This window comes from Coturnix japonica, chromosome 1 (assembly GCF_001577835.2).
Source record: "Coturnix japonica isolate 7356 chromosome 1, Coturnix japonica 2.1, whole genome shotgun sequence".
Lineage (NCBI taxonomy): Eukaryota > Metazoa > Chordata > Aves > Galliformes > Phasianidae > Coturnix > Coturnix japonica.
Genome location: NC_029516.1, coordinates 82,420,144 through 82,669,569, shown reverse-complemented (window position 1 = coordinate 82,669,569; position 249,426 = coordinate 82,420,144). Strand labels below are relative to the sequence as shown.

The following is a 249,426-nucleotide window of genomic DNA, read 5'->3' as shown; positions in this document are numbered from 1 at the left end:
TCTGCAATCTCTCCTTGATCTCTGAAGGAAAACCCCATCCCTTACCCTGTATCTGTGGGGAACCGAGCCACCACTGGGGCTCAGCTGGCTGTTTGTTGCTGCTGGTGGGGCTCCCATGTCCGTCCCATGCCTGGAGAAGGAGGAACAGGAAGGCCGCCTCTCAGACGAGCACATGCAGCACGTGGTGACCATGAGGAAGCTTCCCAGGACAATCGTGCCATTGAGAAGCGCCCTCCTCATGACAGCCAGACTGTTTAGGTCAGGCCATGCACATGCTTTTTGGCAGCAGGATGCTGCAATAGTATTTGCAGTGGGGAGCTGCATCCTTTGCCCTGTGGAAGCAAAGTGACATCATTGCCCCAACTCTCTTTGCTCTGCTCACTCAGGTAATGGCAGCAGAGCAGGCCTGTGGCTACGTGATTTGTCCCAAGACCATAAAAGAAGATCCACAGCAGTTGGGGTCTTCAGGGTTGAGGATTTGCATGGGAGAGGTCATGATCTGGTCCAATCTCTCCTGCCATATTGCTGAAGGGGAGACCGGAGACACAGCCAGAGCTCAGGGCTATGGTGAGGATGGATGGCCACAGCCAGGGAAGTGGTGAAATCACTACTTCTGGAGGTGTTTAAGAACCGTGTGGATGTGGCACTGAGGGACGTGGTTAGCAGGCATGGTGGGTGTGGGGTGGTGGTTGGACTGGGAGATCTTAGTGATCTTTCCAACCTTGTTGATGCTGTGATTCTATGACTTAGCTGGACTGTAATGTTGCTGTAAACATTTTCTCCAGACCTTATTTACGCTGCAAAGTTTTGAACATCGGTTTCACCCGGAGGAAAAAGAAGATATTTATATTTAATGGCCAGCATTTAAACTGCTTTAAAACGATCAGAGAGGCTGCAGTTGGAACAGAGATAAAATGCTAACTGCCCTGGCTCGCGTCACAGCGCTGCCATGGCAGGAAGGCTGGCATCGATATTTGGGTGCAGCACAGCTGAGGCTGCACCCTGGCACCAGCACGTGGTGTGTGTGCGTGGCAACAAGGCAGCTTGAAGGGAGTTCCTATTTGTACTCTGGTCAGAGGGATGAGGACAGACAGAAGGAGGGAAAAGCACAAAACCCTATGTATAGATATATCGACACGCTTCCAGATTTCCAGGACATCTGTCAGCAAGCACCAGAGTGTACGGCAGCTAATCCCTTTGCAGATTTTCTTTAACTGTTTGCTTGACAGAAGAGTACACCAATTATTTCATGACCGTCCCCATGACTGAAGTGGCTCTCTGCCTGGGGTTATGATCTGTCTGCAAGGTGAGTGTGATGCTACCGGCTTGGGAATGCTGCTAGGGAAACATCTTGCTGAGTGATGTGCAGCGACCCCCAGCATGTGTCAAGCTCAGTGTGTTTGCTGGAGATGAAGAGGTCCAGAGGTGCTGCTTTCTAATTCTACCTGCCAAAAGCAAGCTCAGGTCCCAGGTTTGTGACATTCTGCTGGTTCATACAGACTTCCCTGCCATTTGTTTGTGTGCCAGAGTGAGGCAGGTGAGTAAAGGACTGGATTCCAGCCCCGTGGTTACTGGCAGAGCAGCAGCTTGTCTTTGTTTTCTTATTTCCACCGGGAAGAAAAGCGTCGTAGAGAAATGTGCAAATAAACATTGTCATCGTCAGCGTTTCTCAGGGGCAACCAGAAAATTAATGGATGTTTCATTAGCAAAAAGAAAAACTCCTTTGCCAAAGCGACTTTTTGCCTCCCATCCCACAGGACTTTGAGCCTTCGGTCGCACTTCACGTTTGTCCACAGACTCATTTTGAGGAAAGAAAATGGATTTCTCGGCTGGATGTAACAGCGTGGGACTCTCTGGGTGTGGCTGAATTCTTTCTAAACACTCCTGGGCAACTGTACAAAAGAAAAAGAAAGAAAAAGAAGCAGTTTCTCCACTGCTGTCATCTATCGTGAAACATTTCTTTCATCCAGTTAGCTATGATAAGCACTTTGATTGTTACTCTGAAAGAAGTATGTAATCATTAGGCTTCAGAGTCCACGCCTTCATTTCCGTGATTGAGGCCAATTAGTAATTCATACTTCTCTCGATATTGGCCTGACAGCAGATTTTGGAAGATAGCAGCAACCCTGCTTGCATTTTGCTGTGGGCGTTGGTCACCTTTATGCAATAACTAAGTGATCTGGGAATCATCTGTTTGGCACTGGTGAGGCTGCACCTGACTGCTGGGTCCTTTCCTGGCCCCTCAGTACAAGAGAGATCTGGACATACTAGAGAGAGTCTGGTGAAAGACCAGGAAGATAACAAAGGAACTGGAGCATCTCTCCTATGAGGAAGGTATGAGAGGTGGTGTGGCTCAGCAGCTCAGCCTGAAGAGGACTCTAGAGGGATCTTAGCAATACTTATGAATACCTGCAGGGATGGTGCAAAGAGGACAGAGGCTCTTTCCAGCATCGCCCAGTGACAGGGCGAGAGTCAATGAGCACAAACGAGGGCACAGGAAGTTCACTCTGAACATCAGGAAGCACTTCTGCAATGTGCAAGTAAAGGAGCCCTGGCACAGGTTGACCAGAGTAGTTGTGGGATCTCCTCCTTGGAGGTCATGGTGCTGGGCAGCCTACTCTGGTTGTAGTGGTTATGGAGAGCAAACAGGAACAATGAAGGCTCATAATTCAGTGATTGGTTTAGGACTCGTGTAGTTAGGAACCCTGCTTTGGCTTTGGTCTCAGCTCACCTTAGGGTCACAAATCTTTGTGGTTCAATCCTTCCCCTTCAGCATTCCATCCCCCATCCGAAGAGCACAGCCCCACAAGGCAGACCTCTGCAAACTTGAAAAGCTTTGTTCACTCAATTCCAACCCCAACCACAAGCTCAGAACACGGGCAGCCAGGCACCTGCCTGCAGCACAAAGCTTCTGCTCTGCTCTGCCTGTGACTCATCACCTCTGACTCCTCAGCTCCTGGAGTCTCCCAAGGGAGGCAACAAGTTCTGTGCATTAGTGCTGCAGCCAGCTAATTTAAATTAGTACACTGGCAGAGCAAACACTGCCCTGCTCCTTGCAGTGAGATGTTGGAAGCAGCTTGCCCAACCCAGACCCACTCTGCCCTCACAACAACCAAGCGGGTAGGCCTCCAGGTGAAAAAGCAAACTTACATCTCCAGAACCAAATGGAGCCAGGGACACCTCTCTCACTTCTCTTTACTGTCATCTCTCACCGTTTTGAAGCTGGGAGAGGAGGCAACAGGTCTGCAGGATGCTCAATGCCAGGCAGATTCACTGTCCTCAGCAAACGTCTTTCCTGCAGACTTGTTTTAGGATAATAAGGTCACTAACACATCCTTCTCTTCTTTGGTTTCCACCCCAAGAAGAAGTAGCACTCATTGCAGCATCTCATGCACTTTCTGGCAAGTGCCCCTGCAGCAGAGGAAGAGCTGCCAGTCAACGTGGTAGCACTTGGACTGATCTGTGTGGGTGCAGAGACAGAGGTCAGGTCTCATCCTAACCTTCTTCCAAGGCAGAAAGCAATCAGGAAAACAGACCCAGAGCACTCTGGTAGAAATACATCAAAACGAGATGTTTGCAAATATATCACAGATCGGACTAGATGATCTTAGACGTCTTAACCAACCTTGGTGATACTGTGCGTGTGTTGAACAGACCAGCAACAGAGCCCAAGAAGGAACAAGGCAGAAGTGTTGCAATGTGATATGAAGCTAAGCTCCACTTCCACCTCAGCAGTCAAACACAGCAGCGTTATAATGCAAACACAGCATCATCGTGGTATTTCACAACTCACACAGATGGGATGGTCCTTCACACTCATCACAGGATCTTCCCCATACCAGCAGGACATGAGTCATCCTCTCTCTGGGCAATGGGGTGATCTTGGAAACTGTCATAGCCCTTAGGATCAACAAGCACAGAGTGGGGCCCCTGTGCATGTGGGGAGAGAAGGGAAAAGAAAATGCCCTGATTCACAGCTGCTGATCAACAGGCAGAGCCACAGCAGATGAATGTAGATAGAGGAGCGTAAAGAAGCCATGAGGCAACATTAGTCATTGTGATTAAGCCACTGGTGTGTCCATATCTGCAGACACTTTGTTTACTTGTTAGTGGCCACACATGACAAGAACTCTGGTGAGATGTGAAAAGGGTTGAGAGAAAGAACGGGCCAGGCTTAGCATTGCTGAGCTTGACCTTTTGACAGCCATCCCTAAAGAAACAACAAGCAGAATTACATTTTAGCATGGACTGAAGAAGATGGATGCACAGAAGTGCAGCAGGATGATTTGTGGTCAGCACTAAGATGGTAGTTGGAATTCTGTCAGTAGGTGAGGCTGAGGAGTGAAGACAGGTCCCGTTCTGCCCTCTCAAAGCCAGGAAGCTGGCAAACTAAAGTAAGGTGGGTTTAATCTGTATGGAAGCATTTGCACTTCAGGTGCTTGGCATTGCCTGAAATGAAAGTCTCTCTGTGTTGAAAGAGAGAAGGAAAAATAAGAAGAGCAGGATCCCCCTCTGTGTCTTCTGCATCTTCCCCTCCCTCACAGGTCAGCCATCAGTGGTCCTGCAGGAGGCAAGGCCTTAAGGGAACAGCAGCAATGCTGCACCGTCAGCACACAGGGGTTCTCAGGGAAGCCATCAGCCCCCTATGAGGGCAGCACATGAAGTTTGGCAGGATGGGGCTTAGAGCAGGATACAGCAGGATCAGCATTAAGAAGGTCTCACTGCGCCGAGCTATCCCATTTACAGTGCAGCCTAGCAGTCCTGCCAAACAGCAAGCAGCATAACTAGGTAGAGCTTCCCAGAAGGGAAATTACAGTCCAAGTGCATTTTCTCTATAGGAAATCCAAAAGAAGGGAAAAAAAGAAGCCCTTATCTATATTTATAAGATGAAGCTTTTCCTACACGAATAAACCTCTTAACACATTTTTCTGGGCGCTGAGGTTATATATTTAATAGGTTTTTCTGGTATCACTTAAAAGTAGATCACCACCATGCAATGACGCCTGCTGCACTCTTTTTCTGGCATCCTCACTAGCTCCCTTCACCCGTGCCCCCAGTAACTGGAGCACCGAGTGTTATTCTCACCAGACTGCAAGAGAGGTTTTTCCTTTACTTAGGAACTTCTGCAGAGCTGCTTGATCACCTCCTTTTTTGACCCTTCTTCGAACAAAGAAAGGAGATGACACTTCTTGGCAGGGGAGGGAAAGCTTGAACCCTAATGTAACCCTAATATAACCCGGCATTTGGACTTCTGTCTGACCTCTTTCCCCTTTCTGCCATGCTGTGGGCAGAAGTTTCATTTTGCTGCTTTATTGTCTCTCCCTTCTTTATTAAATGCAATAAGTTAAAACTGCTGCTGCTACATCTGTCTCTCAGGAGGGGAGAACTGAGTTACTCCAGTGTCACTCCTGTGCTCCTGACCTAAGAGAAAAACAACGGTAGGACAGCATTCCGTTGCCCCTCCAAGGAATAAATATCATGCACTGATTCTTGAGCTGTAGCTCACCGTAGGCTCCTTCTCTTTTCCTCCATCCGCTTCCCACTCTAGAACAAAATAAATGCCTCTTCATCTCAAGAGATTTATCAATTCACTTTTGTGCATGGACAGAAAAAAAACGTTTCTTCCCCCGCAACAATGCAGCTAACTCTGGGGTAGAGCATGACAGCTATTTCACAGCACAGAAGGGGTGGCAGGGAAAATGCAGTTGTTTTTGTCTGCAGAGATGGAACGGCAGATTGGAATGGCAAAAACTGCAATTTAACTGGAACCTTGAGAAATCCTTCACAGTTTTCATAATTTAGTCCAAACGAGAGAAAAAAAAACACAACTCTGCCTGTAAAGGCTGGGTCGCCAAAACGCAGGCTGACTCAAAGGGAAGGGCTCTGTTTAGTGAAGCACGGCGCTATCTACTATAGCACCCACGTACTTCTTAGAAGTCTTTCCATCTCCCAAGTGAGTAAGCCCGTTTCTGCTTACTTGTGAAAGCGGGCAAGCTCAAAGGCAGGAGCATGTGGCTTGCAGGTGAGTGAGGAAAGGTGTGGGTTGCTGCTCCTTCTCCTGCCCCAGATGCAGCTCACAAGACATATTCTCATCTTACCCCATTAGAGGGCATGTAACCCTTGTGAGAGCTGGTGACAGACTCTATTTCTCCTGGTATTATTTTTAACAGGTAGGTATTAGCCAACACTAACCGCTCTTACCCCAGTTTCCCAGCCCAGATCTGCTCCAGAAAACAGGTTTTGGCAGAACTGCATCCCCACTGAGACTGGATCTGAGTCTGCACCTGACAGAGAGCACAGGAAGGTGAAAGCTCCCAGGTATCATGATAATTAGCTCAGTGTAATTATCTGCTCAAGACATTGTGGATAATTTGGGTGTTTGATAATTGCAGCTTCTGAGCAAGCAAAAGAAACCCTCTCAGTACGGGTAAGAATGGAAGGCCCTGTGTGGCAGATACAAGCAGAATCTGAGCATTCACAAAGGCAGACACCTCTCCTGCTGCCTGAAATCACCTCTACAGAAGATACAAGATGTGACCAAGCCACGTGTGTCCTCTCTCCAGCCCTGGTCATTTTTTTATTCATTTACCTGGAAGCGTTTTGCAGCAGAGATCTCTGAGCAAAAGAGGCTGGATCAGAAGCAAAAAAGTGACTGATGCGTTACGCAGCATCCAGTGACAACAAGGGAATTAGATTTTGATATGCTTGCTGAATTCTGCTATTTCTACTCTGGTACCTGGTGGTCATTTCCTTGCCAACATCTGTATAACATCAAACATTTGCATCCATCTGGAGAATGTATAATTAAGGCTTGCTGCATACAACTGTGAAAACTTTCTCATATCTTCTCTAAATTGCATTGCAACCCCCAGATGAGGGCTGGAAGCCAAAATGGAAAAAAGTCTGGCATAAATATTTAACTAACTTGAAATACGTATTCCTTAACTATTAGCTAATTATTTTGTGCCATCCATAAATGGCATCTGGTTCTTTAGCACAGGCTAGGCACACAAGGATGATGCAGCTTGGACACGTAAGTGGGAAACGAAACGTGACTTTATGCTAATTAATATTAATGAATGGATCAAGAAACAACATCTCTTTGAAAATATGAGCTCAATAGGAACCCGAGTGTGATTCATTATGATTAGTGCTGGGGTGACAACCACTACCAATCTCAGAAAAGCTTCTGTTTCATCTAGCATCTCTTTGGGAAAGACTTAATTGGCTTCTGGAAGAAGTGAAGATGACGTGGCTTCAGACCATCCTGTGGGTATGTGTTTGACTGTACCCTGGAATAGGAGGAATAACAGCTCCCTTTGTGTGGATGTGCTGAGGGTCCCCTGCTTCGGTTTGGTTTGCCCCAGCATTAGCAGCAGCGTGCTGTCAAATCCCTGCCATACACATTCCCTCCTTTCAGCCCTCAGTCTCTCTTCCTTCAGACTCAGTCTCCTCCTCTCCATACACCACACGCTCTGCTGTTGTTGCAGACCCTCTTGGCAGCCAGTAGCTCAGCCCTGAGACTCTGTACCTAAACTGAATGTGTTTCACCAGGGAAGGAGAAAGTTTCCCCTCTCTTTTACACAGCATCTCTCTGGGACATGCTCACCACAGTGCTGGTGGAATGTTTGGAATATTACTGGAACAATTTTCTTCCTTACCTATTTCACAGCCATGTGATAGGAACTGTTTCTGCTCTCTTCTTTCAAGTCATTCTGGACTACTCTCCATTCCTGAAACATGCTAAGCAGTAGCAGAAATGCTTGTGCTTGTCTGAAGAACTTGAACAATCATTATTTGGTGGAGAGTTGATTTGCTTTGCTGTGATGTCTGCACACCACTTGGTTTCAACAGTGAGCTACTGTGCAAGCAGATCTGTAGCTTTAATAGGGCCCAAGAAGAAATCCTAGGCCATTTTTCTTCAGTTAAGCCTGCTCAGTTAAGGAAAAGGCCTCCAAGTTGGCTCTTACCCTCAAAGCAGCTCCTGAACTTGCATTATTATACACAGTTAGAAAGTGTATTAGTGTTTTGGACCACATCAATCTTTTTGCTATGACTACCTAGAAATTACCATTCATCTCATCATTCACCAACTGTTTCTCAGCTGCGTTCTCCATTTCTCAGTCAATTTTCTCCTAAGAGCCAGTCTACCAGCTAATTTCCCTCAGGTCTTGAACAAACATCAGCAAAAATCAGCTGAAAGCCTGATGCAGTTTTACACTATAATTTTCCTGAATCAAGCAAGTCCTGAAGATCCACTAGGACCAATCATATATCTCCAGAAAGTGAAGAAGTCCACCGTCTCTGAACTGTCATTACAGCTCCCGCTAGTTTTAGCATTGCCACTCCTGCATTATCTTCACCACTCTCTCAAGTCTTCGTAAAATCAGTCTCGTCATTGAAGGCTAACAGAGAGAGAGAGCAATCAATGCACAGCTTGTGTTGCTGGCTTATAACGGGAATTGGAAACCAGATCTAGGAATCCTTCCCCAAGGTAGTAGTCCATCATGTCTTGTGATTTAGTCTAAAACTCTTATCTTTCCTCCCATCTTGCTCAAGACTGGATGGAAAACTGAGTTAACAAAAATGTAAAGAATCTTTCAGTGCAGCAGAGACTGCTTCGGATTTGAGTTTCCCAGGGGAAATAAATGATGAACAAAAACAAACAACAGCACAGCTCAAAAGATTCCTCCCCTCACCACAGTCCTGAGATTTTGTAATTGCTCCCTTCATGGCCATTTTGGTTTGTAATATGCAGAGTAAAGATTTCCATTATAGCTGTGTTTACTTAATCACTATAATTTTTTTTTTTTTTTAAGTGAAGTTCAGGCTGTTCAAAGCACCAGGCTTCCAGCCCCAAGGAAATTATCCACCAGCTATTTGCAATAGAAGCTGCTCTACTATGATCTGTTGCAAAGGGTTTGCCGCCCAGCCATCTCTTGGTGCTCACAGGAATCACCCATCTCTAGGTGTGAGAAGGCTATTTACAATGGTCTGTTACACTCTTGGCCTTACTTGGCAAGATGAGGAAAAATTTCTGTGTTTGTATATGTAAAAATAAAATAAAAATCAGTCTCTGGAATGGGATGATCACATGGGATGATCTGAGACTGGAGTGAAGTCCACCATGGGGAAGCTGTACGAATGACAAATGAAGAATTCACTTTGACTACACCTGCAACACAGTCCTTCTCAGCGAGGTTATATTGCATATTCTCATCATGCATGGCAGAATATACTGGCATGAATATTTAATCATGCAGGGTAAATATAAGTAGATTGAAATTCTAAGTGATGACAACTTTCAGATGACCTGGGGCCAGACTAGAATTTGTGATTTAGAGTGGGAAGGCTCTACAGCCCATTCCCATCTTCCAGTGCCATTTATCCTCTGCAATGTGAACTGGGAAACACCTCAGCCTTTATAAAAGCAGCAACATCTAATAAACAGGAGGCTTAAGAGAAAAGGAGCAAAGACATGGAAAGAGTGAAAACCCACAGCTGCTGGAATGAAGACACCCAGACAAAGCATATAAGGTTTCTTGTCACTCCAGGCAACTGGCAGCATTAGCATTTTTTTGGCACTCTCATAGTTTGCAGCACTGTAAATCAGCATGGTCAAAACCAAAACAGATTTACAGTGCCATTTTCAAGCCAGATTGACCTCAGTTCCTGGGCAAAACTCCCCTATTCTGCTTGTAAACAAAATCTAGGAGTGCAGAAGATGAACTTCATTGACCCTACTGTACCTAGGACCCCAGAAGAGATCTCACAGAGCATACCAGTGGTTCTCCATCACATAGTCCTTTCTGGAGGTGCTCCACCTCCACCCACCACACTTTCCAAAATCTTTACAGGTAAGAGAGACAAGAGGGGAAGGAAGCACACACACATTGGTTTTGGGAGATGCAATAGACCAGCTCTATCACCGTGTCAGGTGCTCAGGTCCCATAGAAACAACAGAAAGGAGACACTTCCATTCTTTTGGCCTGAGGCTACCACAGCACTGGGGCTTGGTGCATGATTAGACAAAAAAAGATGTGAATTGTCAAGAAGATGGGGCATTAACAATCTCACTTCTTTCTGCAGGAAGACGTGCAAAATCCTTTTATAAAAAAACTGTAACTCGTTTCATACTCTCTGCTGATAGGAATGTAATTAAGACATTTCAGCAAGATTGTCAGGCACCATGAAAGGTCCCTTCATTGACAGCACCAAGAATTACCCTCATTTCCTAGTGGGAGAAATTCAGAACACAGAAAGTTCAATATCACGCCTATGTGCAGAAACAAATCCGTGTAAAGTGAAGCTATCATAGCAAATTTTAGTGGAGATATTTGCAGTGCAGAGGTGGAGGGGGGATGCAGGAGAAATCTCACTGTGCAGGCAAGAGTCAGAGATCAGAAGAGCAGCAAGTGGCCAGGTGGTAAGGGAACCTACTTCCGAGTTACAATTGCAATGACTGTGATGAATAGGGAGAGTCTATGATTAAAGACATGCCTGAAAATCACAGTAATGATTTCCACTTGTATGCCTTTGATCAGACAATCTTACAGTATTGTATAAATGAAACCTCCCAGCATCTCTGTGAGGATGGAAAGCCTTCTACTGACATGAACGTGTCAGAAATAAATAGCAGCTGAATGGTGCTAGACAGGTGACGGCTTAGATAATTCACCCTCTCTTGGAAGAAGAGCTTCTGGATATGGAATCTGGCCCAATTATAGAGGAGGAATAGATCCTCAATATGAGCAATATTGGACTAGATGCATAAATTACTGTGCAAAAATGATCCTCCAGCCCATTCAGTTCTTATTTCCACAGGTGGATGTGCCAGTAAGGAAATTAATCACCTGTCTGTAAGGATGATTTTAAAAGATGGAGACATTGCCCATCAGGAATGCCACTGGGACTCATCAACACTTTTCAAACAGACTGCTATTGGTAACCACCAGGCGATAAAGTCTGCATGTTTAGTCCCTAGCTCCATAGGACTAATCTAAATTAGCCAGCTGGAGAGGAAAAATGTATACCCATTACCCTTGTGCACTGCAGTGCCCAGAACAAAACTGTATGGGACCATCATATTTGGCCATGATTCAGACCTGAAGCATGCAGCATTTCACCTTTCTCCATAGGAATCAGGAGCTGTATGGGCAGCTTTTGAACTCAGCTCACTGGGCCTTATAGCTACATCCCATCAAAGGTCAGGAAACATCACTGAATATTTATTTGGCAAAAGGAGAGGCAGACCTGAAACTGAACAGCACGTATTGCTTACTTTGGCAAGACTATTTCTTATTTTGGTAATTATTTGTGTTTAAACCAGTTATATTTGGTCTCGATGAAGTGCTGAGAGGGTTAAATATGGCCTGGCACTTATTTCTCTTGTAATTATGTTCATCCTCCTCTCACCAAGAAAGAACCTAAAATACATTCTGGTATTCAGATCTAGCTATTTTGGTTTGTGTTTTTCTCTATTAGTCAGTGAATATAAAATGACTCTTTACTGATTCAGAAGCTATTTGTATAGTATTTCTCAAAGATAAGTTGTAGGGGTCAGACACCCCAACTTCACTGTTATGACTGATTACCATAATTCCCAGTCCTTCTCAAGAGCCAGTAATAAGCTGCCTACTTTAATCCTATTTAGATGTTTGATTTGGGTGTATTTTTTCAGCAGAAAGATTATATAAATACCAGTGTTGTTGGAAAGTCTTCATACTGAAACGTAACCAAATGCAGTTTTACCCCTAGTTAAGGCAAGAAATCATTACCTGGCTAGTGAAATGCCAGAGGTGCTGTCCAGTTGTCCAGAGGGTCTCGACAGTCCTTAATTTATCTAGGGCCATGTCAAAACAACATCCTTAATAACTTAGATTTTGAATGTGTTTTGGGATGAAAGACTTGACCTACCTGCATGCCCTGAAAGCCTTCAAAAAGGAAAAGAGGTCCCAAACCAATGTGTCGTCGTTCCTACCTCACTGTAGGAGCAGGGTATGCAGGCAGGGGTCCTCCCTCACCATTCTGGAGGCCATGAGAGCTGGCCACACTCAGCACTCCTCTGCAGGCAGAAGGGATTGAGCCAGAGGCGAGCTGCACCGTGATCCCCGGAGCAGACTTTACACCAACAGTATAGAAGGCATTAGCTTTGTGAGCCCTCCAGCCACCAGCTCAGAGCTATGGCTGCAGAAGCACACTCAGGATCTCTGATTTATTTATCTGGAAAGCAGTCATTAGCAACACCAGCCTCAGTACACATCAGCTCCCTCTGCTCCTCTCTCAGCCTTCCTCCCCACTCAGCTTGAGTCTAGCTGGGACTCACTAGGGAGAGGAGAGACACCCTGTCCTTCCTCTGTGCACCTCACTCATCTTCCACCGCTTTCTGCTCTTCCAACAGGTACTCAGCTAAGTGGGTCCTGCTGTGTTTCATGGTCTCCCCCACCCCCATGTAACCTACTTACACATTATCTGTGAGCCCGCTGGCCTGGCGTGTGTATTCCAGTCATATGACAGCTGCTCCAGGAAGGGTCATGTGGCTGCTGTAATTAAAACAGAGTGAAAAGGGGATTCCTCTGCTTACCAAGAGGAAAAAAAATGGAAGGGAAGGAGGCTGTTTGCTGTGAGAGTGAGAGTTAAGAGACAAGGCTGGAAGGTCTTGAATTTAGTTGTTATCGCTGAGTTGCCCCTGAAGTGATCAGGCTCTGAGATATCAACAGATCACTCAAGTGACACTAATGATTATACTCATATAAGGAAAGAATATGGTCACATTTGATGTTTTCTGGCTTACTTCCCTCTCCCTAGCTTCCCTGAAATAACTCATGAAGACTGAGCACACCAAGCAGTGATTTCTACATCAGCTCCATCTCTCTGGCACCCCCAGTTTCGCAAAGAGCAGAAGCAGCGCACCCTAGAAATGTTGCTGAGCACAAATCTCATTTGAGCTGGTGCTGCTGGTTCATTACCTGGGGTTTATACACAGCTCTGTGCGTGCTGCGTTTGTGATGGCATACATCTTGGTGTATTTCAAGTGGAAAATCCTTGAGGCAAGGAAGGAGCCTCCTGAGTAGCACATGCACACCGTGTCCCTGTGCTGTGAGACACGAAGCAATTTCCCAGTTGCAAGGCATTCAGCTGCTGAAAGATCCAGGTCAGTGCTGTGCCAACATGGTCTCCTTCCTCTGAACTGACACATGTTGTTCTCTAATTGAAGGTGAACGTTACATGGTCCTATTTGGCATTGTGGTGGCACTGCACATTGCTAGGGGCCACCCTTGTATATGATAGATGGATAGATATACACAGGAGGCAAATGTAGGGTACCTGAGAGCTGTGGTGCGTGGGCTGCAAATAGTGAAAAAACTGGGAGGAAGATGGGATCTGAGAGAGGAAGGAAAAATGGGACAGTGCAAGAGAGAGCTTCTGTGCAGGCAGCTACAGAGATGGGCCATGAGTTTAAAGCCCGCTCTAGGATGATGCTGGTCCATCAAAGTAAGGTGAGGTAAACCTCCATTTCTTATTACCTGACAAAGGATGGAGATGGTCCTATGCTACAGACCGAGTCAACAGGAGGCATCATTAGTACGTCCTGTGCAGCCTCTATGGAAGCACCACAGGGTAACTCAAGTTATGGACGTCAGAATATAGTGCACACATTACAGGGGAGGGGGCTGTAATGAAAAAGAAGTATGGGACCTGTATGCATGAAATCAGGTGCGAGAGCACGTTTTAAGTTGTTTGGAAGAGGAAGAGAGGATCCAACAGAGAAATGGCTGTAGAATGCTGAAGAACTCACATACTGAGTAATGTGGAATATGCTACAATGGAAGCTTTGAGTGCCATTCACGTGGCTGATTCTGAAGAGGGATGGAAGCAAAGGTTGCACCGCTCCCCTTCCCATCTGAGCTATCTGTTCTCAAGTAAGCTTGAAAGTACTCCACGAGTAGCCTTGCAAATGCTGTGTGGCTGAAAGCAAATCCACTCTATAAAGAGAGCCCTAAATTAGCATAAAATAAACGAGTACTTGTAAAATCCCCAGCGATATCCCTCACTCTACAACTCTCCTGAAAAGTTAGGAACATAAATAATGAACTGGAAGGAAAGGAGAGGCAGCTACTTGAAATCTCACTCTGTCAAGGAGAGCATTTGCTAGAATAAACCCTCGGTTTGTGGGTTGATTAGAAGAAAGCTGGATCTGGCAGGCAGGATGGAGTTAAGCTCTAAGGCAGTGGTTGAAGCTTTCTGTTGCCTTCTCTTTCCTTAACCTTGTTTCTAAATATTGCAGTCAGACACTTAACTTTTCTGGGGGAGGTGTTATAGTAAACTAACCTTGCTATTAATTAACAAAATGTAAAGTTGATTTGCAAGTCACTTTTCTGTTACAAGGAGCAGAGATCTTTCTTCAGGTAGAACAAAATGTTTTCCAAGTCTCTCCCAGCTGGAGCTAACTGTGATGTTGCTGTTAGTCAGCACACAAGTTTGGTATCTCCCTGCAAGGACTGGTGCCCAGAAGAAAGGAATTACCTTTGGGGTGCAGCAGGAGAGGCAAGAGGACAGCTTGTGATGCTGAGAACAACTTGCTCATAAAAAGTGACTGCAAGAGTTCATCTATGCGGGGGGAGCTGAAGGTACCGTCTGTGCCGAACAGACAGTCTCCCGCACATTAGCCCAGTGGGCCATGAGGCTCAGAAGGAAATGTGGTCATTATTTCTTCTGACAGGGATGGAGGTAGCATAGGGCCCTAGACACCGAGTTACCCATCCTGCCACAATAATTCTTTCAAAAATGCCATCACTCCTAAGGCCATTTAGCATTTGGGCAGTTGTTCTGATATACTCTGTGTGAACTGCTGCTCAATAAACTATAATAAACCTATTAGATAGCTTTGCTGAAGTGGACTGCCAGGTTGGGCTGGGGAATCTCAGAATCATTTTTCATGGCATTCAGTTACATCCTAAGTAACGGACTAACATGAATTAATGTTGATGTGATGGAGCGGTGTGGTCTGAAGATGACCTTTTCCTTTTATCCTCATGTTATCTGTTTTCTGAGAGCTCTCCCTCCTCTTGCTGCAGGGCAGGGCTGGTCTCTGTGAGACTGCAGCGGGGTCTCATACCCACATTTGACATAGGGCTGCTGTCATTTGGGGCTGGGGAACCACACTCTGGCAGCTCCTGAATTATAAGAAAAAGAGTTTTTTCTCCTCACTATCTGAGGGCTTTTAGTATCTACAGTACACTTTTCTTTATTAATTAATGTTATATTTAAAATATAAGTAGCTTCTTATTTCTGCTCACTACTTATTATGATGCCTCGTCAGCACTTCAAGCCTTGTATTTCTCATCAGTCCTCCAGTTCAGTTCCACTCACAACGTGTTGGCCCCAGCCAAAATTACAGCTGGCCTCAGATTAGCCGCAGCAGGAGGATAGGACAGGAGCACACTTTTATGATGTGAATGCCTGTGTGTTCCCTACTGTCTGTCTGTCCACCTGCCCCATGCAGGACAGACTCCTGCCTGGTGAGCTGGAGCCTCAGGCCAACAGCTGGGTGGGTGTTCACCCGTATCCTCAAAACATGCTATATTTAGAGGTGAACAGCAAACCAAGTGACAATGGTGAGCTGCTGCCCATCAATTATCCAACAGCGTGCGATGCTGAGGGGCGAATGGGCACCGTGATGCTGGTAGATGGAGAGGGATGAGGATGGAGGGGAGGCTATTTGCCCAGTCCTTGTGTGGCTCTCCCTGCATCACCCCCATCTTGCCTGCACTCCACCTCCCCGATAAGCCCAGGCAGTGTGAATCGCAGTTTAGCAGATGGTTGCCATGGGTTACCTCCCTGTGCAGCAGATATTCCCTTCAGAAATAGTAACGTTAATTGAAAACAGGAGCTCAACCCTTTCACTAGGCCCTGCTGCAGCGGGCTGGCCAGTCCTGGCCACAGGCACAGCTGGGGCACCCTCACCCACACACTGCTCCTGGGCATCCAAAACAAGAGGAGAGGGCAGAAGGACAAGGACCCTGGGCAGGCAGTGGCCTTGGGTGAAAGCTATGGCCCAGATTTCCTCAGTAGTCAGCAGCTGAGCTGGGAACAGATCCCACATCCCCTGTCCCATGGTGAAAGTCTTTTTTATAGGAGAATTTAGTGGGGCTTTCCACAAAAACCTAGTAGGGTGGCTGCAGCTCGTGGAGAAGAGTGATTATTGAACCAGGGTACCAGCAGAGGTGTCCGGTGGGATGCTACAGGGTTCAGCAGTAGGACTCATCCTGCTTTAACCTATTCCTTTTTCAAGATGATTAATGCGTAATCAGTAGGCTTTGCAAAATTTAGGTAGTGTAACCTGCTGCCACCAGTTAGTGAGGCTATTTCTGTTCTGCAGAGGATTCTCAGCTGGAAGTGCAGGCTAATGCTGCAGGCACAGCATCTGCAAGTAAGGAGATGTGCTCTTGGCTTGGGTGGCAACACTCTCTAATCCTCCCTGCCCATATCCAAATGCTTCCTGTTTCCTCAGCACATCACACGTGGGTTGCTGTGCCTGCAGTGCACAGGACCTCATCTCTGCCCAAACTGGGGTGCTTTGGAGACATACACAGGCAGGAGGTGCTCAGCATGGCAGGATCGATTGTAGCTTAGTGCTGTTCTTGCACTTTCAGTACTAATAACTCAATCTCTGCATTAAGTTATTACACTTCTGATCTATTCAAGTCCTACACTAGGAACATTTTACCCGAGGCTGCACCACTTCACATGCAGATAAGACTTCTGCCTCTAAAGTGGAAGATATCCCGCTCAGCTATTACTCTCCTTGTGTAATCCTGTCTGAAGATTCATCTCTACCTTCCTTGATGCCAAAGCAAAACCTCTCATCTCCCACTGTTTCAGCCCTAAGCACCACAGGGTTTGATCCCCAGTGCTGCAGGCATCTCCAGAATCTGCTCCAATGGCTTGTCAGGGCTTCTTGGTCTTTTATGTGAGCTCAGAGGGACATCTGCAAAATTCAGCCTTTGGGCTCTGATTGCATCAGCAGTCTTAGAATCCTGAATTTCTCCTGTCACAAAGCTAAAAATGGAAAGTACAGGAGAGGTAACTTCAGCCCTTTTCGTTTTGTCAGTCATTTTCAAGGGGCAAGTTATCAGGAATTTTTGTGCCCTCTCACTTCACTGTCCCAACTATATGCTTACTGCACAGATTATTCATAAGATCTGCAAGGAGTCCTGCTTTAAAAAGAGCTACTTCAATTATTCCTATATAGTGATAACCTGCCCTCTCAGCTCCCGCAGGGTTTGCTTTGTCCTCTGCTTGCACAGGAGAACCCTGGAGGTCAATGCCATTCATGCCAGGGAAACCCCATGACAGTCAGAAAGCTGGAGCGTGAGCACATCTGAGGTTAACAGAATCACTCTGCATACAGCAACAGCATCGGAAGGCTGACATCATCTGTGACATCTGCAAAGCATCAGTGTCTGCAACACAGAGCAAATTAGCTTCGTAGAACAACTGGGAAGATTATGCTTCTTGAAAATGCATTAGCACAATGGGCGATGATGTGTTGGACCACGGAGGCATGATATGATGCACTGGAAGAAGAGCAGCCTTTCTGCATCCACAGAGGCTGCTAAGTCCCATCCTATGCACTGTGTTGTCAGAAAAGCATTATCCTGCTAGGAAAGCTCAGAGGAGATTTGACTTAGCAGAAACTGAAAGAGTTTAAGATGTCTTTCCCAGCCAAATGTCAGCTAAGAGCGCATAAGATCCTATTCTACAAGTATTCCAGGAGGTATAATGGCCACAGTGGGAAAGTAATTGCATCCAGAAACCAAAAGCAGAATTGATAAATGGAGCGAGATGAAATTGAGTTAAAGAAATTGGACAAAGATTTTCCTAACAGCGAAATCTGTTGAGCCATTAAGAAGCAGACTAGAGGGTGCAGCCCATATTGCTCTCTGGAGCAGAGCAGAGTACGCGCCAAGGAACAGGTCTTTTCTTTAGTCACAAGTCTGTATCATTGGGAAGGCAGCCCTTTATTTCCCTTTTCACAGCCAGCAGAGAACAAAAGCGGGATTTCCATGCCTACCTAGCTCAAGCCTGGCAGGACGTTATCAAATGTTAGGGAAAGCAGCCAAATCGTACAGCAGAGCATTGCCAATTGCTCCCCAGAGCAGTCGTCTCTTGCTCTCAAACACAACTCTGCAACGTGGGCTGCAATCAGTGGGGCCACGGCCACTTTGCTGGCTGGCTGAGCGAGCACGTCTCATTAGCGGGGATTCATCAGCACCGTTGTTAATAATGCAGGAGCTGCTTGTCTCTGGGGGAGTTCCTCAGCAAAAACAGCACCGCTTCTGTAATTCAAACACAGCCTCTGCTGGCGTGATGGGTTTCCATGCTGACAAAGCATTTTGGTTATTTGTTATTCTCAAAAGGTATCTCAGCGCAAAGAAGTGACTGAGCTAGGAGAGGTTCATCCTTAGCAGAAGAGAGCAAAGCCAGCCCTGTGCCGGCCCTGGAGCTACCTGTGTCTTGGCATCAGCAGGGAGCAGTGTGTTGGCTGATGAGAGCACTCTGGTCCTGAGGAATTCAGCCTGCCCTGGCTTTGTGCTTTGCTCCAGTCTCTCCGCTTGTGGTTTTAACCCAGCAGGTGGCTGAGCACTACACAGTCCTTCGCTGGGGGCACTTCCCTGTGGAATGGGGGAGAGAATTGGGGAAAAATAGGTAGAACTCATGGGTTGAGGTAAAACTAAGATAGAGAAAAAGGATAGTAGTTACAAACTATATCTACCTATCTGTATATATTAATGTATAATAGTAGGTGATGCACAAGCAATTGCCCACCTCCCCACCAACCAATGCCCAGCTAGCCCCCTCAGCAGTGGAGGAGAGTGGGATGAACCCCCACTCCCTTCAAAACTCCTGTCATATGGTATGGAAAATCCTTTTGGCCAGTTTAACTCAGATGTCCTAATTCCGTTCCCTCCCAGCTCCTTGGGCCCTTCACTGCAAATGGCCTTGGCTCTGTACAATGCTGCTTAGCAGCAGCTATGAACATTAATGTGTTATCAACATTGTTTTTCTCCTGGAACCATAACGTAGCATCATACCAGACACTCTGAAGAAAACAGTTCTGTCCCAGCTGCAACTAAGACACCACTGGAAAGAAAGAAGTGGTCCCTCTGTCTCTGACCTAATCCTTCTCAAGATGTCCTCCCTGGAGCCTTCATGGTGGCTTTGATGGCTCCACCAGCACATGAGAAACTGCAGCTGGGGCCAGCAATTCACATGGAATTGTTCAGTCCTCCCCATATTGCAGCCTGTATGAAGGATAGAACAGATGTTGCAATTCCCTGATAGAATCACTTGAAAGCCTTATTTTGTCATTACCCACTTGTGCATTGCAGCACGCAGGATAAGGGATAATTCCCCATATTACAGCAGGGCTGCTGTACCATGTGCTCTCTAACACCAGACTGCCCAATGCCCACCTGAAAGCCTTGCTGCTGGTGGGGCTGGGCAGCCTCCTGGTGGAGTCTGTGTCCTTTAACATCTCCCCAGAGAGGAAACCTGCAAGGAAGGAGAGGCTTTAGAGCAAGAAATGTGGCAAAGCAACCTATTAAAACAAACAAACAAACAAACAAACAAAAAAAGCATACCTAATTACTGTGCACCCCTGCAGAGCATCTGACTCATGTTGTGGGATGCGTGCATGCTCAGTCCAAGTTACCCAGTACATGCCATGGAACTGGCACAGAAGTGGCATCCCTCTGTCCTGATCTATCACTGTGCCCTGCAGACGGCAGCATGGCAGATGGCTGCACAGATCAGCTGCCATCTGGGGCCACGTGCTACCTGCTGCCCCACCTGCCACAGACAGGACCAGTGCAAGAATGGGAACATCATTGTGAGACAAAGCCAAGAAACTCATAGTTTCAAGGGTGGCTCAGCTTCTTCACGTAGTATGAGATCCTGCACCCAGCCCTGTTTCAAAGCAAATTTGGTATCTCAGCCTCAGAGAGGTGAGATCTTTCTTACAGGCTTGTGATGTACAAGGAATAGGCAGCCCTTAGGACACATGGTGTGACACCCCTCACACTGGGAATTAAGGCAGCACCATCTGGGTAAGCATCTCTCTCATGTGACACTATCGCTTGCGTGGCACACAGGAGCAGTCGGACGAGCAGAAGAAGGGAGGAGCACCACTGACAGCACTCCCTGTGACCACTAGGGAAACCAAAGATATGCTTGCAAAGCCATATAAAAATTCCAAATATTGTGATGACTTTAGCTGGGTGTAGCTGTAGGTCTGGTTAACGCCTGTTCTGCTGCTGAGAGGGGACAGGGTTGTGATGCACGTGGGAATTTCAGAGGATGCAGGGAGGGTGTTATGGAACAGCTGTGAGGACACACCAGTCCAGCTGCCTGGAAAGAGAATATCATCTGGCTTTCTGCAAGTGCAGTCCTAGGCCATGCACTCAGCTTATCTGGGGAGCTGGTAAGTTGAGCTTCTTCTAGCCTAAGGTTAGAGTTGCTCCAGCAAGTGTGGTTGGTCCAAGACTCCAAAATCTCAGTGCCTGGGAAGAAGCTTATCTTGGATCCTTATTTCCCTAGGATGGGTGGGATGCATCTGTGCTAAGAGGTACAGTCAGGCAGGTGGCTGAGGACATCTCCCACTCCCAGCCTTTCCAGAGTGTGGACACTGCAGCCCTGCTCTGTGCTGCTGCGCTTTGGTCCCTCTCCCACTGCTATGCGTCTCCACTTCACTCTTCAGATGCTCACCACTTCTCTCTGGTGTACATGTGCCTCTCATGGTATTTCTATGCCTCTGAAGCTTCTGCTGTTGTATCCAGGAGATTATATGCTTGTTGTGCTCCACCACTGTCTGAAAACCCTCTGCCCTCCTCTAAACTCTGCCAGTGCTGCCAAGTATACTGTATCTAAACATAGAAAAATGGCTAGCAGAGGTTGGGAAAGCACCCAAGAACCCAGCTCATCTCCATCCCCTCCTAACACCCACAGAAATCTCATGAGCTCTCCAGCCCCATACACCAGGCACTTTAGATGCCAGGCTTTGAAAAATGACCATGATTTCTCTTTCTGGCTCAGTATGCACACAACACTAGCCATTCATCATAGGAAGATGAAATACAAGGAAACCACTAAAAAGAGTGACATGAAAAAAATGACAGAATCTCCCTGAAAAGGTCCAAATATAGTCACAGTGCTGGGAAGAAGGTCTTATTTTCTAACTTCTCTCCACCAGCCTAGTGGCTCAGACTCTTTGAACTTCATATCCGTGCCTGGCAGCCCACAAAAGTAAAGCTTTGATCCCACAGGGACTTTCCAGCTCAGTGCTTGGAATAGCATCCATCAAGACCCTAAATTTCTACAGAGCCTTTGAATCGACATGCTTGCACACGTTGCCCAAGGGAAGGGAAGGCCTGTGGGTCAGTGGTGGCTACAGACCTTGGCTACTCTATGCAGGCTCCCAGAGCCCTGCTTTCCCAGGCTGGAGCAACGCAAGGAGACAACGAGCTGTCGTTCCTTCCCCTTGGGGGCTCAGCAACAACACTGCAAAAGCCAGAAATGAATAATATAACAGCGCAGTAATGGATCTTCCTGAGCACCATAGGACCACTTGAGGTGCTCACCTTTGGTTGAAGCTGGGACAAAACCCTACTGGCTCCTTGGGGCAGAGAGGAGGAGCAAGGTTCATCTCCAAGTAGGTTAAACAGGAAGGAAGGATGTGGAGCAGGAGCCCTCACCACCAGCCATGCATGCCTGCCTGCTTTCAGAGGCCAGATGCCGCCAAACACAGATCTCCTTACGTTTGTTTTAAAGCTTGAAGAATCTCTTGAGATAAACATCCTAAATTAAAGATAAAAGCATTGAGGTCTTGCTGGCAGCCCCCACCCCCCTCTTGGGCAGATAAGCTTGAGTCACACACCCCCTTGCCCAGGCTGTAACCCAGGGCTGCCCTTCCTGGGGTGCCCAGAACACCCTACTGGTGTTGCTGCAGCTCCCCAAGATGGCAGGGTACCCGCACAGCACTCGCCCCACTTTCCGCTTTTAGGATCCCTCAGGAGAATGCTAACCCCCGGTTGGCCCTGGCTGTATTTAAAGTGATTGTAATTCACATGGATTGGGCCGTGGTTATAAGCTGAATTACATTCCGATTTAGCGGCGGGGATTAAGGCTCTGTATTTTAACTTATTAACCCAAGCTGTATTTAAAGACTCCTTTTACTGTCTCTCTAAGCTCCTGCACAGGGAGACATGGGGCTGGGTGGTGCGGAGCAGCAGTGTAACAGGAGGGGACCAGGAGCACGTTGTTGTGCATCCTGGCACTGCTGATGGAGGGAGCAGCTCATGCTCTCACCTTGCTGTCCTGCAGCCCCTGCTCTGGGTAGGGTATGCAGAGCTGTGAGCAGCACAGTATGGAATGATCCCCATGGCTGCAGCTCCTGAGCAGGCAGCCCTGCACCTCCAGGCCTGGGTTCACCTACTTGGCTTCTCCTTGTTGCCGTCAGACAGACAATTGAGAGCAGCCCAGGCTCACTCTGGAAAAACTTCACTCCATTTAATATTTAATGAAAACCCACTGTAACTGTCATGTCCTTTTCTGTTTTCTCTTGCGAACGCTGCTGGCTGCACAGGTATCTGTGTGTAAACAGAGCTGGTTTCCTTTCCACTCGGTTGCATCCTCAGCTTGGGGCACAGCTTGTGATATCCTTACTCACCTTCAGAGGAGGTCCTGGGGCAGGCCTGCCAAAAACTGTGGGGCTCCCTTCATGGTATCAAGGCCATCGCCACCATGGGCACCTGAGGACATCCCGGCAGCTCTAGAGATCACGGCCACCTCCCAGTGCAATGTTGCAGGATCACAGGTGCCACATGGCATCCATCTTGCGTCTGTACCAAGAGCCCAGCATTGCACACCGCTTCCAACACTGGAACACTGACATTGTTGGCAAGGTGGGAGATGAGGCATTGCACTTTCATGCCACTGACAGTACTAAACCATTGGCTCATAATGCATCCTACTTGATCCCTACAAACAGAATGCAGCCAACCCTGCCAGGAGAGCAAGGGAAGGAAAAGGGGAACATGTTCTCATGAAACAGTTTGTCTCTTAAAAAACTAACAAACAAATCCCTCTTATTTTTTGCCTTCTAGAATAAAATGCAACATAGAGGGAGGTAGCTCCTGGCACATGGGAGACAGGAGAATACCTTAAGGGCACACCACCCGCACTTCTTCCCCTGCCCCAGAAGAACTCACTGTGCATGTATCCTATTAGGGGATGCTCCTGTCTTCTGCTCTGCAGCACGGACAGCAGCTGTGGAAGGGTATACTGTGTATACTCCTCTCAAAAGGAGCAGACCCAAGAATGCCTACTGGGAATAGTGTAAGCAACAGCAGCGCCCAGTAAGTGCTTTAAGGACAGGGCTGCACCTCATGGCTTCCATCCTCTTGAACTCCGTGACAGGGATGTTCTGCTGACAAGCTTAGTTTCAGCTGAGCCGTGGCATCCTGTTAAGGGAGAGTAAGTTGGCACTGAAATTCTTCCCTTTTCCAAGTTAACTGGAAATCGGAAACTCAGCTTCTGTTACTCCTGGAAAGACCATAGCAACTCCTTTCTCCCAGAGTGATTTCATGAAGGACACTAAATGCCTCAAGCTGGGGGAGGCAGAGGTCATAGAGATGAGAGAAATCTAATAAGATCCAGACTGTCCATCTCTTGGACACCCTTCCCAACCCTGCTTGTACCACTGGCAAAGTCATTGCAGAGCAGTGGTCCCAACCATGCCCAAACCAAACCCTCAAGTCTAGGGGCTGCAAATGGAGGGGACAGGGACCCTTCCCTACAGAGGGACCTATCACTGACTGGAAGCCAGGGCTATTCCTCAGATCTGCTAGCTGGCAAACTGGTCAGCTGGCAAAATGGTCAGGCAGAGAAATGCCATCTTCCAGGCAAGTCTGGCATGCCTCAGTGACAGTAAATTTACTTAAAGGAGAAGAAAATGGCTTAACTAATCTTTGGTCACTCAGCTTAACTTCTGTCGCTGACACAGCAGGAGGTACTCAGAAGCCCAGTGGTTTTACTTATTTAAGTGTATTGATTTTAGCCTAGATTGGAAGAAAACAGGCGGATAAAGGGCAGGAAATTCCTCAGCTGTGAGAAACACACAGAGTACTAGTAGTCAGATTTAAACTAACAGATGAAAATACATTTGCCAGAGCAAGGTAATGAATCATCCTGCAGGAGCACAGAGATCTGGCCAAAAGCCTGCCTGCTTACAAGCAGCAATTTGGGATATTAAGTGGTCACTGCATTCCTATCGCTGACCATCATTTAATATAACAGTAATGCTCAATTGCTCCCAACCAGAACTCGAAGCCTGCTGTGGAAAAACAGTGCAAGCCTGTCAGACCTGCCCCCAAGATCTTATTTATAATCAATGGCCTCAGAGTCAATCAGATTCAATAAGGGAGGGCTACACAGGAAGAACAGAGGAGGACAAACCACACCAGAAGTGTACTCAGCCACAGAGTCTGCTGCGCACAGGCAGTGCCACACTGAGATATGCAGGGAGATGACAAGGGAAGGATTTTTGGAGGGTAATATTTTGTTTGTGTGTCAGCTCTGATTATCTGATTAACTTTTGTGATATCCTGGTGTTTGGGACTCCACGGGAGAGGTCACCAGCTCTGCTGCCTGTTGCCACAGATCTTGTCATGTCTGCTGGTGCAGTGTGACTTTATCCCTGTCCGGGGAAAGCAATGCACCTGAAAGAAATGCTGCAATTAAATCTCGGGATCTAGTGGAAAATGAACACTCAGAGTCTGTGAAACCATCACTACCATTTCTGCTGGCAGGAGACCTTGAGTAGCTCAGAACAAGAAACTCAGTTTCAGGCACTATCCCTCCTCCATCCAGAGAGCCTCTGAAGACGTGGAGGTTCTTTGAAGGAGCCATACTGTGAACACAAGCACATAATTCAGTGCAGGAAGTGGAAGATGCAAAGAGGTAGCAAAAGGAGTGAGGTGGCAGCACTGCCTTGAGAGATTAACAGGAGATGCACAGTAGATTCCTCTCCTCCCAGCAAGTGCTATGCTCTTTCCCATGCCTATCAGCTATGGCTTTGCCGGTTCCTCCTGCAGAATAAGCCCTAGGTGTGGATATAGAGGCAGAAGCTGGGCACTCCACAGTCCCTCAGACCCAAGAACGAGGGCCTGTGCCCAGAAGCCTTGAGCTCCCTGCTTGCAGGGACGAGAAGAGGATCTTTGTTGGAGAACAGTCAGCAGGGCAGTGTGATCCAGTGGCTGGCAACCCTGCCCACAGCAGGATTTGAACTGGATGGGCTTTAAGATCCCTTCCAACCCAGGCTGTTCTGTGGTTCTATTCCAGAAGCCAGGAGATAGCACCCTGGAATAGGCAGCATTAAAGTGAGCAACACATGGAGCAATAAGACATGCAGCTAGGAGCTGCTTACATCTGTAAGCAGGCAGCTTGGCTAGCAGCACAGTTACTGTGGCACAGAGCCCAACATCTTTGCAACTGTACAGGGAAATCTACCTGGTTTAAGGTAGTTTTTCATGGCTGATGATCTGCAGAATGCCAAACCTATTCTCCTAATGTCATGTGAGCAGTGCCTCCCTATTTTGGTAGAGGAAACAGGGAAGAGTTTCCCCTCTTCACCACCTCTGCTGCAGGAGGCCTTAAAGGCAGGTGACTTGCAGCCACAGAGATGGAGACTCGCTTCTGTCATGCAAGGGCAGAAGGGATTCTCTCCAGCAAGGTCAGGCAGGTTGCTATCAGAGCTAACCAATATTGCCATAAACATTCATTACTTGCTGCCCTGCAGGCATAGCAAAGGGCAAAGTTTGTCTCTGTTATTGAAAACAAAGATAGGAGCATCCGATCTGATTTTTGCAATCCAAAGCCCTGGTGACCCATCTAAGCCTGAGGCAAATACACAGCAGGAAGAAGGTTTGGGAAACCAGTTTGTGTTTGTAGAGCCAGAATCCAAGATGAGATATGGGAAATCCTGATACCTACAATACAGCAGTGGACCTGACATCTTTTACTTAAACACTTGATAAGTGATGTGCTGAATGGCAATGATATTTTCTCAAGCAAATTGTTGAGTTGCCTCACCTCCCATCCCATCAGGGACAATAAAAACACAGCTTTTTGAGAGCCGCCACTGAAAGACGAGCTTCAGGACTCAGTATATTCACAGAAGCAGCACCTTCCCATCACATCCAAACATCACTGGGGAGGAAAGTTCAGTTCTTAGAGACAGGGGTAGCTGCTTTATCACACGGCAGGGCTCACACAAGCCTATTCACAGTCCATACAGGTTTTCAATCTCTCGTGCTTTGTTCTGAATCCTGTATTCAGGACGAGTCAAAAACTTCAGAGCAAACACAAACTAAAGGGGCAGATCGATCCGGTTTTTCATCAGAGTTACACCCAATGAGTTCTTTCTTCCAAGGAAAGACACAGTGACACCGTTCATTTAGCACGCTGGGATCGTAGTAAAAATGCCAATAGGCAGACCGAGCCAAGGCTGAACTGCATTTTATTCTGCCATTTTTTCAAATGACATTAAATGTGATAAAAATCCCCCAAACTGTGCAACTAACCCGTCAAAACCACAGCTTGCTCACAAAGGAGTCAGTGAGAATTGTACGTGTTCAGCACTTCTGGAAAAAGAAAAGCAGACAGCGCGAGGCAGTCGGTCAGCTCACATCAAAATGACAAGCTATTTTCTCTACACACAGGGACTACTGCTTCCCCACGAGCCCCAGAAAACCTATGCAGCACATGGAGTTTCAGCCCTGCCCCCTAATAAAGCCTCAGAACAGACCATGGGTAAATCCAACCTGGTACTAAAACCTAACGCTGGCAGAGCTTTGCTTCCTCAGAAGTGCTGTTTTCTCCTTTGAAATCCTTTTGTCTAGCTGGAAGAAATTGAACAAGGGCATAATTTAATGCTGCACGCAGCTTACTACACAATAACAACGTGTGAAGAAAAGCACTTAAATTATTGAAATAAGCCTTCTTACACGGTGTTCTCACTTAAGAGAAGACAGAAGGTGCAGGTCCAGGCTGTGGTTTGAACAAAGGTTCTGTGAAAAGGGGCTATTTTGAGAGTGGGGTGAAGATCCCAAGCAACAACATTGTCTTATTAGTTTACTCACAAAGGCTGCAGCGTTTCCAGGAGTAGTGCTTCACATACCCTGCAAGGCTTCAGAAGTAGAAGTCTCCTTCTAGCTGGGCCTGATCACTTGGCAGGTACCAGGTCTGCTGTAGGGTTTGGGAAACATACAAGCTCTATGCCATTCAGGCCCTGCATCACCTCAGATTTCTCCTGGATTTCCCACCGAAACCCAAGATGCTTCCCCTGCTGAGACAGCATTTTGCCATTTTAGCTGGCCACAAAGGACTTTCCCATGTTTGTTCTCTGCAGGCAGGAGCAGAAACACTGACCTGTGCCTGTACACCACACAGCTGCCTCACCCTTCCCTACCCAAACCCACCCTGGCTACATCTGGCTGGCTATTTTTGTTCTAAGCTTGTCTGGTGTCACCAGTCCTAGAGAGGGTTGCAGGGACCTGCTTCCCTGGATGAGCCACTGCAGGAATGAGGATCCAAAAGCTTTTAGCTGTGGGATACAGCATCCTTGGACAGGAACCACAAAGGGGCCATAAGGAGACAGAAGCTAATTGCCACTCTGTGAAGAGCTCATATGCCTGGCCTCCTACTGTGCTGCTGTCTGTCTGCAGTGAAGTTCAGGCAGCTCCCTCCCCTCCTGATCATGGCCCCCCAGTTGAGCATCCACACGTTGTCCTAACAGAGAATGCAGTGGGAGGATAGGGAATGCTTACACCAGCTCGCAGAAAAAGTCAAAACTCAGAGAGGGTGGTCTGAACCTGCCTCAGCAGGAAGCATCCTGAAAGTTCACAGAGGAAGGATGGGGCTGTGCTAATTGCTGAGGTGTCTGGCAGCAGAGAAACAAATTCTGGCAGGGGAGAATTTATCCTCTAAGCTTGTTATTCTGTCAAAAGAAGTAAATGAGGTTAGTTGAGGCCCATTTATTTGTGCCGAACTCCTGTCTCTCACTATTTATCACCGGGTGTGATTACCAGCTGACTTACACCGAATGAATCGTTGTGGAGAAGCCGATGGTGCTGCAGAGAGAAAGGGACAGCCCCCAGAACATTGCCTGCCATCTTCTGTGCACACTGAGTGAGGCTCAGCAAGACAGAAATGAAGTTCCTGAGAGTTTCATGGTGGGTCTCAAGTGGTGCCACATCATAGGACAGGAGTATATTTAACAACTGGCTCCGTTAGTCTTGTTGGCTCTAGGCGATGGGATGAGACATCTCCGTGGCAGGTGTCACACCTACCTCCTGACTCTAAGGCTGACTCTAAGCCAGCTTCAGGGAGGACTGTTGTAAGGCGCTTGACATCAGACCGTACAACACTCTGATTAAAAAATTAGCACTACATAATATCAATAAACCGCACGTTAACCAGATTAAGCAGCAGCTGACAGTTCTCAACAAGTAATTGCCAGTGGTGAATCATCTTCAAATGGCGGTATTTCTAGCAGGGTTCTTCAGGGAGCTGCTTGAGGCCTGCCACTTCCCAGCGTTTTCATCACAGTGAAGCAAATGCAAATCTCAGGGCTGGTGCGGTGCATGAATGACAAAAAGATTCAAAGTGATGAATAATGAGGAGCACGGGGCAACCACGCACTGCACTCTACTGCTTAGCGAGCAAAGCCTGTTTAAACAAACGTCATTTTACTGCAGAAAGTTATTCCTGGAATAAGGAATGCCAGGCAGACCTCCTAGGGTGCCATGTCTGGAAAGGAGAGCCTCTGGGAGGGATTTTGGTGACTGTGACAAACTGGCTATTCAATATGAACTAACAGCAGAAAGCTGCGGCGAGGGAGCAATAATGCAATTCTGGGACATACGCTCTGGGAATAATGAGTAAGAGTGTCATATACACCTTTGAAGCAAGTGAGCAAGACAAATCCCTCCCAGCTCACTGCCTCTACAGCTGTGGCAACACCCTGCAAGGCCTGCTGGAAGATCAGGGTGTAGAGGGGAGCCAGATGATCTCAGTGCTCAAGGGGGAAAAAACCCCATACTGCTCTGGCAGACAGCAAAGCACTCAGTGTTTTTGTTTATCGAGAAGAACTCAGAGATGACTTCTCTAAGGAAGGAAATACCGTCTTGAGTTCACAGGGAGGATGAGGCACACAAGAAGAAAGGGTGATAGGAACAAGGACTTGTAAAGGACCTTTCAGCTCCCAGGTGGGACCGAACGGCTGCTGAGCTCAGCCAGGTGAAGGGGCTTGAAGGCAGACTGCACACCAACACCCAGAGAGCTGTCAGAAGGAAACGGGCTGGCAGCAGGGCATCCTCAGGGGCCAGGCAAAAAGGAGAGGAGGAGGAGATGTAGCACTAGATGGCTAGAGAACAGTATGCAATAGGCACCTGGGCAGCATGAAAGCACTAAAACATTGCATACCTCATGTTAAGGGAAAGCCTGCAAAGAAGAGGAAGATAAGTAAAATTCAGACATGAGTTGTGTTTTCCAGCAGGGAAGTCATGCTGTGCACCCGTGTAACTGCCTGGTGAAGTGCTTTCTCAGACAGAGGCAAGACAGCACATCTCATCAATCTGGACTTCACAGAAAGTGTTTTCTAGTGGATAATCAACAGTTGGGCCAACAAAGCTGAGAATTAGTGCACACAGGGGAGGCTGGATAAAAAGGGCTCGGTAAACAGCCCTAGCACAGACACACAGGGGTGGGCAGATGTAATTGTTTTTGGAAACAGGAGGGCTGAGCATTGGCTATACAGTAGAATACCAAAACACACAAGAGGGAATAGGTCACTTTTAGGAGCCTGGCAACCAAAAACAAACAACAAATGACAGCCCAGAAGTGAGGGTCTGACAGTCAGGAACAAATAGTTAGAATTCTTAGTACTAAGTAGAGGACTACTGATATTGGGAAGGAAAGACTCAGGTTTGCTAAGTAGACCTTTTCCTTTCTGGTTTCCCACACAATATAGTGCCTGGAGAAGTGGGTCGATGAGAATCTATTGAGGTTCAACAAGGCCAAGTGCAAAGTGTTGCACTTGGGCTGGGGCAATCCCAGGTGTTTATACAGACTGGGTGAATAACTCCTTCAGAGCAGCCCTGCAACTGAATGCTGTTTTTCTTCTTTTTGTACCCCGATAGCTGTGATTCATGGTTATGTATCATCTCTCTTTTGGGAGAGTACGTGCCCAGGCACACAGCAGGATTGCTGCTGCCCAAACAAAACCCCCTTCCAACAGGTGTCTCCAGCCAGAGATGCCCACAGCTAGGTAAGCACACAGCCAGGGAAACCGAGTCCACATCTCTTGGCCTGTATCAAACAGACCAAGGTTTTTACCCTAGTCACTGACAGTGCCTCCGGCATCCCTCCTCCAGCAGAGGGTCACACACCAGAAGCTACCTGCCTGAAGCCAGTTCAGTCCTGTTGCAGTCTGCAGCAACTTCATCTGACTTTATCGCTCTCAAGGGCCATTTTGCTGGTTCCTCTTTCAATTCCTCCCAAAAAATCCAGCCACCAACATTCAACATTCCCTCTCACCTCCTTTTTCCAGTTGAAGTTGTGCTTTTCTGTGCAACCAGACAGAGATTTGCTAGGGTCTGCTCAGGACTTCAGCTGCTGGTGGTTTGTAGACTTGTTTCCCTGCAGAAAAGAAATGCTCACAGGCTTCAACTACAGTTTCTTCCTCCTATAAGTGGTGTTCACCTCAGGACTCTGGGTTTTGAAAGGTTTATAGCAAAAGCTCAAAAATCCTAAAACAGCAAGGCTGTCCAGAATAGGTGAGTAGGAAGAGATTGTAGCCTCGAAGGAGAAAGACAGTGAGAGATTCCCAGCTCCTGTTACTGGGCTCAGACAAGCAGAGTAAAATCACAAGCAGCAGGAAGGATGCTGCTCAGGACTTCACCCCTGCTTCATATCTATTGCCCCTGCTCTCTTCTTTCGCCCATTGCTAACACAGACAAGGACACCAGCAAAGCAAGGCTGTCATGTCCTCCCTGGATGAGCATCCTCCAAGGATTATGGGAGTGGGCACAAGACAAGGTAGGACTCATAGGCTGAGAACTGATGCCATGCACAATGGAGAAAGTCTGAGGCTGGAGGACTTTCCTGTGTCCATGTGTCAGCCATTTGTGCTGTGCCTCCCTTCTTCCACACAAGAGTAATATTTATATCCCATCTGTGAGACATCTAGACCCTCCAGAAGAAACTGTCCTGGTCAGGACTGAAACATTAAAAAATAAACACTGCTAAGGAGAACAGTAAGCTAGCCTGGAGAAATGTTAGCTCTTCCAGGTACTCACACAGACAAAGAAACGCTGCCTGCCAACTTGTGCAGACCTCCTGGCAGGTAAGGGATGTGCCAGCCATTCAGTTGGCTGTGCAGAGAGCATTCTAGACTTCATAGCCTGCAGATGACCCAGCTGCAGGCTTCAAGGGGTTGAAGGGATGTTTCTTGGTCTCTGCTGGGCCACCCAAGTGCCATGTGAGACAGGAACCAGCGGGTTCCCACTGCACACAGCTCTGAGCACTAGCACCTTCCTCTCTCCTCCCTGACAAAGGCAGTGCAGCTCTTGGCAGGCCCTTGTTATTTCAGCTAAGGCTCATCAACCATCCTTCTGTCACTAAATGCCTTATTATGTGCAATTAATGGACTGACTGAGAGCAGCTACAAAGTCATTCTCCCCGTGAACCGACGAAGGCAGCTGAGCTACTTCTGGTGACTTTCTGATGCTGCCAGCCTCATTACTAAATGCAGCTGTGTAAGGGCAAAGAGGGAGGCAGGCAGGGAGCACAAAGTGGAAGAACAAGCTGGGATCCAGCAGCCTTGCCTTTCATATGGCTGCAGGCAGTGTGGCAGAGCTCCTTGCTGTCCCCAAAGCCAGCCATGCTCCTGTGAGGGACACTTGGGCACCACTGCCTGTGACTTGCAGGCAGATGTTGACTCCAGCCTTGCCCCACGCAGATCTGTCTTTACCAACATCTTCAGCTTTTTATTATTATTATTAATAATACAACAAGAGGAAAGAGAGATGAGAGCAAACTGACAGTGCAGGCTGAAACAGCTAATTTGACTGTAGCCAAACTGCACTCAGATGTGCAAAGCAAGAGAATAATTTCCTCCCTCTGATCTCTCAAAGATCATCCTCTTAGGTGTCACGATTACATCTGAAAACAGTCTGACTGTGCTTGAAGGCTGTGTCCCTTGACAATTAACCTACATGTGCACACCTTTTGTGACTTCTTGCCGCATTCTGAACTATTGCTGCGCTCCCGATACATGCTGAACACAAAACCTAGGTGGAAGAAGATTCCTCAGCCAGTCCCCAGCAAAAGGACACTGGTTTCATTGGAGCGTGTCCCTGAATTAATCTGCCTTTAGTAATGCCTTGTTACCAAAAATAAGAGAGTTACAGCTGGCATTTATGCAATCAATTCTTCCACCGTGCGAGGCAACTCCTGAGGACCGAGAGATAGCAAATTTTCTGTGCCTTATTAAAAAAGACCAACAAAGTGAAGAATATTGTGTATTTTAAGTCACCTTGCCTTTGCTTCCCATATGCAGAAAGCCAGGTGCCCTTCTACCACAGGACATCAGATCTATTTCTTGAGTCCAGAAAAAAAACAACCCCAAAAACACCCCCCCCCAAAAAAAAAGCCAAAATAAAACCACACAGATCTGTAGACAGAGAAATTCAGGGGCAAAATTCATCTCCAAGTGAAATGGATCTTAGCCCTCTGAAGGAGCAGGCAAGTGAAGTGCTTAGATTAATCCTAACAACCCACGCCAGAACTCGTGGGCAAAACCCTTGCAGGGTTTCCAGCTCTTGAGCAAACTTAGCCTGAACAGCTGTTACATTTTGGAAAGCAAAACAAAATCCTAAAGATTTGCCTTAAAGCAATTTGTGTCCATCCTAATAGCAAGATGCTCTGCTTTGCATTTTAACCAAGGGCTAGCCAGACTGTCACGACTGCAGAACTGGGTGATGCTAGTAGTTCCTCCTCTGCCATGCTGGGCTTAATCACTTTCTATGCTTGTATGCACCTTTGGGAGAGACACCACAGTGTCCCCTCTGTGAACAGAGGGACACAATTCAACAGCACTGGCCAGATCTGCTAAACCAGAGCCATAGACCACTCCAGGCAGCCCAACAGCCACCATTGGCACATTTGCCTGATTTTGTTCTTCCATACACCAAATTCTCCAATCCCACTGGAGACAGAATGACCCCTTTTTTAATCTGGCAAGGTTTCACATTGTTCCAAACAGCTCAAACTGGGGTTCTCTGGATAAAACCAGCCTTGCAGACCAGTAAGGAGCTGCCTTCATACTCCTCTCAGGCTCTCCCTAATAAGTGGTTTAGCTTAGCCCTTCTTTCACACCAGATCTGTGGAGTGAAACCACCATACCACTGCCAACACTTGGCCGACGGGTCAGCAGACAGTGCTTGGGGACGGCAGAGCAGTTCCCCATCTGCTGCAGGATGCACAGGGCCAGAGGAAGGTAGGATAGGATTTACTTCCAAACACGTGATTGAGTGCTCTGGGATTATGAACAATGCAAGGGCACAGGCATTACCAAGGCTCAGGGAAGGCAGAAATTAATATTAAAGACAGTACCTATGAAATAGATTTGTCCATGTGCAGGGTCAGATTAAAGACTGAGAAGAGGGGAAATCCCCCTCTAAAAACTATTACTGGGATGCTTGTTGAAGTCTGGCAGGAGTTAGGATGGCAAACACGGATTTTAGACAAAAAGCAGAGGGGGTATAATAATCCTGGCCCTCTTCTCCCTCCTCCCTCCTGTCCTCCACCTACAGCTCACCTCTCCTCAGCAGAAAGGACTTCTTACAGCCCCACATAAAAGAGTAGCAAAGTGGTTTTCTTCACATGTAACCCAAAGGAAAACATGAGACGCTGTTTTCCACTTCAGCCAAGATGTCTTTTTAATACTATGCAAGCTGGGAGCATCTTCAAGGCTTTGTTGTTTCTTAAGCAGAGAGGGAAGGAGTAAAGGTTGAATGAGAATGCTAAAAACATTTCTTTGAACTGGTGAGATTTACTGGTATGCACATGGCTCCCAATACAGAGGCATATTTGGAAGAAAGAAAGGAAGGGGAAAAAAAGCAAAAACACATCTATTCCCCCTTGGTTTCTGTCTCTATTTGATTCCATTGCACTGCATTTTTATCAGGGAAATTATTGGGGGAAAGGGAGTCAGGCAGCATTTCCCTGACAGCAGCTTGTCAGCCTGTTCTTTTAGCATCAGGGAAAAGAACTGCAGCTCACATTCTTAAAGCACCATCCCGCCACACCAGAGGTGGGAACACACATACATCTGGTTTTCTGAAGGCCATGTGTAACATGCCCCTTCTTTCCCATCCAGACAACCACCACAGCACACGAGGCAACAGCCCATGGCCTGTGTCCCATGATCTGCCCAGCTCTGTGTGCCCTGACCTCATTGGAATCTCACCACCAGTCACATCCAGGGGGTTGGAAAAACAAGCAGGGATTTTTTGGTACTCTGAATAGAATAGCTTGGATTGGAAGGAACCTTAAAGATCACCAACCCCCTGCTGTGGGCAGGTTTGCTGACCACTAAATCAAGCACTAGATCAGGCTGCCCAGGCCCCAACTTCTGGACTGCAAATAGCCTTATTGTCCATGACCCCCCTTTCCTGAGATGAGATACTTAAACTAAGTGCTGGCATTTCCGGAGGTGCCAGCTGGGCTCCAGAAGAGAAGGGGACCTGGATGGCAGCTGTACTCAGGTTATCTCCTGCACGGTTTCTCTAGCAAACAAAAAGCTCAAGGTCTGCGTGACAGTTGTGAAGTGTAATAGTTTCTGAAAGCAAAAATACATGTTTTGTCAGTTGCTGTTGTGCTTCTCTTGAGAAAGGCCAGAGAAAAAAGAAACTCCACTGAGAGCTGATTAGCCTCTATGTAAATAGAACAAGTAACGCGCCATCGTTTCCCAACATAAGAGGAATAGCTCTGTGCTTCTATAGTGCGCTTAATTACCATTCACCTAGGACCTCAAGATAACATTTAGAAAGTGGCTGACTGCCACTGGGGAAGGATCTGTGGTTGGAGATCCCTTCCTTGTGGAGTTTTTCTCTATGAGCTTGAATCCTTGGAGATGAGTGAGCATTCCATTTCTGTTTGTCCTTTCACCATTTCACTCCTGTATTGCCTTTCCACCCTACTAATCTTTCTGACTGTAAGAGTAAGCATAATTAAAGAAAACAAAATAGACTTAAGACACACCCAGGACTATCCTGCAAATTCAGACTAGAAAAGATGCAAGGTGGCATAGGGTAGACAGGAGGGGTTGGAGTAAACTTGCCTGTAGGAACAGAGCAGAAGGTCCTCGGCTGGAACTGTAGCTTTCTTCATCTCCACCCATTGTATAGCTAGTACTATGCTTTTATCAGGCAAGTTTGATCCCCAGATTCTCCCATACCACTAACTCTGTCCCTGTACCAAAAATTAGCCTGGCTACCAAGCCATACATACTCTCCTTTCTGCCCTTCTCTGCCTTCTCTAGTAACTAGATACAGCTGACTGAGGTAATCAAGTAGTAATCACTCTCCTAGCCAATCAAGTAGTAATCACACTCCTTTCTAATTCCTGGTACAAAGGATGCACTAAGGAGAATGCAAGAAATAGCTTATTGTTATTATTTTCCCTCCTACCCCCTACCCTTCCTACTTGGGAAGTCTGTAAGGAGGCAGCTACAAGTAATTTCTGTCTCCTTTGTACCAGCACCAAGAGCAGCTTTGAGTTGGGCTCTCAGCATCAAGGCTAGGTCAGCTTTTTGTTTTTTCCTTTCCCCACAGGATCATTTCTCTGTACTTTTATGCTCCATTTTTCCATCAGAGCTGCTGTTCTTTGAAAATTATTTTGCAATATGAGGTTTTTCCATCTATTTCTGAATAGCAGCAGGTGTGTGAAGAATCACCCTCCAGGTGATGCTGCCCACAGGTTAATAACAGGGTTAGGCATTTCTTCTCAGATGAGTTTCTGATGTGTGAGTTGTAGCTTTCAAGACGAGAAGGGTTTGTGAAAGCAAACTTCTGGTGGTGGTTACATCAAGGGCAGGACATGCAAAACTCTCCTGCGTGGGCAGAAGTTGGCTGCCACAGCCTAAACATCTGAATGGGCTGTGTTTTTATTACCTTCCCCCCTCACTCTTGCTTGGCTCGCTTGTGCTCCAGAGGACCTGTGAGTTCCCAAGTACATAACAGCCAGATCAGGTGCTGTTCTGCTTCACAAACAGTCACCTCTGGGAGGATAAACAAGCATACATTGGGTTCCCCGTCAGCCACATTTCCAAGCTGATCTGTAATGGCTGCAGTGTGCAAAGGGTGCTTGGTGCTCAGAATGTGCCTCCAAAGGATACAGCGTTCACGTGGCTCCATGGCTTTGAGAGACCCCTGAACAACCAAGTGCAGACTATTGTGCCCAGCAATGTGTTTGAGTCAAATTGCAGGATTATGGGAATAATGCCAGGCTAGCGTTGCTCTTATTGCTTGTGGTAGGGTAAAGAAAAACAGACGGTGTTGGCTCCCTGTATGCAACCGGGGCTCAGGTGTCAGCCAGAGGACCTGGGTGGGGCAAGAAGCACTTCCATGCAGTGCTCTGTTTAAGTGCACATCAGCTGCCGTGTGGTTCCTTTAAGGCAGTTTTGCTGCTGTGGAAATATTTATAGGATGCTCATCACCATGGTATCTGAACACTACCGACTAATGGGGCGTATGAGATGCGCCTGGTGTATTTGTTATTAATTTCTTTAATGGTGGAATTTTTTTGACATTTTGTTTTCGTTGCTGGCTTCAATTTGGACACGCTGCTTGTATGCACAGCACCTTTGTGGTGGCATTCCTAGAAGGCAACGTGGCAGAGATGAGCATTCAGAGGGGAGGATAATTAAAGGAATCCTGTCAGCCAGATCTGCATCTAAGGTTTAGAGGTAGTTTAAAAAAGGAAAGGGGAGGGGTAAAAAGGGTGTTATTAAAGATACTGGGAATTAAAATGTCTTTTCCTTAAAAAAAACGAAAAACAATAACAAGCCACTCAATGAAATGGTAAGTCACCTTTTGTTTTCACTTCTGAGACAAAAGCAAGAGAGCAATGCTGAGCAGACAGTGACTGCATGGACCAGAAAGAACGAAGGGAGGGGAGTGAATAACAGTACCAGCCAGGACAAGTGATGCTTTTCAAGTGTGTGACTTGAGCATGATAGGATTTTATTTCCTTTTAGCTAGAGAAATTATATTGGCAATGATCCTGGAATAATAATCCCTGATGAAAAACTAAAGTCAGAGCTATGACTTCTCTTTGAATAGACTATTCTACTGTGTAGAGCTGAACACTTCTGTTAGCCCCTTGGCCAGATCTGGCCAGCTGGCAGCTGCCTCTTGCCAAGGAATCCTTTTGTGAAGACAAAAAAAGCACATTGCAAAAGGGAAGTGGTGTAGAGCAAAACCTTGCTGCGAGATCACAGTTGCAGGGAAGTATTTTGTGGTTTTAGACTTTCCACAGAGTGGTTGCTGGCAAAGACTCTTAATGTGCATCCATCCCCTGTGCTGCTTTGTATGATGGCCCCTGAGGCTATTCCACTGATCACCTGGATCAAAGTATCCCAGATTTGTCCACAGTTCTGGCCTGTCCAGCTCTTTCCAAATTCTTTGCTGTGCCCTGTCTCACCTGCATCACCCACATTTCTGGAGTGGTATCATTGTAATTAGGGACAGAAACAAAAAGCACTTGTAGCAAAAGGTGAGAGTGAAAAATAAGGCTAGACCTAGGTTTCTGGGCTATTTATTTGTCTGGTGCTTTTGATGTATTCTGTCTGCAGCATTATTTAGGAGCCCACACAGGGGCAAATGCCAGATACCTTCTGTTATTGTGAAAGCTCCTGAAATTGGAGCACCTCTCTGATGAAGTAAGGCTGAAAGAACTGGGCTTGTTCATTCTGGAGAAGAGAAGGCTTCAGGGAGGCATTATTAGAGCCTTCCAGTACTTGAGGGCAGGTTACAAGCAAGACGGAGACCAACTATTTACACCATCTGATCATGACAGGACAAGGGAGAATGGCTCTAAACTAATAGGAGAAGAGATCTAGGTTAGACATTAGCAGGAAATTCTTCACAGTGAGGCACTGGCACAGCTGCCCAGAGGAGCTGAGGATACCCCATCCCTGGATGTTCCAGGCTGCATTGGATGGGGCCCTGGGCAGCTGAGCTGGTGGGAAGCAGCCCTGCCCATGGAGGAGGGGGTTGGAACCAAAGTCACAAATCTGTCACATCCTGGGGAAATAGAAAGAGATTGCACCTACCTACATCTGCGTGAGACAGCCAGACCACCAGGTTAGACCTGCAGGTTTGCCTCTGCTTGGAGCTCTTTTCTGAGTTTTTCCCAATGGAGACTTTTATTTAAAGCTGTGTCTGCAAGGTGTGGGAAGGTCAATCCAGACACTGAGAAAAGCCTGGGCTCTGACAGGTGGATGTCTGTGTAACACCTCAGCTTTCAACAGTATAAATCAGATCCTGAAATAGACAGGATAAATGCAGTCAGTCATTTTGCAGCCCTATTAAAGCCACAGGGCTCCTCGCACAAATCCTTACAATTAGATCAAGCTGTCTACAGACTCAAAACCTGCCTTGTAGAAGGTGAGGGTAGAGTCCAGCTCAAGGACTGAAAAATGAGTTGAGGAGGCTGCAGCAGCACTCCTGCAACACTGGTGTTTTTGGAAGAAGCCAGCATGACCACCAAGGTTACTTTGTTCTGGAACAAAGGTGTTTGGAGCTTCGTAGGCTAAAAGCACTTTGCAGGGCAGGCAAAATTGACTTGTGATGCCCTGGAGATGGAGACAGAACTGAGGCATCCCTGAGAAGGATAGAAGAGGAGATGGAGTGGGAGAACGCTCTACAGAAGGAGGTTGTGGTGAGTGCCCTCATCTTCACCGTCCATTTGTAAGCTCTACTGCACAACATGACCACAGGATATCCCCAGACTTGGGTTACCCTAATATCTTCCACCTCTCCAGGGCACCTAGCAGGTAGTGAAGCAGCCAAATGAACGGAGGCAACTCTGTCTGAAAGTGGTGGAGGAGCTTATGTGCCCAAGCAAGGCTACTAGGCCACAGCAGCCTTTCAGAGCCTGAAGCAAGCAGGACAGGGGGTTGCCTGGCCAGGAGTGACCCACATGTGCCTATCTGGGATTCCTCCCAGGGAACACAGTGTTCATGGTGATAAAATGGGCAGCAGGCAGGCTGCGTGGATGGTGTGTTGGAAAGGGAAATTAGTGGAAACATGGGAAGCACAAGCCCTTTCCTTCTCCCCTCATGGGTTTCTGACTTCTCAGTGTGCAGCAGCAGCCACAACCCACCTGTGGAGCATTCTCCCCACTCCATCTCCTTTCTTGTCCTTCTTAGGAATTCCCCAGTGCTGTCTCCATCTCTAAGGCAGCGCAACTCACTTTTGCCTTCCTTGCGAGATGCTCTGAGTCAGCTCTGATTTCTCAGTCCCTAATCAGATCCATGTTTTGTTTTCAGTAGCACAGTCCCTTAAGCAGCTCAGAACACAGGCCAGGCTACATTTATTAGGTAGACCATCTATTCTGTGTGTGGGAGAGAGGGAAAAAAAAACATGTAGTTTTGCAGCAATTATTCCAGTTCAGCAAGCCACTGGTAAAACATCTTCTGATTTGTTGTTTCCCAAACATCTTCAAGTGTTGTTGTTTCATGATGAAGATCTGTTCTGAGGGAGAGAACGAGACATCTGAAGAATGCAAACAAAACATTCTTTAAATCCCAGATCGAGTCCACTTTTCTTCAGTCCAAATGTTTGGTTTGGTCACCAAACCGAAGAAAATAAAACAGGTGGTTTTTTCCACATAGATAAGGCCTTAATGAGAGCAAGACACTTCTGTGCAACTCATGCACTCACCTGCAGGCGATTTGTCCTACAAGCATGCAGGACTGATTACACATCTGAATACTCACAGCGGCTCAGAGTGGGAATGCAGTTAGCAACTGATTGATGTACTCCGGTTATAGGGCAAAGGCAACTATATTGCGAGCAGATTCTACTTGCTAGCTTTGTTATCTGCTGCCTGCAAACACACTAGCGAAGTCTAATAGCAGGAAATTTTAATAATCTTGTATTCCTTACAATCATAACCTTTTTTTTTAACCATTTATTATTACACATAATTTCACAGTCCTCTTGGTTCTGTCACACAGAGAGAGTACACTACTGATGCTCCTTTGTACTGAGGATGACGTTTTGTTTGGCTTTGCTTTCTGTTCTCTTATCTGGTTTGGGGAGAGAAGTCTCTGGAAATTTGCGTCTCAAATCACTTTCATTCTCAGGTACCGGCTTCTTTCCTGTTTCTCTCAAGATCCAAGCTCTGGAGTAACACCCAACCTATTACTCACAGTGTTCATGAGAAATAGAAGCTACCACAGTGAATATGTACCAGTCAGACAATGTTTTGTATTGCCGAACATAAGAAATGTTTCCCATATTCCTTTGTAGCTTATTCCAAGAACACCTGGCATGCTGCATATATTTTGCCAGCACAGGCATACCTACATGGATAGGGGAGACTTAGTTACACTAGGACAATTGCTGTGTGGATGTGATTTGAATTCTTTTGCTATCATTCATCTCAGGCAAAACAATGGGAATAGCATTTTGTATTGTATTTTGTATTGACATCAGGGACTTTGCAGCATAATGCATAATTCAGTCAGGTAGGTGTGTGATATTTCTCTCCTGACACCGCTAATTCTTGTGAGCGAGTCTCACCCTCTCACCCTGCGATTTGCTTTTAGCTGCTGCTTCCATGAAACAATCCATGAGGATGCAAAGAACGTACTAACGGGCTCACAGCTGAGTCAGATCCCACAGAAGCAGGCATGCCATGCAATTTCCTCCCACCTCAAATGTGTATTTCATAACAGGGAATGGTATTTTTAACCATTTTTTACATTTTTCTCTCCCCATTAGGTTCCTTTGAAGTTGCTCAGCTTTTTTCTTTTCCTGTTGGCTTTTTTTCTGGTTGTTTTAAATCCAAGCACACCGACAGCATTATGCGCTCGGCCAATTCAGTGCTCCCTCACCAGCTTTCCAAGAGCATTTGCTTTGCTTAACGCAGGAGCGTGTTTGTTCAGATGCCCTGGGAGCCCACTCCTGTGTGAACTCACCTGGAAGGAGAGTTTATCTCCTCTGCTGTGTTTGCATAGCTCCCAAGATAAGCCATCAAAAGCAGTTTCTTTGTTGGGGGGAGGGAGAGGAGGAGGAGGAGGGGGATCCATGTAGGTATTGTTTGTATTGTTAGGCCAGGTGATGTGCTGTGAAGCACCTGAAAATGCAGGTAGGCTATTTTGGAGTACCTGATGATTTCAAGTCGAAGCAGACACAACCTTGAAATGTGACAAAGAATTTCCACCCCCAAAATCATCTATTTCTATGTGACTGCACAATCCTCCTTGGTCTCCTCAAGGCACTCAGAGCAGCCAGGAGACCAAAGGGACATTTTCCTGATAAATACAGACCAGGCTTTGCTCCAACCCCCCATCCTACAAAGATAACAGTTTCTGGTGTGTCGCCTTCACCCCAGGGGACTTGGTCAGGCTGCTGTAGCCCATTAGGAGGAGTCCTGCTCTCCTCCCCAGTGGATGGTGAGCCCCACTCCTGCCTTAACAGCTCGGGGGCCCTCTGATTTAGGGGAAATCCACATGCTCCACCGTCTTGTCTCGCCACTGTGGCTGACACAGGCAATAAGGGAGCGACCTGCATGCTGGTGTATTACGAATGATTTATTGGTCTAATAAAGAGCCTCAAATTACCCGCTGCCTCCTTCTTTTCCCCCTTTGCCCCAAGGACCAATATAGCTACTGTACAAACATTTCCTACTTCACATTATGTGATGTAACGGAGAAGAAAAACAAGTATACATCCCCTTGTGGACCCCTAGCCAGTGTGTTCTGCCACAGTGCTGGCAAACACATTGTTCTGCACCTGGGCATAGAAACAGCTTTGCTGCTGCTGTTTGCTAACCCTAACCCACGTCACCTCTTTCCTCCCATGTCTAGGAGAAAATATGAATCTCCAGCCTTCTGCCCTCAGCTTTTGCTGTGTGCTGCCCCCAGGGAGGGAGCCTCAAGGCCATGGGACTGCCTCACCATCCAGCTTGCTCCAGCCAGTCACTGCTTCTTGCTATATGCAGAGCGGGAGGAATAAATTAACCTACTTTGGGTGGCTTGCAGGCCTTAACAAGCAGCTGCTGCCGAAGGGCTTGTGGAGTTTCAGACAGCAAAGCTGAAAAACAGCAGAATATTATCGTCCTCCTCATCATCTGGTGCCATCCTGAAGACTAGGAGGGTCAGATGGGGTGAACCAAAGGCAACACATTAGTCTTAAATATTCAGCAACAAATTATTTGAAGTATGGTGAAGGAAAAGAAAGAAGAACAATAGAAAAGGATAAAGATAAGCTCCAGTTAAGTTGTCCTTCCAGGCATTTTAACTTCAGCAACTGACAGGAGCTCCTCTCCTCTCTTCTTCCCTCTCCTCTCTCCCCTCTTCCCTCTCTCCTCCTCTCCCTTCTCCCCTTCCCCTCCCTTGCCCTCCCCTCACAGATGCTGCAGAGCTATGCCTGAACCCACAAGGTCTCCTCCAGTCTCACTGGGCCAGTGGGACCAGTAATGCTTGGACAGAACTGGAGATGGTGCATATATCTGAGAGACTCTTTGTTGGAGCATGAGTTGCTAGGCCATGGCAAATGAGAGAACAGAAGCCCTAGGACTGATGTTACAAAGGGTGTATTCTGAGCAGTTACATTCTTTGTAAGGCTGACCTATTTATAAGTGCAGGGACTTGAGCCCTTGGGGAAGATGGGATAGTAGTGTTAGGAAAAGGGATCGAAGCAGCTCAAGGTCTCTGCTGTACACACCCAGGCAGCCCAAACCACACTTACCCATCCGAATGGCTGATACTCATCTCTTAACTTTACCAAGAGGCGCCCAGCCATGCCTTGATCTGTGCTAGATGGAACTGCCCTCAGGGAGGAAACAGTCAAAGAGGAGACTTAAAAGCCTTTGCTCTGTTGCCTCTAATACACTCAGCCCTCCCCATCTCCACCACCACCACTCTCGATAACTGGGTACACACAGAGGGGACTTTGTTTCCATATGTCTTGGTAACAGCAGAGCTATATATATAGATCGTTTTAAATTTGTCTTTTCTTTCTCCATTTGTGCAGTTACTGATGGTACTCAGGGACAGGTCCCAGGGCTGAACCCCTGGTCTGTAAGCAAATGACGGTCACTAAAGAGGGACCATGGCCGAGCAGTTCCACATGAGCTAGAGAAGCCACTTTGACAGCTCCAGGTGATGGATGTCAGCCAGGGTCCAGCAAGGCCATCACAGCTCATATACATCCCCTGCCTTCCTGGCCACTCAGGTTTAACCCTCCCCAGCTCCACCACCGTGTTCAGGCCCACATGTGTGATGCCTCCTTTGCCACTTATTTAAATGAGTTTCACACATCATTCTGATTTCAGATCAAGATTTATGGAGTCTTGTTTAATTATGTGCAACAAAGTACACTGGGAGCCTGCTCTGCTTCTCCTTTCTGGGAGACCTCAGTGTGGTTTTTTGGCTGTTGGTCAATGGCTGGAGCATCTTGATTTTCTAATACTCTCCTACCCACACCCCAAAACACTCAGCTCTTTTCCAGAGTGGAATGATTGATGAATGCACGCAGTCTGCAAAAATCTCTCCCTCCAGGAATCCAAGATAAGAGGGAGTCCACAACTCCTCTGCTCCCTCTCCTTACCTCTTTCATCAGAGAGCTGCCAAATCTCGCCTCCACTGGCTCTTGTGTTTTGTTTTCAGACACTTTCATTGGTATTGTCTGCCTTGTTGTCCCTCACACTGGAGAAGACTTCCCAGATGAAGACTTTAGATGTTTATCTATAAAAACACCTCCGTCTCTAAATCCCTGCTGCAGCACACCTGAGAACCACAAAGTACTCCTTAAACAATAGGCTTGTGCTGCCATAGGCTGCCACTCATCATGCTGACCATAGAATCATAGAATCACCAAGGTTGGAAAAGACCTAAAAGATCATCCAGTCCAACCATTCACCTGTTAGCAATAGCTCCCACTAAACCATGTCCCTCAACACAACATCCAATTGTTCCTTGAACACCCCCAGGATCAGTGACTCCATCACCTCCCTGCGCAGTCCATTCGAGTGCCTGACTACCCTTTCTGAAAAGTAGTACTTCCTAATGTCCAGCTTGAATCTCCCCTGCTGCAGCTTGAAACCATTCCCTCTAGTCCTATCACTAATGACATGAGAGAAGAGGCCGACCCCCAGCTCACTACAAACTCCCTTCAGGAAGTTATAGAGAGACCAGTACAGCCTGAGGACACATCAGTCAGCTGTTGCCCTCTTCACACACCCCTTTCTGAGCACTGACTATTAGTCACTGGCAGTGCAGCTAGCAAAGGATACTGGGTTAGTGGGTCCCAATATGCCCATTTGCATGTTCTTTTAAGTGGGGCTGTAATAAACAGCAAGCAACACTGAGAAGCCTGGTTATTAATAATTGCCTACACCCATCTGCTCCCTTCTGCAGTGCTCTGCTGCTTGGCTGAGCAGGCAGAAGAGGGCTGAGCTCGCCTCAAGCTCCAACAGCAGGCTGCAGCCATGGGTCACTGCACCCAGGGCTCCTGTGCCAGGCTGCCTGCTGGCGCCAGCCTTCACCTCAGCACCACAGGGCTCACCCAGCATGGAAACTGCAGTGGCTGGCGAGGGATTGCTAGAGGAGCTGATAGCTGGTGGTGCTTTATTATCACTGTTATTTATTCTTATTTGCACTGCCATTGTGCTCTGCAGACGCTATTTGAATTAGGATGCTGTGGTCTCAGGTCCTGGAGAAGTGCGGCCAGGTACAAGGTGTGTGCTTAGCTTCTCTGGACAGGGTGCTGCTGTGTATACAAAGGAGTCTGTAGCTCACGAGTCTCAGTCTCTCCTGCTGCCTTTGCATTTCACCTTCCGAATGTGGCACCTCCTTGGATTCACCAGCCTTCAGAAAGAATTCGTGGCTGAGCAGGAACGCTTTTGTTTCTGATCAACCGAGGATCCGGGCAATCCTTCAGAACCCCTAGGATCAAAAAGCAATCCAGAAACCTAGGAGACACCACGTGAGATCTGCCAGGACCTGCAGCTTCAAAGAAGGGTTGCACTCACCTGATGCAGCACAGGGGCAGTGGGCATGGTGTTGGCATGCTGTTCTTCTGCAGGTCAGCCCGTGGGCTATCGCCAGCCCTCCCAGCTCTCATCATGGCCACTGGGAAGCAGAACAGCCTGCAGAAAGCACAGTTTGCCCTGGCTGCTGTTGGGGAGTTGTTCAGACAAAACCCAAGCTAGGAGGTCTGCAATTGTTCTCATTTCCACAAAGCAAACATGGCAAAACCCAGGAGTTCCTAAGGCATAATGTAGCAGATATCTAACAGCATTTAGTAGTGCCAGGCAACAGCTTAAGAAATGCAGTAATGATTGCCCTGTTACATCAGGACTACTTTTTGCTGTTTGTTTATTCAGCCCCACTAGTGTGTCAGAGCAAATGGAAACCGGTCACTGTCCCAAGGAATTCAGTCTCTTTCAGTCAGGCATGGCCATACAAATTCAAGGTGTGGGAGGTGGAGATGAGTTGAAATTGTAATTGAGGGGGTGAGGGGATCTGGTGTAACTTTAATGTCATTGCATACATTAAATTTGACCAAGGCATCAGACTAAACTCCACTGTGCTTCAAACATCAACAGGAGAGTCTCTGCTGGCCAGTTCTCATTCAGGTTGTCATTACTTCATCTGTACACCACTACAGCTTTTGTTTAGTCAGCAGCACCACCACTCCTCATGGTGGACCAGACCTCAGTTGGGCGTAGAGCAGAGGAAAGGAGCCTGTAGCCCCTGTGGGACAACCATGGAGTGCATAGGACAATGTCTGCCTCTCCCCAATTGCAGTAAATTTCTTAGCAATAGGGCCTCCTTTGTAACATGGGTGGAAGAGGGTACCTTGTTAGCATATGGGGAGAGATGGGTTTCCACTGCATGATGGGCTGGCAAATCTCAGCGGAGCACGTGCCTCCAGCATTCAGCAAGCCTGGCTCAGCAAGGAATAAGTGAATCTTGCTGTATTTAAAGAGACGGTCTCATGGGTTTCCCTTTAATCTCATCTCTGTTTGCAATTCCCCCTTCTGAGCCTATGAGCAACATTTCTTTCCCCTTCAAGTGCTACTCTGCTCTGTTCAATTTTCTCTTCATCCCTCCCTGCCCTCTCCTTCCCTCTGCTGTCCCCATCCCCATGTTTCTTTAATGGAGCTTGAAATTATAATACAGTGATTCAGCTCCCTTTCATGTCTGCCAAGAGTCAGCGGCGCAGCCCCACAAATAGGGCTTGCCGGTTCTCTCAGCCTGCTTTGCAGCACTGTCTCAGCTCACTGCCGTGGTGAGGCTGAGGGACATTCCTCCTGGCACAGGACACAGTAAGGGCAGCTTCACAGTGCTGCTGGAATCAGGCTGAATGCCTTTGCCTTGGCCACAGGGCACAGTGCAATGAGTTCCGAAGGTGCTGTTCTCTGCTGAGTGCATGCATGGATTTTCAGGGTGGTTCTGGAGCTGAAGAGCTTGGGATGTGCCATGGGAGGTACCTGCTGGGATCCCAGTGCTTCCTCCTGTTTGAAGCTCAAACACTGGCAGTGCTGGGGCTCTGCCAAGGCCAATGCTACATCTCCCTTCTGGAAAGCCCCCTGGGCCCCACCAGGGGCAGGCTCTTAGCTCAGAGGTGTGCCTCCTGCACACATACCCTCTGGAGGTTACACACACCTTACAGCCCACCTTTCTTTCTTCATGGCACAGAAGCAGAGCTGCCAAGTCATGAGGAAATACCTTTCTTGTCCTCCTGACGCATGCCCTTGACTCTTCACACTCTCCACCCTGACCCGGTCCTCATTCTTTTTAGCTTTCATGCCACAAAACTCAAAGACCTGTATTTCCTATTCTTACTTCTTCCTGCTGTACAGACCTTCCATATCTCTTCCTCTGCTCCTTGTACTCTACCATCCCCAGCTTGCCTGCATACCCACCTCACTGCTGTCCCTCCTTTTACCTGCGGATGACAGCCTACCGTATGTGAATGGGCACGTAGGGGAGCAGCTGGGACACGTCTCCTGGCCTTTTGGGTTAATTGATTTAGGAAGTAGTTAGAATTTTCCTCCATTAGTGAGGCAAGCAGTCCTCCCGAGAGCTCACCCAGGGACACTTTCCAGTAACTGTTCAGATCGCTCATGCATCATTTATTGTTAAAGATACTGCATCAATAAGGAGAGGTTGTATAATAAACAGGAATTACGTGAAGGGAAGGCAAAATAAAATCCCTAACTCAGTTCGTAAAGTGAAATGCTACTCGTAAAAGGCAGAAAGCTGGACCTGTATGTAAAACTGGACATGTTTAAGAAGCATCAGCAATCCATCCCATTTATCATTCCTTAAAACGTCCTGCATAACAGTAGCTCAGCCAAGGCGAGGGTTTGCTGTCAGCAACATACATGAGAAGCATCACTTTGGATCGATTTCGAGCCCAGTAGCATCCCTTGACATCTCCTGTGTGCCAGAAGGTGCTGGAGCTGTGACAGGTAGGTGTACCTACCAGCAAAAGAAGAGAAAGCAAGAGCTGGTTGTGCCCCAGTATGAGGAGAAGCCATTACAGCCTGATGATGACCATGTAGAATATAATTACAGCACCTGTGATTCTGTCATTCTATACCCAGCTCCAGGCTCTTGTTAATTCCTTCAGACTCATTCAGAACTCTTCTTTAGAGGAGAGGCACAGAAGAAAGCAGGAGGGGAGAAACATACGTATCTTGCGTTTACTGGTCCCTCTGGAGCTGTAATCCTAAGGCCCAGCAGTTCAAAGTCTTGCTTTGGATGATTTTAATTGCAGGTAGAGTTGTTTAATGGAGAGTGTCGAATGGCTGCTGGGCACAGAGGTCACGTTTGCATGAGGTAGGTGCTCTGCTTTGGCTTAATTTCCTCGTTGCAATGTGCAAATTGCTGCACACGAAGCATCAGGTTCAGCAATCCTGGTGTAATTTGGAGGTGAGTCACCATGGGGAGAAGGGAGCCCTTTTCCCTCCCAAAGCCTGCACGGCCAGGGGCTGGAGAGCATCTTTTGCTTCTTTCTCATGCAGCTCACACTGCCTGCAAAACAGAAGGAAACTCCCTTGCCACTTATTTCTTACCCCATTTCCTTGCAGCTGCTAAGAAGACAGCCCCGCTCCTGTAGGCCATGAGGACATCTGCCAGAGAAGTGTCAGGAAGGAATTAATTACAGTGACAGTAATTGTCAGCACCATATGGTGGTCAGACTTGCTCTGGAAGAGACAACAACTCTGCTTTCTCACCTGTCTTTTGCCCCAGAAGGAACTTCACTTCTGGATAGCTCACGACAGGGTGACAATGAGCAGAGCCTGTCTTGCACTCAACTTCAGGATGCTGCTTTTGGGCCCGCTGGGTGCCCAGATTTCTCAGTGCCCTGCTCAAGAGGAGATCAAGATCTCCTGATGCTTTGTTTCCCCTTACCATCCTCACCCAAGAGGAGTTTACCTTGGCCAGTCTAGCTGCAGCTGATCCCCCTTATTCCTGTAGGGTAGGAGCTGGGGAAGAGATGCTCCCTGCTTGCCCTCTCTCTACGCTTCTGATTGCACAGCCCTCTATCAAAAGCCATTCATTGAATTCCCAGCTGAGGAACACGGTGCTCTGCAGGCAGGCTGCATTGATTTCTGCCAGTGGGGTCCTGGCCCTCCGTCCTTCCCGAATGCATAGGATGACCTCTGAAGGCTCGGTGAGCTTTGTGAAAACACTCAGTCTAGTGAAGGTCAGTGTGTGTCTGAGGCATTTTCTATTCCTACGACACACACACACCGCTGCAGCGTTCAGCTCACAAAAATGCTTTTCAGGAACAAAAAAAATGGCAAGACAAAGCAGGCATGAGCCCGCTGACTAACAGCTTGTAGCAAAGAAATTTGTTCTGTGGCATTCGAGGGATGCTTTGAACAAGACGATCAGGGCAGCTCAGGCTTAATACAGCTTTACATTATTAACAGTTAGCAGTGGAGTAGGGTATGCTTACTGCTGGTCACGTAGCCTACGATGGCCGAGGAGAAAATAATCAAGTGGAGATTAAAGGGAGGTGACAATGTCCGACTGCTCCTTTTCCTAAAGACTGTAGATTCACTTGGCAGTGCTCATAGCCTGTTTTTTTATCCATTCTCACAGGAGAAAGGATGATCTTTCTCTGCCACCAACCTGGTTACAGAGAGCCATCCTGCATCCCTCACCTCCACTCAGGTGCCTGTGGGTACATGACATGAGGGGGGTCTCAGCTTCCCCTGAAGCACTACTGCTAACACAACCCCGCACCCAGGTGATGTGGTAGAGCCCAGGGGCACCACGGTACAAATGATAGCTGCTGCATTAGCCATGTTGCAGCTTGCCTTTGTTCTCCAGGGTGAAATCTCAAAGCCAGATTCCACCCTCATCATTCCCCTTACCTGCAGCAGAGAAAATCAAGCCTCCAGGGCTACCAGCTTGTATGAGATAAAACGGGTCACTTGCCCTGCTCCTGGCTGCTCTGCCATGTGGATACCTGTACAGCTGGAGGGCAGGTACCCCTGGGTACCAGGCTGGAGTTAATTTACAGTGCTGGCAACAGATAGAGGGTCCCTAACCTGAAACCTGACACGTCTTTTGATTAAAGCAGCCTCTGAGCACAACAGCTTTGTGTACTGGTGATGACAGCCATTCGTTCCAACAACAGCCAGCCCTCTTCTTGCAGCAGCCCTTAATGAGAATATGAAAAGGTAACTCAAAGAGCTCCAAGCCTGCTGATGAGTAGTGCTCGCTTCCTGCCTAATATCCCCAAACTATGGCAGGACCTGAGAAGTAGCTAAGTCTCTACAGTGAGTATATGGGATGGTTCAGCACTGTCCTCCAGCTCTCCTGGAAGTCCAGTGCCCAGACTTCCTTGGCTTGGGCTCACCCAAGCAGAGACATTTAGGCATGGAAACAGCAGTTCTTGCTCAGTACTGGCAGTGGAGCCAGCTGGTTCACATCTCTTGGCCCTGGAGCCCAAATTCAAGTGCAGTCTCACATGCCCCATGGACATCAGTCAGAAGTAGCGAGCAGAACCAGCATTGAAATAAGTTTAAATTCAAAAGCATGGTGCTGATCCAAAGCATCTTGCAGGTGAGATATCCAGCAGCAAGACACTGGTCTGTGTAATGGCTGTTCGTTCTCCAGGTCTGCCTGAAAAGTGATGAAGTAACACACCACTGGACTACAATGCGCTGTTATGCCATTCACATGCAACACATCTCTTGCCTCTGTGAGATTTGAACTCACCAGCATAAGTGCTTTGTGAAACCATAGCGCTACTATGACCTCTTTCAGCTTTTATCCCTTAAAAACCTGAATGGATGCAAATTTGGGTGTTAGAACACCTTTGCTTTTGTTTCTGTTTGTTTGTTTGCTTGGTTTATGAAGATTGTGAAGGGATTTTTCAAGAAACTTCAGGATCCCAGCTCCCCCTCAGGTGCCAGCCCAGGGACAGATAGATAGCTGCCTAGTGCTGTGGCCATGTTGTTTCACACCATGCTCTGTGATGGAGCAGTAGACCCTGTGCTGAGCAAATGTCTCAGTGCTGCCAGCGGCCTCTTCCCCTCACCACAGCCCTTCCAGTGCCAATGCCAGAGCATCACCTGCCACATGCTCCGATCCCTTCCTGCTGAGACATGGGCATACCAGCACGGCAGCAGTGACGTGCAGGCAGGAAGACAGAAAGGCATTCAGAGAGCTGGAGCGGCACCAAGGGAGCGAGGAATAGCGAGAGAGGAGAGTTCTTCAAAGAGGAACATCAAAGCATCAGAGAGGGGAGAGAGCTGGGAATGACAGATCTGGTTTAAAAAGCTATCTGTCTCCCAGCTCCTGCTATGTAAATTACTACTGCTTGCTGGCTGCCACTGCTGCAAAGCTAATTGCTGATATGTTTTGGAAGCCTCTCCTCCAGACCAAGGTGCCAGGCTCTTCTGCCTACCTCCTGCAGTGGCAGAGATGTCCCAAGGTGTGAGAGCTGTGCTGGGCAGTGTGCTCCTACTTGGGATGGGGCAGCCACACCATTAAGAGTGTAGGAGGAAACCTTTTCTGGCACAGTTCAGCCTCTTTGGTTGTCCCCTACTCCATCTGTCTTCCCCAGCCTCTCCACAGCCTCCTCACTATGCTGTTACTCTCAGTCCTCCCATCCCATCTGCCCATCTCATTTCATCCACTCCTTTCCAGTCTTTGACATGCCACTCCTTCTTTTTCTTGCTCTTCGTACTCTTCTTCTCTGGGCTCCCTTTTCCACCTGCTGGCCAGGGCTGAAATAATGGCTTGTATTAAAGCCCAACTAGTTCCACCTGCTGCCAGGACCCCATCCAGCCTGGCCTCGAATACCTCCAAGGATGAGGGCAAACAGTCAAAGAACAGAGCATCCAGCCTAGGACCAAGAAGGTGGCCCTGGCCTCCAGAACCAGAACTGCTTTCTTTCAGAGAACTGGGCATTTTGCTATTGTCACTGCTCTTGCTGAGCCAAAGCAGCATTACTCACCATAGATCTCCCTATTTCCTCTCAAAAAGGCTCAACCCAATGAGCCCCTCATTTCACTCCATCCACCCTCCTCTTAACCCCTTTTCCTTTACAAAAAACTGGATACCTTCTTCCGTCCTTACAATGTGACATGTTCCAATGGTCCCATTACCCACTTCCACATCTCAAGTGCCCTCAAGCTCAGTATGAGCCCTCCTGATCCCTCCTTCCCGTTTCCCCTTCACTATTTCCCATGCAAGGGAGAGATAAAGAAGTATGAGTTAGAGGAATAAAGCACATGTATTTCTGGGGGGTGGCACTTGCCTATGGGAGCCTTCACCCAGGGATATGGCTCACCTCAGTCCTCATGGAAAGCAAGAGTGCCTGTGCACCCCATCCACCAAAGGTTAAGAAACAACACATTTTCTTTCCTAGCCTCATCTAACTCAGTGGAGAAAATGAGGTCCTGAAATTCACCTTATGGGCTAGAAACGAGCATGAGAAATTGCAGCCCAAAGGGTCAATTTTCTAGAAATATCTAAGTACCCAGAAATGGGGGCTCAAAATGAAAGTGTCTCTTGAGCCATCTCTTTCCTTCACTGCTCTGGTGTGATAATAAGGTGCTTTTTATGTAAGTGACCTATTTTCCAGGGAAGCCAGTTCTCTGAGCGGGGAATTGGAAAATGACTGGTGCAGCGGTTTCTGACTTTAATATGTTTTCATTCTCCGCGAGCAACAAGCAGCCACTATACCCAGAGGACTGAGGAACTGTCTGCTCTCATCAGAGACTCTCCCTGGTGCCCAGCCCCATCAGGACATCAGAGGAGAGCCTATGCTGTGTGCTGGGAATACAGCACCCACTGGTTCATAGGTCAATGTGCTTCAGAGGTAGTGTTGCCCCAGAGCATGGCTTTAAGGGGTTGCATTCTCAGCACCATTCAGCCCCAGGGTCCAGCAACCCAGTCAAGAAGCAACAGGAGCCCAAATCTCCATTCTATCCGGCAGTGAAACAGTCACACGACAGCACCGCACGCCAGAGTTCCCCCCAGACCGGGGAGAAGTGGGTGTCTGTCCCAGAGGAGCTCCCGCAGCATTCAGCACACAGTGGCACAGTGCTTATCCCCTACTCGCGTGCAAAGGGATCTCCCTGCACTAAAAACTCACATTTTTAAAAATTAAAAGCCCTGATTGTGGCAAGAGAGATGCGTTCACTGGGGACCGGTTTCAGCTCACCAAGCTGCTGTGAATCAGTAGACCCCTCTGCCCCAAGGCATCAAGAGAGATTAAAAACCATTAGTACACTAGAAAGACAACAGCAGTTTAATCAAAACATCTTGGGAGCAGCTTATGAATACTGTTAGCAGGCAATATTTTCTAGCGTACTTGTCTCATTAAGAAGAGCATCTCTTAAGCAGCTTCCTCTCAAGTTTTGGCCTTCTCAGCCCTGCATCTGGCCTGGCTCACCCCTCCGCTCCTCCCAACCCAGATCAGCTCCACATTCCTGACTGCTAGACAGGAGCTGATTGCAGCCCCTTTGCTTTACCGCTCTCCTTTCCTTGCTATTTGCAGTTCTAAACAAGCTGAATAATTATTACCAGCTCCTCATTTTACACCCAACTCCCTTTTGTTGGGGTCCCAGAGACGGCCCCGCTCCCCTTCCACTTGTCGCTCTCCAGAGGAAATGAAACAGCACTCAGGGTGAAGTTGCTGAAAATGGAGCAGCACGCTTCCTCTGCCATCATTTTTTTTCAGACAAAATTGCCACTATTTGCACACCGCCAGGCTAAGACACACCATCTAACATTCATCAAGTCTTTTTTCTTTCTCTTTTTTAAACAACCCAATCGCAAAGGAGCTTCCATCCATTCCCCGAGATGCTGTTTTACAGCCTAGATCTCACCGTGAGGAAATTCACCTGTTTTTTAGCCTGCATTTTATTGCACTTTATTTCATTGCTCTGTTAGCCCATTCGCCTGACCTGCTGCATGCTGTCCAAGGGCTGCACACTTACAGTGCCTTGACATGCCAGCATCTGACTCAGGTGAAATATAGGGCTGAAATTTAATCTACACACCTATAGCCTACAGCTATTAAGGCAGGGCTGTCGATTTATAACAACACACTTCTTCTCCTTGTTTCTGGCCCAAGGACTCGTGGCTGCAGAGCTGTGCTGTGACCTGCACTGCCTGCTGCCAGTGGTGACAGTGACAGGACAGCCTGGAGTCCTTCCTTTGGTGGACATCAGGCACAGAGGAATTTTGGGATCCCACACAGTGGGATCGAATGCACTCTCGACATGTTTGCTGACGACAAGCTGAGTGGTACAGTAGACACCACAGAAGAAAGGGATGTCATCCAGGGAGACCTTGACAAGCCCAAAAATTGGGCCCATGTGAACATAATGAGGTTCACCAAGGCCAAGAAAAAGGTGTTACACCTGGGCTAGGGCAATCTCAGATAATGTACAGACTGGGAGAAGAACTCATTGAGAGCACCCTCAGGACTGGAGGGTCCTGATAGACAAAAAGCTGATATGAGCCAGCAGTGTATGCTTGCAGCCTAGAAGGCCAACTGTACCCTGGGCTGCACCAAAAGAGAAGTGGCCAGTAGGTAGAGGAGGGGATTGTGCCCCTCTGCTCTGCCCTTGTGAGACCCCATCTGGAGTACTGCATCCAGGTCTGGGGTCCCCAGTGTAAGAAAGGGAGAGCTACTGGAGTAAGTTGAGAGGAGGGCAAAAAAGATCAGAGGGTTGGAGTATATCTCCTGTGGCAAGTTGAGGGAAGCTCTTTACCAGGACCTTCCAGCCTGGAGTGCTGTGAGATGAGATGTTAATCACCACATAGATAACCTGAGTTATACTCTTGGTGAAGTTACAGCATGCATTCTGATTCCTTCATCGGTTCCCATTCCATCAGCAGGTGGGACAAACTCTTCTCTCAAGAGTAGTTGTATGCTGCTCTATCCCAAAGACCCATGAAACAGGCAGGCATTCAGGCATCCCAAATTCCAGTATCCTGCAACTGGAGCACCCTGTACATTTGAAGCCCATTGTGCAGGACAGCACTGGCTTCACTGAGGAGCTCCAGCCCCTTGTGAACCACCAGTGCCTTTGGAAGCTTGGGTTAGCCACCCTGGCCCTAAGCTAAGCACAAAGCTTCCTGCCTGTAAGACATTCAATGTCAACCTGAACAGGGCTCTGAGCAACCTGATGGAACTGTAGGAGTCCCTGTTCATCGCAGGAGAGTTGGACTGGATGGCTTTTAAGGGTCCCATTCAACTCAATGATTCTATGATGATGAATACTATGAGCAGAGTGAGGAATTTCCACCCCTGGGCAGGAGCCCAGCTCCTTGGGGGCACCGCTTGCAGTACTGGTGCCACTGGGGTTGGCACCACCCTGTATTCCTCTTCCTCTAATGAGCAAAGCCCTCTGCTCATTTAACGGCTTCACCACACATAAACAACTAGGTCATTCCATTAATCTCTTCTGGAGGGTATTAAAAAGCTTGTCCAAATTTAAGCTAGGGGTGTGTCAGCCTTATTGCTCTCGGTGCCTTCTGCTGAGCTTTGCAGAACCCAACGCTGGGGCTGTGGGAGAAGACGGGAGCATTTCCATAGCTGCGAGCTTCTCATGGCTCCTTGGCATGTGCATGGTTCCTTGGAACGTGCATGCAAGAGCCCAATGGTCCCAGCTGCAAACCAGGGAGCAGGGAGATACCTCCCTCCCTTAGAATCCTTTTCCCTGAGCTTGAAGTATCCTGGTTCCACAGTGGGGACTCCCAGGCTGCTAGCAGACAGATAGAATTTTCCTGACATTTAACAGCAAATCTATCTTTTTGAGGAATACAGATGTATGTGAGCATGCAGTGAGCAATGGCGTGCAAGAGCAGAGCAGTTAGCAGCCATCTGCGGGAGAGCACCGCCAGGAGGGAGCTGGCTGCAGGCTCAGCAGTGCACAGCAAATGCAGGGTGCTTGTTGCACACAGCACAATAATTGTATCTTGCTCTAAATGAACTCCAAGATTACTCCGGGATATAGTTGTTATTACGGCTAACAGGAAGCGAACACGAGCTGCTGCTCTGAAATGCGCTCTTCCCTTGTTTGCTGATTGGAAGCCATAACTCTCTTGCTCCTAACAGTGATTGCTTTCCACAGTCTCCATCCATTTTCCCTCGAAGAAATACAGCTGCCTTGGTGTTTGACTCCTTCCTCGTGGTGCTGCTCTTGCTCAGATTTCCCTCCTTCAATCTCATAGGCAACCTGAATCTCCTAAGTGCAAAGTCCAGGCCAGAAACAGGAGCAGTGAGAAGCACATACAGGTGCCTCCCCTCAAAGAGAGGGACTGCCACACCACCACGGATATGTGCCCATTGACATGGGTCAAAACACATCTACAAGCCAGTAACAAACTAAAAGAGGGGAGATTTAGCTTTGACATTATGGGGAAACTCTTCACTTGGAGGCACTGGCACAGCTGCTCAGAGAAGCTGTGGATGAGAGAAGCTGTGGATGCCCCATCCCCACTCAGAGCTCGGTTGGATGGGCTTGAGCTGGTGGGGGGCAGGGGCTGGATGGGCTTTAAGGTCCCCTCCAAAGCAAAACATTCAGCGATTCTATGATTCTATGGACAAACCCACCATGATGTCCTTTCCCTGGCACTTACAACAGCACTGCTGTACAGCTGCCTGCTTCACCCTTTGTTTCCAGCAGCCAGCTCAGTGCTACTATCACCTTTTACCAAAGGGCAGAGCACAGGCTGCGAACCTCCGCAGCTCCCTGGGGGACACAGGACAAAGCAGTGCTGGAACCCCAGCACCTTAATCTTCCCCAGACGCAAAGTTTCACACCCTGTTTTTGCATGTTCACTTTAAAACCCAACCTCTCTCTAGGAGAAAAGACAAAGATTCCATAAATCAACACGAAGCGCATTTCATGCTTCGCCTGAGATTCTCCTCCAAGACAAGTACTGACCCCGGCTTCACCTTCAATAGTATATATACATCTCCATAACGCCGCCATCCATCCAGTGGGCGGAGAGCCGCACGGGGCCGCATTGGGGAGCGCATTGACCGAGCCAAGGGGCTGACGGGCTCCCGACCCGGAGGGAGGCAGCGGGGCAGCCCGGCTCGACCCGAAGAGCCCGGCCACGCCGGTGCCTCATCGCCCTCTCCCGGCGGCCGCGATCGGCGCAGCGGCTCCGGGCCCTGGAAGCAGCGGGCGGGGAAGGAGCCCCGAGGGCAACAGCTTTATGATTTGCTCAACGCTTTGGGTTTTTTTTCCCTAAACCTCATTTCAAAATGAAAGAGGGAAAGGTTTTGTTTAGAAACTAAGGGGAAAAAAACAACATGGAAACAACAACAAAAAGAAACAAAAAAGCCACCCTCTGTTATTTGTGCTAAAACCATTTGTCAAACCTGACGTGCATTCGCAAGCGGATGCAGTTGCCCTGAAAAATCGAGGTGTGGTTGGCTTCTTTCCACCCCCCCGCCCTCCGCCCCCAGCTGATCAGGAGGTACCCACCTCTCTGCATCCACTGTTTCTGCTGTTTATCCTACTTTTGCTCTTCCAATTAAGCTCCTTATTAAAGCAATTAATTCTCCAAAGCTGCGGCGAGTGAAAACGATCACCCACCAAATGCTGTTTGGTGGGGTGTGGTAATGGGTCTCCAAGCACCGCATCTCAATCCCGGTCCCCATGGGCAAGCATCACTGCAGGACAGCCTTCCCCTGCACTGGCAGGGCTTAGCAGGGGTTGTCACAGTTCCCTGGAAGCACGGTTCAGTCAGGTAATGCTGGGGCTAAGGGAGAGGGATGGTGTCCCCAAGTAGCACCTTGTCCCAGGGGAGAGGTAGGAGCCCTCCCAAGCACAAGCCTGGCTGTAACACAGAAATGAGGGAACTGCTGCCTCAGGGGGAAAGGCAAAGCAAGGCACTCATCTTTCATCAGCCTCTGCTCTCCTACAGCTGTAATTGACCTCAGCAGACAACACAGATGAGCGGCACCTCCAGGAAAAAGAAAAACCATGCCTCAGTGTTAGCTTGGATGCTCCCAAAAGAGTTAATAGTCAGAGGAATGGGGCTGCTTGCATCCATCCACAGGAGACTGGTGTCTGCAAAGATTACACAGGAGGCTCAAATCCCGGGGGTTGGACTCGATCTCTAAGGTCCCTTCCAACCTGCACAAGACTGTGATACTGTGATATCTATTGGATTGCTGGCTGATAGTAAACACACTTTCTTTCATCTGTATTTTTGGGTCAATGGACACACCTAAGCGCTCCAGGTCCCCTTTTATCCTGTAATGAGCCCAAGAACCATTGCTGATAGGAGAACTGATTGTAAAGCGACTCCAGAGGGCAGATCTCCTTCCTCAGCTGTCTCCCAGGCAAACAGGCCCAGACACCCCAGGAGGTTTCCTGCTGCCCATGAGCAGAGGGCCAGGAGCTGGGAAAGCTCATGCCCTGCTCTTCAGAGTGGTGCGGGCTGCTTGCGGATTCCCTTGTGAAGATGCTTCAGCAGTGCCTCTTGGCTCCTACTCCTCTCCCAGTGTCTATTCCCCTTGCACACAATTCTTCTTCCCTATTATGGAGGGAGGTTTGTGAGCCTTCCAGCTCTGAGCAACGCTAGCTGCGCACTGAGGCTGGTTGTCTTTATATAGAAGCTGTTTTTCTCTCTCAATTAACAGCCTCTGGAAGCTCTCAGGCTAGTTGTGCAAGAGCATATTTCATAGCCATGTATGACAGCATACAGAAAAAACACTTGAATACTCTCCCAGCACAGAAAGAGAAGTACCAGATGCCCTGAGGCAGTAGCCCAGCAGAGAGCAGCTGCTCACGTGCAAGGAAAGCAAGCCATAAGCCATGGTATGCCAGGCTGGCAAGGGGCAGGTGTGCTAAGCATGTCCAGAAGAGCACAGCATAGCAGTATTAAGGTTGAAAAAAACTTCTAAGATCACCCAATCCAGCCAGCAGTTCATCCCCACTATACCCACTAACCACATCCCTCCGTGCCCCCACAGCCCACAAAGCCAACTGTATCCTGGGCTACAACAGAAGATGCATGACCAGCAGGTCAAGGGAGCTGATCCTGCCCCTCTACTCTGCGCTGGTAAGACTTACCTGGTGTATTACGTCCAGATGTGGTGCCTTCAGTACAGGAGAGATGTAGACCTGTTGGAGTGCATCCAGAGGAGGGCCACAAAAATGATCCATGGAATGGAAAACATCTCCTGCGAGGACAGGCTGAGAGAGATAAGGCTGTTCAGCCTGGAGAAGAGAAGCTTGAGAGCTGACCCGATAGTGGCCTTTCAGTATCTAGACAGGATCTGTGTCTCTGTGGAGACAGAACAAGGGGAAATGGTTTCACACTCAGAGAGGGCAGATTTCAGTTAGATATAAGTGAGGGTGATGAGGCACTGGCACAGGTTGTGCAGTGATATGGTTGATGCCCCATCCCTCGGTTCTTTCAAGGTGAGGCTGAATAAGGTCCTGTGCAACCTGATCTAGCTGTGGTGTTTGCTCATTCCAGAGGAGTCGCACAAATGGCCTTCAGAGGTCCCTTCCAACTCAAAGGATTCTATGATTCTATGACATCTTTCTTGCAGTGAGGAGCCCAAAACTGAACACAGTACTTGAGGTGTGGACTCTTGAGAGCTGAGTATGGGGATACAATCACTGCCCTATTCCTGATGGAAACACAGACCTCCTGGGGGAGCCTGGTTGGGCTCCATCCCTCAGCCTCAGGGGTGGGCACCTCTAGGGTGTGCACAGAGGTGAAATCAGTGGCATGTGTGCACTTTCAGACAGCTGTCCATAGGCTACATCCTTTTTTTCCCAGGAACTAAAAGGGTGAAATCAATTCTGTGTGTCTGGAGTACCGAGAGGAACACACTATATTCCAGTCACCACTTACGTCTTGTTTACAGTTCCAGCCTTGGGAAGCAAGCAGCCTCCTCCTTGAGAAGCTCTCTTCCCTCACATCCCCACTCATTAAGCGAGCTGTCGACAGAAGCCTGTAATGCAGAGCCCAAACACAGCAGCGGGCTTGGGAGACTGCTTTATTTTTAGCAAGAAAAACCACAAAACTACCCTATATTTCTCCAGAGAATGAACTCCAGAACCGTTACTAGCAAAAGCTGCCTTGAAATAAAACTATTTTTAATGATGGCGTTTAGTGGTGCTTTCAAGAGCCCACTGCTGTGGCAGTTTTAGCAGAGGAGGAGAGTGCTGTTGGAGGCAGGAACCCACGGCCCACAAAGGACAGAGGGGTGTGCAGCACAGCAGGGCTGAGCACAGCTGGAGCACGGCACAGATGCCTCCACTTGTGGGACACAGCATTTCCCCTCCAGCTTTGCGTCATGCACTGAGCTCTCAGATTCCTAAGTGGGTTGCAGCATGCAGTCCTTTTTGCTCAGTAACTCAGTCATTATAGGCCAATTTCCACTTATAAATTCATTTATAAGCCAGTCCATTTGTGCAGACTGCCTTGCTGGAGGCAGAGCTCTGCCGTTCTCCATCTCTCTCCCTCCTCTGCTGGAGCCCCCAGCAAGGCCAGGATGCTCTCCACCGCTTGCTGAATGGCTTCAGGCAAAGGTGACCACGACCCCCAAGGAAGGGAATATTGGGGAAGCAGGGCTGCTCCCTGCAGCCGTACCCCCTCAGCCCCAGCAGATGGTGCCAGAAGGCTGGGAACCCTCCGGGAGCTGCAGCCAGCACAGCCACCCTTTTTGTAATCATCGGATCATTTAAGAATGAAAAAGACCTCTAAGAACACCCATTCCATTCACCGACCCTTCCCCACTATGCCCACTAACCACGTCCCTCAGCGCCACACAGTTCTTGAACACCTCCAGGGACAGGGACTGCACCGCCTCCCTGGGCAGCCTGCGCCACTGCCTCACTGCTATTCTGGGAAGACATTTGTTCCTAATATCCAACCTGAACCTCTCCTAGTGCAACACGAGGCCATTCTCTCTCATCCTATCCCATCCAGCAGCACACCACTCCCAGCAACAAACTTTCCAGCATGACGCTTATTCCCACATTGAGCAGAGCAATGGAGGTCCCCCCTCTTCTTACTCTCCTGTCTGACTGTTCTGGGTGATTTATCTCACTCCTCACTCTGAAATTTTCCTTTGCACCATTTCATCCCATTATTCCAGAATAAATCAGGATCATTTCCATGTCGAATTTCAGCAGAGGAGCACCACAGGAGGGAAAGTTTCAAAGCTAAGGGCAGCCGAGCCAGCATGAAGACCTCCTCTGCACCAACAGGCAGGGTCAGTGCTCCCTTTGCACTATAGGGCAGCAGTTTTTCTCACCCCTGAGGCATTGAAGGCAGGATGCCCAGGACCCGTGCATGAAGATGTGCTTCCTCTGATAGCTTTTCTCAAGCACACGTAGGAGTTGAGGTGAGCATTGCACAGCTGCTGCACTGCAGGGCTGGGCAAACAACTCCATGTTTGAGCAAACCTTGTTTGTATTCTGTGTCAGCCTCCTCCTCTCCAAGAGCTGAAGGCTTCTCACATCCCTCAGACATCAAAGGACACTGTTTGGGCTGTCGAAGCATAGCCCATATCCCTCAAAGAGCCAGCGTAATCACATCTAACTGCACACTGCATAGGTATTCAGGTTGTCCCAGCCAGAAGCCAAGAGCATGTATGAGGAGAGTAGTGAGACACATACAGGAACCAAACCTAAAGGCCAGCTTATAAACTGGTGTTGAACTGGAATGCACCCATCAGCTTTAACAGGGGAACATAAGCCATAGGTTGTCCCATGATAAGTGTGAGATTGCACAGAGATGGAAGGATGAACAAAGCTCTAAGAGAAAGAAAGCCATTCTGAAAGCAGCTGCAGGATGGAAGTCTCACATGAACAGTCCGTGTTGGTACAGCGTGGTTTCTGTTGCTTGCAGCTTGTGTAGATATCAGACCACAGGATAGTCACTGTGTGTAGCCTGACATTTCTAGAGCAAGTGCAGGTAGCGCTGAGCATCAGTACATACACAAGTGCTGGAGATACTACCTGGATCCGCAGATGAGTTGCAGTTTTGGTTATGAAGCTCCAAGGTGGCTAGAATTCTGCAGCAGTGGCAGGCAAGAAAAAAATATTCAGTAGCTCATTGGTATTTATGCATACCTCAGGCCTTCAAAGGGACAAAGGTTGCTTCAAGATGACCCTTTCCTGTACACTCTTCAAAAGCTTCTGGGTTGAGACACGAGCACGCAGCATGACTGTGTCATCCTCCTGGCCAGGTGCAATGGATCCTCCCATCAACAACCATCTCACAGACTTCTAGGCCAAAGTGTCAGTCACCTAGGGGTAAACTCAGTGAGAGAGCTGATAAGTGTCATGAGACATCGCTCTTCACTCTGGCCGGCATTATCCATGAACAAATGCAGTGGAAGCTGCCATCCCCAACCAGACAATGCCAGAAAACCTTCCAGTGGGTTTGCTGGGGAAGCCTGCAAAACGATCCATGATAAATCCAAGAGTTTTGACTCAAACTTTTGCTGCCTTCCTTGTTTCAGTCCTGTCCACTTGATTTTTAACTCCCTAGCCAGAGAGATGCAGAGAAGGCTTCAGGAGGTTGCAGATAGCACCACTGTATCCTTTTAGGCTCAGTGTTCGTTTGGGGTGCTGGCAGAAAGCTCCTTTGAGTTGAGAAGCAAGCTGAGGGAGCACCAGACAGAGAGCAAAAAATGCCCTCTGAAATATCTCTATACATCTATGATGGATCTTGTTTGCCCCAACATCAAAAAGCACGACCTTCTACACGGTGGACTGCCATCCATACATTGGGTGGGCAAGGGAAGAAAAGTGCTCACAACGGTATCTACTCATGCTCTGCATAACGTGGGCTGCCTCAACAAAAAGGCCACAGTCAGCCAGAATTGGGGAACCTGAAGCAACAGGAACTTGAGAAACTCAGGGCCAGCAGACAGCCTGGGGCCAGAACAGAGATTAAATATAGATCGCCCTGCCTGTGTACAGAACAAGCCGTAAGTCAAGCATCCCCGCTGAAGCCTGGGAGTCCTGACAAACACCTCGAGTGAGGGAGGGCCATGCGTTTATGTGAAGATGCAGTGCCAAAAGAGACAATGATGTTGCAGAGGAGGTGGTGCGAATCAGGTGGAAAAAGCATTTTTCAGGGCCTTGACGATGACATAAAGCACTCCCACCGCAAGAGGAATGTCTTTGAAAAGCACTCCCGCTGGGGATTTATGGGAGAACACGACTGTATATTTTACAGTACCTTCTTATGGCCTCATCGGTCAATAATCTGCATTTAACTTAGTCCCCTCAGAGTGTGATGGGCCATAACGCTTGTGAAGCAGCTGCTACGTACTGAAATAATAATCAAGGAAGCAGAGAGCAGAGCTGATAATTGACTCTGCTAATGTGCAAGTCGGGACACTGGGTTATTGATCAGATGTGCTTTGGTGGCTCAGCAAGAGCTCAGTCCTCCTGCAAGTTATTGGCTGAACAGCCGTCACCAAGAGGTCCTCTCTCCTCCTTTGTCATCTCCTATGAGGACTCCTTGTGGGTGCTCATCCCCCATGCCACCACCACCCAGCAGCTCACCCAACCTCCCAGCAGGCACAAGGCAGAGCGATAAAAGCTGCTTCCAGCTGTAGAAACAGCTCTCTCCTGAACATGGTCTGGCAAAAAGCCTTCTGAAAGCTAAAGAAATGGTGTCATACAGGTCTTCTCCATCAGCTAATTCACTGGTTTGTTCAAAGACTTGCAAGAGTTCAGCAAACACAGTTTTCTTTTGCAGAATCTCTGCAGGCTGCACCTTGGAGCAGCCTTAGCAGCAGTGTGTGTCACGGCTGATTCTCCTAATTTACTAGGTATGGCATTCATTTGCATGCGTGTCAAACAGGCCTGTAATTGTCCAGATCATCCCAAGAGCCTTCAAAGATGTGAGCACCCTTACCAAATGCTACTTTTTCTTCCCTCTTTTTCTGAGAGAACCATTTATTTTGGAGACGGGCAGTGCTTCCATCCCTGTGACCCACTTCTTCCAGCTCCTCAGTCACTGATGCTGTCTCACCTTTGTCAAGACAGAAGGAAGATCTGAGCAGGCCAAAGCCACTTTGTAGTGAAAATGAACACGAAGGAAATATTCTATAAGGAAATAATATATTTAATAATAATTAATTAAATAAAATATAATTAATAATATAAGGAAACATCTTTAGTTTCCTTAATCGCTCCTTGTTACATACAGGTATTCAAACCATTCTCAAATATTTAAGCAGACCTCTCAGCATGGGTTACTTGAGAAATTAATGTTTTTATACCTCTAGGCTTTTGCCTATTTAAGCCAATTTTGATCTTCAGGATTGTAAAAAGAGAAGGGCATGGAGAGCTGAGCCTACATTGCCCTAACACACCTCATAGAATATCTCAAGCTGGAAGAGGCCCACAGGGATCATCAGTTCCGACTCCTGGCTCCTCAAGGGACCACCCAGAAATCAGACCCTGTGTCTGAAATCCAGATGCTTCTTAAACTCCAGCATCTTGGGACCGTCAGAGGTGGTTCAAGCAAGTACCTTCAGAAGACTCTTCAATGTATCAGCGGACAAAGGTAAAAGAAGAGTCAGTGGCTGAAAACTAGAGGCAGATGAAGTCTGCTGGGAAATAAGGTGTGTTGTTAGCTGCAGAGGGTTAGCTGCTGTAGTACACGCCAACTGAAGGGATGGAGGCCCTCGTTCTTGGTGTCCTCTTCATGACACCATTATTCAGACCCAACACAAGACATTGGGGTGAAATTCCCCAGCCTGACTGAGGTCAGCCAAGGTCTGCTGGGAAATAAGACATGCTTTGGCAGCCTTTTTGGTCCCAAGTCCCAAGGAGTCCTCAAGGTCCTTCACGGTAGTGGTGCGTGTGGCACAGCAAACCGCAGGCCACCAGAACCCCAAAATGCTTCCAAGACGTGACTAAGACTGCAGCAACGTGCTGCTGCAGCACCTGGCAACAGGCTGGGGAAACAACAACAGCACTGAGCAGCATCAGGAAGTCACATCATCAGCAAGAGCAGCTGGGTGGCTGCGGCTGCCCCACATGGAAGTGGTTAGCTGTGCCGTGCTTCGCCTTGCAGCGTGCAAGGCTGCCAGTGCTCAGCACTGGGAGCAGCAGCCCCCAGCAGCACATGGCTGTGTGTGAGAGGTGTTGGAGGTTATATGGGAAAGAGTAGGAGCCAGCAGTTCTGCAAGTGCCCTTGCTGCCTTGGGTGGCTCCTTACTGCTGAGCAGGCCACAAAGGCTCAAAGCTTTTGCCAAGAGGAGCAAAAAGCTGGTGGGATGCTTACAGCTTTGCTGTGGCCAAAAGAGTGCTGAGCTGAGGCAAGAAAGGGAAGGCTGTTTTCGACTCCCTGCTGCAATGCACAGAGAGCTAAGAAACAGGCAGGCAAGGGAACGATGGCTCCATACAAAGACTCAGGATGCTGAGGTTCAGTTCTGTAAACTCAAACACACAGGGGATGGGTATTTTGAAAAGTGACATTCTACAGAAATTGGTGTAACCAGAATCCACATGAGCATCAGGAAAACACTCCAAACCCTCAGCTGGACAGAGCCTCATCTGGAGCATGCGTACATGCAGCTCTTGCAGCTGGCAGCACACTCACAGAGCAGGAGAATCAGCACAGGTGGCCTCCCCTGGTCCCAGCACTCCCCATGAGAAAGGAGAAGCTGGTACTTGGAAGGGGTGAGGGAAGTTATTTATCTTGAGGTTCCTCTTGCACAAAACACTTCCTGACCAGTGTCACAATGGCTTTGTCCACCCTCAGCACGCAAACAGCCTCCTGTTCCTGGATTCCCAGGGTAGGTGGCTTATCAACCCTTGACTATACACCAGTCCTGCAGACACACTATCCCTTCACCCTGGGGCTCAGCTGGCTTTGGCTGCATAGGGAGACTCAAGGAGACCTGACCCAACTCCAGACCCCAGCTTCCCTCTAGGTCTTTGCAGTTCGCCCCCTGCTTGATCTTTGCTGCATTTCCCCTGCAGTAGTAGAAGACACAGCACATATCCCTCCTAAGGTCCCTTCTGGGACATTCCCCATGTCACCCAGGTGGGCTGGCTCCACCTGTCCCTCCTACAGCCCCCTTCCTCTTACCAGGAGGATCATGACAGCACCATCCCATGCTGGGTTGGGGGTTGGACTAGATGATCTTAGTGGTCTTTTCCAACCTCGGTGATGCCCAAGCAGCCCTTGCTCTTGGTGGCAGAAGTGCTGCCTCTGCTGGCTGGCTCCTCAGTGCTTCCCTACTTCCGCAGGAGGATTGGTTCCCTTCTTTGTTCCCTATCTCCTCCTAAAAAAAATAAAAACAGAATAAAAATAGAGACATGTCTGCCACAGCACTGTCCTTAATCATGAGGGTGCAGGGAGAGGCTGTGTTTAGAAGTGCAGATCATCCCACCTGCATCCCCCGTCAGCTAGCAGGCCTGCAGCCCACTGGTGGACTCAGACTCCTCCATGTCATTTATCCTAATCTGTCCCCTCATGCTGCGCAGCAATCACCTTGTGTCATAAGATCACGCAGCTCCTACATCCACAACAGCACACAGATCACCAGCTGCAGTCCTATCTCAAATAAATCATGGCTAATCTACTTACTGTAGAGCAACAGGCAAAAAAAAACCCAAAACAGAACACAAAATCAAATCCACAGAGAAACACCTGCTGGCCGAACAGAGCCCAGGAATTGCTTTAGGAACAGTGTGGCAAAACACTCCCAATAGGGGAAAATAGATTGAAGCCTTTGACAGCTAGTTGTTGTTAGCCCAACCTTTAGGTACATATGCTTTTCTGCTGCCCTGCATGCATTAAAGAAATCACTGTCCTCCTGCTCAGCAAAGAGCACGTCTGCTCTAACCTCCTTCACAACAACAAGGATCAGACCCAGGATTGTGTTCTAGATCTCTCTATCCTTCATCTTGTTCCACATCTGAGATGAGGTGGAGGTGGGAACATCTGGCTAAAATCAGAACTGACCACCTGGAAGGGCTAAAATCATCATCTTTTGGTCTTCACCCGTTACTAAGTGCTGGGATGTTCAGAGCAGCCTGTGAGCCTGCTCACAGAGCAAGTGCAGTTTGGAGAGAGATGAGTCCCCACTGTGCAACTAATGTGAATTTGATTTCTTAGAGAAACAACGCATTTGGTACCATGCACCTTGTGATCGCTTGGTTCCAGTGTGCTGTTCTCCTTCCCTAATAGGATTTTCCCAGCACTACTTACCTCATCACCATTTCACTGCTGCTAAGTCAGGCAATCTGTCCCACTACCTCAAAACAACTCTGTCACTAGCAGGTCTGCATTACCCATATGTCCTACAGCCTCCACTGCTAACAACAGCCTTAATCTCCTTCTCTAATACCAGCTAACAAAGTAACACTCTCAGACAGGAATAGATGCTAAATTCCAAATCATTAGTAAAAACAGAACCAATTATGGGGGGGGGGAAAGCTAAGAATGAGAGATCTCACACTTGGTTAAAAATAAATTTCTATTTATTTCCATGACTTCAGCTTGGCACACCAACAGCAGGCTTCGCAGGCTCAGAAGGGAGATGTGCCCAACTGAGGAGGCAGAAGCAGTGGGCCATGTGTATGGCCCAATGGAGCCATATGTGGGGATGAGGATACGCTTGGCACCATGGCTGGATTCATGGGCACGAGGCAGCTCTGGGGGGACCTAAGAAAACCCAACACAGGACAAGGCCAAGCAGAATTGACTTCTTCACTGGTTAGTCATTACCGATGGCCAGTGGAAGCATAGCTCCCTCTCCGCTTCAGCCTCCAGGGAGTCAGCCCAAACCCAGTGGGGCCTCTTAGGCTCTAACCAGTGAGGAATAGGACCTCACTGAACACCTCGTGTTCAGGCAGCACTTCATTGCTCATGTCAGTGCTATGTAGAAATGGAGATCCTTGGGATCTGAAGAGGTGGCAAAAGGGCAACAGCCGTTGCTCCTTTTGTGTAAATCTATCCATCACTTTGGACTCTACACGGGTTACAGGCCTCCTCAGGATCTGAAAGCATCCAAGAGGAAAGAGCGTCTGTGAGGCACCTGCTTTACCCTGGCTGGGCTTAGGATGTGATTTCCTTAGATAGCATCTTTTTCACAGCCCCTGAAAGGCTTGGAGTTGAGAACCACTGCAAAATGAGCTATAACTGCTGCCATCTCCAGCATGCACTTCAGATGACGGAATAGCGGGCATGGGCAAATAAAAAGAAAGTCTGTCCCAAAGCACAGAGGAGAGGAGGAAGACTGTAAAATGAGTGTGGATTTCACGAATTCGCAAGGAGCAGCTGAACCTCTGGGAGAGGATGCACGTATTTCATCTCCACATCAGAGAAGGTTCTGAAAAAGAATACTTTCCAGCAATAAGAGAAAACTCAAGCCCAACAGGGCCAAGGGACAGTTTAAGCTGGAGATGATTCCCCTGCTGAAGACCGGGGTTCCAGCAGGAGCCTCAACAAAGTGACAACATCCAGCTTGGTACATTTAAAGCCCATCACAGGGACAGCCTTGGAAGGGCTGAAGGATCACACAGGAGAGAGACCATTCATGTTGGCTCAACGGCAGGTCAACAGTTTCTGTGCTGAACATTATATTAAGATGGATTGTTGACATGTCTTGAGAGCTTGTTTTGGCTGGGTCTAGCAGAGATGATCAGAGGAAGGGACACAATCTAGGCAAATTTCCATGAATATAACTTGTTCTTCTGAAGTCAGACCCAAAGCCCTGTCATTGATGACCTTAAATTCACTATGCAGGGCACTGCAGTGACACTGGGAAATGTTTAGATGGCCTGTCTACAAACGGATACCCCCCCCCCCCCCCAAATAAATAAGTCAGAAGTTGATGAGAAATAAGAAGCAGTAAGGAGATGGAAAGTTCCTATGAAGAAGAGCAGCCACAGCTTAGCTATGCAAAAACTTCGCCTATACCAAGCATAGTAAACAGGAATAAAGCTCTGAGTCAGACCTTATTTGTCCTATTAATTTGGCTGAACATAAAGTCACAACAGAAGGAAAAAAGAGATGCACAAAGCAGTCTCAAATAGCTTAAGCTAAAAACAATTGTTTGCGAGCACGCATTCACAATAAAAGCAAATTAGCATGCAAGATATTAAGAACCTACCCCGTCTTAAAAATGTCCTTAGACCATAAATAGAGGTGCACAAAAGATAGATTAGGAATAAATCTCAACCTCTCATGCCATTGACTCCCAAGTTAATTATCAGATGATCACCATGTTGTTAATTTACAGAATAAATATCCCATATAAATTTAAATCTGCATGCAAATGCAGCAAGAGTTAATTAACAGAACAGTAAAGTACCCAGCAATGTAAACACTCTGTTGACTCCACTCCCTGTTAATGAGAAGAATCTACTGGAACCTTGCGCTGAACTCCGAAAATGAAGCGCTGTGGTCTCTGTGCTGCTGTCTGTAATTTTGGCAACCAAGCAACATGTGTTGGCATTAAAAAATAAGTTGTAAATTGGTCAGACATGAGGAAGCACAAGAAAGTCCAGATCTCCATTCAACAACGCTCGTTCATATTCCTACCTCCATCAAATAAAGCACATAAGCACCCATGGAAATCACATGCTTGCATCCTGAGCTGAATAGGGATAAGCAAAGAACATGCTTAAATATTTTGCAGAACTAGACCCACAATCTTCATTTCATACTGCAGTAATTCATTTTCAGAATAAGCTGTTTCTATGGAGACTTATTTTGGGTCCAGCAGAGGCTTTTCTCTTTAATTCTCAGTACTGGAGTCAGCTTTTCTTCCTGCCTCCTTCTCTAGAATAGAGATTTCTGATTTATTTTTTCTCTCCTCACTGTTTCATAGCAAACTGCTGCATCCGAGTCCCCTCATTTGTCAAGCAGAGAAAATTCTCAACTATGTATTGCAATGTGATGGCGTGATGTCCTTAAGCACAAAATGCCATAGAAAAATAAAGCATAATCTAAAAACTTCATCTTGCCTCACATTCTACAGATTAACATGATTTACTCTACCAAAGGGGAAGCCATCTGAAAGCATTTGCAGAAACAAAAGCCTTGTGGGGTAATGGGAAGAGACCAGTGTGAGCTACCATGCTCCCGGATCACTGCTGGTATGGTGGACTTGTTCCCCAGGGCCTCTGGGTCTGTCCCAGAGCAGCCTCATCATCAGAGTCTTAACACATATTTTCTTTCTGAAGTCTGATTAAGCACCCAAACGATGGCATAAAATGAGCTGGTTACTCTTCCATAAGTTTGCCCTATCTGGTGAGCACCAAATTGATGTCCATGCTCCAAGAGCACCATAACCTCGATGGCCTGTTCAAGTTACCATAAAAAATAGGACACATTAACAGCAGGGCAACATGCTCATCTTTCCTGTTGCCACAGCTTGCTGAGAACACCAAGCAGGAGGGCTTTGTGCCCCTGGTGGTGATTTCCCCCATGACATCCCCAGCCTTCCTCCCATCTCCTCAGACCCTCAGTAATTCCACTCCAAGTCGCCTGCCCCTCGGAACATTATCAGGCCGAGGCGTATGTCCCACTTCATTAAGCCTGTAAGCCGGTGGCTGGATGATATCTGACTTGCATCCGTTTGCAATTTAAAACGGGCATTTGCTTCAGATCAAAGCGGCAGCGACAGCAGGAGCAGAAATTAGCATCTCTCGGGCTCTCTCTCTCTGGTTCCATTGCCACAGTGTGTCTCCCTCATTACCAGGGAAATGAAACATCTTTACAGTTCAGGCTGTCCCTGCCTTTTATCCCACGGCCACTGCGCGAGGCATTATTGCCACATTTCACAGCGATTGGTCACGGCCCTATTCACTTTCAAATCGGGCAGCGATCCCCTCTCCTCGGCATCACCGCCCCACGAAGGGGCAGCGAGGAGACACCGCCTCTCTTGCTTTTCCACATTGCTCCCAGCACTCACCAATTCATCCTCTTGCGCTTAAAATAACGCTAATAGCAGCCTTTTTTCCAACCCTTGACCTGTGGATTTTCACACTTGGTTGGAAGTCCAAGCAATGAATGCCCTCCCAGCCCTACAATGAGGATGGACAGCCGGCGTGAGGCTGGACACCAGTTCACCTCCTGCTTCACAGCCACCCCGTGGGGCTTTGCTGCCACTGTGATCCCCAAGGAGGGGTCTGGGGCAGCATCCCACATGAGGACAGGCTCCAGGGATGGTGGGGAGCAGCTCCTCTTCCTTTACCAACAATCCAGGCTCAGCATCATTTATAAGCACATTGCTACGTTTAGAAACCTACAGGAAAAGACATAATGAACAAAGAAAAGCAAGAAACCTCCAAAAAACATGCTCAAAACTGCTGCTTGTGGTATTCTGTTTCCTGTCTGGGTTGCAGAAGTAATCTGGACTCTGCTTTCCTGTTTGCATTTCTCAATACAACCTGCTAGGGAAACAGGCTTGTGTTTGTTCTAAACTGTGTATGTATTCTTAAAAAGCAGGTGAGGGGTGTCGATATCACTACCCCACAGCACTATGAACTACCCCTTTTTGCCTGCAGGGACATGGGGCCAGTCCTTCCTGCCTGCTGCATCGCCTCTCCCACATTCACCTCGAGCCCTTTGCACTGCTCCTGCCTTAGAAAGCATTGCTGGAGAGCCATGATTGCCTTTTCCTGCCCTGTGCAACAGGACTGTCATCCCATTATCTGCTGGAAGAAGAGGAGGAAGCGGGGAAGCAGAAGCAAAGGGCTGAATGCCTGCAGCAGGCAGACTTAGCACAGTGGCTTCTCAGCAGTTAAGGAAGGTTTAGAGCCCCAGGAGTGATTTTGCTCTGTGTTAGATGCCAAAGGCCAGGGCTGAAGGACATGCGAAACAGGCAGGGGTTGCAAAAAGCAGTTTGAATGCAGAATGGCATCAAGTGAGACTAAAGCATCTTTTATTTCCAGATTTAAAATACTTTATCACAGGAAGAAAACTGAATGTCAGATTTCTAAGCCAACTCGGAGCTAACACGAAGGAACGAAGGCACACTGCTTCAGAGGGGGCATCCCAGGAGAAGTGGAAGTTGTTTGCCTGTAAAGCACTTGCATAGTTGAGGAAAACTTCCTCAACAGACTTGCCCTGGAAGCACTATGGCAGCACATTGCTCCATTGTTCTCTTCTAACAGAGTGGAGCACTATAGGAAATTCTGAGACATAAGATGCAAGAGGATGCAAAGCATCTCCTTGCCCGCGAGCCATTTGCCACCTGCACAGCACCAACCTCACCACCCAGCCTCTGTCCTCATAGCCTTACAGCAAAAGGCCCCCAGGGGACCAATCTGCAGTGGTTGTGTTCCCACCTGACCCCTCACACCCTTCATCTTCTGCAGAGAAAGGTCTGCCCAGCAGCAGAGCTGCATGAGAGCTTCCATACCTTCCTAACCCCGTTGGAGAATAGTGCTGAAGCAGCCTGGGATTGATTTCTGATGGCACAGGCAGAGCAACTTCAGTCTCCCCCAAAGCTTCCAGCACAGCGCAGCTCTGTGTTTCTATAACCCCACACAAGTGTTTCACAGCTAATTCATTCCTCTTGGGCCCAACTCTTTGTTGCCTTGTCATCCTGTCAAGATACATATAAGACCTGAAGGACCATAGGCTTCTCTACCACCAACTACCATCCTCCTGACCCACCCACCCCACGCTCCTTTCTCTCCCTCTCCTCTCCTTGCCTCAGCTGAGTGAAACGTTCTCTCTGAAAACAGGACCATTCTGTGGCTTTAACCAGGATAAGTTACAACTCTAAGGCTACTTGTGGAAAAAAACACATCTTAAAAAACATAGCCAAAAGGTTTGGCAGCAACCCAGCAAAACCAGAAGAAAAAAACAATAAAAAAGGAAAGCCCACCACGGCAAACACACACACATACATTCTTCTCACAGACCCTTCATTGGGGCTCCAGGCACATTTCTCAAAACTACATTATAAAACCTCTCAACCTGACTGAATGGAAAGCTGCTACTTCAGCCTTGGGCTAACCAAGAAAAAAAAAAGGGACAGAAAAAGAAAGTGTGCTATGGCTGGAGAAACCTCCCCCCCCCCACCTTCTTCCCTCACTCCACCAGATGCACAATCTCAAGTTACAGCTGAGTCTGCAGCTCCTTACATGGTGGTTAGATGCCAGCAGTCACTGCCATAGAACGATGTTGTGGCCAAGCCATGGGCAGCACAGACTCAGCAGACACCAAGGCCAGCACAGCCACCCCAAGGACTCACACAGCTCACAGAGACCAACCCACGCTCAGCTGCAGCAGCACAGTGGGGGTTCCTCTATGACACCACTCCAGCAATAACAATCCCAACAAGGTAGATTTTTCAGCAGAAGGCTCATCTTGATCAGGTTCACACCAAGACATGTAAAGAACAGGCTGTCAAGCCGCATGGTTGTGGCTTGCTGCAGTAACGCCTGGGGTGGCGTGAGACAGTGAGCAATGAGAAAATACAAAGCAGAAAATGAAACCCACATCTTCCTAACTGCAGTCCTCGGAGGCATATGAGGGCAAAAAAAAAGCACCCAGGGGCACCTAGAAGAATGCAAAAAAACCAGAAATGTTTTTGTTGTTTAAACAAGGACAGATCATTTGTTCAGTTCTGGGCCCTTCACTACAAGAAAGAGATGGAGGCATTGGAGTGTGTCCAGAGAAAGGCAACAGAGCTGTGCGGGGTCTGGAGCACAGGGCTTATGGGGAACAGCTGAGGGAGCTGGGATTGTGCAGTCTGGAGAAGAGGAGGCTCAGGGAAGACCTTGCTGCTCTCTATAGGGATAAGCAGCAGGCAGCACACGTTCCTGACTTCAGCAAGGTCTCTGAAATATGCTCCCAAGATACTCTTATGAGCAAGCTATGGAAACCATCTGAAGGAAATACTGAGAGAGAGCATGATACTGGTGAAGCATTATCAAGATATGACTCAGACAAACAGTAGAGAAGTTGTAAGAGGTCCAGAAGAAATATCACCTACAGAAAAAGACGGAAGCAGCTGAACAGGGAAACAAGAACTTCCCAAGTAGTCCATGGACCTTCTTCATCCCTGGCCCCTCAGCCCTGGATGGAGCTCTGAGTAACCTGATCCAGTCATAAATGTCCCTGTTCAATGAGAGTTGGACTTGACTGCCTTTAAGGGTCCCCTTCCACCCCGAATGATTCTGTGATTCTATGGCCAGCCTTGCTCAGTTCTCAGCCTCCTGCAGTGGGTTTTGTCATGAAGACCCATTTCCTTTTGGAGATGTCACTCTCTTGGCACGGGGACTCTCCCAGACACAGACACTCCCAAAACCAGAGGAGAGCAGTGTCTGAGTTCTCCTCCAGCAAGAGATGGGAAAAGCAAGAGCAATGCCTTAAATGAGATGCCAGTACACCATTTCCAGTGCTGCCAAGGATTTTTAGCTGGGCGCTGCATGGATTTTGTCAAATTGCCTAAAAACGAGCAGCAGCTTGATACTTTTGTGTTCCAGGGCAAAAACAGCTAATTTTTCCCCTTACACATGAAGAGAATAACATCACTTCCCCAAAGGACTGGTGGACATGCATACCACAAGCACCTCAAACACCACAGGCAGCCACAATGGTGAACACGTGGGTGGGTTCCAAATCAAAGAGAGAAGAATATCCTTATTTGCTCGGTAATTCAGAGCTGCTTTGTTCCACTAAAAGTAAACACACATTTTCAAGTAATCCTTGCAAAAGCTACAGCAAAACAAGAAGCCACCCCTCTTCAAGCACTCAGTCCTCTCAGACATCCAGTTCTTCTCCTTCAAGATACATCTTCCATTATGATCCATCTAAGCTTGCTTGATCCCCTCAGCCCCTTGCAGTTCCATCAGCTGGTCTCCACTAATGGTGCTCTTTTTTCTTTTCCTGGAGATGAAGCACCAGCAGGTGCCAGCGAGGGCCAGGAGAAGGATCGCAACCAAAGGTAAGAATAGGATGAAGTTCAGCAATGATGGAGATGAACAGATCCTAGACATGACTGTTGCCTCTGCAGGGAGAAAGAAGGAAAAACAAGTGAGATCCCAAGCCAGTTTGAGTTGCCCTCTCTTAGTGTTTCTGTAGGTTATCTTCTTACTGCTCTTACTACTCTGGTAGAACCTCTGTATCCTCTGCCTGCTGGGGTTGGTCAGCCCAATCAGCCTTTTCCTTCAGTTTTGAGCTCCTCACTTTCACCCAGTGGTCATGACCAATACAATTTCCTTTCATGGTGCTGAGGGACGTGGTTTAGTGGGAATGGTAGCGATGGGCCCATGGTTGGACTGATGATCTTGGAGGTCTTTTCCAACCTTTGTGATTCTACGACACACAGCTTTAACTTCACAAACTGATCTCAGATGCACATGGCCTACCATGAATGGCCACACCAACTTGCTTGGGTCCTGTTCTGTCCATCTCAGTTCTCTCTTTGACCCTTACCCATACACAGATGTTTCACTCTTGCTCTGCAAAACTGTGGTGAGTGTGGTAGCTCTTTCAGTCCCAAGCTGTCTCTGGGAAACCCACAAGGCCAGGTGGGATTGGTGTGAACAAGCAACCTGGCAGCTGCTTCCAGCCATAAAACCAGCTTTTACCTTTCTACCTACCTCTCAAGTTCTGCATCCTACCCACACAGGGTAAAGCAGCATTGACTCTCCCACAAGAAAAACAGGGAGAAGTTTCCACACTGCTAGAGAGGTTTCATAAAGGGCATCGAGTCTTAGAGCTGGAGTAACCCCTGGTTTCAGGTGCACTTATGCACGACTGTGGAATTACCCTCAGACAACTTTTCAAGGTACTTACATCGCTGGAGAAACAAAATAAAACGAAAGACAGAGAGAAGAAGCAAAAACAGCCAGCTAATATTTCAGATTTTGTGAAAGCCATGAAAACCACAGAGCAACCATGTAGATCAAACCACGTGGACCAGACTGGAGGAGAATTCTCTAAGTTACCAAGCAATTCCAGCAATGGCTGCTTCACCAGTTACAGCTAACAGGAGATGGAGGGGGGTGAAGAAGGAGAAACATGAGTGCCAGAGGAAGCTGCAATGGACAACGGCAGGAAGAGATCTGAAGAGGGTTGGAGTGCTGTCAGTCCCTCTGGGAACAATTAAAGTCAGATTAGCTCTACCAGAGGTGCAATTTTGTGCCTGTGCCAGAAGCAGGCACAAGTCCCCTTGTGCCCTACTATCTCACTTAGTGCTGATAAATGGAGGAATAATGACCACTGCAAACACCAGACCAAGATGGAGTGGGGCAGCTCCAGAGCTGCAAGCACCTCAGTCCAGCTGCACACAACATGGCTGATTTCACAGATCATATTTCTTTCTCCATGTGGGTCGTTCAAACCTCCTTTTTCCCCCATCAAGGTACCAAGAGAGTACTTTTTTCCTGCCAGTTACCTCCCTAAAAACACTCTGTATGCCTGACTGAAACCTTTCTTTTTATTTACTTAAGCTCCTATATGCAGAACCCAGTCCTTATTTCATACACACTATGAGGACAGCGATCATTTTTTAAGGCCTCACCAGAGACTGAGATGCCAAAAAAATTGCAACAACATTTTTTCCCTAAAAAATGGTTAGTGTTTTAGCCCAAATGGCTGGGCTGAGAGCAGGGCTGGGGGTATGTGGTCCTACAGGGAGCCTGCAATCCATCAGTGACAGTCAGCAGTACCCTGCTCAAGCTACATCTCACTCATGACTGGATTTCTTGGCATCCTATCAGGCCTCTACCTCCAGCACTTACAGAACAAGGAACTTGGGTTTTAGCTCTAGCAGATGGATAGGGCTGGAATCTTATTCCTAGAATGCATCATTTTGCATAGCCCTCCTCCTCCCTGCTCTGCCTCTCAATATAGCTCAGTCTTCCCAGGATGACCCCACTGAGGTCCCTTAGCAAATCCTCCCAGCACTGCTATCATCCCTAGTTGCACTGTAGCAAGATAAGGAGAGATGCACGATGTTGCATGATATGCCCCAGCAAGCTAAGGGCTTGGGATGAAGGGGGGAGGCAGCAGGGAGCAGTGCAAGGCAGGTGGCTGTGTGCCATTACCTGGTGTGGTGGTGCTGAGCTGGGTGTACCCCGAGAGTGCCCAGGCCTGCAGCTCCCACTTATCCTCGTTGCCTCGCTGCCGCCATTCCTGCACCAAGCAGTGATATGTCCCAGCATCATCCTCTTGCACACTGCCCAGCGTCAGGCTGAGGTCACCAGCCGTGGGCCGTTGAAGCTGCAGCCTCCCCACCAGCCCCTCCTGCAGGGACTCAATGGCACCATCGTGCTTCAGGGTGAGCAGGGGCCTCTCATGGCCATCGTTTTTCCTATGAAACCAGGTGGCTGAAAGGCGGGCAGCAGGCAGGAGGGTGCTCTTCAGCAGGCAGCCCAGTGTCACCTCCTGGCCATGCCTGGCCAAGATGCTGTGGTTGGTCTTCTCCAGGTGCAGTTCACTCTCTGTGGGGAAGGGAAGCAAAAAGAGCTGTCATGGCATTGTGCACTGCTATGGAGGCACCCCTGCTTGTGCCTGCCAGCTGATGGAAGTCTGGGAACTTGGATGGTCTTATCCATATGCCTCTGCAGGACACCATGGGTTCCCTTGATTCTGAGACTCATTCTGTCTGGGGTGTTTTTTTTTCCCTTCCACCACCTCTGTACCATACCCTCTGCCCTCTTCCCAATAAGCATCCTTTGCACCAGACTATTTATGGAGCCAGACTCCTCTGATTTAGATCATCTGAGGTCAGAAACAAGACATCAAGTGAGGCTGAATGGGGGAGGAACCCCCCACCCTGCACATCCCAGAGGTGCAGCACCAAAGGAGAAAACCAAACTGAGCCCTCAGCCTTGCTCTCTGTGACTGCATGCCCCAGGACAGGAGAAGCTTTGAATCTTGCGTCAGGACACCCAGAAGCACTGGGAAAGGGCTGTACCGCTGACCAAGGACACCCTGTGTCACGTGGGAAAGCAAGGGCTGCGGTTCTCTTTGTTGTGAGAGGCATCTGCTGCTGGAGGCACAAATACCAGCTCGATTGGTTTGGGAGGATATTATGGCAAATCCTCCTAATTCCTCATTTCCCTTTGAGAGGCACACTCCACACAAAGAATCCCAACATCTCCACTCTGTGCAGGAACTGTTGTTTCTCCCATACCCTGCTAGAGGTTCCCTCAGGCAGAACCCCCTCCGCCCCCCCAGCAGCTCACCTGGCAGCCTGAGCAGCAGCCTGGTTCTCCCCGACCACTGCTTTCCAAGGCTGTGCCAGCCACTATCCAGCCAGCGCCATTCCTCCACTGCACAACAGTACTGGCCCTGGTCCCCGGGGCTGACCGAGAGAATCCACAGCTGGAACAAATGGCTGGACACCCTCTGACTCAGGAACCGAGACTTCTGTGCAGGGGAGCTGAACTCAGCCCCGTACTCCAGCAGGCCACTGTGGCTGGCCTGCACAATCTGCAGGGGGATGGCATCCGCTGGAGGAGAAGGAGGAAGGTAATACCAGCTGACAGCCAGCTGAGAGTTATTTAGGGGGAACTCCACTCTACAATCGATCCTTGCATCGTCACCACCAGCCACCTCCATGGAGCTCTCCCTCGTAGCCACCCTCAGCTTGCTTTCTGAAACAGAAGAACAAAATAACCCTGGTGGTTTTGCCAACAGCCAACTTGAATTCTTGCAGTAGTTATTAACCTGAAGACACACACTGTACAGTGTGTCCGTAAGTTCCAACATCTGTTTATTGCCCAGCACTTCAGCAATACAGATATTGCAGTAATAATCACAGGGAGGTCTGGGAGGTGACCGCCCCAGGGGACTGGCAAGTGCTGCCATGCATCTCACAGCACACTGCACTGCTCTGGAGGAACAGGGGAGGGCAAGAAGTAAAGGAGGGGCAAGATTTATCTATCCTCCTTCCCCTCTCCCACTGTGACCTTCTGCACATGTCCTTCCTGCCCGGTGCTACAACACCAGGCCTACAGCAGCATTTAAACCCCCGAGGTACACAGCAACACAGAATGGTAGATAAAACACTGAAACACAAATCATGAACTTGAGTATCTCAATGGGCTCCATTCAGAAGATTTCTTGTGCAGATGAACAGGTTGGTAGGTTTTGTGATTAGGAGGACTACTTTCTGCAGCACAGCCTCAACCTGTTGCTGCTAGAGCAGCTCCCTCTCCAGCTTTATTCTGGAACTCCTCAACAAACTGCATGGCTCGTGCTACCACCTTTCATAGAGAAGCAGCTCTAGAGTCAGTAGCCATCTCCTGCAACGTGGGTCACCCATTCCCAGAGCAGAATCATTGAATCATTAGACTTGGAAAAGACCACTAAGATCACCCAGTTCAACCACTGACCCACCTCCACCATGCCCACTACCCACATCCCTCAGTGCCATATCCTCACAGTTCTTGAGCACCTCCAGGGACACTGACTGCACCACCTCCCTGCGCAGTCCATTCCACTGCCTCACCACCCTTTCTGAGAAGTAATATTTCCTAATGTCCAGCCTAAATCTCCCCTGCCACAGCTTGAAACCATCCAGCAATGGCTGTAGTAATTCTGGAGCCAAATGTCATCATGTCTTGCTGTTTGTTCTGTAGAGACTATGATCACACCAGCTTATCTTAATACCATTTACATCACAGCTGCATGCCCACATCCACATTTTTCAATCGCCTCAGCTGCATCACTGCCCTCTGACCTCCTCAGAGTGTAAAATAGAGCATCCAACATCTGACCACACAGAGAGAGTACCAAGGGTGTAGGGGAAAGAGTACTATGAAACCGAGGAGAGAAGAAAACACGTTAACTTAGGGAAACCCATCAGTTAGAAAGCATGGAAAAGCACGATCCCAGTTCACTGGGTTGCAGCCCCTAAATTCCAAGGACCCCTAAAATCCAAAGGAAGAAACGGGATGAGCAACACTGCCTTGTGCAGCCCCAGGGGACACCCAGCCACCAGTTGTCCCAGTTGTGACCAAGGGGTTTGAAGGAACTGCCTGCAAAAGGAGCCCCCACAGCACCACTTACCTGGTGGGACAACCTTTATCCCCACAGCATTGGAGGTGAAGGAGTCAGTGGGCTGCCCTTGAAGCGTCCTCCAGACTCCCACTTTGCACTGGTACATCCCTTCATGGACAGCCATTGCACTGTGGATGTGCAGCCAGGAGAAAGCACCTGACTTCATCAGCTGGGCTCTGCCCTGGAAGTGGGGCTGTGCCGGTCCCCAGGACACAGTGCCGTCAGGAAGGACATGCACCAGCTCTTGGTAGCCATTGGTGGGTGGCTTGGACTGGAAAAGCCACCCCACAGACAGTAGCAGCTCCTCAACTGGGTGGCTGGAGCTCACATGGCAGACAAGCTCAAAGCTCTGAGTGTAACTGACAGTGGCTGGTCTGCTTTTCAGTGTGGCATGCAGTCCGAGACCTGCTTGAGAGGGAGAGAGCCCATGGTGATGGGACAGAAGTCCTGCCTGCTGCCACCTTACACCACCCTACACCTTTCCCACCACCCATGGCCCCTCACCACCCACCTCACACCAGCTCCCAGATTCGTTTTGCACTCTGCAAATCTTGTCAGCATGACAAAACCTCCATCCCACTCCTCCTCTCCTGAGCTACATTCTGCTCTTCCAGCCCTAGCCACAGTTTCCATCCTGCCCTGTCCTCCAGCCCACCACCCCCAGGGCCCCCAAGTACCCAGCCTCCCACAGCTCTACCTTCTTGTCCTAAACTGATTGCAAAGAACCAGCCTAAGGATGTATGCATCATTTTGGCAGCGGCTGTCCCCATCACACTGATGTTCTTAAGAGCAAATACTTCTCCCATTATCATCTACTGAAAAACGTGGCACATTGGTGCTATTGCAACAAAAGAAGCTGAGTTGTGCCTGCCAAGGCAAGGTCAAACTCAATGCATTCCACAGCCAGGCACTGCTGCAGGTTTCACCCAGAAGGACCATTAGGATTTACTCACCTATAGGCTTCACACCAATTCTGAGAGCTGATGACAGGTTGGTTTGGATGCTCCGGAAGTCCTCAGGAGCCTTCACCTCCAAAACAGAGCAGTGGTAGGTCCCACTGTCCTCCAGCCCCACCTCATGGATAGTGAGGATGTAAACTGCATTGCTTTGCTTGAATGCATGGAGCTGCCCCAGACTGGCTCTCTCCTCATATTCCTTCTTCCAAACCAGCAACCCACGGGGGTCAATCCTGGCCACCTCAGTGCTGTTGAGGAGCCAAGCCACCTGGAAGTGCCTGCTGTCACTCCTCTGCGTTTCCAGCGTGCAATTGAGCCGCAGGGTGTCCCCTTCAGAAAGGTCACTCTTGGTGGCAGCAATGCCCACATGGAGATCTCGGTCTGTGGGCAAACAAAAGCCAAGAGGGGACAATGGTGGCTGTGCAGTGGGAAACCAAAGGGGCTCACTACTGTAATGTTTTCTTTCATAGAGAAGCACCGAGAATGGAAAATGTTCACCATGGAGAAGCAGACTCCAGTCCCCATAGGCCAAAAAGAGGACAAAGGAGTTCTGTAGCTTTGTGGATCCCCCATCCCATCAGAAGCTGTAGATTGGAGGTAAAGCAGAGTAGCTCCATGACTGCCAGTGGAGAGGCCAAAATAATTTACAGACAGCATACTACCCTCTGAATTTAAACACCAACTCATAAACAGTGTATGAACAGGAATCCCAGCCGCTGCAGATATGTTTGGCATTCCCAAATATTTGCTGGAGAGTTTATAGAAACCGTTGGCGTGCTCGGCCACAGCAGGGCCAGCAGTCCCACAGGGGGGATGGAGGGGCTCCATGCACAACTCACCACTGCCCCAGCTGCTGTGGTGTGGTGTGACCATCACAGCGCCCTTTTAGCACTGCCACCTTTCTTCCACCCTAAGCAGCCACCACAGAGCAAATCATAGGATCACCGAAAGGCTGGGGTTGGAAGAGACCTTAAAGTCCACCCAGCCCCAACCTCCTGCCATGGGCAGGGCTGCACCAGGCCCATGCAACTCGGCCTTGAACACCTCCAGGCATGGGGCATCTACAGCTTCTCTGGGCAGCCTGCTCCTCACCACTCTCTACATAAACAATACTGCCTTCCACAGAGCTTCCTTATTTCTAAATGGCAGCGTGGAACCAGTACTTGCAGCTGTACACAGTCATGCCACAGCCAACCAGGGACACGAAGCCTCTTCTGGTCTCCACTTAGCACAGGGCTCAACAAGACCCTGCTGCAGGGTGGGGAAGAGATCGAGGGGGCAGGCATTTTGCCCTTGGCCTACGTACTTCCATGTCTAACATAAGCCCCAGAGACACTTTGTCCTTCTTGATGCCCAGCTGGCACATCCACAGAAAGCCACTGGGATGTCCCAAGCTGTGATGGAAGTCAAATAGGAGGAAATAGAGATAGTTTCACAGGCAGAGATTTTCATGACACACCACTGCAGAGGTCACACACTGTAGGTCCTTTGCTGCACACAGCAGCCGGAGCCAAGGGCCTTACCCTGGGGAGTGACCACCAGCGATGTCCTCTCTGACTGTTTGCGGGATATGTCCTTCCACGTCCCATCGGGGTCCTCGATCCACTCGGCTGCCTCGCAGTACAGCTGCCCCTGGTCAGACGGCTCCACCGCCACAATGGAGAGCTTGTATGAGGTGCTCCCAATCTTGTCCAACCGCACACTCCCGGCCAGAAACCTCTGTGCATAAGCAGGCCCCGGCATCACGACAAAGTCCTTGGAGAGGGTGAGGATCTCAGCCCGGTGCTCTCCCCGGAGGCGGTACCAACCAACAGAGAGGTGTGTGTGCTGGGCAGTGGATCTGGACACCTCGCAGGTGAGCTCAATGGCATCCCCCTCAGCGTGGGTGAGCTCCTGGGGCGCCATGGAAATTGAGAGGGTATCTGTGATCACTGAGCACAAGGGGAGAAGCAGAGAGCAGCTGGTCAGGAGAAAAAGCATTTCTTAGCCTCAGTGGGCAATGTGCTGGAGACTGCAAGAACCACAGCCAGGCTCCAAATAATCTGACAGTGTAATGGAAGTAGGTGCTGGCCCCAACCAGACCGTGCCAACACATGAAGTGCTCAGTTAAACAGAAAGCACAGCGTATTACTCAGCAGTACATTCCTTAGTGAAAGCGTGGGTAGCACTTGGGTGACCCCAAGGAGGCTAATATCCAGCCTTTCATGAGCCCAAGTGGCCATGATACCAGGTTAAAGGAGGACACGAGGTTGAATACCAAGAGGATGGGCCATGAAGACTTGGTGGGCTTACATTTGGATACTTTTCTTTGCTTCTCCACCCTGCTGTCTCCCTATCATGAGTTCAAGTCCCATCCCCAACCTGAGAAGACACCAACAGGTGTCTCAGAGCCTGAGAACTCATTCTCTTATAAGTGCTGGGTTATGAAATAGGGGAAAACCTGCCTGCATCTGTACAGGCTTGAGACCCATACACACCCTTGTGCCACTGTGTACAGAACAGCACATCATCCCTGGCAGCTTGGCCATCACCTTGACAACACCAGTAAGAAAATGGGAAATCAGCCACCCCCACAAAGCAAGCTGCCCTTTGGGACTCACCTGTCAGGTTTGTCTTGGCACTGTAGCTCCCAAAGTACCTCTCATCAGTGTTGGGCGTGTGGCACTCATACTCCCCAGCATCTTGGTCCTGCAGCTCCGTGATGTGCAGCAGCACCTCATCCCCCTGTACCCGCTCCACGTAGATCTCCTGGGCGCGCACCCGCTGGGTGTAGATGGCGTAGGGGAAGGATGGGTCGGCAGTGCTGACTATCTGTACCTCTCGTTCCGGAGCTGAGGGCTGGTAGATGGACCACTGGAAGGTCTGCTCTGCTGGGCCCTGGTAGCCGCTCACCTTGCACCACAGTGTCATGTGGGAGCCAAGTACTCGGTAGAGTGGTCCTTTTTGGATAGTCACCACACGTTGGCCAGCACCCATACCTGCCAGCAGACAGTCATCATGCATGAAGCTTGCAGAACTGCAACTGAAAATTACTGCAATTCAAAGCGGCAGTGGGCCTGGACATGCCAGGGACTGCAGCGTGATACTGCAGTGAGTTAGGGTGTGATCTCATTCTATGAAGCACAATGCCCCTGGGACTTAGGAACATCAAATCATTAAGGCTGGAAAGGACTTCTAAAATCACTTAGTCCCAACTGTCCACCTACCACTAAGTACTGCCTACTAATCACATCCCTCAGTGCCAAATCCACATGTTTTCTGAACACCTGAAGGGGTGGTAACTCCACCACCTCCCTGGCAGCCTGTTTCAATGCCTTACCACACTTTTGAAGAAGTTCTTCCTGATACCCAACCTGAACCTCCCTGGTGCAACCACTGCAAGGAACTTCAGCATCCCTTGCAATCGTTAAGAACAGCTCCCACAGCCCTGGAGCCCAACAGCACTTGGGCTGCCCTCACCCTATAGCCCAAGTGAGGTGCTCTCCTGGGCCACCCACCCAGGAGTGTCCTGTCCCCCTAATTTAGGAAGGTAAAGCAGCCTGCACACATAACCCACACAAGGCTCCTGACAGCTTTACTTCCCACTTGTCTGCCCCAGAAGTCCCTGTTATAGTGCAGGGCACTCACCCATGAGGATGAAAAGGAGGAAGGCAGCCACCTGATGCTTTACCAGCCCCATGCGGACAAGATCTGCTAGGGTCCTTCTCTAGAAGGGCAGTATAAGGCCCTCAGGGTGATGGTGACAGCCACCCTGCAATTTTGAAAGTGGCTGGGAGGAAGCTGCCAGACTGCAGCAGCGGTTTCCTCCTCTTAGAGAAAAAGGCGGGGAGAAGTGGGTAGCAGAGCACGTCAGCGAGGTACTGCATCTTACCAAGGTGGCAGTCAGACACACACTTCTCCATGCCCACTGACCATGGCCCTCAGTGCCACATCCACACGGTTCTTGCACAACACCTCCAGGAATGTCCAGGAATGGTGACTCCACCACCTCCCTGGGCAGACCATGCCACTGCCTCACTGCTCTTTCTGAGAAGTTTCTCTTAATATCCAACCCTGGACCTCCGCTGGCACAACCTGAGGCCATTCCCATCCTGCAGCAGCTCACATACAGCACACTGTATGGCACAGCAAGAGACTGGCCCCCTTGCTTGACCAACCCTTTGCCTACTGCTCTGTTATGTTAAACAGCTCACTCCCTCCTTGGCACTGAAGGCAGACACCACGAGGGCATCCCACCACCAGCACCACATGGTCCACTGGGACAGGGGGAGGCTGGCAGGGGCATGACCCAGGTGGGAAGCAGCCAAAGGTGAGAAACTGGAGCTGGAGACTCTCTCTGAGAAGATCTATTTGTTTTTTACAGGAAGAAAAGCAGTGTGAAGTTGACTTCTGAGCTGTGCTGCTCCTGCAGCTTGCTGAGGTATTGGATGAACTGCTAAATTGGCTCAGGGATTCACAAGCAAAAAAGCAGCTGTAAAACAAACAGGCCCTTCTGCTTGATCCCACTGGGCTCCCGGAGGGAATGAGATTCATGTAACAAACCAAAACAAGCACGAGGTCCCTCCTTGCCCCATTTCAGAAACTGATTCACATGACAGCTCGTGGGGCCAGGAGACAGAGAATGCTGACTGCTCATCAGCACCACACAGCTATGCACAGAGCCAAGCTCGGCCTGCAGGGACGGACTGTTGGAGAGGTCCCATCAAATCCCACCTGTCCCCTGCCACCAGCAATACAGCAGAGCAGAGGGGCACAGTGTTGAAACCAGAGCTGCCTCAGAGACAGGCAGGAGGCTGGCTCTGAGAGCAGCCCACTGAGAGGTGCACGGCAGTGGCCCTACTGACAGCAAGCCAGCCCACGCATCCCCTCGGTGGAAAGAAAAGCTTCTCTGCCACAGTGACAGAAGAAAATCAGATTTGGAGCCCAACCTCAGCAAGCTTCCTGCAGTCAGTGTGCAGATAAACGCACACACGGGGACAGTACCACTCCAAGCTTGCAACTGTAATGACGCATGAACTGCTGTTTATATTCACAATAGAGAAACCAGGGAGAATAGGATTGCCTTGCCCAGCCTCATCAGGGCAATGAGGATGCTCTGCAGACAAAAACGACAGCTCCCTCTTCTCAGGGATGAGCAATCTGAAACTTCCTCACTCCCTCCCTGGGAAATGTTGGGTTGGCTACAGGAGGATCAGCAGAGCATCCTTTACAGAGATGCACTGCCAACAGAAAGCTCATCAGCACAGCCAGACCTGGTGGCAGGGCCACTTCCCAGCAAACGTGAGCAGGGCACAGCCACGTTTTGCTTTAGTTTGGGCCAGCCTGCCCACAGCACTGGCTTTAGCTCTAATGTGGTGATGACTGTCTTGAATTACACACCCTCATGCGCATGGTGATGGGCTCACAGCTGGACTACATGATCTTAAAGGTCTTTTCCAGCCTCACTGATTCTCTACGACTCCCTCCTCCCACACGCTAGTTCCCTCTGCACATTCTTTTGGATGCATTCCATGCTGTGCAGCCAGGGCAAAGACAAACTACCCTGAAAGGCCCAGCAGCCGCTGAGAAGTGTCCTTGGGATCACCTCTGTTGGACCCAGCAAGTGCATACCCTCTGTACTCTGCAGGCAAGCTATCCAAAAATAACCCTGCCAAAAAATGCCACTGTCACATCCCCAGAGTGATGCAGGAGGGACAGCCTTGAACACAAGGGGCTGGAGCCAGGCAGAGATGGGGGATGCAGGAGGGACAGCCTTGAACATAAGGGGCTGGAGCCAGGCAGAGATTGGGGATGCATTGTGGAATTAGCCAGGATAATCCAGCAGTCCTGGGGGACGTGGCAGAAGTCTTCAGATAATGGAGGAGCTGGCACAACAGACTTTGAAGTCTGCTGTCAGGTTTTCTCAGCCCAGCTCAGACATCAAAGGCAGCTGGTTACATCCCTCAGCACGGAGCAGTAGGCAGGCAGCTTCCCCATGGCCACCAGCTCAATCCCCGTCCCCTGAGCAAAAGCCTCCTAATGGAGTACAAATGCCCAAATATGCTGGTTCCAACTGGAGCTACTCAAATTGCTGGGAGCTACGTAGGATTCCACCCACAGCTTGCAGAGGTGAGTGTGATGCCAGTGGATGAGGATCTCTACTCTGATGCACCAGTGAGCTACGTGGCCAGCCCTATGCAGCCCCAAAAGCAGAGGGAGTCTAGCAAAGGCACAGAAGGTTGCAACCACTTCTCTACAACACCAACTTCTCTAAGCAGCAAGCAACATAGGCTGCCTTGGGAGGAGGGTACCTCCTGTCCACAACTCACTATGACACCACAACTGTCATAGTGAGCTGAGGTTTGCTCTCATTCACACACTTTCCACTGTAGACAGGTGACCCAGCCCTTCACTCCAGTGCCCACTGTCTCCATATCCAGCCTTTCCCCTTGGTCAGGACTGGAGGCTGCTTTGCACCAATGTGCTACAGCAGCACCTCTGCAGCTCCCCAGCAGCTTGGGCAGCCCTCAGCAAGCAGCACAAATCTACACACTTCCCCAAACCAACCTGTGTATCAGCATCTTCTAAGCAAACAGCAATGCAAAAGATTGCTCAAAGCACAGTGGCAGAAGCTTACACTTGGTCCTTAGAAAAAAATTCTTCTCAGAAAAGGTGGTGAGGCATTGGCAAAAGCTGGAGGTGGTGGAGTCACTGTCCCTGTGGGTGTTCAAAAATGGCAGGGATGTGTGGACATGGCACTGAAGGACATGGTCAATGGGCATGGACCGGTGGTTGGACTGGGTGGCCTTAGTGGTCTTTTCTGACCTTAATAATCCTATGGTTCTAAGAGAAGAGAACAGGGGGAGCAGTCACAATGACTGTTGTTTGGTGGGAACTTCTCCCTGGGAATATAAAGGCAGCATAACATGGGGAGAGAAGCGAGGTTTTAATACTAAGCTGCTTATTTAGGTCTCCAAGTTATGGAGATGCTGTGCTTCAAAACTAATTAGATTGACAGAGCTTGGATTTGATTACAGGATTTCCAGAAGCAAGAGGGTTTTAAAAAAAAATTAAATGGCTGCCCTGGAAATGTTAGTAAGGGAATTAAACAGCCATTGCTGCAGCCAATTGTTAAATACACATAAGCTGGGAAAAATGATGAACTCCAACTGCCAAAACTTGCTTCATCAGTGGCTGCAGCAGGGAGCTGCTCTCTTAGCAGCCCTGACTAGAGGATGCACAAAGCATGCATTTCACCAGTGCAGCCATCCCTATGCTAAGAACAATGTGGAAGTGGCACACAGATATGGTCCCGAAGCAATGCAGCAAGGTAGCAATTGCAGAACAACGTTTTCAGCTCATCCAGCATCAAAGCCTTTGCTTTATCCATACAACTCATCCACCAGAAACAACTTCCTCTCTTTCACTCCAACAAGGCCATGCAGAAAGCAGCGATTTCATATGGTCCAATAACAGAACTGCTTTTTTTTTTTGAAAGCCCAAAATTTCAGTTCCTCCTGACGATGCTAAAGGAACCCTCATCCATCAAATACAAGGCTTCCGTCCAAGCTTACACACTCAGGTATCTAAAGGAATTTGGTCTGGAGCCTGATGAGTTGCCAGAGAAGGACTTGGACTTAGAAGGATGTGTTAACATGCAAACTCACCACAGCCTCCTTTTAGGCCTGAGCCTCCTCTTCTCCAGACTTCCCTCAGCTGTTCCTCATAAGACTTGTGTTCCAGATCTTTCACAGCTTCATTGCCCTTCTCTGGGCACACTCCAGGGCCTCAATATCTTTCCTGTAGCAAGGGGCATAAGTTTGGGTAGAGTGTTCTGGTCTGAGAACACACTGTTCACTCAATGCTGCTCTCACTGCTGCACAAAGATCCCAAGAGAAAAGCAGAACATGGCGTAGGTGCCAGACACCCTTCACCTGAGGATCATGCAGAAGCTCCCACACTACTCGCCCAGCCTTGGAGAACGTCTCTCAAAATATGCCTCATCAACTGGGAAGTAGTTGCACTCAGCTGGCACATGGAAGGGCAGGGCAGGTTTAAAGACAGCAGTGCCCTGTGCACAAATCCTGAGAGCCATCTTCTTAACACTGTATGCGATCAGGTCAAGGAAGGAGAAATTAATGAATAATGATTAACAAAAGACATTTCTGGATGGATGCAGGAAACTGTGAAGAAAGGAATAAAAGATAATGGTAAGGACACCTCAGCACACACCTGGAAGGCTGCAGACAAAGCCATCAGCTTCAAAAGGACCTTCAACATAGTATTTCTAAAGAAAACATACATTTCTGCTGGGCTGGGAATTCAGAGCTCAGCTTCTGAAGGAGCGCTCCCTGAAACATCAGAGACGCATTTCAGAGTGAGGAGAAGGACCTGTGGGGGCTGGGGAGAGAAGAAAATAGCGTGGACAGTAATAGAAAGCAAAGCTGGGAAGGGCTGCTCCTGGGGAAGAAGGAGAAACTTCTTCCAAGTAGAAAGACACATTATCCTTTTCACTGCTGAAAGACTCACCTTATGTCAGTGATTTCACACCAAGTAAATACTTTGTGAAGACCTGTCACTCACTATTAGTACAGCTGCTAGAAGATGCAGCAGACACTCCATCCATGGCACACCAAGGAGCTCAGTATGGGACCTGAGGAGCTGCATAGCTGGAAAACTGCATGGCAGGAGACTAAGAGCCTGGATAAAGATATAAATAAGGATATAAACATAAATTGAGCAAATTAGATCCAGCTGTGATTCAATGACTATTCTCATGCAAATACAGAGATGCTATACACTCAAGAACAAAAACGACCAGAAAAAACAAGTCTAAAATCCATCCTGGAATTGTTCTGACAAACAGAAGAATGTTACAAAGAGCTGGAGGACTCACTGATCACACACCCTGGTTGAATTAAAGACCTCAGCTATCGGCTGTGGCTTCCTCCCTCTTTTCCTGTCCCATCACTAGAGGGAGCTGCTATTACCTCATACCTCCTACTTGCCTGGCCAATTATACACTTACCTCACCTAGTTCTCATACCTAAGGTGAGCTGTACTATTCTTTACAACTCACAGTGAGGAATGGGTACCTTCAGATTCTCATTCCTTTAAAAATGCATGTTGCAAGTAAGTCACAAACTGCATTCTCACAATATTTATTTTTCAAGTCTGAGGTGGCTGGGCAGTGTTAAAAGACGAATCCCATTACAGTTACCTTTGGAAAAGACTTTGCTTCATGTGAGGTACAACATTCAGCACAAAGGTTACTTTACTGGAACTCACAGGTGATTGGCAGCATTTGTGTTGTCACAGCAAGCAGCCACATGGGAGAAAGCAGGCCAAACCCATCACATTTCAGATGCCTCGTCCCTTCTGCAAAAATGTTGACTTATGATGGGGTAGAAACAGAATGGACACAGAAAACAATTACATTTCCCAATTCATCACACAAACGTAAGCAAATATCTTAAACTTACTGTAAAATAGGACTGATGCTTACTTAGCAGGGTGACCAGTGCTGGAAACGTGACCGTAAGGTTTACATTTGATACCCTTTCAGAAACAATAGAATCTGTGTACGTGCAAGGTACAAGGAGAGAACTGCCCACTGTATAAACATTCAGGCCAAGCCCACAGCACAGGCTTAATCAAAAAGGTTCTTTATTTTAAACATAAAAAGAAACATTTTACACAGCATTGTTAGAACTATTGGGTACCTGCATTCCAGAACCGTGCCAAACACTTTGTTTTGTAACTTTGAAATCAAAACAAAAGAAAACAAACATCTTGCCCTTCTGCTATATGCTCAAGCTTGTCCTGGATTGAATTCCAAGTGCCTGGAGGAATTTACCGGCTTACCCAGGAGATGTGGCAATGTGAACAGAGGAAGATCAACACGAGCCCTTAGGATACTTAGACAATACCACAGGTTGCAGCTGAGAGGATATGGATGCTTGCAATGCATCTCAGGCAGCTTACTCTCCTGATACTCTGCAGGTTTAATACACGATCAGGTGCACACACACCATCACTCACACAAGAAACAATAATAAAAAACATGAAAGTGACCAAAAGTCTTTTTTCTTTTTCTTTTTTTTTTCTTTTTTCACTGGAGACAAGATTCCCACTCTATTTTTTAAAAAGGGATAATACAAAATTGGCACAAGTAGAAGGAAACCTGTGGCCTGTAAGCCTAGCCCCTCAGCTTCTAACCTTCCAACTACAGCAAATACAGGGTGTAAGGGGATGCAGCATTGCCTTGCAAGGGGCTGGCAGCAGTACAAGCTAGCAGGGAACTTGCTTCACTTGGAATGATGAAGATGGTTTGTTACCTGCCATGAAAGAAGGTCAGCATTGGCTAAGGATACAGAGACCTTCCATGACAGACAAGCAGGGAGACCTGACCAAAATAACCCTGAGTTTTTTTCTGGCAGGGATAAAGTGTGCTACGTTGTGTGCTTGGGAAGAACTGTCAGGTCCCTGCTCAATCATTCCCTAATTATTGCATTACAGTCATGACCTTCTTTCCCTAAAATTTAAGCTAGAGCACATAAATAAGGAGTCAGCTCGCTAGGCAGCAAGTGACTGATGCTGTGCTTTGAACCTCACCACCACTACCAGCCTCCACAACCAAGACACCCTGATTCCACAGGCCTTCCGTGAAGAAAGCAGATGTTAACGCAGGAAAGAAGCTGCTTAGATGAGTGTGGGAAGGACAGCCAGCATCCCAGATGTCTGTATGGTATTCCAAAATGGCCAAGGAAAAGAGAGATTTCAATACAGTAGCCAGGAAGGAGAAGAAAAATGCTGCTGTCAAAGTGATGTGAGTAAATTATTTCTTCAACTCCCTTTCTTTGGAAAGCATCGCTAAAGATCTCCAGGCTTTCACAGTGGAGGGCAGACTGCTTCTGCCCCATTCCTCAGCAGAGGCAGCTACATCTGTCTGCAACATAGGCCCTTCCAGAGCTCTTCAAGAGAAAAACAAGCAAAAAATCACCGGGCCAGAAAAAGAAACTGCCGTGAACGTTTTGGTGAAAGTCCTCCAGAGGTTCACAGGTGTCACAGCTTTGGAACTCTACATGAAATATCAAGAAGTTAAATAAGGAATTGCAAACCTAATCTCTGCAAATCAAGTTCATGTTAAAGATGTCTCACATTCAGCTCCCAAAAATCATTAGAGGCCTGTGTGTGTATGTATATAAAGCCAAAGGTAACCAACCAACAATGTGACTGCATGCATGTTCACATGCTGGAGGCAGAACACAGCCTTCTAGAAAAAACCTTCACACCAGCCTCTGAAAGAGGCGGCCATCACACAAGACACGAATAAACCACAACATTAATCTTACTGCGATAGTTTTGGAATAGCAGCAGTGTTGAGTGGTTCAGTGAAAGGTTTCACAAACTAATGTGAACTGAGGTCATTGTAGCACAGATATTAGACCTGCAGCTCCCCAGGTATATATACTGGGATGAGCTATTAGTGATGATGATTGTCTAGTACATAACTAGTGTCTAGATTGGCATACCACAACCACTGCTTTCTGTGGGTGCCATCCTCCAACATCTTTCATTTTATCCTAAAAACAAACAAACAAAAAAAACACCCAAAAAAATCGAATCAGTAAAGGATTGAGCCCTGGCCTTACCTCTACATTTCCCGCTCTTCCTGATGCAAGCCAGACTCATGGCTTTGATGTTAGGTTATGATGCAGTCCTACCTCCTTGTACACAGTATCTTTATTCTGACTTTTATTGCTTAAAATACCAGCTGTGCTGTAAAGACAGCACTGCCTGGAAAAGAAGTTGCTCCCCACCAGGAGCCAGGTCAGTGAAAGTGGAAGACCAAAGCAGGACTCATGATACTATATAGCACCCAGGAATAAGCCTCAACCTCTTGGGGAAATCCTCGCTGTAGGCTATGCAACAAGACCAGGATCATGGGAACCTGAAGGGTTTTTGCTGCCCTCTTGGGCTTGCTCATATTCCTACCCTGAGCTATTGCAGATCTCAGACTGCTCACAGGTTCAAGGGTTACCACTGAGCAACTGGCAGAAGTAGTACTGGAATCCAGTCTGTGCACTTGGTAACAGTTTACAGGTCTCTGAACGTCATCACTTGGTCCACTGCACAAAAAGATCCATCTCATGTTTCATTCATGAGTCACGCTGCATCAGCGGTACAAGGTCTCCTACCTCTCTGACAAAGCCAGCAAAGGCTGGGCCTTGTCTCTCAACTCCACGTTGCCCCCCTGCTACAAGCAGAGCAGTGTCTGAGGCACGTCGTGAGCAGCTGTAGTGGGGAGAAAAGAAGGTGGAAGGGTTGGGGAGAAGGTGGCTGCAAGCAGTCATCCAACAAATGCTTGTCTGAGGGCTGACTCTTCAGGGTTGCTAAGTTAGCCCCTGTTCAACACAGGTAAGGGCTATGAGCACTGAAAATTAGAAAACAAACAAAATAAAACTTTAAGAAGAGCATCTCAAAGACCTCCAGGCAAATTTTGTTTTCAGATTAATTGTAAATTCTTTGAAAGCTGGGGAAGAGAAGGTATAAAACAGCCAAAACAATTACTTTCTGGAACAGCCTCTATTGACTCCAGTGGAATACCTTTCTCCAGCCTTCAAGCAATACAAAGAAGTCTGAGATATCAAGGCAGAGAGAAAAGTGGACAGGATGCTGCAGTGGGGATAGAGGGGAAAAGTAGATTGGTTAATACAATAAAAGTCTAACGATTTTATCAGTCCCTTCCTGCACGCCGCACTACTCAATATGTTTTCATAGTGGAAGATCTTTTCAAATCCAAGAGGGGCAAAAACAAAACATTAAAAACCAAATAACACATAGTGAATTTTTGTCACAGGGCCCTGCTGAAAGTAGGCTCAACAGTTCATACATTAGAAGGACATGACCTCTACGCAGAAAGTGCTGCTGGAGAAAGGAGAACTCTGAGTCACTGGATATGGCCTGAAAGCTCTCAGGGCACGATGTGTAACAAGGAGAAGCTTGAGGTCCAGGCTGAAACCAGAGAGGAAAAGCATTGTCTCATCTGGGCCCATGAATGAGTGTCTCAGCACAGTCCAAGAGCCCTGTGAGTCTCTCCCAAAATGCAAGTGTGTCTGGCTCCCACACTCAGTCCATCTCCATCGACATCAGCCGGCGACGCTCTCGTCTTGTTTCCTGTACTTCCTTCTTGCAGCACCAACGGGAGCTGCAGTAGCCAATGAGGCAGGATAAGAGTCCAATGACAGTAGCCAGACCAATGCCAATCAATAGGGGATACTTGAAAGCATTCAGAACTGAAAAAAAGGAAGGAAGACAAAGTCATTCCATATTACTGAGAAATCTGAAGATCTGCATTATTTTTCTTGCCTAAAAGAATGGAGGGAAAAAAACCTACATATTTCTGTCACAGGCAGATTACTTATTTCAGAAGTATGTTAAATTATTTTTCCTCCTTGATTTCTGTTTTTAGAGGTTTGGGATACCGGTGTGTCATCAGACTCCCTTACCACTTCATCTCACTTCTTCCTCCACCATTTCAGAGCTTCAGGGAGGCTGGAAACACACAAGAAATACTGGAGCATGAAAGCAAAAGGAAGGTACTTCCAAGAGATATCTCAACACCCATTCCTCCAAACAAATGCCTTCCAAAGGTTCTCTAATTCAGGGGCAGACTGTGCCTGCAATCTTCTTTATATGACCGTTTCCGAACAGCAAGTAGTAGGCTCCTATACAGTTCGCTTGATTAGAACTACTGGCACAGTACACTCACCACCACTCAGCAGCCCTGCCTATTAAACCACAAGGCTGGCACCTAAACAGGAAACTTGGATGGTAGGCACCTACTGCACTGTTAAAAAGCAGAGTCAAGAAACAGAAGGAGATTGGAAAGTACAGTTATAATAGTACAGTGGGAATAACAAGATGATCTGATTCAAGTTCACGGAATTTCTCAATGTGACTTTTCATGGAAATGCTGAGAAGAAAGCAACCAGTTCAAAATCCCTCCTGCGTTCATCTTCCTTCTCAGCTGTGTACTGAATGCAATATCTAGCACACATCTAGCTTCTCACAAAATCCAGCAACACTTGCAACTCAGGTTGCAAAGCAGATAAGGCACTAAGTGCAGTGAATAGCACATCTTGTGGTTAGGAGAGGGAGGAAGGAGACAGAGCTCTGACGTTTCATGCCCAGCTTTGATATTAACCACAGCATGACCCTACTTCAGCACACTGAATATGCAAGTCAAGGCTTTCTCCTGTAGGAAGAAAACAGGTTAATACTTGGAGAGAATGCTAAGTCGTGATTATAAGATGCCCTAGCTATGCAAAACGTCACTAACACAACAGGAAAAAGAACACTTCAGAGTATAAACTAACTAGTCTACAGAATCTGGAATGAGAAGTTGCAAACAACAGAAAAAGGAAAGCAATGTCTAATTAGATTATAAACGTTTTTAAAGGTACGTGTGACAGAGAATACTTGCCACAAAAAACATAACAAGCTGTTAAAAATCCCACAACAGAAACTGCAGTACTGCTCTTACCATCCATTTTCACAGACAGAAAGATGGGCTTGGCTCTGATGTCAGGTTCCCGTTGCCACACACCAGTGGCAGAGCGTACCCACGGGGTGACTACGCAGTAGTGGTTCCCAAAGTCATGATCCTCACAGCCGTGAATGCGGAGACGGAATTCCAGCGGGCTGATTCTCTCCAGGCTCAGATCACTGCTCCCATTTCTCCTGCTCTGCGTCACGATTCCTCTCCGGTCCATTGAGGCCAGCAAGACAGGCTCTCTGTCCAACGCAAAGGAGCGCACGGCAAACCAGGAGACATCAAAGGACATATCATCTGCATTTGCAGGAATAAATAGAATTTGGACAATGTCACCGAGCTACACAGGACATTCATGGTGCCACTTCTCAGCAGAAAGGTTGATCTGCAAGCATTATAACCAATACTACACCATAAAAACACTTGCTTTTCTGCCTACTATCCTAAGTAATCAGCAGGCAGGCCTGGTGTCATGAGCAGAGCTTATACTGAACCTACAATGAAAAGGGAGTGGCGGTAGAAGGTATTTGCTAGCAAAGAGTGATTTCCATCATTAGCTTCAGGCAGCACCTATATAACTACAAAGTCAGTGTGCTCATTCCTAAAGCTCCTGCTTCACGTTTAGTCTGCCTGAATAAATAAAGAGCAAAAAGCAGAAAAAAAAAATTACCTGCAAAAATACAAGGTATTCCAGAGCAAAGCCTCACCACTATGCTTTCACATGATTCTTTCACAATTGTCAGTTACTGCCATGGATGATCACACATTGTGCTGTGTACAAGATATATTATGCAAGGAGACAGTCCACACAAACAATCTGCAGCATCTTCCACATCAACATATTTAGCTCCTTCTACTTTTGCACAAGATCTTATTGATCACATCAGGGGATCACAACCTTAGCCCTATTAGGCTGTTATAGCTGAGTATCTATTTGAAAAATCACCACTATGTTTTGCTAATGTGAACTCGGAAATACCTGCTCGAGCCTGAAACATGAGGTGACTTATAGCATAGACAGGAAGGGGCTCCAGATGCCCACTCAATTGGTTCAACAGTTCCCTCTTCCGGGTGCATTAACAAGCTGATAGGAGCTTGCTGGAAACTGAGGTTACTATTTTTACCCTAAGTTTTGTGATGTCTTCTCACACCTAAGACAGTCCCTTTGATTTTGAGCATATATATATCAAACCTCCACTTGCCGGCACTGAGATCTCTGAAAAATACAGTATTACCAATCTGAAATGTAGAACTGATCTTTCATCTAAGCCCCAAACTCGCAGCTTTACTTAAATTCTTTGTAGATAAGAGTAAAGACCATTTTTAAGCCTTTATCAGGCACGCTGGCACTCTGAGAAGATACAGAACCTTAGAATAATCTTCTAAAGGCAGGTACATCCTCAGCACTGCTATCTGAGGTACAGCATCAGCTGGCCAGGTCCTTAGTTCTTCCTTACTGCAGACAAAAACCACCTGCTGTCTGGGGATCATTAACGCCCCAGTAAGGTGCGTTTTGGGACAGCAGCTAGTTTATCACCTCACCCATCATGGTCAGCTGCTATGGTGACAACACAGCACACCCTACACTTGCAGCCCCACAGCAGGTTTTCTGGTCCTACACAAGGTCTGCACAGGTCATGCAGACCAGCAGCCCGCACAACAATCATACTTTCCTATCACACTCTTTGTTACTTGGCATACCATTCTGAAGCCCTCTCTTTAAAGCAGAGCTAACACAAATAACAGAACAAACACGTCCAATTAAAAACAACGAGCCTTGATCTCTGCCTTGTACACTCATCCAACTATCTATGGGAAGCGGGGCCTCAATTTGAGAGAGCTCGGTTTCTATAAACTACCCTCCTCCTCTGCTGCCTGTTTATGCCAAATAAGGCAGTAACGTTAGCCCACAGGCAGCCCTGTTGGGAATGACCAGTTCCTTGGGAAGTTGATCAAAACTGCCATTTGCTGTGTGCTTCAGTATGGAACACATGGATACCTTCCAGGCTGAGTCCAACTGCACTGAATACACCACTGCATTTGTTAAAATAGATTTCAACAATAAGTTAGGTGAAAAATAATAGAACACAATAAAATAGCTTTTAGATGCCCAGGCATCTAAACTACTTCTTTCCGTCAGTAATTTGAGGTTCTCTTCCCTCAACATGCAAAGATGAATGTGAACATTTGCTGTCGTTTTGAAATAGCTGAATCTATCTTCCGTAATTACAACATGGGACAACTATTATGCCAACATATTTTATTAGTCAGTATACACAGCGTGCAATTAGTGACTCACTGCAAACAGTCAGAGGGAGGATTTGGCTCTGAGAACTCTTTGTCACTATCCTCCTCGAACTAGCTTCATACAGCAAAGTCATCTGATTCCTTTCTATATCTCTCACATTTTTCAAATCTAGCAAAACAAGGAGATGAATCAAGCGCTCTCTACAGCTCACTGATGAACATTCCAAGCAGCTCCCAAGTGCTAACAAATATGTGATTTTACTGACGTAAAACAGGCCACATGCAAGGCTTCCCAAAAGCATCTGCAGAACGCCACACACCCCTCGTATGGTGACAAGCCACTAAGTTTTCATCCTCAGGCTACAAAAAACTAAACAAACCCACTGGAATCACACGCATGGTTAACACTGCAAAGGCTTCTTCCACCAGTAAGGACAATTAGCGTCCATGCACTGGGGAGAGTTTGGCACTGGGAAGTCATCATTCAGAAGGCAATCAAGGACCTCAGTGTCAGCAGCAGCTCTTGCAACTCAGCTCCTTCCATAACCAAACGCAGAGTCTGGGAATTGGGTGCTTCAGAGGCCCTGCAAGCTGAGTAATAGTGGTGCTACGCTTCTTCCCCTCCTCAGCTAGTGAGGATCATCAACATGTGAAGCACATCTTTATGCATATTTCGATTTGACACACAGGACTAAGCTGTCTGGGTCTTAGCTGCTTCCCTGGCCAATCAGTCCCTGAAACAGGGAATCCTATTTCTAGACCAGCTCTTAGGAGCCATACACTTCCACTACTTAGAATGGAGCTCTCTCAGCATCTTGTTACACTGTTGAATCACAATTTTGAGACCCTTTTTGTTTACTACATTTAAATGAGGTTGAATAGGGCTTCCTAGAGAGCCGAGCGAACCACTTCAAACCATACAAGAGGTAAACAAGCTGGTTTTGTTAAATTCTCCAGAGTACCCACTGGGTCTGTCTGGAGCGGACTGAAAAAAAAAACCACCACCTCTTTCAGGCAAAGTAAGCAACACTTTAAAATCCCTATGCACATAGCCCAAGAAGGGGTGATCTGGGAAGTCTAGAGAGATCGTTTGTGAAAACGTGTATTCAACAGAAACATCAGAAGCAGCTTTTATATCTTCAGGGCACAGAAGTACTACTACTATTCCCCCCTGACAAACACATGCTCCTCTTGTATAAATTCAAAACACCAGCTATAGCTGCCAAGCCAAAGAAGCACTTCTTTAGATGGAATGGTTGCTGCCACGTACTGAGCTCAGTAAAGCACGCTCCACTTCAGCAGGGTCTCAGAGAAACAGAGGAAATTAAACCACGTAGCAGTCCAGCCAAAACCTTTTCAACCCTTTTGAAAGTTTCCCACAGGGTGGGCGTGCATACTCACAGAAACACAATGGTGAATCGCCTCTACTAGAGGAGGAACCAACCCATAAGTAACACTTATAGAAACAAATGGAGCTGAGGAGAGTAATAAAGATCATTGTCTGTTTAACTTTTCCTCAGCTCCTTGAAAGTACTTTATTTTTCTGACTGTACGCATGAAGGGGGAAAGAGGTGGTACCCAACGCTTCATATTCCTATATAAAGCATACATACTAATCTACTCACATGCCTGAGAAGTTGAGTGCCTCATGTACAAGAGCAGAGCCAGCTGGCATATCAAGTGCATTCAAACTGTCCAGGAAGTGCGTTTAACAAAAGATCTTATGAAATTCCCTTATCCTTCTCTGCTCTAAATACACTGCTGTGGCAGATCTAACACCAGAAGAGCAGACCTCTTGAAAGCCATCATAACCCACAGAATATAGTCAGGACAGCAGTGTGCACAAACTATTACTCTGCTTTTCTCTCAAGTTCCCAACCTGAAAAGTCATGGTTGCCAACTGTTTTCTTCTAGGAGATACTAGCAATTCTTACTCTTCCTGTCTCATTATCTGGTGTAGGCTTTTCCCAACAACGCACCTCATTTCCCTGCTGGGATGAAACAGCTCTGTTACTTTCAGTCTGTCTAGTGTTAGTGTAGGCATTAATTTAAAAAGGAAACTCTCCATTAGAATGGTGAACTATGTTGTGATACCTACTCAGTGCAGATTCAGATCAGAGATGAGATACAGGAGGAAAGAAAGTCAAGTGGTTACACCAGGTTGTTGCTAAATGAGCCCTTAAGGACCATCTCTACCCAACCCTCTTAGTTATCCCACTTCTCTATTCCCCTCCAACCCTGAAGGCTAAGAATGCAGAATGACAAGGGAAATCTGCACACCCTACAGCTGCTACATAGATTCCAGATGCTTCCTGCAGCTCTGCTGCCAGTCTCAACCAGAAGACCAGCAAGGACTGGAGAGGCATCAGCTTTTTAGGGTCATCTGAAATGCCCAGATGGAACTTCACCACGCAGACACACAGAACATGACTGTCTAGACCCAAATCTTGCTCATTCAGCAACTGGAGGCTCAGAGCAGAGACCAACATGTTCCCCCAACACTTGCCACAATATCACACTTCTTGACTCCTTTCTGTAGGTATCCACTGTGTGTGCCTCATCTGCCCCATTACAGAGAAATAAGTCACAAGAACACACACACAAAAAAACCCCAAACATTAACAACAATAACCAAAAAACAACCACAGAGCAGAGAGTTGCCTCTTCCAGATAATATCAACCAGCTATAAAACAGATTGCAGTGCTGACATTTACAGCTCTGCACTGGATGCTCATGATGTGTGAAAAGGGCAACAGTTCCAAACACAGGTATCATCTATTGATTCAACAGACATTCATACTCCCTTAAGGAACTTCCCACTTTAAGTCTAACTCTCCGATCAGCAGCTCCTTGAAAAGGCCACCCTTTTATTTCAGTCTATTTGATTATCTTTTACCCATCAGTCCTTCTACCCGTCTCAAGACACCAAACACACACAAAAGCATCATAAACTCAAATGTACTAGTAGGTGAGCCCCACTGTTAGTAAGTGGCCTCTTTTCAAGTTCTAAATCAGTTGGAGATGCTGAGGTCTCTTTCACAAGGCAACCCCAGGCTTATTTTAGCTGTAAAACACCATCAGAAGCAGCAGCTGCTCCCTGCTAGCAGTTATTGCTCTCTCTGCAAAGGAAGCCAGCTGCTTGGAGGTACTGCCTTGCAACAATACCTGCAAGAGCATGGGAACAGCTCAACTGAGCTGAGGCATTCTGCTGAGCAGACATACAGACATACATTGCTGCAGACTGTCCAATATCCCACACTATTAATCTTTTGACAGGAATAAAGTTCACCCAGCATTTGCTCCTTACCAAGCATTTCAGTAATACAATCCACAGACTTCCATCATTTTTCCACAGGCAGCAGAGAACCGTAATCTAGCAAATTGCCTCCCTGTTACACTCAGATTTAACACAGAACAGACATTCTGCAATTTCCAAGTGATGAACCTTTACTAAGCTTGGCACTTCATCTCATTAACTACTAACATTTGCCACACAGCACCATTTCTGTAGTGGCTTGTGCACAGATTTCAAAGATTCCCAAGAATTGTGGCATCTTTACATTTAGATACATACGTACATATTTTTATATATTTATATTTGTATAGGTTTTTTCTAAACATTTCATATATTCACATATATTACATGACTTAATAGAAAAAAAAAAAAAAAAAAACTCGCTCCAAACTCAAACTGAGTCCAGTAACCAGAGCTGCTCACACAGCATTATGATTAAAAGCAGCTCAGGCAATGTTGGGCAAGCTGCTCAGTTTTGAGCAATCCTCTGAACTTTTCAGCCCTTCACAAATGTTTGCTTTCCAAGTGCCCATTGTCCTTCCCACAATGATTAGGTATGTGTGTTTCTTCCCATGCAAAAAAGGCAGCTTGCTTCTGAAAGCAATGGGAATTAACATCCATCTCAGTACTGAGGCTGCAGTAATCAGTTTTTATGATTTTTAGATTTACATTAAGCCTCAAATTCACTGTGAAGTGTTGAGTTGACTGATCAGGTGATTTTAAGACTGCTTACAGATGACTGTGAAGGTTTTGCAAACATATCTCCTTTTTAATTAAAGGAATCAGGAACAGTTCCCATGCTCATCTAGTGGTTGCAGACAGAGACTGCCAGCATTGGTGTCAGTTGTACAGACAGCACAGGGGCAGAGTTAGCAACAGGAACACTTTTTTCCTTCTACCAAGAGTGTGAAACACAAACCTTGTCTTAAACTTGGCTGTGCAAAGCAAGTACTCTCTCTTGTTATTTATCTAGTTCTGTAGGATTTTCAGTGCTACTCCCAGTCAGCTTCACTCAAATGACAGAGCATTGTAGCTGCTAGTATTTAATCACAAAGCAATTGAATTATTTTTGTCAAAATACCTGGCTCTAGTGTCATTCCATCTGTTGTGATGATACAGAGCAAGTCTGCCAGTTCACCTTGGTAAATCGTCAGGTTGTCAGAATACGCCGAGACATTAAACACAGGACCTAGAAAAGAGTAACCACAATTATTCATGATATGCTTTTTCCTCAGAGCCCGTAACCTTTCTTGTACAGTACTGAATTCTCCTCTACTTGTTTGCTGAGACTGAACTTTGAAGTAAGGATAAGCGATCCTGCAAGTTTGGGCAAAACACTCATCCATTTTTAGCCACTAATCTGCCAGGCCTGTCACACAGCACAAAGTCACCGACCAAGTCTGCCTTCCACCATCCTATGCAAAATGAGCCCTTTTGCCACTGGTGACTTCTCACGGAAGAATAAAGTTCAGGTCCTCAGGCTAATCCAGCAGAGATCATTTTGGCTGACACTGTCAATAGGAATTCAAGTTAGAGCAATCCATTAATTTAACAGTACAGGTGGTTCTTCTGCAGAATTGAAACACAGACAATAGGAGAAGTGCATCTGATAACATTTTGCTGTGGGTTTTCCTTCAGGCTCTGCTACAGATAGCTTCTTTTGTACAAGATGTCTCAGTGCCCAAGGGTATGGTAACTCCTTCAGCTGTAAAGTGATGATGGTAATGACGAAAACCACTGGGCTGTTATGAAATGCTCAGACACTGTAACAGCATATGTGTTTGACTTCTGAGATGCGGATGATAACAAAACTTCCCCTCATTTTGACAAATGTATCTCCAATGCAAAATTCACAAAATCAGTTCCTCAGATACACCTACATTGCTACTACTCTCTGTTTCACAGGGCAGAAAACAAAGAACATGTCAAAATACTCACAGTTATTTCTCTTCTAAACAAGGTGGAAGAGATGAGCACAAAGGAAGCTGATGACAATGATGGTCTCTGGGATGGCTTTGGGGGAAAGGGCCAGGGAGTTCACAAAGGAACTTGAGATTCAGATTATGAAGTAACAGCTTTCACACACCCTAGATTCTATTAGCTGCTGTCATTAACTGGCTCAGCTACTTCTGAGACAGGAGCAGAAGCAACAACAAGAACAAAAAGGTAATTTGGGCAGGAAAAGTAAACTGTTGGAAGATCTTCCCTCCTCCCACATGTTACTGTTTAAGTACAGAAACTGCAAATTTCAAATCTTCTAAAGATCTTTTGATAGAGAACAGCTAAGAAATTCAGCTAAACAACCCACTTATCCCCTGCTCTCTTAACAGGTTCATGTGGAAAGCTGCACTAAGAACTCACCGAGGTTCTGGAAAGAAACTTGCAGATGCCATGAAGCTAGAGCTTTCATCTCCGGTGAAGCTGTTCTAGGTTACAGGGGCCTGACTTGTTTTCATCAGAGATTATACAGCACACTAAGAAATGAATTACAATTACACTGCAATAATCACTCTGTGGCTTCCAGGATTCCTCTCCAACAATTTCCACTGCACACAATCCGCTGTGCTGTGTTAAACCATAAACCTCTTACAGCTTTCTCTGCCCCAGAAGCAGATTCAGTTTGTATATGAGGACAGTATGTGGACAAACATCCCAGAGGTTTATACCCATTCCCCAACTTGAAGTCACCTCTATTAAAAAAATGACTGTAAGCTGCCCACATGAAGCAAGAGTAAAAGGGAAGTAGCACGACAGGATTATTTCCTGGGGAAATAGAAAGATATCAGACTGACTGCTTTCTCAGCCTTGTCCAAACTCTATGGGAATTTCATGTATCCTGACATGCCCCTGCCTGGAACAGACACACGCTACAACCATATTGACTTTGCAGCCTACTTGATTATTCTTCTTTAATTAAAACAAGGTATTTCATGTGATGTGGTCCCAACTCGGTCAGGCTAAGGCTGGGCTGTCTTATCCTTGCCCTGGTAGGGTGAAAAAAAGACAGAAAAGAACATGTACAGAATTTCCAGATCAACAGTCCAGTCATCTACTGCATCCAACAGATACTGGATTCTAACCCCAGCCTGCCAAAAAAAACACTAATGCAGAGTGGAGTTTGAGTACTGTTGGCATCCAAACATCATTAGGGTAAGTGCTGAGTTGTTTGGTGTCTCTGCCAGGAAAGGAAGTATCATGGCAATGCAGCATCACTGCACACTCCTCAGTTCTGGGACTGCAAGTTCATCTCTTGTCTACCTCCCACATAAAGAGTCAAAGCTTCCTGGGCAATAAGGCAGCTGCAAAGCAGCACCTTCGCTATCATTTCATGATTGTATTTCTCTTTAGTAAGCCACAGTTATTTCCCTACCAGGGTGTGCCTCCTGCAAATTACCATCTGTAACTGCAGGGGAGAAATCACTGTCCCATGTTACAAGGACTTGATTTTGACAGAGCCCAGAGGTATGTCAGGGGCTGAGCTCTTCCTTCTCAAGCTAAAGAGGGAATTTAATTTTTTCTTAATCAATGTATTTTTTTTAAATGCAAGTAGCCTTCCTTACATTGAATTCTTAAGGGCTTAGCCTTGAAAACTGGAGATGCAGCTTCTCAAGAGGAGTACCATAATTCTTTAGCAATATTTTCTGCTGACATACCCCATGCTCCGGGCCTCAGGCTGTCCTCAGGCATAAAAGGACAGAATAAAGCCTCTTCATTTATGGCTTTTACTCCTCCACATAACCCGAGAAGACAAGAGCCTGTTTGCAAGAGACATCATTTAGTCCTGAGCTGGATCAAGATGACCATGTAATCCCTTACCTTCCAACATAAGGTACATTTGCCAAAGCAGTAGTCACTACACAGCCTACAAAAGACTCACAGAAGCTGAGAAGATTCCTCTGCACCTCATGAAAAGTCACTGACCTGCCAGCCTCCTCTATAGAAGGGTTCTAGGCTTTCTGTTTGTTTCTGTTCTAAAGAAAAAAAAACGACCATCACTGCTTTTAACCTGATTGTGACTTGCCTGATTAATGGCCTGAGTTTGAACAATGTAATCTGGCTTCAGCTGAACTTGTCTGGCAACGGGATGAGAGAAGCAGTCTTGAACAAGAACAGCAGCCAACCCCTCTGTCAGTTGGTTACAAGCAAATCCATTGCCATATATAACTGAACATCTTTTCTGTTAGAGCCTCAGATAAAATGGCACTGGAGCAGACAATGCTTCCAAGCACACTTGATGATCTTGAGGACCTCACAAGGCATGTGTGATACAAGATCTTCTGCAAGCTGTGGGCTGGGGAAGTAACAAACTCTTCTTTGGCAAGAAAGAACTCCGCAGACAACAGACGTCATGGCTTTGCTCACCTTGCCATCTATACTTAATAGCTTGAAATCCTGTTATTGCCAGCTGCAATTCCAGAAAATAAACAAGCTGGAATTTAGTTTCAAGTGCAAGGTCCACAGATCAAGCATGACTTGCAAAGCTCATCAAGAACAAAGCAAAGTTAAGTGTAGGGAATCTATTCAGTAGGCTGAAAGCTGAAAAATAATTGGATTTGAATAACTTCAGGTTTGAAGATAAATGTCATGCCCTCAGCTAATTCAGAAACTAAAAAGCAGAGTTACAAAATAAACCAGCAATCCCAATTCTAAGAGCTAAGCAGCCATTTTCACCCCAAGTTGCCATTCTCTGCTGAGAACTGTGTTGTAAACTATGCCAAACACACTGCTCCTCTCTACAGGATGACCATATGTAAAAGCTTAGAAGGAGCTCTTAAAAAAAGTTTTCTTCTTTAATAAAGTAATAATAATTTTATATCAAAAGGTACCTGCTGTAAAGATAGGAATAAAAACAGTTTCCTTAACATTTATGTGTTTGAAAATCACCACCATTCTAAACAAAGTAAAGAAATTGAAGTTAAAGTTTACTAGCACAGGTATAGAAGTTCTTACAAGGAAACCAAGTTCCAGGATCAGGACTTGTTTGGTTCTTCTGAATATGCCCTTTTGCAGCAGTTCTCATTGCTCAAGCCATCAATTTCAGATAACCAAAGCAGAAAATTCCAGGACCCAAAACCTAAGGACAGCTTTCAGCAAAAAAGTGTATTTCTTCCACATATAAATGAAGGAAAAAGAATGCACCAAGTTTGGTTTCCTATATAGCATTCAACTAGATTCATCCTGAATATGCTTGTGAAGATGAAAGGGGGAGTTCAAGTTTATTCAGTTAACTCTGCTTAAGGATTTACACATTGGAGAAAAATAAAAAAACCCTGTTTACCTGCTGTTACCCCATTTTCCCTGTTTTCCTTCACAGCTCAGTAATCCAAACACCTTAAAGAAAAAGAAGGGAGAAAGGAGGAAGAATAACCAAAAGCCAGTCAACATCTGGATTTACAATAGATGAGCTCCTAATTACCTAGGTCCTACATGACATTTTGGACTTTTCTACTTCATCTTAGCCAGTATTTCACTGCAAGGTCTAATCTATCCACAGAAATGAGTTACCTTTATTTTCCAGACAAAGTAGAACACAGAAAGGTCAAGCAACCTGGCTGGTAACAGAGATCCAGACTCTTGAGGCTTCTCCACTCAATAACCCCACATCCAGCCTGTTACCCAGCACAGAGAGCAATCACTGCATGCAGTTTCACTGCCTGCAATTAGCCATCACCATGGACTACAATGTGGAAAATATAGATGCAGTCCACAAGTTCGCCATCTTCCAAGATTACTCATATCTGCCCTGGCACCAGATCATCCATTCGAACTGAGGATTCCATGATCTGCCCCTCTCCAGATAACGAGCTCCTTCACCCATTCTGCTTCCTTTCAGCCCTCTCCCAGCTTCTTTTAAAGAGTTGTTCCCCAACAGGTTTCACCCAAAGCCTCAAAACAACCATTACTGGAAGAAGACCCCAGTAGTTTAAGTTTGTGGTTTCTACTTCCAGAATTAATGCACGCAGGCACAAAGACACACCGTGACAAAGCACGCTCTTGCCCATTAGCTGTGGCTGGAAAATACCAGTCTCTCTTGCCAAATAGTTTCTGCTGCACTCCTGTTCATTCTTTTCCATGATTAAGATTTCTTTCCTTTAAGAACCTTTCTAATCTACTTTCTTGCATCTGAGTGTCTCCCAGGGTCAGTGCAGGGCATCATTTTAATTGCAAGTTCAACATCAATACTTAGCTCATATTTCTGCAGCTTAGTTTATCTCAGCTTCTTCCAAAGAGATTGATAATACATTGCTGAGCAATGAGCTCACATGAAGATGTAATCCACAGCTGAAGATTTCATTGAGATGCTTCCCTTAGAGCTCTCTTTCATTTTTGCCTCTCCAGAGTTATTTGCCCTCTGCTGAATGGCACAGAGGAAGCCAGCTCAGAGCACAGCCAAGCTCCAAATGATCTTCCCTCATAACATATTTCTGTATACAAGATTAAAAGCTTCCTTCTTCCTGCTTCCCTCAAGGCAAAGGAAAATAAGTCACTTCTGTGGAAATCCCTGTGAGCGTATAGTGGGCAAAGACAACCTAAACACTAACTCGGGTTGCTGGGTACAGACTGAAAGGGATAGAAAATTAAAGAATGAATACCAAAGAAGAACTCCAGGATAAACTAGTCGGATTTCACAGAGACCAGGTGCTTTAGCATTAAAAAGAAACAAGCCAAAACAACAATAGAAAAATAGCTGCAGGCAAGCTGGAACCATTTGTACCAAATACCTGTACACAGATTCAGCAGTGAAATTAAGAGAAAATCTCAAGACAAGCACTTCTTAGCTGTTCTTGTCCCTCACATTGCTGGGCAACCCTTGAAAACGGGTGGTAGAACTTCTGTTTGAAACTGAACCAACCAAAAGCAGCACAGAAGAGTATTTCTTAAAGCTTCCATACTGGATTGGCTTCCTCCTGACTCTACCCAGAACCAGCCTAGTTTGCTTACAGTCCCCAGACATACAGCAGGCATTCATTTTATAAAGCTAGTCTAGCGATCCACGTTATTCATAAGGCTGAACCAGAGGATTCTCAAGATCCCCTCTAGTCTTAAAATATATCCAGCAGAGAACAATCTGCCATTGATTGAAAATATGAAAACTAATGGCTTACTAGGCTCCTCCTTCTCCTCCCCCCGACTCCCAGTTTATATAATTCAGCAGACAACAATGACTTCTAATTTTTTTTTTTCAGTTCAGGAAGTTTCAAGCAAATGCCTCTACATTAACGTTTCAGATCATAAACTGAAATGGAATAAATATGTCCCTTTGCACCAGCAAGTGGAGAAAGAAGAGAGGAGGTGTCTGCTTGTGCCAGCAAGCTCTGCCTTGAATGGAAAGAATCTGAGCAAGACATTTTCCACAGATGTTCATGGAAAAACATTTCAGAGCGCTGCCACATTTCTAGCCTATTGTGGCAGGAAACCCTGAAGTTTCATGTGTGCAGTCCCCAGCTCATATATATAAAAAGCTTACAGGCCTCCTGCCTTTCAGATAGGTCACACTGCACAACATGTACACACACTAAAAGCCCTTCATTGAAGCATCACAACTCGGAGATCTGGGAGGGAGTCAGACTAGAAGGAAGGGTTTCCAGCCCAAGCCTCCACACCCCATGCCAAAGAGAGATCAATAAAAACATCAGAGAAATAAATTCCTCCCACCACTAAAACATTCATGTCAAACCCTTTAAGGACTTCCTTCTGCTGAAAATGCTACATCCATATCGATCTGTTCTGCCCCTCATTCCCCCCCACGATGCAAACCGAAAATGTTGGCTAAGACCAAGTCCTCAAACTAGAGGAATAGTAGACAGGAATACCTTTTAATTTTGACATAATACTGCATTATTATGTCTTCTCAACAGTCACACTTACAGTGCCGTTCCGCTACACTTTGGGACCCTTACAGCCAGGAAAACTGTTAGCAAGACGATCCTACTATAAGGGGCAAACGATTTCATAAACCACTCATCACTAATCCCCACTGAACCCAGATTCTAACAGAGAGGTGCTTCTCATCTTTTACTTATTCAAAGCTGCATGGCCCTCTCCGCTTTCTCTGACCCTTTTCCTATTAACTTCTTCCCTCTGGTTTTGGAGAACTTCCCTTTATCCCCAGAAAACCTGAGCAACCTCAGCAGATCTGCCTTACACCATTCCCCTTAGAAAACATCTGGCACCTGCTTCTTCTTCTGGAGAACAAAACTGACAGTTTCCTGTACCATAAGAGATGTGAGACAAGGGTATGATATCTGAGCTGCACTTTTATAGCTGCTCCACAGCTGTGCCATTTACCTCTGGCTCCCTGACCTAGTCACAGTTTGGTCATGGCTTACACTGAAAAAAGTACACCCTAGCAAACAGTGATGTAAGATAACACACACTCACAACAAATTCTGTCTCGCACATCTAGTTACAATTATTTATTTTTAATTTCTGCTGTTTGAGCCCAGAACAGAGTAATAAGACACAACAGATGGGCAAGGCTAAGGGAAAGAAAGCACAGCAGCCTTTATATATGTAACGTCACTTTTGCAGACAAGCAGAAAATGTGGGGGAAGGAGAGTATGTGATTAGGACAGCAAGTCTGCCAGCATCCATTCTAACTGCGCTCATCATGTGTCACCATCATATCCACTGATGAATGTCCAGCATGGATATCTGAGTAACTACTCAAGGACACAAAGTTCATCCATCAATTGCAGAAAGAAAGGTATTTCAAGTCAGATTTTGCTGCATGCCAAGATTATTTTGGGAAATGGCTCTCCAGTAAATTATTCCTGGGTTCTCCTTTCTGTCTTCACCCTCTTGTAAAGAAGAACGGCTGACCAGACTTCAGGACCATTCCTCCCCCCCTGCTCAGCTCTGCCACTGGAATTCACACATTCCCAGGGCAGCACTGCAGGCTGCTTCCCTTTCTTCATTCACTCCGTGTGCTGGAAATCCTATCTGGGCAAAGATGGAGGGAGTAGAAACTGACAGTGAAAAGAAGTCAAGACTGCAGCATGCTCACTTCCCTCCCTTGCATAGCTCACAGGTTTCCCTTTGAACCACGGATATTAATAGTATCTTGCCAAACTTTCTGGATGAGATTTCAAAGTGACATAATGTAAATCTCATTGGGAGAGTCACTAACCACAGCCTTTGTGCAGGAAAGCCTTCATGTAAGACCTTGGAGGGGAGGGGTTTGGAACAGATTTAATTCTTGCTGTTTTTTCTGCATCGACTCTTTGCAAGTGTCATTCTCCCACTGTGTCTTACTCAAGTTTTAAGAGTAGTAATGCTGAAGCTACACTCCATTAAACCTTCTCAAAACAATAACAAATCTACAGCAATATTCAGCTGTGACAATATCACTCCAAGAAGCATTTGGAACACAGGCATAAGGGTTATTTACAGAAGAGTAACTCACCGTAATATTAAACAAGAAGCCAACCAGGGATGATCTAGAACTGAAATAGGCACTGAGCTGAGTCACTGAGTTCTCTCCAACCAGCTCAGGCAAGGCTACTGGCAAGGCTATTGTTCGGGTTTCTATCAGGATGATGCACTTCAAAATTCCTCATAACGCAAAGCCCTTGTTGCACAACTGCCTCTATGCTCAGTCCTTGTGCTCATCACTGTGCATCTGCTATGAAAAAGTGTTTTTATAAACCACCTGGTGGAGAATAGTTACCTTAGTTATCGAGGCAACCAGAAGTCAAGCTGATCTAGCCTAGTTACAACCAGATCTTCAGAGAACAGGCCCAATATTATAAGCAGAATGAAGGAGAACTCAGATGAAGAAAATAAGGAGAGACTTTCACCACAGTTGTGCTTATGAATTGGAACAAGGGAAGGCAGATTCAAGGTAAAGCAGCTGACCACCGAGCTCCAAAAAGGATGTACCCTTGGGCTACACTGAGAGCTCTTCAAAAGCACTCAAGAAGTCACAAGTTTGGCTTAGCAAATCATGAAGCCTCTCCCTCAAAGAGTTCCACACCATTATTAAAAAAACAACTCTGCAACAGCTCCCAATTCCAAAGCATGATAGAAGTTAGTGTTAACATCTGATGCATCTCTGACGATCCAAACCAACTCTGCCCCAGTCTTTCTATTACCCCAAAAATATACCAGGACAGGTACACTTCTCTAGGAAAATCTCACCAGGCAGGGTATGTTACAGGTGAAAATGGGCAAAGACGTGGGGAACAAGATGCACGTATACGTAATGAAATTTATTCCAAATTGTGGAGCTTTGAATGCCAGCCACAAGAGGTCTTTATAGTCTTCCATACAGTCTTCACTTTCTGGAATGCTGCCTTTGCCTTAACCTGACCATTTTCTGCAATTACATCAACAAGAAGGTGTGTAATACTATGCTAATCAGGTTTGTTTTGGAACAGAAACACAGTTTACATTAATGCTCTTCCAAAAAGATTGTTACATAACAGCAATCTAGTAATGAAGTTAGAAAATATGGCAGCAATTATTCCATACTGGAGCTCTGAGTCTGCAGGACCATAAAACCTGCATTAATAAAGGAAAATCTGTAGGTTATGATTGTAACTAATTTATCAAATGTCTTTCTGTAAACTGCCTATAGCTCCAAAGACAAAAGTACCACCAAAGAAGCAAACAAAGCTCTCAGCCATCACACCATCTGGAGAGCCTCCTGATTTCCAGAACAGTCATTTCCCAGAAACAGGAAAACCACTGGAAGAGCGTCACGGAACTTCCTCCCTTTCTGGATGAAACCCACGCTCATCAAATTCAGTACCAACCTGATGTCTGGAAGTCTATCTGGATAGGGTTGGACAAGCCATTCACTGCTTCACGCCACATGCCACCGCCACCCGGAGACCAGGCAGTCACCACACAGCGATACAGCCCAGCATCTGAAATCTGGGTCTGATACATCCTGTAGCGGAACTCATTCTCCTGGACCTTCTCCAGAACCACGCCGTCCACACGAGTCTGGTCCGTCCAGTCTTCCAGCCTCACCACCGAGTCCTGGTTCAAGGAGATTATGCGAGTGGTTCCATTGGGATTTGACTGATCTGTCAGTGGTTTCTCTGCTGTAATGAGGACAGAATAGCGGGGCGTCTTGATGTTTTTTGAGGACACTTTGCACGTCATCTCAAAGGTGTGGCCTGCCACAAAGAACGGCTTCAGTTTTACTGCCTCCACCGTCAGCGTGTAATCTGAAGAGGGAAGGAAATAAGCAGCAAGGGAAGGGTTAATAAATAGTGCAGTTGTTTCTGTAGCACTCTTTAGACTGGAAGGTCACTAATAAAGTGGGAATTTTTTGTTTTTTTGAGAAAGAAAGTTATTTAAATTTATGTAAAAACACACAAACATCCCAGGATGCTATGCAATGGCAAACACACTACTGTTGTAACACAACAGCCTGGGTCAAGAAACATGGATTAAAAGAAAGCACCAAACACTGAACAAACAGAGCAATATGCAGGACAAGGCAGGACAGAACCTCCAGGATATTTTAATTCAAGAGTGCAGAGACTAGTCAGATGAGATGAGTGAGATGAGCCCCGGTTTTACACTGGATCTGGAAAAGCCCCATCAGCTACAAGTTACAAGGACAAAAGATGAAGCACACACAACTAGTGACAAAAGCTGCTAGTGATTGTATCTGCAGCACTTAGTAAAGCTTCGTTATTTCTCTTGAAAAATTTAGCTTAAGTGCAATGCTGTCACATTCAGCTGAACCTGCAAAATCGTGACAAAACTGTGACAAGAAAGTTACCACCAACTTGAAAATTCACCACCAACCCCAGCGCACTCATACATACACCTCTGTGTTGGAAGAGGTCAGTATACCTCTGCCTCCACGTCCTTTTCACTTGATTCTCATGCATTCATCTGACTATAAGCCTATAAGAAGCCCTGACATATCCCCAACAAACTGACAACAAGAACGGCATCAACATTTACTACTCCATTTCCTTCCCTTTCCTCAGCCTTCTCCAAGTCTGTGGGCTCCTCTATTCCAAGAATCCCTTTAATTACAGGGTTTGGGAAAAGTATACATCTAGGAGCATAGCCTCAAGGCAGAAAAAATGCTCATGGGGAACAACTGAGAAAACAAGGAGTGCCCAAAATCACAGCTAGATAAAAGGAAAGGGAATTGCTACTTTCTTGGCACTGTGATAAAGAGACATCCCAAGTTCTTCCTTAGGCAAGAAGAGCTTATGACTACTTCCCACTCTAGCAGTACTGCAAGAATTGGGCCACAGAGTCACAGCATGACCCGGGTTGGAAGGGACCTCAAGGATCATGTAGTTCCAACCCCCCTGCCTGGCAGGGCCACCAAACATACACCTTTACTAGATCAGGTTGCCCAGGGCCCCGTCCAACCTGGCCTTGAACACCTCCAAGGACGGGGCATCCACAACCTCCCTGGGCAGCCTGTTCCAGGGCCTAACCACTCTCCTAGTAAAGAACTTCCCCCTGACATCCAACCTAAATCTTCCCTCTTTTAACTTAAAACCATTTCCCCTAGTCCTGCTATTGTCAGCCCTGTCCAGTCCAGCATTCTGGACTTACTTTGCTATGGCATACACTAACTTCCCTCCCTTACAAAAAATAAAATGGTTGCAGGCACATTAAACACAAGACTACATAGGTCACCTTTACACAAGGTGAGACTTCTTAGGATAATGGAAATAAATGATAGTGAGATCGTAATACTTTCCCCAAAGTAAACTAAATGAAATTATATTTATGCCCTCCTCGCAACAGCAACAAGATACTTGTCAAGATTACATTTTGCAGTGTTTTGCCTTCAAGCAGCAGTTTTCACAATGAGTAAACACAGCCCACAAGATGAGAAACCTGGTATGACAACTTTAAATCAGTACTGTATGAAAGCAGATCGCAGTGCAAAGCTATATAAAGAAGCAGCAGGAGCAGGGGAGGCTGAACTGCATCTCGTGGTCTGGCTGAGCATGGAATTACTCGATGCTCCACACCAAATTCCCCTTGCACTTCCACCTGCTAAGCAGGCAGGAATTATAAGAGCTACACATTTAAGCATCAAGGGTGCAGTCACAACTGAAGTTGCATGTACAGGCATCCTCTGCTCCTCTGTGTAAGAAGTCGTCAAGCATCTGATTCTAGACACCACATCCATTTTTCTCTTTCAGTTTCCACAGGATTCTGATAGCACTCTCTTTATAAAGGCAGTAGCATTTAGGAGCATGGCACAGATCAATGTGCCTCATATTTTAGGAATACAGTAGACAATCATATTTTTGCCCCTAAAGCAAAAGCCCAGACAAGTAACTGTATTTCACCACCACATATGGCTGCTTTCTAGACTTTGTAAGAAGGCTCTGAGCTAAAATTCTCATGATACAAACATTCATTGTGCTGCTGATCTTAACATCAGAGCTGAGTCCTGGGTACTGCACACTTGGTCTCATATATATATATATATATATATATATATATATATATATATGTACGTAAGACAAACGCCTCCATGTGATGACACAGAGATGTAGCTGAGAAGAGGTAGCCCTCCCATTTAGGCTCCAAATGCTGTATTTCAACGCTTCACAGAGCCACAGGTCAGGAAGCAGTGCACAGAGGAACATGCCTTTTTCCCACCAAGGATGGGCCAAGACTTCGCTCCGAGGTATTCTTAGCTTCCCACTTCAAAGCAGCAGAAAATACTGCGTTTACTGATTACCTTTGTTACAGAAGACAGCAGAGGGGGCAGCATGAAACAGCAGCAGAAATGCCATCTGTAGAGTCAGTGGAAGAGAACACTGAGGAGTGGCAATGCAGCTGGAGAACAGCAGTCGAATTCAAAGGGGTTAGGAATGAAGACGTGAACAAAGAACTGGCAGAGATCCTTCTGGAAGACCTTGCACAGGATTCTCCTACCTTCATAAAAACTTGTTCATCCTTAGGCTGAATGAATACTACATAAAGAAGGTAGAGGCAGATTCTCTTATCTAAAAACATAAAAACCCGAAACAACAACAGAAGAAAAAGACAGGAAAAAAACCACCCCAAAAGTCACAGGTGTTTAAGAGCTTCTTTTTCAAGGAAGCAAAAAATAGGCCAGAGAAGCCATTTTCCTCCAAGAACCACAGCCTGAGAGATCTTCTCAAATCTTCTGAGAATTGCCAAGGAAGTAAGCGTCCACGTCTTGACCACTACCACACATGCTTGTCCCTTAGCACACACACAGCATCCTGTGCAGGCTCCCACCTCTGTCTCCAAGAGTGAAAGCACGACAAAGCACAGCCCTACCCATCACAAAGGAGGCTGCATTCTGCAGAGTATGCATCAGAGAGCACCAGAGAAAGAGATCCTAAGTTAACTAACTCCAAAGTTCACATCCAGTATGAGAGCTAATCCAAGACAGAGGGCTTGCAGCAGAAATCCCAGCCAAACAGTTCAGATCAAATCAGAGTAATAAACCATACTTTGGAGCACGGCAGCACACACTTCGCTTTCCATCACCAGCAGCTCCATGCAGATAATCCACACTAATTCTCTTGTTGAGCCCTGCAACAAAGTGTGTGCTTGGCTTCAAGTGTGCTGCCTGGGTAATGACAGAAAACAGTTCTAACCTAATTGAAGCAAGCCAAACTGCTCGTGAAACCTTGCAGCTAAAGGGCAAGGAGACCACAGGAAACAACAATCACCTTCCCTGTCCTTTGCTGACTCCAGCCTGAAAAGAAGCACACCACCACAACTGGCAGTAATCTCAGAGACTAATGTCTTGTCAGCAGCGTCAAGTAACACCATCTCAATATTCGTAAAGGCTTTTTCATCCCCCAGCACACTAACTAGATGGAAAGTACAAGGAACGCAACAGACATTAAGGTAATGACAGTTTTGCCTTTGTAGGAGGAGGCGGTTGCACAACACCCCGAGGTACAATTGTGGCTCCAGTAGCTCAGATACCAAGAGCTCTGAAAATACAGCCTGCACACTGCAGCCTCCATCACGGCCTGATAAATGTAGACGCCAGGCAACTGCTCTCCTCACTGCTGCACACACACAGCTGTGCCATTTCTTTGCCTAACAGCCGAGCAGATAAGAAAGCAGCCAGGCGGTGCCCAGCCACTCCTGACCGGTGCTTGTACCCCTAGCTCAGTGCACATGTTTGTTCCTAGATCCAAACAAGCACCTAACGTGGCAACGTGGTACCACGGGTATGGGGATTCCTCTGCTCAAATGAAACTGTGTGTCTGTACCGTGCAGTGTCTGCTGTATACAAGCAATTGCAAGAATTAAGTGGAAGGAATATCACCTGTTCCCTATTCAAAGGAATTTCTGAAAGATGAAGATGTCCTCGTTCTGCACTAAACTTAACGGAGAGTGCCAAGAAACATTTAGGACATGTAACACTGTGTGAAATACAATTACTTTGTAAATTAAAGTCAGGAGTATTAACAAAACCCCAAATAACAGTATCTTTGGGATATGGAGTTTCAATTAAAAGATAATGTTCTTTGCAAAGGCTTTCATGCAGATCCAGAGCTGACAACACTGCTTTAAGAAAATTCTGCATTCCTTTGCAAGCAGCAACTTTGTTTCCCATGTTGGCAGCGCTTGCACTCAGACTGACAAAGAATTTTTTTCTTTTATTATCAAACTTCTGTGTTCAAAAGAATCTACAAAACCAGACAAAAGTTTCCCTCTCTTCCTTTACAAGTAGAGATTCCAGTAGGCATATAAGCTAAAAACAATACTATAAATTCATGTTTTCCAGTTTTGAGGTGAGATGGAGATGCTTTCTTCTTACCTTTGGTGAGGGACAGAGGGTAAAAGAAGAAGGCAAAGAAACAGAAATGAGACAGAGCGTGTCAGAACCAGTGGTGATGTATGATAGCGGTTGGCTGCATTTGCAAAGCTGAATAAGCAGAAAGACACATGAGCATTATTGGTCCCAACAGAATAGAATAGAAAAAGAGGATAAAAAGCCTCAAGTGCAAACAGGCAAGCATACAATTTATTATAGAACATGAGGAAAAGGGACTTTGACATCTTCATCTGACATATACATCTCAAGGAAAGGTCTCTTAATCCTGAACACCCCTCATTACTGACCGTCTCACAGCTGCAACAACATTATTTTGTCTTTCTCAAAAGCTCCAGTCTGTCTTTTCCTAACTGGGATATCTCTGAAGTCTCCTCCCTCTATTTCCCCTCCCCCCACCACTGCTCTGAAGTTAATACAGACAATTCAAATAATGAAATAGTTAGAAGAAAAGCTTTTGCATAGGCACAAGCGATCCAAGGAAGAGGCAAATTTTGTTTCTCTCCTTAGGCAAACACATGGGAGCCTGTCTGCTTGCTTTTATAAGCACTGGGAGCAGTTAGGGACTCAAATCACCAGAGATACTTATCAAAACAACAGTCAGCGAGCAGAGGCAGCAGCAGATTAACTCCTTCATAGCTTCATAGTTACTGGCTACCACACAAGGCTAACAGTCCAGCCTGGAGCTCACAGAATCAGACTAATGCAGGGAATGCAAAAGAAGGCATCTGCAGTCAGACTGCTGAAAAGTGGGGGTATGGAAGGAAAGCAGGGGAAATCAAATCTAAATATTCCCCCCTTTACATACATACTACATGTTTTCTCAGGAGGAAAAGAGAGTCTGTACAGGATTTTGCTTTCAGATCATAAATCCCCCAACTCTAAGTTTTGCTAACAAATGTACTTTTCAGCTTGGGGACTATAGCATTTGCGATGCAAAATTAGCAGAGATTTTGGAAAAAAACCAGGAACAAGGGAACGTTCACACCTGTCAGGGTTTGTTTTCCCACAGGAATGTCAACACAGGCTGAGACTTTTCAACTCCAGCTGGTTTCTCGAGCTGCTCCGAAGGCAACAATCCATTACGCGTGCATGCACACACACATAGTGTTATGACATACTTAAACTAATTGTGACCAGTACTCAACATCTATGAGAGATCTCAGTCCTGCTAGAGAATTCTGTCAGTGCAAATTCAGCTTAGCTAAGCACTGAGATTTTGCCAAAGATGCTACATCCTAAACTACCCTATTTCTTTATCCCCCATCTTCATGCTTAAGCCAAAAAGCTAAATGCACTCACTTTAAACTAGCATTAAGTGATTCAGGTACCTTCATTTAGCTCCTAAGAAATGCTCCGAAAGACAGTCTAAATACTGATTTGAGGTAGTTTATTCCTGCCTAAAAGGGGCCATGATCCAAAGCACTTATTTTTAAAATTTATTTATTTTTATGCTTTTGTACTATAATGACCACAGACTTCTTCAAAAGTGCTGTCTAAACATGTGCTTGTAAATATAAGGTGGAAGAGAGGGAAAACAAACTCCCATAATCAAATTGGCAGCCAAAGAAGACAAGGTGAGTGATGTTCCTCTTTTCAACACACATCACTCTGTTGCTAGCAACGAGATGCATCCTAGTGAGACCAAAACACTATGAATCATGAAAGTGAGCAGTGACCCCAGCATCACTGCTGGATGCTACCTGCCACAATGACAGCCTAGTTCCTGCAAGCTCTGTGCAGTTTCATATATCTGTTTTGTGTTTCCTCTTCAAACTGTTGCATAAAACCGATTCATGCTAAGTATTTACCTCCAAAACCAGAAGCGTTTACACAAACCAATAGGATTTTTTTCTTCTTCACAACAAAGAGCTATATTCCTAAAGCCCATTTGCAGGCCTTCTGGCTGATGGGTCCTACTCAAGAGAAAAATATCTTAGCTGCCCAGGCCTTTCAGTGAATAAGTACGAGGTTCCTACCTTGTGTAGCCCATAAAATGGGGACAGAAGCAGAAGTCACATCTTTGCTCTTTACCCAGCTGTTGTTGCGGTGCCGACTCCATGCAGAGACGACACAGAAATAATCCCCTCTGTCATTTTCTGAAGTCCACTGGATTCGTAAACTGAAGGTGTCAACAGCCTTTTTGAAGAAGATTATTTCCCCATTTTGAGTCCTCTCTCTGCTCCTGTCCCCAAGCATCAGAGTCCAGTCTGCGTCCATTGTGGCCAGGAGCTCATCTGACACCACATCATCACCGAGCAAGTGCTGCCTGTAGTACCAGGAAACTGAGAAGCGGATGTCTGCTTCGGTGTCCTGTACGTTTGTGATCCTGCACTCCAGCTCTGTGGGGTCATCGGAAAACTTGGGTGTTCTAGAAGCATTCAGAAACACCTCATAATCTGGCTCTGCAGGAGAAAAAAAAAAAAACAGAAGTCAGAAGCTGTAAGCAGAAAGGAGAAAGCAGCAGAGCTTAATACTGAGTAAGATACTGCTAATATCCAGTTTATGACAGCACCTGAGATAAAGGCCAAGTGCCAAAACTCGTATTTTACTTATAATGCCTGGGAATTGGGAACATGGACTCCAGCTCTCAGATATGTACTGGTGTGAAGTAAGCCTCTCTAGGCCTGCATTTCCAAACAGGGTCTTTTGCCTCGTATGTTTAATCAGAGCACTTCAGAGAAATCAGAACAAAGTGATCTTACTGAGTAAAATCATTTCCCCTTCCTCAGGCCCCGAGAAGCCACAGTCTGGATTCAGTTTCAGACCTCTAGTCATCTTTGTCTAAAGGTCTGCAATGTAAAGCTGCAAGGATGGAAACTCATGAGCTTGAAAAGGTGCACCTGAAATGCATGGGTTAAAGAATATAAATAAATAAATAAAGGGGGCTGTTGTATTTAAATTCTAAATCACTGGCTGCCCAAAGCCCTGAGGAGATAAGGCAGCCACATGACTGTTTTCTCTCGGACAGAGAAGAAAAAAGATTACAGCAAAGACCTCTCGCCACAAAAGAAATGCATGTTTATTTACTAGTATTAGGATATTTGTCTCTTCTTGCTGTCTACTGTTATTCAGGAAAAAAAGACCAGTCTTCCAACTACTCAGCCAATATTGATCACATGGATTTGATAATATAAATGCATTCAGTGCTCCGTATTTATTTCTTGCTTTATGCTGTACTTGGCATTTTGCCCTCCCAGAAACAATTAACTGGAGCTGTAATTGGGACAAAGAAGGCAATCCAAGGCTAAAACTTAGGCTTAGCTCACCAGCAAGCCAAGATAATAAAACATCTTTATAGAGCTGCTGCACTAATGTGTGTGCATATGCACTTCTGGACTTCAGATGCAAACAACAGAAACAATTCTACTCAAGCAATCTGGTGCTCCTATGCCTGTTTGAAGACAGGACCTCCACCCATTAAGTGCTATGCACGTAGGCATGCAGTGTCCTTGTATCTAGCAAGAACAAGGACACTTGCACAGACTGGACACTGGAGTATTTAAATCACCGACTTTCTGCAGCACTGAGTAACACAAAGCTTGAAAGTACCATTTACCTAAGTCCATAGTACTTACAACTGGCAGCAGTAAAGCTACATCAGCATATACTTTGCCATTCTGTGAAGCTCTTCTGACTATGTACCTCTGACCATTAGCCTGCTTAGTATTTATTAGGATGCCTGCTGAAACTTATCGTATTCTAGTGCATTATTCACTATACAGTGAACATCAGCACAGATTTGTGCAGATTCTCAGTATAAGTAATACAAAGGAAAAACTTGCACAATTCCTCTGCTACAACCAAGTCATAGATTATTAATGGTGGTCAAACTCCATTTTTTGTTTAAGTAAATCCCTACAAATCCTACTGCTACATTGCCCTTCCAGTCTCACTCACAAAAGACCATTCTTTTCCAAGGCCTCATGATATACTGCCCACACTGCAGCTTTCCCATCCCTCCCCACCCCCCCACTTCTCCTTCCTCACCAAAAAAGAACGCAGTCAAGATCAATTAACATTTTCACTCCAACAAAGATGAAGAAAGCAGAAACTCTTCAGAAGTTAGGAATACGGGAGGGAAAAAGCTGCAAGAAACAAGTTCTTTGATAATCACTTCAGGTAGCTTTATTTGTGGGGAGGGAAAGGACCGCTAAGCAGAGCGTTTGGGATTTGACACCACTCTAGATAGGCGCTTCACCCTGACAGACATTCAAGCAGAGGATTTAGAAAGAATAAAGGGCTGGCTGGATAAACCTCATTCCTCCGCTCTGTCAGCTGTCAAAGAGCAGCCTCACTGACAGTTCAACAATTTAATACCCCAGCAGCTCTTAACTTCCATAAAGAGGAGGAGCTGGTGAATTCTGGATGCTGCAGAGAACCTCAAACACTGAAAAATTATTCTACTTCCCTTGCCCTAGCAACAAAGCACCTGCTGAATAATAGATTTGATTTTCTCCCGTCCCCAGATAACACCCAATTGGAACTGAAAGAGTGAGGAATAGTTTGACAGGCACCAGCAATACAATACAGTATGTAAATTCACAGCGTACCTGTACATGCCTGAGCATGTGTATGTGTGCATGCGAACACATGGGGGAAGGCAAGAGCACTCATAGCTTGTATGCGTAATTTCAATGGCTGAATGAAAATGGGAAATGAAGACCGATATCATTCATCCACTTCCAGCACATGTTACAAGTACGCAAGAAAGAGGCACAGCTATATTGCTCTGTACTCTGTATTGCTCTAAAATGCAAAACGTAAACTTGTTGTTACTGGTGCCCAATCTTGGTTTATTTCAGCAAACCAGACTTCAGAGTAGGTTCTTCTCATAGACTGACCCTGACTCTATCGTGTGTTTCCACACTGGAGGAGCTCACCTTTGTAACTTGATGGTACCATCAGCCTCTGATTATAAGAGGCTCTAAACAACTACGTGGTGAGAGTTCTGGCAAAGATAATTGCATCCAGTGAAAGCTGCAGGGAACATCAAGTATGACAACTCTGCCAGTTTTCCTCCAGTTCACATCCAGGTTCATTCACGCTTCCAATACAAGCAATACTTCATGATTTTTAGCAGGAAGCAGCCTTGCCTACAACACTCTGCAACACCATCCTGAGTCGCACTGCTTCCAAATTGGAGCTATTCTCTCTTCATGACTAAGCTAGGAGATAGAATGGGTAGGCTGAGATATCTAGACCTATCTCTACAAAGATAGGCTTTCTAGAAGTTTTCCCAGAGTTTCATTTTTGCTCCCAAGCTACTTTGCTTGTAAGCATTATTTCCTTCTCTGGAGACACTCAACAAGCCCCCGGACGCCTTCTTGTGTAAAAACTACTGTAGGGAACCTGTGTTAACAGGAGGCTAGACTCAATGATCTCCAGAGGTCACTTCCAACCCTTACAGTTCTGTGATATTTGCATAGAGAGATGATCAGAATTTAATGTTCAGCAGGGATAGTGTAAAGTAAAAACTTCATTGTCTTAAGCATGTGTATGTCCCACTGGATCTCCAAAACACATTATTCTCAGGACAGTGGTGTAGGGAAAGATGTCGGCCTCTACTTGTAGATCAGGTAGATCAGACAAGCCTGTTCAAACTCTGACCTCCAGTTTCTGTTCCTTGCTCAGTTTAAATTCAAGAACTCTTAATTGAAAAATAAATGCTATGAACAGCCTCTCCTATCCAGTCCCTTGCAAAAAACAACAAAAAAGAAGGACATTGAGGAAAATCTGTTTTAATGACCATTATGCTAATCAAGAGTTCCAGAGTTATGTTAGTTCATAGTCAGGTCTGCCTCATTGACTCACAGTAATCGATAGCTAGTGTGGTCTACTAAAATGAACCTGTCTTTTGAAGTAAGGAAAATAAAGCAGTATAAAATCCTGCCCCATCCTAAATCCATCAGCAGGATGTGGTCTGTCTCCAGTGATAAAACAAACTAAAAGATAAACAACTTTGGAAGCCATTAAAGACCATTATGAAGTTTGCATTATAAATAATTTTTATAGCATATGAGTCACAAAAATCATGGGAATCACCTGATACCGCTGTTTGGAACTCTAAGAGAATGCCTGCTGCTGTGTCAGAGCCCTGCTGACAGTGTGAGGGAGATGAAAGGGAACAACATGACACCATGGACAGCTTTAGCCCTTGGTAAGCAAGATAGGCTCTTAAGTTCTGTTTCCCAATTACAGCCTGTTCAGTGACATCAGAAAAAGGGGGTGTGGGGGGTGGGACATGCAATTAGAGATCTTAAAATCCCATTATATACAAACCCCAAACTCCATAGAATGGATCAGTACATTTTCATATCTGAGAGACAGATTTGCTTCATATACATGATTAATGCAAATGTGACAAAAACTTGCCCAGAAGAGATTCAATGAAGTTTGAAAGCAAAAATCACTCACCTAATGCTGTCACCACCACACTGACTGGTGCAGATATCCTCTCCACCACTTTATGCCAGCTCCCATTGTGCAGTGGCACCCAGACAGACGCTTGGCAAAAATAGTACCCAGAGTCTTCCACATCCACATCACGCACCAACAGGCGATAGGAGTTCCTATCTACGTGGCTTAGACTGATAAGAGTTGAATCACTGACAACAGAATTATGGTCCATGCTCAACAAAACCTGAGCATCTGACAGGGAATCATCGGGTGACTCAGAGAAATACCACGTCACCTCAGCTTGGAAAATACCACTCCTGTCTGTTGTGACGTTGCAGGTAAGATCCAGGGAGTCTCTTTCAGTTACAGACAGATTGCTTGTTGAGATGAGCACATCTAGAGCTTGGAAAAGAAGAGACAAAAATTTAAACAAAAAAATAAAACACTATTTTTATTACTATGAGTCTACTGTGAGTTATCCCAGTCTTTCACTATTACAGAAGGGTCTCAGGTAACTCAGCAACCCTACCTTCAAGCATCCATTAGCTGTTGAGTTGCATTGGTTATCATACGCAAAACACAGATTAATCAAGTAATGATGTTTGATAAGTGTGAGAAGACAAAGGAAGTCAGAAGAGCAGCAACTGGTTCATGAAGGGTTTGTCCCAATCACAGAATATACACACACCACCTTCACATAGCAGGAAAACAAAGGATTTCTCATTCTCACAGGGGGTCAGGGTGTTTTGGGACTATCTCCCAGAAGATAAAACATTCACTGACATCAAAAGAAACTATATTAGAACTCAATTTATATCTGCTGAAATGGTTTTGAGCTCACGAAGGAGAACTGATTTAGATGTACAGCAGCTATGGCCACATATTGAAGTTCTGACTGACCACTGGTGTGTTGCAGAAACAAGAAAGGGAAGCAAACAGATGGCAGCAGTAATGACTTTATGTTGCTAACTCACAGCTTAGCAATGTGACCAACATACAGAGACTTCAAAACAATTGCAACAGCTACTTAAAAACACATTTAACAAACTCTTCTCATGGCTAGTGACTACTTTTAATATATACAACACACATGGTCAGCCTTCAAATTGGGTCCTCTGCATTCTGTAAGCTGGCTATAGCTTTGTTTATTATCAGTACTGGAAAAAAAAAAAAAAAAAAAAAAAAGAAAAGAGAGAAAAAGTCATAGGATGAAAGCATCAAGACTAGGAATAGAAAACCTAGTGGTAAGCCAGGGGGTGCTGTAGGTGCTCAAACCTCAGCTCAAACCATTCACAGATTACTTGGGCCCCCTGTATGGGAACTGTTGAGTCACGGCCTGAACCACTGATTGAGCACCCGGGGAAGGGACTGGGTCAGCCCTGGGAGCACAGGTGAAGGCAATTCAGCTGTGTGACCAGAAGGGGTGGATCCTGGCTGCACCTCTCCTAGACCTCATTTAAGAGCTGCCTGCCACAGGACAAGTACCTCTTTCTGGAGATCCTTCCTTGGTAGAGCTTTCCTCTGTGAACCTGGAATCTTCTGGTATGGGTAAGCAATCTTCTTCCATTCCTTTATAGCACCTCTCTACCGTGCCAATTCTTTGTCATTACACCTCAGTTGAAACACCTTTTCCCATCATACGGATGTGTCCAATTGCTACAACCCCACCTTTTAACTTGCTATTTAATTTGCATTCTACCTTATCCAAAGATTAGATTTGGATCTCAGAGCAACACCACCTCCAAAGTACATAATGCGCCTGTTCTTCAAACATCTCAACCAAAGTCAGCAGACTGGGCTGCTACAGAAGTAGCTGTCCTCTGTAGTAACATGATTCCTAACTTAAACAGGCAGCTAACAGCAGATCAGGGATTTACATGTAAAACAACGTTGTAAGCGCATAATGCATGCCCAGCCGTAAAAGCTTTCTAGGATGATCATCAGGAATAAAAGACAGCATACAAATACCAGAGCCAAACCCAGTTTTGAGTGGCCGCAACTGTTGCCATCTAAACTAAGTAGTGCTCATCTCACTGCTCACCACCTGATAGAGCAGAAAGCCAAGTCTCCTACCTGATCAGTGTTTTTTTTAAGACTTCCCTCATTAGGATTGGAAACAGTAGGAAAGCCTAATTAATTTAATAGGCTAGTGCCAGAATATAAATTAACCTCTGTGAGGTTAGGAACAGCATTTCAGTACGGAGCACTTCTGTCTTCACGGACTAGTCACAGGCATTCAGAACCTGGTGGTATAACCATGGAGAGAGATCTGAAAGACTTTAGGGTGCATCCTCACATTCTTTTTTGGTTACAGAAGTGCATAACGGACTCGCTTAGGGTTACATCCCTGTTGTGCAAGGCGCTATTAAAAAAAAAGACATACAAAAACAAAGTCAGGCCCAAAGGTCAAGACTTGAGGAGATGAATGCAGTGGGAAGGTAGTTAGAGTACCAGCAGCAAAAAACACAGTTACAAAAGTAAGCTGTGCTACTTGTACAAGAAGTTAGACAATAGTATTCACATTGCTTTAAAAAAAGAAAACAAATGTCTATTTCTTTACTTTATTTCTACAAATTCAAGCCTAGAATTTACAGCAGTTAAAAGGAGAACAGGGAAGCCAGAAAGCTTTTGTGCCCCTTACAGAGTTCCAGTGCTGCCAATTACTGAGCTGAAAACGAAGGCCAAAAAAATCCAAGCCAAACAGGAAAAAGAAAACCAAAATACACAAACACTAAAAGCCTGCCCCATTAGTCACTGCTAGCTGTGGCTTAAATAGGTAGTGTTTAATCAGTGTCTGAAAACAGGATGAGGATGGCCAGAACGCTCTTCACAAGTGCAACAAAATAGATGCTTACAGCTCTTAATTAGCAACCTCTGGCCTAGCAGATAATACCTGCAAGCTTTTACTGGGTAACAGACACCTTGAAAAGAAGGGGCAGATTGGTTCTGTCCAATTTCACAAGCTAAGTACCACCAGGATACTAAAACTACATCCAAATGAGCAAGTAAAAATTCAGCAGTTCTGAGATTTCCCTACACTGTTTGTGAGACTACAAAAATGAAAATATAACTTTATTGTATGAATGCTTGAAAATACTGTCATAGCCTTGTATTTCTGAGGGACTGCTGTTGCTTGTTTTTCCACCTATTGAGTGACAAGATGCATCACCTCTCATTTTCCCCCTCCATCTAGCAGCAGTAATGCTAATGCAATTAAGCGCTTAGTACATCTTCTCCTGAAACCTATATAGACAGAAATATCTGGATATCCTCAGCACAGCTCACATATTTTTGTCTCCTAAGTCAAGCATGCAATGATGTGATTAACAGGGCCGTGACAACACAGTGGAGCAATCAGCCCAGTGATCCAGTGTTAGGTGATAGAAATCACTGGATAATTTGTCCTTTGAAATTATCATTGCTGTTCTCCTTCCTCCCAGACTTTCTATTTTGTTTTAATACATAACATTCACATCTGTCACTGAGTCATAATCCACTTTTACAGGGAAAGCACAGCTGTTTAGTGCTATCAGACAACCCAATGTTAACGAGAGCACAGAGGGAAGGTCTGGGGTGTTGAGCAGTTAAATATAACATTATCTAAGAAACAGAGAGAACAGAGGAAGTCTAAGATAAAAATCTCAGTCAAGGCATGTAAGAGATTCCAGTCAATTCTTCCATGTCATCATCTTCACTGCCCCCCAAATAAAAGCTAACAAAGTCAAGCCAAGAATCTGATGTCAACTCGGATGTAAACAGGCCAGCTATACAAACAGCACCAAGCTCTCCTGAAGGGTGAGCTCATTCGGTCCAGCTTATCCAATTTCTACTCTCAGAGTATCTCACTCTGGACACAGCACTGCTTCAGTTGGAAGCAATGATCCCAGCCCATCAGTAGCACTCACCAGTCCGTTGGATTTCCACACTTGCTATCTCCACACTCTTCTCCTGAATCTTCTGCCATAAGCTGTCTGCCCCTCTCACCCACTCGCTCACAAGACACCTGTAGACACCCCCATCTGCTGAGGAGGCCTGGGACACAGACAATTGATATGTGTCATTTGCTCCTGTGTCCAGGCGGATATCTCCATTACGGTAGCGCTCTTCATAGCCAGGGCCAGGCTGGAATTTGCCTTCATGAGTTAAAGACAGGATGTCCCGCCAAGACAATCCACTTCTGATCTGCCAAGTCACGTGTAGGTGAGTGTGCTCTGGTGAAGTGGTGATTGCTGAGCAGCGCAACTTGAAGGAGTCACCCTCAGAAAGCTTGAGAGATGTTGAGGAACGTGCTTTTGAACCGCTTACTGATAAGCCATCAGAAATCACTATTAATAAAAAACAAACAGAAAACACAAGCATCATAAAACAGAAGCAAGGAGAGAGCATCTACCCTGACCTATTTTGATACGAGGCACCAAAACTATGAGAGGGCACCATGTCTCCAACCATTTCTTCTTCCGTACAAGTATTTTTCAGGAACAAGGAAATTCAGCTGAAAATTCATTAGTGATCCCCTTCCAACAAGCCAAGACAAGCATTCAACTTCATTTACCCTCCCTTCTCACTACAGTTTCTCATCCAAGCAGTATCATTCAGATTATTCCCACCCAGAAACATATTGAGAATAAAAGAAATAACATTAGGAATTAAAAATAAATACATAAGAATCTCCCCATGCATTAGTTAAGAACTCTAAATGACAGAGCAAGGCTAGGACATGACTGCAGGCGCAAGAGAAAACGGAATATTACTTTCCTCATACAGACAGATTCCTAGACGATGCTATAAATAAGAGAGAACACAAGCTGTGTTTTCACCTGAAGTTAGCCCCTCCACCAAGAGGCTTAGTAACCAAAAGTACTTGCAGACATCTTAAGAAAACCTAATGCTTAGCTTTCCCATGGGAAGGGGGGAGGGGACTTTATGTGCCATCACTACTACTGTAATTCCCAATTTTGGATTTTACCCTTAGGAGAATTCAACGGGAAAAAGAAACAACAAACACAATGCTTATAAGCAACTGAAGTTCAATGTTATTAGAAGTATGTCTATAACCAATACCAAAAACAAACTTAGAGCACACCTCAATCTTCAGAAATACCTTTCACTTGGACCTCAGCATCATAATTTCCCTGAACGGTGGCATCAGTGCTGGGCGTGGAGCATTTGTATATCCCTTGGTCAGCTGGCTGCATGTTTCTAATCACGAGTTCCACAGCATCGTTGCTGCTCCGTCTCAGTTTGATATCCCCGCGGCCCACACGTTTTTGGTACTCCTCAGAGGTGAATGTAGAATCCCAGGTACTCACTATCCTCAAGAAGTCAGTCCCCCGGGAGAACTCCCAGTCAAAGTTCTGTTCACTGGGTCCATCATAGTCACTAACGCTGCAAGGGATCACCACCTCTGTGCCAATGACTCGAATAAGAGGGCCTTTTGGCACCCTCACAATACGTCCTCTGCAGAAAGCTACATTGGAGTATAAGGAGAGAGAAAGCAGACAGTTAACAAAAGAATCACCAGGTTAGGCTTCGATAAAAAAATAGTGTGATACAGAATAAGGTTGGGCACACTCCTCAGAAAGCTAAAACTACTAAGAGCAATCTTTCCTATTAATATTTAATCTCATTGGAACAGTAGTCCTAAAAACAACATTTTTAGTATAGGCAATCTTTATTTCACTGCTAATTTCATAAGGAATGATTAATTTGAACAGACAGTACTTGAATGGACTTCTGTAAGCATGCTTGTTACCAACACACACTTGCTCTTTGGTGGAAGTCTCAGAATATGGGAGCAGGAAACAGAGCACATGAAAACATGGGGCTCAGCTTGTGCCCATTTAACTAGACAGGGGCTGTCTAAATGGACAGGAGAGCAATGGCGGTGCTCTGCAGTGGGATGGGCAAGGCAATGCGTTATGCCTCAGGCAAAAGTGTGAACCGCTTAAATTAGCCAGAGGTCCTGGCAAAGATATGGAAGGAGACTATTCCAGTCTGTTTGGCAATGTAGCTCAAACGATAACCCCAGCAGCTGGGCATAGATTATGGCGGCTTCTCACTTCCCCAAAGAGCAAATAGCTTTGATTCGTAGTTCCAGCCATGGAAATTTTTTCAGCAAAAAAGAGATACTACCTAACCCCAATCTCCAAAGAGGAGCAGCAAAATTCTTACAACATCCCACTAGCTCCATATCCACAGCTAAATGTTTTAGCACTATAGCAAAACAGAAGCCAGAACACTGATCTTACTAAAACCAAGTAGACTGTCATAGCGATATCAAAAACAATTGGACCACTAGGTTGATCTGGGATACGAGTCAGGCAAAATCAAGTTCAAACAAACAGCCCACACACATGTGAAGTCCAGTAACTCACAACTGCTCCAGTTCACCATCCACATTGGGAAAGCCACCAGCTAGCAACATGAACATTGATATATGCGACGAGCCTTCCCTTCATATCTCTTGCTGTATTCGGTACCTCAAGACTGTACTCCAGAGTGGCTCTGAGCCACCATGCCAGAAGGAATCCCAGTTTAGGCAAAATAATCACTCTCACAGAGAGAAGCCATCCCCAAGGAAATCTGCCATAAAGAGCAGCATTGGGAGGGATGTGTTCAAGAATCAAGATCATCTGTGGGTATTTAAGAACAACATGAGCAGCTGTACACACTGAGTAAAATTACCAGATAAAGAGCAGACTCTGGTCCCCAGTTACAGTTCAGCAAACAGTTGAACCAAGGACTGACGTTGTCTTTACCTCTGCAGCTGATAAGGACAGGTAACTCCCAGCACATTCTTTGCTTTGCAGGCTGTTCATATGTACAGGCTCACTCCTGTAAGTTCACCTTCCTGATTGCTGTAGTGTTCTATAGTCAGCAAACTACATACTCTTTCATTACACAAACATACCCAGTTTGTATTAAAAGCAGATCTTTTAACTCACTTCTACCCTTCCCAAAACAACTGTTATGCACCTGATCAAGTGATGGACTAGTCTTAATAGGGAAGCTGGAGGCTCCAGTCACTGTATTTCTCACCAGGTCTTACATTCTAGCTCCATTCAGTCCTTCAGCTTGTCTGTTTACAGAAAGCAGGAACAACAGGTAAGCTTTCAAGCACTGCCTGACAGCCAAAGTAGCTCGGAAGAGAACAGTGCAAGAAGTCAGCTCAGGATCCTGACCGAGGGCATTGCTCTTAAGCACTGTCTTCTCCCTAGAAAATACTCTCTGGTGACACTAAAACAAACAGACACCACTGTTCTGTATGTGCCTTCAGCTGCAGACCCACTTACTGTGCACTGCACTAATCCAATCTAGAGGTGACAAAAGCACAGCTAATGCGGCAAGGGCAACACATTTGTCTTTGAGATTAGCACAGACAGCTCTGTTTCTCTTCCTTCCAAGTTCACTAAAGACTCTTTGACATTAAATGAAGGTAGGGGTGATTAGCATCTTTCTAAGAGGAGGCAAACACAAGGGAAAGATAGAGGCACAGGGACTTGTGAAGCAGAAGCACAGAGACAGCATCACAAGCTAAGAGGATATGAACTTAAAGCAGAGCAGCTGCTGTGCTCTGAGTGCCTACAGGTAAGGAGTAGCATGCACAAGACAGATACTCCAGAGATGAGCTGCCATTTGAGGTGACTCAGGAGGCTCAGGATCTAGCAAGCTGTGAATCCAGGGCTCTGCTTTTTGTCCTGCAGCAATCAACAGGAAAGCGTCCCTAGCTGCTAAACAAGTGTTATGTTCTTCACCGTGCATTGGAGATTAACATTTCATGGAAGTGCAGCAGAAGGCACTGAGCTACAGACACCAACCTTGGCTCTATTTTGCTCTGGCAGATAAACGGGAGCTTTTACAGATAATTTGCTCTGCCCCATGTTAGAATGACAAGCCCCCACCTCTGTCTTCCCAGAGCAAAGTTCAGCTCTTCTGAAATCTTCTCATGAGATCTTCACACTCTGTAAATTCATTGGGTACATTTATTTTCCATGACACCTAATATACTTCAATGTTAATATAAGGTGACATGTTCTTAATGAATTCATTTGAATACCACTTAACTGTAGAAACAGATGGAGCAGGACAGAAAAGTGTATACATTAGTGACAAAACCCAGCAGAACACAAACAATTTAGTATGGTGGTCTTTACGATACTGAAAAAAAGAGACACATATTTAGCAGGAGCTCAGTAACTGGCTGGATATCATAGACTACAATTGTGGACATCCAATCTGAGTACAAGATTAACTGCTTAAATGCCAAAGTATTTTTATGGTTACCAGATCACTGGATGAAATAGCAAGGAGCTACTTTCCAAAACAAAAGGTAAACTATTTTTCAAGATACAATAATGAACTGGGGAATGACATATCAATAACATAGAAGCAAGACATAGCCGATGCAGTTTTAAGCTAGTGTTTGTTGTTTACCATCATTGAATGAAGTACTTATCTCATTCACCAAGATGCAACACCTCATTACTGTCACTACATGAAACCCTTTCAAAGAAGAGAGGTATGGAAAGTTTTTAGGATAGCCAAGAAAACAAAGCAGCAAAATCACCTACAGAACAACTGTTCTGTTCAAACTTTCAGTAAGTGTCAGCTCCTCAGGAAAAGAGCTGGTGGGGCTTTTCTCCTACATTAGGGACATTATCGTTGATAAAGAAAGTCTCCTAGGAGCCTCATCATCACACCGATTATGTATCTTCATATCATTTACGAAAGAACATGACAAGTAGTAATCCGTGGAGTTGCTCACAAGACTGGGATGGTATTCTTACTGCAAAGAACACAATTCTGCTTCAGTGCTTTCTTATACAAGGTGCTGCCTCCAGCCCACACTAGACAGCTCTGCCTAATAAGAAACCTTGTTCTCTTGGCAGCCCAGAGAAGGAGGTCGACTTTCTACATCCACCTTCCAAAGGAAAATGCAATGTGACATGCAGTAGGAAGCCAATTAAAGCCAAAAAAGTAAGAGCTGAAGACTCAGTAAATTGGCTCAGACTGAGAACTCGAGTCTCACATAGTCCAGTTCCTCAACCAATGCAGTCACAAGAGATGTAACGATAACATCGCTGATGCCTTTCATCCCAAAGGCATCTCAGAAGAGTTTTCCAAACAAAAGGTTGTTTCATTTGCCAACTGAATATTACCATATCTTGGGAGGAAATATAGCAACCCTTTCAAATTCACAGCAGTTTATGACAGGACGAAATGCAGCAGGCAACTCTGCAAATGGTGGTAATGATTTTTCCTCTGGGAATCCTCCATATATTTTCCACCTAGGTACCACTTTGCTGCAGCCCTGTCTAAAGGAGGCAGTTGAACATGGACAACCCTTCTTGTGCCATTCTGGAGACTGAGCGATGGATTTCCTACCATGAATAGCTGCAGCTTCCGCATCCCAGTTCCAAGCAAAATCTCCTACTGCTGTACCACACTGCTTAACTATGGCATTTGTGAAGTCACCTTCCAGAACGGAAGGAAAAAAATACACACACACATATATATATATATTTTTTTTTTTGCATTGTTTTTTTCCTACCCCAGAGACATGTCCACACAAATCCTCTTCCTCTGTTCTGAGTAAAGCTGCTCAGGCCCCCAGCATGAGGCACTCAGCAATGTTTCCTAGCAAGCAGCCAGGTACAGGACAGGCAGCAAGCTGTGCTTCTCCAGGGAAGGAAAACCAAGGAATACAAGCAGGAGAGACTATAGTCCTTATCACCAATCTCCCCCTTCTCTCCTTGCCTTCCCTCCCAGGTTTAAGTATCATCAGGCAGCTCCACATCAAGAATGCCATATGTGACTAGCTAGGAGAAAGAAAGAAAGAAGGAAATACAAATGACTACATTTACAATGTCTGAACACCTTTCAATGCTGTTAACATAATATATATGTACTTAAACATATAACATGTTTTTCATAGAAGTTGCATATTCACATAGACAGTATGATGCTTTGAGATTACCCCCATGCACACATTTTTCAATGCCATCAACTAAATCTTCTATCCTACGTTGTTTATGTAGAAGAGAAAAATACAGAGAGAGATCAAGGAGAATACAAGAAATAACTTTTTTTTTTAAGCTAGCAGAAAATTCAGCTAACTACTGAAATTTCGTTACTGGTCTTAGAAATAAATGAGATCTCTTACCATCCCTGCATAATGTACACCAACATCACACTCTTCTTTCCAGTGCAAAGCGACGCACAGTACGGGCTGGGATGTATACTAGATACAGTGGTAGGCTCTTGTTCTCTTGCTACTCCTTCCACATTACAAAATTGAGATCATCCTAATCAGCAGACACAACCTGTCCCTTACAACCAAACAGCCTGCACTGGGGATGAACAAAGGGCTCCTGTAAGAGAGACCAATTGTATCCCTGCTGTCTGAGCCATAATCACTGTACTAGGCTACTCAAAGCAGACAGAGCTCTGCACCTTGCAGTGCTGTTACACCTCCCTGATTGCAATACTCTCTACCTAAAAAGGGATGGGTAGACTTCTATGGCTTGAAAGATCTGCAGAGCATCATCTGAACGTACCAGAGAAGAGCGAATGAAAGAGTTCATGAGAGAGACATTTACACTGTTCTTTCCCAGGCGGCTGGGATTCTTTTTTTAGATAATGGAGAGCTCTTATCAAAAGGAATTAGCCTGGGTGTAATTGCTTAAAACCCATTATCTCTATCAGGATGAAGAAACGCATACTGCATCTTAAGTGAAGCCTCAGAAACACTATCAGACTGCAAGGCTGCCGAATTGCTCTGATCTCCATGGCATCTGAGAGATCTCAGAAAAGCCACATCTCCAGCACTGGGTGAAAAAGCGAATACCTTCACAGCTGGGCTCCATCTCTATCTCTACCACATGGATTAAGATTCACAGGAAAGGATTAAAGTAACATCTCCTGCAGCACAGTAATGACCTGCTGTTTTTTTCCATTCACCCCACCTTTCCCCCAAGAAAAGTGATTTCAAATGCACCTAAACGAACCTCAAGGCTTTCACTGAGACACAGTTCCCAGTTACCCTGTGGTGCAACACTCCACATCCAAAAGTCCTTCTGCACAGCTGCATTAAATGTTTGCTGCCTTATTTGGCTAGTTACCTAGGCTCTGTCTGTCAACAATGGAGAGGAGCGCTTCAGTAAACTTTCTGTCTATAGTCAGAGTCTATGGAGACAGCCAACTGAGCTCAACAGATAAAAGAAAACAAAAACAGATCTTCCATGTCCCCCTACCTTCTTATTTTTTACTCCTTTCTTAATACACTCCAGATATACAAAACACACCATCACAGTGGGCCAGATGAGCATTCAGTGAATGAGGCCTGACTTTTCTGCCCAGCCTGAGTGTCAGCATGATGGTCCTCTGGGTAAACACAAAGTAATTGGCAAGTCAAGATCCGAAAAGAGAAGTCAAAAGGCGTTATCTAAAAAGTCAAAAAGTCAGAAGCAGTAAGAAAACAGTACTCCACCATATAAAATACACTAAATCTACTATCTGCACTGGTCAAAGAGATCTACTTTAGAAAATCTTAACTGAATCGCAAGAGGAAAAGCCTCCTTCCTCTGCCCTGTCTCCGGTACAGTGAGTGCCTCTCTTGACAGTGCTTCTTTGGATGATCTCATGGTTATCAAGAATAAAGCATCTTACCCTTCTTCCGCTCCTCCCTTTTGAAGGCCAACGGAGGGGCATCTCGTTCATTCAAGCAAACAACCCACTCAATTCTCTGTTTGTCAAAATAACCTACAGGAATTTTCCTTAAGTGCTTCTGCAACTACTGCTACAACATAAGTAAAAGGAACCATAACCTACATTAGAAACTGGAAAAGCAGAAAACAGGCTGCATGTGTGATACAACCACAGAATCATTAAGGTTCAAAAAGACCACTAAGATCACCCAGCTTGACTATCAACTCACCCCCACCTTGCCCACTAACCATGTCCCTCAGTGCCACATCTACATGGTTCTTGAACACCTCTTGAGTGGGCAGCCTGTGCCAGCACCCCACCACTCTTTCTGAGAAGAGACATTTCCTAACATTCAACCTGAACCTCCCCAATGCAACTACTCCTTGTCATGTCACTAATTCAACAGAGCTATCATTTGCTGCAGACAGCCCATATTTCAAACTGCAGTGCTGCTTCCCAGTCACAAGGATAAGTATGCTATGGGAATGCAGGAGATGAAGACATATCAACCTTTCCCAGCTATGTAAAGCAAAAGGCTGGGTTGATAAACTGAGCACACCAAGCGGGCAGAGAACTGTGGCACCACCAGTCCCAACAGAAACGCCTAACAGGCAGAGATAATACTGAAGACTGTGTTTTAAATTCTTCCGGATGTCAAACAACTGTATCACATATGATCTCTATTTCCTTTCCCTGCTGCTGACTGACAGTTAAAGATAAAAAGCTAAAGATAATGAAGCACTTTTGACAAGTCTCCAAAGTGCAGCTGGGAGCAAAGGGGGAATGAGAGGAAAAAAAGAAATGCAAGAGTCAACACGCTGCTTCTTCCTGTACCTCACCTGAAAGACCTGCCCCTGCTACTTCTGCCCTAACCTGCAAAAGAGCCCCATTTAGGCTACCTGGTGACAGCAGACCCACAAAGTGCAGAGACTCTGTAACTGGTATTTAAACTGCCACACCAGACAGGTGATTTTCTGCTGTTCTGCTTGAGAAGCAAATTGCGTTGCGAGAGGAGAGGTTCAATATGTTACCTTTTAAGAAAATAAGTTGACAAAGCAGTAAAAGCCACAAGTCAAAGCTGAAGAGCTGGCAGAGCTGGAAGCAAGGCTGCAAAAAATTTGCAGAAATGCCATTTCAAGAAATATCTCCATGTTTTCTTTTGTGGGGAAGAAAGTCATGGGAAAAAAAAAAAAAAAAGAATTCAAATTCAAAAGGATTGCATACATTTACCAATATTAAAGAAATCCTCAAACTGGAATATACTGAATTAACATTAATACTATTCTCCAACATCATTAACTTATCTGTTATCTTAGATCTTTCCCAGAGCAGTTGGAATCAAGCAGAGCAGCCTAAATCCATTTGCTCTATATTGTAATTTCCTTTGGGCAGAGAACAACCATCCTCTTTACTCTGTGTGGAATGTAGCACATCTCTGGTATTGAACTGAGCCTTCTTTGGATTTAATTGAGGAAACAATCAGTCTAGAATAAATGATCTCTAAATTTGCATTAAGTAAAATCACACTGAGCAGGAAAATCCAACACAAGACAAAAAAAATCTAAATCTAAGATAAGACCATGTTAAACTATAAAAGCTAATACATTTTTAAACCAGTATGATTTTAAACATAACATGGCACCTAGAAAAGATGGGAAAATTGTGGAACTAGGAAAATGTATTTATGTCAAAAGACTTTTTAAAAGATGCACATACTGTGTTCACGACCCAGTTGGAGGGGCCCTGGGCAACATAGACTATTATCAGATCTGGAGGTTAGTGGCCCTGCCTGTGGCAAGGGGGTTGGAACTCGATGATCCTTAGGGTCCCTTCCAACCCAAGCCATTCTATGATTCTATACATCTGTGAAACACATTGCTATATAATAATTCCACAAACTGTTCATGTTTAAAAGGGAAATCTTGGAACAATCCGGGCTCCCCTCTCCCCAAAACAATATTATTATCACCTCTTCTTTCCAGAGCAGTAGATACTGGTATTTAATGGTGTTAAGCAGGTCTTCTTTTTTTCAGTTATCTTTATTGCTAGGTAACATCCAAAACCATTAACCACGTTTTCAAATACAAGGAGTGCTAAATCCGGTATGAAGGCTTTTACTTTTCATTCATTAAAAACAAACAAAACAAACACCACAACAGCTTCTGTTTGTTTTACCTGCTCAAATTTGGTGTTCCTAGGCCACCTCAATTCAATCCCACACTTCATCTATATCAAATGAAATCCTCTCTAAAGACAAGTGAAGCCTAAAGGGGATTGGCGAAGGAATTAAAAAGAGCCACATGCATGCTTCAATAATTTAGACATGAGCCTTACCCTTTACTTTCCCAAAACCTCTAGCAGTGGATCATTTCAACTCTCAGAACACAGAGGCTAATTTCCCAGCAAGCATTCCACCACTGAGATAAGTCACCATGAAGACTTCAGTAAAACCAGCACCAGAGCAAAGCCTGATTGCAGGAGACAGCAGCCACCACTTGGAGCATCTCAGCACTCATGTCAAGTGGGTCTGGGATCCAGAAGGACAGCTTCACTCCCTTTGCATCTGCTGCTGTGAGAGATTACAGAAGGCAGTGAGTGACCAGTCAGCAAGGCTGCTGAAACTGCTGGCCATGGCAGCATATGGCGCAGGCCCACCCAAGCTCAGTGCTTGACAACTGATCTGCAGCCATAGGAGCCCATGGAGGGACGGATCTCAGTGTTTATTGAGTAATCCTCTTTAACCATAATTTAATTACCTAACGGTCCACCTTCGACATACATAATCTCCAAGCAAGAAGCCACATTAGAAATGCCAACAACAGATGCACACAGAACAGGTGTTACAGAATGGGAACAAGCGCCTGCGCCATGTCGGCACACACAGTCAAGAGCAGAAGTGTGGCTAGTGCCAGTGATTTGGATCTAGAAGGTACACCCAGACAGACTACCAACTAGAGCACATGCATGCAGCACAACAGGAGCTGTTAAAAATTGAAACCAGGAATGCCTGTGATCTAATTTGGTGTTCATTTCCCTGTATCATCATGTTTCTTCACATAAAGATGAGAACAGAAAGACCTGCACAGCTAGGTAAAGACATAAGCAAGTGCACAGGAAGCAGCTTCTATTCTGTCAGCTGGTAACCCCATAGCTCAGGAGCTCAGTTTATTCCTCACAGACACCTATACCCCCACCATGTCTATACTCTTGCCTGCAACCTGGAAAACAAGAGGGCAATGTCTTCCGGCCCCCCCCCCTCCCAAAACCCACAGATCCAATTAGCACTCAAAGCCAATTTCAGGTCATGCAGAGCAACACTGTTTAGTATGCTAATCTCTATAGAGCCTGCATGTTAGGAGCACAGATATTTTTCTCCTAGACAAGAAGGAGCTGTACGCATGCGTGTACAAGCAGAGCATGATTTAAGACACACCAGGGCTCTTCCTTCTTTAATATAAGGTTTACATAACTAATTCTGTAACTGAGAACAGGAGTGCAAGGTATTTACAATACTTGTTGTGCTTGAGCTTCTGTTATTTGGTAAGGGACCAACTATGAGAAACTCTCCTGCCCCAGAAAAGGCAGGAAAATAAAAAAGCAACCAAGAACAAGTTAAATCATCCCTGCCTCAGGAAGAGATACTTTTCATTACAGGATTATCTCCATCTTGCAAAGGAGAAGACTGTTGGTAGGGAGGGGGCAAGAGGAAGGAAGGGGTCTAGATAAGAAACATACAAGAGGTCAGGGACATAAAACAGCATCTAGACGATGCATGGGGACTCGGGTCAAGGTCTGTAAGAGGATCTGTGTAACCCCATACAAAACATTAAATAAAATTATCCCCAGATGGGTCTGCAGAACAGCTGGCTCTGAAACAGGCATGCCATAGTACTCCTCATTGTTTGAAAGAGACTTATTTATCAATGCAGGCAGTTCTGGAGACACCAGAAAAAACCCTCAAAAGCAACAACATTTAAATCAATCAGGTTCCTTGCATTAAGACTCCTGAAAATTGTGAATAAAGCATTTAGATAGTAGACAGAACACAAGACACCCTGTTTATTTACTTCAGTAACACCTGGGGGGTTGCAAGAAGGAAGGGGACAGACACTCTAGCAGGGTCTTTTGTGACAGAATAAGGCGAAATGGTTTCAAACTACAAGAAGGGAGAATTAGGCTTGATACAAATGAAAAGGTTTTTTTTCAGTAAGGGTGGTGAGGCACTGGACCAGGTTGCCCACAGAGGTCTTAGTCCCATTCCTGGAGACATCCAAGGTCAGACTAGACAGGGCTCTGAACACCTGACAGAGGTGTAGGCGTCTCTGTTCACTGCAGGGGAGCTGGGCTAGAGGGCCTTTACAGGTCCCTTCCAACTCAAACGATTCTGTGATTTAAAATACAGAAAAAGCTTATATCCCATCATCTACAAATTCACAAGACTAGCACTACTGTCTACTTTAGCAGCTAGTCTCAAAGGAGTAAAGATTGTAGGTAGAGGGTTGTTTCTGTTGAGGCCTCCAGAGCCACACTACAATGGGGGTTTGGGTTTGCCCCAGGCTGGGTTTGGTGCCATAGGCCAAAGACTGGAGGGCAACCGAAGCACAGCAGGTGTGCAGTGAGGAGATTCACCTCAGTATTCAATCCCAAACCCAAAGAAAATGGAAACAAAGATGTAGCCTGCACACTCCTCCCAAAGGATACTTAAAGGATTGTTCATGTCTAACTCCAGAATTTCAATGAGGAAATGGGAACTCTTCCCTAAGTCATAAATGTGAGTTAAGCCATCAACACATGTATGTCTTGGATATGAAAACCGCCCACTCTCTGCAGTGTTGCTTAACCCTGCCCAACAAATTCCACAGCCAAAAGCTTCCTAAAAGAGTGTGCAAGAGCTGAAAACTTGCCAGTAAACACTGTCTCCAAGAGTCTGAAGGCAAATCAGCTGTGTAATTACCTGCCTTTTCCTTGAATTCTACCTCTAGAAAGCTGTTCTTGACACAAAAGGAAATGGCACTGTACAAGGCTGCTGTTTACCTTACCTAGAGCAGACAAAATGAGGATACTTGCTGGGATGGGTGGACAGGTACAGGCATGTGGCAACACATGAAGGATTCCAAAAACCACAGTGAGCTGAACGACCTCATGCAAGACTCACACCTGGTGCAGCTCTGCTCCCAGTTATCCCCATAGTGGAGAAAAACAAAATCCTTTACACTTTTGTACCTGTCTTTTCTAGAGCAAGCAGGAAACAAACAAACAAAAAACCCACCTCACAACACTCCATTGTGGTGAGCAAAGTTCAAGAAATCAAAAGGCACAACTTTCCAAAAACCTCGAGTATTAACCTTAGGAGCCAAGTCTCCGTAACATTTCAAGCTCACCGCCTCAAGCCCTCCATCACCTCTGAAAACCTTGCCCTGCATTCAGTGCAGGTATTTTGTTATCTCCAGTAGCAGAACAGTAAAGCTCATCAATTCAGTGTCTGACTGAAGAAGCCAAGCAGTCACCTCTGGTAGCCCATCACAAACAGAAAGCCTTTTTTCCTCTTTATATTACAGGCCGGCAAGTTTCCGCTGCTCCTTTTTCAACTAAGTGGCAGCATTTGCAACACTATCTACTCTTTTCTTTACAATCAATACTGAATGGCCTCCCCTGTATACATAGTAACACACAGCACTACAGAATGTCACATACACTTAAGCTTAGTAAGAATTTCATGGTATCAGACATTCAAGAAACCCACACGCAGCCGTATAGCAGAGACTGCTTTGCAAAGTATTGCTTCTTGGAATCTTAGTGTTTGGCATTCAGCCATTAGCTACTAATTTTCAGATAAGCAAGCCTAAATACACATCTTCAAATGTTTCCTGTTACTCCACTTTTAAAAACGATATCTCAAAAGTATTTACTTTGCTGCTGTCGTTGGCATGCTGCATACAGGAAGGTCAACATCACAGATGATAAAAGAGAAAGGGAAAGTTAACACGCAGACAAAGATCAGTCAATACGCACCTTCACCCAGCACACTTCAGAAAATGAAACTTCAAGAGTTCAAATGCAATGCACACTGGTCAGCAGGCTTTGGGAGGAAAAGACTGAGGTTAAATGTGAGCATACCACCTCTAACTTAGGAGGTCTCTAAGCTACAGATGGTGGTGAAAGGATGGTCACAGTGTATGCTCACCCGTCCTCAGGCACCCAGCCCTGGCTGCTGACAGAGGTGTAACACAAGGCCAAATGGATGTTTGGCATCACACTGCTCCCTCTCCACCTTCAGGAGCGTGGAGGAGATATCCTTCTTTCCACTTCTTGCTCCTCAGGTGGTGAGGGAGGCAAGAAAAAGAATGGAAGGATACCAAATGTTCAAGTAACTCTTAAAATCAGAAAAGAAGGGAACCCTTGGGGGCACAACATAGGAGAGAAAGGCAGGTAGAGAACCAAACGCAATGTTAAAGCAGCAAGAAGAGGAAAACAATTTCCGAGAGAAGCCCAGAGGAAAACCACTTGTTTATTTTCTGTTCCAGCCTCCTCGCAGAGCTGTCCCAGGGTTACTCTGCTTATAAGACAACCTACATACAAAATAAAGAGCTGTTTATTTAGGTAAAACTTAAGATTTGTGAAATTATTCTCTAACTGACACTTATAATCAGCTTACACTGAAACAGACAGCAGATTGCACGCACCTTAGGCATCCTCACATTTGCTGTACTGGGACAAACAGACAGGACCCAGAGTAAATTTTACAACAGAAAAAAACAAACAAAAACATTCACAGCTAAACTTCACCCCACCAGAGAGCACGACAGCCATTTGCAGGGTGGTCCTGGATCAGTGCACACATACAGCATAAGAAGACAACAATGCAAGTTGCAAAGAACCACTGCATCAGCAACAGCACATTGCAGGCTAAATCTCACAAGTCTTACGCCAGCCACTGTACTAACACAAGGGAACTATTTTAGCATTGACTGAAAAGAAATGATGGCTGGTGCAAGTGCAGCAGCTGTCTAACAGCACACAGTACAGAGCACCACGTGAACAGAACGTGGAAAATACAACACCAATTTAGAAATTAGAAGGTGTTAAAATTCATCGGAAAAGCTGCAGGCTTGTCCACAGACACTAAAATTAGTAGTCCACGCTTTTTAACAGTGAGAAAAGGTTCTCATAGCATCTCCTAAGCATCTTTGAGATTTTAGTTTATTTTCACTGAAGTGCATCTCTCTGAACTGCCCCCTTTGCTCACAAATGGCACTCTGGTAACAGAGATGGACTCAGCACACACAGGGAGAGTTACTGTTCCCTTTTGATTAGGCTCAGAAAGCAACACCAAGAAACACTGCTGTCCAAAATGCAGAGCAAGTCCTGATCCTTTTCCATAACGTGCCCTGGAAGCCACAAGAGGTCAAGGAGAACTATTCACCCAGCCTTAGCATCAAGGACAGTATGAACCGATGTATCTTCCAGAATGTAAATGCAAAATGCTGACCTCTACATAAGAAAATCAGGAGAAAAACAGAAATGAGAGATCCAGCTGCACAACACCAGCCTATACCCAAGAGATGTGCTTTTGTCACTTAGGATGCTAGTAAACTGAGGTGAAAGCCTGTTCTCACAAGCATTAGCAAAATAGGATAAGCAAGAAATGACACTGAATGCTGCTTAACATCAGGAAACATCCTATAACAAAAGCCTGTTTGCTATTAGACAGCAATCACAATTATTACTGTTGTAGGAAAACAACAAAGTTCTTTGTAGGCACTCCTGCTGCTGGCTAAGAGCTGCACAGAAGGTAAAGCATTTACAGAGCACTACACTTAACCACACAACTTCCGCCTCACCTCACTCCCTGCCTCCCCACTAAATTTTTCAGAAATAAGAACAGGTTTTTAAGAGATTAATGATCTGAAGAGCATTTCCCAGGAGCTTCAGCCAGTTAAAACACACAACATCAAATTAAGACATTTCAAAGAATCCAAGCAGAAGAGCACCAGCCATAATGCATCGCAACAGCAGCCTATAAATGCCTTCACTGTTTGCAGTTTTATAGCCTAAGCCCTACAAAGAATCAAAATGTAGGACACAGAACACGCTCCTAGTTTGGGTTTTGCCTTCCCCCAGACAAAACACAGATTATTTCAAGATCTTTGACCCTTTCACAAGGAATAAATAAGCCTCGGACAAGAGATTGCTACAAAGTCTTGAAGTACAGAACAGATCTGTCCATCCCTACGCTGAAAGGAAGCTCTCTGCTTTAATCGTACACGGAGATCCACTTTACTAAAGAAAATAGGTGTTTTTTAAAAGAATCAGTTTAACACTTTTATAATTATCTTTCCTTGGCAGCTTTAAAGTATTCAGATTTTTGCCTGGCCTGTTCACATTCCTGTACTTTCATCTTTTAGCAGGTCAACACAAGAAACTCACTTCCTATCCATCATCTATAGATGCTTAGTACAATCACTAAGATCTCCCAGAATTCTCTGAGATCCTATTGAAAAAGAAAAAATCTCTCTACTGATGAAAAGAACCATCTTCATTAATCCGCCTGGCAGATGCATTCTTCCTTTCTGATCATTATGGGAGTTTACAATTCTAATAAAGCTGTACTCACATCACATTATTCAGATTACAAAATCTCTGGAAAAAGAAAGCTCTCGGGCACAGCTCTCTAAATCATCAAAAACACTTCTTATTCCTAGCTGATAAGCTCTTTAAGAAAGGTTATGTACATAGTTGACTGCTAGGGAAGAGTCACAGGCATGGCCAGGCAACCAATTACTGCTGGAAAAAAATCATCCTGTAAGCAGAACTCAACTGAAATAATAATCAGAACCCTATTTTCTATGTGGAAGATCCACACGTACACACATTTTAGTCCAAGCTCAGAGTGATACCCACCTCTACCTTCCATAAGCCAAGGCTCTAAGTTCTATGCAGAGGGCCTGAAACAAAAGCAGAGGTGAAAGCCACAGCCCTGAATGTCCATACTGAAAGTTGATAATAAATTTCGCATCACTGTTGCTGACTTTTTCAGCATTTATTTATCTTTGCAGAAATATGCCATGGCTGAATATTGTTGGAGTGCATATCGGAAATATCAAGGACAAGCTAAGACTATGGACCACTTTTGGAGTTACGGGAAACATCCTGCAGGGATGTTTCTGAATTGAGGCTCTTTAATTTCTGCTTGTGAAAGGAGTAAGCAGAAAGACTTCCTCAGCCTGATTTCACAAGCTTCTGCTAAGCCTGGGCATTGCTTAGTTCAATGCTTATCCACGTATTATCCTTAAACACCAGTAATAAAGAAACACAGAATCACTGAGGTTGGAAAAGACCTCCAAGATGACCTAGTCCAACTGTCAACCTACCACCAATATTTCCCCACTAAGCCACGTTCCTTGTTACCACATCGCTCTCCAACACCTCCAGGGATGGTGACTCCACCATCTCCCTGGGCAGCCCATTCCAGCATCTGACCACTCTTTTAGAGAAGAAATGCTTCCTAACATCCAATCTGAGCTTTCCCTGACACTACTTGAAGCCATTCCCCCTTGTCACTAGTTATATGGGAGAAAAGGCCAACCCCCACCTCACCACAACTTCCTCAAGCAGCTGTAGAGAGTGATAACAACTCCATATGCCTCCTCTTCTCCACACTGAACAATTCCAGCTCCCTCAGCCACTGCCCTCAGCCACTGTGCTCCAGACCCCTGACAGCTTTGTTGCCCTTTTCTGGACATGCTCCAGGGCTTTGATGATATTCTTGGAGTGAAGGGACAGAGGAAAGAAAACACTAATTGGTTCCACTTTGTTTCTATCTCAACATTAAAAAATAATAATAAACTTGAGAATTAAAAGATACTGAGTATGTGAAAAAAAATCATCTAGAAATGGACATTACTATTTTTCTTGTGACTATCACCATCAATTCAAAGAGCATTCTGCCAACTGTTTTATTTCAGAGCTTACTTGGTTTTAAACTCCAGTTTGGTTATTACTTGAGGCTTGTGACAGCTTCCACACAATGCATAATTCAGCACACATGCAGCAGAAATCATAATCAGAATTATTACTTCAAGTCACAGAACAACTGTATAATCCAGTAGCAGTACATTTATGTAACCACGGTGGTCTAAGGCAATATTCCTTAGAGTTTTTTTAGACCAACTGATCCACTGGAAGAGGTGCCATACCAGTCCTCATTGAGATAGAGATGCAGTGAGGAACCTCTGTACAGCTTCACTCTTCTGCAGAGCTAAACAACCCGGACAACCTGACAAAACCTTTGCCAGCATTCATACTTCTGACACTGCTGAGACGACTGTTTAGGCAGTAGTGGATTCAAACGGAGGAAAGGAAAGGCCAGCAAAAGATGACTTCATGTACAGAAATAGACATTCTGAAAGAGAGCAAGAGAAAGATTCCACTCTCCTAAAAGCGCCAACTGAATCCATCATCCGAGAAGCAGAATTCCCTCTAAATGAGTTCTATTCAAATTTCTCAGTGGCCATTCACCCCACTTTGTCTATTTCAACACATATAGCACACACATCATCTTTTCCAGTAAGAAGGAGAAAAGCTTTGGCCCAGGCAGGCCAGGTGAAAGATGCTTTCAGGCTCCTGAACCAGAGCTCCTGTAAGTTCCCACAAGTGCCCATATGTACAGTGACAATAATGAAAAGATGGTAGTTCTAAATACCCAAAAGGTTATTTACAGGAAAAACTCACCTGCATAGAAGCCTTCGGTCTACTGGGAACCGCTGAGGCAATCTCCACCGAGGTGCAGTCTCCAGAAGAAGCTGCCTTAGTGGTGGTCAGCCCTTAAATGAGGGCACAGCGGAATTACTCTCACCTGTGCTCCCACAGCTGACCCAACACTTGCCTCAGCTGATTAATCAAAGGTTCAGGCTGTGATTACCAATTTACACTGTACTACAATGAATGTAGGAACCTGCCCTCCCCAAAGGGTGCAACAGCTGAACAGAAGCAAAGGGAGCCATATTTGCTTCGTTTTGCACACCTTTAGAAAGCATGTGTTCACACCCAAGACATCCAACTTTAATTCAACAAAATACGTTGTAACAGTCACATCAAAATTGGCTCACACTCAGCAGGATTTACCTCCATGCAAAGGCATGTAAAAGAAACCATTTGTGGAGAGGTGCAGAGCAAAACAGTGATGTTAAATAGTAATAAGAAGCTCTCAAATAACTTCGAAGGCCAGTTCTTTGCTTACCCACTCAAACAGAACAGGTGAGAGCAGGACAAACTTCCTCTCAAGAGCCTCGACGTGCAAATGCCAGGCACAGTCAACACACATCTGGCTGTTTTGCATCAGAGATCAGGTACCAGGCTCATGCAGCCCTCATCAAAGAGCAAACTTGTTGACTACTGTGTTACCCAGGATATGCCTCTATTTCTCCCAGGACTCACTATGTACGTTCACTCAGAAGTGAAGCAAAAACAGTAATTCATTTCACATAAGCCCAGCAAGGCCAACCTGTAGGCCAGACTCATACCAGCATACTCAAAAGCAGAAAGTTCTACCTTCATACTACCAAACTCCCTGCAATTAGCTGTCTTCCACCACTCCTTTACAGCACAAGGTCTTATATCAGATATCTTTGTCCTCTGACAACACCCACAAGGTGTAAAGCCCAAAATTGTTTCATCATGTTATCCCAGTCAAGATGAGAGTTTGAAAGCTGAGTATGAAGAAATAATATCTAAACTACAACCAAGTCCTCTCAGCAAGCCTTCAATACCTTTAATACACACAGGTCCTAAGGTAGATCCAGCATGCCTCACTGCTAGGTCTTCTACAAGCACATATTCATACTTCCTCAGACCTAGGTAACCTTGCTGCCATATTTCCCCCTACCTCCCTCTCCCATACACCCAAGGTCAAAAAAAAACAAAACCAAAACCAACTTCCTGCCATTAGACCAAGTCAACAAAAAACATCACTGTGAAGTGGTAACAAAGCTTTCGTCACCACATCATTGAAAGAACCTACAGCCTGCGTCACCTCTTCTTACCTGCCAAAACCTCCAGATATCTTTCCACCCCAATGCACAACCTGCTCTTCCTCAAAGTACACCCTGTGACTCAGTGATTGATCATTTTCCTGGCAAACTGCTCCTCTGAACACATTTTAACCCAAGCACCAGGAATGGAAAGTCTCATGTTTGGGGCCTCCTCCGAAGAGGAAAGCTCAGTTTGCAATCCAACAACTGACTGTTCCTTCATGACAGCCACACAGCCAAAGTGCCACGCTGGATTGCAAGCAAGACCCTAGAACAAAAAGGCAATTGACCCCAAATGGTCACTCGTGCAACATTAATACTCATGCTGTACTTTGACCAAACCCATATATACAAAGTGACTTCTCACCCCAATGCACCAACATCAGGAGTGTGATGAAAGAGGAAAATATAGAAGGAAGAGAAGCCTGCAATTTACCTGATGGCATACACTAGTTTCAGGAATGCACTGTAAGGAGACTAGCCTCTTGTTCTAGATAAGAGCTGTTAATGCAAGGAAGTCTGGGTATGGAGATGCCTTATCCTGGCACATGCCTGGCACTAATCTATATGTTACCGCCCTCTGCATGAAGAGCAAAGTGTCTCTCAGCTTCCGGAAGGGAGAAAAATCTCTCTCTCTCTATATATATATATATATACTACCCAAAGGCCAACTGCTCACACTAAGGGGGTTAACAGAAAAATATTTCAAATGACCTTTAACAGTTCCTTAGCAAGTAGCTTTGGCTCATCTCAGTTGATCCCTATAGGTTTACCGGGAAGACAAAGTTTGGAACAGGCACGCTCTCTGTGCCCTCCAGTGCTGAGCAGGAGCAAAGATACAAGCTGAAGACTCATTTGTTCCGCTATTTTGGAAGGACAACCCCACCCAGCAACTCTATTAGCAGTGCTGCAGCCACTGCCATCAGCCCATCCCTTTCAGACTCCAAAGGCAGACACCACAATCAATTCAGACACCACAGCACGCCCTGCAGCCACACGCATCCCGCTTCAGTCCTTGTTTTAAACTCCGCAGGAGTCCACAATTAGATATTCCATTTACCTGCCGGAAAACTTCGCTCAGAAAACTCAGATATTTCAAGATTTATTTGCAGAGCTTCAAGAAACCTGTGGCTTCTATCTATTCTATGTGGCTAAGATTGTTCTCTGGCGATGGCTGCCCCAACCCCACCACCCCACATACACACACCTTTAACTCACTCTTCCATTTTAAACACGCTATTATTTTTCTCACTGGGGAGCACGACCTCCCCAAATGCTCCTTCCTCACATCACCTACCTCTGATTTCTAACAACAGCCACGATTTCGTGCCTACTGACTCCTGATATTTTCTCTTTCTCTCTCTCTTTTTTTTTTTTTTTAATAAAACCCTCTCAAGCCCAGGGTAGTGAGTCGTTTTGCAGCTATTGACAGGTGCCCATCAATACAGCTGCCTGCACCCAGAGCTTAGTCAATAGCTTTAATGTCAGTTCAACACTGCTTTAGGACAGAACCGTAGGGCTGAGGCTTACCTTGCCACCTCTCATCTCCAGATGATCAGAGTGATTTTTTTCCTCTGATAAGCTGTCATACTATTTACTCCTTCCCTGATGGAAGCCTGCTCCAGGCACTTCAGCTCTCTAAACCAAGATGTACATACTGCGTGCCTCGTCTAGAACCAGACTGCGAGATCAAAGGGAAACAAGGTTGATGCAACAGATTTATTACTCAAAATTAATTTAAATCTCCATATGAACTGAATATAAACAAGCATAAAGAGCCTTTCTGTACGTAGACTACATAGACACAAACTTCATCCATCTCCCAAAACACGGGATGCCACTGGGCTTTAGCAGGCTTCTGAAAACTGTAACACTTCCTTTGTTGCCCAGAGAAGCTGTGGTGCCCTATTGCTGCAGGCACTCAGGGCTGGGTTGGATGGGCCCTGGGCAACCTGAGCTGGTGGGGGGCAGCCCTGCCCACGGCAGGGGGTTGGGGCTGGGTGGGCTTTAAGGTCCCTTCCAACCCAAACCATCCTGTGATTTGGGTAAAGGTGGAGGTTGTAACATCAGGCTCACATTATGAGTAGTGCTCTGAAAGGACAAAATTTGTGTCTATGGCAGACAGAGGAAGACGTATCATCTGCCCCACTGTCCAGAATCCTAAGTAGGACTGGAGCATATAAAGATCAATTCCTTACTGTTTATTCGACCAGTTCCCACCAACAAATAATACCACCTAGGTATTACTAGCTGTATTCAGGCACAAACACATGCAAGTACTAATAAATCACACGTTACCGAGGAAAAAAAATAGTACTGAATCTTACATGGTTACTCACAAGTTATATGAATTCTGTATTTTGCTCTAGATTATTATAGTTGGTACCCTGAAAATTTAGGAAGTGTCCTATATTAGCTCAGCATCTGTTTCATATTTAGAAGCTATTCTTTGCAAACACAGGGGTCATGCTGCTTTTAAAGAGGCTACTGCCAATTCTCTTTTGCAGTGCAGATTTAATAGCAGATTCCACTGCCACAGGACTCACTGTGTAATAATGAAGGGTAGTGTGTCAATAGATGAAACTGAACACATCAATAAGAAGCTGGCAGAGGTCCCTATGGATGCCTCTCTTGCAACAATCATTTTAATGCGCGTAGGAGAACAATGCTGTTAGAGCTGCTCAAAGATTCCCCACAGCCACGTTGCATCAAAGCCTGAAATACAATGCTAAATTCCCTGCAGTTGGAGCTAACAGTGGAACATGCACATGAAACAAAGTCCTTTACACTGGCAATTATTCTTCTGAAGGCTGACAAACCTAAGCAGAACGAGTTTTTGTCAGGACCAGCCTCTTGCCAGCCAACACCACCCCAGTCATAGTCCCACCAAACTCCTTTGAATGGCTACCGATATAGCAAGAGCCGCTCTGAAAGCATGAAAACATGCAAACTGCGGGCACGAAGCAAACGTGAAGCTAAACCACATCTTTAGGGAAGTCAGCAGAAAGGCGAGCCCGGGCAGATCAAGCTTATTAAACAGGAAGGGTAGGGTAAGTCCTCCAGCTTTTGGGGAGCAGCAGCAGGAGATATTTTACAGCCAGAGCGAAGCGAAGGACAATGGGGGACACCTGGAGAACAGCTGAAGCCACAGAACAGGAGTTACAAACTGCACATAAAGTTTACATTGATTTTTCAGAAAGCCACATATAAGAAAGATGATACACACTTTGTCTGCTGAAGCAGCAGGCTCTTACCAGCAGATACAATCAGCGATGCGCACAGACAAGCGCGCTGTTTCAATACTGGCCAATTTGGAGAAGGCAAAAACAAAGAAACACAAAAACCCAACAACAAAAACAATCCACTTCTCTACACATTTACTCAACTCTGAAATTGGAATTAAAAGGCAGCTTCTACCTCCCTGCTCCTAATTCCTGCCATAATCTTTTGACACCTTGAAAGCAACCACAGCGTGCTTTCTCCAGGGACAGGAGACTAATCCCCTACAGAGCTTTTAGAAATGGATGCTTTTCCAAGTCTTCTAATGTGGCCAAATTTGGGCATTTTGTACAAGAACAGCAAAAGCCACGTTCTCAATGCAGAGTTAACTCCAGCCAAATTTCCAGCCCTTGCTCGAAAGCACGGAGGTGCTACAACTTCTCGGCTTAGCAGCTGAAATGTTATTATTTGTTGGAGACCAGGGAGGGAGAATTGGCCAGGAAAAAAAAAACAAAAAGCCAACCGGCTTCTTCCTGCCTTCCCCATTTCCAAAGAGGAAAGATTGGAAACAATTGAGCTATTTTTTTTAGTTCATTTGTTTGTCTTCTAGGGGAGAGAAAAAGAAAAGAAGAGGAAAAAAGAAAGAGGTCAGCCTAGGGTAGACACTCAGCCCTGAAGGCTTGCAGGATAATAAACCATTTCAGAGATGTCCCTCATAACACAAAGTACCAAGCACACATACTACAGGCATTGCTGGCAGCCCTGCCTATCAGCAGCTGTGACAGCTTGCCTGTGAGCTCCAGTCTTTAATTAGTTCTCATTCCTGAAGTTCACAAGTCAATTAATTCCAAAAACCATCTTCAGATCCCTTTTTTAAAGGAGTAAAACATTGTCCAGGATTCGGTGTCTTAATAACTTACTTATTCTTCCCATAGCTCAGCTAACAATTCAGTTCTTTTACAGCATCCATGCAAATGCCATCTGGCCATAGAGATTATCACAAATTAGCTATTTCAGCTTATTTCAGCTCTTCTTTGTATTTCTGCAGCACTATTTTGCCACATCTGCATACAGACAAAACAGTTCTCTGGGCTTCTCCTGCAGCTTGACTCACCTACTGTAAGAGGCAGAAGCCCTACTGCGACAAGATTCAAGCAGCACCAGGGCAAACTTACTGGCTCTCCTGTACAACTGTAAAACATTAGAAGACTCAAGCAAGGTGCTTAGCAACACCGGTTCCTCACAGCAGCAGGTACCAACATCAAAACACACCTGTTTATGTGACAGACCTTTCTTCTTCAGTTCAGCATGGGGGTACTTAATCCAAGGGATGGAATACTTCCCTTAGAGAGGCTGAGGGAGCTGGGGCTGTTCAGCCTTGAGAAGGCTCTGGGGAGACCTGACAGCCTTTCAGTGCCTACAGGGGAGCTGTAAGAAGGCACAAGACAGGCTGTTTTAGCAGGGTCTGTGGTGATAGGACAAGGGGAAAATGGTTTCAAACTAAAAGAGGAGGGATTTAGACTGGGACTGAAGGAAAAGCTTTTTTCTCTAAGGGTGGTGAGGTAGTGGAACAGGTTGCCCAGAGAAATGGTTGACGTTCTTTACCTGGATACAACCAAGGTCAGGCTGCATGGTGCATTGAACACCTGATGGAGCTGAAGGTGTTCCTGTTCACTGCAGGAGGGTTAAACTAGATGGCCTTTAAGGATCCAACTCAAACCCTTCTGTGATTCTATGATTCTTCAGGTTGGGAACAAAGGTCATGCAGGAAACGGCTCATTATTCCAGGGCAGACTGTAATGCAGTACCTCTAGACACTGCTACTTTAGTGATATCTAGACAACAGGCTTTATCACTTACTACCACTTACCTTCTAAGAAAGCAGGACCCCCAGCAAGGTCCAGGAGCTTACTACAGTATCTCCAGGAAAAGTCAAAAGCAAAGCATTAAAAAGATCCATTGCCACTATGGCAGATATCCACACTTCATAGTCTATCTAATGTCCTTTCTTCCAGACTTAGAGACCTTGACTGACACTGGCATAACCCCTACTTTACACAGTTCTTAGTACTAACGTTTTGCTTAAGTTCTTCCCAAATTCACTTCCAAGTGATCAATTCCTTTCTGGATCAGGAATAATTCACATTTTCAGATGCGTCTATTCCTCTGCCTCCTAAAACACAGGACTTCACAAAAATGCATCGGTGAAAGGCATCTAAAAACAGACAACTGGCATTTTCTAAAAGTGCCTTATTGAGATATTTAACTGTTTCTCCATTAAGAAAACATACAGATCTGTATTGCAGTTAAGTATTTGAAAAGGATTATGGCGACTGGAAAATAACCACCAGAAACCAACCACACAAAACCAATTTAACCCACCGGTTTTTTAGATGGGAAATCTGTAATCTCAAATGCCCCTGAGCATTTGTTTATGCAGAGAGACGGATGGATATGCATTATTTTTTACATACATTCTCCTCTAATCAAGCACGCGGTTGCATTTCTAAATGACCCCTACCGCTTACTTCCAATCTTGTCGAGGCAGGCTTATACCTCCATTCGGGGATTAGAGCCAAATACAACAGAGGCTACCTAAAGAGAACAAGCTGTTGCTGTGTCAAAACGTTGCAATCGAGAAATCTGGAGAACACGGATGAAGAATTTCAGAAAAAGCACCTGTGCTCCCTGAAAAGTAGTGCCGGACATGGAAAGATGTACAAGAGCTGGAAAGAAAACGTGACAAAGCAATCATTTGCTAACCTTAACGTAGGCTGGAAAGGTAGAAACACTTCTTACACCACTCACGCTTCGATTCCTGCATCTTCCCACAGCCTGGTGTGCTCTGCTGAGGATTTCGTGAGGCCTCCTACCCAGGCCTTTAGCCCAGGATCCACCATCTCCTTACCTGTGCTGACACTGACAAACAACAAAGGCACCACCATCCACGAGAAAGGCACAGTCTGCCACAGCTGAATACTTCAGCCATTTGCTGCATTAGTTTCTAAAAATCTGAATGAAGCAATCAAGTCTAAGTACACACAAGGGAATGCACAACCATTACGCTTGGAAAGACCACTGAGGTCACCCAATCCAACCACCAACCCAGCCCCACCATGCCCACCAACCATGTACTTCAATGCCATATCTATACAGTTCTAAAAAGCCTCTGGGGACAGTGACTGCAGCTCTTCCCTGAGCAGCCTGTGCCAATGAACTCTTACAAACCTCAACTCCTTCCTGTCACCTTGGCTATACAGGAATGCATCAACACCTACTGCATGTTGGTTAGAAGAAAGAGATAACTCTCCTCTCTCCTGAAGAGCTGCTAGAAAACACACGCTGGCTGCAGCACCCCTCTGTGCACAGTGAGAGGAGGAGCACTTCCCCAGCCTCTCACACACCGACCTCTAAGCAGTCAGAGCACCCCAAAGAGCTGCCCAGTCCCTATAGCAGCTGATATCCACACAGCACATACACACACTGGGAAGTTCAGGGTTCTTTCCACTGCACACAAAAGTGCTTTCAATTTTAACACTACACTGCAATTAGAATAATAATACAAAATCCCCGCAACACAACTCAGAACATCCAGACAAACCACAGCTTGACCAGTTGCACGCACATTTTAAGTTAGCAAGGTTGTTTGGGCACCTTTCTCAATATTTCTTTTCGCTTCACGATCTTCAGAACTTCACCTGAGCCCGTGATTTCCTGCCCATCCTACCAAGCCGTTCGCTTGAGATATATCATTCCCTTTCTGTTTCTAAACAGGGTTAAGGGAGTTTCCCCCGCTTTGTCACTCCTTTTCCCAGCTGGCCCGGTGCCCACGCTGTGAGAAGCACCGATGTGACCAGCCCCAGCCCCCAGCAGGAGCAGGCACACACTGACACCTCTCTGCAAAGCCTGCATGAGAGGGATCCCGCTCTCCCACGCCGACACCCCGGCCCAGCTGCAGCCTGGCGTTCTGCCCCGCAGCGTTGCCTGCGGAGGATCCCTCAGCCCGGCCACGGGGAGAGCGCGCTCTCTGGCAGTAATAGAAAAGAATTAGTCATCGCGATGTCAAAAGTACAAGCACCAACTAAGTCAGCAAATACTGTTCTGCTCGGAAAAAAAGCGTTGCTGGGCGGGGTAGGGGGGCACACTGTTAGCAGCTCGCTCCCTCTGACCGGAGTGCCCGGCGGGGCTCCAGCTCGCTGCCCGCAGGGCACCCCCCCATCCCCGCCAGCCCCCAACGGGCACGGCTCTCACCTGGGCACCTCCCTGCTCAACTCACCTCTCCCTCAGCAACGCTCCCAACAGAGCAGCAGCCCGACGCTGCCTCACGGAGCAACAAATACACATATATATGTATATACTCCAATTCCAATAGTAAGAAACGCACCGCCACCCCGCTGCTGCGCCGCTCCCGCTCGGAGGATCCCGTAGCCCCATTCCCTGAGCGCAGCTTGGATTCCCGCACGCCGAGCTCAGCTCTTCGCACCTGTGCGGCGGTTCCCGACTCCCATCGGGCCGTACCGGGCCGTACCGGGCCGCCCCGTCCCTTCAAACTTCTCCATTCGCGTCGTGCGGGCAGCTCCGGCCGCTAACGCCCGCGGGGGGCCCGGGCCGGGCGGGTCTCCCGCCGGAGCATAACGCAGCCCCGCGGCGCCGCCCGACCCCCTTCCCACCGAACGCCGGCGGGTCCGGCCCTGCCCTCCCCGCTACCTGCGGCCGAGTACGGCCCCGTCCCGACCCCCTCCCGCCGCCCCCGGGCTCACCGAGCAGCAGCAGCAGCAGGAGGAGCGGGAGCGTGCAGGGCGCCCTCTCCCCGCGCTGCCCCATGCCGGCGGGTGCCTCTCCCTCGGCGAGGCGGATGGCGGCCGCCGCTCACGCTCTGCTCAGCCTCCCTCCGCCCGGGGACCGGCGGCCGCTCGCCTCCCGTTGCCCTACGAGCGCTCGGAGCCGCCCGCCCGCCCCGACCGGCCGCGCCGCGCCGCGCAGCCAACCACAGACACAAACTTTCCCCAGCGCCCGCCCTCGCGCGCCCCCGCCCGCAGGTACCGGGGGAGGTGCGGGTACGGCCCGGCCCCCGCCGCCCACAAGGGGAAGGAGGACCGGGGCTGTCCGCCTGCGGGCAGCGGGGCGGCTCGGAGGGGCGCCGCTACCCCTCTACCCGCACACGTGGCCGGGAGAGGCCGCGCTCTGCTCTGGCGCCGCCATGGCGCTGCCTGACCCTGACCCTCGGGCACTGCTCAGCCCCCTCCGCCGTGTTAAATCACAGCATGACCCGGGTTGGAAGGGACCTCGAGGATCATGTAGTTCCAACCCCCCTGCCCAGCAGGGCCACCAAACATACACATTTACTAGATCAGGTTGCCCAGGGCCCCGTCCAACCTGGTCTTTAAACATGGGGGCTCCCTCTGTGTGAGTTTCCCTGTTCGCTTCCCCAGCTCCCTTCAGGCCTATTTGATGCAGCCAAGTCCGTCTCATGTATTTCACCTCGTGGGACTCCTCCATGTCCAGCCTTCTGCCCCCACCACAGCACGGCCACTTTGGGCCCCCAAGGCCTGCAGCACACCTGGGCCTGGAGCTGGGCTGGGTGCTCCCGGCAGCAGGAAGCGCAAACCATGTGTGTACCTGGGGATGGTTATCAGTCTGCATTTTAGGTTGGACTTTGTCATTCATTCCGTTGTGAGGGCGTTGCCTGATGGGAGTGAGACAGAACCCTCCTCAGGTGGGTTGAGAGAACTTTCACCCTCCAGCCACAATTGCCTGAGCTCCAGTTGAGGTGAGGTGTGTGCAGCACAAAGCCCTGTCCCACCAAAGTAACTCTGGCTTAAGAATGGGGCTGCAGCTGCCAGCAGGACGCCTAAACCAAACAAGGCTGCCTTCATCAGTGTTTACGTTGCCCCTATGCCAGCTTGTTCTTGCCACCTGCTTCTATCGCTCTCCTCTGCCGCCATTCAAATACATTTCTTCTGAACTTCTTCCCTGTAAGCCACATCCCTTGTGTCAAATTCAGAAAACAGAGATCTCCTATTTTTACCCGTCCACTTTCATCATGCTGTTTGAACTACTGATCCTTCATCAAACTCTAGTCCAAATATCTCCCCCTGCACTCCTTCAGCCTGGTAGCAGCAATGTATGTGTGGACACGGCTCACTGCATGCACAAGTATCCTGCTGACAGGAGCCCTGTGCTCCCTGCCTGCCCCATGCTCCCCATGTTCCTCTGCTGGGTCAGGTTTGCTGATGAGGACCTGCATTACAGGGCTGAATGGCTAGAGCAGCAGATGTCTGCAAGAGGTGGCCTTGGAAAAGCCTTTCCTTCTGGTCATCTCATTTGGAAGTTCCCGTGGTACTCACTGTAACCACCAGATGCAGATATCTGCTTCACTATTGCTTTGCAGTATTACTGGTGATGGTGAAAAGGTAAATTCCTGCTCTCCTGAGCTGTGCTGTGGTGTTCTCAACAAGTGTCAGCTCCCTTTTTAAACTGGCTTTTATTCAAAACCCTTTTCCTTCCCATGCAGATCTGAAAACAGAAGGGGCCACTGTAACCCCTTAATCTGACCTGTACACATGAGCCACAGAGCTTTTCTCAGTGGCTGGATCAAAGTGGGTTTGTTGGAGAGACAGCACATCTTGTCTTAAAGGCTCCAAGGAATGGCAAGTGCCTTACACCACCTACTAATTTGTTCCAGTGTTTAATTATCCTTGCTGCTAGAAAATTGTTTCTTTCAAGGTGGAATTTGTCTAACTTCGACTTCAAGACATCAGAACCAGTTACGCCTTTGTCTACAAACTTGTGCTCCTATCACCTCTTCCTGCTGCACTGAATGAGTTTTCTTTGAAGCCTCGCATTGTTTGATTCAGTTTCCAGCCCCTGCAGCATTCTGTGGACTCTCCCGTATTTCCAAGTGCTTGTTGACACACAGGCACTGACCCTGGATGCATTATCGCTGTGGTCTGTACACATGCTGCGCACAGAAGGCAAATCATTTCTCTAGCATTATTTGGTTTTCCCCTTCTCACATATCCAAAAATGAAACTAGGTCATTAGCTGCTACACTACATAAAAAGCACGTGGAGCTCATCCCCAGGCCCCTTCCCACACCTCTGTATTCCAAGGCATCTTTGTCTGGCCACATGCCGCTGATGCTTTTCCTTCCTCACTACCCAACCTTACAGCATGGAGCATTAAAGAATATTTTGAAGAGTTGTGACAATTTTGGCACATGTTTGAGATCCCCCCATTCATCCTGAGAACCATTTTGCTGAGGCTGATGAATCGCTGGTGCAGAGGCCAAAAAGAAGAGGGCTGGAGCTGACCACAGCATCAGTCTACCTTGTCCTTCAAAGCCGGCTTTCTTCCTTTTTCGTCTGTCCTACTTTCAAATGGATTGTTGCATGTGTGTGATTATGTCATTTTTTTTCCCCTTGCCAATTCCATTTTGTATAGTTCAGCTATGGGAGCCAGACTGAGTAGAAAGCTTTCTCCGAGCATAAAGTCGACACAAATATCTTCCTCTGTTTTTGTGCTCTCGCCATGTTTATTTATGACATGCAGAGTAAATATGTGGTCAGTTGTTTGTTTCTCAGGAAGGCTCGGTTTGACTTTCAGCATTTAGCATTGCTGTTGTTGCGTAGATACCACATATATATTCACTTATTGATGACACTGCAGGATTGTTTGCCTACATTTCTTCATACCTGGATTGCTGCATAATGCATGGGCAAAAGGAGTCTCTCATTTTGGGGTAACTAGATTAGCCAGCAGACTCTCGGGGAACGATCACAATTGGAGGGTTGTATGAAACAATATGCACACATATGTGCATAAACATGAGCGCACGCTGATCCTCAAGAAAGCCACCTGCTTGCACAACTCCTCCAGCACATACTTAGCAGGCTTTGCAAAGCCTTTCTGTTAACAAGCATGGATGAGCAAGTTGTGTTCCTCACCTTGTTCCTGAGCAGCAGAGGTGAGATGAGTGCCCAAGGGAGCGTGGGGTGCAAGGCGTGCAGCATTCAGGAGCCCCGTGCATCTCTGGCAAAAGAAGGGCCCACACAGACAGGGCCCACACCCTTCTCAGGGCAGGGGCTGCAGAAGCGCTGCTCCCATGCAGATCGCTGGCTGCAAGCCTTAAGAAGTGGAGAAATCTTGTGGTCCCACAGCCTGAGGGCTGTTGTGTGGCAACCATAAGCTCTCCACAACGAAGAGAGGGCTAGGCGGGAGGATAGGGCCACTCTCAGCTGCTCTGTCAGCAATACACATACGCTGAGGGCAGGAAGGAGACCGCCAGCCGATTCCAAGCTGCTCACACAAGAGCCCCAAGAAAAGGGAGCCACAGTGTAGACTGTCCTGGAGACACCTACAAATAGATGTGCCACCATGTGTCATGGCTATTCTTTAAAGATCCTTTCCTTGTGAGCTAGGGACATTATCCCTGTGTGATGGCCAAACTCCATGTCTCTTGATTTCATTCTGCTCAAGGTTTGCCTGAGATGCTGGAGTGGCACAGTACTCATCCTCAACCCTTGTTAAATCTCACTTTGCTCTACAAACCAGCTGGCATGTTCCAGCCAAGAGGCTGTGACTGGTGTGAGCCTTGTCAGCCTCTGAGCTGCACGCTCAGGTCAGTAAAATGCTTCTGAGCATACCTGGACAGAAAATATATGTCCCTTGTCATGCCTCTCTCGGTAGCTGAACAGAAATATGGGCAATAGCAGAGAGCTCTCAAAGAACTGTGAAAAACTCAACTTACCCATTATGTATTATGCATTAAAAACCTGTGTCTATTGAGCTGTCCAAGATAAAGTCCTACTGGCATTTGATCAAAAGAGCAGGAAATTACCTTGATTTGTCCTGGCTAGAGCTGACTGCCTCGTGTAAAAAGTACTTGTGAATTAATTATTTGCAGATTGATGGGGAAAAAAATAAGTAATTTATTCAGCTGGCTATTGAGGTAACCAAGTCATGAGGAAAAAAAAAAGCCACACACATTTGTGAGTGATTTATTTGAACATCTAGTGGAAATTTGAAGGGAGAAAACAACCAAACTATTTGCCACCACTACTCAAATGCCAGTAGATTTGGATAGTACTCATGCACTAGTGAAGTGCATAAAGTTATGGCCCTAAGAAAGGTATTGAAATATGAATTCAAGTCTTCAAATCTACGCTGTTCTTAAGTAGAGATTCTCCTCAACCACTGCCCGAAAGATACCTATTAGTGAGCGCAGGATACATTTTACATTTGCAGCTATTTATTCTTATTTGTTACAAAGACATTCTGGGAACTCTCTTGCCTGATAAAATGCGATGAAAATTGAGTACCTTTTACTTCTGTCCTGCCTCCCTTCGGTGGATCTCTAAGCACTTTGCAAATTTCAATGGGTTTAATGTTACAGCTGTTCTGTGAGGCAGGCAGGCATAATGAAACCTAGGAAAAGTGGGAAGCACACACGCTGCTTGCTACAGGTTCCTTCCCATCATAAACCCTCACACTTCATGAGCATTTTTAGAGTAGGCTCCTTTCAGCAGAGCACATCATTTAAGGACTTACTACACTTTTCAAATCTGGCTGCCTGAAGTTTGGTTCTTAACTCTGTACTTAAGCACCCATAAACAGCTGCTTTATATTACATGCTGAGCTCTTGTTGAACTGGAATTTTAGAGCACTAAACACACAAGGAGTGAAAAAATCCCAAACCCATGTATCATGATAGTTCAGTGCATATATGGAGGTTCAGCAGCATGACCTTAGAAGCTTGCCTGCAGAAACATTTATGGTGGTCTGCAGCCATTATAACTGGAAAGGTTGCAGAAACCTGTGAGTGGCTGCAGCTTGCACACAATGTCACCAATGCCACACAAGCAAACCACACACAGAAACTTATCTAGCCTGCTAAGCAGTAAGGGAGGTATCTCTCTGCTTCATGCCTCGCTTGTATGCTTCCAGCAGCAGAGCTGCAGTCCCTCCCTTGTTTCTTCCTTGAAACTGTGACTGTATCCCATACACAGAGCCATATTTCAAAGCACTGTCTAGGTATTAGAGATCCGGCACTAGATGTTGTGACACCTCTGCTACGGTACGTGCAGTAGGGATAAAACCAACACCCTGCTCAAACCGTTGGACATTTTCCTGTCAAGTCTAGTGCAAGGAGGGCTTGATCTCTAGTACCAAATGGAGATGACTAATCAACAAATTATTGAAGAGAAGCTGCATGCTAAGGCGGTACGTGACTAAATTATCCCCCAAATCTCACCATCTGAATTCCTGCAGAAGTGAATAATTAAAGAAACGACCTAAAAGATACATGTTTTTTATGTAACGGTGACTGAATATCGAGTTAAAGATCTGCTAATCAGCTTAAGCAGAAAGAAACTGTAGAAGAAGAAATAAATATTTGGATGGTTGCTGTTGATCATCGGTGGCAGTTTAAATTCCAGATTTACTCAGCGTGATTTTTGTTCTCTTTCCCGCTGGCACGTCTCCTCTCTTGAAATAGGAAAAATCAAAAGGAGTCAATTGTGCTTTCAGGTTTTCTCCATTTCTGTGTTGTGACTGCTAAAATCATAGGGGAGGATATTGCTCTTTTTTTAAAGGAATAGTTTTTATTACCGACAGAGAAAGAAAACAATAGAAGCACTTCTGTTGGTATTTGTTTGTTTTCAGATGGATTCTCCTAGGCAAAATTGATGCCGGGAGAGCTGCAGAGTCTCTGCTTATAGCACAAGCAGGTACAATTCTCATCCTGCTCCACATTCGCTCTCCCGATGCAGTCCACCTACACTCCATTGTGGAAACTTGCTTTGTTTTTTTCCTGAGGTCAGCCTGAGCTCAGCTGTTCTTTGTGCTTCTACCTGTGGGACTACTTTCTTTCCACATCAGAAAGAGGCTCAAATCCCTTTCTAACCTTGACTGCAATGAGCTGGACATCCATGCGATGAGGCCGCGTTGGGTTAAAGGAGAAGCAGCAGCAGCAGCATGTTTCTCTAGTAGGTCCCAGAGCCTTACATATCATTGCAAGGCATGCACACCAATCTTTAGGCTTTTCCAAGGCATAAAAATAAGAGAACCAATAAGCCAGGAGGCCTCTGCCTATGCAAGGCTAAAATGTAGCAAATAATATACACTGAGCCGCCACCTACTATCCTGAGTTGATTTAAAATAAACTGTAATTCAGGGATGAGAAATGAGCACCACAGGATGAGGCAAATCCTTCTCATGCAGCAAGACAGTGTTGTCCTGCTGAACTATGAAAGAAGAAACGCTCTATCTCCTTGAGAGAGGACTTCTAATTTCTTGAGTAGCGCCGCTAAAAGAATCTTCTCAAGTGCACTTACGTTAACGGGAGTTAATTAGAAGATTAGGCCGGAGCTGGTGTTCATGACCCCTTCAGACAATCTGGGCACACTCTTTAGTAACAAGAGCCTGGAAGCAGAGAAGCACAGTGTTAGCTGGCAGGGTTGCTGTGCTCCAGGGATCTCTTTTCAAAGGACACAGCAGCCTGCTCTGGGGCTCCTCCTGGCCCCTGATGGAATGGGAAGAGATTAAAGGGACTAGAGACAATCGATGAAGTCCCACTGTGTGTTGCTCAGGTTCATTTTTATCTTGCAGTGCCGAACAAGGAGATAGGAGATGCAAAATACATGCAAAATAAACCAACGTTAAAGTTCAGTGGCAACTAGCAAGCTTTCAACAGAGTTCCAGAAACAAACTCAGAGAGCTTGATGCACAAATAATAAAGGAGAGCAAAGAAACCTGTGTTCTTGTTTTATTTCCAGTCCTTTTGGCGTCCCGATATTCCAGCTTCTGCTTACTGGCACGCATTCCCTTCTTCCCTCTGTTTTGTTTCTCCTTTGGATGACTGGCTAACTAGCTATTGAGCCAGCAGAGGGAAAAAACGGGTCAAAAACTGCAGATGTCTCAGTGTTTGTGCCCAGGGGACATCAGATAACAAGCTGTTACAGGCTGCCTGCAAATCCACTGGTTGGCTTGTTATTCTTGAGTGCCCGCATAAGGCCTCATTGATTCTAGTCTGGCATCATTCTCTTGACTCTGCAGTGCTTTGGGGGTGTCTGTGGCACAAATGCCTCATCAGCTCATCCAGCACTCCTGTGAGTCCTGGGAAATGGTTTTGAGAGGGACCTCAGGTGCTATCAGTGAAGATGCAAGATGAGCCATTATCCGGGGAATTCTATGTGCTGCTGGGACCCTGCCTTATACATCTATGCCTTTGCAAATCCTGCATCCTGCAGAAAATGCTCCCAACATTGATGACATAGGGAATGTGCCTGCTGATCAAGTTGTTCACCAGGATGACCAAAAAGCCCGCTCATGGCAAGTTAAACTACAGCACAGAGTCTCCTTGCCTACACTATGACCACAGGGATTGCAAGCAAGGAAGCACATTCAGATTCAAATCACGATATATATAAAGTCTCGCTAATTTAGACCCAAGAGACTTCACGAGAGGGCAGAATTTGGCTCACTGTGAGAAGGCAGTATCTGCATGTAAAATCACTGAAAAATGTCCAGTAAAGCTACATATATTGTGTCCCCCAAAATGTGCTTCCCTGACCAGGGAATAGCTGCTATTCATGAACTTCATGGTTTAGAGCAGAATGAGGAGGCTCAGTAAAAGCAGCATGAAAAATGCTATTAACATAGTTTTAAAGAGCCCTTAAGACCCAGCCTTTGTGCAGATGGGTGAGCACAACTGGGCAGGGCAGGACTGTGCAGCTCTTCTTGTGCCCCTGAGGAAATCAGTTCCACCCAGCTGTAGGACAGCAGAGGACCTTGCATCCCCTGCCACACATATGTCCCACCAGGCATGTCACCCAGCACAAGGCAATGATGCTGTGAATCCTTGTCCCCTGCGAGCAAGGCAAGCTGGTGGGGCTTCTTCCCATAGGGAGGTCTGGGAGTAAAGTGGGCAAGGAATAGTTCAAAAGGAAGCATCATGGCATTTAAAGCCTGTCACAGAGGATCAGGGCAGCTGGGTAGCCTTGGAGACAGAAATTGAAGGTGTGTTATGGGGATTTACATGCTGTTTTTGGAGGCCCTGTTTCAGTTTAAGATGATTAGCAGTATCTGTGAAAGCCCGCAGGAAACTGTCTCCTATAACTTCATAAAGGCATCAGACAAGGCGTAGCCCTCTTCTTTGAGCAGGAATTCCCTAGCCAGTGGCTGAAGAAACGTGTTGCTTTTCTCCTTGCTAAGAGTAGGCAGCTGCTGTGCTTGCTAGATTTGCATCCAGGCTGCATGTAAAGATTTGATTTAAGGCAAGGCTGGCTGACGACTCTTAGCACGTAAAACTTCCAGACGGGGGGAGGGAGCAGCTGCAACTACAGTTTTCCACTGGAAAGTGAGAAAATAGGGATAATTTCCGTTTCTACAGCAATGTGAATAATTATTGAAAAGAAAATGGTTGATTGGCAGCTAGAAGAATTGTTCTTACTATACACCAAAATGGGCCAGTAGCAGCAGCACAGATGAAATCCCTGGATGGAGGAGTTCACTCCTAAGCATTAAAACTACGTTTTCCACTCACACTTTCATGTTTGTTTGCTTTTCATTTCCCCTTTCTAAGAATTTACACACACTCACACCCCCAAAACATTGTTTTACAAGGTTTGCATATGGACACCTCCTCCACCATTCCCTGTTACTCCCACTTACATCTCAGCAGCTGACTGAACAAGACTGCAAGCCATTCAGGCATTAAGCCTCTATTAAACCCTGCATCCACTTGTAGATTAAAAGCAACAACGTTCATTCTCAAGAAGATTTGGGGGAAAAAATAGCCATACTGAGCAGCTGACAGACTTTCCCCATGAAAATGCTTTCACACAGAGCTGGTTTTCTGATGGTGCCTCAGGGAGGCGCTTCTAGCACTTTGTGTACATCCAGAGAACCATGGTGATAGACTTCTGATGTGTTAATAAAACGCCAAGCCATTCCTGGAGCCATGCTCTGGCATTCGAGTCTGCACTTATTTCTGTGGATGTTACTAGTGCTTCTGCTGACACCCTAAAGAAGGTTGGGCACTACATAACACCAGCTCATTGAGCTGCCTGACCACTGCAGGAGAGAAGACTGGTGATGTTCAGCTAGCCTAGTTGAAAATCTGCTGAAATCCTCCCTAGCAGCTATAAGTGAAAATCAGAACATTCAAGCACTCAAACCTAAAACATCACTGCAATTTGCTGCTGAGCCCACAGGCTCTCAGAAATAATGAATGTGGAAGAGAAAGGAAGGTTGCACAGATACCTTACATGGCAGGTAATGCCTTCTGTAGCCAGTCTTCTCGGACTATTCCCGTCAGCGTGTGCTGGAGCACAGCTCATGCCTATTCAAAGAAACAAAAGATGTCTCATCTTTCACTTTCTACTTCTTCCACACTGCTGGGAATTACTGCTCTTCTCCGTTCTGCTACTCACGTGGTGAGAGTCATTTTTAATTTTTTAGCGCTGTAAAAATAATACAAAGCTTCATGAATGAAGCTGGCAAAATACAGAGCAGGGTTTTACTCTTCATGCACAAAGACAAAATGGTAACATAATATTTAATCAGGGAGTGAAAGAAAGAGAAGTGAGTTCATTAACTTTTCCCTTGAGTGAAAACTCCTATTTTCATTTTTCTTTTATTTTTATTCAAATAGTTTGCAAGAGAACACCAGCCATATGCAAATGCGTGTGTGCTCTCAGAACACAGCTTTCTTTTATATAGATGATCACGAACCAACTTCAATAAAAGGAAAGAGCTACGATTTTTTTCCATAGAAATAACCCTCTCTATTACCCTCCAGTTATCTCTTCCACATTCCTTAGAGCCTGTGCACTCTAGTAGATGGCCTCTGGAAGTATCAGATAACATGGACCCAATGGCTTTTACCCAGCACACAACCATTAAGCACAAACAGCACCAAAATGGCTCCACTATGAAAGCGTCCTGAAGGCTCTAGAGGAGCCTATGCTGCAGCATCTCCTCCAGATGATCCCTTATAGATGTTGCCTCCCCATACACCCGCTTGGACAGCAGTGTGGTTGAGCACAAGCTCTCAGCTGCAACAACAGTTGAAGTTACCTACATGGTTCCCACGTCCCCTCCAAGACAATGAAAACGTACTGAGCTCCTCTCACCCGGACTTATTTCTGGATTCCTCCTGCTGTTGTTTCCTTTCAGAGAGCTGAGTTATCAGAAGCTGCTAATTTATGAGGGCCAGTGCCTTCCTCAAAGACATTACCTCTGTCCGATCAGTATCTGAAAAACCACCAGGAACTTCTCCATGAATCTTTCTGGATTACATCCTAAGCAGCTGCTGATTCTTTCAGAGTAATAACAGAATTGAAATCTGAGAGGAGAAACTGCAGCTGCTGCCACAGCAGAGAGAGCTTATTATGAGACATTGAACTCTCTTGTTTTCACTCCTCTTTTCTGTCATTGTTTCGGTTTTGTGGGTTTGCTTTGGGTTTGTGTTTTTTTCTGTTTGTCTGGGTTTTGTGGGGGTTTTTTTTGTTTGTTTGTTTTTGTTTTTTTGCCTAAGTGGTGAATTATGACAGAAAATCCACACAGGGAAGTTGAAGCCTATCCCTGTAATGGGCAGGTTCCCATGCAACTGCAGATGACTTCACCTCTTTTGGTTAGCAACAGATGATAAACTGTCCTTCTCAGTTTTATCCCCTGAGGTGTTTCCACTGCCTTTCTGTGTGAGTCACATTTTGTGCTGGAGGGACTGAACCATGATTTGAGCCATTTGCCACCAGCGCTTGCCTCTTCCCAATGCATGCTGGCTCACGTCACCTAAATTTACAGTGCCATGTTGCACCATAGTCAAAGATATCCTCCTACCTGTCTCTATGGTTAATGCATTTTGATACTAAATCTCTCAGTGCAGGGATCATATTGGATTTTTAGGTCCTATTATAATACAATAACCGATAACGGGGAACACTGTCTGCCGTAAAATATGATTCCCCAGGCAGCACTTAATGCAACCTTTCAGCCCTTAATTACTTGAGACAGAAACAGAGAGGAAAAAGGGAAAGCCCAGAATAAATGGAGCATCTGCTCCTGCAGCCCCCAGGAGGACACTGGAGCTGCCAGGACTGAGGCCTCCAAGGGGTTCCTCTTGTTCAGGATGCACAGCAGTGCTGCAGGCAACCTTCTAACTGAGCAGGGCCTTACTGTGTCATACTCAGGGCCAAAAGGTTCTGAGGTGAATATTCTCAGGGTAGATCTAAGTCCAGTGCTATCAAGAAAGGAACTTCAGAAAAGTTCTTCTCAAAAACTTCAAAGTTTTTGAGAAGAATTACCAGAGCTCTTTGAGGATCACAAAATGCTGCTTCCCATTTGTATTACAAAGCCACGTGACACTGAGACTAAGAATTAAGAAAAAAAAGAAGCAGAGCACCTGATATTGTAACATAGACGAAGCTCAGGTGGCTATGGGCAGCGGTGAAAGATGCCAGGTGGAAGTGAGGAGGCTTCCAGGCATCAGAAAGCTTCAAGAAGAGGCTGAAACACTTCCGACTTCCTCCAACCTCCTTTTTCACTGCCAAACACCTGAATGACATAAGATAAAAAAGCCAACAAAAATAAAAGCTACTCTTGAGTAGGCAGGTTGCTTACCCAGCAGGCAGGACAGGGAAGTTGTTTTCCCCTTTATCTGTTCCAGGCCCTTCTCCAGAAGCGACATGCTTTTCCCCCTCACTGTGAGAGTTCAGTTAAGCACTTATCAAGCCCTTTCCAAATCTGGAAACACTGATGTGTCATGGAAATACTTCTTTGTTCAGGGGTTACTGGGTGATTAATTGCAGTAGCTCCTCGAAGGACAACTTAATCTGCATTAGCAATTCACTTGCTTCTCAGTGCCACTGCCAGGTCTGTGTTGGGAAGGCTGGATGGAGAATTAGGAAGTTAAAATCATTTTCGCCCTTCTTATCTCTAGGCGTGTCTTAAGCAACTTGCCTAAATGGCTAGCAAACATTTACCACTGTGCAGCTGTTAATTATATATTGTGAAAACAAGTCAACAGAGAACCTCAGGCTGATTTGGGCTTTATAAAAGCTTTCCCAAGCAATCAGCTAGACCATATCCTCCTAAGCAGCCCAACCCCTAAACTATTTGTCGATCTTAAAATTGTGGCTTTAACCAGCAACATGATTTTGCAAACAGCCCATTGTATGTCTTGGAACCAAAACTGCTCTGTGACACAGGCATGTTTCATTATTGGTTCAACAAGTCTCAATCCCATATGGCTTCAGTTACAGAGAACTCACTGCAGCCTTTCCTTTCTTGCACAAAAGCATCGTCAGCTAAACTCCAACAACCGAAGCTTTTTTTTTTTTTTTTCCAGGCATGTGCAAGGGGTGGAAAGAGTTTAATTGAATCTGATTTGATAGCTTCACTGGTTTTAGAAATCAGAATGGACTGCCATTTATTCTAGAACAAGCGATGGGGGAAAAAAGAAAACAGGAGGCCAGATTCTAACTAGTGCTAGGACTGTTGGACGGTGCAAGGGTAAGCAGTGGGATCTATAGATGGGCATGCAATGCTTCTACAGACCAGGAGTGAAGGTGAACCCCATAGCAGGAAGGGTTTGATAAATCCATGCTCCTGATTTTGGAAGCTTTGGGCACTCAGTTCTGCTGGCTCCAGCACCAGTGGCTTCCCAGTGAGCAAAACCATCCCTTCATAGATGCCGGGCAGTTCAAACATCCTCCTGCAGCTCATGGTTCTCAGCCAAAGCCCACTCAAGTCAACAGGAATCTTTTTGTTGACTTCAAAAGACACTGACTAGTCCCTAATCTGTCATTAGATCGTTTGAGGATAATTAAAGCCATATTGTGTAGCAACAGAGGGTGGACACGGTCCCTTGGATGATACATTTTTCTATCATTTGCTTAGTGAGTAAGGCTGCTGATGATAAAAACACCAGTAGCAAGAACATCCATTTAGTCTGTTCTGTGAGCCTGCCAGTGGCTCTGGGGTGTTAGATGATGCAAGGAATCATAGCTTTGCCTTGCCCTCAGCATCTCAAATATTCACAAAGGAGGAAGCCAAAATCTTCCCTGCCTTCATTGTACTGTCTTTTTCACCCACCACTATTCAAATCTGGTTGCCCTGGCCCTGTTAATTCCCTCTTTATTCCTTCTGTAGCACCATTATAATGCTGGAGTTCTTAAGGCAGCTCACACATTTTTACCACTAGCTCACTGCAGATGAGAAAAGGCAGCTTGATATTCACTCTGGGATGACAAGGGACCAGCGTGTTAGTACCCAAAGGGTCAGAGCAGGGCTCTTACCAACTGCCACCACTGAAGAGCTTTGCACCCTGGGATTTCTAGACAGGTGCTGGGGAACAGGAGAAGCAGGTACCTGCAAATGCCTGGCTGAAGGATGCTTATAATGTTCTTCATTTCATAGATACCTTGCTCTTGCAACCTTCCACATTATTCTTTTAATATCTTGGTGCTGAGGTGTGTGAATGGGCAGTACTGGTCACTTCTCACTGTGACAGTGGATGCAGCCAGGACATGTACCTAAGTTCAGGTGCCAAAAGGACCTCAGTGTGAAATAATAGAGGTGTAGCTTCTAGTAGCAGAAATCACATGCCTGAGAACACTACCATTTATCAAACCTTACAACAGGTAGCCCCGGTTTTAATATTTTAAACAACGATTCAAACATCAGTTCTTCCTGCAGGCACGAAATAGCACACACACAGAGGCTCCCAGCTGGCATGCCATCTCTTCCTCCTGTCTCTGCTTGTGTCACCACCAATCCTACTTACCACACCCAGCACTTCTGCCTCACACCTAGAAATGCCGAATGGGATTTTACACTTATTAAAGGGCATCACAGCAGATCTCACAGAGCGTGTGCTGCTCTTTATCTTGCAAGCCCGTCTTCACTGTTGCATTGAGCAAAAAGGGCAATTCTTCTACTGCAAACCAAATATTCCAATTTCAAAATGTTGTGTTGTTGTTTTTCTTTCCTGAGCTGCAGTTATTACAAGCTCTGTCTTTTCCAGGCGTGTTGTTGTGCTGGATCAGAAATAGCAATGCACGGCCACCGAAGGTTGAGCCCTGTGTTTTGCTAACACTTTGGAAGATGATACCATCTGTGACATGATTCAGATCAGTGGTTAAGTGAAATTCAGCTGGCAGGGAGTTATTCACCAGATTAATGTTTCAGAAGTTCTCCTGCTCCCAAAACGATGCTTTGCTTTCCCGTTCCCTCTGTTTCCTTCCACATCTCAGTAGGCAAGCCCTGTCAGGTGTCAGAGGCACCTCGTTAGCAGGCCTGGACAGGGCAGAAAAAGCAGCCTTTGCTACCAGAAACCTGCAATACACAGAGCACACATCCTCACCACTCAGAGTGAGGGCAGCAGGCCATAGAGTTACTGCAAGACACAGGGTGAGGGTCCTCCTGCTGTACCCTGACACAGAGAACACCGTCAGCTCACACGCAGAGGGCAATGTGGAAACTCCTTTCCTGGGTACCACATTTTGTCCATCTGGGATGAGTTGTCACATGCTTCTGAGATGCATCCCAGTTGCATAAGTGAGAACAAATTGAAACCAGCTTGGATTTTAACACCATGGCAGTCATATAGCTCTCCACATGTAGTCTGGCCCAAGTAACCTCAAAACACATTTGTAGAGATGGGCTTTGCGGAGGTCCCCTCTGAGAGGGAAGTGCCATGTTTTTGGATGCTGCTTAGACAGCTACAAAGGAGCAGTCCTGTAAAAAGCTCCCAGTGTCGGGAAACACCTAACCAATGTAAGCCATGTGATTCTCATGTGGGAAATAAAATTCTGCAGCATCATTGTATGTACCTCTTCCCAGCCATTTCCTGTAATACGTTTGTCTGTAGAACATCTCTCACAGTAGTAATCTTCTTCAGCACGGGTCTCTCCAAAGGTACCTCCTTACAAAGCACATGCTCAAAGCCAAGCTCTCTGTCTCTTTATCTGTTGGTCCAGGGTTCTCTCCAGTGGACAGTGTGGAGCCTCAGAGGTTCCTATGGTATCTTAGGGTCAGGGAGCTGCTCTACACTGCATCAGGCTTTCTCTGGATAAAGCAGTTCCTTGTAACTGAGAGACTGGAGGTCAAAATAAATGAATTCTCATCACCATCACGTAGCTTCATAAGCTGCCCACTGCCGCGTTAATCGAGCATCATAATTAAGCAATAAAGGCAGTTGTTTCTGAAGTACTTTGAACATCATAAAATAGTTCTGATGGTTAAAAATCCAGAAGAGCTGGAAGCCATCACCGTGACAGTGCTGAAACAGAGATGTGCTCTCCGGCAGCGAGGCACAGTAAATTCAGACACAGCAAGGATGAATTGGTTTGGAAAAAAATAGTTTGGTAAAACAGAACATTTTTGCACCTGCACTTTGCTGTTTTCCTGTTGACTGGACACCATGTCTGGTCACTCCAAACAACAGAGTGACAAAAAGCTTAAACAATTATTTCCTTGAAACAATCTGGAAATGTACCTGCTCTTGCTGAATATACCTCATCTGGGAGGCAATTTTCCCCCGCCCTTCTCCACATCAGCCTGGAGTTCCTGTTAGAAAGATGTGGTAATACGGAGAGACATCAGCATCATTCACTGAATGAAAATACTGAAACAGCAAATGGTTTCTAAAAATAAAAATATAGTGAATGTGTCTTTAGGTCTCTGAGGCATTATACGGTGACTAATCAGAGCAGTTTTCCTACGAAAAAGGGACAGAAGCAATAGAGATGGAATCAAATTTAATAGTACAAAATGCGAGGTCGTGCCCTGAGGGAGTAATAACGAGAATTTCTGCTACCAGCTGGGAGCTCATCAGTTGGAAGTGACAGAGGAGGAGAAAGACCTGCGTGCGCTAGCTGATCAAATGACTGCAAGCTGGCAATATCATGCAGATGTGAGAAAGAAAAATGTAAGCCTAAGACACATCAGATGAAGGATTTCTAATAGAACTTGGAAGATTTTAATACCATCACAGAAGTACGGAACATTCTACATCCACACAGAAGATGAATTAATTTAAAATTGATTTTTTTCTTTCCTCTGCCTTTCTCTCTTAAGATGACCGGGGAGGAGAGAGCTTTCTTCTACAAGAGGAGACTAAACAGGTTTGTTTCTCAAAATTAGCAAAATACAGGCTGGGATGAGATATATTGGTTGCTTATAAATACCCCAGACTGGGTCAGCCCTGGTAGCACAGGTGAAGGAAATGCAGCTGTGTGACCAGAAGGGATGGAGTCTGGTTACACTTCTCTTAGACACCATTTAAGGGCTGACTGCCACTGGGGAAGTATCTCTGGTTGGAGATCCCTCCCTTGTGGAGTTTTTCCCCAGAAGCCTAGATCTTTGGAGATGGGTGAGCATTCCTTTCCTGTTTGTCCTTTTGCCATTCCACTCCTGTATTGCCTTTCCACTGCACTAATCTTTCTGACTACGACCCAGGCCAAAGGCTCCAAGTTGCCCACTGCATTATGACAAGCTCTGCTCCTGCCTACAGTAGAGGGAAAACGCTTCTCATCCACCCGCTACTGCAGTGGCACATACACACCTCATCCCTGTAGTTCCAGGTGCCACATCAGCACATCATGGACAACTATGTGAATTGAGGAGCTGCCTACTCAGAGATGGAGCCTGGAACAAAATCATAGAGAAGGATGGAAAATTGCAGACTGCAAGCCTCCAGGTGTACAATGAACAGGAGCTCTGATCTGGCAGGTGCTCCATGAAGTTGTAAAGTTATCTGAAGACTCAAACTCCACGACCAGATGCAAAAAATAAAGTGAACATCTATGCAGGGGATCAAGTGTACAGGCTGAGTGAAATTAAGCATATAGCACTAAAAGTCCAGGTTTGAGATGACTTAAGTCATGTAATAAGTCAGATCTGAAACTGCAGTTTTCAGCCCTGTGGAAGTCTGCTGTATGGCTCTTCAAATTGGTCTATTCTGGCCACTCGAGGTATGCAGAAATTTATTCTTCCTTTGCCTGTATCAGGAGACTGGGGATCAACAGGTGATCTCAGAAAGTAACAAGATACAAAGAACAAGATAAGGAAATGTTAATTAAGTTTCTTTGGCTTCAGGCCTTAGTACATTAGCAATAACCTCCTTTAACCTTCTCCCCAGCACATCATGGCCATCAAGCTGCTATGCAGTTAGGGTGGCTGTTCTTTCATGTAACACTGTAACTTGGTGCAGCAATTTGTCACTGCAGATAAAATATCTTTGCTGTCCCAGGAAGCTTGCAAGCTGAAACAGGCATGGCATGTAAACTCAACTGGAAGGTACAAGCTAAAGCACAGAGGAGCCTGGAGAAGAAAGAAGGGGGAGTGCCCCAGGAGGAAGGCTTTGCAGAGAACTGCCAAGGAAGATGAGCAGTGCACATGCAGTAGGAGCAAAGAGTGCTCCAGGCACAAGGGCAGGAGTGTGAGCAAGGGATGCACAGAGGGACACAGAGAAAGTCCAGAGAAGTGCAGAGGAAAGAGGCTGGGAAGGAAGGCTGAGGGAGCTAACAGACCTGCACATATTACAGGGGCTCTGAAAGGAAGGGCACTGTAGATCATGTAGGATGCCTGCTACATCCCACCTGAGCCCTTCCACTTGCTTCACATACACACATACAAAGTGAGATGCTTCAAGGTGAAAAGCACCTATAAAAAGATTTACTATTTTGAGGTTTGAGAAGCTGTGGAGATCTTTGTTCAGAAACACGCCTGAATTTTGTTCCTTCATGGCACAACTGTAGATCTGCATAAGTATTTAAGCGCATCTCTTTGTATTTAATGTGGCTGGTTTTCTTGGGTTTGCAACAGCAGAGTCCTTCCTGCATGTTTGGATAGCACATGCACAAAGCTCTTACTTTGAGCACAGCTACTGAATGTATATGTTTATTTCAGTTTTATATTCCAGGCACTGAGCAAACCCTCAACAAATGCTGTCCTCAGAACTTGGCTGCACACCCAAGCCAGTCAAACTTTCCATGGAGTCAGAACCTCAGAAATCCCTCACCAAGAAGGAAACATTGGTTGCCTGAATTCATTTATGCAGAAGAGGGGAAAAAAGAAAACACATTCATCAAGTTTTGTCTGGTCAGATGGTACTGTCCAGAAACTCAGCCTTCCACTTCTGTTAGGTTTTACAACCTCACCAACCAGCTATATCTTAGACTGTGGTTAAGAGTATGATGGAGAGGACTAAACCAATGCCTTGCTGTTGACACTGTTCAATGGGAAGCCTGCTGTGCCCTTGGAGAGGCCCCATCTCTCCAGGGAAGGATGGGTTCTGCTGCAAAGAGGGACAGAGCAGGGCTTCATTTTCAGACAGGCTACATTTGAATTAGGCAGCACAGAGCAGATGTCCAAGAGACAGCTAGGAGGTGGGAATAAGGCAAGGCACAGGGAATGAGTCACCCGCAGCTAAAGCCAAGCAAGGGCTGAATGCTGCAAAAAATCATATAAGGCAAGAGCAAGGCAGAGAAAGAGAAGGAGTCATCCTTGCAGGGAAACAACCAGAGAGACTGGAGGAGAGTGAGCAAAATCCTAAAACTACCAAATAGCAGGACATAAGAATGACTGCCCTTTACCAGGTGAGCATCCAGCCTAGTATGCTATTGCTATCAGTGACTCCGAAAAGACATTTAAGGAAAAAATGCAGAAAAGCCAGGATGGGTGCCTTGTGACCTTCCCCTGAGGACCCTTCCCGCTTCAAGGCACTTGCAGCTTTCACAGTCTTCAGGGACCTCTTCTCTGAACCTAACTGCTGCTCAACCCCTCCACATTGCTGGCTTCAATCATAACTAGAAGCAGCAAGCTCCACAGCCTGAGTGCATACCAGGAGAAGGGAGGCAGGGAATGGACTGACAAACTTGGGATTGCAAAGAGACTTCTTCTGGGAAGGGACCTGTGGCATCAGCCAGTCCAGCCACTCAGCCAGCACTCTCAAAACAGCAAATTGAGGCCATGCCATTGTCATGCACGCAACTCTCCAGTCCTCTGAAGAGTCAGAAATGTTAGCGTTGCCTTCAGATGGACTGCCCCAAGCATAACTGTCAGAAGTGAATCTCTTTCTGAGGGAGAAAAATGCCAAACCAATGACTTTCAGTACCAAAAAGTTTCTTTTTCCTTCAGATACTCAAGGAGCCTGCAGTCCCTGCAAGGACAGTTCCTCCCCAGGAGAAACACTCCATCAGGCACTTTACAGCCCAAGCTGGAACTCCTTGATGGTCACTGCTGTGCTGGAGGGGCATAAACCTGCCCTGTGCTCCCTAGATGAGAGGAGAAAGGCTTTGTTTCCTGAAACGGTGGAGCATTACTCTTTCCCTCCAGGAAAGAGGCAGCAAATGAATGTACTGTGACCAGTAAAAGAAATAGGGAGAGGGGAGGAGGCAGGATTTAGGTTAGAAATGATTTTATAACAAAGGAGACTGCAAGGTGCGTGGCCACAGTGGGAAGGAAAAGAAGAAAAAGGGGGGGGCAAGGAAATGGGGGAGAAGGAAAAAAAGGAAAAGCATTCAAAGCCTTTACAGTATTCATCAAAGCAGTAACATTATTGCATGTGGGTTTATAGCTCCCTTGCAGCCGTAGCAGCAGCTTTTCAGTCAGGCTGGGCTTAAAACAAGGCCAGAGCCGGCTCCTTGCTGCTCCTCTGTGCATGGGCATTTCCCATCCCCTTGCAGCAACTCCAAAATTCATTTCACCCTTTAATTGGATTTCATGCAGCCACACAATGCATGGCACAGCATGGATGGTGCTGCTTGGGAGAGGGGTACCCATCACCCACCCGGGGGGCAGGGGCACTGGGGATGAGCGGGGTGCCTGCAGACACTCCACTGGGTGGCTGCTGGGCTGGCGGCACAACTAATGCCCTATTTCTGGTGTCCAATTTCAGCAACACACAAGTCGCTTCCATTTCATCACACTCAAAAACGGCTGGGCTTAACTAGGTCACATTTCCTCACCATATCAGAGGCAAAGGTTTGTCTTGCTTGAATGATTTATGTGAGGCCCAGCCCTTGTACGGGGGCAGAGACACCAGCACCCTGCTGCAAGAGATGACTGAAGCTCAGCCTCCAAAGGGTAGGTGAAAGAAGAAAGGGCGAGCAGCCACTTTGGTGTAAATCCCAGTCTTCCCTGCCTCCTTCCATCAGCCGCTTTGATGGCACAGCCCTCTGCCTCCCATCACAGTCATCAGCTGTGGCGGTGATGGCTCCTGCATGATGGGTTACAACCACTAACAGCTGCCTCAGGGAAAACACCCAGGGAGCCCTGAGAGCAACCTCAGGAGCTGCACACTGGTACCAGCTGGACCAACTCCTGGTTTCAACATGAGTTCTACCAAGATCTCAGTGCCTTGAGTCATCTCACCACCACCCCCATGCTGATGTTGGGCTGCTTAAAAGCATCCACCCTCTTGCTAGGATTTTTTTTCCACGAGGGTCAAGGAATACCTTTTGATTTTTACTTATTTAGCAGGATAAGGCTTCAGGGAGACCTTATATTAGTCTATAAATACTTAAAGGGGGCCTACAAGAAAGACACTGAGAGACACCTTACCAAGTAGTGCAGTGACAGAACAAGGGGTGATGGCTTCAAACTAGAAGGGGAAAAAATTAAGTTAGATGTATGAAAGAAGTTCTTCATTCAGAAGGCAGTGAGGCACTGGCACAGCTGCCCAGAAAAGCTGTGGATGACCACTCCTGGAAGAGCTCAAGGCCAGGTTGGATGGGGTCTGGGCAGCCTGAGCTGGTGGGGGGCAGCCCTGCCCATGGCAGGGGGCTGGATGGGCTACGAGATTCCTTTCAACTCAAGTTTTCCTGTGATTCTATAAACTGACATCCTTATTTTTCAAGCATCTCTCCACAACCCTCCTTATGCAAGAGGGAGGAAGAAGAGTTCTCTGCCCCCTCTACAACCATCGCTTCCTGTGCTCATTTTTGCTTTCTTCACCAGTGTTACTTGCACAGTGTGCCCCAGTCTGTAATTCACCTGCTTTTCTTACACAGCAGAGTGGTGGTATTGTCAGCCTTGCTTCTTTATCCCACTCTTCAGGCAGCCAGCCATTCTAATTCCTCTTGAGACAGCTGCTGCAGACTGAGCAGATGTTTCCACTGAGCTGTGTCCAGTGACACCCAGCCTCCTCCTGCAACCACACACCCAGTCACAAGCCTGGCAAGGCACAGAGGAATCCTTCTGCACCATGGTTGTCAACAGCGAGCTCCACCTGCCTGCTCACCTGCCATGGGTAGGTCCCACCAGGCACCCTTCCCTAAATAATTTCACACCATCTGCAAACCTCGCAGCTTTGCTGCTTCCCCTGATCTTTGTGAGCCATTAATAAATACTGAGCCCCAGCAGCAGGCTCAAAAGCTGTCAGCTTTGCCCCCAGTTCCCAGAGGGCCACAGCACACTCGTGCTGCTTTGCAGTGCCTGAGGGAGCACTGTGCCAGGCCTGCCGCCTCAGCTCAGCAGTGTGCCACAACTAGTGATCCATGGGCTGGAATTCCTGTCTCACCTCCCTAAGGAGGCACCCATTCAGCGTGTTCTTCCTCTAGTCCACAAGGAAGGGGAGATATGCTTAGTTTTTGCCTCACACGGGGAAACAGAAGGAAAACTTTGCTCTGCAGGTCTCTGCTTCTGACAGGCCCCATGAAGCTGCAGGGCATGGTCTCCTGCCACTCTAAGCCACGCTGGGTCAGAGAACAGCACTGCCATGCACTTTGCACAGCCCACCATCCATTCAGAAAGGCTTGTTACTGTGCAGGGAAATCAGCCACTCCTGCAGACTACACAGACTTGTTCAGCTGCTCACGCTGAGAGCTTAGCCACATGAAAAGGAACCCAGCACGCACGGTACATGACTTTAAAGCAATATGCTGTGGTCAAAAGAAAGTCATTGCTGATAACATAAGCTGAGAGAGCTCTTCATAGCAGAACTTACCCTGCCTAATTTCCACTTCCCATTTCCCTGTCTTTCAGCAAAAATGCTGCTAAGAACATACCTTCTTTCCTCTTAACAATTGACCAAACTGAATTTTTGCCCATTTTCCAGAGAGATCCAGGCTGGAAGGGCAAGCACAATCTGCAGAAGGGACAACTTGAGCAAGTGGGAGCAGGGGACTGGAGAGAAGGTTGCCTGGCACAGCTGGTGCTTCCCATATTAGGACAAAGAGCCAAGGACAGAGGCAGCAGCAAAGCCTGCCTTCCTTGGTGCACAAGGGACACAAAGGGCAGGTTTCCTGCTCGCTGTTTCTGCCTTTGTTCCACTTACTCTCAGCGACTGCCAGCTCCGCTCACAGCCCCCCTCTGCACTGCTCAGACACCTGACCCTACCTTTTGTGCTGCTCACGATCCTCACCACAGCTCCCATCACTCCAGATGTACATTCCACAAAGGGACTGTGCTCCAGGTTTTTTAAACATGTCTTGAAAAGAGAGCAGCTATTCACAATGGCTCTTGCTGATATTCCTTCTGCATCCTATTCATTTTTAAGTAGTACAGCTAACAGGATTAAAATTAGCTATATTAAAACATGTCAAGCTACCACTTTCTGAAGGTAACTTATTTGTTTAAAGTTTTCTATTGCTTTGATTTTCTTTTTCTGGGTAGAAAAAGAACATAGCAATGAGTGAAGGCTTGTAGCACTGTGTTATTTCCACTATCACAGAACTACAAAATTGCTTGGATTAGAAGGAACTTAAAGTCCACCCTGTTCCAGCCCCCAACCATGGCAGGGCTGCTCCCCACCTGCTCAGGCTGCTCAAGGCCCATCCAACCCAACCTTGAGTGCCTCTATTGATGAGGCATCCACAGCTTCTCTGGGCAGCTGTGCCAGCACCCCACTGCCTTCTGAGTAGAGAGTTTCTAACATCTAATCTAAATTTTTCCCTTTTAAAGCCATCACTTCTTGTCCTTTCACTATCAGACCATGTAAAAAGTCACTCTCCCCCCTTCAAGTACTAGAAGGCTGCAATGAGGTCCCCCCAGAGCCTTCTATTCTCCAGGATAAACAAGCCCAACTCAGCCTTTTTCTATAGGAAAGGTGCTCCAGCCCCTATGATAATTTTCTATGCCCTCCTCTAGATCTGCTCCAACAGCTCTACACCTTTCTTGAGTGAGGGAACCACTACAAATTAAACAGCACTGAGAGAATGACTGACCCCTCCCCCCACTCTACCTCCTCATATCAATTTGAAGTGCAGTGGTACTCATTATTTCATGGTATTTCATGGTTATTCTTGTTATTAGATGCTGCTATCAAACTTTTCCTAGTCACATACTGCCCTTGTTGGTCAATGTTCATCAGAGTACTACTCATCTTATCAGAGACTCTGACGCACTCCTTGGAAAAGGTCACACCTCCATCGCTTGCCCCCATTTCTGCTAGTAACTGCTTGATGCTGAGTCTGAACAGGACAGGTAGCGCCTTTCCCAATATGGATTCATGGCACCAAAGCCCCTCAGGGGCTTGACATAACCTACACAGCTGTTTGTTTAAGCAGCCAAGAGGTTTCTCTTCAGTATTTCCAAAATGAGACACTCAGAGCAATTTTTATTCCCTTCTATACCAAGAATCTCAAATCCTCATTAGCAGAATCAAGAAAATGAAATAAAAGTTTTTTTTCCTCTCTTTGTTTTGCCATTTGTTCTTCATTTTCCAAAGATTCTCTCTGCCTTTACCAAGACCTGGTCCCTGCACAGGGACTCCCTTTTAGCATGTGTTAAACTTCATGGAAACCTCTTTCCTGGACTGGGGAACCCAAGCAATGTGAACACACACCAGCCATGAATTATTTCCATAGGTTATCCTGTGCCAAACGCTTTGTAAGCTCCTGCCTCCAGCCATGACCTACAGCTAGCCAGAAATACTTGCTATGTTATAATGTGATATAAAGCACAGTAATAATTGCAGGGTGGCAAAATCCTAGGCCACAGCAAAGGAGAATAACCCCAAATACAGCAGGCAAAAACATAGAAATAAAGGAGGGAAAAAAAAAAAAAAAAAAAAAAGCAGCTGCTTACCCTTGGAAGGTCTCAAGTAGGCAAGGACTTCCAGCAAGATACCCAGGTACCCTTTACCTCCACTGCCAACCCTTAAATGAGGTCATAGAATCACAGAAGGTCTGGGAAGGTGGATTCCGGCTCCACCCCTTTTGGTCACTCAGGTACATTCCTTGCACCTGAGCTCCCCTGGGTTGGCTCTGCCTTCTCACCAGGTGTTTGGTCAGTGCTTCAGGCTGTAACTCAGCATTTCCACTACAGATGCCTATGGAGCACAGGTCAGTGTAGGTACAGCTGCCTCCACACTACATAGTGAAGCATTCCCTCCTGCTAACACTGACACAGCACTCTCCTGTCCTCCCTACTGCCAGCATCCGAATTGCAACCTTACAGGGCATCCAAATTTCCATCTGCTCCCCACAGACCCCGTTCAGCCTTTCTGCTCTCACCCTCTCACCAAGTATCTGTTGCAGACTAATTGGCCTGAAGATCAGGTAGCATGCATTTGTCTGGATTATTTCCTGCCCAAGCTAACCTCAATAGATATATATATTTTTAAAGGGAATGTTTTGGCAGAGCATCAGAAAGGAAAACTGCCTGACGGTGTAATCGTAGCTTAATGTGCAATAGACACAGGGAAAGCCCCAGCATTTGGGGTGGATGAAATGCAACTCACTGTTACGTGAGGATTAAAAAAAGGTACAAGATCCACTAAGGATGACTTTTCAATAGCCAGAGGTGAACCAACAGCTCGCTTCCATCCCTGCCCTTGGCAGCACGAATGGGGTGGGCTGAGGGAGGGGATCACGGGGATGTGTGAAGGCAGGGTGTGCCTCACGGCTGTGGGCTGAGTGAGGAAAAGTCACCAGCTTGTCCTGACCCTGTGTTCAGTGACACTGATGGAGGAATGGGGCGATTAATTCAAACTGATTGACCAAAACTTCGCACTTCGCATTGCTGTCACATATGATTAAAGCTGATCAGGTTGCTCGCTGCAGATAAATCCTTGGACAGCCACAGCCCTGTTATCTGTCCCCGAGTTACCAGTGAGCAGCCTGTCTATTTGCAACCGGGACTATCCCTTGGATGGCTCTGACAAGTAGCTGGTGTAGAGGCATTTTAGCATACGGCTTCATTGGGACCCCATCGCTGAAAACATCCCCCCCCCAGCCCCACTTCGCTGTATGCCAGTGGTCACGTAAGTCACACTGCATCACTTCCAGCCAGAGGCCGTGCTTCACACACAGAAAAAATGTCCTCTCCTAGCTGCAAGTTATTTGCAATCACTCCAAATTGTTCCACGAGCCTATCGTGCAACTGATAGGGCTCTTCAAAATGGCTCTGAGAATAATGCCAGCGTGAGCGTTCAATTATATTTATTCACATTACTCCAAGAGATAGCTTGCTTTCGTGAGCATCTTTGTGGGCAGAACGTTTTTCCAACCGAGTGTTTGGAAATAAAATGGGTCACAATCACTGAGGAAGACAGTCTGCATGTTTTATTCACAAGCACATTTTGTGAACGTTTATTGCTACATACGCCCAGCTCTAGTGAAGATGGACATCCCCAGTTCTCCTTCTCATTTTCTCTCTCTTTGTTCTTACTTTTATCTCCACATATTAACTGAAACCTATTGACATTTGCAGTTATCAACCGGAAAGAGAGAAGAAAAAAAAAAAAAGCAAGTAGGAAACTCTATGCAAAAGGAAAAGTTTATTTCCTCTTAAACCTTTTCCTTAAATTCAATTACGTTGCTCTCATCCACAACAAGCTAATGGCCACTTACGGAGCCCATATCAGATGCAGACACGTAGTTTCTGCTGAGCAAAAATTTCCCTGGAAAAACACCACTTCATTTACTGGTGAGTTGCTTTGCTCAGCTCTGACAGGCTTCCATTCAGGGCTGCCATGACGAAGCCCTGGACTGGCCATCATACCCACAAAGTCCCAGCCCCATGGCAGGCTGCAAGGGACACCGCTTTTTGGTACTGTGGCCCTGGGAGATCTCTCAGCTTTTTGGTTTCTGTCTGCATGGTGGGAGCAAGTGTTTTAGGGACAACTTCTTTTCAAGAACTCCTTGTTCAGCATTTCCAGAAGCTGCTCATTCTTACAGGGTTTTGGGATACTGAAACATTGGTCAGGGTCTCATTGTCACCAAACGTCACTGTTTGGCTGTGCAGCCCAACTACCTTGCTTCTCTGGCAGCCTTGGGTACCAGGAAGACCCCACACAACCCCAGGGGACTGAGGAGGATCCTCTGTGCTACAGGGCACAGTCTTCCACTCTTGAAACACCATGAGCTCATCCCTGCATTAGGCTCAACAGGAGAAAAGAGGCCAAGAAAATATGAAACAATGTAGGGAGGAGCAGAGCTTGTCAGTTAGGAGACAGGCCAGAGTTGGCCTCCTTTCCCCCAGAAGCCAGTGCCAAGATGAGGGATGGAGGAGTGAGGACAAAGTGCCCTGGAGGAAAAGGACAAAGGGGAGGAGTTGGGAGCCTTACATATCTTCTCTAAAGACTTCTCATTCCCTCTGCCCTAAAAAGATCAGTACAGAAAATGATTTAAAAAACAAACAAACAAAACCCCAAAAAATTACACAGCTCTAAGATCAAGATAAGTAATGGTTTCCCTAAAGGCGGAATAACGAGCCTTGATTAAGGAAAAAAAGGAAAAAAAAATGAGAGAGGGAGAGAGAAGTTGGAGGAGGAAAAGATAACGAAGTACCCCCTGATTCTTTATGTTGCTATCTTGGGAAATGTTCATATCTGCAGGGACTTCTTTCACTGCTGCTGCTCTTGGAGTCAGCTGATGCTTGTTATAGTGCACACATGTGCAAGGACAGCTGTGTGGGAGGTGCTGGCTTTCTGTGCCAGTGGTGAGAAACTCACAAACAGCTACATGGTTAGTGAAACCAACACCCCCAGATGGGAATGATCTTTCATCAGGTGCAGTCAACACAGGGGCTGTAGGGTGGCCATCACATGCCAGCAATGGCAGGGCTGCTCCCTACCAGCTCAGGCTGTTCAAGTCCCATCCAACCCAGCCTTGAATGCCTCTGGAGATGGGACATCCACAGCTTCTGCAGCACCACACCATCCTCTGACTAAAATGTGTTCCTTCCTCCCCCTCCAGATGAAGGAGGTCTGTGAGAAACAGATTTCCTGAGAAAACCCCAAAAGCTGTGGCCTCCATGCAAGCACCAACAAATCCTTGTTAGCAAAGCCAGCCCCACAACTCATCATTCAAGCTCTAAGTTATTATCATTTTACAGACAGGGAAGCCAGGGTAGAGCAAGTGAGGGTGTTTGCAAGTGAGCCCATGTGTTCTCCATTACCAAACATCACACTTCCTGACTGCGGCATGACCTGACTGAAGCACTAAATAGCATCCAACATTTGTTCTCCTCGTACACCCAGACTGATCAGTAGCAGGAAGCACAGTTGCAAACTCATGCAAACCTGGGAGGTCTGGGGGAGGGTTTGGAACCCCAGGAGCACGTGCTTAGACATCCAGAAAAGGGACAACAAATGTGTTGCCCTTCTGCATGAAGGGATACACCTCCTGTCGGGGGTGCAACAGGGAATCAGCAGTGTTATCCATGGCAAAGAGAAGGGTCACGCTCAAATCAGGACCACTTCTTTGTAGAGCACTCATGAGTCTGGAAGAGATCCAGAGATGGTTTGAAATTCCAGCCCTGCTCACAGTACAGCTAAAGACCCACTGAGTCCTGGTGAGCCAAGACTGCTTTCCAAAGTTTGTCTCCACAGGAACACAATGATACTTCATCATCCTTCTGCTTTGTTTGGGGGCTGCTCTGGGTTTGAACTAAGTTACCCTCAAGGGACCCCTTCCCACCTTAATGAAACTGTGGTCCTGTGATTCTCCAGTTTGGAAGGAAGAGGTTGGAGCCAAAGCATCACTCAAGCAATAAAGCTGTTCCACCCAGCATAATCACTTTTATCCTCAGTGAATCTTTGAGGGAATTGTTCTGGGTTTCTGCTTAGAAAACAACATCCCTGCAGAGACACAGCTGCAGCTGTGTTAACACAACTGGTCACCCAGAAACTTCTAAGGAAAAAATGGACCATTTCAGCTCACTTTACAAAGAGGATGCTGCCTTGCTCTTTGCTTTAAGTCACAAGGCTGCAGTAGCAGAATGAGGGAGGGCTGTCAGCATACAAGTTCAGATTATCCCTAGATGCAGAGGCCAGCTGATTTCGAGACTAAAGAGCTGTAGCCTCCCCACAGGCACCAATAAGTCTCTCTGCTCCACAACATGTTGCAGTCCCTACAGCCACAGCCAGCCCAGACCTCAGCACGTACACAGTGTTTTGAAATGACCTTTGCGACCTGAATCACCTGCCTAGGATGTGAAGGGATGTACAGAAGAGATTTTCTCTGCTCGGGCAGCCTGGACATTTCTATGTGGCACAGAGCCAGCTCAAAAGGCTGCACATCAGATTGAGTTAAGGCCCCATTTACAGGATTTGTGCCTTTCCCTACGAAGGCAAAACCCCAGGTGACAGCAGGCTTGTGTAAAGAAACACACCACACAGTCAGCTTCCCTGGGTCAGGAGGTTTCCAACACTCTTTCCACAAGAGCTGACATCTACAGCACATAGGTCACTCTTCAAACACATGGCCCCGTGCCATTCACCCACATCCAGTCCTAGCCACTCATCTTCCTGGCCATCAGAACAAGCAGCACACTCCAGCTCTGGCTTGTCTCTCTCCTCCACATCCTCTGGGCCAACCATTTGCCTTCCCACGCAGAGCAGCTGGCTCCATCCTTGCTCACGTGTTTCCTACCGACCTTCTGGTGGCTGCACCAATTTTCCACTAACGCTGTGCTGGGTCTATGCCCAGAGGTCTCCAGCTCAGCAAGACACCAGAGACCTGGAGCCATTACTCTATTGCACCCAAGACACATTTGGCTTTAGTCTTTGGTCTGGCTGGGAATGCCTTGCATGGAGCAAATGGAGCAGCAGAACTGGAGGGGCTCTCATCACACCAGCATCAGCTGCCACCTCCTAGCTGAGCAGTGAAGAGAGCTTGCTGTGAAATAAAGCAACTCACACAAACTTCAGCTCCTTTACATGTAACTCTGTCACGACATACCACAAGGGATGAGAAGAGGGAAGAAAGTGGTGAGAGCAAAAGCACTACTGCCCCAGTGAGGTGGGCTGCTGAGGAGACCTGGTGGGGTGGGAAATACAGCTGCTGGACATCATTTCCTGCCTTGTTTCTTATCTTAGCAGAAAAGATTAAATAAAAAAGGTTAAAAAAAAAAAGCAAATAGTATATGTTTGGTTTAGGGCTCTAAACCCAGCGTCACCACAGGGCCTGGACTTGCTTCCTCCAGCAAGGCCAAAGAGGCACCCACAAACACTGGGCTCCCACACCACAGTCAGCATTCCAGAAACAGGAACCCTTTCAGCTGTATCAGCATTTATCCTGCCTCAGCAGGGCCCCTAGCAACACAGGAGTGCAACTGGGGATCAGTGCAGATAGAAGAGTGGAACAGAGGCACTTGGCTCTTGTTACTGTCCACCACTCCAGGATAGCTCGCAAGGTATGAAAACAGAAACCATTACTGCACCAGGCTAATACCACACAGAACACATACCTTCAGTTCTGCCCCAGCACTTCTCCATGGACTCCATCCTGTGCAGACTTACACTGAATAGCAGGAAGCCCCTATTGAAAAGCAGAACACAGATGGGAAAGCAGCTGAAGGCCGGCATGAGCTAATGCCCTTTCTCTAGAGCAGGGACCTTCTCCATGTGCAGCTCAGCTCAGGCACCCCACCACTTGTGGTGGAGTCACTGTCCCTGGAGGTGTTCAAGAAGCACTGAGGAATGTGGATAGTGGGCATGGTGGGGATGGGCCGGTGGTCAGACCTTAGTGATCTTTTCCAGCCTTAATGATTCTTCAGTTCTGAAGGAAGGAAAGTAAGTGTGTGCTTGTGTGCCCGTGTAAGGAAGACAGCATGTCTATTTATACTCAGCATTGTATAGACTATGGGAAGGGTGGCTGTAAGCACGCAGCCTTTAGTATTAATTTATTACAGAGCACTCAGTGCCTCTGTGATTAAAAACGTACATCCAAGTGTGAGTTGTATGTGGGTTATTTGGGCACAGCTGGATGGCATGAAATGTTTATTGCGCACATGCATTGACCAGGAGAGTAGGATGCTCACACGAGGAAGGGAGCTGCAAGGAAGTGATTCAATTACAGCATAAGTGTATACAACACACTCGCACAGTATAACATGTAAAAAGCATTTGTTTGTACAGATTTCATGCTTGAATCTGCAAGCTCCCATGAGAAGCAAAGAGGAAATGATGAAAGGAGCACACATCTGCACACGTGAGATGGGGAAAGACCAGGGATGCTCACACTCCCAGAAAAGAATTGCAGCAGGGGTGCCATGCTGCAACTGCACGCATCAAAATTCCTTCTGAGCAAACCCCAGGAGCTTTATAATCTGGATTAGATTGGTGTTGCACCCAGCTGTCCCTTGGTGCAGCTGAGCTCTGTAAATTTCCCAATCCTGACAGCTTGGGTTTGAAGCCTGACGCGCGGGATCTCTGGCACAATGCCTTCAGCTTTCTGAAGATGAAGCTTTTCAAGCAGCCACATTCAACCAGCATCAGCTCAAACAGAGCCAGCGTGCAGCGGCGTCTCAAAAAGACAGCCAAGCCTGGTGCTGCTTTTAGCATGATGTTCTTGCTTACTGAGATGGGGTTTTCTTTCTTTCCTCTGAGCCCCCAACTGTGGCTTGCACACAGGTGTTGCTTCACTGAAATCTGCATGTTGCATGGAGCTTTTCAGGAAAAAAAAACACCAAACATGACAGGGTTTGCTGCTAGAATTCCTGCTTTTGCTGTATGGCTGCAATGCACTTGCATGCACGCGTGTATTTTGAAGACAGGAACATTGCTCCCTGCAGGCATGTGCCTGTGTGCAACAGGGGCTCAGAGCAGGCAGAGCATACGGGGCAGCGGGGGGAACGGTTGGGGGGGCAGCCCATTGCTGCCTGCACACAGCGTCTGGCTTTGTGCTCATCTTTCCTGCCACAAAGCTGCAAGGTCGCAGGAAGAGGAAAAAGGCTCTCAGTGTCTGTGTAAAGAAAAAAGAAGAAATAAAAAAAAAAAGGAGAGGGAAGAACCCAAGAACAGACGCAGCCATGAGGCACAAAAACGTTGTTTCCAGGTGCCCTCTTGTGGCCTTTTTGAGGTTTCTCCTCACATCTCGTCCAGGCACGGGAGCTCTTTACACAGCAGAAGAGAATAAGAAAAAAATTAAGCTAGGAGTCTTTTGGAAACCAAACACTTAATGTACTTAAGCAGATGTAACCTGCGGGTTTATCCCCTTTAAGAGAAAGAAAAAAAGTGAGGAACTACTGGGAAAGGACAGAGAAGGACTGCAGAAATAAGGCCTGCAGAGACACATGCCTTCATAACCATGCCTCCTTATGGACAACAGCCAAGATTACTCTCCCTTGTGCATAAGCCGGTATTCCAGAGACAGAAAGGTGAAGGATTTCAACCTAGTCCAACTATTTAGAACACAACTAAGAAACCCTCACATCCTTAAAAACAAAACCAGACCGATGTTTCCCATCAGGGAAGCTGTTTCACTGCTTGGATTGTGGCTCATGTTCCAGCTCTTGTAGCAGAGTGCTGGATTTTCTGTACAAGGAACAAGGCATTTATGGGATGAACCATTAGTGGTAAGAAAGAAAGAAAGATGAACTGCACAGCCCTGCTCCACCTTGAACTGGAAGGCCTGGAATGCCTTCAAGCACTGCTCCTCTCACAAAGCCTTTGCCTTCCTGAAGACTAGTCATCTCCCCATGCCCTGCAGGAAAGCTTAGGGCCTCCAGCAGGGAGGTTTGCCTCCTGCTGTGTAAGTGGCAGTATGTGCCTGAGTAGCGACAAGGTGGGAAAGGAAACAGGGACCTGCTTGTAGCAGATTGTGAACAGAAAGTAGTAACTGATGTCAGGCAGGGAAAGAGCAGAGCCCCAGCTGTGCCACACTCCCACTGCCCCACTAGGTGACAGCACCCACACATGGTGTGCACCCACAGCATCAAGCGTGATGCTGCCAGCACCTCTTGCCTCCACCTCTCACCTCTGAAGATGGCTAAGAGCACAGTTTAGCAGCTTGGACCAAGGACAAGGCTTTGTATGGGAGCTGCACAGTAGATAAAGGTTGCACCCTACACTCCCTGCCTAGAGGTACACACCAGAAGCTGGCTAGAAGGTTCTGGGCTTAAACAAGGCACCCCTATATGGCCAGCCCACAAATTTCCCTTCACCCCTGGTGAGTCCAAGCAGTGATTCATTCCCTGAGTAACAATGGGCTAATTGCCCTTCAAGCCTGGGTCTGGATCTTGTGTCCCTCCCTCCTGACATGCCACTCACCACCTAAGATGAAGAAGCCCTGGCCACCACTGTGAGAGGGCAGTCAAAATCCCACACCTTGTGCACAAAAGCCAATCCCCCCCCCCCCCCCCCCCCCCCCCCCCCCCCCCATCCCTTCCTCTCAGCTCCAGGCTGTAGTTAGATCTCATTGCAGCCTTCCTGCACTGAAAGGGATTTTATAAACATGAGGGAAACTAACTTTCCACACAGGGAGACAGCAGTAGGACAAAGGGGGATGATTTTGAACTAAAGGAAGGGAAACTTAGATTAGATCAGTGAGGGCATCAATCCTGGCCTACTCTGGTTTGTATCTACCAGCTTACCCTGTGGGTCCTCGAGCACACTTCGCCTATGCTGCCACATGGCAGAGATCTATGGGCTGGTTGCCACACGGCTTTGCAGACAAGTGTCTGCTTCCAAGACGGCTACATGAGAACACCTGATTGCTCCTCACACACTGCACAATGCTTGATGCTGAAAGAAGATGCTGAGAGAAGATGCTGAGCAGCCAAGGCCCAGTGTGAGAGATTGGGCAAGTCTGTCAGGCTCACGCCACTATGCCTGTCCCCAGCTTCAGCCCACAGCTGACCTGTGTTTTCTGTAATGCTGGGCTGAGCTGCAGCCATCCCACAGAAAAGCACCATCTGTATCATTTATTTCATCCCATGTAGCTACTGCAGTTGCTTTTTTTTTTTTTTTTTAAATATATATATATATATCTCAGAGAAGCAGAGCTTTTGTTTCTTATCTGATCAGCCTAGGCCTGTAAACCATTCTTCTGAACTGTATCTTATAAGGGCTTTGGAAGCACCCATCCTTAAAAGCTTCTGGAGAGGGAAAGGACTAACAGTTCTCATTACAATAATGTGCACACAGATGTTGAGTGAGTTGAGACAGCTGCTTTGGTGCCCAACAGAAGCAGTGCAGTTTTTCATCTTTAGATAAGACATCAAGGCTGCGCTTGCCTCAGGTGCTCTGTCACTGTTCTTCTCTAGCACAAATGCTTTGAGACAAAGGGGACTCACTGGCTTCTTCCTTGTCTGCCATTTTGAAATGCTTCTCCTCTCTTCTTGACACCTCCTCTAACCCTGGCATCACCTGTGGCACTTCAGCAGTTTGGTGGCTTTTCTAAAGCTGAACTGCTTTTCGTTACATGATCTTCCAGCACCCTTCCCTTCCACCCCAGGCCAACCCCAGTGCCTTAACCTCACAGAGACAATAGGTTATCAAACAGACCTTTCTTTGGAGAACCTTCGATTCCCCACAGCTCCTTCAACATGCAGAATTTCCACTGTTGAGCCTAAAGGCTCCTTTCGAGTCACTTTCTGTACAGACACATTTCCTTCCTTCCAGTGTTTTTTTAAGACTTTATGTTGCTCAGTTCCTCTTTGTGGTGGCTGGCTTTTGGTTAAGCTCTTCTTTTTCAAATGGCTAAAACAAGAAACAGTCTAGAAACTGTAAGCTTAGCAAAAGGCATCAGAGGTTTTCTGTTTGAATTTTGGGCTTGAGATATGGACAGTTCCCCTGCAACAGGAGCCACATCCTCATTCAGTGATTTGCTTGCACTGGCTACTGAAATCACAGCAAAGCCACATAAAATTAGTGATTTAGTACAAAGAATGCCTGCAGCACATCAGCCTTGCAGTCACCCCAGCCTTGCATGCCCATCAGCCTTGCATGCCCACAGCCATAAAGCCATTCTCAGAGACACAGCTCCCTCAGGTGGTTTGCTGAACAGCTGTAACACCTCCAGGAGACTGGAAAAAGATAGCTACAGTGATGCCATACATAGAAACTCATTAACAAAGCTTCACATCTCCATTTCGTTCCCTTTTTTGTTGGGAAACCTCACCTCACATCTGGCAGAGGAAGAGGGATGTGTCTGAGTTCGGGACTTAACCACAGAAGTCCCAGCACATGCAACATTCAGCAGCAGGCCCTGGTGTCCCAGCTTGAGGGCCTGTAAGGTGGAATGGTACAAAGATGGTAACAGATATTCAAGATTATTTATAGCAAAAAACTCACCCATATGGATGCCTTCACTGGGAAATGCTGAGACAATCTCCACCAGGGAGCAATCTCCAAGAGATGCTGCCTTAGTGGTGGTCAGCCCTTAAATGAGGTCCAGAGGAGGTGGAGTCAAGCTCCACCCCTTCCGGGAGCACAGCTCAATTACTCTCACCTGTGCTCCCACAGCTGAGCCAACACTTGCCTCAGCTGATTAATCAGAGGTTCAGGCTGCGATTAACAATTTCCCATACGGGGCCTCGCTGCCTGTCCCACCTCACCAGGGAGCAGGAGGCTCAGGGATGCACATCAAGCTGCTCCCAGGCTGTTTGGTTTCTGAGTTGTTACTTGTACCCCACAGTCCCCTTGTGCCTGCTGACCCAGCCTGGGACAGCAAGAAGGGCTTGGAGTGAAAGTGGGTATTTGTGTGGAAGGGCAGTGGTGTGAAATGCCTTCCTTCTCTTAGAACACAGGCAGAGAAAGTTCATGGGAAATATGGCCACTGAGTGCTGCTGCACAGAAGGCTTCTTTGTTGTGGGGTTCTCTCTTCCTGCTGCCTTAAAACCTGTCTCCAGTGCCTCTGAAATGCAAACACCATCTAACAATATCACAAGATCAAAAGTGTATGAGGTGACAGGGAGTGGTATTGAGGCTGGTGCTACTTACAACAGAAGGCAGAAACCAAACATCAGCTTGAGGCATTTCTTTGTCCTTGTTTTGTCCACATCTCTGACATCCCACTTGCACGGCCAGCACTTGCAAGTAGTATTTGTGGAGCTTTGCCTACCAAGTTGTGCTTTCCTCTGACCTGTCATCCATGGCACACTCCACAGAGGAGTGTTTCAAAGACAGTTTCAAAGACAAATTCAGCATTTCTTGAGCCTGCTGCAAGGTTTCAGCACAGCTGAAGAACAGAAGTCTTATTTATCAGAATAGAGGGCTGATGGGCAAGACAGTCCCAGCTAAGGTTGATCTTCATATCAGAGCCTGAGGATCTGATGCAGAATATGAGGGATGCCTTTTCCCCCATGGTATTATTTTTAAAAGCATGCCAAAGAAAGACATTTACAAGCCACAGTCTCCTACCTGGCATTTTACAGGCTCAAAATTTCATTTTAGGATTGAAATTATTTGAAGAGCATGATCACCTCCTTCAACCTGTTGGCCACGCTTCTTTTGATGCAGCCCAGGAGGGTCACAGCATGGTTTGGAGCCTGGCCTCATGGGTAGAGCTTCACCCAGTTTTGTAGCCAAGAGCAGAAAAGCTTCTTGCCTCCCACTCAGAAAAGTTGGCTTCCTGCTGCAATCCCTTGCCTAAAGAACCAACATGCCCCACCACTGGGACAGCATCCCCTCACACTGCCTCAGCTGCCCACAGCTGTTTAGTGTGTTAAGGGGACAGAACATGGAATGCTGCCCACCCTCAGGCTGAATGCGGTACTATGGCTCTCTTGGCTGAGGAAGCAAATGAGGATTTGAAACCAAACCCTGAAGCACCAATGTCTGCTGCAGCTAGAATCACAGCAGAGAACTTCCCTGCCTAGTAATCCAGAAACCAGCAAGAGGAATCAGGCAGAAGACTCTCAGGCTAGCAGGGTACTTCAAGGAGAGGTCAACTGCAGAGCAGGAGCACAGCTACGAGCACAGGCACCAGACTGCAAGAGTAGCTGGCAGTTTTGCAGGGCTGCTTACCAGGGAGCTGCTAGCACAGCTGTTTGGCTGTGCCTCAAGCTCCACACAACCATCCCCATGGGCTGAAAAGAGACACCAGACATAAGGAACAGAGTTACAGATGCCTACCATGTAACCAGAAGCACGAGGTCCCTCAGCCTAGCCAACACAACTGAAGCTGAGCAAGTGTCACGGCAAAGGAACACCTCGAAAGCACTGCTGCAGCTTTGTTTAGCCCATGGCACAGAAGGCACCGTGGCAGTGATGTCATAAGAAGGGTCAATACATAACAGACAGTACCTCCCAGGGATCTGTGACACCTTCTGCATCCAAGTTCCTGTGGCTCACAGACCAGAGTGTTTTTCTCTTCTCTGTACCAAAGGGAGATTTCAACAGGATCCCAGCACAGGTATGAGCTGAAGCCCTCATTATCTTTATTCATTCACTGCAGGGACACAGCTTATATTACAAAGTAAACCATGAAATGTTTACCAAACGCAATTTTAAGCAGTAAAAACCCTAAAACAAGCTGCAGAAGGCTAAGGCAAGAACAAGTAACCCTCCCATCACTGTGCCCATCCTGGAGCTCAAAGTGATTGAGACCCCCTCCTCTTCCTGACAAGTGACTTCCCCACCCTCATATCAGAGGATAAAAACAGTCACATTTCTGAGGAGAAACAAAAAGAAGGCTATTTAACTGCCTTAAAGAAGGCTATTTAAGTCAGCTCTGAGAGGAATACCCCACATCCTTCTACCAATTGCAACAACATACTGTCTGGACATCTTGTGCTCTGTGACTCTCACAACTCTCCCCTTCTCCATCTCTGATGGACCAGATGGACCAGTTTAGCAGACACTGCTCCAAGAAGGAATGTCCTCTCTCAGCTCCTCAGCCATCTGATAGAGCCAGTTGTGAACATTCCCAAAGGCCAGAGGAGCAAGGAGTGTTCATCCAGAACATGGAAAGTGATGCAGGAATAGTTTCTGCAGTCCAGGTGCACACCTCCACCTTTGGGAGAGTGAGGCCTCTCAGTAGTTCTCTGTAATCAGCCGGTAACAGCAACCATGAGGTGCTTACCAGCAACATCAGGGAGCATGGTCACTTGTCATCAGATAAGTGACCTGGTGATAGAAGCCATGGCAATTCAGACAATAGCATTGTTAAGGAGGCTGCTTGGCAGTTTGAAATACTGATTTCAGGAACCCATATATATCAAGATCTGTTCTGTGACAATAAAAACAACAAACTACCTGACTAGGCAAACAGATCTATAGGGAAAGTGGTAGAAAAAAATGAAGGATATACTCCTTCCCCCTTACATTTTTCACACATGCATGCTTCAAGTCTGTCACATCTCCTTTCAGTTTATTGTCCTCTGTGTTGGACAGCACCAAGTCTTTCAACATCAAACCAGTGATTAGATACAAATAATAATTATGTTTAGGAGACCATGCATCTAGTGCTGAAATCAGAGGGCTGTTCTAATGCACAAAAAGCAAATGAAAAGCTATATGACAAAAAGAGGTAACATCTACAAATCCACGTTGTCTCAGGCTTTCACTTTTTGATATAACTCATCCAGAAAGCAAGACAACAATGCAGTGCAATAAAAAGTGAACCACAGAAAGATGCATGTGTCTTCACATAGAGTCACTTGAAGAAAAAAGGCCCCAGGTCTTTCTTCAGCTTCCTCCACTGTGTCTCTTCAACTCCAGTTACTTGATGCTCTCTCTCATCTTCTGCAACTCCAGAGCAGAGCGCTACACAAGCCTGTGTAGGAGGAGTTCTGGACTGTTGTAAGGTTTCTTCTTCCATAAGAAAGAGCCCTCCATCCCCCAGGACGGGTGTTCAGTGCCTCTCTCTCAGCTGGCTTGGAGCCGGCAGCTGGGTGCGTGGCCTAGGCTGTGGGGGCACTGCTCGCTGCTGTGCATGTGGCTGTGGCAGAGGCCTCTGATGCACACAGGTCCGCTGGGGGTTAGGGTTAGATGGTGTTTGAGGGAGCTTTCGCATTGCCATCTCTGTGTCCACCTGGTGGATCTGCATCCTTTCCTCATCTGCAAAGACAGGAGGCCCCAGTGGTCAGGCACCTACTTACATCTAAGCAGGAGGCAAAAATTCTTACTGAAGTCCAACAGCGAGGGAAGACAGTTTGGAACACCATGTAATTATAAAAAAACAACCATATAGGTCTTACCTGCACAGCCACTGTCACTGTCCTGCTACTCCAACAAACAACCAAAGTCACTGCCACCCACACACTCAGGCAGCACTCAGAGTTTTGCAGCAGCCCCAAAGCTGAGGCCAATGCACCTGAAGACACTACAGCCTTCTCTGGTCACTGATAGACGCTCTCAGCCTGAGCTTCTCTGTCTTTTGGAGGACACACTCAGAGGGCAGTGAGGCACTGGCATAGGCTGCCTGAAGAAGCTGTGGTGCCCCATCCCTGAAAGCCAGATTCGGTGGGGCCCTGGGCAGCCTGAGCTGGTAGGGGGCAGCCCTGCCCATAGCAGGGTTTGGGACTAAGTGGGATTTAAGATCCCCTCCAGCCCCAGATGTTCCATGATTCTATGAAATAGGACACAACCACAGGCAGCAACACAAAAGCCCTGATCTGCCACTGTCTGCCATGAAGGTTTCCTGGGACCTGGAATCCCAGCATGAATTTCCCAGTAGGTAGAATTAAATTCATGCCATCTCACTTTTGATCATTAACTCATCATTTGTGATATGGCAGTCACTTTATCTTAGGTATTGAGAAATGTACCCCTTGGGGAGCTGAAATAACCTTACGCTCAAGCTGTTTCAAAGAGGCCAGCCACCTTATTTTAGTTCTTATCATCCCAGATTTCTCTTTCTTGAATCCAGGCCCAAAAACTGAGGAGGTGCTGTCAATATGAATGGGATCAACTACTCCCTTGACAAGGAACATCAAGAACAGCCATAGTGTAAGGCAAAATTCTAGTGGCTTTGCTCATGCTGGCATTTTGCTCATGAGATGTGCCAAGTCTTCTAAGACAACATTCTGTGGGTGCACTGTTATGAGCTCTCCTAAAAGACAAGGAGAACACCTGCTGATTTTCTGTGGTGATAACTTCATAGGAAGTGAGGGGGCCATGATGAGGTACCCACACTGAAGTTCTACTCTCAGCCATGGAAAGCATCATGCTAACCCTTGCCATCAGACTGACCACATGCACCTTTGAGGTATCAGCTTGAGTTTCTTTCAAACATTACCCTTTTTACTTTGACACATACTGCTGTGCAAAGGGGCTTGTTCTCACATTTTGTAGTTCAAGCACTCACACAGAGCCTAGCTGCTACTGAAGATCATACAGCACGTCTGACACAGTATGTGGGTATAAGACTTGGAACCAAGCCTTCAACACCAACATGCTGCTCTGGCAACAGGATGATCTCCCTCATACTTGAGCTTCTGAGTGGGCCAACCAACTTTTCCTGAGCATCAGCTCAGCATCCTCTGCCCACCCAAACCAGCAGCAATAAGCAAACTGCAATCCCAGGTAAGGCTTTGTACAGCAATAATAATGAAAAGATGGTAGTTGTAAATACCCAAAAGGTTATTTACAGGAAAAACTCACCCATATGGAAGCCTTCGGTCTGCTGGGAACCACTGAGGCAACCTCCACCGACGAGCAGTCTCCAAGAGAAGCTGCCTCAGTGGTGGTCAGCCCTTAAATGAGGTCTAGAGGAGGCGGAGTCAAGCTCCACCCCTTCTGGGAGCACAGCTCAATTACTCTCACCTGTGCTCCCACAGCTGACCCAACACTTGCCTCATCTGATTAATCAGAGGTTCAGGCTGTGATTAACAATTTCCCATACAGTCTTCTATCAAGACAGAGCCTGCACTGAGAGATGACTCTGGCAGCATATTTTCTTAATGAGGTTTGAATTCTGGACAACAGATGAGAACTTTGCCCAAAGACTTTTTAAGTGCCTCAGACTGGACCTCCAGTGTTGATATGCCAACTACATTGTTTTGCAGAGAGAAAACGCACCAGGAGTTGCTTGAGGAGACCCCCATAAAAGATGAGTTCTTGCTCTCTCCTTATGTGATGTTTTTCCAAAGGTGACTAACAACATCAGAGATCCTAATTTTATACTATATACTTTTACTGAAAAAAAATCTACTTACATACTTATTTGTATGTTTAGCCCCATGGATGTTCATGACAGGTGGCCTTGGCAAAGGATTAGAACACCAGTTCTTTCTACATAGATAAACAGAAGGGCTTGAGAACAAAAAGCCTTTTGTTCAAAGTGTATGTCTGAAACCAAGACTGACAATAGCAGCTGATGCGCTGAGGTTCACTACACGCTCAAGATAAGCTCTTGCTCCTGCTCACAGGGAAGCTGTCAAGAAGAACCTCTAGGATATTAGGTGGCTGGAGAGAGTTTAAAGCCTTTGAACACTTACCATCATCTTCAAGCCTATCTGCTTTCTTCTTCCTGATGCAATAAATAAGCAAAATCACAAAGACAACGAAGAACAGCGCACCTCCTGCTATGCATGAGATGCGATAGAGGTCCAGCTGGCCTAGTTAAGAGAATAAAGAGGATGTTAGAGGAGAAGACATGACTTGTGTAACATCAACGTAGAGTTTGGTATTGTTCTGCCATTGAATATGAAAGCAGCACTGGTGAGAGAACCCACCCTGTCCTTTCTCTGTACACGGAAAAAAAGTTGTCAGTTCTCACACTGTGGTATGGAACAATACCACAGGAACTTCCTTGCAGAAACCAGCGCACTTGTGCATGTTATATCCTCTTAAATTATCACAACTGGTCTGCTCCTGCAATAAACACATTTAAGGGTAACAATTGTCCAGGCAGTGCTCAACACCTAGCAGAAATAAACTTTCTAAGTACTTCATCTGGGCTGCACACACAGAACAGTTTGTCTCATATCATTTTTGTACTTCCACTTCAATTTTTAGCTATATGCAAATTAAAAATAGTGAAAATTAAAAAAAATAAATAAATAAATAAAAAAACCCCAAAAAAACCAAAAAAACCAACAAACACCAAATATCCCACATCCTCAAATGGGAGTTTGATTTGTTCAGTGAGCAAAGATTTATGTGAGCACTCTGTATTAGACCAGCTAAGTTTTGCCAGATTGACTTTCCTTCATCACCTCCTGCCTTGGGTGTTCATGTCTAAGCACAGGTGTTAGGGAGCTCAGTCCCTTAGAAATGGGCCTTTCCTTTGCTTCCTGAAGCAAAGCTCAAGAGGAGACTCTGCTGGTGCCACCTCAGCATGCACAGAAAGGGCAAGAGTCACAAGACTGAAGTCAAAATGTACACCTACATTATAAAAACCATCATAAGCCTGGGCTGCTCCCTGAGAGTAAATGGAAACAAGTACACTCAGCTCTTCCCAATGCAAGACCAGCAGCTGAAACAAGTGCTGTATATTTTCCCCTTCAATACCTGCTTCTCCCAGCTGACCACATGGTGAGCTCTGGCAGACTCATGTCTATATGAAGACTTTGACAAGCTCAATCCCATCTTAAGCTGTCTTGTCCACTAAAGATCAATACTCAAGGTGGCAGATAAAACCACAAATGACGTAAGGAAATCCATTGAACACTTGAGCTATGCTCATCCGAGTCACATAGTCCCAGGGCTTGCTAACTTCTCCACGATCTCCTTCCTGACTTCCAGGCAACCTTGGGAGTCCAAGTAGCTCATTTTTCCCCTTTTGAGAACAACCATGCATATCCATTGGTAGCAGACAACCATCACCTTCATAGGTACAAGCATGGAGAGGAAGAAAATAACATACAAGTAGCTTTCCCCACCATAAGGGTATAAATCAAGAGCAAATACCCTGAAAGCAGTAAGATATTTTCTGCCTCACACAGACTGCTGTATGCAATCAAAATTCAGCATCAGCAGTAGACTCACATTATTGTATACAGGGAACCATGGCTGCTTCTGGCTTCCAAATCAACCCCACAGATAGACAACTATGTAAAGTGAGCCCTAGCTGATTCTGGCAAAAGTAGGCTTCTTACCCTGACACTTGATTTCCTTCTCAGTTGTTTTTTTGCTGACTTTGTTCTGAACAATACATCTGTATCTTCCACTGTGTCGAGTAGTAAATTCCACCTCTGTAACATTCGTTTGGGATTTATTGATTTTATCATGAGCCAATTCTATCGTAAACACTTGGTCCACAGTCATCTTCTTCACCGCACATTTCACAAACAGGGTTTTATTAATACATTCAGCATTGAGGACTGGCTGAGGAACAGGCTCTGAAAAAGATAAGGAATAGGCAGATCTGACAATGTTTCTCCTTTTGAAAATCTCCATTGTGACACAGAGAAGGGAATTGCAGTATGGGAGTAGCACCAGCTAACGAGACCAGAGAAGAATGAAGAACAAATCAGACTTCACTGTAGAAGCAACACAGCAGTTAAAGAAATGCCATCTATTAGCCTACATTTTCATCCTAACACACTTAGGATCCTTTTGTCTCTTTCCATTTTCCCCTCAACTCCTTAGAAAGCATTTCTTCCTCAAACAAAGTGGGACCGTTTGTGCCAGCAAGAGTAACTACATTATATCTATTCTGGAGCCCATTTTCACTGCAGCATTGCCACAATTTGAAAACTGATTTTTATCCTCCATTCTTCTTCTGAATAGAAACATTTGTAGCTAACATCATAAGGGCATTTGACTTCCAGGTACTTAACCATACTAAGCACAACCTGAAGGGACAGAATCATTAAGATTAGAAATGACCATAAAGATCACTCGGTCCAACCACTGATGTATTCTCACTGTGCCTACTAACCACATCCCTCACTGCCACATCACACGGTTCTTGAATATCTCCTGGGTCAGTGACTCCACCACCTCCCCAGGCAGCCTGTGCCACTGTTTTACTGCTCTGAGTGGAATTTTTCCACTCATTTTATAACTTACTTGAATAATTTGGGCAGAAGCCCCCAGTATGGAGCTCAAATGGATCTGCAGACCATCTAAAAGCACTCTGGCACAGAACTGCATGACACGGCCAGATGATCTCCAGGCTTTGCCTGGCTCGTGGTCATTGGAGGAAGTGGTGTTTTCAGGCAGAGGATGTGGATAAGGGAGGCTGGAGAGAGCCCCCTAACTCCTGCCCCAGTGTTCTGGTACAAATGCAATTAGCTCTGCCTGTACCCATCAGAAGAAATTTCCTTCAAGACAGAACAGCCACTTACAATGCTTTATGCATTGCCAAAGGCACTCAGCTTGCATGACAGCCACAATACAAAAGCTCATCACAACAGAAAACAGAACAAAACAGAGCACTCGGCTCCAAGAAGGCTATGAAAGAAAGAGCCAATTTCTATCTCTCTGTGCCCTACAAGCAACTAGTTATGTTTTGGTGCTGGAATCTCCGTCACTGATGACAGATATTGAAGCAGAGGAGGCTCACAGGACTTTTCTCAACCACAGAAAACTGACAGAGGCATCTGATGGAAAAAAGCTCTATTCCAACTTCTAAATGAGGTGAACAACCACAAACTAGGGCCACCTCCAGCTGTAGGCAGCATCAGATATAAATAGCATAGGTTTTAAAGCCATTAAGAGCTGTCTGTAGCAAATGAAGCCTAGGTGCACATTATAACAAGGAAAGGCACCTCCCTTCCCTCATTAACTTACTCCCCTTCTGCAAGTTGTAGAGCATCTTTTGGAAGAAAGCCCCAGTGGAAACACTGAAGTCCAGGTCATGTTAGTGTGTGATGGTGTCACCACCTCAATTATTTCTTTCTCTTCAGAGCAGCTGTCTTTTCAACTCCAGTAGCACTGTGTAAACTGGATGACAATTGATACTAGCACCCAACAGTTACTAAAGTGTTTTCTTTCCACAGCAGTAAGGCAAGATCTCTGCTGCAGAGTAGGGAATTGACACAGCACATAGTTAACTTGCAGTCTATCACCTTAACCTGGCATTAAACCCAGGTAACCCCAATGACAGCTCACTGCCTTAAAACATAAATAAGGCCCCTTCCTTAATCTGCAGGCAGTTTACAATGAAGGCTTCCAACAAAGAGCACAGACCCCTGGATTGGTATGGAGATAGCAGAAACTCACCCAAAACAATGAGCTCTATTGTTTCATCTGCCTTCAGCTTTCCCTTCTTGTCATAAGCAGACACCTTGTATATCCCACTGTCTTCTTTCACCAGCCGCTCTATTCGGAGAGTCCCATTGAGGAGCACTTTGCATCTACACTGCATCTTCTCCACATAATATTGAATTTTTTTGTCTTTTATTTGAAGCAGCCTCTCGTTGTCTCTGCTCCACACTGTCTCATGCATGTTTTCAGCAGTGAAACTGAGTAGAGCTGTCTCATTCACTGTCTTGTAAATATTTACGGTACTGGTGCCTATGAAAGGAAGCACAATCCATCAGTCAGTTCATCCCAAACAGTCCTTACTGCCTGCTCAACAACCATAGCCATAGAATCAAAGAATGCTTTGGGTTGGAAGGGACCTTTAAGATCATCTAGTTCCAACCCCCTGGAAAAGATAGGGATATTACCCAGTAGAGCAAGTTGTTCAAAGCCCCAACCAGCCAAGTCCTGAATGCTTCTTAGGAGGGTACATCCACAACCTTACCAGACTGTTCTGGTGTCTCACCAGCCTCACAGTAAATACTTCCTTCCTAATACCTAGTACCATGATCCAAAGGGTTTTCATTTTCTAGCCACTCACTCTAAGCCTCATTTCACGTCTTTCCACTACTTCAAAACTCTCCTTGATTGTTTATTAACTCACTAGTACTCAAATTAATTCTGAGGAATCTGAAAGTCACATTCACAAAAGCAGGCTTTATCATCTGGGTGAGCTATTCATTGTGATTTTGAATGCTGAGATTTTTGATTGCTTGTGGACTTCACTGTAAAATGATGGAAAGCACAACAACGACAGCAGAGCAGCAAGATCCCAGGCTAGTGAGGATCCACTCAGACACAATGGCAGCAGACACAGAAAAATGAACTACTTACCATTAGAAAACCTTTAAAGTCCTCAAGTAGGCAGATACCTCCAGATGAGATTTTCTTATCTCCATTTCCAACACTTAAATGAGGTCTGGAAAGGGGTAGACCCTGCCTTCACCCCTTCTGGTCACTCAGGTACATTGCTTGCACCTGAGATCCCTTGGGTTGAGCACCCATCAGGTGCTCAATTGCTGGTTCAAGCCCTAACTCAGCATTTCCACTACATTCACTCTTCCTGCAAATAAGGTCATTTGAGTGGGCTTAGCTCTTGGCACGGGCTGATGTGCAGAGCAGACACTGATGTCATCATTACTGCAAGCAGCAAGCTTATGGAGGTCCTGGATCATGGGGTCACTTCAGCAGCAACGGTGATGGCAACAATGATAAAAACAGTGGCCTGTAAGAGGTGTCTGTGTCAAGAAGTGAGTACATGACATCAAACTGGAGGAAGACACAGGTCTGTAAGTCACAGTGCTGCTCCACAGTGCATTTACCCCATGTTTCTATCACAGCATCACAGTATGGGAAAGCGACGAGAAACAAACAGCTAACCACAGCCTGCGAGCTTATCAGGCACTGGTGATGCTGGGAGATAAGTGAAGTCAAAAAACAAAGACTTTTCTCCTGACAAGTGCCCTTTGATTGTCCTCTGCAAAATAGGTGAGAGGAAAGCAATGCACAGCAGCTCTGGGGAATCATGCTTCTGGGGACATGTTCTCTCATAGAATCATATGGTCATTAAGGTTGGAAAAGAACACTAGGATCACCTGTCCCCACCATACTCACTAACCCATGTCCCTCAGTGCCACATCTACATGGTTCTTGTGGTACACATCCAGAGATTTCACCTCAGTGCAGCAATGCCTGCATCCCAGCTGCCAGTGGAAAAGTTGTAGAAGATGTTAAAAAGCACTAACAAATGTAAGGTGGAATATATTCATTACTAAAAACTTTCATTCTGAACTGCAACTTCTTTCACTGTTCATTATCCATATCCATTCCTCTTCCATTATAGGATAAAACTGATGGGAAGGTGGGGGGTTTCCTCCCAAATACCAGACAGAGCTGATTCTGCTCTAACTTGACAGATTTCAAGCACTTTTTCCTGCAGACATAGAAACTGTGCTTGTGAACTTTTTACAGTCCTTCACTGCAGCATATAATCCATTAGTCCACAATGATAAACTACAGTGGCAACTGAAATCCAGTTGCTGTTTCAGCAAACTAATAACATTAGAGATAACTGAGGAGTTAAAGTATTTTGCCTCTGCAACAAGAAAATGAATACTAAAGTGTTTCCACCCCAGCCTAAGGCGAGGTTCTCAGTTCAGTATCACATGAGGTATTTGATGCACCAAATGACACATTCTGAAGCCATGCTGTCAATCTGGGCAGCAGCTAATCTTCCACAGAGATGGTCCTATGGGTTGTACCCAAATGGTTGAGTTCCAGTACCTGTCTGCTCCATCACAAGGAGGCATTTAGAGCTAGGAACAGGATACCTTTGTGTAACAGATATGCACATTTGCATTTTCTATCCAGAAGTATGGAGAAAAAGATCTAAGTTTTCAGGGAAAATCCAGTGGCATCTCTAAGGACACATCCCTATGGAGATCCCATGGAAAGCAGTGGATTCCACACAGGTGATACTACAAATGTGTTTAGCTGAGTAAATGGCAGTTCTGCTAATGTCAGCTGAAATGCTCTTCAAGGGGCAGAAAGATCAGAGCTGGCAGCGTAGACCATTTGCAGCCACAAGGAAAAGTCAAAACAAGAAAAAGCTCTGAAAAGTAACTTTAGAGTAAGTAAGGAATCTTCTGTTTCTCTGCTTCAGGTAAATCTGAAACCCATTTTCCATTCAAGGGAATGAACTTCATTTCTGTTTGGGAAGAAATGCATCACATACCGAACAGAAATTCCTTACTTGCCAATTAATTTTGTTCTGGAATTAAAAAAATACAATCAATCTTCAGTGGAATGAACAGGAAAAAAAATTATCTGTGCATAGATGTGCTGTTAACTCATAGATTAGAGAGAAGGAGACACCTTAATTAAGTTTTTAGATTAATACTTTAAAAATGAGAGCAGCGATGTACAAAATGTAAGTAGGCATTTGCTTACTGTTCTCACATCCTGGGCTCCTTGAGCTCCACTGATAACACTGAGATGTAACACGCTTCCTCTTAATATTTAGGGAAGAATATAATTTGCACATTCAGGAGATTTGCTCATCACTGATAAGAAAAGGTAATTACATGTGATAATGGCTCTGCACAATGCACCATGAAGTAGATCACTAATGTAGTACGAGCTACCTCAAGGGCAGAGAGAAAACTGCATGCTGATATTTCTTGTTACACACGTGTCAAACTAAAGCTCATTAACTTAAAACCAGAGCTGTTTACAGCTTACTGTTACAATAGAAATTGGAAATTCAGGTCTTGCCCTCCTCTTCTGGATGAAAATGAAATCAAGTAATAATATCCACAACCCAGAGACTCTCCAGGCACATCACCCACCACTGGGAAAATGGAACTAGTTTCTCATCAGTAACATCCCACCAAGTTGTAAATTGTTTAAAGGCAATTTTAACAACAGCAGCACACACACACAGAAAAAAAGGTTGAAGATCGTAATGAAGACTTACATTTTGCTTTGGGAAACAAAAGCAGCAAGCACTTGACTAGGAAAATCCTCCCAAAGTTCATTTTCAGGATCCAAAAATCCCAGTTCCGCCTTATCAAAGGCAGCTCCCAGCATGTGAAAGGCTTTTCATCTGAAAGCAGCAGCCCTGCTCGCACAGCCTGTGCCCTCCTCCCAACCTCCCGTCTGCACCCGAGCACTTCTTGTTTCTCACCGGACACCCACAGCAGCAGCAGCAGCACCTCCTGAAGGCTGTGCTCTGTCAGGATGGGGAAACGTGTTGTGATAGGGACAGCATGACAAATGCACCCCCCCAACCCCTGAGGCCTGCCCACTCAGCTTGAGGGCCAGACAGGGCTATTGTCCAATGTCCACCGAAAGAGTTCAGCTCCACTATCCATGTTATTTCATTTATGGGATAGATGCTCCTTTGGGGCAGGGGTGGTGTGAGCCCTCCTGCTCCCCTGTGTCCCCCTCAGCAAAGAGGGGACAATAAGCCCAGTTCCCCAAGTGGGGAACAGAAACTGATGGCTTCTGGGCAGCATGTGCAAAGGAGACATAGTTCCCTTGGAAAGTATTAGATCAGCTTCACATCAGTGTCTGATCTGCAAAGGGGCTGGCCCACTGCCACACGTGGGTGTCCCGTAGGCATGGCCATCCGTCCAAGTGAGCCATGGAAGAAGAGTGGGCTTGGAACAGCATGAAAACATGAAAAACACTGCCTTGCTCTATCCAGAAACTAGCTCCAAAGCTGGCTGATGTTGGAAAGACTGTGAGGAAGGAAGATGGGAGGAGGGATGGGAATTAGGTCCAAAACCATGTGAGAAGCTAATAAATCCTTTATTTCGGTTTCCAACATGAAACAGATGGTGTGGGGAGGATTTTGAATTGTCATCTCAGCACAATCCCTTTGCAGTAGTGGCCACTGAGATCTTCCAGATTTTTATTGCTAATGGAAGCCAAGAAAGAAGACAAAAGAAAAGATACGGCACAAGAAATGCACAATATTAGATAAATGTTTCTCATTAATTTATGTGATTCTCTTTCCTTGACATTATAGGAAGGTTTTCTAAGACCCTTCCCTTTCTCCAGCTTTGTCATCGTTTTAATGACCCTTCAGCTGCTAAAAAACACTGCTGTTTGCACAAAAGGAACAAAATGGAAATACCCAATGGAAAAAGCACTAAGGCCACAGTCAGTATTACTAATCCCCACATTATATTCCCTACATAGCTGTTATTCCTTCTCTTTGTTGTTTACTTACAAAGAACACGTGATGGAGACAAACATGAAACGAGAGGAAGCAACGGCAGCAAGATGGTTTTGTGCTTGACTTCTACCCTCTGTGGAGGAAACCAGACTGAGGGCATGGGAGATGCCCAGAGGCAAGCAGTCTGTCCTGGCAGCACCAGCTTCAGGGACTTCCAGACAGAGCACCAACAGGATTTGGGGTAAATGCAGTAAGCACATCCTCATCCCTCCTGCATTTCTTGCTGGGTTCATTGAGCAGGACAAGAGAAGGCTCTGACATGTCAAAACCAATGTCCATACTCTGCTTAACATTGTAATATATTTGGCTTATATTTTTCCCAAAGCCACCTCCCACTTCCATCAGGCCCCTGCTCCTTGTCAACACGCTCTTACTACAAACATGCTGATTCAGGGGCTGTCCCATTGCTTTGGGCACAGACAGAGCCATGGTGCTGCCATGCTCTCTGTGTAAGGCTGCTGTGGAACAGTAGAAACCTATGAGAGAAACTGAGATTGATGCAACAATGCCCCTTGTTGCTGTACATCACAGAAGCAACAGGGGGTGTGGGTGTCTGTGAAGAGCTGTGTGTGTGTGTGTGCACAAAACCAACTTGTTCAGAGATTCTGTACAACAAAACATCCTTCCCCTTCCTTAAGACCCATAGATGGATTCGGTTGCACTGCTTTCCTGCGCTGCAGGACTACAAACAGAAGCTGCTGTGTAGAAGTGCTGGGCACCATGGCACATCTAAGTCATGATGGGTGGGTTGAGGCTAAGTCTACCAGGCATGGAAAGAACCATGGTCTGTTATCTCCTGTGAGCTCTTCCACTTGCAGCTGAAAGCCTCTCTCCCACTCGTTACACAGGAGGTGACACTGCTGGGCTAAACAAGAGCCAGATAGAAAAGCAGGTCATGGCCAGAAAAGGAGATGCCTCCCAGTGCTGCAGTGCTGGTTTCATCTTCAGCTAGGCCTGTCATCCTGCTTATGGTGATGGGTTCTTGGCCATCATATTGCTAAAAATCTCCATCTTCTGACGTGCAGCAAATGTGAGGGCCAAATGCAGCCTCATTACAATGGGGTGCTTCTTTGCAGCCACTGCTGCCTTTGCGGTATTGTTTCCACTGCAAAAGCCACAAAGTGCTTATGTTGCTTGCTCTGTTTTCTACTCTTCATTTCTTTGTAGCACACTAACCAGTTTCCTCTCAGGGAATGTAAGCATCATACTTAACATTTCCACAGAAAGGAGAGAGACTCCCACACATCTGAAGGCAACATCTCAAGAGATGATATGTAGATGTTCCCACCTCTAATTCTTTAACCTAGTGATAAGTTAATAGACGTTCATGCCTGAGTGCTCCAATTTCCCCTTTTTCTGTAACTGGGCACCACTGAAAACAGCTTGGCCCCACCCAATGACTCCTGCAATTTAGATGTTTACAAACAGCGATAAGCCTTGCTTCCTCCAGGCTGAACAACCCCAGGTCTCTCAGCCTTCCCTCATACAGGAGATGCTCCAGGTCACTCATCATCTTTGTGGCCCTTCCAGGCCTGCTGGACTCTCTCCAGCAGTTCTTTGTCTTTCTTGAACTGGGAAGCCCAGAACCAGACACAGTAGCCCAGATGCAGCCTCCCCAGGGCAGAGTAGAGGAGGAGGCTCACCATGTCTTAACTACAGTATGTTCCTTAGTCACCAGAGAGGTGATGGACCAACCAGGTACAGATAAGCATTCATTTGCCCAGCTTCAGGGAGTTGTCCATTGCCTGGCTCAGTTGATCTTACTTGACAGGTACAGAGATGACGTTTCTCTGCTGACAGACTTTGAGCTCAATGTGAAAGTGATGCTACAGTTGCTAGCAGGTTTGCTATAATACAGACATGGTAATGTACGCCAAGGGGGACAGAAGAGAAGTTGTTCTTAGAAATACATTCAGAAAAGACATGATCATCTAAGTAAGTAATGTTTCAGACAAGATGTGACACTCTCCGGAAGCCATCAGCTTAACAAATGCTTAAATATGCATTTGATGCTTTGTACAATGTTTTATTTTATACTGCTATTATAACCCTGGAGAGAGTGAGAGACAGTCCAGTACAGGTAGCTGGGAGGATGAGAGGTGAGCCAGGAGACTGAGCACTATCAAATGGGTAATGTAATTCAACACCAAAGGCATTTATTTCTAAGATGGGCCCTGAACAGCCTTCACACAGGTCCACACACAAAGAAAGGTCTGAACTTTGAACACAAGTCATCAGCACAGCTTGTTAAGCTACAGTCATTATAAGGATTTGTCCCACTGGTGCAGTGACTGGGAGGCATGTATGCAGGCATGAGATGCTCATCTTCCCAGGAGACCCTGGATTTGTACCTTCTGAACTGTCAACATGGGTCCCAAAATTGCTGTCAAATGTGACCGTTTCTTAAATGGTGGAGTGATGATGGCAAGCAAAAACCCTTATACAGCCCTGTACTTACACACAAGGAAACCTGGCCTTTGCCACCAGGGCATTAAAATGGAAACCTCTCAGAAACATCTGAGTGACCTGTCAGTTGGGCCTGAGTGAGCTCCTTTACACAGCTGCTCATGGTGGGTAGATGGGGGGCAACTCCTCATAGCGCAGGGACAGCAGGACAGGTTACCTTGTTCCATCATGCTCCAAGCACCAAGCAGACTCAGCACAGAATTACCTGGCCTTTACCACAGCACAGGAAAGCACAGGCACCAAGCTGACATGTTTCTGGTTGCTTATACCCACTGTTCCTGTTGTCAGCAGGCAGGGGTAAAGGCTAAGGTGCTGTGTCAATGCATTTCTGAGAATTTCTGGGTTTTATGATCTTACTGAAGCAGGCAGAGGAAGTTCTTGGTTTAATGCTGGGGAAGCAGAGGCAAGCTGAGGCTTTTCACAGCATGTCTATCGATGCAATACATCAGCCCCCTCTTTCACTTGTGCGAGTCAAAAGGAAAGAAGCACCTCACACATTAACATGGTTAAGAGACAAGTGTTGTCCGCCTGACAGCTTCAGCAAGAAGCTTCCCTTACATTCCAGGCAGCCAGACCACTCCATGCACTGCAGCCCAAGCAGACCATGCACAGAGAAAGCTATAAATCCTTATTTGTATTTGTCAAATAACAAACCTTTGTATTTCCAACAACAGGTAAGCAAGCAAAGCCCCTCATCAAAAACTAAACCATCTGAATTAAAGAACCTCAGACCCTCAGTGTGTGAATCCAGACTGACTGCTGGACAGCTGGCTCTCTCCTTACCCATGATGCTGAACCCCATCCCTGCTATCCCATGTCCCATTAGTGCAGGTTCAGCTCCTCTTTCAGAGGAGAAATCCGAGGCCCACCACAGCAACAAAAAAAAGCTTTCACTGGAATGCATACTGGTATTGCTCATTGCTTGGAGTCTTATGTCTAAAGGCACTGCTGGAATTCTTTTCCAAAAGGCCAAAACTTGGCTATATCATCTTTTTCTTCCATTTGTTTGTTTGTTTGAGGATATCCTAATACAACTTTTAGTATTAAAAAAAAAAACCTTTTACACTCTTTAGTTTTGTGAAAACCCATTATTTTTACATATATATCATACCAGCTTTGTGTTACATGCTAACCAGAAAAATAAGCCAATTAAAAGTAAGCTCTCATTGGCCATCTATATTTGCAACCTCTACAGCCACCTATATTTCCTTTATTGTTTGCATTTGATAATAGCACGGTGAGCAGCCATTCTCCCTTGTCCTAACATTGCCCAGGTAAAAAGTCAGTCTCCCTTCTGTTTATAAGCTCCCCTCAAGTACTGGAAGGCCACAGTGAGGTCTCCCTGGAGCCTTCTCTTCTCCAGGCTAAACAAGTCCAACTCTCTCAGCCTGTCTTCACTGCTGAGGTGCTCCAGCCCTCTGATCACCCCTGTGGACCTTCTCTGGACCCTAACAGCTCCACATCCTTCTTGTGCTGGAGGTCCCTCACCTGGACACAGAACTTTAGATGAGGTCTCATGAACGCAGAGCAGAGAGACACACAATCACCTCCCTCTCCCTGCTGGCCACCTCTTCTGATGCAACCCATGATAGCATTGTGTTTTCCATGAAAATGGTAAAGAAACAATTATTACACATTTCTGAAACAAGTTAGAAAACACATCTTTTTATTAGGAACGAAAAACAACATCATGGCGGGGAAAATGGGGAACAAAATAACTCCAAACACCAAAACCAACCATAAAAGAACAATAGCTGGGTACGCAGCTACCCGCCGGCTCCCCCGCCTGGCACCGAGATGCACATTGCAGCAAGGACAGCCGGAGGGACTGCGAATTGCGGCTGCCCTTGCAGACAGCGCAGCTCTGCGGCAGCCTGCATGCACAGGCAGATGGCCGGCTCGGTCAGCCTGCGGTGAGTAGCTAAACCATTACGCTAAAGGCACTAATGCTTGCACTGATGAACGATCTCAGCATCATAATCAATATTTCTGCCAAAATGAATGCGTCCAAGCCCCAGGCATTCTTCTGCTGAAAGCAAAGAGAGCTGGCAACAGAACTTTTGGAGATCTGGCACCCTGAGCATTTACTCTCTGGTTGAAGGTACCGGTGGGGTCTGGAGCAGCAGTTCAGATTAATGTCCAGCATAGCACACGCTTTGCCGAAGCCTTGGTCAGACTTTCTTGCAGGGCCCCTGAAAAAATGCTTTGAAATTATAGAATCACAGAATGGCGTGGGTTAGACAGGACCTTAAAGACCTACTGGGGAGATAGGGCTGCCCAGGGCCCCATCCAGCCCAGCCTTGAAAACCTCTGGAGATGGGGCATCCACAGCTTCTCTGGGCATCCTGTGCCAGTGCCTCCTGATAAGAGACTTTCTCAGGAGACCTGCAGTGGTTCCTGGTTTCTACCTGTGACTGGCATGCCGCCACATCTACCTGTCCCACCTGCCCCTCGCAGGAACCACTGGCTGGCAGAGATGGGAGGCATGGAGCAAGCAGAAAGCAGGAGGCATCATCCATTTGATGCCAGGTGTCCTCAGAGCTCCACAGAGTAACTGCATGCCTGCTAACAAGCAAAGCACCAGAGAGCTGCCCAATTTTTCTACTGAACCTGGCAGCCCAAGGTCCTGAAGCCACACATGTACTTTTTCTTTTTTTTCTTTTTTTTTTTTTTCTCCTGTAAATGAGCTCAGCAGGCCTAACACATCACATCTTCCCCCTGCTAAAATCTTTCAGACCAATTCTTACATCGAGACTATGGGATGCAAAGGATGGGTGTCAAGGGACTCGGGAAAGGGCAGAACAATGAGCGTATCAGATCAGTTATCAATTGGGTCAGGGAAACAGTTCGAAGCATTTTCCTGGCTTTCCACATCAGCTATCACCTCTGGGTCCGCCATTTCCCCAGGCTCTGCTGCTACTGGGAAGTTTTCTTCCACCATGGGCTGAGGCTCAGTGCCTGAATCAGTCCGGGCAGTGTCTGGAAAAGAAGGGAGAGGTGGCTCATACATATGTGCATGACAGTAATCCTTGCAGAAAAGTTTTCCCCTCAACTCCCATTGCTGCTGGCTGTCCCCACCCCAGGCTTCTACAAGCCTGATTTCAGTATGCTTCATAACCACTCATTTATTGAGCTGTTCATCGTGGTTTCTCTGTAAGATAGGTTGGCGCTGAAAGCTCTTTGAGCCCAGCAGCTCAAAATACCGAAGCCGAATCTATTCAGTTGCATTTGAACCATAAAAGTTTCTTATGTGTATATGTAATATATTCTCACCTTAATACTTTTCACATGCAATTCTGCTGTTACTAACTTGTAGAGAAATTAAAGACAGGATGCATTGCAAGTCAAGCTAAGGCTGAGGATTTTTTTAGACAAAATAAATCCTACTTATTTAAGATATTAATATTGAGCAATTATCTGAATCACTTGCATCTCTGTTTTTTTCTTTCCCTACATTAACAAATGCTTTGTTAGTAGTCATTTAGGGGTGATGCTTCTTTAATAAATGTTTTTAATCAATTGAAGGCAGGGCAAAGAAGCATCTAAGAATAGAAAGTACAGCTGAGTGGGTGAGATGCTGCGTGCAGTGCAGTGAAGAACAATAGTAGCAGAGCTCAGGCCATGCTATGACCTATGTAATGCTGTTCAGGTATGTGATATCTCTTCTGGTCCTACTTCAGCTGCTGATGCATTACTGCAGAAGGTGCTGCCAGCATTTGTATTTGTTATACAAATTTGAAGGAGTCCCAGTGCAAAAAGCACTCATTAAGGTTGGAAAAGACCACTAAAGTCACCAAGTCTGACCACCAACCCATCCCCATCATGCCCACTAACCATATCCCTCAGTGCCATGTCTACACAGTCCTTGAACACCTCCAGGGATGGTGACTCTACAATGTCCCTATTGTTAGATGCTGTCCCAAGGACAAGGCCTATTGAAACAATGCTGCTACTTATAAAAAAGCAACTGCAGAGGACAGAGAGAGGTTATAAAAACTGCAGGAAAGCTGCTACTTTGGAGCAAGGTTGCTGGTTTTTTTTAGATACGTATTTGAGCTCTGCAGACACTGGCACAGTCTGCAACCTGTACCCTCTGTGGGATGCTGATGAGATGGCTGCTGCTCCATCTCACTGCTGGGTGAAGAAGAAGCTACCCCTGAGAAGGAGCAGAGTGTGGGTGCTATGTTGACAGATGCTCTTCTGCAACACCTGCGGTGTAGACAGGCCTCCCCTCCAGTCAGCTCCTTCCCAGCAGCCATATGCACCCATTTTGTGCTTTACCCTCTCCAACAGGCTGTCTGATGTAAAACAAGTCACTGGGCCCACCTGGAACTGAAGGACAGTCAATCTGGGCAGCTTGAGCCTCCACATGGTCTCCATTGGGGGGGCTCTTCACACCTTCACTGGACACCACCGACATTGTTATTCCATCATCCTTTTCTTCCTCTGTAAAGTCAAAACCAGAGGCTTGAAGGAAAGAGGTCCTGCACATCCCAGCAAGAAGCCAGGTCACCAACACACTTGAGCCTCCTCCTCACAAAGCCCTGGCTCTACTCCCAGAGCAAACAGATGCCAAGGACAAAGGGCTGCTCCCAACTTGCCAAAGACCAGCATGGTCATGCTGGTGGGCTCACAGCTTGGGGTGACCTCACTGGGCATGGGCAGAGAGCACCTGAGGACAGGTGCTGGCAAAATAAAGCTGGCAAAAGCCTTCTGGTCCTTTCACATCAGACCCCAAGCAAGGTTCAGCTTTCTTGCCCATAAAAAAGAGGTTTTGCTGTGCTTATTTCTGGAAAGCACATGCAAGCTGAAACAGGGAAAAGCAAGGTTTTATCCAGGACCACACTGGGCATAAGAGTTGTCTATCAGTGAGCAGGATTCTGCTCCACTGGGCCAAGGAGAGCTGGGTGGAAGAGCGCACCTGCCAATGTGAGGCTATTTCATATCGAGGTAGTTTCAGCCCCAACCTGCACACACAGTTCTCTGGGAGACCCTTCTGGCAATTAGGGATCCCCACTCACCTGAGGGTACAGCGATGAACTTGTGCTTCCTCCTCATGCAGCAACAGATGAGTGAGGACACAACAGCCACCAGGATGGCCGCGGCCCCTGCACATCCTGCCAATATGTAGATGAACCATGGGTACTGCAAAAGGTCGCCTGCAAGAGGACAGCATTATAATTACCAGGGTGGGAAACCCTCTTTATCCCCAGTGGTGAATCTCCACAGCCAGATGAGGAACAGGGCTTCGCTGTTGCTTTATTTTGGATCAAGGGTGCAAGAGAAATTCTGACCTGTGACACACCATCATACATGTCACATCACTTACGGTATGGAGTTTTTTTTCCACTAAGAAGCTTGTGCAACCCACCACAAGGTCTATTTCTGCCTACTCCAAGCAATAACATCTCAGATCATCCACGAGCTTCAATCAAATTTAACAGAAAAGGTTTGACAGATACTACATTTCAAGAAGTTTTATGAAAATCTACAGTGAGAAAGCTGCATTTATCCCTCTTCCTGGAGCAAATAATAACCCACAAAATGAGTTAGGCCTTCATTCATTTATGTAGGTTGCTCCGAAAGTAATGCCTCCTATTTATTTCCACAGAAACTATAACAAATACAAAGAGCACAATAACATTATTTGATAGATAGTCACCACCATTAGCTGTGCATTTTTTACCAACAGTGAACAAGAGTCTGCATGCCACACTCATAAATACCTGCACCAGCATAGGTGACCCACTGTTAGTGTTGCCACTGCTGAAATGCACTACCCACTGCCTCACTGTGCTTACATCCACTGTTTGGTCACCAGATTCACCAAGCACTGAAGATCAACGAGTGTCCTTTTTTCCACATGGAGGAATTCAATGACACTCTGCCACCTATCACAGGGCAACAATGTGTAATGGGATATTTTTGGGGAAGGTTCTACCTGTACTGCTATACCACCATTTGCTTCTAATGTTGGTGGCCAACATAATAAAATAGGAGGTAGTACAAAAATTGAACTCATTTATCTTCATTTTTTTCTAGTAAATATAATAGCTATAGATCAATTCTTATCAGCATGGCTGCATTTGGTGGGGAAAAAAAGGGTAGAATTGCTGCTACTTCCTTGCTCTCACACTCTTCCCAATGCACATCCATCCCAAAACAGCTATCACTAAATTCCCCCATTGGCTTTTGAAGAGGAAAAGAGGAACAGATATTTGAGCCAGGGGACTGGGAAGCCACCCAGAACAAACAACAGTAGGTGTCAGCAGTCGTGTGGTTTATCACAAGGCTTGACTCAGAGCTCATGGCTGTTTGCCTTCTCGTTCCTCAGCGTCTCGGTTAACTTGTGTTTGTTTGTTCTGAACAACCTTAGGTCAGTTCAGCTGGACATAGGATGGCTGCTGCACAATTGCTAGTGCCATATCTGTACAGGCAGGCCCATGCCGCCAATATAATCTAATGCAAAATGCCCATGGCAGCTCTGCAGGGTACCAGAACACATGATGCAGGGCTCAGGTCAATATTTTTGCTTTCATACCAACTCTACATCAGCCATATAAGAAAAGGCAGTACTTGATCTGCTGCAGAGTTACAGCTTTGCAGATGGTTTTTGAAAACACTAGGTATTGCTGCACAGCACAGTTTCTTTACCAACCAAGTTTGATTAAATTATTTACAGCTAAATTAGTCAAAAACATTATGACTACCTTCACTGCAAAAGCCATTCACTTGCATCTCCATCTGTGATATCTAATCAGGTTGGTTTTGTTTTTATTAAAAGTTAGTTTACAACACTGACCAGTGTTTTGCATCACTAAGTTCTAGTAGTCCTAGGATTCAGACTTACTGTCTCATTTAACTGTAGCCTCATTCAATCAGATCATTGGGCATTTATGAAAAGCTTGTAGATGGGTGAGGTCACAGTATCCTCACAGAGAAACATAACCAAGCAAGGGACGTATTTGTACAGTCTGATAAGGAAGATAATAAGTCTTGAAGGAAGTCAACAGGATGCTTTCTAAGGGAGGATGTGGTAAGTCTGGAAGGCAGCTGCCCAAGGACAGGAGATTTCATTTTCATACCAACAGCAACAACACCTTTGATTCCTATTGCAAGAGACCAAAAGAGACGTTTTCTGGCACTGCCATTACTCACCATAGCTGCAGGAGAGCACAATGGGCCTGGTCCTCATGAGGCCATGATCGTGTTTAATCTTACATACAAATTCCCCAGGCACAGTTTTCTCCAGGCGGACCTTCTTTCCACCATCCTTAATACAAGCTTCGTGGGCATTCAGCCGAGAGTTGTTCAGCAGCCACTCAAATGTCATGCTCTCGTTGCTGTCCATGTCACAAGTCAAGTCTGCAGTTCCATTGGGGAAGCACCAAACATCAACGACTGGCTCTGGTCACACAGCATAGGGCAGTGGGGAATGGAGAGGGAAGAGAGACAATGAGAAGACTCAGCAGTGACTGAGGGCTCTGCACTATCAGGAGGGCTCCCACCACATTCACTGTTAGCCAGGGAGCACATCGCTAAGTACCCACACTCTTCAATTGCCAGATCCCAGCTCTTGACAGCACTCACCCAACCCTACTGGTGACACTTGGTCAACATTTTGGGGACACACTAAAAACATGGCACCTCTATTTTCCTTGTTAAAAGTGAAAAAGATAGCAACAGAAGACCACGATCTGAGGACACACTAAGCTTCTGCTGGCCAGAGGCTTCCTCTATAATCAGTGGGTAGTTGATTACACCCATTATAGCTTCAAAGGAGAGGCCTGTACTTCTGCTGTTTCTGTATCTGCTTCTGTTTTAGAGAGGAATTAATACAAACCATGCCCAAGGTAGGTATCAACACCAGACAATTGCAGTTAGTTAGATAGAACAATCCAGATGAGGACATTTTATACTGAAAGAGTACACCACTGAATTTCTCTTTAGTCTACTGCAAGGATCCAGCCTACTTCCTACATCTGCCACACTGCAAATACATACAGACAGGTTGTATGATTTTATGACAGTAGCCCAGAGAGGCTGAGGATGCCCGGTCCTTGGAGATGTTCAGGGCCAGGTTGGATGGGGCCCTGGGCAGCCTGGTCTGGTATTAAATGGGGGGGTTGGTAGCCCTGCCTGTGGTAGGGGGCTAGAGATTCATCATCCTTGAGATCCCTTCCAACCCAGGCCATTCTGTGATTTCTGTGAGTATCTATGCAAACATCAATGTAAATGAGTTCAGAAATCGTTTTCCTCAACTTTGACATCATCTTCAGCCTAAATTCAGTGAGTCCAGAAATACCTTAGAAGTTAGGGAAAGAATTTCACAGCTATGTGGCAACAGAACACAAGGGGGAGACAAAAGTTCCCAGAACAAATTCATTGAAATAGAGGTTAAAACCAGGACACTTGGCAGTATTTGCATACTTTCAGCCCCCAGTCTTTTAGCTAAGGAGTCACATCCTTGACCTACTCTGTGGCAGCTCTACTCATTTACACTTCAGTGGTGTAGGATTCATTTGTCTTCACTGAGATCACTTTGCTTTGACATGTTCGTTACATTTTTATGCACTTCAGTTTCTCTTAGAAGCCTGTGTAAGTGAAAGGTCTGTAAAAGGAACAGTGAAGATTAGGACTGGACCCATGGTCACCGGCTGTCTAGAGCACTATTCAGCAAGGGGCTGAACCTGTTCAAGCCTTCTCTGTACAAAATAAAGCAATAAGCTGTACTCTGAGTCAAAGTGACTTCATTTCCATCTTCTCACTTCACAGATAGATGAACAGGCAAAGGAAAGGAAGCAGGGGAAGCAGGAATTCTGAGGTCAAAGAGATAATATCAGGACAATTGGTAAAGTACCCTCTGATGGTCCTTATACAGACAATGCAACAATGCTGATCTCCAAGCTACTAGTGGACATCTGAGAACTGATACAGGTTGGTTTGTTTAGCAATAGGGATTCATGAGTGTATCATGAGTAATAAAGGAATGCTGCTTTCTAACACTGCATTGGAGTTAGAAAGCTTTTTTTTTTTTTCCCCCATGGATTTCAGATTACAAAACCAGAAAATCACATTTGGACTCTTTCACTACCATTTCTCGACTACATGAAGCAGTCTATTCATGAGAGCTATCAGGAATATTGTTCTGGAAATTGATATCTCCAGTTGCATATCTATGTACTGTACACTCAGCTTTACAAACACCTCATGCTAATGTCACTTACATCAGGGGGGAAATAGCCTGTAGCTCAACTTACTGGCTTCTTGAAGGAAGGCTCAACAGACCGACAGCATAGGTGTGAAAGCATCCTTGAGCTTTCATTCATCATTACTGCTCCCTGAGACTTAACAAAGCTGTGCCTGCTTCTCCAGAGGTACTTCTAACTCCTAAAAGCTCAAGAGGCCTTTCAGAAAGAAATTCAAGCCATCGGCTTTCAGCCAGGCTCACACGTTCACAAGCTATCTGTTGCTAACAGGGCCACTTACCGAATACTTTCAGTGTAAAAAGTACTTTGGTATCGTTGAAATAAAACTCATAGTTTCCTTCGTCCTCTTTCTCCACTCTCCTCAGCACTAGAGAGCCATTCTCCAGTTTCAGCCATCTCTTGGAAGAAGGGTGACACTCGGCCAACAAAGTATCTTGTTCCACATCCATGGAACAGTTCTTATTATTCCAGCTCATTTTTGGGACATTCTGAAAGTTTTCAGCTCCTACAGGGAACTTCGCTGAGCTGCCGCTGAACACACCAATCATGGTAGCAGAGCCTGGAAGGAGAACACAGAGTGTGGGCAGTGAGCTTGGCACATCTACCCATCCAGCCTCAGTAGCCTCTCAGAAAGGTGAAAGCCCAGGTGAGACAAGAGGGACCCACCCCTAGGGATGGGCTGAGGACACCAGGAATTGAAAGTCAGAGGAGTAGGAAGGGTGACAGTATGCTATCTATAAAGGCCAGTTTTTTCCCCAGGTACCATTACGGTCATGCACGCACCACACACACTGCTATGGATGTCTCAACAGCAGGTCTTTGCCCAGATTTTACATGGTCCTCTATCACCCTCCTTGATCACAGAGAGTCTGTACAGAGAAAGATCCTCAGGGCACCAATGCCATGCATCTGGTGCAGATGGTATCAGAATCAATTGCTGCTTGCACAGCTTCATTTGGGTAACAAAGGAAAGCTGTGGCAGTGTTAGTTTGACTAAGTCTGGTAGTATCCCTGCACATGATTAAGTTCCTGCACTCAAGTCCCGGATGGGTAAATGGCAAGAACAGGACCACATTGCTCTCCAGTCCCTTCAAACAGCACTCTGCATACCAGGACCTTATATTCTCCATTGAAATGCTTTTGCAGTCACAGTGCACTGAGAAAATACTATATTGTTAGTTATCACCAGAGTACTGAAGTAAATACAAGATTAATAATAAATACTTACTCTGGTCTAGCTGCCCCCTTCATAGATTAGCAGTTAAATTACTTGATCTGTAGAAATCTGGTAGAGCCCTAAAAGATCTTAGACTAATATTAAGGTGTCAGCTCATCTAGGCAAATCTGTACCACAGCCTTGTAAAGAAAAATCCAACTTACCATCAGTAACAGTCGTTATCACCAGCAAACACTGCAGAATAAAAGGAGAGTTGAAATCCATTTTAAAGAGCTCCTTGCATCATATGCAGAGAAGACGATCTGGCTACAGAGCCCAGTGAATATAGCGTTCAGGAAATGATGTCAGAAGCAAGAGTGAAAAAAAAAAAAGAAAGAAAAGAAACCCCATACAAAACCCTATACTGGACAGACTGAATAATGGTTCAAAATAGACCCGCAAGGTTGCGGGTGACTGAACTCAGACTGAACCAAGACGAGCTGCGGTGCTCTTTACAAAGTCCCACACCTTGGAGCTAGTTGCAGGCATGAGAACAGGACTGAGAGGTGAGGAGAAGGCTCCCCTGGTCAGTGTACCCCATTTCCGAAGACCTGAATGCAGAGACCAGGCAAAGGGGAAACACCTATTTCTTTCATGCCCCACAAAGCGAAGAGAAATCCAGCCAGCCAGATAAAGCACAGGGCATGCAGATGGGCTGATTTTCTGCAGTGCCAATGACTGTCACTCACCAAGTGCCTCACCAGCAGGAAGGTGTGAGAGGAGGCTGTCCCTCTGCATTGAAAAAGCTATGCTACTCACCTGAACTTTGCAAGGCTTTTCCAGAGACACAATGGCACCTGTGAGGCAAGGAAGCGCTCTGTACAACTGTCCCAGTTGCAGAATATAAGCTAAGGCAAACTTGCACTGCAGAAATAGACCAAGTACGACTTGAAAGCCAGTCTGGCTCTATTTGGAGCACTGCTCCCAGAGATCAGACTGAAAAGCCAGTTCTGAAGAACCACTGGGAGCTGGTTATCCACAGCACCTGAGTGCAAGTATGTCAGTCACTTGGTTCACCCTCACTGAGATGACTTGAAGCTCACTTGTGTTTTACACAGAGCACATAGGAGGATTACACAAGCAAGGCAGCAGGAACTGCCACAGCATGAGAGCCAAAGATCTGGATTTTTTTCAGACACACTTAACAGATGTGCTTGGGAACAACAGTGACAGGGGTTCAGGATGCAGCTGCAGTTCTAATGCTGTGGTGCCGTTTCTCTGGACTTAAACAGCCTGTTCAGTTAAGGAGGTTCCCCAAAGTCCAGCTCTTTGTATAAGCATGCTTATAAGGAACGGTTAAAGCCCTTGCATTGCAGTCTGTACTATTATTCAAACAATTTATCTTTGCTCGATAATTCCTCATTTCAGCCAGCGATCCCTCTGACTCCTTGGCAATGACAATGAAATCTCCCTCCTGCTCTAAGTGTCTAAGATCTACAAGTTCACTCAGAGCTACCACAGCACCATCCTATCTGTGCTGTACATACATAGGACAGTCCTAAATTGATCTACGATGAGACAGAAATAGCCTTCTCTGAGAAAAGCAGTGAAGTGAGTCTTTAGACACTTGCAGCCACGCAGGGGACAGGGGAGAGAGAAAAGTATTTAAAGAAACACTTTCGTTTCCTTCTCTGCAGCTGCAATTACTTAAAGAAATTGTCTTTCCAAATACTGCTGCAAGATGGGGGCCAGCTGCCCGCCTTGGATGTTTGTGTCCAGCTTCACTTCACCTTCACGTTGGAAGGGTGAGCTGGTTGAACTTCAGGGTGCAATGCTGCACTGGAGGCAGGAGGCAAAAAGGACAGCTTACGTGAGGGTTGCTTCAGAACATTGTCCCCCAAAAAGCTCAGAACCTCAAAAAAACAACAATTTGCCCACCTAATGCACAATCCAGCAAGTGTTCAGCTTCTCCTCTAGTCAGTGAGAGCAGCCTTGCAGAGCTCACTTACAGATTTGCAGTGAAATGAAAGAAAAATATGGCCTTTCAGCTGCAGCTCTGTTGTTACAGAAGACACTCTGCATGACGGTGACATTGCGGTGTCCAGCATTTAGTCTCCCTCGCAGTGACTCCAGGGCAAATGAGTACATTTATGAGTTCAATATTTCTGAGTGCTAGTGCCCCATACATCACATGGGATGTGAAGTCCCATTAGGCTCCTTCTGTCCCTCAACACCCTTGCGAGCTAGAAGACCGAGCTCACAGCCAGCATGAAGATGACAGCACATGCACTGTCTGTGCTGCCACCCGTCAGCAGTCTCCTCTTAACATCAACCCTCCCAGATTCAATATAAGGTATTTTTCAAAGTTAGTGTTTAATCTTGTCTGACATCAACCAATGAATGCTCACAACACCTCGGAACTGCTGGGGAAATTACTTCCCCTTCTTATGTGAAGATGCAAAATTCTCTGACAAAAAACACCTTGTGGGGCTTAACAGAAACCACAAGTAGAAGGAAAAATGAAGTAAATCTTTTCTCACTGGCTGAGCTGCAAGCTCAGAGGGCCATTTTGTCCTTTCAGCTGCTGATAGCACTACTAATCACTTCAGCTGAGGAAGGAGACTGGTTCTCTACATGGCATGAGGCCCTGATGGAGCACAGGACACTGAGAAGCCTGAGCGAGTAAGTAAAGCAGGAAATATGCTGTGAAGCACTATGAAGAAAACGTGTTCATCTTAACTCCCACATCTGCCTTTAAATAGGCCAGTGACCGCCTGCAGTGCACCTATTTTTGCTGTTACAAATAGACGCAGCCTGCCTTCACACGGAGCAAAGCAGCAGAGCTGAGTGCTGGAGCCTCGCTGCACAGAAACACCAAATAGGTACAGCAGCTGTGGTGGTGCTTGTGACTGGCTCTGCAGGCCTGAGCTGCTTCTGGGGGTCAGCAGTGCCCTTGAAACCATAGGGTGAATATAATAGAATCAGACTGCACCCCGGGTTGGAAGGGACCGGTAAGGATAGAGTCCAACTCTTGGTGCCACGCAGGACCACCCAAACCCTATGTCTGAAAGCAATGTCCAAATGCTCCCTGATCTCTGAAGGGCAGCAAGACTGATGAAGGGCTTGGAGAATACACCCTACGAGGAGAGATTGAAGGAACTGGGGCTGTTTAGTCTGGGGAAAAGGAGGCTGACCGGGGACCTTATTCTCTCTTCCAATACCTGAAAGGTGCTTACAAGCGAGAGCAGGGTTGGTCTCTTCTCACTGGTGACAGTATGAGGGGAAATGGCCTCAAGATGCTCCAGGGCAAGTTTAGGTTGGATAACAGGAGAAATTTCTTCACAGAAGGGGCTGTTAAGCACTGGAATAGGCTCCCCAGGGAGGTGGTTGAGTCACCATCCCAGGTTGTGTTTAAAAACTGTTTAGATGTGGTGCTCAGAGACATGATTTAGCAGAGGGTTGTTAGAGTAAGGGTACTATGGTTTGGTTGTGGTTGGACTTGATGATCTTTAAGGTCCTTTCCAACCTGAGCAATTCTGTGACTAATTCTAATGCAGGGGGAGGGAAAAAAAAAAAAAAAAAAAGAGTTCTTGGTTTGTTAAGTGAATCTAGCCAAAGAGCTCTGGTGCACCAGCAGAGCAAGAGTAACCAGAACCATGGGCATAAGTGAAGGTCCTCTCATGGACCTTCCTCTTGCCAAGGGAATGAAAGGAACAGCTTCATCCTCTAAACGCAGATGAGGACTTTTTCATGTTAAGTGTTTAGGGACAGTGCTGACAAAATGAAATAAACCTGTACAGATAAGCACAATGAGGCACAAAGAGACAGCAAGGGGATCTCCAGCAGAAAGTCTGCCATACCTCAGGTTCATCTCCATGAGACACACACCACTGGCCCTCCTCTCATGCTTCCTGCCACAGCATTCACTTCTGCTATGCAATGCTGAGGCAGTCTGAGAGCCACTGAACCACACACAGGCTGCTGTCCTGTCTAAAATAAACCATCCAAGTAACAGCGCATGGCATGGAGGATGCTGAAGGGGCAAAGGAGACAAGATCTTTCACAGTACCCATGAGCAAGCTGGAGATTTAATCTGCAGAAGCCCTCTGCTCAAAATAAACCAAGTAGAAAACATACAGTAGCATTTTTATCTGATGCACATTGTCCTCTCTTGGAGAGCAGACATGCCCTGTAACACACTGCAGAGAAGTCCCATGTCTTCAAAGCATGGAAATAGCAATCTGGAGAGAGATTTTCAGCTCTCATTTCTGACAAGTTAAAATCCATGTGTTTGTCACAAACAAGTTTTCATATACAAGCTTTCCCCTCCAGCTCTCCCTGGTGTTGAAATGAGACTACTCAGGGTTACAGAATGAAACCAGACTTCTGTTCATTAACGGCTGCCACCATTCTTACACCTTCTCCCTCTTGTTGTATCAGCAAGTACCTCCCACTTTTCCCCAGCCATGAGCCAGCACCAGGATTAGCATCTTAAATTCACCCCCACCTACACACAACCCCCAGTTCCACAACTGCTGAGCAGCCATACAAGGAGATACCCAAGCAGATCTGAGAACTGAGCAGCAGACACACAGCAGAGGTACTGAGCTATGGTGCTCTGTTCAGTACACCCAGTGCTGTGTTCCAGGTGAACAGTCCAACAGCAGGGTAGTGCATCACCGTGTCAGAACACCACTGCTGAATCCTCTCAGCCTTCTCACACACACACTGCTTAGTGCACAGGCTTAGGATACCACCTGTGAAGGTACCAGTTCTGCTGCCATATGTTCCAGCATCAGCTATTGCCTGTATCTCAATGCTCACCCATCATCCTACTTGACTCCTACCCTTCATTGGCGTTAGAGGAAGGTATATTTCCATGAATTAGTCACATTAGGACACAAACTGCCACTAGCTGCTGCAGGTCAACTGTTTCTGTTCATTTCTAACATCACTTACAAGACTCGGACCAATTTTAGTCCCTGGTCACTAACACCTGAGCTCTGCTTTGAGGCTGCCATCAAGTGACTGTCAGTGTCTCCTGCACACAGTTCTTTGCCTTACCTGCTCTTAGGTAACAGACAAAATCATCTCCAACAGAGGCTCTCAGCTCCTATCAGAGTTTTTCTGCAGTCACACTCTCACTCCTCAAGTACCAGGCCATCCTTTTCATCTTTTCCTGATTGTCTTGATTCATTTTGGTGTAGTAAAAATCAAGATGGCAAAATCCCCCATGTTGGAAAATGAACTGATAATTTTGTTTATATTGCTGGCTTCAGTTTGCTTAGGTACACACTACTTACAAAAACAAAGAGATCTCATCAGCTAAAATTAATAAAACTCTTCTAATGGAGTAGTTCCTGAATAGGTCCAAACTACACTGCGACAGAGTTTGCTTTGCAATGGAAGTACAGGTAGACCTAAGCCATCTGAAACAAAGGAAGGACACCATGAGACTGACTTTAACATCTTGAAAGATTAAGAATACGGACTGAAGGATTTCTACCTTATACTTTCCAGTCCTCTACAGCAGCACTTCTGATCACTTGCACACATAGACAAGTATTCTTATGGAGGTTCACAGTCTAAAGCGAATTTCTGATGACACTAACAACCTTAAAGCACTCCCAAATACTATGAGGTATGCAGATCAAACTGATACTCACCTCTGGTTCTTTTCTCTGGAGCCCTTCTTTCTATACACTTATCTCATTGGAGACTGAATTGCTGTGTATTCACCAGAGTTTTGGAGCTAGAGATTTCTCCAGAATTTAAAAAAAATCATGAGGGAAAAAAATACAGCTACAAGTTGTCACTTGTCAATTCTGAAATGACAACTTAAGAAATCCATCACTTCTTTTGCCTAAATCCATGATAAGGCTTATTTGCAAAACTATATTTCATTACTTAGTGATGCTATTCAAAAAGCAATGGAAAACTCATGGACAGAGATGGCACGCATTTTCACACTCCAGTTAAAAGACTCTCAGTTCCTTACTGTATCTTAGAGGCATCATATACAGGTTGGTAAAAATTCTTCTATACACTACAAGAAATGTGATGGAGGGATAAAAGTAACACTCTGAGACACTCAACACAGCACAAAACGCTATTCTTAAGACTTTTAAATCTATCTTACACATGTAGTTGAAAGCCTCTTTTGTAAAGAAGATAACCAGATACATCATATCTCTTGACAGCGTACTTCCTCCAATCCTCTTGAAGTGCACTCTTGAGAACTAAGGTCCTGTTAGGTAAAGCATGAAACGTACTGCTGACTGAAGAAGACCAGTTCCTCCAGACATTCAGAAAGATCGAGAGAAGCCATACCAGACAGCTCAGTGTGGTTGTTACTGCAGCAGATACATTCTTCAGCAATAAAGTGTTATAGGGATACTGGGCTATAACTGTAGGATAGTCATGTAGAACTGATCAGAAATTGAACTGGAAATTCAAATAGTTCTACTCTACAGATTCTGCCAACTTGCTGTTAGATCTCTTGGAAGACTGTTTTTGTGTTCCTCTTTGTTTACTGCATTTGCAAAGTGTGTATTATGGATTAGTATTTAACTAAAGTGTTTAATTAAATAATTTGCAATTCATCAGTTCTTTAGGACACACAATGGGCATCATATCATGGGACAACCATGAAAGATTTTTCATCAAATAACACAAGTTCAGGAAATATTTTTATACAGTTGGAATAACACAAGTATAGTTAGAATAACAGAAGTGTAGTTGTAAATAGATTGACAGAGGGTAGCCCAGAGGGTATCTAAGGAAAAGACTCACCAACTCTGAGGCCTTCCATCAAGATGGATACTCGCTAACATTAAGGCTCACCACAACAACTCCACAAGGAAGCAATTTCCAGGAAGATATACTGCCTTAGTGGTGGTCAGCCCTTAAATGGGATCTAGGAGAGGTGGAGTCAAGCTCCACCCCTTCTGGGAGCACAGCTGAATTACCTTCACCTGTGCTCCCACAGCTGACTCATCACTTGCCTCAGATGGTTAATCAGAGGTTCAGACTGTGATCAACAGTTTCCCTTACAATCTTGGAACATCCTTATCCAGAAAGAAAGAGCTTTTAAGGGTTTTCTATCTTCTCATCTCAGATCCTCTGTGCCTTTTCCAGTTGTCTACTGCAGTCAGAACCTCCTTTTTCAAAGTTTTCAAGGCTATCCACCCAATACAAGGAATGGCCTAACAAACTGGTACACTTTAAGTGAGCCAGGTCACAAGTCTCTGCAATTTAGGCAAAAAACTGGGGTCACCAGATGCAGGTCACACTGTATCCCATCTATCATGCATAGCACAAACGTAATACAAGGACAATGCTTGCTTTACACAAGAGCTCTGATCCATTTTACCTCTTTCCCATCATACCATGCTTACACGCTTTGGATGTTCTAACCAATTACATGGGAGGTCATCTGCTCTTTCCTAGAATAGCACCCCTACAAAGTTAGGCTCCCTCAAACACAAACTGTGATGCAGGGAATTGAACTGGTTGTTCTTCTTGACTCACTTCTGCTGTTTCCCCAAGAGCTGATCTCATACACCTAAAACCCAACACAGTACACACAGAGTTATGCTGGAAAAAATATACTCTCACATACAATCTGAGCGGACTAACTATCCATCCCACATATAGAATGTTACTGAGAAACCAAAACAGAAGACAACATACAAACAAGGCTTACCAAAACAAGGGTGCACAGCATAGACTGGAAAGAAAAGATGGGGGACATCAGTTGTTCTCAGATGATGTCAGCTCATCAACAGTTGCACTACAAATCTATCTGATGTGCCTTTAGAGTGAAGACGATGCAAAGGAATATCACAGAATCACAGAATCACACAGAATGACTTGGGTTGGAAGGGACCTCAAGGATCACGTAGTTCCAACCCCCCTGCCTGGCAGGGCCACCAAACATACACCTTTACTAGATCAGGTTGCCCAGGGCCCCGTCCAACCTGGCCTTGAACACCTCCAAGGACGGGGCATCCACAACCTCCCTGGGCAGCCTGTTCCAGGGCCTAACCACTCTCCTAGTGAAGAACTTCCCCCTAACATCCAACCTAAATCTTCCCTCTTTTAACTTAAAACCATTTCCCCGTGTCCTGCTATTATCAGCCCTTTCGAAGAGTTTACTCCCCTCCTGGGTGTAGGTTCCCTTCAGGTATTGAAAGGCTGCAATGAGGTCACCCCGCAGCCTTCTCTTCTGCAGGCTGAACAAACCCAACTCCCTCAGCCTGTCCTCATAGGGGAGGTGCTCCAGCCCCCTGATCATCTTCGTGGCCCTCCTCTGGACCCTTTCCAAAATCTCCATGTCTTTTTTGTACTGAGGGCTCCACACCTGGACACAGTACTCCAGATGGGGCCTCACAAGAGCCGAGTAGAGAGGGACAATCACCTCCCTATCCCTGCTGACCACTCCTCTCCTGATGGAGCCCAGGATCCCATTTGATTTCCAGGCTGCCAGAGCGCACTGCTGGCTCACTTTGAGTCTTTCGTCCATCAGGACCCCCAAGTCCTTCTGTATCCTGCTGTCTTTAATCATTTCCTTACTACTACCAATCAACAGCAAACCTATGATCACAGAAGAGATGCCGTATGGATCAAAATGGATCTAATCAATCTGATTTACTCTTACAGACACACTGATACTTAATGTAAATCACTACAGCTGAATAAACTTATAAACAAAGGGTATTTAATGTCCTTACTAAGCAAACATGCATTCTCAAAAGAGAGAATTAAAAAAAAAAAAAAAAAAAGAAGGAACTGAGAGATTGGATGCCATCCAGACAGACCTAGATAGATTTGAGCAGTGAGCCCAGGAGAGACTCATGAAGTTCAACAAAGCCATTTGCAAGATCCTGCACCTGGGTTGTGGCAACCTCCACTATCAGTACAAGCTGGGGGATGAAAGGGTAGAGCACAGTCCTGCTGAAAAAGACTCGGGAATACCAGTGGATGGAAACTGAACATGAGCCAGCACTGTACCCTTGCAGCTCAGAAAGCAAAGTGTGGCCTCCTAGGCTGAATCAAGGCAAGGGAGGTAAACCTGCCCTCTACTCTGAGCTGGTGAGGCCTCACCTGGGGTGCTGCATCCAGATGTGGAATCCTTAGTACAGGAGAGACATGCACTTGTTGGAGTGCATCCAAAGGAGGGCCACAAAAACTATCCAAGGGATGGAACACCTCCACTTTGAGGACAGGCTGAAAGAGCTGGGGCTGTTCAGCTCAGCTCAGAGAAGGTCCTGGAGAGACCTGAGAGCAGCCTTTCAGGGTCAGGAGGGCTGAAAGAAAGAAGGGGACAGACTCTTTAGCAGGGTCTGTTGTGACAGGACAGTGGTTTCAAACTAAAAGAGGGGAGATTTAGACCAGTGTGTCAGGGAACTAAAGGCCCCAACCGAAGAACAGTCCTGGGATGGAAGAAAGAATTCTGATAGTTTGAATGGAACTGATATTTGTGGCTTTTACTGCAAATGTAGAGAGAGCTGACCTTGGTAGTTGGTCTTTGGCAAAGACTTATTTTGCAAGCAGGTGTTTCACTTGGGCTTTGTGTCACACATTGGCTGCATGGGTACAGTGTGAAAAAGCCCTGCAGACCATGGGGAGAATGAAAGCAGGAGGGAGGCTGTGGTGGGGGAGAGAGGGTCAGTAAGTAATAGTGCACTTGCTTAAGGAGTTTCTGCTTCCTGCTTATGGGGATTATCTAAAACGGATGCCTGTGTGTGTCTGAGTGTACATACACTGAATAACACCCATAACCCTCTATGCTGCTCTGAGCATGTGGTTTGCTTGCCTCTGCTCCTGAGACATCCTGACTCTCAGAAATGCACAGAGGATGGACAGAGACACAGAGTCTGCAGGCAGAATTTGCTTCTGAGTTCCTGCACATCCTGTCCAACAGCACTGAGCAGCACAGCAGTGAATGCAGCAGGAGGAAGTGAGACCAATTAGAAGAACTGAGTTCCAATGGTCAGTCTGTGCTTAAAGGCAGGCTACAGCTTCTGTCTGCAACTGAAGCTAAGTGGTCTAACGCCTGCAAATACAGCACTTTACAAACCAAAGAGGAAAGCCTTGATCACAACCTGATGAATGAATGCTGAACTAATTTTAATGGCTCAGAAGACAAAAAATACTTCATTACTAAAGATTTAAATGTTGCACGTCTACATGAAGAAATATATATTTGCTCAAATCTCAGAAGATTTGAGGGTAAAATTAATCATCTTCCTTACACGTAATTGCATTCAGCCTTGAGATACACACTTCTATGACTTCTGTAAATTTGGCTTACATGTATTTTTACATAGCAACAGTTATGCATACATCTAACGTTGCTGCTTCTGCTTCTGTTCTCTGCTTGGGAAACACTGCTTTACTACAGGCAAATTTGCTCTACAAGCATTTACATCCATTTTGCCTTTGAATGCATGTGCAACATAGCTTGTCTGGAGATAAAGAGAATGGGCTGCTGAGGGATGTCTTTCCAGGGGATTAATTTTTCCAGGAAGACACCTCTGGTGCAGTATTTCCTCATGTAGGGCTTCCTGAGCATAGCCACACAATACATAGGGTAAAGGCATCAGAGTTGCTTCCAGACCACCAAACTGGCTAAAGGAGACAAAGGGAAATGCTGCATTTTAATAAAGAAAGAAAAGAGACAGAAGAACACAAACCACATGGTCAGGAAATATCCAACAAGGATCTTTTACTCCCTTTCCACTGACTTTTTCCTGCTGCTCCATCCCACTCCTCTCCCTCATCTAACCTCTGCTGATGCTGAACTCCTCTGCCCAATCCACACATGGCATGCTTTGAAACTCACCACTCTATACCATCTAACTACAGTCCCCTTCTTTAAAATTGAATGGTCCAGCAACTGAGAATAAGCAGAGGCAGAAGCTTAGACACAGCTTTAAAACTGCAGCATACGTCTGTGAACCAATTGCATGGTCAAGAAATGTAGGCTGGGACTTTAGATATGCAGTCATTTCATGAAACCAGATTTGGGCCAATAGAACAGTGGGGTTTCTGTGGTTCCTTTGGCTGAAGAGGCTCATGTTTCTGGCACCGATGGCATTCAAACACTGTAGTATGGAGACACCAAAAGGAAAACTGCTCAGGTAAGGAGTAAAAGGATCAGATGACAACAGTATTCTGAAGCTTTGTGGCTATAGCAGTGTGTGAGCAATCACCTCAGTTTCTGGGAAATCTACTGCATGTCATAACAGCATACAAGACATCTGTGCTGAGAACATCTGTAACTCTAAGTAATGATGGCTGGCTGTGGAAAGTTCACAAAGGCTAGATATGGAAAGTTATACTGAAATCAAAGCAGGGACATCTTCGCCCATACTACAAAGACGTTATTGTAGTTACTTTACTTGATTTGTCAAAAAAAGTTTTGGTTTTGCAGACTCTTATAATAATTACACATAGAAGTGGGCAAATACGTGCAATGTACAAACTAAGAAGAGGGAGAGCTTACATGTTCTGTAGTACTGTTATCTTTCTGCTTTCTTTGGAGTGCTTTAAACACGTGTCTCCATGTTAGAGCTTAAAATCGTCACAGAATCACCGAATAAGATATTTGCATGCATTGTCACAGATTCAGAATACTTCTCTTTTCAAGGTTTTCCCTCCATTTACATACTTAATAGGGTTTGACAGCTTCAGTTTTACTTCCTCTCGCGCAAGGAACAACAAAGCATTTTGAAGAGGCAGTAGTGCGCTTGAGAAAGATCGACTGTAGCAGCCCTTAAGAGAACACAGAAAGTATAGCTTGCTTCTCCATTAGCTTTAACCATAAAGTATAAAAGTTAGAGTGAGCACTGTCCAAATAAGATCACATAGTCTGTATGCCAATTCCACCAGAACTGCTTCTATCCTCTGTCAGTAACATTAAAGCATGTCTGTGTTTGCATCCCTGCAGATGCTAACCTGCATGACCAAGGAGGGGATATGAGGAAATGGTACGGAAAACTCACTTCAGTCGTAGGGGGACAGATTTGTGAGTTGCAAGGGAAAACAATCACAAAAGGGAGTTCTTCCAGGAAAATGGCTGCTCCAGTTTCCAGTGGGCAGTTCTCCAAACAGAGAAGATGGTCTGATCTTATTTCTGAGTTTGATAACCAGCCTTTTGGTTTGCAATCACGAGTGATGAATGCAATTAACAGAACTAGACAGGCCCTGCCTCCAGTCAGGTGGAGGAAAGGGACAGTTGGGCTTATTGGGCTGTGTGAATTCAGTGGAGGCTGAATTGAGCCTGACTGACAATGAGTAGCAAAAGCACCCCATTGTGACCAGTCCAGAGGCTCTGAGCATCCTTGGTATAATTACCTCAGGAGAGAGTACTTCAAGGACTAAAAGAGTACCAGTAGGTTTTTGGTACAGCTGCCTTGGAGATGGAGAACATTAGGCAACTGTCTACTTAGCCCAGCCTCTCAAAGGACCTTTCTGTTGGGGGACTGCTAAGAGCAAAAGAACAGCAGGTGCTGATCAGTACCACACAGATGTACCAGTGGTAATGTTGTACCATTTGAGATTCCCTGATTCCCATCCATCCATGATCTGTCAGCTGCAGAACTGCAAACTCAAAATTGCAAATGCCACGTGCTTACAATGGAGAAAGGAACTATTGGGTGGCTGGAAACATGTCCTATACCACATGCCACTGCCCATAATACTACCCTGGGCCTTGACAAGCAAGTCTTGTGGTGACATGGCACTCATCACCACACTCCAGGCAGTGCTGGATATGTCACCACCTATCAGAGCAACAAAGCAATGCTTCATTATGAGAGTACAACACTCAAAAGGATTCAACAGGGATGCGTACTTCTTTAAGCATCCCAACATATCACCAGGGTGTCCTTCTGTAACAGGTAATAGCAGTAGCATGGCTTTCAGATCCCTCTACCTCCAACCTCCCTTCATTTCCCACCCAGCCCATCTGTACCCCTGGTCAGGTACCCTTATATAGGGGAGAGAGACCCTGCCCCCTATTTTGACCAAGCCCATCATAAAGTAGCCTAGAACATTCTAGAACCAAAGGCCTACTGCTACCTGGCTGGGCACCTGGTTTCACAGTTACCGGTGGTGCCCAGGCAGCACAGGGCAAGGTACACAGACAAGTGATTAGAGGGGAAATATTGCTTTATTTCTGCACAGGACTTAAGGTGAGTTATCTCCACAAATCAAGCAGATCTGAGTTATCTCCACTATTTATAACCCAGCAGTTCTCAATATACTATTGACTACATAGGGCACACCTATCCATTACATATTCAGGAGATTACTGTGGTTAAAAGGTTAAGCAAACAAATCTGAATCCTCTGTGCTTTTGCAGGAGTCGGTGGTTGTCTGGGGAGGTGTCCTCCTCACGCTGTCCATGTGAGGACACTGGTTTTCTAGGGACATTTGGTCTCCACTTAGTTTCCAGTGACTGGTTACTGTCTGGGATTTCAGCCCACATTTTGAGGATGTTGCAGTTATTGTAGAAGCCTGGTGGTTAGAAATGACATTTATCAGAGATAAGCAATACATCTGGAAGCTGTAGCAAGTATCTCAACTAGACAAAATAGGGTATCTTCAAGGATATTATTCCAGTTATCTTGTGGAGAACTACATCTGCGTAGGAGACCATTTAAAGGCACATAAAACCAGTGTTTAAGAAGGAAGGGTAGTGACACAAGGAAGCTGGGAAATTTCAGCTCTCAGGTCTACAGCCCCAGTTGCCACTCCTTCCCTCACCAGCACCGCATGCCCACATCTGCTGTAGCTTAACAGCAGATACCTGCATCTGTTTCTTTGCAACACAAAGCCATCCAGCTCATATAGCAGGTGGCACAGCCCCTGTAGTCCACACTGCAAACTGAAGCCTTGCTGAAAAAGCAGTTAGGTGTTTGCCAGTGTGACTGAGCTTTTTCCCTGCAGGCAGGAGGAAACTCCAAGTGCACTGCCCATTTGGAATGAGCTCTTCATTCATCCATCCTCTGGCTCAAAACTTTAGTAGCATTTTAGCTCTCTCGCTCTGGTTTCAGACACTTTGTCATCATCAGATCATCATATTTTTTCCCAAAAAAGATGTCAGACTGGGCATCTCCAGAAATGTCATTCGTTGTCACCAAATTATGATGCTTCTTAGTGAGTCTAAGGCACTATTCAGTGGATTCTGGCAAGTAAGCAGCTTTTTCATCTCTCCTTACAAGCACCCATTAGGAATTTAATTTTACACCATGAATACTCACAAGCTCACACTGTGGACTGAAGAGTTTTGCCTTCACACCAGGTGTTTGCTGTGATAAGTCTGAATGTGGGCTAGCAGGTGATTCCCTTCAAAAAAATATCTAACCTCTCCTTTCTGAACACAGTACGAAGGGTAAGGGTTTTAAAGACAGGCTGTTATCCCAATTGCAGTTCCTCAGCAAAAACTGCTGCATCATCAGTGGTAGAGTATGCTTCCCATGTATAGTGCAAACTGACTCTACCTTGGTGGTATATTCTTCTAACTAAACACCAGTATCAAAATCATGCCTAAACTGCAGCTTTCTTAATGGTATGCATTATCTGAAGGCTTAAGCAAGCTCACGTCCATCAAGCTTTTAAGGTGTTCACCCTTTTCCCCATCCATCCACACAGGTGCATGGACCGCATGAGATAGGCACAGAGAAGACAGCTCTTAGCATAAGATGCAGTGACTGAACTCCTAGTTAATTAACACATCTGTTTTCTAGAGGATTCTGAATGGGTCCTCCTGAATGACCTTCAGAAACACAAAGGGTAGAGAAAGGCATCACCCCTGGAAAACAAACGAATCTCCTGAGAGATTTCTCTTCAGACTTTCAGCCAATTCTTCAAAGCAAACAAGAAAAACCAGGTTTCCCTGAACAACAGCAGAATTACAAGGTGAGCTCAAAGCCAGATGAGAGAGAAGGAAAGAATACAAATCTCTGCCCAATGCTGCCAACACAGTTTCTGGTAAATCTAATAACTTGAATGTCCAGACTTGTTCTATGCGTGTCCCCTTCTGAATGATACTGAATGGACTCAAGTCCTCCACTGCATTTCCAGGACACTTTGCATCTTGGAGTCACATGGTGTAATAGCATGGCCTTCATCTGTCAAGTTGTCATACCCAAGTAGACAGCAATCATCAAACTCTGCAGCACAGTCAGACTGTAGGGGTGTGGGATAATCAAAACGTGGTGGAACACAGTCCGCATGTCCTGAAGGCCTGTAGGGCTCAAATTCTGGATGGATGTTCTTCTCAAAGCTTTGGGAGCACCACACAATTCATTAACTGAAGGAGGAGGCTTTACAGCTTTTCTACCTCTGAGCTCTGCCACCGGGAAGGAAACATCAGTTGAGTAGAAATCTTAACGCCAACAACACTGCAACATAGGTAAAGGAGCACAATGCCTGTGCACAGCGAGCTCTGCTCACAGCTCCCCAGGTTCAGGCCTTTATCCTATGTCCTGAGGAGGGATGTGGATGGACCTGCAATGGACATGAGGGCACCCACAAGCACTGCCCATCTGTGTTGGGACACAAAGACACTGCTGCCATCCTCAGTGTCTATTCCCCTCAAACTCAGGCTCAGTTAGTGCCTCTGCTTTTCAATGGCATGGACCTTGCCTCCAGATTTTCTTACACCTGGCAATGATACACAGGGACCTGGAAAAACCCATTCACACCTGAGGCAACAAATGGAACTTCCTCTGGCTCATCTTCTCCTTTATGCTGTGTTGGTGGGAGAAGAGCTTCTGGTAGCTTCACATCTACCAGTAGTGCTGAGCAAAGACACCCAAGCATTTTGGATAGGGCTGGCCACAGCTCTGCACACCAGTAACTTGGGCCTAGTTTTCAATTCCACTGGCAGAGCAGCCCCTGACCACAGCATGGGGGAGAGTTGCCCAAACACTCCCCTGAGCCCAGGCTAACTGCTTTGCATGGGCAGCAGTACTTCCCTTGCCCCAGCCTGAGTGTTGCTTCCAATCCACTGTACAAGTTAATGGGAAATTCTGCTAACACTCTTCTTCTTTGCTGCTTGAATATAGTATTGCTTTTAGTTAGTTTCCTTGTGTTTGCTTCTGATTACCTTGAAATGTGGAGACAAGACATATCAATGTCAGCTGTTGCTGGGTTAGTCTCTTGGCTGTTGTTCAGCAAATCATTATTTTGCTCAGCAGAGTTTGTACCATGCAGTCCTTGCATGCAAAGGTTCTCATTGTTTTCTGAAAGGAGAAGAAACAGTTGGTTGAAAACAGAGTGGAGATAACAACAGATGAGTTCAGATGTCAGCCCCTGGCCTGGCTTCTGAAAGCCATGCATTAGGCAGTCTTACTTCTTCAGCTACTTCTGAGGCAGCAGTGGACGTTTTTATAGCAGAATAAAGGAAAAACACTAACTTGTGGATCAGAGTTCATGCAAAGGAAGTGGCTTAGGAAACACTCCCGAATAGTTACAGCATTTTCACCTGGATATCCTTACAATTCCCCCTGCAAAGTGTTCTCTTAGTAGTTCAACATGTTCTCAGGCACTGGCTATTGAATTCACTACTGCCAGAGAAGTCATCAGTCAAGGGACTCACGTATGATCAGGGACCAGAATCTGCCCTGTGGAACAATATGTCACCAGAAGCCATTCTGAGGATCTGGGTTAAGCAGGAAATAGCTTGTTCAGAGCAGATAGTAAAAAAAATGTCTGTGCTTTCTAGGTGAAGCCATATTTCTAGAATTGTTTCATATTTGTGAGATAAACTATAAGAAAAATAATTAAGTTGAAACCTTGGTCTCAGCTGTGCCTCTCAAAGAGAACATCCAAGTTTCACTTCCCTGTACCCACTACCTCCACCACTTACTACAGCTACAAAACTAAGCAGAAAAGCAGCCCATGAATCATATCTGTCCGCAATACTCAGTATGATTAAGTCAATCATACCTTGTGCTCTCAGCTTGCTCTTTGTAACCAATAGAAAACCACATGGTGACATATACTGAAGGAGGACGTCTCATTCCAGTCATGCTCAAGATCATCATCTGTTAGTCTCAAGCTTGCAAGCTGCAAGTTTGTTCCTCCTATCCAGATTTAAGCCAATACAAGTAAAAAAGCAGATAAATATACTTGAAATATTTGCAGGGAGCAGTGAAAAGAATCCTACTCTTCATTTAGCTCAATTGCCTACAGCTTATCACTTACTAGAGAAAAGTAATGCCCAGGAGGACATAAAAGCTACTCACTGATCTTATATTTCTACAGTCTCTTCATGCACCCTCTTCAATCTCAAGTACACACTCCTCTTTTCCAAGAGCCTTCCTTACCTCTGTTTACTGTTTAAGCCTTCCAAATATCTACTCCTTCCTACCACATGAGACAAACTGTCTTTTGCCTTCATTATCTGTGTGCTGAACAAACTTTGCAAAACACCCCCAGGCAATAACAGCATCTTGTCAGAAGGCCACCATCTTTCATCCTCCACACTGTGCAAACCCACTTTCTCCTATCATTATGTGTTGAAAAGGGTAGATGTGGCACTGAGGGACATGTTTTATGGGCACACTGGTGATGATGGTTGGACTGGGTGTTCTTAGAGGTCTTTTCCAATCATAACTGCTCTATGACTGCTGCAGGGAAAGGAGATCCTCAGTCCCATCTTGCTTCCATTTGAAGGTAAGCTATTCAGAACTAACAAACCAAAAGATCTTCAATTTAGATTAAAGCCTCACACAGGCCTCCAAGCAAATGGGGAAGCACTCAGCTTCATCCATACCATACAAAATTGTCATGGACTTAGGAAGGTTAAATTGTTTTCAGCCCAATTGTTACCTGACAGCAACATGAAGTTGCAGTATGGCTGGCCTTGACTGAATTCATAGTAAAAACTGAAGTCAGATATATCCTGAAATCCAAAGACCTAGATCTACACATAAACTGCTATTTAAACAAGCTACTTAAGTGTTGAAAAGTGTTTCTTACCTGTCCTGTGTCCACACTTCTGAAAATGCTGTATCAACTGAGATATGTGCAAGGTGTAGTAATAAGAATAGCTCGTAAGCATTATTCATACAGTAGGCATTTATTGTTGCAATATGCCTCAGTTAAACTTGCAGGTCTCCCTGTATCACTCTGTTTTGGTTTCTACATCATAGTCCAAAAGGAACATCAGTGATGGCTCAGAGCCTGAAAAAACACAAAAACAAAGCAGCTCCACTTTGACCAAAGCACTGTAGGCTTTGTAAAGCACAGTGACTAGAAGTACACACATCTGGAGTCAGAAACAGTAGTCCAAGTATCACCTTCAGGCAACAAAACCCTTGTAAGCACCACTGCTGCACAACCTCTGGTTCCAGGGAAGTGCATGCAGGCTCCTGTCATTTCATATGGGACCTAACGTGTCACTGCCCAGGTCTGCATTGGCCTATAAAGACAAGATGGTGTTAAATGAAGGGAAAGCAGCAAGCAAGAAAAGTCTTTTTCTTTCTTCTTATTTTTTTTCCACTGATCATTTCCACCTCAAATGAACCCCACTCAGCTTGGTCAGTAGAAAGGCTAATTTTAACCAAACTAAAAAAAAAAAGGTTACACTGAAGTAAAACTGGTTGAACTCAAGCTGAAATACAGAACAAAACCACAATCATAGGCAGCATCTAATTAAAAGCTACCCACTTTCCCCACCGCAGGAACCGCTGCAGATGTACAAGTGAATAATTTCTCATTTTGGAGATGGTCATAAACTCAAATTTACAAGAAAGTCCCTCTGACATATCCAAACCAGCAAGCACTTAAAGATACAGATAAAGAATTTACTGCCTCCCAGTCACAGATGACAATATTTCCAGCATGCACTGGAGTAACACAAAGTATAAATGGCACTTTTGGCCACCCTCGGTCTTCAGCTGAAGTAGTGAAGCTGGCAAAAGAATGCCCAGCTTTATTCAGGAAGGTTTACATCAGGTAGTCTCTGTTTCATTCATCTGTTAACTATATGATTACACATCTGGCACAAGACAAATAAATCAAGGGTAGCCACTTCGTATTTTACATCTCCATTACAGTCTCAGCTCCTTATTGAAGGTCACGTGGACCTGCAATAAAGAAAGGTTAGTAGTAAAATACCAGGACATTGTAGTGGCACAGAGCTTTGGGTTGGCTGCAAAACATGCCTGGGAGGCTACACACTACATAGTTCACACTGAGCTCTACCTCTGCATGGGTAAAAGGTACCCGGAGAGCAAAGTCTTTCCCTATGAATAAATTGTTACGTACGAGCTTGAAATTGTATTCTGAAATGTAGTCAAACATTAGGTAAACCACAGGAACATCAACCTTGCTTGAATCCTGTCCCAGTTTGGAGTTTTACTTGGATTTCCTATATTTCTATTTTACTCCATACATGCTGGCAAGGAAACCGTAAGCAAGGTTTGTCTCAGGGGGAAAGGAATCAGTCATGTCTCCTCATTTTGTTGAAATTAGAAGCCTTTGAACACAGACTCTGGAAAAAGAAACCTGCTAGAGTAGCATGCACCATCTAAATGGTGTTTTCCATAGAAGTGCATCTCCTTGCTCTGCTGCTCCCAGACAAGCCACACATTTAGTCTTGAATCATACAAACCACACAGCCACACTCAGAGAATAGAAGTTATCTGCTTGGTACTTGCATGCCAACAGAGCTTACTCTTAAGAGAAAGGCAGATAATGAATAGAGTCCCTGAACGGTTCCCTAAGAATCATAAGAAGGTCCATTTCCTTGTTGTGCTGAGGAAGCAGTTTACTTGGATTTGATTTAAGACAGTGGTATTCTACTGGGAGTTAACAAGACACAACAAGAGTGTATTATGAATCAGCATCTGTCATACGTATTAACACCTAGGGACACATCTACAAGATTGTCTTCAACACTGACAAAACTCAAAAGACTAAGTTTGAACAGTTTTCTTGCAGAACCACATCTTGTCATTTCCATCAGGAGCTATATGGAAACAATAAATCCTGCGTCTTTTGTCATAAGTTGAATTCAGCATGTCCGAGTTATAAAATCACTATGGTCTCAATGTCTGAATGAAAATAACTCCCATGTTAATAATAATTTCTTGCTTCTAATAATGACAATTGCTCCTGTGCAATTCTGCGATTGTTTTGCCCCAACAAGCAAAGATTACTTAACTTGTTAAGAGTACTTAACTCTTTCATCCCAAAACTCTCAAATCAGTCAACATAAAGCTAAAGCCAATAGAAAAAAATAGAAAAAAGCAGTCTCATGAGGTTAATACATGAACTCAAGAACAAACAGGCAGAAGATGCCAGCAATGAACACATATCCTATTTATCATAATGTAACCACTCAGAGGGTGGTGACGCACTGGAACAGGCTGCCCAAGGAGGCTGTGGATGCCCCATCCCTGCAGGCATTCAAGGCCAGGCTGGATGTGGCTCTGGGCAGCCTGGTCTTGTGGTTGGCGACCCTGCACATAGCAGGGGGTTGAAATTGGATGAGCACTGTGGTCATTTTCAACCCAGGACATTCCATGACTCTATGATATGACAATGTAAGCATCCCTGTGAACACACCCACATCGTTTTAAATCCCATTTTAATGTAGAAGCACACTGCTGCTACGGAATTAGGAATTAAGTGAACAAATTTTCTTACCTTCAGGAATAACAAGTGCACACAGTGCAGTCTGGAAGGTGAAAAAAGATAACAATCCAAACAGGATCCTTCCTTTACTATGATGCCCATTTCATGGGCCTAATGACCAAGAAATCACTAAGCCCCACTTACCTAGGTCTTATCAGTGAATGTTGTGTCTTGAGGTAGGTGAGCAGAAATACTTAAAGGATGCTTTCACACTAACTGCTAACTCTACATAAAATTCTCAGGCACACAAAATAGCTTTTCTTAATTTGTAAGACATACTTTGTGGCTTCAACCACTGCATCAAAGGTGTAGCAGCTATGAACTTGTGGGTGAGCATCCCTTTTTTCATCATGACACAACTGTTAGCACTGAAGTTAGCACCATCAGACTGCTTTACATAGGAAAAAATAAATCCATCAGAAATACATTTGCTCTTGCTACTGCGTGCAGAACTTGAGAGTAAAGCATGACCTGAAGGTCAACAAACGAAGACTGGCTGGTGATGGACTTGTGCATCTGCACAACTGCTCCTCTGGTCTTCTGCAAAAATACTGTGGTGCTAGAGGTGCACAGGGAGCTGGGAGGGGACACAGCAAGGGCAGCTGATCCAATTGAGAAAGGGATGTCCCATCCCATGCCATACAGCATCACGCTCAGCAATAAGAGCTGGGGGTCTTGGCTGCGTGTCTGCCGCTGACTCCGGGACTGAGCTGGGCATCAGTGCTGAGTGATTCTGTTATGCATCACTTGTTTTGAGTATTCTTTTTTTCTTTTCCTTTTCCCTTTTCTTTCACGTCAAACTATCTCAACCCACAAGTTTTACTTCTTTCCCCCAATTCCCACTGGGTGCAAAGTGAGCAAGCAGCTGTGTGGTGCTTAGCTACCAGCCAGATTAAACCACAACAAGTGCACAGTTTTATAACCAGAAGCGTGAAAGTGTTTACCATAAAGAGTTATATCACAGTCATCTGCCATAGTGAAAGTTCCCCAAAGTAAACTGTTCGTGTAAAATAGTGCAGCACCAAAATATTGCCACACAACCATTCAGCTTCTAGTTTTTCAAAGCATACATGACACCAATAAAACAACCCATGGGAGACAACGCAAAGTGCTTCTTGATAGGCCAAAGGAACACAAGCGAGACCAAACTCCTGCAAGGCTCAAGAGAGGTCTGTGGTTCTAATGTATCTGTCACCTCAGCAGTCAGCTCAAAAAATACATTTATATCTGAGGTTCAAAAAGTCTGATTTCTCATCCTATAAATTTGGGTGAATTTGCCACTCACAGCACCGAGACTGCAATCTGTGCCATAAACTGTCAATTGAACTTATCTTCATTGTCTCTTAATTGCCCCAAAAATGTTTGTCTTCACTTCTACAAGAAAGAAGCAAAACCACCATTAGAGCAGAGCTGAGACCCAGGAGGAACGATTAAATGGACAGGATATGTAGTGAGGAAAGCAGGTCACCACTCTCTGCTTATCAAGCAATACCTCATGTCCAAGTACAGAGACATAGAAGTGCACATATCCAAGAGCCATAAGATGAAATGTATGTCAGCTAACCTGCACTGACAACCCAAAATAACTGCTTACATGGTGCGCTCATATAGAAAATGAGAAACAAATGCAACTGCCCTAAAGACCACAGCATGACTAAAAAAAGATTGCTGCTCTGCAGGTAATCAACAGGACAAGCAGCTCTGGCGTGTAAACTTGATCAGAGTATAAGTTTCATTGCTGCCTTCACTGGATGTGTCTGATCGTGAAATATATCTTTGTGGGTGATCTTTACTGCCTTGTTTCAATAAGTACACACAGTGTGGACACTACAGTGTTCTGAAGACTAAGAATTTATGATGGTGCATTCAAAAGAAAAGGATAAAACCCACAAACTGGCTTCTTTCAACAGGAAAATATTCAAACCAACAACAAGAAGTAAACACAGAAAGCCATCAGATACAAGAAGTCTAAACAGTACTGCACCAAGGAGATCATATAAATGAACAAGGTGATCTAATAAATCCAGAGAAGTAGCCAGAGTCTGTCAGTACCATATAAAGCTAACATCTTTTGACTACAAAAGACCTCTGGGGCAGAGCAGCCACACCAACAGTTACCCTCTTTAACCATGATGAAGAAGAACTGTGCTGCTTCAGTAGCATCCTCCCCAATTTGGGTATGGTAATCTACACCCAGGTCAGCTTAATGAGCTCCACATGCCATGTAGGCCCGAAAGGCACCCATTCACCCTACTGCACATTTACTGGTAATTGCAAACTTCCTCTTCCTTCCTTCCCGACACACTAAACTGTGATGTCCCTTGTTAGATGAAAGGGCAACACTTCAGTCAGGCAGTCAGTAATTGGCTGAATCTTTACACAACCCAAAAAGGCAGCGGGGCTTAATGAATTCATTCACCAGGTTCAAAGTGGAAAGGTGTTGACTTGCATCCTTAGTCACACTAACCCTGTAAACTTCAGCATGCACATCATAATTCTCACACTAAGATGAAGTGTGCATACACAAGCATATGTGCATGTATCCACGTGCAGCCCTACTTCAGTTTTGGTTGTGAGCTCCCTCTGGCTTGGTTGGCCCTCAGGCAATCACTGTAATTAGAAAAGGCATCTAGGAAACCAGCTGAGTGACTCCAGCCTGCCTCTAACAGCCTTATATACAGCCTTCCCCAAGCACTAGATGCCAGTTTTCTCATCACCACCTGAACTGCTGATAGTCTCCTTTGTGAATCACTGCGTCTCAGCACCCACAGGCCACTGAAGCCCAAGTTATTTGCATATCATTACCTTCGGGCAGATAAGGCACATGTATGCAATTGCAGGTACACAGATTCACTTGTACCCTGTCAACCAGTCGGTTCCAATTGAAATTAAGCTGCCTTGGGACCTGGGGCTGCTATCTTTAACTCTGCAGGACACAATTACCCTGATGAAGGCTACAGAATGCACATTTAAACAAATAACCATGTTAATATCGTTCAATTTCTGGATCAGCCATCACTGACACTGAAGTTATTCAACAAGAGGCCGCCTGAGGGAAGAAACAGGGAAAGGCTGCCCCCTCCAGTACACAGATATGTTATTCTCCAGATATTTGAAAGCAAAATTCTCAGCACACCCTGGAACATTTATATAGCTGGAAAAACAATAAAATTAGCAAAGCAAGGTGACAGCTGTACAAACAATTTGCAGCTTTGCCCTGCTGAAATACAAGCCTAAGTGATAAGCTGCTGCACTGGTGGTTCCCCTTCAATTCTCTCACTGCTGTACAAGATGTTTTACTTGATGCATCCCAGCTGCCTTCCCAATGCTTCTGAGTGCCCGATTGCCCTCCAAGCACAGGAGTACATCAGCAGTACAACATGACCTCCTTAAAAACTGCTGGGAAATGAGTGGATATCTGTTCATCTCACTTCAGCTGCTCAATATGGGTTTTTTTGGAAGGTTTTCTACATACTTAACCTATGCCCCAACACACCCCCTGCATCTGTTGTTTCTTTCCTTGGATAAGAAGTCTTGCGTAACAGTTCCTTGAAAATGTTCAGTTATTCTTAGATATCGGAGGGTGGAGAGACATAAACTACTCCTCACACTTTAGTTGCAGGCATTAAGGGAAAGCCAAAAACAAAAGAGCACAGAACTTGCCACATCCATGAGATGGATTAAAATGATTAGATGAACTCTTGGAAAGCAGTTTGCTACCACCAACAAACATTGCCTGCTATCACCTCATGAAAGAGAATGTCCCATTCCTGTGGAACAGGGAAATAGGCTGCAAAGCGATGTGAAATCCTTGTATCATTAAGGTTGGAAAAGACCACTAAGATCACCCAGCCCAACCACCAGCCCACCCCTACCATGCCCACTCACCATGTCCCTCAGTGCCACATCCACACGGCTCTTGAACACCTCTAGGAATGGTGAGTCTATCAAACGATCTCAGCTGCTTAATTTGCAGACTATGTAAACTGAATATCTCCTGCAGATGGCATACGTAGAATCTCATGTCGATTGAGAGACTCCTCAATGTAGTTTCCCAACCTGTTTTCACTGGGATTTTTTTGTTTGGGTGATGTGGGTTTTTTTTTTGTTGAGCTTTGCTGCTATTGTGCAGAGCAAAGGTGAACACTTGAGTGATTAATATATTACTCTGCTCTTTCAAGTGAAAATGGTCGATCAATACCTAAGTTTAAGAAACAATCTTCAGTGGGCAGCCGCAATCACTCAAACGTCTTTAAAGCTTCCTCCCTTCTATTCAGATGGCAGCTGAGCTAAAGGTAAAGTAATTACCATTAAGACTGTTGGGTAGATAGGACATTCATTCAGGCACCACAACACCAAGAGAATGGTAAAGCTGAGAGGCTAAAACGAACAGCAAAGTGGAAACTTAATTACTCCCCTGTGCAGCGTTTCTCCTTATTGACTGTAAACCTCATCAGATTTTCATTGCTTTGCTCCAACAAACTCTTCATTAGACACACACCTTTGGTCACCGCAGCTGCTTAGGTTGTTTTAAAGACAAACAAACAAACAAATATGTTTAACCCTAAATGCATGGAACCTTTAAAAACCGGTATATCAGCTTTGTCAACACAACAGCAACAAAAGGGTGCTTCCACATCATCAGCCAAATGAAGCTTTACCAAACAGTAAAGCTGCTCTGCTGATACCACTTATATGGTATTTGTTGGCCACACCACCAGTCACGTCTAGATAGTAGGCAATCATGGTAGTTAGATGGGATTTGTCATGGTAGATTGAAACCAAGGGTTTCCAATCACCTTCTTCTCAGCATTGTATTTGGAAATGAATTCCATGGTTGCCTTCACTAATGCTGGACAGCAGTTTGATGCCTGAGCCTAGTGTTCCCTCATATCAGTATTTAAGCCACAGCCAGTACTATAGTTTCATGCACAGGATACTTTCCTCTTTCTTTCTTCTCTATACATTTGTACTCTGACTGTAAACATATTGATCTTCTGCCTTCCACATTTCTAAGCAGACGTGCTGCGCTGCAAACATGACAAGGATGTACCAACATGCCTGACGGTCATACTACTTTACAGACAGATGGGGATACAGAATCATTAGGTTATTAAAGACCACTACTATCACCTGGTCTAACCATCAGCTCATCCCCACCCTGCCCACTAAACTGTATCCCTCAGTGCCACATCTCCATGATTCTTGAACACCTCCAGGGACTCCATTGCCTACCTGGGCAGCCAATTCCAACACCTCACCACTCCTTCTGAGCCTAACATCCATTCTAAAGCTCCAATCACAGAATCACAGAATGACCCGGGTTGGAAGGGACCTCGAGGATCATGAAGCTCCAACCCCCTGCCTGGCAGGGCCACCAAACTTCCATGTTTACTAGATGAGGTTGCCCAGGGCCCCATCCAACCTGACCCTGAATCCCTGGAGGTGTTCGAGGACAACCCCCTCCCACTCATCCCGTTTCCCTCATCTCCAATCACGACCTCCTCTCTCCCTCCCTCCCCGCCCCGGAAGCGCCCTTTGCCCGCGGAGCAGGAAGCGTGGCGGCGCCGGGCGGCAGAGGCGCCCTGCAGGTAGGAGCTGGGCGGGGGACCTGGAGGGCTGTGAGGTGCGGGGCCTGGAGGGGGCAGCCCGCGTTGGAAGCTTCGGCTGAGCCTTTGTCTGTCGGCACCGTGGAGGAAAGAGGCAGAAAGGAGGAGGGGAGGGACGGCTGCCCTTTTTGTACTCCTGTCTCCGCTGTCCCTGCGTTCCCCCCGTCCCATCGCTTTCCACCTGCCGCAGGAAAAAGCATCTCCTTGCCCACTTTCCGATCTGTGTTATGCACAGGCAGCTTCACACGCTGCCCCGGTTTCCCAGAGCTCCACGTCTCTCGCTTCTCACCCCTGTTTGGGTGCCGTGGCAGTGCCCTCTGACCACCCCATCTCCTGCCTGTCCCAGCACATCAGTCTGTGCTTTAGGGAGGGCATCACTGACTAGTGCTGTATATCAGGAACAGGCGGGCATGGGATGACTGCTCAGTGTGGAGGACACAGCTCCACGTGCAGGAGTCCAGGGAGCACCGCTGTCAGACATAGTCAGCCATCAGGTCCCCCTATGAGGACAGGCTGAGGGAGTTGGGTTTGTTCAGCCTAGAGAAGAGAAGGTTGCGGGGTGACCTCATTGCAGCCTTTCAATACCTGAAGGGAACTTACTCCCAGGAGGGGAGTAAACTCTTTGAAAGGGCTGATAATAGCAGGACTAGGGGAAATGGTTTTAAGTTGAAAGAGGGAAGATTTAGGTTGGATGTTAGGGGGAAGTTCTTCACTAGGAGAGTGGTTAGGCCCTGGAACAGGCTGCCCAGGGAGGTTGTGGATGCCCCGTCCTTGGAGGTGTTCAAGACCAGGTTGGACGGGGCCCTGGGCAACCTGATCTAGTAAAGGTGTATGTTTGGTGGCCCTGCCAGGCAGGGGGGTTGGAACTACATGATCCTTGAGGTCCCTTCCAACCCGGGTCATTCTGTGATTCTGTGTGATAAGGTTTAGATTTTGGGTGGTCATGTGCAGAGTCCAGAGTTAGTCTCAGTAATCCTTGTGGGTCCCTTCCGGCATGGGAGATTCACACCTTGCTCTGAATGGCAGCTTTCTGTCTGAGGGTGAACATGCAGAGAACGCTCAGCCAGCAACAGCATTACAGGAGCAAACTGCAGGACCCCAGGGAGCTTGAGAGATGGAGCTCAACACTGGGATGACTCCCACAGCCTGACACAGCCACAGGACAGCTATGGAGGTGAGTGGTCAGGAGAGAAAATAAAGAGCTGTCAGCAAACAGCTGAGGTAAAGACAAGGAGTTGTTGGTTCTTGAAGACCATCTCCTCTGTTGGTGACATCAGTCTCCTGCTTTCAGGTGGAACAGGCCATCTGGTACACATTGCAGCATGTCGGCAGCTGGTTTGGCTCCTACCATCAATCTGCTGCAGCAGAGATTCTCAGTACCAGCAAAGTTCTGAGAGCTATAAGGCTCCTGAAAGCAACCTAACATATGTTGGCTCAGGACAGCCTGAAATGACACAATGCTATTGCTGAGTATTCAACTAAGATTATTTTGTTTGCTTTTGTAAGGAGGATTCCTGATTGGTGAACCTGACATAACCTGCCCAGATGGACCAAGGAGAAGATCAGGATCATGAGGCCTCAAAGGAGATATGCATGGGTAAGAAATAAGATGAGTTTATAAGTTTAGAGAAAGCAAAAAGCAATCTGAGCTCCTGCAGTGTTCTTCAAACTACTTTTTCTCATCCAGCTTAATTTGAGACCATCTCTTTCCCTATCACTGTGGCCCTGTCAGTGTGCTATTAAGAATATGTATGAAAGACAGCATATTAAGAAGACAGAACATGACAGTTTCCTGGGGGCAAGGAAGGGTTGATTGCACTGCCCTTGGCTCTGCTTTTTGTGGCACATTGGCTCCGGGTCCCGTGATGAGGTCTCATTCTCACAGCTAGTTTTATTTTTGTTCCCAGTCTGTATAGTTGGAATAATACAAGTATAGCTGTAATTACAGAGTAAATGGATAGCCAGAAGGTATCTTAAAAAAAGACTCACTAGTGCTGAAGCCTCTGGCTGAGATGGATGCTCACCAATGTAGAGGAACACCACAAAAACTCCACAAAAGAGTGATCTCCAGAAAGAGATGCTACCCTAGCAGTGGTCAACCCTTAATTGGGATCTAGGAGAGGTGGAGTCAAGGGGCTCCACCCCTTCCAGTAGCACAGCTGAATTACCTTTACCTGTGCTCCCGCAGCTGACTCATTGGTTGCCTCAGATGGTTAATCAGAGGTTCAGGCTGTGATCAACAGTTGACCTTACACAGTCCTTCTCTGTAACTGCTTCTCCTACACAGTGCAGACCATACTCTTTGGAAGAAGAACTCACCAGTTCTCTGCCATGCTCATCTCCCAGCAAAAATTACAATTAGTCGTATTTTTTTCCAGGTGCTGAGATCAGTCCCTTTCTGAATCACTTTGCAAGCACAGATCAGCAGGACTTGTTGTCCTCCATAGGAGGAGAGGAACAGCTGGAGAACAGCCATGGAAGTCAGTGTGGTTCCACAGAGGCATGGCGAGGTGACCACAGGGAGGCAGAGGAGGCCAAGCTGCCTTGCTCTGCCATCAGCCTGGTGAAAAGACAAGAGAGAAGGGTGGCAGGAGCCGCACAGCGAGCCCCTGGTGCAGAGCGGCCCACCATCTGCTCCGAGTGTGGCAAGGGATTCAGCCGGAGCATCCACCTCATCCAGCACCAGCGAATGCACACTGGGGAGCGCCCGTTCTTGTGCGGGGAGTGTGGCAAGGGCTTCAGCCAGAGCTCCAACCTCATCCAGCACCGACGGGTCCATACTGGCCAGAAACCCTACAGCTGTGCAGAGTGTGGGAAGAGCTTCAAAAACAGTTCCAGCCTCACCATCCACCAGCGCATCCACACAGGAGAGAGACCATATAAGTGCTCTGAGTGTGGGAAGAGCTTCAGTGACAGCTCCACCTGCATCAAACACCAGCGTATGCACACAGGCGAGCGGCCCTACAAGTGCCCAGCCTGTGGGAAAAGCTTCAGCCAACACTCCCACCTCCTCCAGCACCAGCAGGTTCACAACGGTGTCCGGCCTTACTCTTGTGGTCAGTGTGGCAAACGCTTTGGGCAGAGCTCTGACCTCATTAACCACACTCGTACCCACACCGGTGAGAAGCCTTACAAATGCAGCCAGTGCGGCCGGGGCTTCAGTGGCAACTCCAACCTCATCAAGCACACCCGCATCCACACGGGCGAGCAACCGTACCACTGCAGCCAGTGCGGAGCAAGCTTTCGTTTCCAGCCCCAGCTGGTGCGCCACCAAAAGCACCATACAGGGTAGTTGGCCATGTGGACCATGGGCTATGGACTTGGTGCTGCTGGACACCTCGTATGGGGTGTGAACAGGGGGCATGGAGCCCTCAGAGCCTGTGCCCCTCTGGGTAAATGGGTCTGTGAGCGCTGCCTGGGCACTCAGCCTGCACTGAATGAACTAGTGCAGGTTCACTGCATGGGCTGGCTGTTCTCAGCCCCTCGTTCGAGAATGAGGAAAGAAATGTGCTTACTGTATTGTATGTTCAAGACCACGGGAGGGAACACAGAGACATTCCAAGGATCAGTGCCTTCTTTTGCTATTCTTAGAGGGGTGTGATTTTTGTCCTAAAATCCATTTCCTGTATAAATTGCCTGGATTTTGCCTGTTGTAAGGCTATAGCTTAGCATGATCGCTCCCCTCAGAATCCACATCTCCCACTTGTCAGTTTTCTTGGGTTTAGGTGGTGTTAGCTATTTATTTCAAACCCCTGCAACAGAGTTGGATGCCCATGAGCGTATATTGCAGGCCCAGCCATCCTCTGCGTGGGCCGTGCCTGTGGAGCTGTATTTCTGCTGGGTTGGATGGCTGTTCAACTGACAGCTTCTCAGATGCTGCTGTTTGACAGCTTTGTCCTCAGCAGCAGTTAAGTAAATTAACATCCTAATAGGTTATTTCTCACAGATTCTGGTTTAGGCGCTTTTGTGGGTGGCACTTTATGAATGTTTTCATAAGGCTGTTAAAAGTATTTCAGATGACTTTGTTTTTTTAATTGTGAGCTTTCATTGACAGCTGATGAAAAGAACGAGGACGGTGTTTAAAAAATAATCTATGTCAAACCGGTTTTGTATTCGATGTTAAACAGCTTTTCTTGCATAAAAGTTTTTAACTCTAACATGGCCTTTGAGTCATTAATGATTGCAAAGAGGTGATGATGAATGACCTTCATTTCTGGAATATCCATGAATTTTTGCAGGTGGTTTTGACATCTTCTTTAGTAATGACTTTCTAAGGAATACGGGGGAGGCAGAGTTCCGAGAAAGCAGAATGAAGTGACCTCTGAAGAGATCCTCACTTTGAGGAGGAAAATACTACTGCTGGGAGTCTGTCCTTACAAGGAAATTTAGCTCCAACCACCGCTTGGTACGGGGGAGGAGAGAACTGGCAGTAATAACAAAGATGTTAATATCTCTAGCATGGAAGAACTCCCTGTAATGAACGTAGCAATATATACTGAAATGCCTGTTCCGCCCACGTTGCCGAACAGTTGAAGAAATCAGAGCGTGCTTTAGGCAAGAAAATGAAGTGATTGAATCTGTTGTGCTGTAGAAGTTTTATTTTCAGCATTGCTAAAGCTAACAGTGAGTATTCTCATGAAGATGAGCTTCCAAGCAGCAGATAGCAGTAAGGACTAAAAGAAATTCCAGCTTGGAAAGCACTGGGGAAAGCAGCAAGCTGTGAATAAAAGCAATGTGATTGGAATTACTGGCCGAGTAATGCACAATGCCATGAACAGGACTATTACTTCTACCTGGTCAATTAAACATGCCAAGGGCACGGAAGCCAAGTAATAGTAGCCCATTTGAACTCCTTGTCTGCTTCTGTTTGTTTTTCAAAGAGCACACAGAGAACCTACTGATGGGCAATATCTGTTCCCATTGAGACTTCATGTAGATCACTTTTAGGTTGCTCACAGTACCCTTCTTCACTTGGCCATGTCAAGCCAGGGCATTTCACACTCTCTGTTCAATAGTTACGAATGCTACAGTCCAAAATGCAGAGCATACCATTCAGCTTCATATTCACTTACCTTTGAAATCGAGGGAGGTGTTAAGAAACATTTCCACAATGCCACGTTTGGGCACCACAGTGTAAGAAGGATGTACAGCCCTTTGTGTCTGTCTGAAAATGGCTTTGTCCACTGTGGGATCCCTTCTCTGCAAGTCATCTCTGCAGACCCTCCACCATCAATACCTTGTCAAATGAGCTGAGTACGCTCAAGCTTGTTCTTGCTGCCGTGGTAAATGTCCACACTTCAGGACACCAGGTGCAGCTCAGGCCTGGGTTACCATGACAGCCACTGTGTGTCATAGTGAAGTCATCACTGCATCACAGATACGTCCCTGGTTTAGTGGCTCAGGTGTCACTTTGCAAGCACTCTGCTGAGCAAAGTGGAGCAAGCAGCCAAGAACTGTGGAAGAACAAGGATGCGGGTAGGAGTAGGGTGCTCTGCCATGGCCCCAACCTCTTCTCCCCTTTGGGCAGTGGGCGCAACATTGCAGGGGAGTTGGACTGGGTGGCCTTTAAGGCCCATTCCAAGTCAGATGATTCTGCAATTCTATGATTCTGTAAGAAAAAAGGCAGATAGATAGGCAGTAGCTTTTCTTGCTTTTATTCTCCATGGTGACAACTCAAAAGCAACAAATTGGAAACTGCAAGCATGGTGAATGCATAATGCTTGGTAACTGAGGGTGAGGATGTGTCCCAGAAAGCTGTCAGAGTGCTTGTATTGTCGCTGTACAGAGCAGTGTCTCTCTCTGACACTCCCTCCGGCCTCCCATTATGGAAATAACTTCATTATAGGCGAGAAGGAGAATTTAAGTAAAATAGCAGAAGCTGAGCACAGCAAAGAAAGCTGCTCCCTCAGTGCCTAATGGGGGGAACAAAGCTGTTGCAGATGAGCAACTGCAACAAAAGAAAGGAAAAAATACAACCAACAGCTCTGTGACCAACAGCAGGAGGACCACAACCATGGCTGGGATTTTCAGCAGGGTCTGTGAGAAGCGGGCACCTGGCTGCCACCAGACATGAGGGATGTATGACAGGCCAGTGCTGGTGCTCTGCAGGCTGGGTGACACAGGTGCACAGGAGCTCCTCATTGCCTCCGCATTCACCTGGCGTTTGGGCACAGAGGGCACCTGGCTCTCAGGGCACAAGTAAAGGCTTTGAAGGAATAAAGGTAAGTGAGCAGGTGTGGAAGAGATCCACCAAGGAGGCACTG

The 249,426-nt window shown here is 46.1% G+C and overlaps 5 protein-coding genes and 5 long non-coding RNA genes across 16 annotated transcripts; 2 read left to right on the top strand and 8 right to left on the bottom strand.

The window, feature by feature from the left end:
- Positions 1 to 47,472: 47,472 nt before the first annotated feature.
- Positions 47,473 to 73,477, bottom strand: LOC107322023. 2 transcript variants are annotated; one of them, XR_004309263.1, is made up of 4 exons: positions 65,954 to 73,477; positions 61,966 to 62,142; positions 58,945 to 59,158; positions 47,473 to 48,403 (listed from the first exon to the last, which is right to left on the bottom strand). It is a non-coding gene; the product is annotated as an uncharacterized LOC107322023 (long non-coding RNA). The 2 variants fall into 2 exon arrangements; XR_001558759.2 differs by lacking the exon at positions 61,966 to 62,142.
- A 1,006-nt stretch (positions 73,478 to 74,483) lies between these two features.
- On the bottom strand, positions 74,484 to 84,652 carry LOC107322012 (immunoglobulin superfamily member 3-like). Its single transcript, XM_015879574.2, has 8 exons — positions 84,433 to 84,652; positions 83,406 to 83,783; positions 82,329 to 82,736; positions 80,803 to 81,186; positions 79,859 to 80,254; positions 78,031 to 78,441; positions 76,888 to 77,283; positions 74,484 to 74,843 (listed from the first exon to the last, which is right to left on the bottom strand). Exons 1-8 carry the CDS (start codon positions 84,482 to 84,484, stop codon positions 74,647 to 74,649), a joined length of 2,622 nt encoding a protein of 873 aa, XP_015735060.2. The 5' UTR covers positions 84,485 to 84,652; the 3' UTR covers positions 74,484 to 74,646.
- A 5,781-nt stretch (positions 84,653 to 90,433) lies between these two features.
- Positions 90,434 to 155,017, bottom strand: PTGFRN (prostaglandin F2 receptor inhibitor). 2 transcript variants are annotated; one of them, XM_015879527.2, is made up of 9 exons: positions 154,773 to 155,014; positions 128,160 to 128,525; positions 126,964 to 127,383; positions 123,077 to 123,460; positions 118,639 to 119,064; positions 111,642 to 112,061; positions 101,966 to 102,073; positions 95,333 to 95,638; positions 90,434 to 94,082 (listed from the first exon to the last, which is right to left on the bottom strand). In XM_015879527.2, exons 1-9 carry the CDS (start codon positions 154,834 to 154,836, stop codon positions 93,916 to 93,918), a joined length of 2,661 nt encoding a protein of 886 aa, XP_015735013.1. In that variant the 5' UTR covers positions 154,837 to 155,014; the 3' UTR covers positions 90,434 to 93,915. The 2 variants fall into 2 exon arrangements, with proteins under 2 accessions (XP_015735013.1, XP_015735020.1); XM_015879534.2 differs by lacking the exon at positions 111,642 to 112,061 and having other exon boundaries at positions 154,773 to 155,017.
- Positions 155,018 to 159,068: 4,051 nt separating this feature from the next.
- On the bottom strand, positions 159,069 to 179,127 carry LOC107321981. Its single transcript, XR_004309251.1, has 5 exons — positions 179,047 to 179,127; positions 170,513 to 170,583; positions 166,418 to 170,113; positions 164,275 to 164,353; positions 159,069 to 161,433 (listed from the first exon to the last, which is right to left on the bottom strand). It is a non-coding gene; the product is annotated as an uncharacterized LOC107321981 (long non-coding RNA).
- Positions 179,128 to 180,456: 1,329 nt separating this feature from the next.
- Positions 180,457 to 191,351, bottom strand: LOC107321974. Its single transcript, XR_001558738.2, has 3 exons — positions 191,264 to 191,351; positions 184,654 to 184,724; positions 180,457 to 180,656 (listed from the first exon to the last, which is right to left on the bottom strand). It is a non-coding gene; the product is annotated as an uncharacterized LOC107321974 (long non-coding RNA).
- A 93-nt stretch (positions 191,352 to 191,444) lies between these two features.
- LOC116654213 lies at positions 191,445 to 195,572 on the top strand. Its single transcript, XR_004309249.1, has 3 exons — positions 191,445 to 191,543; positions 195,139 to 195,222; positions 195,309 to 195,572. It is a non-coding gene; the product is annotated as an uncharacterized LOC116654213 (long non-coding RNA).
- CD2 (CD2 molecule) lies at positions 192,176 to 203,111 on the bottom strand. 2 transcript variants are annotated; one of them, XM_015879498.2, is made up of 5 exons: positions 202,800 to 203,111; positions 199,244 to 199,537; positions 197,173 to 197,415; positions 195,571 to 195,690; positions 192,176 to 193,189 (listed from the first exon to the last, which is right to left on the bottom strand). In XM_015879498.2, exons 1-5 carry the CDS (start codon positions 202,858 to 202,860, stop codon positions 192,984 to 192,986), a joined length of 924 nt encoding a protein of 307 aa, XP_015734984.1. In that variant the 5' UTR covers positions 202,861 to 203,111; the 3' UTR covers positions 192,176 to 192,983. The 2 variants fall into 2 exon arrangements, with proteins under 2 accessions (XP_015734984.1, XP_015734992.1); XM_015879506.2 differs by lacking the exon at positions 202,800 to 203,111 and adding an exon at positions 200,159 to 202,756.
- Positions 203,112 to 208,167: 5,056 nt separating this feature from the next.
- Positions 208,168 to 223,781, bottom strand: LOC107321952. Of its 2 annotated transcripts, XM_015879481.2 has the most exons (8): positions 223,689 to 223,781; positions 217,716 to 217,753; positions 217,121 to 217,151; positions 216,021 to 216,299; positions 213,690 to 213,938; positions 211,553 to 211,690; positions 210,858 to 210,977; positions 208,168 to 209,510 (listed from the first exon to the last, which is right to left on the bottom strand). In XM_015879481.2, exons 1-8 carry the CDS (start codon positions 223,705 to 223,707, stop codon positions 209,350 to 209,352), a joined length of 1,035 nt encoding a protein of 344 aa, XP_015734967.1. In that variant the 5' UTR covers positions 223,708 to 223,781; the 3' UTR covers positions 208,168 to 209,349. The 2 variants fall into 2 exon arrangements, with proteins under 2 accessions (XP_015734967.1, XP_015734976.1); XM_015879490.2 differs by lacking the exons at positions 217,716 to 217,753; positions 223,689 to 223,781 and having other exon boundaries at positions 217,121 to 217,627.
- A 5,594-nt stretch (positions 223,782 to 229,375) lies between these two features.
- LOC107321945 lies at positions 229,376 to 243,021 on the bottom strand. Of its 2 annotated transcripts, none has more exons than XR_001558727.2 (4): positions 241,443 to 243,021; positions 234,894 to 235,097; positions 233,859 to 233,995; positions 229,376 to 233,152 (listed from the first exon to the last, which is right to left on the bottom strand). It is a non-coding gene; the product is annotated as an uncharacterized LOC107321945 (long non-coding RNA). The 2 variants fall into 2 exon arrangements; XR_001558728.2 differs by having other exon boundaries at positions 242,790 to 243,021.
- A 59-nt stretch (positions 243,022 to 243,080) lies between these two features.
- On the top strand, positions 243,081 to 247,320 carry LOC107321933 (zinc finger protein 239-like). Of its 2 annotated transcripts, XM_015879431.2 has the most exons (4): positions 243,081 to 243,145; positions 244,190 to 244,337; positions 244,670 to 244,760; positions 245,542 to 247,320. In XM_015879431.2, exons 3-4 carry the CDS (start codon positions 244,709 to 244,711, stop codon positions 246,453 to 246,455), a joined length of 966 nt encoding a protein of 321 aa, XP_015734917.1. In that variant the 5' UTR covers positions 243,081 to 243,145; positions 244,190 to 244,337; positions 244,670 to 244,708; the 3' UTR covers positions 246,456 to 247,320. The 2 variants fall into 2 exon arrangements, with proteins under 2 accessions (XP_015734917.1, XP_015734906.1); XM_015879420.2 differs by lacking the exon at positions 243,081 to 243,145 and having other exon boundaries at positions 244,002 to 244,337.
- The last annotated feature ends 2,106 nt before the right edge of the window (positions 247,321 to 249,426 follow it).

Coding starts and splice junctions, on each gene's coding strand:
- LOC107322012 (XM_015879574.2), bottom strand. CDS start 84,484: ATGGGGCTGGTAAAGCATCAGGTGGCTGCCTTCCTCCTTTTCATCCTC. Junction 81,187..82,328: donor GCTGGTGGTCACTCCCCAGG/GTAAGGCCCTTG, acceptor GTTTGCCCACAG/ACCGAGATCTCCATGTGGGC. Junction 80,255..80,802: donor AATTGGTGTGAAGCCTATAG/GTGAGTAAATCC, acceptor CCTCTCAAGCAG/GTCTCGGACTGCATGCCACA.
- PTGFRN (XM_015879527.2), bottom strand. CDS start 154,836: ATGGGGCAGCGCGGGGAGAGGGCGCCCTGCACGCTCCCGCTCCTCCTG. Junction 123,461..126,963: donor TGTGGAAATCCAACGGACTG/GTGAGTGCTACT, acceptor TTCTTTTCCAAG/CTCTAGATGTGCTCATCTCA. Junction 112,062..118,638: donor CATTTTATGGGCTACACAAG/GTAGGAACCTCG, acceptor TTCCCTCTTCAG/ATTACACGCTGACGGTGGAG.
- CD2 (XM_015879498.2), bottom strand. CDS start 202,860: ATGAACTTTGGGAGGATTTTCCTAGTCAAGTGCTTGCTGCTTTTGTTT. Junction 195,691..197,172: donor GAAGGAAATCAAGTGTCAGG/GTAAGAAGCCTA, acceptor TCTCTTAACTAG/GCCAGCTGGACCTCTATCGC. Junction 193,190..195,570: donor AGATAGGCTTGAAGATGATG/GTAAGTGTTCAA, acceptor CTGTCTTTGCAG/ATGAGGAAAGGATGCAGATC.
- LOC107321952 (XM_015879481.2), bottom strand. Junction 213,939..216,020: donor TTTTACACTGAAAGTATTCG/GTAAGTGGCCCT, acceptor CTGTGTGACCAG/AGCCAGTCGTTGATGTTTGG. Junction 209,511..210,857: donor TGACTGTCCTTCAGTTCCAG/GTGGGCCCAGTG, acceptor CTTCTTTTCCAG/ACACTGCCCGGACTGATTCA.
- LOC107321933 (XM_015879431.2), top strand. CDS start 244,709: ATGGACCAAGGAGAAGATCAGGATCATGAGGCCTCAAAGGAGATATGC. Junction 244,761..245,541: donor CTCAAAGGAGATATGCATGG/GTAAGAAATAAG, acceptor ATTTTTTTCCAG/GTGCTGAGATCAGTCCCTTT.